We start from the raw sequence: 241,758 nt of genomic DNA, 5'->3' as shown, positions 1-241,758 counted from the left end.
CTGCCATGTCTCATTCTCATTTCCTCTAGTACACAGCACATAATGTTTGCTTTCATTATTCCCCCAATAGCACAATTATGTATTTTGCCAGGGACAACTTTATTTTTCTAAAGAGCTGGATATGGAAGCATGATGAGATTCTGGATGTTGACTGTGTCCCAGGAATGCATTTCACTGCTCAGTCAATGCCAAAAACATGTCACCACAAAGACTAATCTTAACTACTAATAATGATCCAGAAACACGACTTCCCAAAGAGAGCAGGTGTGTGTGTGGGGGGGGCGGGCGGGGGGATAGGCTGCCAAGTCAGGGCTCTGCTGGGGTGGGAAAAACCACACTGACTTCTCAAAAGTCCCTAGCAGGTAGAGTTGCCATGCCACCCAGATTGTAAGCATCTCATCCAGATTTGCCCATATTTCAGCTTTCATTTTTAAAAAAAGGGGCGGGGGGAGCTAAGCCCTAACCCTTGTAGAAGTAGAGTTATGGAGCAAAATGTGCAGTCACTCTTCTGCTCAAAAATTATTTTCAAGCCAATGTACATAATACGCAAATTACGCGGGAGGCTCACTAGAACACAATTTGAGAATTCTTGCTCTAATCCTCCTCGGCAAGTTGCCTGGGGCAAGGACAGGCTGAAGCCTGGCACATTAAATTTCACCAGGAAGATCTTGGAAATGACCTTCTCTCCTCTGTTTTATTGTAAAACACAACATACACATATAGGGCCCCTCTTGAGAGCCTCGTTCAAATAAGAGGACTTCCTCTGGAAGAGGCTGATGCATTCTCCTCAGCCTTGGTCAAAGCAGCTGATGAACCAGGGAGAGCTACAGGAAGCTCCACCCCTTCTGCAAAATGGCACTTCTGTGAAGGGAACAGTTCATGGACATGACCGCACAGGCACATCAGGGCAAAGAGGCCCTGGAAAGGTGCTGGGGACCTTCATCAGAAAAGGCGCTTTTCATACCTAGGCAAAAGGAAGGAAAGGAAATGGAGGTCACTTGCTACTCTGTGAAAGGAACAAGCTTTACTTTCCCTCAAAGGCTTGTGAGAAGCAGTAGCATTACTTGGGGCAAGATGGTGGCAGTGCCAGCACACCCCCTTCACCCTCCTTTAAAATGGAAGACCACCGCTTTGAGCAAAAGCATGACCATTAACAGGATACATCACCCACGTCAATCCTACATGAAGTATTGCAAAGCTGCAGTCATGGTGGCGGGAGGCAGCCCACCCCCTGCTTTTACAAGAACCACCCATGGAGTCTGAACAAGCAGAATCTCTTCCACTTGTGCTTGTAAGATGGGAATAATACAGCATGGTGCTAGCGAGGCCGGCTGCAGGGTCTACTAACAAGCATCCAAAGTGGAAACGAATAGCCGGGCTGCCCTTGCTGCAACATCTGGGAGTACCACCTCTCAGGCACCTTCCAGCACTCAGGAAATAAACCCATTAACACTGAGTTAATGAGTGCATTAACAGTAACCATTAATGCACTCATTAACACTGGCAATGGGTTGGTTCTGGATTGCAAGTAGCTGGCAGGCAGGCAGGCGACACCCAGACCAAGATGTAAACCAATTTCTAGTCAAAAGCAGGAGCCACACTGAGTCTTTCTGCCTGCTGCGATCCTCCTTACCAATGGCAGGTAATGCACCGTCTGGCCAACCCTGCACACAGAACTTACGAGTGGAGGCCATGCACTCCTCCTTCCACTTGGGCAGAAGTCGTCCTCTTTTCAAACTTCAGTTCTCCAGAATACATCATGGCCCTGGTGATGAAAGGCAGAAGGTTGCGGCAGCGTCCCTCAACTTCAACAGAAAGCGGCAAATTGGGTATAACACAGGATAGCGTTTTCAGCACTCCATAAACCAAGGCAGGCAAACTGCCTGCTCAAGTCAAGGAATATATTGTGAACAGCACAGCCGCAACTAGTTTCCACATAGTAGGGCCCCCTAGCAAATAAAAGGCAGAGAGGAGCTTCGCACCTGACTGAAGCAGATAGTGTAAGGATCAGGGGCTGAGTCATATCCATCACAGATTTGCCTACTACTCCATTTGACTGGCAGACACCACCACCACTTGAGGAGAAGAGGGTGGGCAGGACAGCAGCAGCTTTTATAGAGGGGGAAACTTGGTGGGCTTGGGTTGCCCATCCCTGCTCCTGAGCAACCAATGCTTATTTAGAGCTTGTAAGTAATACACCTTCCCAAGTATGCCATGGCTGGACCAACCCAAGCTAACTCACAAGGGGAATTGGTGTCCTGGTTGATAGGCATTAAAGGCACCATTGTTCCATCATGTTCACATGGCTGCCACATCAAGTAAGATCCAAAGCGGGTGGGGATGGGGCAAGAAACGACCGTCCATGCTCTTACCTCACTTGCGTTACACTCTTGGCACCGATATCTTGGCAGGAGTGCTGGATACCAGCAATCAGGTATGGCACAAACTTGTGGATGGAGCCCTTGTCCTGAACGGCACCAGAGACGCCCTGTGCCACTTTAATTTTATCAGTCTCACTGAGAACCACAGAGAACAAAAAGGCTTGAGAGAACTGCAAAGGCGGGGCTACTCAGACAATCAGCTCTTTTTCCCAAGGTGGTGTGAGAATCCAAACCGCCTCCCCATGGCAAATAAAAGAATCAAGAAATGCATACTGTAGGTTCTCCTTTACTGTCACCTAGGCCATCAAATCCCTGCCCAAGCAGGTTTTTGATTGCTTCTGAAATACATTCAGGCTAAAGTTCCAGCAAACTTCCAAGGGGTAGAAACCCAATAATGATGAAGCAGGATATCAGGGTTTATGATGATTATGCTCAATTTGCTTTAGTTATTTTAGCTGTACAATTCAGCTTTGTACAGCGGCAAGGAGGTACGTTGCCCCCCGCGGGACCATTTTTAATCACAGCACCAGCGGGGGAAATGTGGCGAGGGGGGCGCGTGGTAGGGGAGAGAGAGCACCCTCCCTGCTCCATCGCCAGTTCCGTGCACATCCCTAGTGCAAGCCATACCCCTCCTACCTGAAGTATCTGTTCTGGCTGCCTAGGTTCTTGTCCATGGCATCAAGCGATCCCATACCCCGGTATTTCTTCAGCCTGATCCCATCGGAAAAGAAATACTCCCCAGGGGCTTCTGTGGTGGCAGCCAGAAGGGAGCCCATCATCACTAGAGCCAACAGAGAAAGCAAAGCAACAACAGGAGATGCAAAGGGAAGTAAAAAGAAGATGGACTGGTTTTTATTTATAGCTCCCCCTAGGTCAAGGGCTTGGAGAGCTCAATACTGATACTCCCTAGGCAAGCATAGACCACTGTCTTTGTGCACACCAGTCCCTCCCCTTTACCATGATTTGGTTTTTGATGGTGCTGGAACAAGCTCTTTCCTTCTGTTTTTAAAGAGAGGGCAAAGGCATTGCAAGCTCACCTAGCCCCAATCCACCCCACTCCTCATCTGTCCAGACCAGGAACAACTGCACAACATTGGTTACACGCCTAACTGGTTCCTCCCTTGAGAAACATGAATGATTTTCAGTTCTAGAGACTCACTATGAAAAAATCTGAAAAACTAGTTCCTGGGACACATCTGCATAGCAGCTGTCTGTGCTGCTGACATAACGCCTTAGTTCTAAACCAGAACTACAGAAAACACTGAAAGAATACCCTTGCCCCCAAATTACCTCCTCTAGCAGCACTAAAGCTGGTTGGGCAAATTGTGTCGCTTGTGCTTATCGGACCGATCCCCACACTCTGTCGTATGGGCAACCAGGAAGGAGGAGGAGTACTGTCCCCTCTGGGAGGAGGCACTGTGCAGGTTTGGAACTGCACACATTTCTGAGCCCGACCAGTGCTGAAGGAAACACCAGTGTTACACAAATGGCCCCCATGGCAAACATGAAGTATTTACATGCACATACACACACCTTCAAGCATCGAGACACCTTATCCAACCTGGTTTCTCAGATGTTTCTTAGATGGACCTCTGAAAAGTATAAAGTGTACTGTGCTTGATTGGCCAGCAAACTCACCTGACCTGACCCCATAGAGAATCTATGGGGCATTGCCAAGAGAAGGATGAGAGACATGAGACCAAACAATGCAGAACAGCTGAAGGCCGCTAATGAAGCATCCTGGTCTTCCATAACACCTCATCAGTGCCACAGGCTGATAGCATCCATGCCACGCCGCATTGAGGCAGTAATTGCTGCAAAAGGGGCCCAAACTAAGTACTGAATACATATGCATGCTTATACTTTTCAGAGGTCCGATATTGTTCTATTCTACAATCCTTGTCTTCTTGGTTCCATGTCATATTCTAATTTTCTGGGATTGTGGATTTGGGGTTTTCATGAGCTGTACGCCATGATCATCACAATTATAACAAATTAAGGCTAGACTTATCTCGCTTTGCATGTAATGCGTCTGTCTCATATATCAGTTTCACCTTTTAATTTGCATTACTGAAATTAATGGACTTTTGCACAATATTCTAATTTTCCGAGTTTCACCTGTATTTGTTGTTGTCATCGTCCTTTAGAACCCTCTTTAGTGTGCCCTGATGTAACAATACTACTTTGGTACTGGAGCACCCCAAAATGCTAGAGCTTCCCAACAGCAATTATGGTTACAGGTGCCAAGAGCAACCCATCCAAACTCCCCACCTCACCTGTGGAAGCGCCAAGTGCAAGAGCCTTGGCAATGTGCCCGACAGTCTGGATGCCGCCATCTGCGATCACCGGCACACCAAACCTCCGGGCGTACTCGGACACTTTGTACACGGCTGTGGCCTGAGGCCTCCCGCATGCTAAGACTAAACTCACAGAGACAGAAAGAGAGAGAAGACGCAGAAATGGTCAATGTCTGGCCCAGAGCAGATTTCGTAGGGAGAAGACCTCCTTCCCCACCCGGAACACTGAGAGCCAGAAAGTGCAAGGCATCTTTCTGCTCCTCCCTTGAGCACAAACACAAGAAAAGCAAGTTAGCCTTAGGGGAGGCACCCTCCAGGATGTCAGCCCAGAATGCCCCTGGGGAGCAAACGTGCTGCTCCAGTGAGGGAGGAAAGCTTCTGGCACAGCTCAGGGGGCGACAGCCCACAGAGCAAATAAAAGTCCATGCGAGTGCACTGATCGGTCATAGGAGCCACTGACCCCTGGTTGCCTGTGGCATCCAGCCAGAATGCTAGAGACACTTTGAGCTTTACAAAAGCCCTGTTTGCCCCTGGTGGTTGGCACATGGAGGCTTGAATGGGAGTCCTTAACAAGCCAGCTACCCCCCAACACACGGAATGATTCCAACCCAAAAGAAAGATTCCATCTATAGCTAAAATTGGGCATGAAACAAACCAGGAAGTAGAACCCCCCCACACCCCCAAAGAAGGAGTCCTGTAGAACACATGGACATGACTACAGGGGCTCTTATGTGCTTAGCCACCAATAATCTGTCTCAGATTTTCTAGCTGTCTCCCTCTATGCAGTAGAGGCCAAAAGTGATGCACACTGTACAGCCAAGGACATGCACGAACTCTGTCACAGGAGTCCAGCCCCTTCCCCCAAAGAGGACACTCTCCCCCTTCACAACTCACTGGAGGCTTCTCCCTCCGTCATGGTTAGTCCAGTGTACTAGATGAGATGATGACCATGCAAGATTAGTCAGAGTGCAAACTTCCTGTTAAATGCAGGGTTTCAGGTTCGCTATCTGTACTGCCAAAGCCAGCGCTGGGCTTCACTAGGAAACTGAGCCCAACACAATCTGCTTTTGCACCAGCTGCCATTTCACTCCCCTCCAGTTTCTAAGGTTTGGCAGAGGCAGCCCAATATGGGCTGGTGGGAGGTCTGTTTATACTGAAATCAGCTGCATTGAACTGGAACTCAGCTGAGAAATGGGCTACCAGCCAGAAGATGAAACCGCATTAGTGCTAAAGAGATGGTCTCGCTTTTGCCGAGCAACATCAAGGTTGCAAAATGTTGAGAGCAGATTTTTCTGTGTCAAAGGGCTCCAAGCCTAGGGAGTAATATATAAATACTCATGAAAACACATCCCACACACTGAACTAGGAACCAGGTTATGCAAATATTACTGAGTTTTATAGTGCATTCCGCATTGAGACCAGCCCTTTATGAATTAGCATGTTGGTACCAGGGACAGGGAGCCCGAGACAGTCATACTATCCCAGTTCCCAACATCAAGAATCACACAAGAGGTGTCAGCTTCCAAAGCAGGGTTTGATATTTATCACAGTAATTTGATAAGATACTGTTGTGGGCCGTTTTGATTTCCAGAGAATAAGAGATACAAAACAGGTAAATCCAGTATTTTATAGGGCCAATCTATCATTGTCCTAAAGCCTGCAATCTCCTTTAAGAGAGATGTCTGGGAATTAACACATAGAGTCTTGCTGAATAAAAGAGGCAATGTACTGATAGGAGATCCTTGGGTGCTTGGGGCATTCCATAGCAGCCAGTGACCCTATTGGTCATATTAATATCTGACATAAAGAGAAGTGCCTTATACAGATCAAGTCAGCTAGGCCTCACCATCTCACTGGCTGGCAGTAATTCTCTAGGGCACGGGTTCCTAACTTTGGGCCCCCAGATGTTGTTGGACTACATAGGCAGCCCATAGTGGGAGTTTTGTTCAGTCATTGTGGTTGGGGATGATAGCAGTGTTGCCTCTAACAGAGATTCCCAGGTGTTGACTACAACAGCCAGAATCCCCAGCTGCAATGGCTTTCGCTTGAGAATTATAAGAGTTGTAGTCAGCAATATCTGGGAATCCCTTTTAGAGGGAACACTGGATGATAGGAGTTATAGTCCATCATCATCTGGGGATTCAAGATTGGGAAGCCCTGCTTTAGGGGTTCCCAATCTTAGAAACTGGGAAGAAATATTTTCCAACCCAGTTTCCCAAGACCCTGTACCCTGTGTACCTTGAACTCTACAATATAGAAGTACATGTGCAGAACTATGGTTCTGACCCTAAAGATATTTATTGATCAGGCCACCAGAAGAGTATGCAAACTTGAGTTTCACAGAACTTTTGCTCTGACAGTATGGAAAGATAGCCAGTTCTCAGGCACAGGTCAATTCAATCCAATCAAGGTTTGCAGTCAAACATCCATACGTTTCAGATAGATATGGACCTAACAACTAAAGATCTTATTAATGAGATAAATTATTATTTGATGAGTTGTTACAGTAACCTATTTTGTATTCCTTGAGAGTCTAAGGAGCTGTACAGGTGCAGAAAGGAGAGAAAATAAGTGAAGATGCAAGATGCTAGGTATAATGAAAGAAAGAGAAATGGTTTGTATACATATACCTATTTTCTTTTGGATTATTTCACAGATATTAGGTTCTTTGATCTTAATGCCAAAAGTGGTTTTTCAAGCGAGGTGGCCAGATTTGCAGATGATACCAAACTCTTTCAGGTAGTGAAATCCAAAACGGATTGTGAGGAGCTCCAAAAGGATCTCTCCAAACTGGATGAGTGGGCGACAAAATGGCAAATGTGGTTCAATGTTGGCAAGTGTAAAGTGATGCACATTGGGATGAAAAATCTCAACTACAAGTATACATTGAGGGGATCTGAGCTGTCAGTGACGGACCAGGAGAAGGATCTTGGGGTCATGGTGGACAGCTTGTTGAAACTGTCGACTCAATGTGCGGCAGCTGTGAAAAAGGCCAATTCCATGCTAAGGATCATTACTAACAGGATTGAAAATAAAACTGCTGATACTATAATGCCCTTATACAAAATGATGGTGCGGCCACACCTGGAGTACTGCATACAATTCTGGTCACCACATCTAAAAAAAAGACATTGTAGAACCGGAAAAGGTGCAGAAGAGGGCAACCAAGATGATCAGGGACCTAGAGCACCTTACTTATGAGGCAAGACTACAACACCTGGGGCTATTTAGTTTAGAAAAAAGACGACCGCGGGGAGACATGATAGAGGTCTATAAAATCATGCATGGTGTGGAGAAAGTGGATAGAGAGAAATTCTTCTCCCTCTGACATAACACTACAACCAGGGGTCATCCCATGAAATTGATTGCCAGGAAATCTAGCACCAACAAATGGAAGTACTTTTTCACACAACGCATAATCAACTTGTAGAATTCTCTGCCACAAGATGTGGTGACAGCCAACAACCTGGATGGCTTTAAGAGAGGTTTGGAGAACTTTGTGGAGGAGAGGACTATCAACAGCTACTAGTCGGAGGGCTATGGGCCACCTCCAGCCTTAAAGGCAGGATGCCTCTGAGCACCAGTAGCAGGGGAGTAACAGCAGGAGAGAGGGTGTGCCCTCAACTCCTGCCTGTAGGCTTCCAGCGGCATCTGGTGGGCCACTATGCGAAAAAGGATGCTGGACTAGATGGGCCTTGGGCCTGATCCAGCAGGGCTGTTTTTATGTTCAAACTCAGAGCAACATGGAAGACCAGGCTTATGGAGGTGCAAGTCAAGGGGAATGCTTATTCAATATGTAAGAAGGGAAATTATCAAGTGTCAAAATACAGCTCAAGTGTGTGTCCTTCCATTGGTCATGGCATCCTATTAGAAGGCAAGCTTGCTGCAGCCAGGTTAACGTTATAGAGGTGGCCCATCTTAACCACAGTCCCGGCACCCATGGTTGTGTCATAGGGACCCAGTTTCTTTATTTGTGGGGTGAAAATAGGGTAATTTTTACCTATCCACAGTTCTTGAGTGGCCGGAAATGACTTCTGATGTCATTTCCTGCCGCCATTTTGTAGTGCTGAGCCATTTTGTGGCTCTTTTCTGCAAAAAACAAAAACAAAATAAACCTCAAAAAGGAACAAAAATTGGAGGATTTAGAAGTTGGGGGTACATTGCTGGAGAGCTGAAGAGCAAGGTACTGTGCTTATTTCTTTATCAACAGTTTCGTTATCCATGGAAATTGGCAGGAACAGAACCCCCACGAATAACAAGGGCCATCTGTACCATAGATATGGCAGGCACAATTGTTGCTATGTTGGCATTAGAGACTAAAGTATACAAAAATAGACAATGCAATATTTTCACAAGATCAGTCTGTCAATATCCTGATTGCAAATCTGTAGAAAGACCTTCAAAAAGGCATGCCAGAGAAATAACATCTATAACCTTGAGCTACCAGTATTTGGGATACAAAGAATGGACATGTGCACGTGGGAAAGAATTGAATATGCAACCTGGTGAACTTTGCTTGCTGTTTTTGCCTCTTCTTTAAAATCTTGACTCATAAGTTAAAACACAGAGACCTTGACTATCTGGACTATTATAAAATCTGCTGTCTCCATGCAAGAGAATGAATTGTATTCTGCATTTGAAAAGCTACACATCTCTCGACCAGGCTGCTATCTGAAATTACAGATTTCCCTTAAAAGACCACTTTGTATTTGCAGCTAACTTTACTCTGTATAGAAGTAGATCATTCTGTAGCTGTTATCAGGAAGGCCAAACATACAGAAAACAACATACATTTAGCACGGGATGCCTATAAAACTACCACCTGCATTCCCTGTTGTACACAAATGAGAGTGTCCCAAGAAAGTGGCTGTGACCTCTTCCCCAAGAAAATCTACATTTTCAAAATAGAAGACTCTTATCCATAACTCCATCACTTGTGTAGCAGCAGAGCAGTGGGCTGATGTCCTTTTCATGTGCCAACTGTGGGGATCCTTTACAACAATGAGACAGGACCCTAGTACATATGGAGGGACATAGAAGGACCCATGCTTTCAAGCATTTAAAAGGATTTCTAGAAAGGAGGGGGCAGTCTAATGTACCAACAATGAGGACAGTAAATTTAAGTTTAACGTTAAATAAACTTCCTATATGACAGAGCAATTCAGCAGTACAAAATGCTGATGCTAGGTGTAATATACCTTTCCTGCAACTTTGTAAGGAAAATACCCAGGCTATCCTACACGGAGCCTGACTGCATAACCAACCAACAATCCCTTCCACATTACAAGTGTGCTTGATGACAATAGCTCTTAGTTATTCCACAGCTCGCACACTTTCATCAACAGAAGCCAAACTAGTAAGAAGACCTTCTAAAGACTGCACTTTACCTATTTTGTACTTCATATAAAAATGCAATTTAGTTATTTTGACTTCAGATTCACAGTGCTCTCTCATGTGCAAGCAATTATGGTGCCTTTCCCCATAAAAGGGGAAGGGAGTAGGCGAGGGAATCTTTTTCAATGCCAGTCTTGGATTTAAGGAGAGAAAAAGAGCTTCAACAGGTTCCAGAAAGGATATTAGAACCCTGCTTTAGGAAAGACACAGAATCGGAAAGTTTCTTAGCTTTAATAACCAGTATCCAAAGCCACAAAACCCCAAGTGCGTCTACAGCTAGATTATTCTCAAACAAGCGAGGGGGGGGGCAGAAGGGGCAATTGGCAGCCAATCAGAGCCTTGCTCCAAGACACAGAATTAGGGGTTTGGGAAGGGGGCAATGACTTACTATAGGTGCCAGTGACTGTGGAAGGGCATTTGGGGCTGTGGGACTTTAGGTCTGGAGGGATCTTTGGAGCAGCTGAACAAGACAAAAACACATATAATTTAGAGGGAAGAGAAGAGCAGCAAGAACCAGAGGGCACCCTGAGCAGTGATGCAATGCCCCCATGCCACCTGACATGGTGCAGCTGGCCTGAGCTCCACTTGCTGCAGAAGGGGATGAACCCAATGACCTTATCCAAGGACACCATGGTCTGGCCTGGCAACCCGGCACACCTCTCCTCCCTGTTCCAACGTTGACTTTACACATAACCAATCCGCTGCAGACTCACTGTTTGACTCCCCCCTCTCCCGGTCACTCACAGGGGCTGCAACGTCTTCTCAGCCACTGCACTATTGGCAAGGCAGACGCTTAGAAACCCAGCTAAACAGTATCCGTGGACTGGAATTAGGCCCCCCTGATCTCTACACATCTGGACCAGCACCTCTGCAGGGTAAGTTCAGGTTCTTAACAAGACACTGGGAAGGAGAATGGATTGATGATGTGCCCTGTTTCCCTTTACCTTCTTGCGTGATGCAGATGGAGCCGCTGCCCATGCCAACTCTCAGGGCATCAGCCCCAGCATCGATCAAGTTCTTTGCCTGAGCTGCTGTCACCACTAGGAGAAAGGGGGAAAATATTAGACGTGGGATAGGAAATTGGCCCCCACATAAACCACCACCCAAACACCTTGCACTTGCACCCAAAGGCTCTTTTAGGTAGGTGGGGATGGTTTTACACATACCCTGCTTTCAGGGAACGGAGGAAGCCATCACTGTTTCTGCTAGAAAGCTGGGTTCATATTCCATTTCTGGCTGGGTAGCCTTGACCAAGTCAATCTCAACCTCATAAAAACAGGGGTGACTTATCTGGAGTTTTTACATTAATTCAACAGGGAAGCATTCTACACAATCAAGGTGCTTTACATTGTTAATGTGTGTGTGTGGGGGGGGGGAGATAAGGAAATAGTTATGACATGTTGTGTGTTTGACCTCTGCTACATTTGTTGTATGGCGTGAACATGTCCTGATGGCTTCTGTGGCTTATAGCATAATAGACTTATAGGAGGCTGCGATATGGAAATGCCAGTGGTTGCATTCACCAGAGTCTCCTCAAATCCTGAAATTCAAGAATAAGCCCTGCTTTTAAAAATTAAATGACCTTCCCCCTGATATTGTCACCGGGGGGCGGGGAGGCAGGGAGGGCAGCATTACCTATCAAACCTCTTTCTAGATATATCCCTAAAAATAAATACAAACAAAATAAGAGTTGTATAATCTGGATGGTAACCAGGTTCTTCTTATCTCACTCATAGTAAGTGTGGAGAGGTAAATTCCTAGTTCCATTTTAAAGATGAGGAAGTGAGGCCTAGAGCCAGTTGATTGCCAGAGGGCACCCAGTAAGTCCATGGCTGATCTGGGATTTAAGCCCTCGGCTCCAAAAGCCAGTTCTGCATTATGCACTGGGGCCACGCTGCCACAACTCAAAACTCCATCAAAAGGCTTCTTCCTCTAAATCCTAGAGCAGGGCTGATCAACTTCAGCCCTCCTGCAGATTTTGGCCTACAACTCCCATAATCCCTGGCTATTGGCCACTCTGGTTAGGGATTATGGAAGCTGTAGACCAAAAACAGCTGCCGGGGGTGGGGGGAGCAGGGCAGCAGCCTGTCCTAAAGGCTGAACAGAGGGTGGATTATCAGGCAGACACCTAAATACCTAACAGGACTTTGAGCACTACAGGAGACTTTCAACACACAAGGGGATTACCATCAAACTAATTCTTAGTAGCCAACAGATGCTGCTGACCCCACAATGAGCCTAAGTTCTTAAGTGACTTCACCATGTAATTCACATGTACAGTCTCAGTTTTACAGGGTAACAAGCAAAGCAGTTTACTAAAAGCACATCAATTATTTCAGTGATACAAAGAACAGAGCACCAACCCCACCAAAACATCACCCAATGATTAAAATGACAATTAATGTCTTGTTACCATTGCCTCCAATGACCTGCAGTTCAGAGTATTTCTCCTTGATATATTTGATCATGTTGATCTGGAAAATGGAATTCCCTTGAGAGGAATCCTGAGGGGGGAAATTGAACAAGACCCCAAATCCTGTATTACTATTTGCAAGAGGCTCATCAGCAAAGCAAACTCAACCAGGATGCTCCACAGCAACTCGCTATGAATATCTGGCAAACGTCTTCCTCCAGCTAGCAAGTAATGTTGAATTAGAACTGGACTGACTTGCTGTCTAATGCGTTTCTCTACACTGATTTTGACTTTTGCTAATAGAGCGGTTATTTTTGTTTCGTCTTATAAAAGGGGTCTGTGAAGCCTGAACTGAGTGACCTTATACTCTACTTTTCAATGCAGCATATTTTCCCCATTTGCTAGTCTACAGTGTGTTTGCAGATGATATTCCAAATGAAGTAAATAATAAAACACCAATAAAAATGAACAGCATTCAATAATGCAATCCATAATCCCATAGAACATGATATCTGGAAATAGTTGTTCAGTTTATAGAACTATCCATGTCTACTCTATGAAAATACCCAGCTAACTAGGCATCCTCCCAATGCACTCTATGATCCAGTTATCTCTACCACTCACCAGCACAACGACATCCACACCCGCTTGCACCAGGAGATCAAGACGGTATTTGTCATCTTCATGAGTCCCAATGGCCGCCCCACAGAGCAGCTGTTTTTTGGCATCTTTGGATGCCAGTGGGTAATCCCGGTTCTTCTTCAGATCTGTGCGGGCAATTATGGCCACCAGCTCATCCTTCTCGTTAACAATTGGTAGTTTGCCTTAAAACAAACAAGCAATATGTCAAGAGTTATTGCTGAGTTATGGCTGTGATTCTTTCCATTTTACAGATGAGGAAACTCAAGCTGAGAGATCTTGTAACTTGGATCAAGGCCACCAAGAAAGTAAATGGCTGAACAGGGATTTGAGTCCAGAGGCCCAAGTCTAAAGCTTGGTACATTGGACTATAATGATGTTTAGACTTTTATCCCCTGGAGGGACAACAGGATTATTTATCTGAACCCATGATATTTCTCACTTTCAATCATGGGTAGGCAACCTTGGCATTCCAGCTGTTTTGAACTACCACTCCCATAATCCTCAGCCACAGTTATAAACAATATATCTAAGGCCAACAGGCTTGAGGATACTCTGGATCTGGAACATGCTGACATGGCAGCCTTTTATTCCAGAAGTTGATAGAATCCATGCCCCAAGGCAGGAAGTAACATACTTCACAACTGGCCTATCAAGGAACAAAGTTAAAACACAGGATAAACCCAAGTTTGCTGTTTGTTGCACTAAGTCACAGATGAGCCACTCATCTAGCCAGTTACTTCCACCAACCTTTTTTACTCCTCTGCAAAATTTCATTGGCTTCTTTTAACGTAACTCCTGCAGGTGCAACAACGAGGTCTTCCCGCTTGGTCATGATCTAGGAAAAGCCAAAGAGCAAAGTAATCCTTTACGCCTGGCCAGGCCAGGCCAGAGAGTATGGTCTCTTCAGATTGTGTCTCCAACAATAAAGATGGCTGCAAGAGCATATCTTATAAACAACACCATTAGGAAAAGGTTTTGACAGCTTGGGGTGGGGGAGAAGTTTTGATACAAAGCAATATCATAGTCCAGAAGTCACAATCAGGGCAACTCAGGCAGCCACTGTGGCTCCATTGTTTGACTTCTCTAACCGCTCAATAATCAGTGCAAACATATATCTGACCCTTTTTTGTGAACTCTCTGAATGTTTCAATTGCTGGAGCATACCAAAGATGAGGAGAACAACAACAACTTTGTTAGCCGCCCCATAACTAGTTGTTATCTGGGGAACTCACAACACAACATTAAAACATCCCATAGAAACACACCACACACATGAAATCATAACACACCAAAAAAACACCACACACACAAAAATACCCCCACCAACCAGTACAATTTTTTTTTTTTAAAAAGATCCATCTAGTCCACCACCCTGTTTCCTATGGCAGCTAACCACATGCTTTTGGAAAGACCACAAGAAGAGCATGAAGGCAACTGCCCTTCCTCACAGTTGAACCTCAGCAACCCCAATTCAGAAGCATACTGCCTTTGAATATGGAGGCTCCGTTCAGCAATCACAACTAACAGCTGTCAACAGATCACTTCTCCGTGCATTTGTCTAATCCACCTTTAGAGCTATTGATGACAGTGATCAGCACTACGTATTGTGGTTTTGAGTTCAACCAGTTGAATTATGCATTGTATGAGTTACTCTCTTTAGTTTGTCCTGAAGTTGCAGCCATCCAATTTCACTGGGTGATCCGGGGTTCTAGTATTATGAGAGAAGGAGAGATGTGTCTCTATTTTCTCCACGTAATTCTGCCAATAGGTTTCCGGGCAAAATACAAAGTGCTAGTCATAACTTATAAAGCCCTAAATGGCTTAGGCCCTGGGTATCTAAGAGAACGTCTTCTTCATTATGAGCCTCACCGCCCACTGAGGTCGTCATCGAGGAGAGATCTGTCTCCAGCTGCCGCCAGCTCGGCTGGTGGCCACATGGGGATGGGCTTTCTCAGTTGCTGACCCGAGACTGTGGAATGCGATCCCTACTGAGATACGATCCTCCCCATCTCTGACAATTTTTAGAAAGCATTTGAAAACCTACCTCTTCACCCAAGCTTTTTCAGTTCTTTAAAATTTTTAAGGTTTTAATTTGCGGGTGATTTTTAAATTGTTTTAAGTTTTTGTATATATTTTAACTTGTTTTATGCTATTGTTAACCGCCCAGAGACAAAAGTTTGGGGCGGTGCACAAATTTGATAGATAGATAAATAAAGTCTTTCATACCCCCACCCCCTCTTTACCTATTACTTTTTTATTCCACCTTTCTACCAAGGAGCATGGAGTGGCATCTTCCCCCACTTTTTATCCTTGCAACAACCCTACAAGGTAGGTTAGGCTTGGACAGAGTGACTAGCCCAAGTGAGTTTCATGGATGAGTGGGGATTTGAACCCGTGTCTCCCGAGTCCTATTTTGACACTAACCGTTATACCAAAATGTCTTAGCCTTTCCTCATAGAAAAGGAAATCCTGTCTCTACTCTGCATGAGCCTCAGTCACATGCCTGGAGGCCACTGTACCCTCTAAGGCATCTGCGCGCTCACAAGTTTTCTGATGTCCGCTCAGTTAATTTTAGATCAGGTTGAATTAGCAAGGCCTCACTCTGAATGCATGTGCGCACACAATGCCTTGATTCTGCCGCCCAGAACAAAATTCATTCCGTATACAGAGATGAAAAAAATTAGAGAGACCACTGCTGTAGGCATCGCCTTCCCTCCCTGCTGAGCTCTTATGCAGGGTGGAAAGGGGAAGATCAGGATTGTGCTGGATTATGTCCAAGGGACCCACCAGTGTACAGGAATTCAGAAACCAATGCAGAAGAATGGGAGGCTTGTTTCTAGTTAATAGGGTCATGTGATTTGCTTCATGTGATTTTCTTCCCAGATGATCAGCATCTGTGGCCTCAGTCTCACCAAAAACAGTGTCTTGATCAGACGGCTTCAGTCTGCAGATGGGGGCTCATATGCTGGAACGCACTCTCATTGAGACACTTCCCAACGTACAGAAAATGAGCAGATCAAGGAGAGCACTAGAACACATCCCCACGACACCTAGTTTCCCAATAGGTGCAAGGGTTTATTCAATTTTAAATGACGGAGTATTCTGTCACATGAGCCCTCAAGTGATCATCCCAAACACAGGTTCATCACGTCAGTGAGAATTAGGTCTTCCTTAATATTAGTTGGCATCTGGAGATGGCTCAGGGATTAGATTATTTTCTTGGTTTAACTGCATTTAGGATCATTGGGCAAGTATAGTCTTCAAGACACTTCTGGAGCAGTCAGTCCCACTGACTTTCACATGTGGCCGTCCCAAAGTAAACAATCCAAGGATCATGGCCTTAGGGAGTCAAGGATCATGACACCAGACACAGACAAGGTTAACAGGAGGCAGTGTCCTAATTCTCAGGTGCCAAAGGAAAAAGCCCAGTCTTGCTCACTCTCTCTTTTTCTCTCTCTCAGCTGTTCACAGCTCCTCAGAGCTCTTTTGCAAGCATGTCACACACAACTCCCTTTTCAGGGGTAATTAGGGATGATTTAAGACCACTCTTGGGAAGCGTGCAGAACGCCAGGTTTCATCAGCACAACCTAAAGATAGCGCAGGAGAACAGAGCCAGTTTCCAAGGCACTGCAGAATGCTGCTGTGCTGAAACCTGATGCCCAACGACAGCGGCAACGAGACAACCCCAGAAGGCTTTTGTCGTGCAAAGGGGAGAAAATCGGCCAAGTGAAAAGGACCGTTAACTTGCAAAAACAAGCACTATGCTACTGCACTGCCTGAGAGAGGAGAGAAAGAATATGAATTCTTTGACCAGTGCAAAAATGCTGCCGAGGCCCCCAAACTGTCCCAGCACAACCTCCTGCCAGCTTACCCACCCCAAAACACAAGACCCTTACTGACCTCACTGAGAGGCAGGTCATGCTCTTCCTCCTTCAGGAAGTCGATGTCTCGGGATGAGATAATCCCCACGAGTCGGCTGCCCATCTTCCCATTGTCAGTGATGGGGATGCCACAGAAGCCATGGCGGGCTTTGGCTTCAAAAACGTCTCGGACCCGATCTTTGGGGCTCAGCACGACTGGATCTGTGATAAATCCTTGTTCGTATTTCTGGAGCAAAAGACCATTCGGAAAGAGCATTTTGAACAACAAAGGGGGAAAGCCACACGAAGCTATCTGGAGGGGGAGCAGAGGGGTGTGTGTGTGTGTGTATCCCTCCAGGCAGAGGGCACAGACTACAGCAGAGTAGCAGAGCGGCTTTCCAACCCCCACCTCCCAGTTTCAGCACATAGCCAGGAGTGTACAAGTCTGCACAGGCAAGACACGGTAGCCAGCTAGAGCCCATCAGCAAAGGGGAAAACAATACATGCTTCAGACCTTGATTATCATTCATCACCACTAATACTGGCACAGATTTAACCATTAACCATAATCGGAAGCTGTATGGAGGGAATTCACGCTTGAGAAAGTGCCGCTGCGGGGAGGGAGCTTGTAGCCCAGCATTCCCCAAGCAGTGTGCCACAGCACACTAGTGTGCCAAGGGATACTCACGGCTGTGCTGCAGTGACTCGCTCTGAGCCAGCTGCAAAAGCATGAAGCTCCCAGCTTTGGGACTGACTTCCCACAGGGTGTACAGGGAAGGAGGCATCCTGGCTTTTGCATCTGACACACCCCATAATGCACCCGGAAGATAAACCATAATTGTGCAGTGGTGGCTTCCCGGGGTGGGGGCAGTGTGTCCCAGTCATTTCCCCTAATCCAAGTATAGTGGGGGTGGGGTAGAGTTGGAAAACAGCCTACGCCTCCGTGACTATGGTTGAGGGACAGGCAAGAGTTGTGTTGACCTCAGTCCTACATCGCTATCTCATCAGACCCTTCTCCCCAGTGAAACCAGCTTATACACACATTCCTCAAAACGTTAGCTTTACCTTAACTTTCCGTACTTCATTCGCCTGGAATTCTGGGGTACAATTATGATGGATAAATCCAATTCCGCCTGTGAGCTGAGAATATACAGAAGAAAGCATACGGTGCGACAACTGTATTGCTTGCTGCCATCAGTCAAGGGGTGAAAAGAAGTCTAACAGAGTCGTTCACAGGTTGGAACAGTTTTTATAAAGAGCTTGAACTTAGAAAGGGTGCCGCTAAGAACTGCTAGTGTAAAATTAAGGACTTATGAGAGGTACAGACAAGACAAAAGCAAAGTTGGAAGGGGCTAGTACAGGTTGAGTATCCCTTATCCGAACTGCTTGGGACCAGAAGTGTTCCGGTTTTCAGACTTTTCCAGATTTCGGAATATTTGCATACTATAATGAGATATCTTGGGCATGGGATCCAAGTCTAAACATGTAAGGTTACTGTACACTGTATTTTTTTTTAAGGTTTTATTTAAAGTATAAAAACAAATAAGCACTGAATTTACGATAACTACAGGTAGCTGTAAATGTAATGAAAACTAATTGCAAGAAAATTTTCAATGCAATAACGTTGCTGGTCATGTTACACTCAAACATGGCATTTTAAGTGGAGATGAAATTCAGATTTAATGTTACGAGGCACTCAGCCGCAACGAGCCGTGGTGGTTTCCGGATTTTGGAGCATTCTGGATTTTAGATGTCCAGATTAGGGATACTCAACCTGTATTACTTCAGCTAACATCCATGTCCTAGCAATCATGCACTAAGCTTCAAACCTGACAAACAAGTTAAGACTGGGCAAAAACCTCTTCAAGAATATGCAAAGGCTCAGCTTTTAGCTGGTGTTTTCCCAACAGGAGTCCTTCAGTAAAAGGCAATGTATGGACAAACTGTGTGTGTGTGTGTGGGGGGTCACGTATAAGTCTGTGGCATGAACTAAAAGACTACACAACCCACAAGCATGGAACTCTCCCTTGATTTCAACAAGCCTCATCCCAAACCCTTTTTAAATCAATGGGGAAGGGGATTCCATATTATCTGCAAGTAACTTGAATGACAGTGAACTTCCTTCTGCAAAAAAGTGTAAGCAGCACTGAATCTAAGGGCTCACTTACCACCCTCACTTGTTGACCCTCACTTACCGCCATTGCAATGGCCATGCTGGCCTCTGTTACAGTGTCCATAGGTGATGATACTAAAGGCGTCTTCAAGGTTATCTTCTTGGTCAAAGCAGAAGTCAAGTCCTTAAAATGCAAAAAGTCTGGCTGTAAATAACATGCTATTTCATTTCTAAGCCTTTCAAGCATTCTACTACCCTCATTGTTTCAGCTCTTAAGTAACCACAGGCATTTGAAACTTTTTGTTTTGTTTTTAATGAAAGCTGCAAGTCTTTAATGCTAAAAAGCAGAGGTACAGGGATGCATGCTGCTCAGCCCTGCACAACATTACAGAGGCAAACTGGAAAGATTAAAAAAGCACAGAAGATGGTAAGACTTTCTGTTAGCATCTCTCATGGAGTGAAGGAAGCACTTGCTCCACAACATTCATTTGACAGACGATATACAAAACTCACCACTTGGTCTGCAGTGAAATCTATGTAGCCAGGGAGTATAAGAAAGTCACTGAAAAATGGGAAGGAGAGAAAATGTTATTGGAAATTTAATACCACACTCTTAAGATGAAGAGTACTTTATATTGCGATTTGTGGAACCTCACAGCAACTTAGTGCAATAGGTTGCTATTGTTTCCACGTGAGATATTGTGAGCCTAAGAACTACAATTCCTGCCAGAGAGAGTATGGAAGGGTTGAGACTGCCAGAGCCAAATCCGGGAGTAATCCAACTACCAGACTGATCTGTTCTCATGTACACAAACTCCATATACACTCAAGGCAATGTCATCCTTCTTGCATGCCTATTGAATTCAAAGGAGCTAGTCTGCAGAGACGGAACTGTCTGAATTTGTAGGGATTGTAAATTATCAGAAAGGTTACAACAAAGTTGCACCTTAGTGCCTGGATTCCATGCAAACCACAAAATCATCCAAGAGATGCCTCCAACCCTGAAGCACAGCTCCTTAATGTGAGCCGGTGTTTATAGCCTCAAGCCTATTTTCAATTCCAGGATTTGACCCAGGAAAAGTAATGAAGATTGCAGGAAAAGTAATGAAGATTGCAACTGAGCTTGTGCAGAGTAGCTTTCCTTGCCACTGAGTAGCCATACCTGTACTCCACACATATGGGATGGCTACAAATCTGCTGGGGAGCAGTGGTTTGATTGCACCAATTGCCTTCCACGTATTCCAACTTCCTCCTTACCGGTTTGGAGCCTTTATTTTTCATCTTTTGCAGGAGAGGGGCCGCAGGTCAGTGGTGGACCACATGCTTTGCTGGCAAAAGGCCCCAGGTTCAATCCCTAGCACCTCCCATTAAGAGGAACGATGGCCGAAGGGCAAGAAAAGACCTGTGCCAGAAGCCTTACAGGACTACTGTGAATCAAGAGTAGACAGCAGTAGGCTAGATGGACCAGTGTCTGACAATATAAGGTATCTTCATGCCCACATAGCTTCAAAGATTTATCAGTCACAAGGTGAGATTTCCAGGCAGGCTTGTACACCAGGCAACTCTGTTTTTTCAGAATTTAGACACTGAAGGACAAACCATCCCGCAATATACTTGCCCATTTCTGTTTGCCTTCGAGGAAGGTCTGTTGTGAAAGACCCTGACAAATGTTCCATAGGAAGTGTTAGTTGATGTTTGAACAAAACCCTGCCCCTAACACGGGCATCATCCAGGAGTCCCACAGAGACCTTCCTACTGTGTGCCAGTTATTTCTATATCAAGCCCTACGAGCTATGACAGCTAGACAGAACATCCCTATACAGTGCAGGGGGCAGCACACCTCTGATAGCAGATGCTGGACGCAGGGAAGGGCTGTTGCCTCCACGCACTGCTTTGTAAGCTTCCCAAGAGCACCTGGCTGGCTATTGCTGGAAAGAGCACACTGGACAAGGCAGATGCAGCACCATGATCCTCACGTCACTAGCTTCTAGAGGGACAGGTTAAGTCATCAGGATGGGATGGGATGGTTTTATCTTTTCAGGAAGTCTATTATCTTCCTTAAGTGTCAAACACATAGGTAATAAACTTACCTTCTGGTAATTCACCTCCATCTATTTGTATCGCAGAAGTAACTTGCCTAAGGAGCAAGAGGGTACTGGTTCAAATCTCCGCTGCTATGTTTCCCAGACTATGGGAAACCCCTATATGGGGCAGCAGCGATATAGGAAGGTGCTGAAAGGCATCGTCTCATACTATGCGGGAGGAGGCAAGGGTAAACCCCTCCTTTTCTACCAAAGAAAACCACAGGGCTCTGTGGGCACCTGGAGTCAACACCGACTCAATAGCACAACTTTACTTTAATCGTGTCTAGGTACAAGGCAAACTTGATCTATCTAGGAAAAGCCTTACTGCAGGGGTTCTCAAACTTGCCCCCTCAGATGTTGGCCACAAAGGCCATTGTGGCTGGGGATGATGAAGAATTGTAGCCCCACATCTGGGGCCCCAAGTTTGAGAACCCCTGCCTTACTGGACCAGGCCTAGGCCCATCTAGTCTAGAGTTCTGCTTCCAACGATGGCCAGTCAAATGCCTTAGAAGGATGCTTCCAAGCCAGTAACAAAGACTGAGTAGCCACACTTTGTTCACTTTCCACACTCAGTATTCAGAGGTAGACTGTCTCTGCTGTGGAGGTTGGACTTTGCTGTCATTGCCAATAGCCAATCAAGTTCTCTTCCATTAGTTTGTCCAATCCTAATATCTTTCCTCACACCTTTTTATACATCTGCATAGGCCTCCTCTATCAGTATGCTTCCCACACCTTTTCCTTTCTTTAGAAAACAGAGCTTCTCACTTTCCTCTCTTAACTGGCCTTGGCAGTTCTGTTTTAGATCAGGGGTTCCCAGCCTGTGGGAACTCCAGATGTTGCCGAACTCCCATCATCCTCAGCCACAACAAACTGCAGCCAAGGGTGATGGGAGTTGTATTTCAGCAACATCTGGAGCACCACAGGTTGGGGACCCCTGCTTTTAGATAATAAATGAGGAATTAACATGATTCTTCAGCTGGGGAACCACCACAAAGACAACAAATACGTTTCAACAAAAACGTGAGTCTTGCGACACCTTAGAGATGAGAAGATTTGTTGTGGAATACACTTGTGTGAACTAGGGCCCATTCTGGCAGATGGATGAAGTGTTGTCCTCAGCTGACAGATAGATTTCTATACATGAATCCAGAAGCCGGGGTGGGGGGTTGCAAACAGCAAAGTCAAAAGGCCATAAAATGTAAGAGATACACAATGGGCCTGTGACATTTATATGCAGAGCTAAAATGTATATAAGAAACTTAAATAGTTTATTTCAGCCTACAAACCATTTAAAAATAGTTAAAACATCAGAGCTAAATTAAAACTAACAAAGGCATAGTATACAGGATAAACATAGTGACTGTGCTATCATTAGTGATAATGAATCTTCCTAGTTTCGCTATGCTAATATTAACCCCTATATAGCGGGAGAGGAAAAACTTAGTTTCAACTGAGTCCTAAGCAAACAGAATCAAGTTTGCTGATAAATTCTAGCTCAGCAATATTATTGCTGGTTTTCGGGGGTGGGGCGGTTTAAAGAATGACAATGTTCAGGTCAGTAGCAGAGCATCTTCAGAGACTGAGTTCTCCCACTGTGCCATTTTGATGTCCTATGTGCGTCCATTTATTTTTTGCAGAAAGACTGACCTTTGTCTTATGTCACTGTCTCCATAAAGCACACCCCTGAAGTTAAAAATGGCAATATTCAGACATTCACCCTGTGCATCATAATCCAAGACAAGATACAATGCTGTCAGAGGAGGGAGATGTGAAGCTAAGAGACTGTTTTTATGATTGCAATGCAAATGACTTCCCCGCCAATTTGTACTTTATTGCATTTGTCACTGAGCAGAAGATGACAACTCACATCTCTCCTAATGAAGCCAGTTCCCCAACTGCAAAGTTTGTAAACAAACAATTTATTTATAAGTAAGCTAACGCTCCTCCCAAGAAAAAGGATCAGCTTTCTAGTGCAAGAACTATTTCCAGTGCAATTTCTAACATAGCTCATGTTGCATATTGAGAGCATGCTTGGTTGGGAGGTGCCTATGAAGCATATATGCAAACAATCTGGGATCACAAGAACCTCCACCAGAAGATAAAGTGGCCAGAAAGTGGGGAGGGGGGAGGGAAGGGAACACAAGACAGTCAGATGAAGGACTAGTAGCTGGCCCTTCTGCCTAAAGACAAGACACATAGTTTCAACAGGGACAAGCATGATTCATAGTTACAGATTGTTCAGAGTATAAACCCAGAATACATACTTCACTTCTTAGCACTTTGTACAAGACTATCAGAAGGATTAGGACTGAATACACCAAGACTGGCCATATAGAACAAGAGGTGATTCAGTAACCTGGCCCATGCCCACATAAGGGTAACAGAGAAATTATTTCAGATGGAGACCCGATTAAGGATCTGTAGTAAAAGGCAGAGAAAGTCAGGGTGGCAGTAGCACACAGGGAAGTTCGCCTTTCTGAAACTAAAGCTGTTCAGAATTGCCAGGCAAAAGTTAACACACAAACTGCCCTAAGAAGTCCATGGAGTCCACAGGCTTTTGGAAAGAAATATCATCACTAGCACCCAAGACATAATGGATGGTTATTCTGTGAAATTATGTCAAAGGAGAATGGGAGGACAAGGGGGAAGGAGGAAAAAAAAATCATGACACAAGTGAGATTTTCACCCATGTGCTTTAAGGAGCAATTTGCACAAGAGGTGGGAAACCTGGCCAGGAGGACCCATGCAGGCAGGACCATCCTGCTTACCCCACCCAGTATAATGGACAGGCCTCTCTTCCATAGCCTCTCTTCGAAAACATGCTCCTTTCAACTAGTGCTCAGTAGAGAAAGTGACTCAGTCTGCACCACTATGTGGGAGCAGGTCTACTCCACAGCATTCTCTGCAAACCCTGGAGCAGAAAGGTTTACATAACAGACCAGGGCACCAAGTCTGCTCCAGGAGGTCCTCTGGTACAGCCAGTGCTTATAGCAAGGATAAGTATTTTCTGCTCTTTGGGCTAAGGGGTCGGCTCTGCCGGGGGCTCTCCGAAGTTGTAGCTTGAAGGTCTCGCCACACCTCCATAAAGCTATAGAGAAACAGCAAGTGGCAGTGGAGACAGGCTGGCATCTGCCTTGCCATACAACAGCCATCATCCGGACCCCCAACGGCAAAATCCTCTTCCACTTCAGGGAGCCGGGGGCAAAGTTCCCCAATGACAATAATGAAGAGAGACTATGCTTATGCCACCTGCCCCCAGTTCTAACAGTGGCTTACATAGCAAAAGGGGTAAGAAAATGGATCCCCGTCCCAAAGGATTTCAGTCTAAAGAGAGACACAAGGGGGCCTCCGGCGGCGGCCGCCACACAGAGAGAGGGGGACGCTGTGCTGGGAGCCACCACCTTTCTGCCCTTTTAGCTGCAGTGTGCTGGGAGAAAGCGGGGCGAGCTCACGGGGCTACAAGCAGAATTACCCAATGCTTCAGAGACTAACAATCACGTCTTGTTCGTCGGCTTGTCTTTAACCCGTTTGCAGCCGCGGTGCGTTTTCATGTGACTGGAAAGGCGGGATGTTCTCTATTGTTAGACAACGTAGTTTTATTCCGCCTTTCCAACCATACGAAAACTCAAGCTGGCTAACAACAGGAGTTAAAAACCAAAGGTATTCACTATTACTGCTGCTGCAATAATCAATAACAGTAATGCCAGCCCTGCTTGTACCCCGCAGCCCAGATCAGGCATCAGATTCCTTCCGCGGTATATCCTCACTTGTAGGTGAGCCCGTCCCCGCAGTTGAGCATTTGCTGCGCTGTGAGCCCGTCGTCCGGGACGTAGCCGGTGCCGCCGCTGATCAAGTAATCGGCCATGGCTGTGCTCGGCTTGGCCGGCCCGCAGAGCAAAGAGCACGCGCGAGAGCTTCCCTTCGCCGCGTGGTCCCCTCTCCCTCACGCGCACTGCTCACCCACCGGCCGCGCACTCGCAACAAGAGACTCAAGTGTCGGCGCGGCGAGAGACAAGAGGGAGAGCGCGCGTGGCAAGCCCCACCTCCTTGCTCCATAGATGAAAGAGCTAGACCTGATACACACGGGGCGTAACTTCCGGTGCTTTTAGTGCTCCGCCTGGCCTCGCCCCGAGGTGGAAGTGAGAGGAGCTCAGGCAAATGCAACAAGTTGGTGCAGCCAGCGTTGGTTGGGCACCGGCAGCGTGTCCTGCTGGCAGTGTAGCAGCCAAGACCGCAGTTTATGCTGCTCTTTCTAACTCAGGTTTTATGTCATATTACGTTCTTAATTTTATTCACTTTAGCATTGGCAGGGCGAATTTTAAAACTTTTTTTTTGAAGTCCTAGTCCCCAAAACAAAACAAGCAAACATACCTCCCAATAAGACCTGAATTTAAGAAGAGCACAGCTTCCTGCTGTCTTGTCTGCTACCTTTTGTTTCTGAGGATTCTGGAGACTGTGGAGTGCTATGGGCAAGGGCATTGCTTCTTACCGCTCAAGGAGACCAAATATAAGTTTTCAATGTGAACCCGGAAGTTGACGACACAGAGTATATGAGTTGCTCTGGTATTTTCTTATATCTATGAGGCAGCACCAACCTCTTGCGTGAACTAAGGCGGCCCGTGCAGCAGTTTACCACGCCCCTCAACGAGTCCTGCCCGGTGCATCTGAGCATGCTCATAAGCATGCGAGCATGCTCAGTACGGTCAAACGAAGCTCCTTTTCATCGTCTACCCAATTTCCCAAACCCCTCCGGGCGGGTCCGTGGCGAGCCAAGCGCGTATTCCTCTTGCTGCCAGAGTTCTGCCCGCCTTAATACTGACCATGAGTTGGCCGAGGATTTCCCTCCCCCGCTTCCCCCGCTCCCGCCGGCCAGTCGATGAGAGGGCGCTGCTCAGGCAAGAGCCAATTCATAGCATTCACTCATTTTGATTCCCGAAGCTCCAGATTCTCTTTTTATCACTCCCCCGAGTCCTGATCAGCAATGTGGCTGCCCCGTAGGCAGACTGGCGGCAAAAACACACAGGCGGAGGGGGACGAGTCCCTTGCACGGTAGCGGAACCTCTATGCGGGGAGAGCGTTTGAAAATAAATAATCCACGCGAACACCGCCACCGCCACCTCCACCAAGCAGGGAGCGAGGCGGGTGCTCCAACGCCAGCCGAGCCCTCCACCTTCGTCTGTAGCCTGCAACTGAGCCGCTTGCTTTCACCCGATAGCCCAGGAGGAGCAAAGGAGATTACCTCGGAGTAGGATGTGCGCCCCTACGAGCCCAGCCTCACTTATCCCACTTGGTTCCAAAGCCAGAGGAATCGGTATCAATCTCCTGGAGACTATTGGAACAGGCCTGTAGATGTAATGGCTTGATAATGTGAAATGCATTGGGTGGGATAGTAATCGTATGGATTCCTTACGGGAGAAGCCAGCTCTTTCCCTCAGACACTTTTTTTTTTTTTTTTGGTCCTCAAAAGCAACGTGGGCATCTAGACAGCTAGTGCCAAGGGTTCAGTAGATAGCATGCTTCTTACAACTAGATTGATTAAATGGAGTACTACAGTTGCTTTCAAGCTATGCTAAATGCAAACTGCCTCTCAGCACATGTGGGAAAGGAAGCTGCTTTTAAAATGTCTGTGTATACACTGAGTACATGACACATACCTTACAGGGTACTATTATTTCTAACAAACGCTGAAGCTGGAAAGAATATCAAGCTCTTTTCTTCATGTAGCACCTTTGTGTTCTTACCAGAAGCATGGAATTTTGAACAGACTAGTAAAATTGAAGGCAGTACACTAGGTTCTGGCACTTTAACGATGTCACTTGATACTAAATATTATTCTAGTTTATGCAGGTTTTCTTATGCTTCAGGGGTAGTTTCACCCATTTTTCAATGATCATTCAATGAGCAACACTAGAACAATCTGTGTAATACTTCATTTCCAGGAGAACGAGTGTAAGGTATGAAATAGATCCTCAGACATTTCTATTGCATTGAGATTACTTGCACATGTTTTAAGATATTTTACAGCCAGAATAGTGGGATTTAGGCAAATTTGCATGTACTTGACAAACTTCAATCTTCTTTATATATAATTCTTACATGCCCATCGCTAATCCCATGTGTGGCAGTTCTCACAAGAGTCTGTGACCAGCTGCCAGGGGAGAAAACAGCTATGGCGGCTTGCAGAGTAGTACCTGCTGGTGGAGCTGCAGCAGCGGGAGGAGGTGGCCAGCCGCTGGAGCTGTGTTGGCCGGCAAAGCTGTGCCAGGAGGCGGCAGCAGGCCAGTGGGGGAAGCCAAGGAGGCAGCGGGCCCACCGGGCCGGCTGGAGGCAGCTGAGTGGGAAGTTAGGCACCGGCAGGCGAGAATGGTGAGCAGGATAAAATGGCTGGGCTAGACTAGAGGCACAGATACTCTGCACCTGGCCCAGCTAGTTTCTAATGTTTTTGTAGCAAATTCCCCTTTACTTCAGGGGCAAGAAGCTGCACTGAAACCGTATGTATGAAGGGTCTGTTTTGACTGAAGACAGCCCCTATGGCTTAACAATGCAGAATTATTCTCCCAAGAAAAACCTTGTCAGCTTGGGGGCTCATGTTTCTCTTTTCTTCTCCTGTCCCTACAGAAGAGCAAAATCCTTTCCTAGGACCTAAACAGCAGGACTATTCCACTGTGTCCTGAAATCTGTCCTTCAGACTGAAGAGGAAATAAGTTTGCTTCACAGACTGAATGCTACTTTTTCAAGGTCTGGATGGCTACTGTTCTTTCCTCAGGCCAAGCTCTTCATGATAAAAAGGTAGCTGGTCAGTCTTGCAGCAGAGGACAGCTATACTGTGCCTGAAGTTCTACCCTTAATTTACACACACTAGTTCAGAAAATGTGGGGAAAGTTCTGTAAAGATGTTTCTGACAAGCAGAAAGGCCTTGTAACTAGGGATGTGCACGGAACCAGTTCGGAGGCCCTTTATGGGCCTCCAAACAGATTTAAAAACAGTTTGGCTGGTTTGAAGAGGGGGGATAACTTTTAGGACTGGGGAGGGTGCCCCGTGTGTTTCTCCCACTAGCACTGTTTTTAAAAACAGCCCCGCCAGGGTGGCAGCATACCTCCTTGTCACCCCGGAAGTGGCCGTTGCACACTGGCACACTGACGTGTGCACAAGCGAGTGTGATGCACGCATGCGTGGTGGCCACTTCCGGTCCACAACGTACTGGGGTGGCAATGAGGTATGCTGCTGCCCTGGTGGGACTGTTTTTGAGAACAGTGCCGGAGGGAGAAACGTGGCAGGGGGCAAGAGCACCCTCCCCAGTCCTTAAAGTTACCCCCCCCTTCAAACCAGCCGTCGCCAGTTCTGTGCACATCCCTATAACCAAACCTGCCATGCTCTACCACATATAACCACTTTTCACCAGAATTTTTTTTTTTCAAAAGCCTGCTATCAGTGTTTGGTTAGGAAAGTTATACCAAAGTCAAGTTCTAATAATTGGTCAAAAGCTGATGCAGAAGTAACAAACTTTCCTTCAAATCAGAGTTGTCAGGCAAAAGACAATTAGATAACCTCTTCTCACAGCTTCCATATAACTGTAAGATGGAATGAAAAAGGTCCTAGATTGCTGCCTGCCCCCTCTCCTCACAAAAGCATGTTACCCCTGCCGCCTCTACTCAGATTTAGCATTGGATACTACATATAAACTAGGATTATAACAAAGCTGGGATACTCCTGACTTGGAGAAGCTAATTTTAATCCCAGGTTGGCAATAGTCAGGAACAAAGGGGTAAATTGGTAACAGGCCACAGGAAGACATGCTATATAAACTCTAGCTTTACCTATAGGTCTGTACTAGGAAGTTAGTCTTTTAACAGACTAGGTGCCTGGAAACAAAAAAAGGAAATTTTCTTGGCCTCAATATTTGCCACCCTCACACCCCACTCATTTAATTCAGAATTATTCCGCAGGTACAAAGCATGTCACCAGGTTACTATGAAAGCCACAAGTCAACACACAGACACAACCCACCAAGAACATATCCTGCCTATGTCCTACTGAAATTAGGACATACTGGAATTAAAGGGAGTTCCATTTTACTCATGTACATTCTATTTAAATAGGTTAGCACTAAAGCATTCTAGTGGAATATGGCCAAGGGACCCATCACAATGATACTAATCTTATGAATACTGCCCACCCACCCCCAACATGTTCCACCCAAATAAAGACACATTGTTCAAAAGCATGTTGAAAAGACGTGCTCGTCATTCTTAATAAACAACTAGAGTAAGAATACATAAGAGAAACAGGGTGGTATCTTTATATGATACACAAGTGTATGTTACAAGAATTCCATCAGGCACAGGAACCTCAAGGTTTTAAGGCCTCAACATCAGGCCAAAACAAAAAGTGTGGTAGTTTGTACTTAACATCTAAAAATGTCTTTTAAGGTCTTAATAGAAATTGATTTTCTTCTTGTAAATCATAATTGCAGCTCACTCCTCTTCTCCTCTAGGACATGTCAGTGTCTGAGCACAAGGAAACTGCAGCCTGCTTCTCTTTAGGTCAGGCAGACATCCACTGTTTTCCGTTCTTCCCAAGTGCATGAGCTCCAAGACAAAGTAGTGGCCCAGCCAGGCCAAGTCCCTCAATTAGGTTTCCTTTTTTCACATCATAAAAAACCCCAAAGTCAACCTACGGCACCTCACAGTTCCCAGAGAAAGAATGCAGCCCCCAATGTGTCCAGAAGGCTGATGCAGTTGGGTCAGATACACAATGGAGAAGGTCTTTTTTGAAACAGAAGAAGCCTAAAAGGGCTTCATAACTACACCAATTAAAAAAAAAACTTAGGCATCTCCTTTAGTGTAAAAGGCTGTACAATTTATCCATTTCTCCTGGCCTCCCCTCCCACCCTGTCCCACCCCCTTTTTTTTTTTTGAAATGGGAGGGATTCCTTAGTGCATGGTGCTGACATTTGCCACAGCAATAGCCTCTTGAATCTCTCGTATCACCAGAATCCGGGTAAGCATCTGTTCCATTTGCTCTCTGCTGATTGGTTGGATGGAATACCAGATAGGGCTGTTGGGAGCCACCACTGGTTCAGGTGTCAAATAGAATGTGTCATTCCGGCCTTTCACACTCTGGGGGCTATAATGGAAGTAAAGAGAATACAGTTAAGCAATTTGAAAACATACATTTAGAATCATCACTGCTATTTTAATAATGAGGGCTGTGTCTCCAAGGCATCCATATGTATGTGGCACAGAAAGTGGTGTCCCAAAAGGCATCCAGGATTAAGACTAAAAAATAGAGTTCAACCCTATTCTATGTGCAGAGGGATTGTCTCAATATTCATATTACTAGCATCTCTTAAAAAAAAAAATCCAAGAGTTACTGCTCAGTGGTAGAGTACAAGTTTTGCATGTAGACAGTTCCAGGTTCAATTTCAAGCATCTCTAGGTTGGACTGGAAAAAATCTTTGTCTAAGACCCTGGTGAGCCAGCTGCAGTCAGTGCAGACTGAGCCAGATGGACCACTGGTTAGTCTGAGTAGAAGGTGGCTTCATATGTTCATTCCAAATTATCTGAAAAAATGAGTTATGGATGCAGAGGAATGCAAAGTATATTTAAAGTGTTTGATGTGTGAAGTTTATTCTTTACACTCTACACAAATGCAGGCATTTCACAAGGCTTTAAAAATGAAAATCAGCAAAATTTCAACACACTCATCTACAAGTTACTGTTCAAGATGCATGCACGCACACACACACCTCAACCATTCCCCACATTGCCATGCCAATATGTCTGCATCTACCCTACAGATCCCTCTCTGATAGGGACCATTAAAGAATTCCAGTCCATGGCTAGCAAGTCTTAGAGTTGCCATGAGACATACCGCCACATTTTGTCATCTGCACTAACATCTTCATCAGAACTTTCTAGAAAAATGCAAATTCTGTATTAAAAGCAAACTACGTATTGCATTTAAAAGCAGCAAGCCAGCCATATAATACAAGAGCACAAAATGGCTAAATGTACTTGCTGGAGTCTGAAATTTTTGTTTAAATTTTTGACACTGAAATGAGACACAGTATACAACTGGGGGTGCATGAAAAAGGCAGCCATGCAGCACACAGAAACTTCAACTTCATCTCTTGAACAAAAGGAGTTCTCTCGCAAATGCCATCTGCACAAGCAACACAGCATGTCCCTTTTAAGCAAAAGGGTTTGCTCAAATATAACTTATTTTGACAGAGTTGTGTATTATAGAACTGAAGAGAAAGTGAACAATCCCAAACCCTCTCAAAGTTACTATTTCTTCATAGTAGTGAAGTATTAGTAAAAGTGTTTGCTTTCCATTGCCTAACTTTTCTGTACACGAAGTTCTCTCTTATGAGCAACTCCAACTATTTCATGATTAGATTTAAATACTACTTTACCACCACATTGTGCTTAAGTGGTGTTTTATTTTCAGCCTCTTTCTCACCCTCTCACCCCGCCCCCCCCCCACACCCTGTGATCACACTGGTGCTTTTTCCTCGCCATTTAATTTTCCTGATCACCTAGGTCACATTTGGCTACATTTTTAGCTTAATACTTCTGTCATTTTTATTATATGTTTTTTAACTTTTGTAAACCACCTTGGGATTGTTTTTAATGAAAGGCAGTATATAAATTTAACAATAAAATAAATAAACAAACATTAAATGTTTGCCCAGTGATAGTTGGGCCCTTGTGTGGACAGACAGTTTCAAAGGGGTGTTGGTGTCATGCAAAGAGAAGAGTTTCCCTGAGTATATGCATCCAGAAAGGTCTCTTAAATGAAACCAGACATCTCATCTATCCACAAAAAGATGTCAAGTTACATGGATACAACACAGAAGTGCTAGGGTAAGAGATAAAAAGAATGGGAGTGGAAGAATGGAAGTAATACAATTTTAGGCACCTCCAAAAGCTGCAGCCCTTGGTACACAAACAGGTTGAAAATACTTTGAATGCAATGAAGATATTCACTTGGAGGCTGGGGGAACCCAAGCGACTGTTTCAATGACAGCTGGATACAGTCTCACATAGTGACCCAAATAGAAACATCTGGTAAGATTAGAAGCCATTTTCTGTCCTTGCACAAGCTCAAGACTCCAATGGAAGATAATCAATTGTAAGATACAGATGAGAGAAACAGAAAGTGAATGCACAAATGCATGCACATCCACCCAGTTCTGGAAACACAGTTATCTTTCTGTGGATCTGGAGGACAGTGACAGGAACACTCACCATTTGAAGAGGTAGAAGTCATAGAGTTTTATAGGACACCTCAAAGGGTTCTCAGGATTCTCCGTTTGCTCTGCATACATGTCATCTGTAACTGAAAGTCAATACCAACAATACAGATCAGAGACTTGTAGAAGAAACCACTTGCAGTACCACATAAGCAGAAACCACAACTGAAAAAGCAGGTGAGCGTACACACATTCCTCAATGATTTTCTTACCAAACTATTATGTTGCCCTGAAGCAGAGAGGGCTTTGTTTGTACCTGTGCTTTTTTGGCAGTTCAATTTATAGCCAAATACAACATTTTCTCAGTTTTTCATCCTGTTCTTGGCAAGGGAGATAGGAAGCCTAGTTATAAAAATTCAGACCAACTCGGAAACAACTTCAAGTCAAAGCTTCATTTACTTTGAGTCCATGGCAGTGAATGTCATTTGTGGGGAGGAAAAACAGATGTAGTTTTAAGAATAGACTTCTGAAGAGAGAGAAATGCACTTCAACACAATTGTGCCCATGAGGGCAGTCCAGTTTAAAGTTTGCAACACCTAAAATCAGAGCTACACATGCATAAGGCCAAGAAGCAGACACCATTTCAATGCCATATCAAAGTCATCATATACATTAATGCTGATATATTCAATTAGCTTAGATAAGCAGCTTTGATATATCCAACTAAAACCAGGAAAATACACTTATGAATACATCTCAAATACAAGGAGCAAAACTGCAAAGAAACTTAAAAAGAGGTCTGTATAAAAAGTGTTATCATCTGCTCAAAAAGGCAGGAGAAGAACCATCACCACCACCAGAAGCACACCATTATGTAGCCCCAGTGGTTCTTCAAGCCAGATGGTATCTGCAAAAGGACTTCACCAGCAGATCAAAATATCAGGCCACAGAGGTCTTCACAGATTATCCCCAGCAGCACCTGGAATTGTATCGGCTCCATAAATGACAGAGCAGATGCTCAATCTCTTGTGCAACAGGCTGTTTGTAGCTGGGCTCAAAGATAAGCCTTCCTGCATTCACTCAGACCTACCGGGCTGCAAATTTTGTGAGAGCTTCCATCTTCTCCACTTACATTTATCCTGCAGGTTCTGAACAGTCCTTCATAAAATCAGTAACACAAATAGGTATGATCAGACATTCAAAGCAAGGCTTGTTTCTTTCCAAGTAAAGTTCTACCTTTCTGGCCTGCCTGGTGTATGCCAAGTGCCTTCAGATATCGGATGCTCGTACTCTTATCCTTGGGATTAGAAGGATTCTTCTTGGTCTGCCTCAAGACCTTTGAAAAGGCTAGCTTCATATGCTGGTCAACCGTTTTCAACAGGAAGTATCTGGGCACCAAGTAAAAGATCAATATATGCTTGTTAAAGAGGTACATTAAAACCTTAAGAGCTCCCTCACCACTACACACTGAGAGAACTAAGCATTCCAAGTGCTTCACAGGCATATTATTTAACCACCATCTTAAGGCAGGTCAGTATTATGCTCACATTGCAAACTGAGAGCTAAGTCGGGAAGAAACCAACATAAAATCACAGTGTTGAAAGCTGCTTTGCAGGCCATAGAATTCAAACTCTGGCACAATGCTTTAATCTGAAGCATCCCCAACCAATGGCCCTCCAGGCTTTGCCTGAAAACCTCCAGCAAGGGAAGGCTCCTACCCCTACTTTCCTAGGTAATCGGTTCCACTATCAAACTGCTCTTACTGTTAACAAGTTTCTCTTAATAGTCAACAGAAACCTACCCTGCTGTAATTTAAGCAAATCAGATCTAGCCTGGCCCTCTGGGACAACAGAGAACAAGTCTTTTGCCATATTCTATATGGCAGCTCTCCAGGTATCTGAAGAGTGCTATCACGTCCCTACTCTCTTCTCAAAGTTAAATCATATTCAGTTCCTTCAACCTCCCTCACAGGACATTTTCCAAACTGTTGACCATCTTTGTTGCCCTACTCTGAGATTGTTCCAATTTGTCTACCTAGATTTAAAGCGTGGCACTCAGAACTGGACACAATAGTACTCCAGATGAGCTCTGATGGATGTGTAATGAAGTGGTATTTGGGGATGGGGGTGGACTTGAAAGCGATGGCTCTATTAACCTAGCCTAAAACAGCATTTGCTTTTTGTTGTTTGGGGGGGCAGGTGCACCACACTACAGACTCATGTTCAGCTTGTGATCTTAAGATGCTTCCCCCACTTGCCACTGTCATGCCAGGCATCCCTCATCTGATACCTATGCATTTGTTCCCCCTGCCCAAGTGTGTATCGCTTTGCATTTCTCTCTGCTGAATTTCATGTTAATTTCATCGCAGAGTTTGCTTACGGTGACTTGGTAGCTCAAGGAAAAGGCAAAATCTGAACTAAGGATTTGCTGGTTCACAATTTCATCTAGTGGCAACTACACCATGGCAGCTTTGAATGCATTTTGGTACGATTCATCTTTGGTAGTTTGTGTTACATCCATGCATACTAGTTCACCAAGGAAAAGGATTCCACTTATTGCAAGTGTTTTGGTGAGCAAACTTCTTCAGCAGTACATACTTTGTGTTAAAAAACATGAGAGTAGTCAGCAAGGTGGCAGGGGAGTGAGCTCCCAGCTGCTTGCACTCCCACAACATCTCTTCTGTCACATGACTGGGAAGAACATAGCCTGTGAAGAACAAAAAAGTGTCAACAGAAGATTGGTAGGTCGAGCAGCATTTCCAGCCAATTACTCTGAGCGGGAAGAGTCCAGATTAGTCAATCGTGACGAAACAGAATTGAAACCACTGAGGCAAGTTTATAGTGACTAACTGAAGTCAGTCATGACCAACTTAGTCTGAATGCCACCCAGGGTTTCCAACAGAAGGGGAAAATAAGAGACTGAATTATCTCTCTGCTTTACAGAAGTTTGAATAGTTAAAAGATGATCAGGAATTCATTTTCATGACCTCTTCAAGCATACATTTCAGTTTGTGGCAGCAAGTCTAGCCAACTGTTTGCTTTGCATTTGCTTAGCTCTATTTTTAAATGCCTCATGTGTTTTACATTACCTCATTTCAATACTATCCTCATATGACAGCCAAAGGAAAAGACTTGAGGCAACAGTTTACCTGACCTATAAAGGCCCTAAATTATCTGGGACCAGAATATGTTATGGAACCTCCCCCAAATTTAAGGTTTACTGGTAAAGTCCTGGCTTCATGCTCCATCTTTCTAAGGAAGCCAGATTGGTCTCCAGAAGAAGCAAGTCTGACTCAGTTGGTGCATTATAGCTTTGGAACTCTCCCCCATGAGCTGCTTATTGGCGCCCACTTCCATGGCATTCTTGAAGCAGATAAAGACTATTCCATTTCATTATGCACATCCAAATGTAGCTCCCTCCGCAATGAACAATGCAAACTTTGTACTATAAGTATGGCAAGGGAAGAAAATGATATGACACAGTTGCAGTTTTTGATAGGGATGTGCAAATTGATTTGTACCTACATCTAGCTGATTCGGGTGATTTGGAGACAAAACAAATCACTCCTGTGGTCTATTGGCTAGACTCGGATCCAAATCGAATCACGCCTGATTTGAATCGGTTTGAGATTTGGATCCTTTCTATTAATTCCCCAGATTCCCAGCTTTCATTAAAAAAAAAAAAAAGCTCTAGCCCTTGTAGAAGTGGAGTTATGAAGCAAAATGTGTGGTCACTATTTTTCAAGTGTTTGGATTCTTTGGTGTATAATAACTTTCCCTCAATGAATCTCTATGAGGATTCATTACACACCTTCATTTCTCCTATTCATTTTGACTGTCTTTTGACAGTGCCAATGGTCAACTGCCATGTGCCAACTACACCCCACTCCCACCCGCAAGGCAGTGGGGTACTACTCAGTTTATGTTCTAGGATCTTTTTCAAGTGTTTAGGCTCTTAGGCTCTTTCCCTCATAATGAATCCCTATGAGGATTCATTACACACCGAAGAGTCTAAACACCTCAAAAATTCCTAAAATATAAGCTGAGTACCCAGTGGCTTGTGAGGTAGTTGGCACATGGGATGCCACTAATTCCTCACCCCCACCTGTAAAGCAGTGGAGTCAAAATGAACAGAAGAAATGAAGGTGTGTAATGAAGACACCAAAGACACTAAATATTTCAAAGCTTCCTAAAAAACAAACTGAGTACCCAAGTGTAATGTGTGTGGTGTGTAGTTGACACATGGCAGTTGACACTGCCCAGTGATAGTCAAAATGGACAGAAGAAACGAAGGCATATAATGAATACTCATAGGGATTCATTATGAGGAAAAGTTATTATACACCAAAGGATCCAAACACTTGAAAGATAATGACTGCACATTTTGCTCCATAACTCCACTTCTACAAGGGCAAGAGTTTAGCTTTTATTTAAAATGAAAAGCTGGGGATCCATGTTAGCGTTAGGATATGGCAATTTCAAATCCCCATTGTTTCCTATGGCAGAAATGTTCAAAATCAGTAAAAACTTTTAAAAAATCACTAAAAATCAACCAAGTGTCCCACTGCCTGGGAATTTGGGTGGTAGGTGGCACCCATGGGCACCTACCCACCACCCAAATTTGGTGCCCCTAAGGCCTTGTTAAGTGGTCCAAATCGAATCAAAGCAAATACAAATTGAATCTGGGGTGATTGGGGGTATAGATTTCAACACAAAACAAATCAGGGGTGATTTGCTTTGGGCACAAATCAAATAAAAAAATCAATTTGTGCACATCCCTAGTTTTTGATATTTGTACTAATCATGGGCATTTTGAGGCCTGCAAGTCATATAGAAATCAATAGCTGTGTTTATAGTAGACTCTCCTTCGATCAATTAAAGAACATTCCTTTGCAGATTCTCTGCGAACGTTCTAGTGAACCTATGGGTGCCAAGCCTGTCTGCAGACTACAAAATCTCTTACCAAGAGGAGTGACTCGAGGCTGAACATCCTTGAGTACTTCATGTAACCACTCAGTGAACCGTATGTAATACAGATCAGAAAAGATATCGTCAACTCTGCCGTTTTCAAAAAGATACTGGATGGGAGGAAGAAAGGACAGTAACACAGAGGTAAGGCAAACCCTTCAAGTCATTTTTTCTCTGCAACATTTGTTCTTCAACAATCAAGAAGTCAGACCTGGGTTTGTAGAGAGGAATCTGAATTTAAGAGGGCCTTTGAAATATGAGGGCCAGAAAACCTCCAACCCTGAGGACTAAGAAGAATCTAAAATGAGAAAAGTAGCACCCCACTCCCACCCCCAATCAGCATTTCAAATTTATATTTAAGTCATTACCAGAGTAGATCTTTGTTTTACTGAGGGTACGAAAATGCTCATATTTAGTTCCCTTCTCAAGAGTTCAGCTAAGCAGAGTGCACAACACTCTCCACCAAGATGGAGTTCATTACTAATACAGGTCTTCTTTTTCCCCCTGCACCAAATTAGAGTCTTTGGTGCAGCTTTCAACCAGACATTTATTAGTTTAAGTCAAAAGCAAAATTCTATCCTTACAATTTTACTCATTGAGCCTTCCCATGAAGACCCTATGGTGCTCTATAACCACATTGATCCAAAACGCCTGGAAGGCTTTGGCCATGAAACTTAGCTAGATGGGATTACTATTTAGACAGCATTAAAAGTGACACAGAAGTAGTTTCCAGAATTGCATTTACAGCCACCAATTAATAGCAGCTAATTTCTAATCAGGGGGACTTCTAAAAATCATTATTTAACTCAATCTTTTCCATTTATTACTGAGTTACTCCCTATACAAAAAGGGCATACTAGCCGACTGCTATAAACTTGAAAACATATTGATTTGAAACCCCAGCAGTCCACTCTTAAGTTTGCTCTAGAAGTGCCCTGACCTCACACCATAAAAAGGCAAATTTCAAGCAGAAGCCAGGGCTAGTACTTATTAGTGAGAAGCTCAACGGAGTACCAGCTCTGAGCCAACTGCAGATCAGGTAATAGCAAGGCATAAAACAGGAGCAGAATGTCACCAAGGTGTATCAGTGAATGACATTTGTGATGAAATATAGTCCCAGGCCTCCAGTACCAAGCCATAATATAAACATACGACTCTCTTTTTATAAAGAAAAGCAGACTTTCATAAGAGGGTTATATACTCAGTTTTAAGAGATTATATGCTTACATTTACTTCAGATTTCGATTTAAATGAAGTTATTTAAAAGAGAATTCTAGCCAATTTAAAAACAAAAGTTTGATCTTGCTTCCAATACTCTATTTTACTTATGTTGATTTAGGGTAGTCTTAGTAACGCGAGTGTGATTCTAAAAGTCACAGGGGGGAAAAGTCAAGTAGTTCAACATTGCAAGCAAGTATCCATCTCTCTCCTTCAAGTCTCATGCAATAATCTTCCAAGCCACAACATATTGCCAGTTCTATATTTTGGACTTAGCATGCAGCAAGAGCTAACCATGACCATACCTTTTGAATACACAGGAAAATGTAGTATAGAACATCTGGATCATAGGGCTCGCCTTCGTTGTTGCGAGCTTCACGAGTCATTAAGCACAGCCCGTAATTCAACTCTGCTACAGCTGAGGATATGAGATCTTCCTGGAATCTCAACAGCTGGCGTCCTAAAAACCATTGCACAAACGTCATCAACTGGCATTTTTATGCAGGCCTGCTTTTCCAGACTTGATCATTCTTCCCCCACTTCCATCTTTCCAATAAATGTACTCAGCTACTTCTAAACAGTAGACCCAGCAGTTGGTAGACCCAAGTCTGTTAAATATCAGCAGAATTTCCTACTCAGAGCATATTGGCAAGTCCCAAATGTTGGATTATCCCACACAACCAGTTGCAGGAGCTCTGCAGGCAGGCAACTGAGCAATAATGAGTGACACCAATACCTTCTAAAACCAGGTGTAGGCAACATGCGGCTCTTCAGATGTTGCTGAACTACAACTCCCATCACCCCCAGCCACAATGTATTAGAGCTGGGGATGCTGGGAGCTGTAGTTCAGCAACATCTGGAGAGCCACATGTTGTCCACCCCTGAAACCATGGTACTGTGCCAATGAATGAAACAATACCCTGAGGCCTCAATAGTGGAATACAGACAAGCTTTGCACATGAGTTAAGTGATTGTAGCTTTAAGTTAGGTTAACATAAGTTCATCTTTTTAAAACAAAGATTAACGAATATAATGGAAACTTATCTTGTTTGATAAGGAATAAGGTCAAACACATAAAAACCCTAAACTATTCAAGTACTGCAACTCAACAAGGACACATGAATAAAATGAGCAAGGAGGACAGAGGCTCTGCTCTACCCCTCTGCAGAACAGTTCTTAGAGTACATGCTGCTGAGAGGAGTCCTTAAGCCCTTCCAATCAGCAGGAATTCTAAACACTGTACAGTGCCAGGCCTACACTGTCTCTGTCCCACTCAGGCTATAAGGAGAGTAGCCACTGCCCATTTTGAATTCTTGAAATTCAGCTGCCTACAAATGCAAAGAAGGAAAATAAAGATTCCTTTTGTTTGACAGATGGAGCATATTTCCTGCCAACACTTACTGCCAATAGGTGCGAGCCTGTTCTGCGACTCTTTCTCCAGTTCTGCATTTTTAGTCTGTGCCCAGCTCTTCCACACTTCCAGCCCCTCCTCTGGTTTGAGAGAATGTGGAAGCAGGAGTTCAGGTGAAGGCTGAGGCTGCGGCTGCTGCTCCACTTCAGCAACCTGAACAGTTTGAGCCTGTGGAAGAATCATTTTCAATCTTGTAAGCCAGCAAGAGTATTGGAAAGTTTGGTGTAGTTTTCTCCCCCGCCCCCCACAAGTTTATTCAGTGCAAAACTGATCTGCAAAGAACTGATTTATTTCAAACATAACATATAACAAGTATGAGCCTGCAACAAAATGTCACAGAATATCCTGGTGTGCATGGCGAAAAGGCAGCAACAAATACAGGAACCCCTGCTGAAACTTGGGTTTTATCCCATATGTGAACTTTTCTCCATTTTGGGGGAGGGGGACACCACAGGTGCTCAAACCCAGCTCCATTTCATCCTGTGTGACTGTTTTGAGGGAGTATGCATCAAGTTGAGAAACTTCCTATTTTTTTCTTCAAGTCTCCCTTCACCACTGAGTTACATTATGTCTGTTAAGCACTCTCCAAGTCTGCAACTATTCTACTCCATGAGTTACAATGGGGCAGTTTTGGACCCTCTGGGCTCCCCGCCCCCCAATTTTTTAGAAATGGCTGTATCTACAGTTTACTATGAGTCTGTGAGCATCTCCCTCTCATCTGCAGGTCATGCACCCATACAGATCATAACATTTCCAACTCTTAGAAATAGAAATAAGAGGAAAAATAAGCTTTTGGAAACACATACTTACTCATGCACAATAATGCAAATATAATACTATTTCAAAAAGCACTTATATTTGATATCATGTTATACTCTTTTCTTTATATGACTACTAACAGTTGAGACCCATCAATAGAACATAAGAACAGCCCTGCGGGATCAGGCCCAAGGCCCAGCTAGTCCAGCATCCTGTTTCACACAGTGGCCCACAAGATGCCAATGGAAGCCTACAGGCAGGAGTTGAGGGCATGCCCTCTCTCTTGCTGTTACTCCCCTGCAACTGGTATTTAGAGGCATCCTGCCCCTGAGGCTGGAGGTGGCCTATAGCCCTCCAACTAGTAGCCATTGATAGACCTCTCCTCCAAGGTAAAGTGTGCTATCAAGCTGATTTCAACTCCTGGTACCCACAAAGCCCTGTGGTTTTCTTTGGTAGAATACAGGAGGGGTTTACCATTGCCTCCTTCCACGCAGTATGAGATGATGCCTTTCAGCATCTTCCTATATTGTTGCTGCCTGATACAGTAGCAGCAGAGATTCGAACTGACAACCTTCTGCTTGTTAGTCAAGCATTTCCCCACTGCACCACTTAAGGTGACCTAAGGCAAAGCCATTTTCCACAGATTACACTTATAGGAAAGTTCAAGAAGTTAATTTTTTTTATTAGAAGGAAAAGAACAGTTTGAAATTTGTAAGATTTCAATGTCGAACATTCATTTTATTGGATTGCCATCTATGCTAAATTTGAATCATAATAAATTTGACTCAAAGCTCTTCTGCATCTCTTGACCATGATGATGTTTGTGAATTGTTTATCTAATTACCAAATGTTAAAAACTTGTTGATAACAGTTAATATAATTACCTTCAGTATTTCAGCTAAACATGCATTAAAAAATTTAAACCTTCACCAAGCATATTCCAGTGTAAAAAGTAGTGCATTTAGCTAATTTTAGTGGCAGGATGGTTTATACAAAGTTTTCTATCTGTAGGTCATTGGGGAGCCAGCATGGTGTAGTGGTTAGAGTGCTGGACTAGGACCAGGGAGACCCGAGTTCAAACCCAACGACAATGACATAGGCATCATTTCATACTGCACAGGAGAAGGCAATGGTAAACTACTCCTATATTTTACCAAGGAAACAACATGGATAGACAAAACAGAATGATTGTCGAGGTAGTGCTGGATGATGGGCTCCTCAGGTTGGATAGTACTCAACTCAGAGCCAGCGTGGTGTAGTGGTTAGAGTGCTGGACTAGGACCAAGGAGACCCGAGTTCAAATCCCCATTCAGCCATGAAACTAGCTGGGTGACTGGGCCAGTGACTGCTCTCTCAGCCTAACCTACTTCACAGGGTAGTTGTGAAAGAGAAACTCAAGTATGTAGTACACCGCTCTGGGCTCCTTGGAGGAAGAGCGGGATATAAATGTAATAATACTAATATAGTAATAATAATTAATAATAAATATGACTTTATTTCCTACAAAACTCTTCAAAATATTTAATAGGTATAACACCACAGGGAGTTAAGTTTTGAAAGATACACACACACACACGTTTCCAGAACATGGACATGCATACTATATATATGCACATACAGTTGCATGTATGATACTTGCGTGTATAAAGCTACAGTATATCTTTAGCAATTCATGGCAAAACAAATGGCTATACTTTATCATTTCAATAATAAATTTTCCAGTTGTCTTCCTTCCCAAGTTCTGATACAATTAGTTTAATTAGACACACCATATGCCATATCTTGTCAAACCATTCCTGCCAAGTTTGTGGATTTGGTTTTTTCCAGTTGCTGCTAATTACCAATCTGGCAGCAGTCAGTAAGTGGGACAGTTTTCTAGTCTCAGAATATCACCCTCGCTCCAGTCTCCAGATCAACCTTATCCCCCCCACCATTACTTAAGACAGCTCCAAGGCACCTTAATAGTAACAATGTTAGCTACATAAGAGCATTTTCACAGAAAGCAAGTGCTAAATTCAAGTTCAATCATAACTGTTTGTGTTTCACGGACGATAATTCTAATGCTCAATAGCCACTGACATTTTCACTCCAGATACTCTTGATTCTCTTCATGCAGCCTGCTACCTCACATTCAATGTAAGCATCTCATCAGGAAACAAGAAAAAAAGGCTGCCCAGTAAATGTATTCCCCAATGAGAGAAGAGAAGCAAACTATTTCTCCCAAGACAAAGGCTACACACTCGGTCTCACAGCCAGTCTAAAAGTTTTGGGGATACCAAAAGGTGGAGAGGGCAGCTTATCTGGCCCCCATCAGTTCTAAGTGCACGCAACAGTCAGTTATTTAGAAGTGTCTGTAGAAGAATGGAGGGCAGCCCTTCCCCTGGCTATGGGTCTTCACACAGTCAATACATATTTTGCTCTCTTTCCCCAAGTGAATGCACAGGAAGTCTTCTAGGAGACCACCTATTTAGATTTAATTGTTTCCATTTAGCTGGCTGGACATCACAAAATAGCTATACAACTGCAAGACACATAAGGGATCTCTCAAGTGCAACACAGAGGTTACTTCACATATCTGGTGATGTGCACTATTTAACAAAAGTTGTTGCCACCACAAATCTGTCAGCCTACTGCAGCACTTACAGTCTTGTGACACTGAAAGACAGAAGTAGCTTTGCCTCTGAAGCAACTGCAAATTAGGAGTGAAGAGAATGCCCTCTACTGGGGGAAAGCTGTACATTAACAGTGCTCCCAAATGCAGTTTAGCAAACAGCTAGTCTTAAAGGTCACTGTAGCTGTCCGTTTGCCAGCAGTTCAAGGGCAACCTTTCCAGTCAACAGACTTTCATACAAAAAGGCTTTGTGCCTAAATGTAGCAGGTTACACCGGCGCCCTGTCCACCAGTTTGATTTCTTATAATAAATTGGGCACAGATTCAAGTTTACAGTAGCAGCCTTTTTATAGCGCCCAGAGGATGGACACACATACAAAGAAGTCAGGACTCTAGGTACATTTAGAACAGGCCTGCACGACATAAGGCCTGGGGGCCGGATTCGGCCCGCAGGGACTATTTTACTGGCCCCCAGGTATCCTGCAGCAGGACAGGAGCTGGAAACTGCCTTACAGCGCCATCCTGTGCATGCTTTCTCAGAAATATGCTCCATTGGTGTGCCCAGTGAGGCTTACTCCCATGTAAGCATGCCTAGCATTGCAGCCTGAAAGCAACAACAATTTAGGGAGAGGAGAGGACTTGGCATATGTTTGGGGCTGGCATGCACTCTAGGGGCCCCACTGATTGAGTAGTGACAGGACCTTTTCTCTGGCCACTATCCTTGGTTGAAACTAGGGGTCCATTGACAGGGGGAATAGATCCACAAGTAACTAATAATAATATTTTTAATTTTAATGCAATACTGTGCTAAAAATTGACCTTGACCCCTGTACACCAAGTTGTGGATGGTTCCGGCCCTCCAGGGCATTTGAGTTGTGCAGCCCTGATTTAGAAGCACAGAGTATCCTAATCTAAGAACCAAACACAACAGCAGAAAAGTTGTGTTTCTTTATCCTTCTTCATAACAGAGTATTACTCGCTTACCCAAAAGCCTCACCTAGCCCCAAAGCAATGAATAAGGCTAGCTTAAGTTCACCAACTTTAATATAGGGCATCTCATTCATTTTCTATTCAGACCTGAGGAACACATGTCTAGCAGTGAGAGAATGGATTTGTTTCAGAAAGCACAGAAACCCAGAAGCGTTTAAGGATGAAACTAGGTTCCACTGATGGCAGTGCCCCACCACAATTCCCTAGTCTCACACTGTTCCTCTCACTTTCTTTCCTTCCTCTCCTTTCATCCTCCCTCCTTTCAAAACAAAATCTGAACATAAATTCATTTTATGGGTGCTTCTTGCTGTCCAAAGTACCACGTTGTGCCCCCAATGCTGCTCTCCATATGGAGTCAGAGTCCATTAGAGGCATGAGTCTGGTTAAATAAGATCAATTTTGGGCACAAACTGATGTTTTGCCCTATGGGATTGGCCCCAATCCCAACTGATAGCTTTCACTCAGACTGGATGAAAACCTTAGAAGAGATACTCCAGAGCTTCTTCCCCAGCCTTTGATCTCTGGGCTATCTTAAGGCAAGAGAACCCATAAAACAACGTATTCAGGACATCGATTTGTAAAGGGACAAGAGCGGTCTCTCATTGCCTGGACGTGGGTCACAGTAAAGATTTATAATCTTGTTACATCTAAATATGGGACAGCTTTCACCTTAGCCTGGTTTAGTGTGTTGCCATCAGCTGTACTCAAGGGGAAATACCTTCGAATTTCCTAAGCAGAACTGACTTGTCCTTGCCAAATTGGGGATGGGCGGCTTTGAAACTGGATCATGTGTTATACTGTCAAATTTATAGATACATTAGTCTCTCTTTTATAACTCCAATTTTAAGGAAATAGCTAGGCAGGAAGTGTTGGTTTTTGAGTACTGATTTAGTGTACATGTAAAATTGTAAATTAATGTAATGCAGGTTACTGCAAATTGCATTAATTATCCTGTAATTTTGTATTTTTCTTTGTTTTTGCTTTCTGGTCCTGGACCATAAATCAATCAATCTTCCTGTCCAAATGCGATAGGGTAGATAATTACTGTTTTGAAATTACAATGCCAAACTAAAACGTGTGCACAAGATACTATAAGCCTGTAAAAATAAATTTAAGACTCTCAAAGGTTAAAAGCCCTAAAAACCCACCAGCAGGTTTATCCGTTGCCTAGTGTTCAGATTGGCCACATTTATAACATAAATGAGTTTCTCTAAGCATCTTACTACTATACAGCATATTTAAACCAATGTCTTTGTTTAGTAAGGGCCTCCCTGACCTGGTTACATGAAAACAGTATGCAAGCATTCTAGTAAATGCTTATAACAGGCCAAAGCTTGTTGGCTGAGAAGTCAAACATTACAGCACAAGAGAACAATTTCCATCTGCAGTCACAAACCTTTGTAACTTCAAATTACAACCATTATTTTTCCTATAAACATTATGCTGCATTACCTAGATAGGCTGAACAAAGTAATACGCTTAATCAGCTTCCTCCAGACAAAAATGCTTACAAGCACACACACACACAGCGCACATGAATTACCTGGTCACCCCCATCCAATACATGTGCAGCCACATTCCAGTTAAAAAAAGACCACCACCTACAAAGTCTGGAGAATTTCCTTATATGTTAATTCTTTCTATTTATTCACCTGAAATATCCATTCACAGTGGAGGAAGGAGAAAAACTGGCTTCAGAGAAGTGCAAGGTGCCTCAAAACACATTCAGCCAAGTCTTCCTTCAAAAACCCTGCCTCTTAGCGAACATAGGAAGAAGCTGCCATATACTCAGTCAGACCATTGGTCCATCTAGCCCAGTATTGTCTACACTGACTGGCAGTGGCTTCTCCAAGGCTGCAGGCAAGAGTGTCTCTCAGCCCTATCTTGGAGGAGCCAGGGAGGGAACATGGAACCTTAATTCTCTTCCCAGCATAGCTCCATCCCTTAAGGGGAGTATCTTACAGTGCTCACACTTCTAGTCTCCCATTTATATGCAACCAGGGTGAACCCTGTTAGCTAAGGGGACAAGTCATGCTTGCTACCACAAGACCAGTTCTCCTGAATAGATTAGAGAGCACCCCAGAGTCCCAGACCACTGGGGGGGCGACAAGCAGGGGGAAATGCAAGCTTGATAAAGCCGAACAGCCACTCACCTGGTTACCTCTGGCAAATAAGTTTCACTTACAAGCAGATAGGGAACCTTTTCTAAAACTGGAAAACGTCCCATCCCCACGCACCATCCCAAGTCCAATGCATTACAAACTTACTTGCACAAGTATGCATCAGCAGCAGGCAGGCTAGCAACTTTTATTATGTTCTAGGCTAGTTTTCACTGGATATATCAGTGACAATGACTGTTTAGAAGGGTCAAAGCTTCAACTAGGACATGCCCATAAGATTCAAAATACACATACACACACACACCCCTACCTTCAGAGGATGTAACACAAACCCACTGCAATCCAGTGCTACAATTAACACATCACAGCAGCCACTAGCAGCTGCTATTTACCCAGAAAAACCTGTCTTACTAAAAAAAAGTATGTCTCCATTGCCTAGAAGCTTAAGCCTTCAACAAAAGGGCTTTGCATTTAATGTTTGGCAAGTACATTTCCATCTGGCCATCCTTAAGGATGCCAGGGACTATAAGCAAAAAAAGGCACCCCTTCTACAGACAAAGCTCCCCAAGATTGTGTTGCTAATTCAACTTGCGGAAAAATGTACCGGCTACCTTCCTGCATTATCCCACTATTATTCTCAAGGCTAGCAATCCCTCAGAATGGTTCAGGGAAGCCAGTTTCAATGCAGCAAGCCAATGATATGTTGCAATTTTCACCTCACGGAGAAGCTGTATTTATTCTAGGTTCTGAAAAGCTCACAGGGCTCTTTCCCTGACTTGAGCTTGAAAAAATGATTGAGTATCATACAGTCTGGGAAATGGCTTGTTAGCTACAAGACCCACAGGAAAACAGGAAGCTGTCTTAAACCAAGTCAGACCATTGATCCATTTAGCTCAGTATTGCCTACACAGGCTGGCAGCAGATTTTCCAGGGCTGCAGATAGGAGTCTCTCTCAGCCCTATCTCGAAGATGCCAGGGAGGGAACTTGGAACCTCCTGCATGCAAGAATGCAGGTGCTCTTCTCAGAGTGGCCCGATCACCTAAAGGGAGTATCGTATAGTGCTCACATGTCGTCTCACATTCAAATGCAAACCGGAGCATACCCTGCTTAGCAAAGGGGACAATTCATGTTTACTACCAAAAGACCAGCATTCTCCCAGAGAGCAATAGCTCTGCAAATTTTCTTCTCAACTGAATGATCTGTGATTCAAAAATATAACCATTTGCAAGCAAGTAGTCCAACACTACCATCAGCAAATTAGATGTCAAACAACATGCCAAATAATTTCATAATCTATTTAGGGCCTCAGGAAAAGTTGTATAGTTTTAGAGGAGGTTTTTAGAGGAAAAGATGCAAGTGAGGGAGGAACCTGCATGGGAAAAGTTTCAAGAACACACAACTCTGATATGCAGAGTCAAATAGGCATGTTTTCCAAAGATATTGTAACAGTGATGAAATCATTTTGACAGTATGCTGTGGGTTGGATACTGGCAATTCTGGAAACAGGAAAACCCTGTAACAATAGCAGACACTGTGGGAAGGAGCTCCAGTTCCCACTTTTCTGCCTATTAAATGTTAGTAGGTAATAAAGTGGCTTTATTCCAGAACATCTGGATCATTTTAAGCCACAAAGCTTAAAACAGAAAACCCAAGTTTGTATCTCAGAGGCAATTTAATAAATTATGGTCAATGTACAAAGACCAATGTACAGTCATCTCTTGAAGTCTAAGAAAGATCCATCACGTCAGAGTTTTTAAATTCTATTGTCTTTCCTTCACTTCCTTTTCTTCTTCCTGGTTTTTTAAATCATTTTATTGATAAACTAGTTATTTTAGGCCCGTTAAATTAACGGGCGCTAGGGGAGTTGTGCATTCCGGGGCCCCCGCCACCATTCCCCCTCCCGCTGCCACCAGCCTTCATGCCGCGGCCGGTCTCCCCGGCCGGGCAAGAGCCCCCCTCCACTGCCGGCCTCCCCCTTCCGGCTTTCCACCTCCGCCGCACCACCACGGAGACCACCCGCCAGCTCGCCTGCGGCCGCGGCCACAGCCACCACCTCACCTTCCTCGCTTCGTCCGCCGGCTAGCCTGCGCCGACTTCCCCTCCTGTCCCCCTCCCGGTTCCCACATGTCGGCCTTTGAGCTCCATACGGCCGCTTCAGTGGCAGGGCCGGTCCCACCGCTGCCACATCCGCCCTCCCCGGTCCCCGCTTCTCCTCCTTTCGGACCGAGAGCCAACATGGCCGCCTGGTGCCTGCGACCGTATCTTCCTCGGATGTTCTGGGCATGCGCTCTGCGCATGCCCAGCACGGCCAAGAAAGACATGGGCATAGAGACACAGGCGCACACCCTGGCTCTTTGTTATAGAGGATAGAATGTTTATCATTCTATTAGCCTCTAAAGCAGCATTGTTTTAGGTGCTAATTTACTTCTACATAAAGGATGTTTTATTAAACTCATTACCACCCATTTTTGAACACTGTCATGTTGAAATACATGTTCTTGTATAAAATAAGTTCTGATGTGAGAATGCTGTCAACATTAAAAGAGTAAGAGGCCACCTTGCTCATGACCAGAAAGACGGAAGGGACTACATGGCAGACCAATAAACCTGGAGGTACTACTGAAGCTGACGATAACAGGCTTGCATAATTCTAAAACGAACACTGTTTAATCCTGTGCATGCTCCAAGACAAAAACAATATCAAGAGCCTCCTCCAATCCCATGGGTCAGATGAATAGCAGCTCTGGAAAGCAGACATACTTGGGCAGGAGGAGGGGGCACAAGCCAGGCTGCAGATCATATCATAGATAAACACAAACTTGTTATTTTTGCTTTCTAGTGATTTAAAGTTTAGCACAATGTCAATAATTGGCAAAAGAATGGAAAGAAATCCAGTTACCTTTATATTTTAAACATTATAATTGGAGTTTGGATCAAAAAAAAGTGTCTGCACCTTGGCAGATGCACTTAATACATATAAGCAATCATAGTAACTCCTCCCAACAGTGATTCATGGTTGAGCTTTTGCTGAAATGATTGGGCAGACATGCTCGACTACAACAGTCACCACCACCACACCCATTTCTGACACACAGTTTTGCCCACTGCAGCATGACAACTGAATCAGGCAGTATGAGTACTGAGTGCTTATGCCACTTCATAGATGGGACAACATTTCAAGATAGATATTCTAAAGTGACAGCCCATTCTCAGCTGAAGCACCTACACACTATAGATTGAATTTCAATAGCTTCAGCAACAAGCTGATTTGTAATATGGCCCCAGATTCAATCTATGGATCTGACAGCAGGACCAAGAAAGCAACTGAACATGCATACTTTGAAACGTGCAGGCAATTTCTGCAGAAGGCTCTACTGCAGAGAGGGCTGAATATGGATGTGGTGATGGCCACCAGCTTGGATGGCTATAAAAGGGGCTTAGACAGATTCATGGTGGACAGGTCTATCAATGGCTACTAGTCTGGTGGCTGTGGGCCATCTCCAGCCTCAGAGGCACAATGCCTCTCAATACCAGTTGCAGAGGAGCAACACCAGGAGAGAGGGCATGCACATACCTCTTGCCTGTGGGCTCCTCAGAGACATCTGGTGGGCTACTGTGTGAAACAGGATGCTGGACTGGATGGGCCTTGTGTCTGATCCAGCAGGGCAGTTCTGTTCTTAATATCTCTCTGCTCTGTGGGGATACCCAACTCCTCCCCCTCAAAGCCCTCATATTGCCTCTTCTTCTTCTACAGCAGCCGTCAATGCCTCATATACTAAATTATGCCAATATAACTGAGTTATTAGGTTCAGAATAAGAGTATGCAAACTGGGCAACTTTATAGAAAAGCAACCTGGTTTAAGAGTTTTAGATTTACATGATCTTCTTCCAGACACAGAATTTGGGGTGGTGTTTTGGGGGGCAGTGCTCTCTTTGACTTTATAAGGTCTCTTTCACCAAGACTGCCGTTGTCCCTCCCCACATTCTGACCGCTCAACACAAGGCGGCTCCTTTGCCCACTCAGGGAGTTTTACTTACAGAGCAAGTAACTTGTAGTTGCTGCTGCTGCTGCCCCTGCTCCTGCTGTGCAGGCTGTTGCTGCTGCTGCTGCTGCTGTGGATCCCATATATGCACCGTCTGAGCTGCATTCTGGTAGGTCCCTGCCACAGCTTGCACTGCCACCGGAATGTGGATGTTGCCATTCATAAACTGTGCGGGGAAAAGGGAGTTCGCAAGAGTTTGCACAACTTCCTCGTGAGAGTTTTTCACTACGGACGTGCCTCCCACCATCTTATCCTTATCGTCTTCCAGCTTCACCGTGGCCAGAGCTGTTGGGGAGCCACTGACGTGGACGGCATTGTAGGCCTCCTGAGGGATAGCAATATGGGTTATGTTTTGCTGCTGTAGGTCACCACGTGGCTGTGCAGAGTAAACAGGGATGGTCCAAGTCTCTCCAGTAGGGCTGGTTATGGTCCCAGTGGCACTGTACAGGTGGGCACTATCCACCGTTAGCAAGTCTGGCCTTAGGGATACATAACTCTGCTGCTGGCCCTGAGGGATGGCCAGGACTGTGGCAACAGGCTGCCCTGAAATAGCATACGACACAGTAATAGGCATATCCACTTTGCGCTTCTTCACCGGCTGGAGAACGCTGGCAGCACTGATCCTCCGCTCACCTTCCCGCGGTGAACTCTGCTGAGATGGAGGAGGGGAAAGGGCCCCAACTGTCTGGATCTGGATTTGCTGGCCCCCAGCAATAGCCTGTCCTGCCACAAGCTGTGCCTGGATCTGCTGGTGCTGTATGTGTTCCTCCTGAATTTCAGCACCCTGGATTTGCTGAGCCGCCTGCACATGTTGCACTTGGATCTGAGCCGCCTGCAACTGAGACGGGCTGGGACTCTGAAGTGCTTGAGCCTGTATTGTCTGGGACGCTTGCTGTTGTGCCTGGCCTTGGATCTGCACCTGGACCTGGATCGGCTGTTCTGAGGCTTGATGAACAGTAAGCTGTGGAGAGAGCTGTTGGGCGGACACTTGCTGAGGGGACTGCTGAACTTGGACCTGCACCTACAAGAACAAAGATTCAATCATTAGTGTTCTTTATCCTCAAGACCTGTACATTACACTACACTAGGTGGTTAGGCTGAGGTTGTATATAAAAACAATTCCTTCCAATACTGAAAGGTGGTCCTGTGCCTATCAGCTGAGCTATCCACAGACAAGGTAGTGGTCTCTGCATAAGATTCCAAGATGATATTTGTAATTTTTTAAGAACGAAGGCCCAACAAGGTTGTTCAGGAGGCTTCAATAACTATGTTGAAGGCAGCTGAGCATGTTTGGGGGGAGACATTGGTCTATTCATACCCTTAATGATGTATGGTGTTCAAAAGAGTGAGAGCTAAAAGGTTGAAAACACCCCCTACCCCATAATAGATGGCAAGGTCTCAGCAGTGGGGAAAAGGAAAAAGGATCCTCGTTGCCCACTCTCCCCTCCAAATATAACACCACATACAGCTCTGAAGAGAAAAATCCTTGTTTGGGAATACCCAATAACGTTTTAGAGCAAGAGCGAGAATGTACAAGCATAACATATTATTTATTTATTGAACATATTTTTATACCGCCCAAACCTCATGTCTCTGGGTGGTATTAGAACTATTCAGAAAAATGCTTGATCTGGGTTTAATAGTGGAACTAACAGATTTCCTAGTCATTTTTATCTCGACTTTCTATGAGGCCATATCCAAAGCAGTTAACAAAACAAGAGTATACAAGTCTGCAAAATTACAGCAGTATGGGCAGCTAAGAGATGTTACTGTTGCTTAGGGGCCTGCAGCAAGCACAAGCAGAATTATCCCTGCCAGGCACATCCTGTTTTGTGATTGCTCAATTAATATAGTTCAAGCAAGCCCCAGGAAAACTGCAATAAGAAATTATAACTAATAGCTGAAATTCTAATAAAACCAACAAAACCTTTGGATTTTTAAAGTGGCACCACAAATTATGGCTTAATATCTGCAATAAAGCCATCAAACACAGTTATCCCAGCCTTGTAATTAAGAAAATATTCTCCCTCAAACATTATCTATTTGTCTGATGACCCTTGTGAACAACAGACAAGAATGGGTTTATTTCTTTTATGAAAAACTTTTTTTTTTGGCCACACCTCTGATATCAGCACTTTCAGCAGTGCTTGAAATACCAAAACATTCCCAGGAGCTGGCTTCTGCTGGCCACCATGTTTTCTCCTCTGGACTGTGCCAGGAAGCAACCCTACAACTGCTGTAGGGTCATTTCCTCGCCACTGAGAATGTTATCAATTTTTCAAATGCTGCTGATCCTAGATGTGCGGGGACAAGGTGTTCAAAAGCCCACTGGAACCACTTACTTTGACATAATTCCTGCTCACCACTGGTGAGCAAGCAACTTAATGCAAACTCTTTTGTTATCTCTTTGCACCTCCATACTGGGGCAGATTCTTGTATGCATTTCCAATACTTCACATTGTTATGGAAATACACCAGCTCAGGTGCACATACAGAGGGAAATGAGTTTGAAGTCACCCAATGGAGTGTCAGGAGTTGTCCAATATGAAAACTTCAGACAAAAGTCTCCTCACGTGAAACTGAGGAACTACTTAAGAGACTTACTCTGGACTAGTTTCCAAATCCTGGCATAAGATGCAAGTGCTAAATTGTTTTGAAGAAACAACCATAACATATATAAGAAAAAAATGTGCACAGTATTTCTGATGCAGTCATATTTAAGAAAACTTGTTTGGAGTAGTTTATCCCAAATGCAGATTTTGAGAATGCTGGTGCTCAGTTCAATTATGCCTTGGTACAAACATTAATTTTGCTCATCACTGCTACCCATGCCAAGTTTAACTACTATTCATCCATCATCTATTAAGCATATACAGTACGTGTTAGATTTCAATGGGCCGGTTCAGACATAGTATAAAGCCAGGATTATATTCTGGTTACTCAATATCCTCCAAGCTTCAGAAGCACATGCTCCCGCTCCCCTGCTTCTTCCTAGGTTCCAGCTAGGAATGAGCCTGGATCACTCATTTCGTCCAAACTGAGTGATCCCTGGCTTATTCTAATCTGACTTCATATTTCATAAACCTGGATAGAATAAGCTAAAAGTTACAGCTTGTTCCTAACCAGAAACTAAAGTAAAATTCTTCAGAATCTGACAAGAGGCAGTGGGACAGGCAGAGGAAAGAGTACATGCTCCTAAAACTTAGGGATGTCACACAAAACCATGCTCTGCATAATATCTGAACTGGCCCAGCGACTATCAAAGAGGTGTGTGCTTAAAAGTTATATTCTTGTCATACACAGAATTTTTCAAGAAGCCTTCAATGGTGCAAATAATTTTCTATGAGGTTTATTTTAAGATGTGTGCATGCTTTGAACTAATCCCATGCAAACACCACACAGGCAACACAAACACTTGTCCTCTAATAGTTCTGATGATCATAATGATCATCAGGGATGGAGGGAGAGGAATGGCAGAAGAGCCATTTATAGGTGGTTCACACATGCAAGCTCATCACTTGATGGCTGCAGCATCAAGTTGGCCTGTGTACTGGTTATACGTAAACGCTGGAAAAGACCCAGTAAATGTTTCATTGTCCTTGGATTGTATTTATGCTCGGTAGGTCTGTCAATGGTATTGTGATAAATATTTTATCCGTCTCCAAATCATATAGGTCATTTAAAGTTTAACACTGTATATGATTTCACTCCCAAGCCCACATCAAACAATTGCTATTAAAAATTTTACTTGTTTACCTGGGCAACCTTAAAATGTCTATGTATGTGTAGACAATTCTCCCCCCGCTGATCTCCCCGCCTTTTACATCTTGTTACTGTTATCTTGTTGCCATTTGTACTTTAATTCCAAATATTTTTTTTAAAAAGTAGGCAGACTGAAAAGCCTTTAACTTGCAAGTTGCCTCAAGCAATGCCTTTCACTGAGTTCATACACTGAACTGTAAATCAAATGATGAGAAGCCAAGCTATATATACAGTACCTGCTTGCATGCATGAATTGACCCCAAAAGTCAGTAGAAGGCCCACTATGAATGCTGCGTAGTCAGAGTGTTTTCTGGGAGCCACTTAAGACAAACAAATTAAAGTCTGCCTAGTAACTTGTGCTTAAGTTAGACAGCTTCTGTTGTTGGTTTAATAAAGATTAAGAGATGCGCCTTTTTACTGCTTCTCAGGACAAGGCTTTCTATTTTTTGATTGTCTTGGCACCATGGCACAGCCTTCATGTGCAAATTGCTGGCAGCTTCCTACATCTTACAAAAAAGCGGAGCTGGGAAAGGTAGTGAAACTGGTTTCTTCTGGAGCACATACCAAATACCAATACAGGTGGCCCTCGTTATCTGTGGTTTCAACAACCATGGCTTCACATATTTTATTTGGTCAATGACAGTAAATAAAGATTGACTTGACACATATCTGAGGACAGGTCTTAGAGACCCAGTTTCTTTATCTGTGGCCTATAAATAAATAAATAAATAAATAGGCAAACTCTGCCTATTCATTGTTTTGAGTGGCCAGAAAGGACCTCTGATGGCCACCATTTTACAGTGCAGAGCCATTTTGTGGCTCTTTAAAAAAAATCTCCTGCGATCTTTCACAAAAAATGTGAAGGAGGAAAGAGGGAGCAAAAAGCAGCTAGTTTAAAAGTACATTTAAAGCCAGGCAGAGCCTCCCTGCCGCTGCTGGGCCCCCTCCCTGCACTGCCTTCTTGCTGGGCCTTAGACAGCGGCTTCTGCAGTGCTAACTGCTCCTTGTTTTCTTAAGCTACAGCACTCCAGTGACTTAACTAGTTGCTATTTCTATTTCTGTTCTTGGTTTGGGTGGCCCACCTGCTGGCCCCCCATCTGCCCTCTCCCTGGCTACTGAGTGCCAGTGTGTGCTGCTCAACCCGATTGCCTGAGCTTCCTCTTGATCAGACTCCAGCTGAAGATGCCGAAAGAAGATGATGTCTGATTGGTAAGCCCCGCACCACCACAGAATGACCCGCTTGGTTTTAGGTTAGAGTATTTTTATTTTAAATAGGGCCTAGTTTGGAGGAAGGGATATCAGAGGTACCAGAGGACTGGAAAGTAGCAAATGTAACATCGATTTTCAAAAAGGGATCCAGGGGCGATCCGGGAAATCACAGGCTGTTTAGTTTAAAGTCCATTCCAAGCAAATTGATGGAAAGCATCCTCAAGGATAAAATGGTAAAGCACATAGAAGAACAGGCCCTGCTGGGAGTGAGCCAGCATGGCTTCCGCAAAGGTAAATCTTGCCTCACCAACCTTTTGGAGTTCTTTGAGTGTCAACAAGTGTGTGGATCAAGGTGATCCAGTTGACATAGTATACCCGGACTTCCAAAAAGCTTTCAACCAAGTTCCTCATCAAAGACTCCAGAGGAAACATAGCGGTCATGGGATAAGGGGACAAGTACATGTGTGGATTGCTAACTGGTTGAAAGATAAGAAACAGAGGGTAGGTATAAATGGAGAGTTTTCGCAATGGAGGGAAGTAAGAAGTGGGGTCCCCCAGGGATCTGTACTGGGACCGGTGCTTTTTAATTCATTCATAAATGATCTAGAAACGGGGTAAGCAGCGAGGTGGCCAAATTTGCAGATGATACCAAACTCTTTCAGGTAGTGAAATCCCAAATGGATTGTGAGGAGCTCCAAAAGGATCTCTCCAAACTGGGCGAGTGGGTGACAAAAAAGCATATCAGCTCAGTGTTGGAAAGTGTATGGTGATGCACACTGGGACGAAAAACCCCAGCTTCAAGTATACGCTGATGGGATCTGAGCGAGAGTGTCCTAATCCCCAAGTTGCCTCTGCCCCCTCTAGAGTGTGACTGACCAGGAGAGGGATCTTGGAGTCATGGTGGACAGCTCATTGAAAATGTCAACTCAATGTGCGGCAGCTGTGAAAAAGGCCAATTCCATGCCTCAATTCCAGAGGCATCTGGTGGGCCACTGTGCGAAACAGGAAGCTGGACTAGATGGGCCTTGGGCCTCATCCAGCAGGGCTGTTCTTATATCCTCCAGGAGGGTGCAAGGCAGAGCTAGGAGCAGGGATGCAGGCAGAGTGAGGAGTGATGCTGGTCAGGGGCGAGAGTGTCCTAATCCCCAAGTTGCCTCTGCCCCCTCTAGAGTGCAGGCTCACCTATCCAGTGCCGCCTGCTCCTGTGGCGGCTGAGGTAGAAGAGAGAGAGAGAGAGAGAGAGAGAGAGAGAGAGAGAGAGAGAGAGTGTGTGTGTGTGTGCCCGTGCGCGCTCCCGACAGGGAAGCAGCAATTCCCGTGGTGGTGGTGTTGTTGGCTGCTAGCCCAGCCAGATTCCCTTTCTCCATCCTCTCCAATCTTCGTTGGCGCCATGGACCCCTGTCAGACTGAGGAGGAAGAGGAGGAGATTGTTCCTGGACCTTCTCAGTCCCGGACAGATGGCGGTGATGGCCCTCAGCAGGGGCCAGCATCCCCAGTAGTACCATCACCAGAACAGTCCAGGATCAACAGCAGCATGGTGTGGGGCCACTTTGAGCTCTGCCAAGGTGGCCCTACGCATGCTGCTTGCACCCATTGCAGGGCACAGGTCAGCAGGAGTATAGACCTTATGCATACTGGGACATCAGCGATGATGAGGGACTTGCAATGTCATCAGCCAGGGGTCCTTGCTCCTGCTGGCAGTGCTAGGCCGCCTGGCGTGCCCTTGACTAGCGGCAGCAAGGCAAGTGCTCCTGCTCTCAAGCAGGGGACGTTGCCAGGGGCGCAGTCACCAGGCAAGTGGTCTGGTCGGCCAGAGTTCCGTCTCATCAGCCAGACCATTGTGGAGATGATGGCTCTGGATGACTAGCCACTACAGGTGGTGGTGGACACCGGTTTCTGCCAGCTGCTTGCCCCCGAACACCAGATCCTCTCAGGCAGTGCCCTCCCTGTACCGGACGGTCAAGGAAGTTGTGTTAAGGCTGCTTGAGTCAGCAGCATCCGACACCACTGTGCACTACACTACAGATCTGTGGACCAGCCGTAGTGGGATGCATGCTGCTCTCCTTTCCCTCATGGTGCACTGGTGGGGATAGAAGGGGGTGGGATATCTGTGCTGGTGGTGTGGCCAGCCCCTCCCATGCAGCAAAGGCTGTGCTGCATGTGGAGCCGCTGGACACTGATCACATGGATCACATGAGCTGTCGCGGCCATCGGAACCAGGTGAGGAGTGGCTGGCTGGGCAGCCAAACCTTCCCCGAGGTTTCCTGGTCTCTGACAATGGTGCCAATGTGGTGAGAGCAGCCCATCAGCTTCAGTTTGTGTGCATATGGTGTACATGACACAATCTGCACCTGGCCGTGACAGATGCGCTTGGCCTCAAGAAAGCCAAGGACAGGTGACGTTAAGGCCTCCCTCTGAAGGCCCTGCTGCCGCCACAGCTGCTCTTGTGGAGAAGTGCCACAAGCAGACATGTACTCATGTGGCCCAAGATGAATGTGGATTGGTGCCTAGACAGGTATCAGCCAGGCAAGCTGTCAGCACAGCAAGGGCCCAGCCAGTTTTGAGGCCAACATCCCTCCCAGATAGGAAGAGAAGTCAGACTTCTTATCAAGTAATCATGTAGTTTCCTTTTTCTCATCACTGCTTGATATGCTTGTTGTGCTATTGCTGCTGCTATGATTGATGACTGACTAACTGGTTTTGCTGGATCTCAGATGGACAAAAGCAGAACTTGGTTGCCTGTTTGCCTTGAGACTTCTTGAATTTTTATACGTCAGTAGGTCAACCCTAACCTACCCAGAAAAATAATAATCAGAAATTCCTTTAAAATTACCCGATTGTTTTGCAGGTTGGGTGGTAGGTAGCACCCATCACACCATACCACCAACTCACTTTGGTGTCCATTAAGCACCACCCATGGGGAATAATGGTATGATTCAATTCCCCATTATTCCCTATGGGTGAACCAGTTTGACCAACAGACTGGACCAGCAGTCCAGTTCTATTCAACCAGTTCGAATTCAAACCAAACCACCAAAACTGGTTCCACGCACACCCCCAATACAAACACAGGTGGGACACAAGTCTAGTGCTCAATTCTCACTGAGGAGTCTAGTACCTTCAAGAATAGAAAGGAAGGGTAGTTTGTGTCACATTTCTTAGTTTGCCGAACAGCATTATTGTGCTTAAGTCAAAATTACATCCATGTTCTAAAGTTCTTTGACATCATGATTCCTCAGTTCACCACAGCTTATGGTCAATATATAAGCCTCCAAGAAACTAGAGAAGCCACAAATGCTTTAAAGAAATTGCAGCACTCTTTTTTATTTTAAGGTAAGTTGAGGCACTAAACGAGGTATGATGTGGGACACAGTTGGTGTGCTTCCTGCATAATATGTAGTTTGGTCCTAAAGTTTAATGGCTAAAATGCTATAGAATAGAAAATAAGGAGATATGAGATTAAAAATCATGGCTCTTTCCACACTCAGTACAATCCCCTTCTGAACAGATCTACACTTATCTTTTGGAGAATGCAAGGGGGCCTGGACTGAGTGGGAAAGATCTTCCTTTTCCAAGCACATATCCCTGTAGCAGCCTTTTGCATACTGGTAGTTGCAATCTGTGCACAGAAACCTGTTACCATATGTAGGTCTCCTACACTCACAGCTGAATAACTTTTTCACATTTGAGGGAACAGATAAAAATTCTGTAAAATACATACAATCAGTCCAATATATTCAGCAGTTATAGTTTGGCATCTACTGTGTGATGAAGAGGATATGCAGATTATATGCATGTAGCAAAGCAGACATGTACAATGAATGGACAATATTTTTTTATATGTTCCTCACAATGAATAATTTGCCTCAGAATAATGAATAAGTCCACACTGCTTATACTTCAGTGGTTTGTTTTGTTTTAAAGTACATTTATGAATCTTTCTGTTAAATTGATTAAGTTTGAGTTTGGGGACTCCTGCCTAAGGGCAGAGTTAAACCAGTGACTTGAGATACTGTAGGCAGCTTGATGAATGGGTTTCATAACTGGAGTGTTCTAACCTCAAGAACCTGATCCTTTACAGAATCTCACTATTTGCAGCTATTAAAAGTATCCAAGAAAGACTAGCTAAATCCTAAATGTAAGCATTTCATGTATCACAATATACATTAAGTACAGAATCTCATATACTAAGAATATGAGAATCTCATATACTTAGAATCTCATATACTAAGCCTGCTATGGCTGGTTATAAGTAGAAGCAGAATCTGGACAAGGAGGCACATTTGAAACCTCAGCACAGACTACAGTTAAATGTTTAGGGGCACTGTTGCAACTTAATACATGTCAAGGGCACCTAGGCTTTATTTTTCCAATGTAAATAAAGCCTTCTGAAACAAGTTAAACTGAAGCACTATTCTAATACTTTTTTAGGAGTTAGGAAATAGCCAAGTATTTCTGAATCAAATTTCAGCTTCATCACAAAAAAGATTCAAGATTAACTAGTCCTATTGATAGTGCAAGGCAAGAACTTCAACTGGCATCTCTAAGCATATCCTGGGCTCTCAAGTGCAAGACTGCTTTTTCTTGCTAGTTCACGAGCACGCATTACACTTAAACACTATCGCCACAAAATGAGTGTTTGTTTCCAAATAGTAGAATCAAGCAAGCCCTGAATTCCTCCACAGGAAAAGGTCATTTGGTAAATCAAGGCCAAAAAATACATTTCCAGTCCCCTAGAGATGGACAGGACCAAGTGCTTAGGAGTCAGTACCCCAATTTTTAAGATGAACCTAGTTCTCTTTGCTAGGCCTGTATGCAGGCAGTTCTGATTCCAGACACGGAAAAAACAAGCAACTAGAACTCAAGAGGCAAAGTTTAGCCTCTAGTGGCCGACCACTGGAGGCTTGCTGATAGTAAGGGTATGGGCACCATTTCCTCCACCACCACTTAAAGTTAAGCACCATGATGGCAGAACTCATTAACAATGGCGGGGGGGGGGGGAGGGAAAGTTACAGCTACATAAAACTATGCTGATATCCCCCTTCCAGATAAACAGGAAGCATTAAGATACGTCTGTGCTTGCTCAGCAAAAGGACAATTCTCCCCATTTCTTCTTCCCAACAAAGCTTACTAACTCAGGCAGCATGAACTACTGTAGGCTGGAAAGTTATGCAATGATGCTGCAGCACTGCAGTGAGAACAGTGCCAATAATATCAACTCAACTCCTCCACTAGTGAGACTTACTTGTCCCCCAGTACTAGGGGGACATGTGGGCCTTATCAACTCTGTATAGGACTGGCCAATTAGTCAATATAATTAATCATCACACAGACAGGGAAAGTTATGTTTGATAAGACAGGGTCCAGCCTATAGTTAATTTTCTTCTGTCTGTTTTATGAGACCTATTAAAATGCACTGTACCACTATTAGCCGTATAAGAGACACTACTTTCCAGCTATGATCTGGAAAGATTCCAGGCCATTTGTGATTAAACATTTTTTAAAATCTTAATGAGCAGACATTAGTCAGGCTGGCACACAACAGCAACACAATGTGAACTACCATGTCCAGGAGCCATTTTTCTTTTGTACAATCAAGAGACTAGGGACTTTCTAGATGCATGCATACATGCCTTTTCTCCTCTGTATATGTACTTGCTCCCTGTAAGCAGGGTATGTCTTTAAGGTTTGCCTAAGCAAAGACACAAACTCAAGAAGTTACAGTGAGCAAATGACTGTATTTACAACTGTCAATAACACCAGAATTATGGGCAATATTGGTCTAAATATAGTACTAAAATAGTTGAGAAGTATGTAAACAAAGTCTCAATACCTTTAAAAAACCAACAACACAGAGGAAGCATGTGTCTGAAAATGCAGGACACCATGCTATTGAAGAACAGGGATGCAAAGTCTGAAATGGCAACACGGTGTGTGTAACTGATTTGTCTTTTTTCTTTGTTTTTCAGACTAAAGTGCTCTTTAGAGTTCCTCCAAACATCATGATTACACAACTCTGCTTTGGGAGTTGCAGGCTGCTCTCCCCTGGGATCCATAAACACCCTGATATGCAGTTATTGTACAACAAGTTTCTGGGGAAACAGGGGCCAAATGCAATACTAAACTATGGTTTAGTGCTATGTGAATGAGGCTAAGGGAGTTGCAGGCCCATAGACTCTTTCCCTCTGTGCATTAATGGTTCAGAACAAATCACAGTTCCTCGTTATGTACAAGTTACAGGAACTGCAATTCATTAACTAATTAGGGTGGAACCAACCAAGATATCAAACCAGGACCAAACTGTGTTTTGCTATCCTGGTTTGTTCCAGCTTTGATTGGTTCATAAAGCACTGTTCCACAAGTTCTTATGTAAAACAGAACTATGGTTTGTTACAAAGTGAAAGCAAAAGATTTCACTCTTCTCCTTTCATGTGCTTTGGGAGATACTTGTGTGATGACAGCCTGAATGCTCTCCACAGGTCGACTGCTGGCAAATGCCAAGAGGGGCAGAGGCTAAGGGTGGAAAAGGAGATGTCGACATCCTCTTCCGCTTTCCCTCTCAACTGCAGAAAAGAGGCTTGACTTTAAATAGCTCACCTGAAGCAGAACAAACCAAAAGAGGATACCCTCGGGTGCCTCACAGATTATTATTTAGCCAATGCATTTTGGATGATATATGCTTTTTCAGTGCTACTTTCAGGAATTAAACAAGGGGCTTAAAAAACCCCTCATGACAGTAGTAATGTTGTGGTGAGGTTATTGTTTTTTTAAGCCTCTTTTAAAGATGTTTTTTAAAGTCCACAAAGTGCCTTAAAAATTGATACATTATCCAAAACAGGTTTGGCTCAATAAAGAATTCTGAAAGACATCTAAGGGTTTCCTTTTTGGTTCTTCACTGCTGTCTCCCACCCACACACCTTTTCCCAGTTGCCTGAAGTGTAAACCTATTGAAGCCTCCCTACCTGCAATGAAGGTTGGAAGTTGCCTAGGGACTGAAAGGGGAAGCGCCTCCTCCTCCACATTTTCAAATGAAGCCAGGTCTTCCCAGCCCTGGAGAAGGAAGCGTTCCCAAAGCTAGCCGTCCTCTTGAGGGGAGAAGAAAAACATGCAAGCCTGCAACTCCCTTAGGCTCATCCACATAGTTCTAACCCTTATGGTTTAATGTTACAACCAAACTGGTCACTGCTGGGAGGGGGAGACAACACTGGAATGTATCCTGCTTGTTCTAGCCAAACAGAACATTCCTAAGTGCATAATGTAAATGCTTACATATTGTACTAGTGGAAGAGAGCATATTTAGGAGGATGGAGCAATTAAATCAAGTTTCCTATTTGTACTGGATGTATACCGTATTTTACGGACTATAAGACGCTACAGACTATAAGATGCACCTTAAATTTTCATCCAGTTTTCGAGCTTTCCTTCTCCTCTCGCCTCCATCTCCCCTCCAAGCCCTCCCACCGAGCCCTGCTCTGTCCTTTCCCTCCTGCCAGCAGCAGCGAGCCCACGTTGGTGACCCGCGGCGGCGGCTGCTGCTAGTTGTTGCTCACTACTTCCTTCACCTTGTGCCTCCGGCGGCTCCTGTGGGCTGGCGCTCGCCTGCGTGGGCTCGTGCCGCCCCTTTCCAGGCTTGGCTGCAAAAGGCTTTAAGAAGCCTTTTGCAGCCAAGCCTGGAAAGGGGCGGCAGGGAGGTATCCTGCCGCCCGATTTCTAAAAGGAGCCCAGCGGGGAAGGGGGCGGCAGGGAAGAATCCTGCCGCCCGATTTGAACAGAACAAGGAGAAAGGGGCGGCAGGGAGGTATCCTGCCGCCCGATTTGTAAAAGAAATACGGTGACGGAGTGGGGAAAGCGTGGGAGGGGTAAGTAAACCCTCCCCCGCCCTTAATGGAACCCCCCACCCCAATCCTTCCTCCTCCCCCCCCCTTTCCCGACAAGTCCTAAACTTTCAACTTCTCCCCGGCCAATTGGAGTATAAGACGCACCTGAATTTGGGGGAATATTTTTCAAGGAAAAAAGTGCGTCTTATACTCCATAAAATACGGTAGTGTTTGGTTCATGTAACCATGATACCTACAACTCTTTAAAACTACTTACAAATATGTGAAGAAAATGATTGCTCATGCCACCCACATGCTTTTTGCATTATTTTGTTTATGAGATTGAGAGGTAAATGTGAAGTGAATGATTCAAGTTCTTTAAGAAAGCCACCACAAGCCAAAATTTCTTCAAGATTAGTAGTCTAATTATTGCAAGTAACAGTTAATATAGCATTTTTCATTACCTGAACCTGCTGTGGTTGCTGCACCTGTATTTGTTGCTCTTGTTGGGTTTGCTGCTGGACGCTTGTTGTAACAGGACAAGCAAGCTCGAGCAAAGATCCGGCCACTTCTGTGCTATCTGTATAAATACAATTGCCACCTTGCTGGTATACCATGGTAGTGGTAGCAGCCGTCTGCTGAAACTCCTGTAGGGCTTCAGGACCCTTGGAGGCAAGGGAGTCCAGGAACTCCTTCATCCTATGCTGAGGGATCGTTCGTGCTTTCACACGGATGTATTCTTCAAAGGAAATGGTGTTCTCCAAGGAATTATTCATATTGCAAGGTGCTCAGGATTCCTTAGAAGAGAAAAAACAGTAATCACACTTTGTGGAGATATAAAGTCACTGGCTTTGAAATCCCTCTCAGACATTTTATAAACACTGCTTACAAGTGTCTTTATAAGCATGGAACAATTCTTCAGGTCCTATGTAGTTACTATCACTAGTCAACCTACTGAAAAATTAGACACATGCAGCATTCCATTAAGCTTCCCTAAACTGTAAAATGTTATCTCTTCTGTTGTCTTTAAAAACCCAGGTCAAAGTGAGTCAAGCATCAATCATCATATCAAGTCATATCAAGCCTTTTTTAAAGTCTCATCCAATAGAGTAGCAACAGCAGCAGCTGAGTAGTTCTCTCAAAGCCTGAATAGCTATACATGTTTTCTACAACCTCATGAGCCAATGCTACCCTTAATTTAACATATATGTCTGAAATGTGTTATCCTATGCATCCAAAATATAGCTGTATGCCAGATTTGTTGGTAAGAACAGGTAAGTGTCTAAATACTGAAGAGATGGCAATACAGGAGACCCTCGTTATCTGTGATTTTGTGGATCACAATTTCATGTCTCCGTGGATGGGTCTTAGATACCCAGTTTCTTCATCTGCATGAAATACAGGCGATTTTCACCTATCCTCAGTTCCTGAGTGGCGAAAAATGACCAGTGATGTCATTTCCAGCTGCCATTTTGAAGCACAGAGTCATTTTGTGGCTCTTTTTATTAAGAGCATTTGGCGGGCATTCCTGGAAGAACAAGGTACTATGCTTTTCTACCCTTATTTCTGCGCCCCTCCCTGCTTTAGCAGTTTTTTAAGCTCATGGAACATAAGCCCCCAATCCTTATATGGTTAAGGCCTCTTTATTTGCAGTTTTGTTATCCGTGGAAATTGGTGGGAATGGAACCCCCGCAAGGGCCACCTGGAAGCAGACCAAAAGAAACCTGTAAAAAAGGAGAGGAGCAGCAGCATTCTAGCCTCTGCAAGGACAATTCTGATTCAGAGAAGGGAACAAGCTAGTGCTAGGTGGGAATTATGGCTCCAATAAGAGGACACTTGCCTTAGAGGGTTGTTTCATTGGCTCCCACACCACCCACCCAAAGCAGAAACCAGACTGTCAGTGCAGTAGGAATATTCTCTAAATGCAGAATTCAGTGTCCTGATTATCTCAGCTTCCACATTTATTGCTTAAAATCAAATTTATCTTCCTTGAAAGTATGGGGGGGGGGAAGAGATAACATCATCTGGAGAAGTTTCAGAAATCTGAGTGAGAAAAATAGGACTTCATTACTCTGCATGGCTCCCTGCCCCTCTCCCATGTAATGTAAAGCAAGTTTACATAGGCAAAATAATCTGCATTACTTGTACAGAGTGCAGAATATTTTTGTGCAGAGTGCACTCAAACCCTACAGATTTACCAAAACTGCAAGAGGAAAGGTTGTTTGGTTTTTGCCAAGTGAGACAAAATCCTGATAGGCAGCTTCAGTGAGGGGCTTGCATCTCCTATGATAGCCTATGGCTCCTTAGAGGAACAGAACACATGCTTTGCATGCAGAAGGTCACATGTTCAAGCCCTGCCATCTCCAGATGGGAGTAGGAAAGAACTCTGGAGAGCCTCTGCCAATCTGTTGAGTTAGATGAACCAATGATTTGCCTTTTGCTAAGGCAGCTTCATATGCAGCTCTCTTCATTTTGAGAACTGCTACTTTAGAAAATAAAAAGGTAGCAGTTAGCAGCTGTTAGCATCAGCATACAACAGAACAGTATAGAGATATAAAAGAAATTAAGAACAATCCCAATTTAAGGCACACACAGACTCAGAAAATAGAGAACAGCAGCTACTTGGAAAGCTTAGTAATGAACAGCACATTATCTGAAATTTTCTTTCAATGAAGTTGAAATCATTGTGGTAAACTGAACAAGCTATACATGAAGTTTGCCAAGTAGTTACTGTCCTGTTCCTGTACCTGCAGACAACAGCCCACCACACACAAAAAAGTTATGGAAAGATCTTCACCTGCTAAGCTTCAGCATGTCAAAAGGCACAGGTGGGGCCAGTAAGAAGTTGGCAACCCTATCCAGATACAAAGCTCAAGATTCATTAAGGCATTATCGGATCGAGGAACAGTGATTTGCTCAGAAGTCCAGCTTTTCATAAATTTTGTGCAAATAGTCATCTAATACAGCTTTTCATTTAGCCACTCATCCAGCAAAAGTTTTGTTTTTAGCAAGTACCATGCCAAGCCACCTAGTGACACACAGTGGGCTGGTTCAGACGTTACATGGAGTCATGCTTAAACCTTGGCTTCATGCACGTTCTCAGCTTGTTGGGAGCATGTGCTTCCCCATTCTCTGCTTACATGCAAAAAGAATTCCATTTCCAATTGTCATTAGAAGAAAGCCAGGATTCAGTTGCGATATCTGAACTGACAAATTTTGGCTTATTCTAACTAACATGCTTAAAATAAATTGCAATTTGAATCCTTGGGTTCAGATCATAGTTCATTTCAAATATTTTGGTTGAAATAGGCCAGGATGAGTTGGTTCAGATGTTACAATTGATCATGAAATAGAATTCTTCTGACACACACACACACACACACACACGGGCAGAGGAGAGGAGGGCACGCATGCCGAGACTAAGCAATGGTACACGAAGACATGGTTTAATCTTGGCCCCCAGTTACATCTGAACCAATTCAGAACATATATTTAGATGAGATTGTAAAACTGGGTTGTGTCTTTCATTTTCTTGAATTTATTGGCAATGTTTCTCTAGTGTTTCAAATAATTATTGTTTTCGCTTCTTTAGAAGGAGGTTTCCAAAAAAGACCAACCCTGAGCAACGTATGGTGGAGATTCTAGTCCACTAGAAGGGACTGAGGCTTCAGTACCTTCAGAGTTCCCTCTCACTTAGTAGTCCTAAACCTGAATTGTACTCCCTTCAATTCCCAGTGTGGATTCAAGTATATTTATTAAAATGTTCCAGGTTCTTGGGGGGAGGAATCAACTATGACAAGTGAATATAAATTCAAATTAAGATGAGTAACATGTATTCCAAGCAGAAAATTTGTGTTCCTGTTCAAATGGAGGAATAGGGGTGGAAGGCTACATACAAGACACACATGACCATGGTCAATAACTACCTTTCAAGATTTGGGGATGCCTTTTTTCAAAGAACAAAAAGGTACAGCTTATGAATAACACTTAAGAATGTTAAACAACTTACAAGTCATAGCAACATTCATACTAGAATGAGAGTTTCTTACTCATTTAGCATTACAGCTCTAATTACCACAGAATATGTATATTCAAAAACTCACAAATAAGAGACAGACCACCACAGGTATTACAGTGAGAAAGCCTGAGGTGAAACAAAAAGCCAATCATTTCTATAATAGCTACAGTAAAGCTGCATGGCATCCAGGCACTTATTTCTTCAAAGGATTTAATACATTTATTCTACATGTAGTCACATGTCTTTTTAAAGCTGTTTGCAAGAAAAACAAGTATTAACACTAAATATCTACATCTAATTACTGCAGGACTGAAACTAAAGCCTCTGATTTCAGCTTCTGTGAAGATCATTGGACAAATGTCTTGGACCCCCTTGTAACTCCTGCTTTCTGACAAGTCGCATGCACGTGCTAGGCCCCATTTGCACTACCTCTTGCTTATATGGGTAGCTGAGAAGATTTTCCCTGAAGCACTGCAACCACAAGAAGTCCTTCCACAAGCATCACTTGGATGCTAGCTACTACAATTGAAATGTTATAGTCAAACTAATGTAAAACTTTACTGAAAATGTTGTTGGGATATGCATAAATATACAAAACATGACAGTTCAGCAGCATGCACTTTAAGTTTAAATTTTAACCAAAAAATTGAATTGACTGAAAACTCTTTAAACTAATTTTAACTGAGTATAGATTATTTTCTCATGTTTTATCCATGCATTCAATCAGTGGATACACCCACTGGCCCTGCTCTCTCTACTGCTGAAGTATAGGTGAGAAGGGGTCCTATGTGCTTAGAGTCTGTTCTCACCTTCTGCTGAATGCATGAAGGGCGGGGGCAGGGGCAGGGGCACCTACTGCAAAACTGTCCCCACCCTGCAATACACACAGAGTGAATGCATGGACAGAATACGAGGGCTCATAGTCATTGTAAGCTACTTTATGATTACTCCAGAATCCATTCTATTGGGATTCATTAAATCAAACTGGAAACTTTGGAAACACAAGAGAGAATGGCTGCTCAGACATAAATTGGTGTAGATATATTTGCCTTATAAGCAAATGGTTGATTCTGCAGCATGCAAAAGTAAATACCCATGTTCAGTGGACAGTTGACTCATTAATGCTGGCAATTCATAAGAAAATCTTGTTCCACAAATCTGCTAAAGATCAAGTGTTTCATGGGACAGTTTTCTGGACCCATTTGTGCTTTGATTGCCTTACCTAATGTTCTTGAGGTTGGAAGAGATGAATAGATTGATGTTGTGGACTTAACCTCCCCTTTTTCTCCCCGCACCCTTTGCTGTGCGTGTGGTAATGAGTGTATGTTCACTGAAGTATACAAATATATCTACACCAATTTTTCCTTTTAAGCACATGTATTTTATGCTGACTGCCCTTTAGGAATTGTTCATATGGGAAGGGGGGGGGGCAAGGGGGTAGTTTAAAAAGATTCAAGTCACTGTAATTTCACTATATTTATACTTGGTATCACTTGGTTAATTAAAAGTTAATAAAAATATTGTAAGCTACTTCATGTTGCAATCTGTGGAAAAAGCAGGGTATAATTTTAAAAGTATTAACAACTTTGATGATTACCCAATTTGGCTTGTGTTGTATCAGCTCACCACATTACTAATTCAATAAGGTGGAGGTGGAGCGTTGTTTAGTACAAAGAAAGATTAGTCAATATATATATATATAGATAAACTCAAGCCCAGTATAAATGGAAGGGAAGAGTTAAAAGAGACCATGAAGTTTTGATTTATTTATTTAATTAATTATAAATAATATTTATACCCCGCCCCTCCAGTGCACTACTGCTCGGGGCGGCTCACAACAATAATATAGACACAGATACAATAAAAGTAATAAAATTAAATAAATTTAAAAAGAAGTCAAATTAAAAACCACAATTATTAGGTTCAAATTAAAACTGAAAATTATAAAAAGCTAAAGCACCTAAAGAACCTACCAGATATAATAATAAAGGAGCATTAAAAGCCTCCTTTAAAAGGTGTGTTTTAAGATTTTTTAAAAAAACATTGAGCGGGGGAGCATGGCGAAGCTCTTCAGGCAGAGCGTTCCAAAGCCGAGGACCTGTATGACCTTGGTTCTCTTTATCTCTTGTCTCCCCCCACCACACACACACACACCTTTTTATCTTATCTGTTGACTGAAATTACTCCCAGAGTGTGTGTAATTAAAGTTGTGAACAATATAAGCTGGTGATTCACAGAAAATGAAGGAACAACACTGAGGCTGGTGTTTGACACCAAAATGTTTATCTGTTTTGTTTTTACTATGCTTTTAATAACTTTTTACGCAATAAATTTGAAAGTCTTAAAGGAGTACTTGGGAGTCACCTTAAATATGCGTATTGCATCGCCAGCTTATCAATTTATACTATTACTAGTGTTATGAAACATTGCACTTTTAGAAATGGACAGCCCCCCCGCCCCCCAATTAGCCCTTGTCACTGGCTATACACCACACGTATTTATATATTTATTGCATTTCTAGACCACCCCATCCAAAGGCTCTGGGCAGTGCACAACAATGTGTTTGTTTTTTTTAATTAAAAACAAACCCCATGTAAAAACACACTGCTTAAAACAATATAAAAACACTTTTAACACAATTCAGAGCCATTTAAAAACCAATTAAAATACTTTAAAACCTTGGAAGGCCAGGCCAAACAAGTAAGTTTTTAGGGCTCTCTTAAAGGCCAACAGCGAGCCTAAATTACAGATATCTGCTGTGAGTGCATTCCATAGGCCAGGAGGAGCTACAGAGAAGGCCTGGCTCCGAGTCACCACCAGACGTACCAGTGGTAGCTGGAGACCGACCTCTCTAGATGACCTCAACGTGTGATGGGGATCGTGCAAAAGAAGGTACTCTCTAAGGTAGTCTGGACCCAAGCTGTTCAGGGCTTTAAAGGTAATAACCAGCAGTTTGTATTTTGTCCAGAAACACATTGGCAGCCAGTGCAACTGTATTAAAACAGACATAATATGGTCTCTCCGGGTTACCCCCGATACCAGTTTCGCTGCCATATTTTGAACTCAATGAAGTTTCTGAACTACATACAAAAACAGCCCCACGTAGGGTGCATTGCAAAAGTCGAGCCTGGAGGTTACCAGCTGATGCACCACTGTGTTGAGATCATTCAAGGAATTGACACATCTGTTGAATCAGCCAAAGTTGATAGAAAGCACTCCTGGTCATAGACTCCACCTGAGATACCAGGGTGAGGCCTGGATCCAAGAGCACTCCCAAGCTGTGTACCTGTTCCTTCTGGGGGAGTGTAACCCCATCCAGCACAAGAAGATCTAACTCATCCCTCAAATTCCAATCCCCCACAACAAGCACCTCCATCTTGTTTGGATTCAGCTTCAATTTGTTATCCCTCATCCAGCCCATTACTGCCCGTAGGCAGGCATTTAGGAAGTGAATGCCATTTCCTGATGATGATGATCAGAAGGAGAAATAGATTTGGGTGTCATCAGCATACTGATAACACCCTGCACCAAATCTCCTGATGACCTCACCCAGTGGTTTCATGTAACTGTTAAAAAGAACTGGTGACAGGATGCAGCCCTGAAGGACTCCATATAATAGATTCCCTTTTGAAGAGCAACCGTGAAATCAATAGATATTTGAAAGACTATTCAGAAGGATACCATGGTCGATGGTATCGAACACCGCCGAAAGATCCAAAAGAACCAGCAGAGTCATACTTCCCCTGTCAATTCCTTGGTAAAGGTCATCCATCAGGCTGACCAAGGTCATCTTAAACCCATAGCCTGCTCTAAAGCCAGTCTGAAATGACTCTAAAGCCAGTCTGAAATTAGCCACCACTCTCTCAATCACCTTGCCCAACAATGGGAGACTGGAGACCAGCCTACAACTATCCATCACTGAGGGATCTAGGGAAATGGTCTATCATTGCCTCCTTCAAACAAGGAGGCATCCTACCCTCCCCTCAGCAATGAGTTAATGATATTAACTAGGCCATCTCCCAACAATTTCCCTGCTAGATAGAAGCAGCCAAGTTGGGCAAGGATCCAGAGAATAAGTGGTAGGCCACACCATCCCAAGCAGCTTGTCCACATCCTCAGGCATCACAGATTGAAAACTGATCCAATCTAATATCGCAAGAGGGTTTACCGGACACCACTCTGCAAGAACAGTGGAGTCCAAGTCGGCCTGAATACAAGAGATTTTGTCCGCAAAGAACCCATTAAAAGCAGAACAGCAGAACATAGTCTCTGGGGACTGGCTCGAAATGGAAGGAGCCTGAATCAAACTCCTCACAACCGGGACTACTCTGCTGAACGCAAACCTGCAGAAGCAATGTGTGCAGACCAGAATTGGGGGTTTTGTCACATGCACCGCTTCCACATAAATCTTCAAATGGGTTCTATGTTGTGTCCTGTCAATTTTGAGCTGAGTTCTCCTCCACTAGCACTCCAGTCACCTATTTTGCTGCTTCAGACCCTACAACTCCTCTGTATACCAAGGAGCCACTTTAAAGGCAAGTTGGAAGGGACACTTAGGAGCGATCGTGTCTACTGTACAGGTGAATTCCATGTTCCCACCAGGGCATCGACAGAATCACTGCCAGCACCAACATTAAAAAACCCCAAGGCTTTTTGGAATCCTACCGGGACCAGCAGCCATCTCGGTATCTTAATAGGTCCTCCACCCCTTCAGGGCGGGGTTGTGGCTGTGAAACCAACCTTAACCAGGTAGTGGTCCATCCATGAAAATGGGGAAACCACAGGGTCTCCCACTCATGGAACACCCCACTGAGTCGAACAGAAGACCAAATCAAGTGTGTGGCCAGCAACATGAGTTGGTCCTGAAACTTGTAATGCACATGGGGCAGGGATTGCCACCATGGTATATAACTGTGGGGTCCATTCTAACCAGTTAGGTGGAAATTGCAGAAGTTACCATGAGCAGTGTGAGAGCAGCCATAGCACTGCAGGCAATGCACACACGGGGTCTCAATATAAGTTACACTGCATGCATATGAAGCCCAATAGCTATGGGAATAATCACAAACATGCCATAATTACTATGTCATCAAATGCAAATGGATCCAAGCAAAGCATTTCCTTCAGGAGACACACAATGAGTTATTAAACCAAAATATTGTATGTTTGGGTTCTATGTTAGGCATGAGTTGAAGTTTAAAGGTAGAGTCTATATATTGTCAGATGAAGTTACTTTGTTATAGACAGCCACTAAATCTGAATAATCGGCTTTTCAGAAAGAGGGGTAAGAAAGCAGCATATTGGCTCCATATCTTACCCACTTTCAAATTCAGATGCTTAACAAAAAATATGCTCTTTTCCAATGAAGTTTCCAATTGGCAGAAGTGTTCTGGCTGGTTTTCTGTGTAAGGCAGAATTAATGATGCTATTCTCTTTGCTGAGAAACCAGTAAACACAATTCCCAAAGAACAGATTAAATTCAACATCCTGACACACTACTTTTTCCACCAGAAGCTAAAGGGAGGCATTTGTCTAAAATCAGCCAATTTTCATCAGAGAACCAGCTTTTTCCAGCATAGTTACACTGTTGTCACAGAATGGGATAATAATTCACAAATAAGTATTAGAACTTACACTGGATGAAGAGAAACTTCTACTCTAATTATGCTTATTGCAAAGTCCCATTTATTTCAATTGAATTTGCATTCAATCAAGTAGCAAAAGATTTAGTAAGATTCTTGAGTAGCTGAGAGAACAAGGTTTGTTTTTAGCTTTGTAATTACATAAGCCATTGTCTACAATTCAAGTATCTCAAGGCTTATAAAGTTTTGTTCTTCCTACTAAATTAAAATGTTCAGGAGTGTAATTATTATGTATATCTAAATGAAGATATTTCAGGTATAGAAATCAAATGAATGAATGAAATATTTATGAGGGCTTCATTGTTTTCAGATCAATGTGTTTTAGAAATCCAGAAGCCTTTAGCCTGCTTTAGTCTAGAGAGAGAAATCTGAGTTACAATTTGCTTAGTCACTTTGTAAGGTATTGCTATTATGATGGAAAACATTCATCTACACAGTGCAGTTTTCAATGAATCTGCATGAAAGTTTCCAAGAACATTCTAGCCAGAGAAGTCACAAAAGATTCAGCAGACTCATCCATTCTCCTGTTACTATCCTTCCTCACACGAGACAGTTAAGAAGCTAGTTTAATTATTTTTTCCAGGACATTATAAGAACAAGTTTTAGAATTGTTAAATGTTAAGAAAGTGGCAGGACCCTTAAAAAATCCACTCAGGCTCTTAAGAACTAGCCATTCCAAATCAAATTCGTTTTATGGTATGGGATGCCAGACTGGGAAATTGGGGAAGTTCAATTATTTCTGTATACTGACAAAAACAAGCTGGAGAAACAATTACAAACTCACTGACAAGAAGTAAACTCTTGTTTTGAATATTATACCTGATTAATAGGAACTGATCCTGAAGGGTAAGGTATATAAATATTTTAAAACAAGTCACTGTTGAATTGGGAAAGGGCAATACGTGCTATTCAGGGGCAGAGGTGGGTGGTCTGCTTTTGGATTCAGTGCTGTTCAGTGTCTTCTGTCCTAAAGCGTAAGGAATTAATACATTCATATTTGCAGAATTAAAACTTCCAAGAGACAGTTAGTGAAACTTGGGAATTATCCTGAGTTGGAATATGGGACAGTATGCATCAATACATGCCACACCTTAGGCACAAGGAAAGTGACCAGGTATTCGTATCACTGATAAAGATGTAAGCAGACTCAATATTGTAGTTCACAAAATCTGAGAACTTTCCCATTCAAAAAAAGAATTGTTTGAACCCTTCATCACTTCCACAACATATAGGCAAGAATGAGGTAAAACAAAAGGAAAGTCTCTTTACTCCTTCCATTCGTTTAGCATTTTTACCCATCTCCTCTTTTTTTTTTTTTGCATTTTAAATTTTTTATTGGATTTTACAATAACTTTTACATTCAAATTGCATTCATTTATCATTCATTTAGATAAATCTCTTCAAACAAGTTACAGTGTTGGCACAAAAAATAAACAGGAAAATATAATCTGGGGGCAGGGAGGCGAGACTCAGTTTGGCATGAGAGTGTGCAGCTTTCTGAAGTTCACAAATACTATACATGAATGTTCTTCAAAAGCCTTCCTACTCCTACACTGACCCATGGTGATCTTATACAAGTTATTTCACACCCTGGTACCTTCCAGCCTTGGAGAAGTACTTGTTATTTTATCAGTCACAACCACTAGTGAACTGGAGGAAGAGGAATGAGAGAGTCTAATACCACAGCAAAGGTACCATCCAGAAACAGCTGTACTATCAGCAGCCAAAAAATCAGCTCTCTGCTGAACACCTTCATTCTTACAGGACAATTATGACAACCAAGCAACAACTTTTTGTGGCTAAAGAAACAAGTCTTCCCTTTATCTTCATTTTCATATAAATACGAAGTTTGGAAGGTCAGGCCAAGCCAGTTAGCAAGCAGTTAGTTTGGAGAACTTAAACATTAAAGGCACACATTTGCAGCATGTGGGTAATCTAGACTCACCAGTCACCATGCTGTATGTATTTCTGATATTCGGTCCTGAATTCTTAGGCTTGTGACATCCTGGAGAAGACAGAACAAAGTAACCCTTTCCATCCCCATTTTTAGTAGCATGTTTAAAAACACACAGGGAAGGTAATGTCATATTACAAATTGCTGATATATTATTCTAGAGACCAGAAATCTAAAATTTTCTAATTTATCCCTATTTTTTATTTCCAGATCTTTATTCCCAAACCCTGCAGTCAGGGGCCATCCCTGGGGTGGGGCGACCAAGGCAACTGCCCCAAGCTGGCACAAGCCCTGCTCTGGGCACATTGAAGCCTGCCCTGCGCTCTATCCCAGCCCCTAAAATTTATCCCCCCTACCCACCACAACCCAGCCAAGAGCCAACTTTTTTTCAGTGCCATGCAGGCTTGCCTGCTACTGAAAGGCTCCCTGCACGGCAGACTCACACGCCACTGGCACCTCTCAATTGTTTGGCAGGTGGGCAGGGCTTCCAGAGAGGCCTCTCATTGCCCTGAAGCATGAAGTTATTTAGTGCTGGCGGGCAGGCTGCCTGCTGCAGGCAACAGGAAAGGAAGAAAGGAGGCAAAGTGGCACAGCACTGTGCACACCTTCTGCCTTGTCCAGCCCAGCCTGTGCCTGCTGACAGTCGGACTCTTGAGACCTAGTAGTAGAAGTATAATGTGATTTTGTTTTTGTGGTTATTGAATATGTATCGAGAGGCTTGCCACAGGGCTTTGATATCGGGCACAGATGTAGAGCAGATTGGGAAGGCTCTGGATATTTAATCTGAAATGGATTGGGCAATCTGTTGATTTTTACTTTTTAAAAATTGTAGTGAATCTCTTTATTTCAGTCAGCATGAGATTAAAACAAATGTAGAAGACAAGACAATCAAACTTCTACTACAAACAATAAAACCAAATACATTTTTAAAAGTCCAAAAGTCGTCCTCAGCATAGATCAAGGTGCTGAAAATACTACTAAAAATACAGAATTAAAAATAAAAGGAGGCAGCAGTATTTCATACTTGTGAGACTATCACACAAATCAAATTCAAACAGTTGCCTTCTCGGCTCCTAAATCTGAGAAGGGTTAAACAATTCAGGAGCTTGGGAAAATTTTGTTGTTAGATTTACTTATGATATACAGGTGATACCAATACCTGCATCCCCACCTGCAGTTAGCCACATTATAGCTACAAAAGTTGCTCTGGCCTTAAATCCATCACCTATTTCCCAGTTAGTAAGCTCTTCTGCAAACGGAGGGCTGCACTACAAAATTTAGCTACCTGTCTGGTGGCGCAGGAATTCCTTCCTTCCAACAGCCTGCCAATCATCTGAGGAAAATCAAGACCTGGGCATTTAGCTATCAAAGGGTAAACGAGACCCCGATGAAGGTCTCTATAGAACAAACATTCCAATAGCACATGGGTGACTGTTTCCACTTGACCTTCCCAACATGGGCAGAGCCTCTCCCCATAGGGAATCCCTCTATATTTGCCCTCTAAGAGAGCTGAAGGCAGGACACTACATCTTGCCAGGGTAAAAACTCTTCTAAGTGGGGGCACCTCCAAGATAGTGAGATAAGATGCTGGGGCCAAACTATATCTGACTGATTCCTGGCTCTGAAAGTCAGGTACCCTTGCTATATCCATTTTTCTCTCAATATCTTCAATTCTCTGTTTAATGAGCTTCCTAGCTGTCTCCAAACTTTGTGTAAGCAAGGCAGACTGATCGAGGCCCAAATGGGTCATCTTTTAGTTCAGAGCTCAGTTCCAAATCAACTGATAGGAATCTTCTAATACTAAGAGACTCAGCCCTGTGTCCAAGGAAAAAACTCTCAGCCAATAAAACAGTGCCATTTGCCAGCATCTGGCCTCAACTCTAATGAAACCCACCTCCAATCTGAGCCTCGCATTAGAGGTGCACTTGGGCACCTGAAATATTGCTCTCAAGAATTTAGACTGCACCACTTCTAGGGGGGATAGATCTGGGTAAGGACCCAATTGGGCACCATACAGTAACTGTGCCAATGATTTCACTTGAAAAAGTTTTAAGGCTGCGGGGATAAAATACCCTCCTCTAGTTCTATAGAACCGCAAAATAGTTCGGGCACTGTTTTGGGCAGCATGGGCCACATGAGAGGCATGGGCCCGTCTTGTTCCCGATGAGTGAACAGCTACCCCCCAGTTTACAAAATTTTGGACCTGCTCTATCCTTTGTCCATTGATCTTCCATACCCGTCTCTTAGGTCTCCTAGCAAAGGAGAGCACCTTTGTTTTCTGGTAATTAATACTCAGTCGTTTTCTCTTACAATAAACAGCCAATGCCCCCAAGGCCCTCCTTAGACCAACTGGCGTTCTGGCAGCATGGCCGCATCATTCGCATACAGCAACACCGAGATACTTCTTCCAGCTAGCTTGGGAGGATGGAAATCATTGCTATCTAGATGGGTCACCATATCATTAACAAAAAAATTAAATAGCAAGGGCACCAGCACACATCCTTGTTGGAGCCCCTTTCCAATTGGAATAGCTCTGGTTAATCCTCCCTGAGGATTGCAGCTAACCCTCATGGTTGAAGATACATGTAGGGCTCTAATTAGAGCTAAGTCGCCGATCAATGGAAGAGGCTCTCAATTTATCCCAGAGCCTATCCCGTGGGATTGAGTCAAAAGCAAACCTAAGATCTACAAAGGCAACATGCAAGGATTGAGCATATTTCTGTGCTAGATGATGCAGAACAAAACAATGGTCAACAGTAGACCTCCATTCTCTGAACCCCGCTTGCTCTTCTGCAAGAATGTTATCCTGTTCTATTCAGTCCCTCAGCTTCCAATAAAGGTATTTAGCATAAAGTTTGCTAACTGTACTCAGAAGACTGATCGGCCTATAATTGCCTGGATCACTTCTGCACCCCTTCTTATAGATAGGTACAATGATGGACAAGCCCTAGTCTTTCGGTATGGACCCTGATCTATCAATGACAGTAAACAAAGATGCAAGCACCGGCGCCCACCAGTCCACACTGGACAAATCCAACTCCGGTGGGACCAGGTCAGTGCTGGGGGCCTTGCCAGGCTTCAGTTGGCATATTAGGTCAGAAACTTCTGCTGTGGTAACAGGCGGCCAGTCAGGTAATGGCTCCTCATTGAATGTAAAGGGGCCTGGCAAAGTCCCTTCCTCCCAGTACAGCTTTCAAAAGTGCCTCTCCCAAAACTCCAGATGGATGTGGGCATCAGATGTCTTCCAAGCAGAATCCCTGCCACAGTTCTCCAGAAAAGGGACTGTTGTCTTGATCGGATTGAATACAATAACAAATCCCAAGATGATTTAATATAGACCCACTTTTTCTGTCTGATCAGCTGTTTATATTGCTTTTTCTGTAACATTAGTTCTTGGACAGATGTTGAAGTGGGATCTACCTCATAAGCTTGGAATCTGTCCAAAGGAAGACGTCTACACTCCACACAATCTTGGTCAAACCATGGTTTGGAAGGTCTCCACTGTCTTTTAGAGAATTCAGGCTGCTTAGAAGTAAGATTTTTTGCAATTCCAAGGTAATGGAGTTATAGACTTGTAAGAGTTGAACTGGGTCCGAGAAATCAAGCATATCTTGGCCCAACTTCTGCAGGTGATGTGACTGGAGAAGAGTGGAGATTTTATCAGCCAAACTCTGGGACCATCTGACACGACAGCAGTTATTCTCTGTCTTCGTAGAAGGCACTGACTCATACTGTTTAGGGCCCAGTGGGTTTTGCAGCAGCAGAGTAACTAGGTGGTGGTCACTTTCCACTTGTGGGACCACCTCCAGACTCGGGGAGCACTGGGCCAGGCACCTCAAAATAATAAAATAGTCAATGGTGCTCGCTCCCCTCCCCACCCAAAATGTCAACTCTGCCAGGTGGTCATTGTCCACTGAGCCATTTAAAACAAATAAATTTAAGCCATAGGTCATTTGGGCCAAACAATATCCACCCAAATTTGATATGATGTCCTTACAGAGGGAAATGTATGGAAGCACATACTATTCCCAAATAGGGGGACTTCTCTTATATTGGGCATAAAGTAATTCATCACTGGGGCCCATTCTTGCTTTAAAGTTGCCTCCCAGAATTATACTTGCAATGGGAAATTCCTCTGTGAAGGCAACAATGTACCCTTCCAGCTTTCCCCAAATTTCCTTAGTTTCCTGGGCCCTGTGTTTCAGGGGGAGATATACGTTGACTATCAGCACTGCAGTCTGATTATGAGCAACTTCCACAGCCAGTGCTATGTTATCCAAACAAGAAACCTATTTTGATGATGCCCGTAACTTAGTTGAGATAAAAGTCCTGAGGCCCCCACCAAGTCTGCCCTTTTTCTTATTCGTAACGGCCTGTAGGGAAAATACACAAAATCTATTAAGTACCAAATCACAGAGTGCCCAGGTTTCTTGCATCAGTATGATGTCAAATCTGTCCAAAAGGCTCAAACATGAGGGGTCCTTGGATCTAGATTCCCATCCCCCCGCATTCCATGACACTAGAGCAAGCCCATGCTGATCTGCCTCCCTTCAATGGCTGAATGGAGCCTCTCTACCCCCTCTCTTAGGGGGAGTTTCCGGTGGGTTAAATACCTCTGCAAGGTGTACCAAAAGTGGGAGGGTTTATCTTAATTCCAGCTCGTGTTGCAAGTCAGCCTCCTTCTGGCCCTGTACGGAAGGCATATCACCACTAGTCATAACTGGTGTGGAGGAAAAAAAGTCTGCCTTATTATCCGTCAGCTCCTCAGACTGTCTCCGGATAGGCTGGTTACTTATATCAGTTGGATCTTCTATAATCAAAGAGATGCTAAATACCAAAGGGTTCAGCTCATCGATCATAATCCCCTCTGTAAACTGCATGAACAGGGAGTTAACTGAGTGAGATTCCATGGGCAAAAATAATTCAGACACATTAGGTTCTGTCTCAGCATGTTTACGGTGCCCTTGTTCACCCAGCTGCTGTCTTTTCCTGGAAGGTTTTAAAATTAAAGGCTCCAATATGGTGTTGGCAAAACAGCAATTAGGGAATATCTCAAAACCTTCAATCCAGGATTTTCTTTGGAAAATCCTATTCGGGATCCAGGAAGAATAAAAATCCAACATAAACCTAATTTGGAAATGGTTAGATGGTAGCCTCTCAAATCGTTTGAGGTCTACATCTCTCAGACTACAATTCAAGAGCTGACTTAGTGAGCATCTAATAGCATAGAAATTGTACCACTTGTTGTAGTTTACCATATTCAAGTATACTACAAGATAAATACGGTGTGGTTGTAATATTCTATTAACTGTACTTCTTCCTCCTGGAATCACATGGGAGTTGTGGTAGGTCTGAGAAGTGCCACAGCCGTGCTTCTTCTCCCCAATGATATTATCAAACCTCCCCATCTTAGTCTGCCCTTTAGACAGATCATGCAGAAGAGTCTTAACGATGTCCAATTTCCTCTCTAGTAATGAGAGTCTATCAAACACAGTTCTAAGCGTTTCAGCTACCAGCCGACAAGATGAAAGTTCTGTAGGCTGCTAAAGCTGAGGCTTTTTGGTTATCTTAGTTTTTGTGGCTGATAGTTTACCCATCCCCTCATCGCTGTTAGAGTTCTGGGAGTTATGGGAAGTTGCTTGGAGAGATCTCCGTTCCCTCCCTTTAACATTAGATGCAGGCTGCTCTGTTGAAGTCAGTAAGCCGTTCCCTAAGCATAACAGCTTCTGGGAGGCTCCGTTTCTCTTCATAGTATGCCTAAGCTGTATAAGGTCTTGCTCTGGTGCACCTGAGATTTGCGTGAGTAATTAGTAAGTTAGTAGATAGGGAGCATGAATCCAAAGAACTCACAGTATCCGAAGTTGGCAAGTAATGACAAATTGAAGCTTGCTTTGAAACTTGCTTTGCATGCTTATTGGGCTCCGTGGTCGAATTACATGGGCTGTTTCTTGACCGCTTTCTTCCCATTGTAGCCAGATGAAGTCTAACTCAAACTGAGTAAGCAAACATAGAAAGCAGATGGGAGCTTCAGACTTGTAACTCAAACTCCAAGTGCCGACCTTGAAATACCTTGCTGACAGGTTCAATGTTAGCAGTAAAAAAGAACGAAGGACAATGGAGAGAAAAAACAAAGCCTCAAAAGATTAAAACAAGAAAAATAACAGAATTAAAAACAAGGCTCAGAGGAGCTTGGAAGGACGCTGCTCTCCCTTCAGCAACCAAAACCGCAAGTCCCTTTAAAATATATATATATTTTTAAACATCAGAAGAGTCTTATAAGTGGCTTGTTTCATGGCAGAAATTTACAAAAATGTCTGGAACTGAAACCCAGCGCCTTAGACCATCATTCCACCCATATATGGAGGAATTTGCCCTTTGTCTTCATAAAAAAGGGTAAAGCACCCCCACTTCCTGCCTCAGCCTTTAGATCACCTGGAATGACTTGGCACAGGACTTTGGTATTGAGCACAGATGTAGGGCAGGGTGGGAGGGCTACACATTTTTAATTTAAAGTAGATTGGACAAATTGCTGTTTTTTGATATTGTCTGAATTTAAAACCACCAAAAAAGTCCTATAAGTGGCTTGTTCCATGGTAGAAAATTACAAAAACTTCTGGAACATACATAGATACATATATAAATTCACTATGCTCAAGTTGGTTTGCAATCCAGAAGGTCTGAGTGAGAACTGTGAAGCAAGGGGCATGTGCTGTGCTTTTATTTTTATCTTTTTCCTTACAAATGCACTATATGTCCACGCTGGTAGAATATGTCCATGAACATGTCCAAAAGCCTCACTCAGTTACTCACACTATTTAAACTATATGTCATCAATCAGTATGATTCTGTAACCATATGAAATGTTAAAGAGCACATTCTGATTCACCTCCAGCCCCGCACCGCCCTAGGGACGGCCCTGCCTGCAGTGTCCTGTGCAGAAAGTCTGTTCTTAGAGAACTATGCTGGAACTGCACCAAAAGTGAAAAAATAGCACACACATGAAAACAAAAAACTTTTTTTTTTTTAGAAGAGCTTACAACCGACAGGATCTTTGTTTGGAACAAGTCAGCTTTAAACTGCTGCCAAGTCATAGAAATCACAGTCTTAGAATAATAGAATTTTAGAGCTGGAGGGGAATTTGTAGGTCTCCTAGTCCAACAAATCAGATGAGGAAACCAACCATTTGCTCAGTGCAGGAATACAACTAAGTTCACTCAGTGGTTCACTGTAGCTACTTAAAAGCACTCGACAATAGATCATCACTGCCTCCTAGACAAGGCCCACACAAAGAGGCCCTGCCTACGTCTGCTTTGTCTTCATTACCACAGCCTTCTGGCTGAGGGTGGGATGAGCACCCTCCACCAAAGCTAGCTCAAGTGGCTAGGAGCAAGGAGAGTGCTTGCAGTTGGCACAGTCTACCTCAGCCCACTTTCCTGCGGACTCTGCAATACTACTGGTCTTCATCTTGAAACTTGGCTTACCACTGCTGCTTCTCCCCAGCTGACACCTTCAAGAGAGAAAGCACAAGTCTATAGTAGATGGTGTGCACGAGCAATAATTTGAGATCCCAGTTGCCACAGCAGAAGTGCACCTTGACTAAAACCACTGGATGGGTGAGGGTGCAGAAGAAGAGTTGGGAGTGCAAGGCAAGGCTGAGTACAGGGAATGAAGCCCAGGTCTCAAGAGTACCTGTGGAGGCCCAATTCCACATGTTACTCATCTTTCCCCATGCAGGCACACACCTCCAGCAGTGCCACCATTACCACTGGCCAGGGTCACGGAAGTGCATCCCAGTTTGCAACCCTGCCCGGTTTGCCAGTCTGGGCAGCATTTTACATTCAGCTTGTTGCAATTATCAATGTCCGGCTCAAGCTCCCAACTACTTCATCTCCAAGTCATGGCAGAGCTACACAGTCATGGTCTACAACTTAAGGCAGACAAGCTCCTTCAATGGAAGAAGGAAAGGACGAAGGGACCAGAAAAGAAGGTGGGGGAGAAGTGTATGAGGGAGATTCCAGTTAATGAACCTTTCTCAAAGATGATGCCTCTATCCCGAAAACCCTGACAGGCTGTGAAAAAGGCCAATTCCATGCTAGGGATCATTAGGAAGGGGATTGAAAATAAAACGGCTAATATTATAATGCCCTCCTGCAAGACTATAGTGCGGCCACACCTGGAGTACTGCATACAATTCTGGTCACCACATCTAAAGGAGGACATTGCAGAACTGGAAAAGGTGCAGAAGAGGGCAACCAAGATGATCAGGGACCTAGAGCACCTTCCTTATGAGGCAAGACTACAACACCTGGGGCTATTTAGTTTAGAAAAAAGACGACTGCAGGGAGACATGATAGAGTTCTATAAAATCAAGCATAGAGTGGAGAAAGTGGATAGAGAGAAATTCTTCTCCCTCTGACATAACACTAGAACCAGGGGTCATCCCATGAAATTGATTGCCAGGAAATTTAGGACCAGAAAATAGAGATATTTTTTCACACAATGCATAAGCACTTGTGGAATTCCCTGCCCCAAGATGCGATGACAGCGAACAACCTGGATGGCTTTAAGAAGGGTTTGGATAACTTCATGGAGGAGAGGTCTATCAACGGCTACTAGTCAGAGGGCTATAGGCCACCTCCAGCCTCAAAGGCAGGATGCTTCTGAGTACCAGTTGTGGGGGAGTAACAGCAGGAGAGAGGGCATGCCCTCAACTCCTGCCTGTGGGCTTCCAGTGGCATCTGGTGGGCCACTGTGTGAAACAGGATGCTGGACTAGATGGGCCTTGGGCCTGATCCAGTAGAGCTGTTCTTATGGGCTGATCAGTAGGAACAGAGGAAGCTGTCATATAATGAGTCAGACCATTGGCCTAACTAGCTCAGTATTGTCTTCACAGCGGATCCTCCAAGGTTGCAGACAGGAATCTCTCTCAGCCCTATTTTGGAGAAGCCAGGGAGGGAACTTAAAACCTTCTGCTCTTCCCAGAGCAGCTCTATCCCCTAAGGGGAATATCTTACAGTGCTCACACTTCTAGTCTCCATTCACATGCAACCAAGGCAGACCCTGCTTAGCTAAGTCATGCTTCCTACCACAAGACCAGCTCTCCTACTTAGGCGTTCGATGATCCTTCCTAGGTACTGCTTACCTTGTCTCCAAATGTCTGCGTCTACAGCACTCACTTCAGACTGTGTCATCTCCAACCCTGATATGGAAACTGTGTTGCACACCCATATAGATGGACTCCTTTTTAAAATGTGGGCCCCAGAATCGAACAAGATAGAGTGGAATTACTACTTATTGTGATTTGGACACTATGCTTCTGCTAATGCAACCTAAGATTGCATTAGCTTTTTTAGCAGCTGCATCACAGTGCTGGCTCATTTTCAACTTGTCAACTAAGACACAATGATCCCTTTCATATTTATTGCTGCCAAACCAGGTCCCCACCATCCCGTAGTGTATTTGATTCCACCTCCACCCCAAATACAAGACTTTATATTTGTCTCTGATGAACTTCATCTCACTGGTCTGGGGCCAATATTCAAGCCTGTCCTAGGGATGTGCACGAACAGTTCGTGCATTACCCAGGGCGGTGGGTGCCTTTAAAATAGCAGGTAAGGAGCTCCTTACCTGCTTGCCCGTGCCCCACCACTTTTCCCTGGCCTGCCCTTGGTTTTTCAAGAGATGTGTGGGGCTTCAGCACTGCTTCCTGCAGTCCCGATCAGAGTTGGCATGCACATGGCCAGGGGGCACGTGTGCTAGCCATTTGCATGGCAAGCTGACCACACAAATGGCTGATACACATGCACCCCGGCCATGTGTGTGCCAAAGCCAATCAGGGCTGCAGGAAGCAGAACTACAGCCCCACACATCTCTTGAAAAACCGAGGGCTGGCTATGGTGGGGCACGGGCAAGATGATAAGGAGCTCCTTATCTGCTCTTTTAAAGGCACCCCCCACTGACAGTCGAGCCAGTTCGACCCTGGCGTTCAAACCAGTTTGGTGCTTCCTTTTGGAAGCACCAAACTGGCTTGTACACATCCCTAGCCTATTCAGAATGAATTGAATCTTAAGACTCTCTTTTAAGGCGTTAGCTATTCCCTCTCCGCTTCATGTCCCCTGCAAGTTTGACAATTATCCCCTCTACTCCCTCCTCTAAGTCATTTATGAAAATGATAGGGCCCAGGACAGAGCCCTGTGGTACTCAGTACCTCCCTTAAGGATAACATGGAACCATTAATGAGTACTTGCTAGGTATAGTAGTTCAATCAGCTTAGAATCCACCTAACAGCAGCCTCATCTAGCCCACATTTTACTCAACTGTCAACAATGAGATCCTAGGAGAATATCAAGTGCTTTGCCGAAATCAAGCCACAGAATGTCCAGATGCTGAGACCACCTATTAAGATGATACATAAATGTCTCCTTTAGCAGGATTATGCAGCTTAGTCAGAGAACCATTGTGTATCACATATAGGCAGTTACCACTGCAAACAATATGAAATTTCATAGCTAGAGTAGGATCTCCCGATCCCACTATGAGTTTTAAAAGCCCATTACATAATTCTGAACCTCATCTTTGTTTCTTGCAAGTGCACACTTTCGAGCTCCCCAATTCCCCTCCAAAACATTCTGATATATTTCCCCAGTGTACTCTAATGAGCAGCCACCTAATGGTGAAGCAGGGAAATGACTTGATTAGCAAGCCAAAGTGCCGGTTCGAATCCCTGCTGGTATGTTTCCCAGACTATGGGAAACACCTACACCGGGCAGCAGCAATAGAGGAAAGATGCTGAAATCTCATACTACGCAGGAGGAGGCAATGGTAAACCACTCCTGTAGTCTACCAAAGACAACCACAGGGCTTTGTGGTCGCCAGGAGTCGACACTGACTCGATGGCACACTTTAATGAGCAGCTCAAATTCTAGGTGAATTCTTACTGCCTTTAAAAAGCAAGCTATAGGTTGTCAGAAGTGTTAGGGGTGCTACCAAATAACCGTAAGGGTTTCCCCCATCAAAGCACATTTGTAAAATAATCAAACTAACTAGGCTAGGAAGAGCCATTTCATATAATACAAAGTGTTTGCTCTTCCCTTCCTGAATAAAGTGGTCTTGAAGAATATTCCCTCCCTCAATATAGATGTGCCATTGTGATGTATCATCATCATCATCATCTATAAAACCTTAACCAGACTGAAATTCATACACCCATTAGCAACAGACTATATGCACATTTAAGATTTGTAGTGTACATCAAGATTTGTTGTACAAAGTGGAGTGATCTTCTGTTTCAGTTAAGATGAATTTCACTTTAGATTGAAGGGGGGAGGAAGGAAGTAGTTGTAGGCCTCTATTAAGAGTCTGAACAATATCCATCTGGAGTTAGCACTTACCAACTTATATCGGGCTGCACCTCATATGAAACATTACAGCACTGGTAAAGACTTGTGGAAGCAGCAAGAGAAAAAGTGTTTCAGGGAAGCAAGAAAAAAAAGGAGTCACTGCAGGAGTACTAGGTACAATTAACAGGTACTAAAAGCAGCTTGACTCGCCATCAAAAGGTGCAGTAAGAAGCTGCAGAAACATGCCTTCATTTTTGGGGAACTACCCCCAAATTTCAGCTGGGACTATATAGACAACAAGGCTTCGAAGAACTCTCAGGACAAAAAACCTTAGAATTCTCAGTCGGGGACACAATGCAGCTGAAGCACAGGAAGGACAGAGAGCTTTCAAAACTGCAAAATATTGTACAAACATTGGGAGGTCAGTCTCAAACCAGGAACACACTTTTGCAGTCATTGAGTGTGTTCTGGGGGGAAAGAATGTAGGGAGTGTCTGATACACTTGTCTGCCCCCAAGCAAGTTCACAGTTATGAAAGGTGGAGTTCCGTCTTAGTCAGTCCCTACATCCAGTACAATAATACATACGTTCTTCCCAAGTTTTAGTAAAGTTTCTATTACATTCAGAGGTAAAGAAAACCCCCACTTCTTGGTTCGGATAGGACCAAGACCTTCCCATTGCAACATGATAGTTTTTAAAGGAAGTCCTTAATTACATTAAGGCAGTTTGCTCATCTGAAATATATAAAAGTAACATCTAAATGCACAAGAGCACTTATGCTAAGAGATTTAACCAATTTCTGTTTCTCCCCAACAATCCCTATTCAGTGCAATGGCATAAGGTGTGGGGTGGGGATACAAGCTAATAAATAAGAGTTTGACTCCTACAAAAGAGAAATCAGAAAGCACATTCTTGATAACAAGAGCATTTCCTCTCCCTTTTGTCTTGCAAAGAGAGCAGTCCCCCCCCCCCAGATTATACTGTATTGTTCCTCTAGACAGCAAAGTTACCCCAAGGTTTCACCCAAACTTGATTACTGATTGCAATTTAGAAGTTGTTATGGCCTCAGCATACCAGGGTGAAAAGACTATGAGGCTGTAGCAATTCTACAGAGAGATATTTTAGTTTCATGCATACTCTGCAAAATCATCAATAATAATTCCTAAAAGGACTCTCGGCTGCAGGAAAGGAACTTACTTTGTCCCTCAAAGCCTGTCCCTCATAACTTGAGCAAAAACCTTTCCTTCTTAGAAGCATCACACTATGCTTCATAAAACAAATCCACTTGGTTCTTTGATCACAGAAGCGGCCCCTGAAGCCACTACAGAGAAATGAATAAACATGACCTATTGTATATCTGGTTTTTCATTCAAAAAGAAAAGGCGATTCAACAATGTAACAGCTGAATTAGATAATTCCCAGGCTGCTTGGCTGGGAATAAGTTCTCCTTCCACTTTCCCAGCTCTGTAAGATTGAGCATTCAAGTAGCCAGGCAATAAGCTATTTATGGCAAAAGGGAACACTGGGCGTCACCTTCAGGGTGCCTTTAGGGACTTACATGCTGGTTTGCTTCCTTTCCTTTATCATGAGCATCTCCCATCTACCTGTTGGAAGGGGAACAGTATTAATTTATCTCCACCATGGAAGAGAGCCTGTGCAGTGGTCTAGGGGATACAGGCCTGTGTGCTTACATTTTTACAACCCTAGATGCCTTTCTGCAAATTACTATTTTTCAGTTTCAAATCCTTATCTATAAAATTAGAATGACAGACTATCTCACAGGGTTGTTGTGAGAACACACTATTAAACTGAGCCATTAATAACTATTTTATGTAGCATTTGTAACAAAAAACTGTTCCCTACACAGGAACAGACCCCACATGCTACATGGCATACAAACAGCTCTGGTATGGTCATGTCTTTAAGAGCTTCTTTTAAAGATTTAGCCCACCTAATCTGACAGGCTGGCCTACTATAAAGACTGGAGAAGTGCATCTCTTGCATTCCCCCCTTAGAGCCTTGGTTTCTTAGTACCAAATGGCTGTTAGCCAGGGGATATGAACAGTGAATCTTTCAGCAGGTGCTTAACGCAACATAACTGTCCAAGGAGAGGGCCTAGTCACCTCCATCTTCTGCCCCCAGAGACACAGCCAGTTATACCTTGCCTGCAGAGGAAAAGTGCAGGCTGCTTTAATATCCCCATGTGCTTGCTGACAACCTCCCACTCCACAGCACCAACAACCTCTCCTTAAGGTGGCACAGGCCATCAGCTTTTGACACTTCCAATGTCATTGCTCAAATAAACTAAACACTGTCGCCGTGCTTGCATGTTCCCAAACCAGATCACTGGTTGCATCCTACAAGGTTTTGCTTTGGGCCAGTGACCTAGGCCATCCATCATGGGGGACAAGAGAGCACAGAGGTACCCTGCTGCTTTCTAGCCACCCGCTCCAGTCCACCTTAAAAAGGGCCTGGAGTTACTAACTTTGCGACTAGATCTTGGTGTTTGTACACAGCAGAAAATGTGCAGGACTTTAAAGGTGCAGTGACGCCCCCCCCCCGTTTCAGCTTTGCATGGGGGGTGGGGCGGATGCGAGCGAGGGGGTTCAGGCGCGGGGGGCTGGGATCAGGCAAGGTTAAGCCAAGGGAAAAACCATGGGGCAAAGGTTAGCCAAGGGAAAAACCGGCGCCCTTCTGGCTGGCGAGCCCGCTTGGGTGCAGCAGCCGCTCGCGCGCGCAGACGAAGCAGCAAATGACCGATGATGTGTCGTGTGTGGCTGCTCCAACCGCAGGCCGCTCTCTCCGCTCCGGGCTGGAGGGGCGGGTGGGCGCGGTGGGAACCACTCAGCATTTCCCAGAAGCAGGCGGCATAACTGAGACTGCGAGGCCTGGATAATGGAGACTAGGCTTGGGGAGGAGAGCAGCACGCGGGAGGATTTGGGAGAACCTGCCGCGGCGAGAATGCGGCAGCCGACAGAGAAATGGCACCACGCCGCACTGGGAGCGCCGGCGGCTCTTCCTCCTCCTCCTCCTCTCCGTGCACGCCTCGATGTTTGCAGGATCTGGGAGGCGGCCGGGGGAGGAGGAGAGAGAGCAGGACTCGATCGCTCGTGTCTCCACGAGAGCAGGACTGCGGGGGGGGGGGGGGCGCTTGGCCCAGGGGGTCCCCTCCCCGCGCCTGGGCGCCCCGCAGTCCAGAGTGAGCGCGCCCGCTCCCTCCCTTGGCGCCCACCCTCCCCGGAGACCAGCAAGGCCTCGGCCTCTCCCTGAAGCGGCGACTCATCCAGTCAGAGGCGGCGGGGGCGGACTACAGGATCTCTCGCTCTCTATTTCTCTCTCTCTGTTTTGCTTTTTGTCCACCACAAACCTGAGGCCTACCCATTAATTCCGCCTGGTCCTTAAGAAGCCCTCGGCCTGGAGCGGAGGCGAGGCGAGAGGGAGGGAAGGAAGGAGGAGGGAGGAGAGGCTTGGCGGGCGAGGGGCGGCGCCCGGCGCTGCAGCGCACCCCTGTCCGGTATTCCGGGCGGCGAGTCAGGCCGGCTCTGGCTCGCTCCTCCCCTCCGCCGCCCGCACACAACGGCAGCGCGGCACCTGCACCGCCTTCCTGCGCTGCCATAACACGGCCCGGGGCGTAAAGGGGGAACTCACTCACCCGGGCGCTTCTCGGCCGGTGATTGCTTCTTCCTCCCACACCTCCCCCTCCTCCCACACAACGGCAGCGCGGGAAGGAGACACGGGAACCGCGATGCCGTGACGCGACGGGGGGGAAGGGGGGGAAGAAATAGAATCCGCTTAGACCCCGGATGTCTCGCGAGAGCGAGATTCGACCGGCCACGTGGGGCGCCGCTATGTATATAGCCGGCGCGAGAGAGAGAACTAAGTGGAAGGAACGAAGATTCGGCTACATAGTGTGATACGTGCGCTTATTTAATGTTGCGCCTTTATTTGGCTACAAAAGACAGTTCCTGAGGAAAGCAACTGGGGTCTCTCACTAGGTGTTCCTTTTGCTTTTCTTTTTTAGCTGCAAAAGGTAGTTTGTCAAAGGGAGGAAGTTGGGGTCTCCGCCTTTTCGAGCTACAGGTAGTACTGTATTGTCGGGTACTGGGAACTGAAACTGGATTTTTTAGCGGCCCCCCACAAAGTTCGTTAAAGGAAATAAACTGGCGTGCTGGGGGTCTGAATCTGGGACCTCTTAACTTTTTGAGAAGGGGTACAAGGAACTGGGTTTGGATTTGGGGTTTCTGCTCTTTTTTGCTACAAAAAGTAAAATGGGCCACTTCTTGAGAGGAAGCAGAAGAAGCAGTTTATCAAAGGGAGCAGACTGGGGGCTGTGAATCTGGAACCTCTTTACTGGGGGGACTACAAAAAGTAGTCAAACGAAACAAGCGGGTCTGTGAATTAATCTTTTTGGCTATGAAAACAAGTTAGAAGGGGACCAACTAGGGTGGTGGGGTCTTTGAATGAAGAATGAATGAAACCATTTTGGGGGGGGGGAGTATCTTTGAATCTTATCGCACTTTTTTGGACAGAAAAAGTAGTTCGTCAAGACCTTAGGATGAACAAGAAAAATCCATAACTTTGGATATTTCTATTGCTGGTCCCTTTTGTTTATTCCTCTAAGCAGAACTTTGAGTCTGCAAACCTTTCTTTCTTACTGTTGCATCCCACTCCAGGGATGCAGTGAACTACAGGCTGTGATCGAGGACCTCTGCCTTTTTGGGAGGGCTCAAAAAGCAGTTATCAAGGAACTCGGTTAATGTTTATTCCACCCTTCTCCCTAACCATAGAGAACAAATCTTCACCGCCGACCTTTTCCTTCTTCCTGGCATGCCGAATGCACCATGGAGAGCATTCACCATCACCCCAACCTTTTTTCTCCCCTACTCATCCCTTTATTTGATGTGGGGGGTGGCTTTTCTCTAGCTGCTGTTAACTCGTTCCGTTTTGAAAAGGCAGGGGGCAGGAAACTAAGCAGCAGGAAGTGGAAGTCCACACCTCCTGCTGCTTCTTTCCCCACCCCCAAGGTCAGGGAAACTAGCAATGTTTGCTAGGGTGAGGTAGCTAGGGCACCCCGATCACCTCCAGTCTGTTGCCCAAGGCAATGGTTTCATTGGAGAGCCAGCCCTGTAGAAACTTTCTCGTTGCCAAGACTTCCTGCAGTACCGGCCTGTTTTCTAGATCTCAGGGTGGGAGAGACCAGCAACGAAGCACGATTGTAAAGACAGCAAGCTGTTTCAGCCGTTGATGCCGACTCTTCTCTTCGGTATATACTCGCTTGACTAATGTATACGAAATACAGTATTTTTGCACCTGACCATTGTTTGTGTTATGCTCTTGACATTCTGTTCTGTCCATAAGCAGGCTATTAAAATTTTTGCAGACTACAAAAATTAAAACTTTTATGGGCTGAAATAATTCTTGGAAATAGCAGAGCCAGCATAGCGTAGTGGTTAAGAGTGTTGTACTTGGACCAAGACGACCCAGGTTCGACCATGAAACTCACTGGGTGACTCTGGGCCAGTCATGTATCTCTCAGCCTACTCTACCTCACAGGGTTGTTGTGAGGATAAACATAACCATGTACACTGCTTTGAGCTCCTCAGAAAAAGCAGGATATAAATGTAAAAATAAAATTATGCAAAGCTTATTAGCCCTTTCTTCTGTAGTCCCAAAGTTACTTACCTTCCCCTCATTGTTTTCCTTCTATACCAACATTAAGAAGAGCCAAATTGTTAGACTAGGAAAAGGGAGAGCTTTTTGGGTCAGTCACAATCTCTTTTGGGTCAGTCACAAAACCCAGTCCATGAATTTCCTAACCTTTCATGGCAACAATAATGCTGCTTTGAAAGCCTACTTAGTCACGTCATGGCTGGATTACTGCAATGCACTCTGTGTGGGGCTGCCCTTGAAGAATATCTGGAAACTGCAGCTTGTACAAAATGCGGTAGCAGGGTTCTATCTGGAGCTGCCCAGTGTGATCACATCACACCTATTTTGAAAGAGCTGCACTGGTTACCAGTGTGTTTCCGGGTCCAATTCAAAGTGCTGGTTTTGACCTTTAAAGCCCTTAACAGTTTGGGCCCGGGATACCTGAGGGACCACCTGCTCCCAAGGGTTTCTGCCCGCTTGATGAGATCATCTGAGGGGGCTCTGCTCTGGGTGCCGACACTGAGGGAGGCTCGGTTGTCGTGCACGCGGGACAGGGCCTTCTCTGTTGCTGCCCCAGGCTTTGGAATGCTCTCCCAGTAGTCATTCGCTCCTCAGACTCTGTCACAGTTTTTAGAAAGCTGGTTAAATCTTGGCTTTTTATCCCGGCCTTTACATGATTGTTTTTATTGCTGCTTCTATGTGTTTTTATCCCATGTATAGTTTTCTGTGTTTGTATATTATATATTTTAAATCAGATTTGTTTTTATATTTTTAGCTAAATACTTTTAACTCATTTTTATTATATGTGTTTTAACTTTTGTAAACTGCCTTGGGATTGTTTTTAATGAAAGGTGGTATATAAATCTAACAATAAATAAATAAAATACTTGGCATGGGCCGATTCAGTTTCACAGAGGGCCAGAAAGCTGTGAAAGCTGCTTGCTTTCCTTTGCTTACCAGCGACACAAATGTAAGAACCCTCTGGGAAGCAGAGCATGAAGGCCTTTTCCACAAGATAGCGGGACTCTGGCATTAGTCACCAGCTGCCTGTTCCTGGAGCACTCTTTATCAAAGAGCAAAGCAGCCTGAGGAAACTTCTCTGACAAGGAGAGGGAAAGAAGAGTCCTAATTCTGGCTCCCACTCCAGCCACTCAGACTGATGAAGCTGCTGTTTGCAACAGGAAAACTCAATACAAAATTATAGGTTTTAAAAAATCCAGATTGACAAGCGTATGCTTTGCCTGCAGAAGGTCCCAGGTTAGGTGGGGGAAGATTCCTACCTAAAACACTGGAAAGCTGCTGCCAGTCAGTGCAGACTATGCTGAGCTAGGTGAACCAATGACAGCTTCAGAAGATGCTGCCATAAAAAACCACCCCCATCCTACAGAAATAAAACAGCTAAAGATACATCAGAGATACACAAGGTTTCCCACCACAGAACCACAGGAAACATTTGGGGGGGCTTCTCTTTATTGATGTGATGGTTCTGTATCCAGGATGCAAGTTAAGGCAACTGTGGCACTAGAGCAGACAACTGTGCTGGTGCTGCATGCCACCTCCACCCCCAGCCATGCGGGGAAGGGAAGAGCAACTCCTGAGCAACCTTGTTTGTGACTAGAAACCAACATGGATGCTTCTTCACACCTTGCCAGGATCCTCTTTCAGGGTCACTGTCCGGTTGAACACGAGCTGCAGAAGAAGCAAGTGGTATTAGGGAGAGTCCTTTGCCACCCAGTTCGCCACCCTCCACCAACGCATTTTAAGAGGACAGCTCAGCCCTCTAAACTACTGTCAAAATCTCACAGGACTTTGATGGTGGCTGCGAGAACTGCCCGACTCTCACACCTTTTCTGGAACTGACCTTTGCACTTGTGCTGTCAGGATCTACTGAGAAATAGCCAAGCCGCTCAAACTGGAATTTGGCAAAGTGCTCAGCCCCACACACAGATCTGTCCACCAGAGCCTCTTCAATCACATGGAGGGAGTCCTGCAGTGGAAGGAAAAGACTTCAACGTGGTAATGGAACGAAGCCTTTGCCATGCCTGTTTGTTCCATTACCACGTCATCCTCACAGAATAAATATGCGATCATGTTTCACCTACCCTTACAGTCCTAGTAGTGCACATAGCACTTATATCTACCTGCCTTCACCAATATTCCCAAGGACTGTACCTAAAGAGCTGCACTTCTGAATCAGCACAGACATGAGGGTAAGTATGTGCACAATAGCCCTAATCTTGCTCAGCACGTACTGGAGAGTCAGTGTAGTATAGCATGGTTAGTTCCCAACCAGGGTTCCTCCAGATGTTGCTGAACTACAACTCCCGGCATCCCCAGCTACAATTTATTATGGCTGGGGCTGTTGGGAATTTTATTTCAGCAACACCTGGAGGAACCCTGGTTGGGGACCACTGGACTTAAGACTGGCAAGAGCCAGGTTCAAATCCCTGCTCTGGGAAATTGGGGCCTGTCACTATCTAAGCCTAACCTACTTCACAGGATGGTTGTGAAGAGAAAAGCAGGACCATGCACACCATCCTGAGGTCCTTAGCAGTTAAGTATATTACTACTAATACTAGATCAATTCACTCATACTTTTGTCCCAAGAATATACACTTTAATTGCTGGCATACCCTGAAGAACCCAATGAAGTGCTTCTTTATCTTATCTTTTCCTTTTCTTCCTTTATGTGATACTTCATTGAGTGCACAGCTCACTCAGTCACTCACACACACATGCTCTCGTTCTCTCTCCCACCCACCCCCACCCCCTATTGCTGTCTGCCACAATCCAATACATAAAAATCAATTTGGACCCAGCACTCACAGGATTGACATCGCTCAGGAAGCCCCCTGGCACCTCTGTGGGGTCTTCGGGATTTTTGTGCAGGAAGCTGCAAGTCAAAAGGGTTTAGTCACATTGCGGATGGGAGATGAGGGGCTTCTCCAGTCAGGTTAAAGATCACCTGTGTGTCCTAAGTGTGGCTGGGACAAGGCTCTCCCAGTGAAGAGCATGGTCCTTTCTACCCTCTGGGGGAACTAGTCAAGACTCTCATTGGCTTCACATTACATGTACCATGGCAGACAGCATTGGACACATCAGGCCAAAGTCATTTTACTGAACCGAACAAGCTGGGTAACACAGTCTCACAAAAAGCCCAGTGCATTTTCCTTGAGCTCTTTTCAGCATTTGCTTAGCCACTTCCGTGACAGGAAACAGTGAGACTACCATTAACTCAGGGAGAAGATCCTCTTCTGCAATTGTGCAACCACTACGATGGCTGTGTGTTCTCCAGTTAGGTGCTAGGTGGAATGAGTGCAAATACTTGGCTCTTGGCTGGAAAGTAGTACTCTGTGTATACACCAGAATGGCTCACTTCTGCTGGTGTGCAATAGGGGAGGTATGTCTACTATCATCAGCTTCCCCAAGCCACCAGATTTGTGATATCCTAAGCCTAGAGGTGGAGGGCCTAGTTCTGCTCCACCACCTTTGAACAGATACCAATATTCCGCAATACCAACCCAACATTAATGATAAGAGAGTGGAGGAGAGAGACAAGATAAGGAAATGGTTGGGTCATTTGTTGCCCATCCCTGCATTCCTCAGAAATGTGCGGATGGAGAATTATCCAAACCACAGATTGGGGGTGGGGAGCAGGTCCTAGTTGGCACCACCACCTTGCTTTCCCCCAAATTGGGATGGCTCAGAACAATTGTCACCCTAATACTCACAGTCGTTCATACTGTCGAACCTCACACGTTAGAGGATCCGACACCCAATGGATAAAAGCTTTGGGCTTCTCTGCTGCCTCTGACTTTGTACAGGTCACCTCTAGCTCTCGTACGTGTCCGCTGGTGTCCTAGGCATAGAGGTGGAAGTCAACTTTATGGGGCCACCCAGCCTTTTTGCCATCATACTTCAAATATTTAAGCTTGGTAATCTTTCCTCCCACAAATATCCCCTTGCTTTGGATAAGTTGCCTCTTTCTTCTGCTCAGCCTGGAGAAGTGGGCATGTTGGTCTCCAGGACAGATTTGCCACACCCAGCTCTGCTTGTTTGGTCACTCTTGCTTCGAATCCTCACCTGTGTCCCTGTATACGGGTACAGCTTATTTGCATTCATATTTTTTTACTATTTTGCCAGTTCTAGGGAAGCTAAGCAACCCTCTCCCCATTTCATAACCCTCTCCAAGCTGGAGACGTTGATTATTCTGGGAAGCATGGAGAGAAAATGACTCTGATGGCTTAACAGAAGGATGGCCTCCCAGGCACACATGAAAGCTACTATTAATCCTCATTTAACAAAATACAGGACAGTTGTAACACAGAGAACAAAGGAAGTTACAGACATGAAATCCTCCAGGACTGCCATAATTAAAACCACAACCCAATCGTAGCCAAAAGCAAGTTCGGTCCCTAAATGTTCCAAAACAAGAGTTGGGAAACTAAACACACTTTGTAATGGGGATGCGTTACATATGCACACGTGTCAGCCATAAGTGTGGGGATGCTGACCGGCAGGGGCGTAACTATAATAGGGCAAGGGGAGACAGTTGTCTGGGGGCCCACTACCTTGGGGGGGCCCTCCAGAGGCAAGTCACATGATTGCCTGCCCCAGCCACACACCTGCCCAGGCTTCCTTCAGTTGTATCCATCCTCCGAGATTGATGTGAGTGTTAAGACCTGGAGCTACCAGAACAGCAGGTCTTTCTCTAGTACCATTACATGACTTGCATCGTCCACAATTCACAAAACCTTTATTTTGGGGGGGTGCATTTTAAAATCTTGTCTCTGGGCCCACTCCAGCCTTGCTACATGCCTGCTGACCGGGGCTGCAAGTAGGAATGCTGGAGCCCAGCACACCTGCTTTTTTGGAGGGCAGCAGGGTGGGGGCTGACAGGGAGACAGTGCCTTCCCTGTCACTTAAAGCTACCCCCCCCCAGCCTTTGAACTGGTTCGGATGCTGGTGGACTGAACCAGTTCCGTGCTCTAGAAATGTAACGCCGAACTGGTTCGGTAGACATCTCTACTGTGTGCTGGCATCCCTTTTCACACATACAGTAGTACACATGTAGGCACTTCATGCAATCGGGGTTTCTCAGTTCTACAAAGTGCACAAGGGCATCCCTTTCCACACATTCATATTTGTGAATGTGTGGCTATAAAGGGAGTGTGGTTTCACTTCTCTTTCCGTGCATCCACTGACCATGTGGAAAACTTGTCTGAAAGGGCTCACAGCAGCTGAGGCAAGTGGCTTTACCCAATGAGTAGACCTGGCCTTTGCAAGGGAGATAAATCTAGCTTCAGAGATCTGTGGAAGCAAGATCCCACTCCGCGCTTTTGGAGGCAGACCTAAACTACAGAGTCGGTAGAGTCGGGGTCAGGGTGAAGGTGGGACCTAACATAGCCACGGCCATAGCCCAAGGAGTGTCCCCATGCAGATGCAAGCTTAAATGCTGCAGGAGTTCACCAGACTTGTCTAAAAACTGACCACCACAGCTGATGCTTTCTTTAGAGGAACAGCTCCTGGGCTCCAGCCTGACTCTTCTATACTGGACAGCAGCAGAGCAAAAATAACCCGTCCCAACACACTCACCTTAATTATGTTCTGGACAGCAATGACGTAGCCAGTGTGCCTCAAACCCACTGGCTGACCAGGCGCCAGGCGCTTGTAGCCTTTATCTGGTACCTGTCACAGAAGAGATACTAATGTCAGAGTCCAAATGAGAGTGTCCATTTACTTAATGGGCCATGGTATCAATAGGAATATTCTATATAAATTACCAGTTGACTTGGCACACATGAAAGCTACTGAAAAGTTATGGCAGTAACGTGGCATGCCCACAACAGATAATGGAAATTGGTCTGGCAGACACAAAAAGACAGGGTCTTTTCAGGGCCAAAATGAGTAACAGGTCAGCATTTTGTTGGCCTATGGGATATGGAACTAAAACTACAACTAAACTTCTGCCAGGAAAACCAAATCTGGTTGGCAGAATTGTCCGTGTATGACCCCCGTGCTTTTACACAGGAGGACTGTTGTGCCACAAGACACTCTGCTATTTTACAGAGGGCTGTGCAATCGTATGGATCTAAAGAAGAAATAATAATAATACCAGTTGCCCTGGCACAAGCTAATACATGTGACCACTGGGTACATTGCTAATGCATGAGAACCCTGGAAGGAGCCAATGACAGATTCAGATATACTGCAGTGCAGATATGGCTCTTGTCCAGAGAACCTGAGAGTCATACACAATTACAAAACTGACCCAAAAGAGTAAATACAGGACTGCAAGACAGCACTTCCTGTATAGACAGGGCTGTAGATAGTACCTCCACCTACTGGCAGGCTTACCTTAAAACTCCCTCCTATACAGGAGTTAATACAGGAGTATTATATACTATTAGTATATAATACTATTACTATAGTACTATTATATAGTACTATACAGGAGTGCAAAAGTACATATTAAAGTGGGGTGGGGGAAATGATCTGCCTAGATTCCAGTAAGGAACAGGGGATGTCTTATCTGTTTTGAAGCCATCTGGCTAAGGCAAATACACCTAGCAATTAAAAGTGCCTGTAACTCTGCAACAGCTCCCACTCCCCCAGAAAATTCAAATTTTACAAGCTGAACACATTCAACCAATTGTATACATTCAGGGCTGGGGAAATGCTTCAGATTCCTAGGCACCAGCATCATATTTTCGAACAGCAGCCTAGCACAATGGCAGGAGTTTCACATGTTTAGGCACCTGGAATTCTTCCAGACCTATAAAAATTTACAGATCTTATTTTGTTGCACAATGTGTTTTAGTGCAGATTTGGGGGTTCTCCAGCCCCTCCCCACATTTCTCCCTGCTACCCTCCTCCTATCATGGAATGAGGAACAAGGGTTTGAGTTAAAGGGGCAAATCACAGTGAAGCGGTCAAGATTCAGGGACTATCATCTCTGCATAAGGACTGGAACCTGAAATACTCCACAACTGCATCCAGATCCCTTCCCGCAAATCCCATACCTTACCCCCACCTTAACACTTTTTCCAAGCAGTTCAACAGAAGATAGCCACACTTTTCCTGCTTTCTTCACTCAAGAAATGCAGCATTTTCTCCAGCCAAAGCAAAGCACTTTTAAATCTCATTGATTTTAATAAGTTTAAGAGCGTCCAAACTTTAGCTCAGCCATGCTGTTACTCCCTCTTTTTTAATGGAAGCTCAGGTTCTTTGAACTGTGCAGGATCCACCAGATTCTGCACTAGAAGCCAAATTCTGTGATGCAGAACACAACTGTAGCCATATACACCATTTGGATCCACAAAACTCTTGATTACTTAATTAGTCCATGCAAAGATTCACCTTTGATCCAAACCGCCTAAGACTAAGGGAAGTAAAATGGTCTGCATCCTCCCCAGGTCAGTTTTTCTCTGTGCTTTGATACACCACCAAGACCCACAGGCTCACCTCCCGGAAGTCACTCTGTTCAATGTAGACGGTTGGCTGGAAAGGGACTATGTGGAAACCTTTGGTCTCATCAGCAGGGAAATTGGGAACACGGACTTCTAAGGTCTGGAAGAGATGCGGAACCATCAGTGTGTCCCCCACAGCTTCTGAGGCCAGTTTAGCTACCCAGAGGAGAATAGTATAGCCAGCCAGCCAGCCTCTCCCCCTCCCGCCAACGATCACAGGCTTACTTTGTGTGGTACAGGAAAGTTGGTGATGGTCACACGCAGGGGCTCCAGAACTGCCATGACACGAGGCGCCTGTTCATTCAGCACCTCCCGCACACAGGCTTCCAGCATGTGGGGCTCCATTGTGCATTGGGCAACCGTCACACCCACCTGTTGGGCACTTGGAATCAGCCAGACCATAGGGCAGCACTATTTACTTTAATTTTCCTACAGGTTTTATTCTGCCTTTCCTCTGAAGAGCTCAGAACAGGACATATCCCTCCCCACCCCCTTCCATTTTATCATCCACCACAGTGTAAAGCAGGGTAAGGCTGGGAAAGAGAGCTAGGGTTGTCCCCAGTTTCATGGCCAAGGAGTTCCATGACCCACAGCAGCCTTGAGCTGGGCCCGACTCTGTGCCAGCATCCGATCCCACAGTTCTACAGGCTGAACCCTAGCAAGCCCCACAGGACAGATACTAACCCTAGCGCAGAAATTGTTGATTGCCTCCGGTGGAAAGCCGCGGCGCCGCAGAGCTGTCAGAGTAAAGAGCCGCGGATCATCCCAGTCCCTGGAAGAGCAACACCAGCAGTGACTAGCAGGGTGCAGCTGAGAGCCATGCCTTGCTTCAGGTCATCTCGGCCTACTCTTCCCTCCAATACACACAGACACCCCTTCTCCTCACCTGACAGCACCTGCATCTACAAGGCGAATTATCTTGCGTTTGGAGACCACTGTGTAGAGGAGATTGAGGCGCCCATACTCCCACTGCACAGGGCAGTACACATCCAGAGCATTGCACAGCCAGAAGTAAGACGAGCGTCTGCCAGGAGAAAAGGGACAGCTGCATCTGTCAGAGCATGCACAGCAGGAAGGAGCAGGCTTCAATCTACAGAAGCCAAGTATGTTCTGCAGGCTAAAACACATGTATGCATAGTTTATGTGCACATATATGTACAGTTCTGCAGAGTTTAATTGGCTTCCGCAATTATGTTTACAAAACCAAAAGCTGAGATTTTTGGCCAGCCGCAGGACTGCAGGAAGGAGCGAGGGAAAGGATACAGACCTAGCCAATTGTTTCTTCCTTAACCATGTGGGCTAGAATGCTGACTTTCCTCAAAAGCATAATTCAGAATTCTCTGGGTGAAGAACTTGTTGCGCAGAACCCCCAGAGAGCAGGTTTGGCATGGGCACAGAATCTAGTTCTGTAAAACCCAAACCTCCTAAAAATATGGCAGTATCTGTACTCATGGAACCAGGGACTCCTTACTGGGCATTGTCACAACCTGTTCCTCTCTGCCACAGGAGAGAGCCGTCATGTTAGAAGTCTTTGCCTCACCTGGCCTGGAATTCTTTGGTGCAGAGCGAGTGCGTGATGTTCTCCAGGGAATCACAGAGGCAGTGTGTGTAGTCGTAGGTGGGGTAGATGCACCTGCAACGCAAGAGGCAGCCACAGGCTCAGATCTCCAGGACGAGCAGGAGCATCAATCCACAAGCTGCTGCCACTTCTCTGCAGTCCTTTCCTCAGCTCTCCCTGCCATCAACTCCATCCCTCAAAATGCTTTCATGCTTCCTGCTCTCCTACACCTCTACGATGGTGAGCATGCATGCACAGTTTTACATTTAAGACTGCCTGGAAGCCCAGCCCTTTTGATGCTGGGAGTATGAAGGCTGTGATGAGGGAACAAAGGCACTGCACATCTTCAGAAGCACTCTCCCCACAAGTGGGGGGGGGGGAGTATCCCAGCAAGCAAAGGATGTGAGAGATTCACATTCTAAGAACCCAGGACAAAACTTCTGATACTGCTCAGAATTAAACAGCACCAACACACACACACCATGAGTGTGTCACACACCACTGATAGTCCTCCATGACAGGTCTATCAATGGCTACTAGTCTGAGGGCCATCGGCCACCTCCCGCCTCTAAATACTAGTTGCAGGGGAGTAACAGCAGGAGAAGAGATGTGCCCTCAGCTTTTGCCTGTGGGCTTCCCAGTGGCATCTGGTGAGCTACTGTGCAAAACAGGATGCTGGACTAGATGGGCCCTGGGCCTGATCCAGCAGAGCTCTTATGTTCCTGCTCTCTCTGCCCCAACAGTCCAAAAAGAGAGGTTCCACAGTGTCCTTGCCTGATTCAATATACTAGAAATGATATTGGACACGTCACATACCATTTATCCCCAGTACGATGGTGGGGAGTGTACTTGATGCGATAAGCAACTGGGTCCATCTTTCCATCCTCCATCACCAGCTTCATGCGCAGCGTGGCCTCACCTTCTGCAAACTTTCCTTTGCGCATGTCCTGAGGAAACAACACACACATACGGGAACATAGGACGCTGCCATATACTGAGTCAGACCATTGGTCCATCTAGCTCAGTATCATCTACACAGACTGGCAGCAGCTTCTCCAAGTTGCAGGCAAGAATCTCTCTCAGCCCTATCTTGGAGATGCTGCCAGGGAGGGAACTTGGAACCTTCTGCTCTTCCCAGAGTGGCTCCATCCCCTGAGGGGAATATCTTCCAGTGACACATCAAGTCTCCCTTTCATATGCAACCAGGGCAGATCCTGCTTAGCTAAGGGGACAAGTCATGCTTGCTACCACAAGACCAGCTCTCCTCCTTTTTTGAACCAGTCACAGATGAGAAAGCCTGTGGGTGGGGTGAAGCTTCCAGCCTCTTCACCAGCAGCAACCACTGCAAGCAGACCCACATCCATTTCTGTGCAACGAAAGACATCTACCCCAGAGTTCACAACAAAACCCAGCTTCTTCCATCAGAATAAATTAATATTGACTTTGCATAATTCATTCTGCTTCCAAGATTACTTCAAGGAATTTGGTACTTTGGGGCAAGGAACGAGGAGTGACAGAAATAAAATGGGTGGCAAGGAGAAAGGCAGAGGGACAGTAACTATGAGGAATAAATAGGTGTGCAAAGCAATACCAAACCCTCCCCTTGAGGGCTGATGCCCACCAGTGTTCTCTGTAACAGAAATTCCCAGATGCTGCTAACTACAACCCCTATAATTCCCAGTCAAAAGGTCTTTGTAGCTGTAGATGATGGGAGCTGCTGTCAACAACATCAGGGAAACCAAGTTAGAAGAAACTGGTACCCACCCCTACAAGGTTTTGTGAATTTTCATCAATTATTACATATCTATCACCAGGAGGACTAGAAGCTTGCTGTTTGAAAAGAGCAAATATTAAAAATCTAGGAATGTGAATTCCACATTTGAAGACCCCTAGAGGCAAGCAGGCACCTATAATGGACAGCAGCAATACAGGAAGATGCTGGAGGTGGACGGTCACTTTAGTGACAACGACAAAAGCATCATTTCATACTGCGCGGGAGAAGGCAATGGTAACTACTCCTATATTTTGCCAAGGAAACAACATGGATAGACAAAACAGAATGATTGTCTGGATGATGGGCCCCTCAGGTCGGATAGTACTCAACTCAGAGCCAGCGTGGTGTAGTAGAGCCAGCGTGGTGTAGTGGTTAGAGTGCTGGACTAGGACCAAGGAGACCCGAGTTCAAATCCCCATTCAGCCATGAAACTAGCTGGGTGAATCTGGGCCAGTCACTTCTCTCTCTCAGCCTAACCTACTTCACAGGGTTGTTGTGAAAGAGAAACTCAAGTATGTAGTACACCGCTCTGGGCTCCTTGGAGGAAGAGCGGGATATAAATGTAAATAATAACAACAACAACAACAACAACAACAACAACCACCTGCTACTGAGGAAGAGCTGAGGATCTCTCAGAGTACCAATGGTGTTTATGACGCAGTTAGGCTAAAGCCTTTTGGACATTTAGCGGCTGATGTTGCCATGTGGGAAAAGAAAATCCAAAGCTGCAAATACAGATTACAATGGGAACGTGGAATAGAAGAAGCATGAATATGGGAAAGCTTGACACAGTGAAAGATGAAATGATTCGACTACCGATTGACATCTTGGGCATCAGCAAATTAAAATGACTGGAATTGGACACTTTCAGTCAGAAAATCATATTGTTTACTACTCATGACATGAAAAACAAAGAAGGAATGGTGTTGGTTTTATAGTCAGGAAGGACAGAGCAATGACAGTACTTGGGTAAAATGCAGTCAGTGACCGACTAATATCAATTCAATTTCATGGACAACCCTTTAACATGACAGTTCTTCAAGTCTATGCCCCAACGACTGATGCAGAAGAAGAGGAAGTTGATGAGTTTTATGCTCAAGTTCAGTCTGGAATTGACAGAACATGCTCATGTGCAAGTTCCAAGTCAAGCTAAAGCAGAAAAACAAAGCTAGCCAGTTTCCACGATAGGATCTTGAGAATGTACCCACCATTTAAAAGGAGAACATCAGAAACTACTCTGAAGTTTTGAACCTCACTGATAGGGAGCCAGAGGAACTGTGGAATGAAATCAAAGAAGTCGGAAAGGACAAATGTGAAGAGAGACTGCCAGAGACCAAGAAACAGAAGAAAGCAAAATGGATGACAGAACCGATGGTGGAAATTGCCAAGAAGTGGAGAGAAGCCAAAGTCAAGAAAGATAAAGCCCTCAGGAAGGAACTTAACAGGGAATTTCAGAAAGCTGTAAGAAGCGACAAGGAGCAGTGCTACAATGACATCTGTAAAGACCTTGAGGATGGAAATAGACATGGAAAAAACAAGGAAAGCTTTCCGAAAGATCTCTGAACTCAGAAGGAGGTTCCAACCTCGAATCAGTATGTTAAAGGATGCCAAAGGACAGTCAGCAACTGATTCAGAGAAGCAAACAGAGATGGAAGGAATATACTGAAAATCTGTACAGCAGGGATGTCAACATCCAAGATACTCTAGAACAGTGGTTCCCAAACTGGGAGCCTCCAGAAGTTGCTGAACTTCAACTCCCATCAGCAGCAGCTACAATTTATTGGGGCTGGGGATGATGGGAGCTGTATTCAGCAACATCTGGAGGCTCCCAGTTGGGAACCACTGGCCTAGAGGATATTCCCTACTTGCAAGAATCTCTACTATGGGAAGATGAAATTAGATCAGCACTCCGGTCATTAACAAGTAGGAAGGCTACAGGAATTGATGTGATAGCTACAGAAATATGGCAGGCAACAGAAGGAGAATCAATCAAGGCTCTAACCAACTATGCCAGCAGATTTGGAGAATGACACAGTGGCCAACAGATTGGAAGGTCAGTGTACATACCCATACCAAAGAAAGGAGACTTAACAGATTGTGCAAACCATCACACAATATTATCCTTAATTTCACATGCTATCAAAATAATGCTCAAGATCATCCAACGCAGCTTAGAGTCCTACATAGAAAGGGAAATGCCGGATGTTCAAGCTGGTTTCAGAAAAGGCAGAGGAACAAGAGACATCATTACTGATGCATGCTGGATAATTGAGAAAGCCAAAGAATACCAAAAAGAAGTCAATATGTGCTTCATCAACTACAGAAAAGCCTTCAATTGTATCAACCATGTCAAGTTGTGGAATATCCTTAGGAAAATGGGCATCCCAGAACATCTCATTGTCCTCATGAGAAACCTATACAAAAGACAGGAAGCCACAGTCCAGACAGAACATCCAAGCAGTCAAGAAATACGCTGCAGACTAGCACCTGGTAGGGTTGCAGTGAAGGCCTTGGAAAAGTATATTTGTCTATACCAACAAAGATTAGACTTCTTTGGACAATGGTTTTTCCTGTGATACTCTGGACGTGAAAGCTAGAATTTGAAGAAGCAAGATAGAAGAAGAAGCATTGATGCTTTTGAACTTTGGTGCTGGAAAAGACTTTTGAGGATACCATGGACAGCCAGGAAAACAAACAAATGGATAATAGAACAAATCAATCCAGAATTTTCTTTCGAGGCACAAATGACCAAGCTCAAACAATCATACTCTGGACACATTATGTGAAAACGCAGCTCCCTTGAGAAGTCCATAATTCTGGGAAACGGAAGAAAAAGAAGAGGACAAACAGCAGCATGGTGGATGGACTCGTATACAACAGCAATGAAAGTGCCACCGAGAAACCTTAAAGGCCAAGTTGAAGACAGATCATCCTGGAGAGAACCTATGTGGTCGCTGAGAGTTGACACGGACTTGACAGCACTTAATCAATCAGAGGCACGACACTGGACTAAAGGGAATGATGCCGGACCCTTGGATGCGATTCAGAATAATTCCTGTATATTCCAGTTTCAACTGCTTCCTGCATGAGAAGTCCTCCTAGATCACTCACATGTAGGAAACTTACCTCAAAGAGCACAAGTGACTCCTCCACTGGCCGGTCCCGCCATGGAGAAGGGGGTGGGTTATGTCCTTTTATTTCTTCCACCTTCTGGTGGCAAACGTAACCATAGCCCCTGAGGATGGAAAGGAGATATCAGCCACAAGGACAGCCGACATGTTCTCAGATGATAAAATTTGTTGCCACAGGATGGGGTGATGGTTTTAAAAGGAGCTTGGGTAAATTCTTGGAGGACAAGTCTATCATAGTCTTGACGGCTATAGGCTACCTCCAGGTTCACAGGCAGTATGCCTCTGAATGCCAATTAAGGGGAGCAACAGCAGGAGAGGGGGCATGCCCATCTCCCACTTGTGGGCTTACAGAGGCATTTGGTGGGCCACTGTGGGAAACAGGATGTTGGACTAGATAGGCCTTGGACTTGATCAAGCAGGGCTCTTATGTTCTTATAGCAGGAAGGAATGCAAATATTACTGCAGTCACATGTTCTCACAATCCCTTCAATAAGAAGCACTAAAGAAGAGCCAAAGAGCAAGACTGGGGAAATGGAAGGAAAAACAGAATGGGAGGTTTTGTTTTTCCCCCCTTTTTGCATCCCCAAAGCAATGCCACTCTCCTCACCTCTGGATAAGATCCACAGCCCAGGCATACAGCTGGTCAAAGTAGTCAGAGGCATGGGTCACTGCGCACGGGGTGTATCCTGGGGGAAAACAGTGCCAAAGCATAAGAGTGCCTCTCTTCGCACCATATGTGGGGCCATCTCCACTATCACACCCAAGCCTACACCTAGCATAGCAACACCCCCAAACCCACCTCAAGCTCCCAGAAATAGCACCACCATTTATTTAATACTTTTATATTTGCTACTTTTCAACTAAGTAAGCTCTCAAAGAGACTTCAAAAACTAAGGGGGGAAATCATCTATTAGTCCTGCATTAACAAGAGTGAACGTTCTCATTCTTCACCAGCCTCGGGTAGAATGGCTGGCCGTCCAACAGTCGAGGAGGCCCTACCTTATGAAGGGCTCATAGCAACACACCATTGGCATGCACACTAGGCCTACCTTACGAAGGGCTCATAGCAACAAACCACTGGCATGCACACTAGGCCACAGGCAGCATGGTTCAAAACATGCTCGCATGGTGCAAAGTCCAGAAGAGCAGATAACCTTTCCCTCACCCCCACCCCATTTCCCTTGGGCCCAATGAGCAGCACAGCTCTCCCACCCGCCCACCTTCCTACTGCTGAGTGTGCATACCTAACCACTCCACGATGTCACGGATGGCTGTAAAATACTTCTCCTCCTCTTTTTCAGGATTTGTGTCATCATAGCGCAGGAAACAAATCCCACCATTAGCCTGAGGAAAGAGAGAAGTAAAGCCACAGACAGTTATCTTGCCTGTCGGGGAAAAGCCTCCTTGCCCCTCCCAAGCGCGCGCGCGTGTGTGTGTGTGTATGTATGTAGAACCTGAGAGTGGCACTTTAAGACAAGCTTTAACCTGGTGTCCAAAACAGTTATTTCTAGATCATGCAAACTGCCCAACAGGTTTCAATTTTTAAAATCCTCTTCAGAGGCACTGTACAGATTGTTCTCCTAACTATCCTCCCACCCCTGCCATACAAAAGGTGTCTGAATAAAGAGCAGGCAGAAAGTGGGAAGACAGCAAGAGTCTCTTACCTTGGCAAAGCCAAAGTTGAAGTTGATGGCTTTGGCATGGCCAATGTGCAGAATGCCGTTGGGCTCAGGTGGGAATCGTGTGCGCACCTAGGGCAGAAAACATTTCAGTCATGTTAGCCGAGGTCCCCTTGGATGAAATCTACCCCGGCATCCACAAACACAGCCCCACCCAAAGTGCTAGTACAGGCTCACCATAATGGACTTAACCTTCCACTAAAATTGGGGGTGGGAGGATTCCTGCATCTCAGGTTTGGAGCAGTACCCTGTTCTCTATGGAACCTTGGCTGCGTCACTTTCCTTATGTTAGCCATCATATCCATATAGCAAACATCACAGTGGAAAGGGGAAGATACAGAATTAAGTTGTCTAGGAGGCTTAGCCTGCAAACCACTTTCTATACAGTTGAGTGTCGAGTGTTTCCCCCACTCAAAACTTGAATTTGTGCCAGGATTCAGTCACCAGGGCTTAGGCCCAGAACGTGTTTTCAGTCCAAAGGCTCAGTCCAGAAAAATGTGAGTTATAAGAACAGTCACTTTAAAGCAGGACCAGAACATCCTGCCTTCTTCACTGGTTTGTCTCCTCCCCACATTCACATTTGGGGTTATGCTTAAGGGTCCCCCAGAGGGAAAGGTTCTCAGGTAATACTAAGGCTTGGTACTTCTCATTTTAGAAATTAAGCAGTGCCCATCTCTAGAGATTTTGGGCATGGAAAGTAGCAGCTCAGAGTACTAATCATGATGAAGTTGGGTTGAGGGAAGATCTTGGCATTTCTCTGGGCCCAAATTTCCAAGCAAGCTGCGCACAGGCTAATCCTTGCTGTCTCCATAGCAATGAGTGCAACATCAGATTTCGTCTACTGTTGGTAGGTAAAAGAGATTAAACCTGACAGCTGGAGAAGGATATTATGTGCATGTGTCTGCATGCACACATACTCCTCTGTCCCATGCCCTGCTAGTGCCATACATACATGGCATCAGTCCGAATCCCCAGATCTCAGCTTTATCATCAGCCTTGTCAAAGAAACAACTTGGCTGTCCCAGGTGGGTATGAGGTTTCACAATACTTGAGAAACCCAAGTTTTACAGACTAGCTGCTGCATGAACCCAGCCTGCCCAATGAAGATGGAGGGAAGATTTCCACCCCCGGAGCACCTGTCCGCCTGTGATTTCCAGATGTTGCTTCAGCAGGTTCATGGTGTTGGGTGTGACAACATAGCCTTCTGTCTTGTAGTTCTCACCTGGAGAAGTAGGGAATGTATCAGCATGTAGCTTAGAACATTGCATACAGAAACTGCAGCATTCTGAATTATGTCATTTCTGCACCTTGAAAAACCTGAACTGGGATAGTTTTATGTTAAAATACCCAGTCCGCGTGCATAATGAAGTGCCATACTCTTTTTCTTGATGCAAAATTTGTGAAGTTCAGCAAATGGAATGGAGGGTTTGTAAAACCACACAAAGCTGGTCTGGTAGAGCCAAACACGATTTGGTGGCATCTGGTGGTGACAGGAGCAAACATTCTCAGAAGAGCTCAGCAGCAAATTACGTGATCATCCAAGAAAGTTTAATACAAGGCCCACAGGGCCCTTACAAATTAACTAAATTGGGGCAGCATGTCCCTTAAACCAGCAAGCATGCTCCCATCAAGACATTTAGCACAATCAGTTGCTTGGCACAGCAGGACTGGCTGACTATTGCAACATGACTGCTTTTCAATAGAAAGGTTGCCAATGCAATTTAAAGAGCAAAAAAGAATATAGGTAGAGGATATTGCTCCAGGTCTGGCACCATTAAACCCTTGCCCTGCATAAGGCAGTACTTCAAGTTTCCATGGGTCCTGGAATAACTGAGAGAATTCACTGATGGAATCGGATAAATTGATGGCAGAGAGCCTAGCAACCACTGGTGAAAGTAAGGACTTGCTGGGCAGCTTACCTGGCTTGTGGAATTTGAGTGCTTCACCCCTCAGCTGCTCCATGAGAGATTTTGTCTCCTGGAACACATCACCTGCAGGACAATACTTAGGGTCAGGATTTCACAGGGCCAGAATCAATTTTTAAAAGCAAGACAAAAGCACAGCAAAAGCATCCCCATTGGTGACAAGAGTGGCTCCCGGAAAATGCAATATTTTATTTCCTTGTTACTTTTACTTTATCTTTTCTTCCCCCAGCTTTCTCTCCTTGTCTCCCTCTATCAAAATTTACAATGTAAGCTCCTTGAGACAGGGACCTATCGATTACTCTGTAAAGTGCCATGCACACGAATTGAACAATAGCAGCTGTTACTATTTATTCTGCATCACAGAGAGCCGGAATTCAGAATGGGAAGAGACTACCAGAACTAAGAATGAAGTTTCCATCAGGAATCTCATAGCCCTTGTTACCAGCAGTATATCCAAGCTACAACCAGGATATAGTATCCACAACTGCATGGGGCATCATCCGCCTGTTCCCAAAATTAACTGCACATTGATTGATGTTCTTCTCAAGAGCCTTAGAGGGCACCCTTGACCTTGACCAAAACATATGATGTGAGGGTCACAGAAGGCGAGAGCAATTTCCCAAGGGAGCAAATGCACAACACAGACACAGCAAACACTAGGAGAAGACTGAACTGCTGCCAATGTTCCAGCTGTGAGGCCTTTGCTGCTGTGGCCAGGAGACCAGGGCCAGAGAGCAAAGTGCCGGAAGGCAGCAGCAGATTCATGTGTGCCAGGACCAGACAGACTAAAGAGTGGCTATGGAGCTTCCTACACTTAAAAGAATGGAACAACTTCAGCAAAGGCCTTACCATTTTCCACCACAGATGCCTTCCCCTTCTTCTCTGGTTCAGCAGCACGGGGCTTTGAGGCCTGATGAGGCAACAAGAACCACCACTCATTATAACCCAAGGATCTCAGTGATAATACGTGACTTTGGGGGCTTTAAGAGCAGCCTGACACACAGAAGTTTAGTAGGTGAAGCTTTTTTAAAAAAATCATTTCCTGCCCAAATCACAGACATAATACAAACACAAATGGAAACAACAGAGGGATCAGAGAGGAGGCTCACACCTCCCTTAGCAACTACTTGTGCCTCCTCAGGGATGATTGCCTGAGGACCATGGCTTTTTTATTATCATCATCATCTACATTTTATATCACACTCTTCCTCCAAAGAGCCCAGAGCGGTGTACCACATACTTATTTTTTACATTTTGTATCCCGCTCTTCCTCCAAGGAGCCCAGAGCAGTGTACTGTATACTTAGGTTTCTCCTCACAACAACCCTGTGAAGTAGGTTAGGCTGAGAGAGAAGTGACCGGCCCAGAGTCACCCAGCAAGTCTCATGGCTGAATGGGGATTTGAACTCGGGTCTCCCCGGTCCTAGTCCAGCACTCTAACCACTACACCACGCTGGCTCTGAATCCTCCCCACCACTGCAGGCCTGCCAACTCTGAGTAAAAAGCAATGTATGCAACACTGAATGCCAACACCCCCCCGAAAAAAAGGCTGAGAAAGCTAGCATATTGCACTACCTTTGGCTTCTTTTCCAGATCAGCTTCTGTCTTTGGGCCCAGCAAGTGAAGAACCTGCAGGAGAAGAAAGAGAGTCACGTGAGCAGTAGGGGAGGTGGGACTGGATGGATGCACTGAGCTGGACTAGGCTCTCTCCACACTTCCAACAAACCTTCTAGACAAATCATAGCCCCTATAATCTGCCTCATCCCTGCAAGGCCGGCTTATTCTCACATAAGCTCATAAGAACAGCCCTGCTGGGTCAGACCCAAGACCTAGCATGGAATTTGCCTTTTTCACCACACCACACTGAGTTGACATTTTCAATGAGCTGTCCACCACAACCCCACTCCTGGTCAGTCACCGACAGCTCAGATCCCATCAGTGTGTACGTGAAGCTGGGTTCCCCCCACCCCCACCCCAATATGCATCACTTTACACTTGCTTATACTGAACCACATTTGCCATTTTGCCACCCACTCACCCACTTTTGGAGAGACCCAGACACCAGACAAGTGTCTCACTCACTCACCAGAGAAGATGCACCCCCCTGCCCCATCGATGTGCACCATCATCAGTGTGTACTCTGTACACCCTAAAAGATGCATGTTTCAGACTCAATGCTATGTCTGTCTCTCTTGAGTTAGACCGCACATGATGTTAGAGCCATGGCTCTGTCTCCTTTGACCTAGCAGCTCAGTGGGTAGGACTTTTTGTAGTCAACATTTGTGCCAAGCAAGCAAGTTAGTATCGGGTGCAAAATTCAGCACCCTAAGAATCTCAGCATTATTTTTATTTTTTGAACAGATGTTTCTAGTTCTTGAGGCCCACTTGAAAGGATGCAAGTAATGCTGGTGAAGATTTCAGAAACCAGAGAATATAAGAGCCCTACTGGATCAGACTAGAAATCTATCAAAACGCAGAATTCTGTTTCTCACAGTAGCCAGCCAGATGCCTCTGGGAAGCCTGCAAGTGGGGCATGCAGACAGTAGCCCTCTCCTGTTGCCGATACCTCCAATAACTTGGGGGAGGGGGGAATGTGAAACCGTCACTGCCTCTGAACATGGAGGTTCCACATAGCCATTATGATTAATAGCCAGTGACAGACCTCTTCTCCATGAATTTGACCAATTCCCTTTTAAAGCAATGTAAGCTTGTGACCATCAACACATCCCATGGCAGCAGATTCCATAGCTTCATGATCTATGGTGCCAATTAGGGCTTTTCCATCGATCCCGAATCTCCTACCAATCAATTTCCAGGAATAACCTCAAGTTCTAAGTGTTGAAAGAAAAAATTCTCTCCATCCATTTTACATGCATACATGTATAAAGCTCTATCACATCCACCCCATCAGTGTTCCCTCTAAGGCATGTGTTTGCGCTCACACCACTTTTGATGTCCACTCAGTCAATTTTAGCTTCCACTCAGGTTGAATCTGGAAGGCCCCACTCTGAAAGCCTGTGCGCACATACGGCCTGGATACTGCCGTGCAGAACAAAACTCATTCTGCACACAGATGAAAAAAATTAAAGAGAACACAGCACCCCACCCTTAGCCTCCTTCTTCCCAAACTAAAAAGCCCCAAGTGCTTTAGCCTTCCTTGTAGACAACTCTGCATGTGTATATACACATAATTTATAGGAACAGATGCTGCTGCCATATACTGAGTCAGACCCTTGGTCCGTCCAGCTCAGTATTGTCTGCACTGACTGGCAGCAGGTCTTCAAGCCAGGACTCCTTCCAACCCTACTTAGGGATACTATATGCATTGAACCTGGAGCCTTCAGTATGCAAAGCATGTGCTCTACCATGGAACTACTACCCCTCCCCATGCGTAAGTCTGGGCACGCATAGGATTTTCAGTGGTCAGAGGGTGGGGCTTCAGCATGCTGGCCCCTTCCATGAACAACAGGGGGGAAAGTACCGCAAGCATAGACACATAAGCTCAACTTGCACAATTTATATGGGCTGCAGGATTACTGGGGCGGGGGGATTTTTAAGTGCAAACTCTACACAGCCCTCTACTATGGGTACACTACCCATGGCTCGTCTAGAAGAGGCAGCCCCAGTTCTGCCATAATGATCCAGCCAAACTCCCATCCAGTGGTTGGCTGACCTCCCACCCACCCAGCTCTCAAGGCCCCTGACTCACCTGCAGGTCTACCTCGTTCTTAATTATTTTGCCATCGGCCCATTTCAACTTGCTCCGTGCCTCGCCTGCAAGAAAGCACAGTAGAGATGCCAGTGCCGCCTTCATCTGATGCGTCTTGAGTCCCCGCTGAGGATCAGTCGGACACCTAGGAGTTCTTCCTAGGGCTACAACTGGGGTCAGGGCCATTCCAACTGTAATGTAGGCTGGGGCAGGCCACTTTAGGAGGCAAGAATGCAAGCCAATTCCCAGGAGCAGCACAGCTATACCACACACACACACACACACACACACACACACACACACACACGGCCTGTAAAGGAAGGAAGGTGAAATGGCACCACACTGCCGTTTATCTTCCCTTCCCAATAGAAGCGGAAGAAAGGGGGACAAATTTGGAAGGAAGCAACCGGGGATGTGATTTTAATAGAAAAAGAGACAACAGGAAGGCAATGGACACCATTTATTTATTATTATACCGATCTTTCTTGAAAGCTCTGGTGTTTGGTTTCAGGCAGCAAGAAGTCAGGGGCCAACACTAATTGGGGTATCCTAAGAGCTACACTCTCCAGGGCTTCCAAAGCCAGCTGCATCTCTGTCTATAGGAGAGATGATTTTAGGACCATATGAAGAAAATGTGCTATTGAAGTCTGGTCAGAACAAGGAAAAAGAGATTGGGGTGGGGGGTGAGGATGAAGTCTAGCTACAGTAGGGTTCCAGCCAGCGTTCCCTCTAACAGGGATTCCCAGAAGTTGTTGACTACAACTCCCAGACTCCTCAGCTGCAATGGCTTTTGCTTGGGGATTCTGGGAGTTGTAGTCAACATCTGGGAATCCTTGTTAGAGGGAACACTGGTTCCACCATGTGTAATGCTAGTTAAGAAACTAGGGACAGGTGATGGTGGTGGAGGCGACTGAAATATTCACTCCGGATTTTAGCCACACACCAATGTTTGGTTCCTGTACTACTTAAGCACTGAGCATTCCTGGCTCATATGGAATGTATGTTGCATAACAGGGACTTTGGGAGCCACTGAAGTCACTGCATTAGGTTGGCATTCAGTCGTGACTACTGAAATGCATTGTACATAGGGCTGGCCTTGAAGATTGTTTAGAAGCTTCAGTTGGTTCAGAATACAGCAGCCAGATTGGTCTTGTCAGACCATCAGATTGGTCTGATCTTGGCAGTGCTGATCAGAACATATTTTGCCAGTATGAAAATAACAGTGGTTCCCATTTTTGTTTCTAGTGATCATCCAAGGTGCTGAATTTAACCTATAAGGCCCTAATCAACTTGGGCCCAGGGTGTCTGAAGGATAGGGATGTGAATGAACCAAGGTTCGTGGCTTGGTATGAAAGGAGAAAGGGAAGGCAACAGTTGTGTTCGAGGTTCGTGCACAGGTTCGGCACCGAACCAGTTCTGGCGAGGTCCAAACCAGCGGAGTGGCGAGTGGTGGGAGTGGTGAGTGGGACCTTTGAAAAGGGAGTATAAATGGTGAGGACCTGCTTTCCGCCATCCCAGGCAGCTTCCTGCTGGGGCAGAGGCTCTCCTCACAAGAACCTGCACATGGCACTGGCACACTCATGGCCTCCATGCATGCGTGGACACCATTTGCGTGGTCAGCAAAACCATGTTGACCACGCAAATGGCATCCATGAATGCACAGAGACCATGTGTGTGCCATCGCCACACGCGGGTTATCGCAGGGAGAGCTGCCGCCATAGCAGGAAGCTGCATTGGGTAGTGGAGAGCAGGTCCTTACCAGCTCTACTCCTGTTTAAAGGTCCCACTCGCCGCTCCCTCCCAGCAGCGCCAAACCAGTTCGGGCCTCGCCGGAACCAGTTCAGCACCAAACTGAGGTTCATGCACATCCCTACTGAAGGACTCTTTGTCGCCATACAAACCTGCCCAGAGATTAAGATATGCTTCAGAGGCCCTGCTTCAGGTGCCACTACCTTCAGAGGCAGGGCAGGTGGTGACAGTCACCCCCCACAAGTTGTGGAGACACTTGACTGACACTGACTTTATCATCACTGTGTTGCCAGGGGAAGACAATTTTAGTCTCCAGTGGTTATAATTATTTTCCTGCCTTGGTTGTCCTACTATTTTTATCACTGCTTTTATTGTTGCACTTACTGAGGCTTTGCTGATTAATATTTTGTTAATATGTTACTGTTCTAATATTAAGTGGGCACCAGCAAAGTGAAACATCAAGAAAGCAATGCCCCCTCCTCACAAGATCATGACTTCCAACCACACTCAGGCTAGCACTGAATGACCTGGTGAAGTTTGGAAGGGAGGAAGTTTAAGGAAAAATGAGCAAGTCTGAAAAGGGGCACAAAGTGAGTGCAGCAATACACACAATAAAGAGGTACTATTGGCAACACACCTGAATCCTTCCCTTCCTCCCCTTGCCCCAAGCCACTCACCCATCAGCAGACCCATGTTAAATCGATAGCGCTCTGAAATGAGCTGGGCTCTGTGTTTGCTAATGGCAGCTTCCACCTAGAGTCAAAAAGAAAAGGGAAGATATTCTAATTTAAGCCAAAAAAGTGATCTAAAGTTACTGCCATAGAAGACTGAATATAGTGTATCGGTAAGATTCTACCCTACTAGTTTAATGATTTACAATTTATTGTAAATAAATTTAACACAATTTATTATTAAAAATGAATTGCAGCATGGGGCATCCAGAAGAAGCCACTGAAAAGATCAGGGTTTATTAGTTAGGCAACACGCCCAAGTAGATGGACTTGGCAAGGTCCATCTGTCAGGCTTCAGCAGAACTATGCACCTTGATTACTACCATCTCTGCCTTGGCAAAAGATATGTAGGGGAGCCTGGGCAGATCTGCAGACATGCACACCCCACTGCCCAGCTCCAAGCATGTAAGGGAGAACTTGCTGGGAGGCATCACACCCCTTTATGGCCCTAATAGCTGGAACCCACACTCACCGCCTCTTCAATCTGCTCCGGTGTCACAGTCACACCAATACCACACTCTCTGTCAAAGTCTGTGACATCCATGGGGTCCACTGGGTGGCTTTTAATGTACTCCAGAGCAGCTGCAGGCACAAAGAAGACAGGTGGGTTAGAGGGAACAGGAACCCCAGAGTGTAGAGAAGCATGCCTAGCCCATCCTGACAAGTGCTGCTCAGGTCTGGGGCAGAGTTTTTGCTTTATGCTCAAGGTTGAGTTACCCAGCTGGGACTCAGGGAAACACTTTTTCCACAGGCGAGACTGGCTATCAACCTTTGCAGGCTTTGGCCTTTCCCTGGCACATGGCTTGGCTCACTTGCTTGAGTTATCTGGATAGTTTTATTAAGCCACTTGCAGGTACTTCTGGCATGGGGCATCTATTCCAGTGCTGCTCTCTGCTTGTGGCACTCTAGAATTAGGAGAATGTGGATTAATCTACACATACAAATTAAGCATGTAACCTAAGTGTGCGGTACAAGATGCAAGCTTTATTTATTTAGCATGTATATATCGCTTTTCATGCGAACCTCCCAAAGTAGTTTACAAAGAACTTGAAGAACTAACAATTTATCAAGCCACACGTTTACATCCTTACATGGGCCTTAGTCCAACTTCTTTCTTCTCTCCTCCCCTCAGAGCAAGATGGTCCCTGTGAAGTTCATGCACAGAGGATCCCACCAGAGGGCAGAGGAGGATGTTCTCAAGCTCTGCAATTGCTAGCTTCCTCTAGTCTAGTCAAAAGGGCACACTTCCTTTTTACACTTCAGGAATCAGGACTGCTTAGACATTGCCCTCAAGTCTGTTATCCTGTATTCACAAGTCAGACTCACAGCTGATCATTTGGACATTATACAGACAGTAGCAGCACCTGGCGGGGGTGGGGGGACTGAGGGAGGGGGAGCTCAAAAGGGACAAAATGCATTTATGGATGGGCGAACTGTATCCCACATATTAGATCTTTGAAACAGAATTGGGAGGGCGGGTAGGGGGGTAAACTTCTGAGGGGGGGCGCTTGCCCTCCATCTGGAGCTGCCCTTGTATACAGATACATACACCATCCTCTGCCTTCTTCCTAAGAGATGTGTGTGAATAAAAATAAGGTCCAAGGCAACCCTAAGACAAACCGAAAACTGAACTTTGGTATGGTGCCCCTCAGTGCTCCATATTGTTTGTTGGTCTAGGACCAACAAACGGAAGTACTTTTTCACACAACGCGTGATCCACTTGTGGAACTCTCTGCCACAGGATGTGGTGACAGCCAACAACCTGGATGGCTTTAAGAAGGGTTTGGATGACTTCATGGAGCAGAGGTCTATCAATGGCTACTAGTCGGAGGGCTGTAGGCCACCTCCTGCCTCAAGGGCAGGGTGCCTCTGAGTACCAGTTGCAGGGGAGTAATGGCAGGTGAGAGGGCATGCCCTCAACTCCTGACTGTAGGCTCCCAATGGCATCTGGTGGGCCACTGTGCGAAACAGGATGCTGGACTAGATGGGCCTTGGGCCTGATCCAGCAGGGCTGTTCTTATGTTCTTATGTCTCCAATGTTGTTTAACATCTACATGAAACCGCTGGGAGAGATCATCAGGAGATTTGGTGCAGGGTGTTATCAGTATGCTGATGACACCCAAATCTTTTTCTCCATGTCATCAGGAGAAGGCATAACCTCCTTAAATGCCTGCCTGGAGGCAGTGATGGGCTGGATGAGAGGTAACAGGCTGAGGCTGAATCCAGATAAGATGGAGGTACTTATTGTGCGAGGTTGGAACTTGGGAGATGATTTTGATCTGCCAGTTCTGGATGGGGTCACACTTCCCCAGAAGGAACAGGTACACAGTCTGGGGGTGCTTCTGGACACAAAACTCTCCCTGGTGTCCCAGGTTGAGGCAGTGGCCAAAGGTGCCTTTTATCAGCTTCGGCTGATACGCCAGCTGTGTCAATTTCTTGAGATAAATGACCTCAGAACAGTTGTATATCTGCTAGTCACCTCCAGACTTGACTACTGTAAAGCGCTCTATGTGGGGCTGCCTTTGTACGTAGTCCGGAAACTGCAGTTAGTCCAGAATGCAGCAGCTAGATTGGTCTCTGGGTCATCTCGGAGAGACCATACCACTCCTAGCTTAAAAGATCTACACTGGCTGCCGATAAGTTTATGGGCAAAGTACAAAGTTTTGGTTAACCTATAAAGCCCTAAACAGCTTGGGCCCTGGGTATTTAAGAGAACGTCTTCTTTGCTATGAGCCACACCACCCATTGAGATCATCTGGAGAGGTTCATCTGCAGTTACCACCGGCTCGTCTGGTGGCTACTCGGGGACGGGCCTTCTCCATTGCTGCCCCGAGGCTTTGGAACACACTTCCTGCTGAAATAAGAGCTGCCACATCTCTTACAACTTTTAAAAAGGCAATCAAGATGCATTTGTTTACCCAGGCTTTTAATTAGGTATTGTTTTAATTGTGTTTTTATAGTTTTAACATTTTAAATTTTAATTGTTGAAATGGTTTAATCTTTTTATTGGTTGTTTTTATTGTTTTGTTGTAAACCACCCAGAGAACTTGCATTTTGGGCAGTATAAAAATGTGTTAAATAAATAAATAAACCAAAGATCAATGGCCTGGAAAAGAAACATTGGTAGACTTACTGTGAAGGGTTCTTTTTCTGGTATGGGGAGGGCATCCACGACGTGATGGGTATTGTTTCGAGACAGGACCAATGGGATTTTAGCATGCTGTTCCCCTTCTCGGTAACTCCCTCTCCAGCCCAGTTCTGTTCTGTCGAGTGGAGCAAAGTTACCGCCAAGTGAGCAATTATCCGGGAACAAACAACTCAGCTCTAAATGATGGATGATATTCGCCAGGCCAAGAAAAAAAAAAATAGTAATAGACATAAGCAAAGTAAGAAAAAACAAAGGTATAGTGAAAACTAAGTTACCCTGGGAGTCGCCCCACCTTCCACAATATCCCTTGGAATATCCGCAGGAGGGCCGGATGCCCTCCCCATACCAGAAAAAGAACCCTTCACGGTAAGTCTACCAATGTTTCTTTTTCCAAGGTATGGGGAGGGCATCCATGACGTGACGGGACGTACCCAAGCTATCAGAAGGGAGGGCAGTGGATTCTTTACACAACCCTTGGTAGTACCATACTTCCCACAGCTGCTTGAGCGTCATAGAAGGATGGGATTTTGTAGTGTTTCACAAAGAGCAAAGAAGACGACCAAGTCGCTGCCTTACAGATTTCTTCTAGCGGAGCCCTTGCAGAAAAAGCTGCTGAAGCTGACGCACTCCTGGTAGAGTGGGCTGTAATACCTTTCGGAACAGATAAGCCCGATGCTTCGTATGACAAGGCAATCACAGCCCTAATCCAACAAACTAATGTCTGTGCAGAGACCTTAACTCCCAAGGAGGCCGGGTGAAAAGACACAAAAAGAGAATCCGATTTACAGAATGCTTTAGTTTGCTTAACATAAACTTTTAGAGTCCTCCTCACATCCAAGGAATGCCAAGCCCTCTCCTTAGGGTGCTTGGGTGAAGGGCAAAAGGATGGAAGTACAAGAACCGGAGTCCTTATTTTTTGGAACAAAAGTAGGGTCCAATTTTAATACCACAGAATCTGCTTGGAAAATACACAGTTCATCCCTGACCAATAAAGCCGCTAGTTCTGAAACTCGTCTCACGGATGTGATCGCAACTAAAAACAGCACTTTGAAAGACAACAACTTTAATGAAACAGATTGTAAAGGCTCAAAGGGAGCTTTAGTAAGTGAGTTCAACATTTTATTAAGATCCCAAGTGGGAAACCTGTGAACTGGAGGAGGAGCCAAATTATTAACCCCTCTGAGGAAACGTTTAATGTGGGGGGTGAAGATTAGAAGATCCCATATGAGACAAATCCAACACAGAAGCCAAGGCCAAAGTTTGACAGCACGAAGTAGATGGTCGTAGGCCCTTCTCCATCCCTGCTTGAAGAAAGTCTAGTACCTCTGGAACACCTGCTGAAAGAAGCGATAATTTGTGCTTCTTCCCCCAGGAGCAAAAAGCCTTCCAAGTAACCCGATAGATATGCCTGGTGGATTCCCGCCTAGTCGCCAAGATGGTATTCTGGACGGGGCGAGAGTAACCCCTAGCCTCTAGCGCTTTCCGCTCAACCTCCACACGTGAAGGTGGAACCACGCTGGGTCCGGATGGAACATTGGACCTTGGACTAGAGGTCTTCCCGTAGAGGGAGAGGCCACAGCGGTTGAATCGACAGTGCCACCAGGTCGGAGAACCAAGGTCTCTGAGGCCAGGAGGGAGCGACTAGAATGACCTCTGCTGTCTCGTGCACTAATTTGTGGATTACTGCCCCGAGAATTACTGTGGGAGGAAACGCAAATAGAAGAACTGAAGGTCAAGAAGACACTAAAGCATCCACTTGCTCCACATTGTGGCACCAATGTCTAGAAAAGAACCGGGGAACCTGATTGTTCTGTTGAGAGGCAAAGAGGTCCACCCGGGGCAGACCCCACTGTTGCACAATCTGATAGAAGACTTGCGAATGTAATGACCACTCCGCCGGGTCCAGCCACTGGCGACGCAACCAGTCTGCCTGTACGTTCGCCACGCCGGAAAGGTGTTCTGCCGTAATTGACTTCAGGTGTGACTCCACCCATTGGAACCACCGTTTCGATTCTCTCATCAGAGCTCGCGACCGTGTGCCACCCTGCCGGTTTAGATGAGCTTTGGCAGTGACATTGTCCATGCGGACAAGTACATGTTCTCCCGACACGAGGTCCTGAAAACAAATGAGTGCCAGACGAATAGCTTTGAGCTCGAGCCAACTGATACTGAATCGGAGGTCTCTCTGCTCCCATGTCCCTTGGGCATGGCAGGGCGGCACACAGTCGTGTGTACCGCCCTGCCAATTCCTTGGTCCATAAAATGGACGCTCTAGCGAATACCGAATTGGTCGTTGCCGCTCTGACTGTAGCAGAGGCCTCGTGTCCCTTTCGTAGAAGGTGATCGGCCTTTTTCTCCTCTGGGGCCCTCAGGAATTCTTCACCTTCTTTGCTCACCAGGGCACCCGTTACCAATTGGGCCACGGGCGCATCAACCACAGGCACAGCTAGAAGGGACATAATATCAGGTGGCAATGAGTAAAGCTTTTTAGGAAAAGACAGTGTGGGTTTGGTTGCAACCAGAACTCCCCACTCTACTAGCATAACTTCCTTAAATAGGGAGGGAAAGGGTACCGTAGCCGCTGAGACGGGGGTAGATGGAAAGACCTCCTGGTGCATCCCGAACCCTGAGGAGTATCAACAGTGGGTGCCACATCCTTAATGGCTCTTTTAACCTTAGCTAAGAGGAGTTCAAATTCTGCATTAGAAAATAATCTAATTGTACTGGGCTTCTCAGGTAACTCCTGCTCATCTGACAGTTCACCTTCTTCTTTTTCCTCCTCTGAGGAAGAATATTGATTAGGGGCATGTTTATGGCCAGACGGCTGGAGCTCTGATACCAGAGTGGTCACTGGATTAGTCGCAATCGTAATGTGCGACACCAAAGGGGTTGGGCGCTTTGGAGGCTGCACTGCCTCATCCAAGGAATAATGGACCAAGGACCCCCTTTTTTGAGGTCTCCTTTTATATCTCCTTTTGAACATCACCCTTTCCCCCGATGGAATGGCCCGCCTAACCGGGCTGGAGTCCGGGGAAGATGAAAAAGAGGGGCGCTTACGTCTCTGTACTGGGATGTTAGGTACTGCAGAGTTGCCTGGTTCAACAGCCAATGTGGTAGCCGAAATAGTAGAAGCGACTGTATTATGCACCCCAGCTTGAGCAGGATGACCAAATAAGTTCAGGCGCTGTTTCTTAAAAAACTCCCCCAGCCAGCGTAATTCATTAGAAGACATACGTCCCTCAACAGATTCAACAATGGGTCCTCCCGCCTGTGTAATATCCCCTCCATATAAACCGTTATTGGTGTCAGTATTACCACCGACCAACGATTCTTGCATCAGCCCGCGTTGTCCCAAAGGCAAGGGAACAGACTGTGCTGTGTCAAGAGCAAGGACCAGACTCGCGGCAGCACTCAAAATGGCGACCAGAGTTTTGGCGGGAATGACGGCTGCTTTCAGGCTGGGCTGCTGCGCTATAACCGCCTGGACCTGCAGCCGCTCACTGAGAGGAAGTGGAAGCCCATTTCTTCTTCTTTTTCTTGGTCCCCTCCGCCTTTAAATGCTTCGTTTTCTTAGAAGCCTTCAATTCAGCCAGGACCGAAACAACAGGCGGCGGCGGCGGCAGCAATGGCGCTGCAGAAGAAGCCCCTTCCTGTGCGCCCTGGAAGGCTACGAAACTGCTTCCCAATTTTGCTGCAGATTGGAAAGAGGTCCCTCTGAAAGGGAGCCTCTGAGCATATTGCCTGTATGGGCCAGTTCCATGTCGGTTGGAGGGGGGGGGGGAACACTGGAACTCACAAAAGGGTAGGAGGGTCGGGAGGACAAGGAAAAAGCACAGCTGCAAAGACAACGGAGACACAAGATAAACCAGGAACGAATGGCGACTCCCTTCCCTGCCTCGCACACAGTAGATTTAGAAAGGAGTTCTGGCGAACGAAGGCGGAGTAGACGAGGAAAGCTCTGTCTGCGAAGCGAGACAGGACAGAACTGGGCTGGAGAGGGAGTTACCAAGAAGGGGAACAGCGTGCTAAAATCCTATTGGCCCTGTCTCGAAGCATGCAGAACGTAACAATACCCATCACGTCATGGATGCCCTCCCCATACCTTGGGAAAAGGAAACAAATACTCGGGACAGTTTCAGGTTCCTATCCAACAAGCTGAAAGATCTCAACAGGCCCCCTAAAACTCAACAGCTTATCATTTCCCATTTGGTTTGTTATTTTATCAGTCCTTTTGGCTCTGAGGTGTCCTCCTGACTCACTGGATTTGTGTGCCTGGACACACACACACTCTCCTACCATGTGTGCAAACCACCACAACCATGACGCCAAATTAAACACCACTGCTAGACTGGCCCACAGGGCAACAGGGCATATTCCCAGTGCGCCCCACCCACAGAGCACCCCGACTCCCACCCTTAATGACCCATTCTGCTCAAAACCCAGCGCCATCCCTTCATCCATTCCACCACCCTCTCAGTGCCCCCAGTCCGGCCCTGCTAGAATCCACAAGACACGGTCAGGGAGAGGCAGCCTGGAAGTACTTCTCGGCGGCTTGTGGCAGATACATTACCAAGCAAGTATACAGCATGTGGTGTTCCCAGAAACTGCAGGGTAGAGCCTCTCAAATGTGGGCCAGTCATTGTGCTGGCACTACTTCCTAGCCAAACCCAGACCGATAGAAACCTTTATCAAAACAAAACAAAATCTGAATGCCTGACAGTATACTTAGCAAAAGGTAGGGATGTGCATGGAATCGGCAGGGGCCAGTTCAATGGCGGGGGTGGGGTAACTTTAAGGAAGGGTGCTCTTACCCCTCCCTCCACTTTCCCCCACCGGTGCTGGCTGGAAATCGGCGTGGCAGCGTACCTCCCTGCTGCCCTGTCTGCTCTTCGGACCAGAAGTAGGCGGAAGTAGCAAGCGAGCATGCGCACACTGGGCACATGCGTGCACATGTCACACTCGTTGTGCACGCATGCGCTCACTACTTCCGCCTACTTCTGGCCTGAAAAGCAGGCGGGGCGGCAGAGAGGTACGCTGCTGCCACGCTAGACTGGTTTTCTAGCCAGTGCTGGGGGGGGGGATGGAGGAGGGTAAGTGTACCCTCCCTCACCCTTAAAGTTACCCCACCCCCGCCGAACTATTCAAACCAACCATTGTTCATACCTGTTCGGAGGCCCATAAAAGGGCCCCCGAACAGGTTTGTGCACATCCCTAGCAAGAAGTTTGATTATTTCTATTAAGGCAGAGCTGCCAATACCAGAATGAAAGAAAAGAGCTGGGAACTTCTTTGACACAACCAGCATAAATCTCCGGTACATACCATTGACCTGCAGATCTGTAACAATCTTCTTGCTAGCAATGTACTTCACAAGGAAGCCGAGATGCTTTGGATCCTTAAGCCGGGAGGCTACATTGTATAAGAGAGTTCCGACTGTCTTGTCAACAGCTGAGCCAAGAATTCCTTGAGCCTAAAAAGTTGAGAAGGGCCAACGAGAAAGTTAAAAGACTGATTGAAGTTATATTGGATCTTGCTATCAACACTATGCGTGTTTTGTTTTGCACATGTGTGGGGATAGCGGGGAAGAAAACACCGTTTACTATATCATGAAAATATCAGGAGAGGTGACGACTAGAGAACAAGACTCTTTCCTGCCACAAGACAAGAGAGAAGCCACCTTTGCAACTGGAAGAACCAGCAAGATCTTCTACTCTGCTCCTTCCCAACTTAGTGAGAGCATTACAAATTCTACTGATTACAAGTTGTACTTGGTTCCGGCATACAGCATGATCATCATCATGCGACACTCACACACTTTGTTGGGTTGCAACACCACTGCGTTTGGGTGCACATGTGTATGTGATGATATAAGATATGACTACTTGCCCATTGTTGCACCAGAACAGTTCTTTACAGCCTGCAATTACTGAAATCTCATGAAGCAATTTCTCCAACTTTGCAAAAGTTACAAAATTTGCCAATCAGGTGCATTTTAGGAACTGGATTTTAAAACAACCTGTTCTATTAATAATAGAATAAACGGGTACATCCTGCTTTGTAAGCAGACAGTTCAAGCCAACCCACACCCATCAATGACTTCATCTTATCCCCAGAAAATAGGGGAAAAAGTGTAGGTAGCTGTGTTAGTCCTTTAGAAAAAAAAATCTAAGGTAGGAACATTATTCATCATTATTATATATTAGGGCCAACTAAAATATCACAAAGTAGTCATCAGGGTTTCAAGCTCTGCAAAAACTTTTCCAGGCTAGATGTTAAGCAAGATAAAAGGGCCGGGGGAGTCACATTTGAGCATGATGGAAGAACCCCTGGTCTGCTATTTGCAAGAGTTTGAATTAGAACACAAAATGACTTCTTACTCTGCCTATTCTCAGTTTATTTTCAAAAAGGCCATCTTTGCTGTAGCAGTACTTTCACTTTCAGATTCTCAGGGGCCTTAGAAGTGGAAATTCCAGAGGAGAAGAATATGGCTGGTTTGTTTGCAGGGAGGCACGAACACACGCCTTGGTGTCCGTCCACGGACGGACACCAAGGCTTTTATTAGAGAGGATATTAGTTTTATTATGCATCCCTGCATTTATGACAGCATTGTTATCATTTAGAAGCTTATTGATCTCAACAACTAGTCTTTAACACACCAGCTCTTTGGTCCTCATCTTCAGCTCAAAGGACATATAACTGCATTTGCTCACATTCTTCTCTTAATATCCTTGCCATTTCCACCACATATGCCACCACACATGTGTCATCTCTCTTTCAATAGCAGACAAAACTCTTAGGTATAATTTTAAGTTACTATAAGAAGAAAGCCACTGAATCACAGCTAGAATTTGGGTCCCCCTACAATAGTCACTGGGTCAGAAAAATCTCCTAGGAATTTTATCTGAACCACTCACTTTGATACAGCAGACTAGCAATCATTCGCATCTGCCATTGGCATTCTCAGGATGAACATTTTATTTACAAAATCAATTCCTCATTCTACTTTACAATAAAACATTTGCACTAGCTTTTTTTAAAAAAAGGATTTTCTAGCTGAGAGACATTACTGATCTCAAGCAGAAGCAACAAACCTGAAAACCGAGCAGGCATTTGCCCCATGAGATTACAACTGACAGGTAAAAAGCTTTACCAACAGGTAGTGGGGAACTGGTTCTTTTACTAAAACTACTGGTATAGAATCCACTTGCAGATGTAAGGTTTCCAGTGTTAACCTAATTAGGACAGCAAAGAACAAATGCATTGCAAGATCAAATTTGACACAATTCTTTAAAAGGAAAAGATCTGCCAGTCTTAAGCAAACGTCAGAGCAGAGAACAAAGATCAGATCTGAAAAGGAGAAAGGATAACTTGCAAATTGTTCTTCCTCCCCTTATGTGAGAAGAGAGAAAACTATCCATCAGAAAGTGTGGCACAAAAACATCATGCAATGAAGGAAGTATGAGGTAGGGTTACCACTTCCGTTTTTTCTGGCAGAGCTTAATAACATTTTTCTGATCTGGAAATGCAGTGATGGGGAAAGCTACACCTGTTGGACTTCAGACTGTCAGGCAGCTTTTTAAGTCAAAGGAACACTGATGGGGGCGGGGCGGAGAAAAGGTAGCAATTCTAGGAGGAGCACATGGGGAGCAGCTCGGAATTGCAAGTCAATAAAGCTCAGGCTAGGAATGGGGGAACCCGAGGACAAGAAGCAGAGTGTGTGACCTGTACGACTGCCTCGCGGAGCAACGCGGTGAGCGCCTCGTTCCGAAGAGTCTCGCGCGCCTTGCTTTCGCTCAACCCGATGCTGATGAAGAGGTTCAACGGGTCTGACCCATCAGCCGCCATGCTGCTGCAATCACCTCTACTACTTCCGCCCGCGGTCGGGCACCAGCTTCCCAATCCGACCTATTCACAGTGGGCGGCCGCTGTGATAAATGAAAACCAATCCAAAGCCTCCGTTTTCCTTACGGCCAATGGAAAGAATAGTCGGAAACGCACGCCCTTCTGGACAGCGCAACAAATCGGAGAGTGCTAAATTGAATGTGGGTTGGGTTAAGAATTGCTTTTCGTTGCATCAAGTCTATGGGAGAGTGATGTGGTGGTGAGCGCTGAAAAAGGAAACGAAACGCCCTCTAGCTTAGAACATAAGAACAGCCCTGCTGGATCAGGCACAAAGTCCATCTAGTCAGCATCCTGTTTCACACAGCGGCTCACCAGATGCCTCTGGGGAGCCCCCAGGCAAGAGTTATGTGCATGCCCCCTCTCCTGCTGTTGCTCCCCCGCAACTGGTATTGAGAGGAAGGAATCATGCCTCAGAGGCTGGAGGTGGCCCACAGCCATCAGACTAGTAGCCATTGATAGACCTGTCCATGAATCTGTCTAAACCCCTTTTAAAGTCATCCAAGCTGGTGGCCAGCACCACATCCTGTGGCAAAGAATCCCATAGATTAATTATGCGCTGTGTGAAAAAGTACTGCCGCTTGTTGGTCTAAATTTCCCAACCTTCAGTTTCATGGGGTTTCATCTCTCACAACACTAGAACCAGGGGTCACCCCTTTTATTTTATTTTATTTATATAAATTCAACAATAAATAAAATAAAATAAATGGAGTGACCCCTGGTTCTAGTGTTGTGAGAGAGGGAGAAATGTCTATCTCTGTCCACCCTCTCCACTCCATGCATAATTTTATACACTTTGATCATGTCTCCCCTTAGTTGCCTCTTTTCCAAGGTAAAGAGCCCAGATGCTGTAGCCTAGCCTCATAAGGAAGGCGCTCTAGGCCCCTGATCATTTTGGTTGCCCACTTCTGTACCTTTCCGAGCTCTACAATATCCTCCTTGATACGGTGACCAAAGCTGTACGCAATACTCCAGATGTGGCCACACCATAGATTTGTAGAAGGGCATTATAATATTAGCATTTTTATTTTCATTCCCCCTCCTAATGATTCCTAGCAAGAAATTGGCCTTTTTCACAGCTGCTGCGCACTGAGATGACACTTTCAATGAGCTGTCCACCACACCCCCAAGATCTCTCTCCTGGTCAGTCACCAACAGCTCAGATCCCATAAGTGTATATGTGAAGTGGGTGTTTTTTGCCCCAACATGCATCACTTTACACTTGCTTACAGTGAACCACATTTGCCATTTTGTCACCCAGTCCCCCAGTATGGAGAGATTTTTTTGGAGTTCCTCACAATCCGTTGTGGATTTCACTACCATAAATAGTTTATTGTCATCTGCAAATTTGGCCACTTTGCTGGTCACCCCAACTTCTAGATCATTTATGAACAAGTTAAAGAGCACTGGTCCCAGAACCGATCCCTGGGGGACTCCACTTCCTACCTACCTCCATTGTGAAATCTGTCCATTTATTCCTACTGTCTGTTTCCTGTCCTTCAACCAGTGACCGATCCACACATGAACTAGGGGTGTGCACGGAACCGGCTGGTTCGGTACAAGTCCAGACCAGACTTGAACCTGACCAGCCAAGTCCGGTCTGGCCCCCATTGAACCCCCTGCCCCCAGTCCGGACAGGACAAGTCTGCGAATTTATTTTTTAATTTTTTAAAAATAAATTTAAAATACCTCTAGCTCCTTTGGGGGGCTTCCTGTAGGCCGGGGGGGGGGTTTGTCCACGAAGGTTTCCCCTCCCCCCACCATCCTCTTAATTCACCACTGCGGCCCAGGAAAATGCTTGTATTTGGTCTGTTCGGGCTCCTGTAAGTGCGTGCAGCTGCCATTTTGGCCACCGCCGCACATGCATAAATGGCCCCCGTGAACCTTGGCATGACCCAGGGCCTCGCAGAGGTCATTTGCGCATGCGCGGCAGCTATTTTCCCCCAAAAAACTGCTGGCTTTGCCCACCCTCCCCAGAAAATGTATTGGATTGCTGGCTTTGCCCACCCTCCCCGGAAAATGTCCTCTGGAAAACCTTGTTTGTCTTTACACTCTTGGAGCACAGTCCTTGCTTTCTGAAGCTCTTCTTGTAAAGCAGTGTCATCTGTCTCTCTTTCTGTTGCAGCCTTTTCAGCTACTTGAAGTAACAAAATGATTTCTCTTTGAGCTTTAAGCAATTCATTTTGAGTACTGGAGATTTCATTCTCCTTCTCCTCACAAAGGTATTCAATATGGTTATGCACACAACTGTTTCTGGGGCAGGTGGGGAGAAGGCAGGGTGGAGCCAGTGTGGTGTAGTGGTTAGAGTGCTGGACTAGGACCGTTCAAATCCCCATTCAACCATGATACTTGCTGGGTGACTCTGGGCCAGTCACTTCTCTCTCAGCCTAACCTACTTCACAGGGTTGTTGTGAGGAGAAACTTAAGTATGTAGTACACCGCTCTGGGCTCCTTGGAGGAAGAGTGGAACATAAAATGCAAATAATAAAATATAAATAATAACCTATCTTCCCCTCACCCCCGACAATTGGTCATTGTGTGTGGGACATGCTGCTCCCAGCTGTGTGGATCTCCGGAGCCTGGGAAAATGCATCCTTGCCTCCAGATATCCCACAATGCACCGCACAATGAGCATGATGCATTGGGGAAATGAACATATCTCTGCAAAGGAGAAATGGAATATCTTTCTGAAAGAGATGGAGAACAAATAACAAAATTTTGTGAATGGACTGGAATCAGAGAAAGATTTACACCATCAAGTGATTTTAGAAAGTGTTTAAAAAGATGGGGGGAAATGCTAATTTATTCAGACAGCTTGTATCCAGTGTTCTCTCTAATTTTTTTCATCTGTGTGCGAAATTAGTTTTGTTCTGGGCAGCAGTATCGAGACAGTGTGTGCGCACATGCATTCAGGGTGGGGCCTTCCCGATTCAACCTGAGCAAGATCTAAAATGAACTGAGCGGACATTTAAAAATGTGTGAGCGCGTGCACATGCGCACGCCTTAGAGGGAACACTGATCCCCATCCGGATTGTGAGTGCCTTTTTCTGAACCAACAGATGCAGTCCTTGTTTCCTTTTGCACACACAGCACTCGAGAATGGCCTACACAGACACACACACACACAAGCCCATAAACACACAATCGAAGCTGTCTCTGCATTTCACAAAACAATTCCATGCCCAGCAGACATGTTAGTACCCTCCCTTTGGTCCACTCTCTCAGTATTGCCAATTTATCACATCACCATTTTGGTGCACTCTCACACCAGACAATGGTACATGGGGAAGTGTGGGAGGATGTTGTGGTGATAACACTTGAGTACACCTGCAGTGAGACTCTCCTTCACACACAACTTTTGATCTGAAAAGTAGTTTAGCAGCCTTTCCTGACCAACGTGCCCATGGACCGGAGCCAGCTGACCTTGTGCAAAACGGAGCAAAGTTGGCTCCAAACACAGAGAATTTAAACTCCTCACTTTTGGATCTTGGTCACCCTGCCATGCATAGGGAATGACCAGTCCTTTGGTGGTTTTTTTTTTTTTTAAGGGTTTCTTTTATGAAAAGGGGGGTGGGGAAAGCAAAAGAAAGGGAAAATAAGAGGTTTCCCTTCATAAAATACTGATAGGGGAGACAAAAAGAAACCGAGAGGATTTGCTGGAATAGAATGAAAATGAAAGAGAGGGAGGTTTGTTGCAAAAACCATTGTAATATTTATTTAACCCCCCTCCTCCCCGCAACTTGTTTTCAGATTTATAATTAACATTTCCTGCCAGAGTAAAGCAACTACTGTATGTACTTTGAAGCGAGCACAGATTTCTTGCTAAATAAGTGGTTTCAATTATTAATATACACCTGGTGTTAATAATTGCCAGGGAGTTATTCATACATGCCTTCATGCCCCGGGGTATCTGAAGAGCGAATCTGCTTCGCAGCAGATTTGCAAGATGTTTAATTTGGGGATCTCAAAGAGCAGTTCACATAGGCTTGGCTGCTCTCCGCAATCCCTGGCAGATTTTTGTCCTGTGCGTTCCCACTGGCTTAGTCCGGGGTTTTTTCCTCCAACCAATCACAAATCACATCAGAGAGGAGGAGAGGAGAGCATGTAGCTGTTAGTTTGACAGCTACAGAGGAGGAACGGAAGACCAGCGCTGCTGCTGCCCGTGGTCCGCAGCAGAGGTCCGCAGCAGAAGAGAACCAGCCCACATGTCCCAACAACACAATCAGTCTCTTCCTCCCGACGCAGGGTGGCGGGGTGACATGGGGAGCTCTGGGCAGTTTAGGGCTGCTTGCTTTCCTTTTTGTGCTGGCCACCCTGGACAGAGAAGGTGTGTGTGTGTGGGGCGGGGGGGGGGAGAACCCCTGAGGGAGCTGAGATGTGACAGCACAGCAGGGGGTGGGGGTGGGGGTGGGGGTGGGGGTGAATGGGGCTGCAGAAGACAGAGATCCAAGCCTGGCACCATGTGTGGTGGTGCTGAATTTGAGTTTGCAAGATGCAGTTGTATGATGGGCTGCAGTGTATATTTGCTTCCATTCCATGCTTGTGAGGACTGCTGCCACATGCTTAGTGGTGGAGTTGGGTCTTTTTTGAATGGAATGGGAGGCGATGTGACACTTAGCTAGGCATCTGTTCCTTACTGCTGCTGCTGCTGCTGCTGCTGCTTCTGAGCGGCCCCCTGTGGGAATTAACCACAGCACCTTCTTCCTGGAAAGCGGGCTCCAGAGGGTTAAGAAGCAGTTGTCCCAGGTGGCTTGTCATGGATAGAAGGGGCTGCTGAAATGCACTGAAGCTTTTGTGCAACTTTCTCTCTTTCTGTCTTTCTCTTTAATGAAATGAGTCTACTTGAACTCAATCTGCCCCCCACTACAAGAGGGAGGGAAGGAGGTAAGCAAAGCGACTGCTGCTGCTTCAGCTGACTGGGCCTCTTCTATTTAAAGCGCAAGGTTAATAAATATGTCAATATCTGTAGATTATTTCTAATCGTCTGCATCTATGTATGGTAATTACTTCTTAAAAAATTTCAAGCCAGAATAGCAAGATAAGACGTATGAATAGTTACATAGTTGAATGAAAAAAGAAAAATCTGCATCTTTAATATTTCATTCATTAATGTATAACATTTATACCCCACCCTTTCCAGCCAGCCCTCCCAAAGCAGCAAGCCACAGTCAATAACACTTTTATTTTTAATACATGTTAATAGTGATACAGGCGACAATTTTCCTTATGACAACAACCGTGGGTGGGGACACCAGAGCAAAAACACTGTAACTAAAAGATGCTACTGCTATCAAGATATAGGAGTTAATCTGAGAATGAATATCCTTTGACCTGCTAAGCTGTACACAGTCACCAGTGCTTCAGTAAACCTGTTTTCTCTGCTGGGTCAGGGCATTCTAGTTCCGTCTGAGAGGACGACGACTACTCTACAGTCTAGTGGTTTCCAATGCACCAAGTAATGACAAGTCATGGCTAGTGAACTCTATTCAGTTTGTTGAGTTTCAAGTTGCATGCAGGTTTGGTCTATTCTGTGTGGGGTGGGAAACCAGAAGTAGAAAAGGACACCTTGCAGCCTGATCCTATGCATATTTACTCAGAAGTGAGAACCTTTACATTCAAGAGGACTTATTTCAAGTATAGGATGGTGACTTTAAGCTATAAACCAAAAAGCAAAGAGAGCAGGCTACTTTATAGTAAGCAATCTGTGTTGTTTTGTAGACAAATCCAAATGTAATATATGAAAATTATCTGATCCTTGTGAAATCCCATCAGGTTTTTATGTCACTAGGTGACTGACTCTCCGGAAAGGAGGAACTTGACATCCTAAGAATAGCATGAAGATCAATTTTGAAGCACCTTTGGGGTCTATAAAGAATGGGCTTATTCTTCAAATGTGACTCTTACTTGGATGTCATGAATAAGGTACTTGCTGGAGCAGGTGACAGACCTGCATCATGTTGAAGTACAGAGCATTGGATGCCGCTGACCTGCACCTCAAACTAACTAGGGGATATTGACACATTAAAGTAGGCTTCTGCATAAGCATTCCTACCTGAATGAGGAACCACAACCGATTACATCAGTTATTTTCATCAAAATATGAAAGAAATACATGATATGCATATTCCTGGATGGAATTTGGACAAAAAAATGACCAAAGTATCAATTTTCAGCAGTTTTTAACTTGCTGTAGCTGTGGCAAATTTTTTATCAGGTCTTCTTGAAATTAGGCATATTTGTAGACCTTGTCAAGTAGATCACCCACACCAAGTTTCAAATTATTAGCTCAACTCATTTATTGCTTATAAATATGATGGTTGTCATATTTATAAGCAATAGAATTCTGAGGCTTATAATGGCAGAACCGGTTTTTTGCTGCTCGCCTTAAGTAAAGGGACATTCCTATGCCTCTTTAATCTTCTATATATATAATTCTCTAAGACATCCCATGCGTGGCAGCTATCGCGAGAGTCTGTGAGTGAGCTGCCGGGAGGGGCAGAGGAAAGCAGTGGCAGACAGGCGTGCAGGCAGTGGGAGTGGGGGGAGAAAGCAGTGGGGGGGAGAAGAAAACGGCAGGAGCAGCGGTGGGGAGAAAATGGCAGCAGCGGGAGAGAAAGTGGCAGCGGCCAGGGGGGCTGAATGTGGGGAGAGCCGAGAGGGAGAGGGGAAGGAGGGGGGAGAACTAGAAGCTCAGATGCTCTGCACTCGGGCCAGCTAGTATGTATTATTTGTGCTTAGATCAGCATGCTCATTAAGGTGAACTGGTGAGCTCTAGTTAACCATAATAGAAAGTTTACATAGGGTGGGTTCAGCTGTAATAGCGGCACCTGAGGTTGCTGCCATCTCGAGAATGTGCACTCTCTCCCCACTGTCCCATCCCCACATGGGCCTCTACTTCCATTGTAGGTTCTAATATGCTGAGATTAGTCATGTCATCTGAACCCACCAGTCTTGGTATATCCTGCCCTACTTCCTTCAGGATGCTGGGTTCCCATTAATAAAATGAGAAATGCAAAATACCAGGTGCTGGTTATAACCTATAAAGCCCTAAGTGGCTTGGGCCCTGGGTATTTAAGAGAACGTCTTCTTTGTTATGAACTCTGCTGCCCACTGAGATCATCAGGAGAGGTCCGTCTGCAGTTGCCACTGGCTCGTCTGGTGGCTACTCGGGGATGGGCCTTCTTCACTGCTGCCATGAAACTTTGGAACACGCTCCCTGCTGAAATAATATCCTCCCCATCTCTGACAACTTGTAAAAAGTCTTTAAAAACGCATCTGTTCACCCAGGCTTTTAAAGATTTTAAATTGTTGTAATGTTTTAACTTTTTCTGTTTGTTTTGCTTTGTTGCAAACCACCCAGAGATGTAAGTTTTGGGCAGTATAAAAATAGGTTAAATACAATAAATAAATAAATAAATAAATAAGTAAGTAAGTAAGTAAGTAAGTAGGGCAGGATATGCCAAGATTAGTCATGTAATCTGAACCCACCGATCTTGGAATATCACAACCTACAATGGAAGTAAATGCTTGCACAGGGACGGAGAGGGGAAGTGTGACTTCCCAGGGCGGCAGCAATTTCAGACGTTGCCGTTGCGTCTGAACCTACCTATAGTATAGCTTTAGTACCCTTTTCCAAAGAGAAACAAATCAAAAGACATTGGTACAAATTGCCTTTGCCATGGTTTAGTTTTGACATAGCAATACCCCAGTGCATTTTGAGAAATTTCATTCTCAGCCAGCAAAATGTTATTCCACAATAAAGGAGGCAAGAGTAAGATCAGCACCACCTCAAACGAGAACCAGGCATTTGGTGAAATTGCTTTCTGATTAAGACAGATTATTTAAATACATTGAGGTATTATTAAAAAGCTGATCAGTCACTATTGCATCAGCAGCTTCTGTTTTCATACATTGTTATTGCTGTTGTTATTGCTCCTGCTATATGTAATATGTTGTAATTGTTGCCGATTGTAAGTCATCCTGAAAGGCCATTGAACTAAAGGGCAGGGTATTAAAGTTATTGGCTGACATCTAGACCAAGTTACTCAGTGGTACTATTTAGGAGCTACTCTAAAGGACTACTTAATTTCACTAGGACTACTCAGGAATAATTTAGTCTGGATGTGAGCCAATAATAATAATAATAATAATAATAATAATAATAATAATAATAATAGCATTTTTAATTAGCACTTAAATAATTTAAAACTGAAGTAGGAACAGGCTAGATTTGAAAAGGGTTGACCATGGTTCCTCTGCAATGGAAGGCCTTGTCACCATTTTGAATGCACAGGGAGCTAGTGCTTGGGAAAGCACAGCATTCAGCTCTTATACCATGTCCAGATTTTCTCTCTTCCTGCTGCCTCTTTTTAGCCTACTTTTCAGTAGGGTTATGAGATCACCTAGCATTGTGTGTGTGTGTGTGTCTAGCCATCTATCAACTCTGCAATATCTGGACTAATATGAACCAAATCAAGTACAGTTGTAGGGACATCTCAATGGCATAATTGGTAATGATGTCATTCAACCTGATTGAAGATGGTGGACTCATGAACGTTTGAGGAGCAAGTGGGAACCAATTTGGACCAAATTTGGTACAATGGTAGGGATACCTCAAACACTTAGTTTTTCACCTCAAGTCAAGATTGCAGACACATTAACATTTGAGGTGCAAGTGGGCTAACAGTCTAATCTATTTTAACCAAGTTTGCTACAGCTATAGGGTCACATAGGGACACCTCATTGGCGTAGTTTGTGATTATGTCTTCCATCCCGATTCAATATTGTGGACACATGAACATTTGAGGCGCAATTGGGCTAACACATGAACCACTTAACCAAATTTGCTACAAGTGTAGGTACACATACGGACGGCTCAAGGGCATAGTTTGTAACATTTAAAACTATGGTGCAACCACACTTGGAGTACTGCGTACAATTCTGGTCACCACATCTAAAAAAGGATAGTGTAGAACTGGAAAAGGTGCAGAAGAGGGCAACCAAGATGATCAGGGGCCTAGAGTACCTTTCTTATGAGGCAAAGCTACAACACCTGGGGCTATTTAGTTTAGAAAAAAGACTGCAGGGAGACATGATAGAGGTCTATAAAATCATGCATGGTGTGGAGAAAGTGGACAGAGAGAAATTCTTCTCTTCTCACATAACACTAGAACCAGGGGTCATCCCATGAAATTGATTGCTAGGAAATTTAGGATCAGCAAACGGAGTATTTTTTCGCACAACGCATAATCAGCTTGTGGAATTCTCTGCCACAAGATGTGGTGATGGCCAACAGCCTGGATGGCTTTAAGAGGGGTTTGGATAACTTCATGGAGGAGAGGTCTATCGACAGCTATTAGTTGGAGGGCTATAGGCCACTTCCATCCTCAAAGGCAGGATGCCTCCGAGTACCAGTTGCAGGGGAGTAACAGCAGGAGAGAGGGCATGCTCTCAACTGCTGCCTGTAGGCTTCCAGCGGCATCTGGTGGACCACTGTGTGAAACAAGATGCTGGACTAGATGGGCCTTGGGCCTGATCCAGCAGGGCTGTTCTTATGTTCTAATGATGTCATCCACCCTGATTCAAGATGGTAGACTTGTGAACATTTGAGGTGCACATGTGAACTGATTTGGACCAAATTTGGAACATTTGTAGGGACACATAGGGACATCCCAAATACATCATTTGTGATGATGTCATCCACCCCAATTCAAGACGGCAGGTGCATGAACGTTTGAGGCACAAATGGGGTAACTTATGAACTGCCTAACCAATTTGGACCAAATTCAGTCATCCAATTGTAGGGATAGTTAAAGGAAAGTAGGCAGATGAGAGAGGAGAGCAGGTCTTGTGGTAGCAAACATGACTTGTCCACCTAGCTAAGCAGGGTTCACCCTGGTTGCATAAGAATGGGAGACTAGAAGTGTGAGCACTGTAAGATATTCCTCTCAGGGGATGGAGCCGCTCTGGGAAGAGCATGTAGGTTTCAGGTTCCCTCTCTGGCATCTCCAAGATAGGGCTGAGAGAGATTCCTGCCTGCAACCTTGGAGAAGCCGTTGCCAGTCTGTGTAGACAATACTGAGCTAGACAGACCAATGGTCTGACTCAGTATATGGCAGCTTCCTATGTTCCTATGTAGTTCTTACCAGAACAACTTGTTGCTACTCTGAACATTCAGCTGATGAAGTGTTCTGGAGAACCTGAACACTTGTTGCTCACAAATTTGTATAGTTTTGGTTGTATAGTTTTGGTTGGTCTTAATAAAGGTATTACCAGGCTGTGGCTTCTGGATTGTTTCTAATGGACCAACATGGCTACCTACTATTTTAATTCCTTCTATTAAGCATCTCTGTATTCACTCCATGGAAAAAAATAACTGCTGCCATAAGGTGGCGTTAGTTTCTTATTCCTCATGCTGCGTTCTGCAGGAGACCAGGGTCAGCACCATTTCTATACCAAGACTGCTTTGAATGCCAAAGCTGAACGTGATGCTTGGACCCAGCATACCAAAGAGATCATCCCCTCCCCCTTATATGTTCCATCATCACCTTTTTTCAGACTGCCCCAAAGTGGCCCCTTCAGAACACTATCTGTGTGCACCAAGCATGTGGAAAGGAGCATTCTGGTCAAAATCTGAACAGCTTTAGGGAGCACTGAAGGACTGCAATCTGAAGCATACTTACTTACTTGGAAGCAAGTCACACTGAAATCAGACTTCTTCCATATACAATGAATTAGAATTAATTAATTAGGATTGGAATGTAAGACATTTTAAACCTGAGAATGATGTTTGTTGATGGGAATGAGGTTTGGAGTCTTGTTAATATTTATTATGCATTGTTTTACTTATTGTCATCTACTAATATATGCATATGTATAGCTAATGTATGCAAACAACATTTGCATCTGTTGTTTGCCTGGAGTCTTTAGGATTCTGTGGACTAAAAATGTAAGTAAACAATAATTCGGGAAGTCCTGAGATGATGTAGATATCAGCACAATACCTAATGCAGTCTGTGGTCACTGTGGTAACCCATTGTCTGTGCCAGTTTTCATCATCCTGGCTGTTTTAGTTTTAGTTTTGTTTTTAAAGAGTTTTATGGTTTCATACCAATCCTTTGTTTTGTTCCCTGTTGGGAATGAGGGCAATGGGTGGATTTTACCTCTTTGTAATGTTATGAGGCAGGGGTTCTCAAACTTGGGTCCCCAGATGATGTTGGACTACAGCTTCCAATGGGATAATGGGAGTTGTAGTCCAATAGCATCTGGGGACCCAGGTCTGAGAACTCCTGTTATAAGGAGTTGCTTTATACTGAATAAGACAAATTGTTAGTCTAGCCCCAATACTGGCTGGTTTGCCAAGATCTCAAACAGAGTTTTTCTGTAGTTCTGCTCCCTGAGATTCATGTTTCACTGAACTATGGTTCCTCTCCTAAAGACTGACCCAGTTCAGACATAACAGAAAACCTTGGTACATAAACACATTTCTTTCTGTAAGCCATAGGTTCACATCCTACACTCTCAACTTCCCTCCTTTTATGTTAGAGTTGCCATGCCCCCCAGAATTTTGGGTTTCACCCGGATTTTAAGCATCTCACCCAGATTGCTTAGCCCACCCAGATTCACCCAGATTTCAGCTTTCATTTTTAAAAACTCACACAAGCTAAGCTCTAGCTCTTGTAGAAGTGGAGTTATGGAGCAAAACGTGCAGTCACTCTTCTGCTCGAAGATTATTTTCAAGCCAATTTAGATGATATGCAAATTAGGTGCCCGGATTTGGGAAGCCAGACTATGGCAACCCTAATTTGTGTCCAAGGAGAGGGAGAGCTTTTCTTTGACTTTTGCAGAGAGAGAAAAAGTCCTGTATTACATATGAACTATATGTGCCCTAACAGTTTCCCATTATGTCTGAACCAACCACTGTGTCAAGCTGAAAGAACTTAACTGGCAGGAGATGAGGAATACATGCAGTCCAATCCTCGGGTCAGTGCCTCTGTGTTCAGTGGTGCTAACTCTAAAATAAGACAGTAGTATTGGATCTCCCTGTTATTCATCACTGCCTCTTCAAAACAGAAGTTGTAAGCAGCTGCCTTATAGTGAGCCACACCATCTAGCTAGCCCAGTAATGCCCTGACTAGCAATAGATCTCCAGGCAGAGGTCTTTCCCATCTTTGCTCGAGAGGTAGCTGTGATTGATTTCCGCATGCAAAGCTTGAGTTGTGCTAAGAGCTATGGCAAGCTCCCTTGCATCGAATTAAGCTGACATATGCAAATGAGCAGTGATTAATTTGTTTATCACACAGGCCTGTGACAGCCTTAACTAGTGAACAAAAGAATTGAGATACCATATCCATATCCAGAATACATGTATCTTGCATATGAGATAATCTCCATGTGAGGAGAGCTGGTCTTGTGGTAGCAAGCATGACTTGTCACTTTAGCTAAGCAGGGTCCACCCTGGTTGAATATTAATGGGAGACTTGATGTGTGAGCAATGTAAGATATTCCCCCTAGGGGATGGAGCCACTCTGGGAAGAGCAGAGTAAATAAAAATAAAAATTATTTATTTATTCAATTTCTATACCGCCTGTCCAAAAATGGCTCAGGGCGGTTTACACAGAGAAAATAACAAACAAATAAGATGGCTCCATGTCCCTAAAAACAGTTTATTTCTCCAGGCAAGATTGTTTCCTTCGCTCTCCTAGTGGAACATTTAAGTAGGCAAAAGGTTACTACATTGCCAGGTCGCCTGAATCAATTATTGACAGCACTGGATCACTAAAGGATGACCTGAGCAGTTCCAAAGAGCAGGAAGGGGCAAACCTTCAATTCCATCAGCAAAATTCATGGTCACCATCAACAGTAATTTACGCCAATTGTCTGCTTGGCAGATGAACCCAGACCTGCAGAGGTGGGGTTCAAGTGATGAGTTGCCCCCCTTCTGCCTGAATGAACAGCAGGGATTTTCCCTTCGCTTGGCAGTTGTGGCCCTGTTTTATCATTCTGCAGTTCATTTAAGAGTCCCATGATGCAATCACATGGCAATCCCAGAGGGGTCAGAGTTTAATGGTGGCACGATGCAGGGAAGGGGTCAAGAGAAAAGCCAAAAGAGGGAGAAGCAATAGTGGGGGCAACCAGCAGGACTTTCCCACATATTTGCGGAATGCGCAGACACCAAGGGCATGGCCAGCTGGCACAATCCTGCTCCCACTCTGCATATTTAGTGTATTGCGGAGTAGGGGACATATAAGTGCAGAGTACAGATCATGCCATGGCTCTGCTTCTGACATGCCAAATTCCATCCTAGACTTTATTACGCTTCATCTCATCCTCCTAAGGAACTCAAGGCAGTGCACATGGTCCCCCCCTCCTCATTTTCTCCTTACAATAGCCCTGTGAAATGGGTTAGGCTGAGACAGAAGCCCTATGTGGACGTTCACAACCTCTGAACACTGTTGCAGCGCCAAAGTGAGCCAGAATTCCTGCCCCAGCATGTCACTCACCCCCTCAGTCTTACCATTCACAGTTACAGCGGTGACTGTCTGCGAGAGGGAAATGCTGGAGCAATGACGGTGGGCACTTCCATGATCAGCATGCTGGGGCGATCCAGCAGGAGGAGGTCAACTGGGCCTGTCCAACCCCAGCACAACATTCTTTCAGGGGTTGCTGCTGATGTCTACCATGTATTTCTTTTTAGACTGTAAGCCCTTTGGGGACAGGAAAGCATCTTCTCATTCTTATTCTATGCAAACCACTTTGAGAACTTGTTTTGTTGAAAAAGGTATAAATAAATATCAAATCAAACTCATGGCCAGGTCGGGATTTGAACCCGAGTCTCCTAAGTCTAGTCTGACACTGTAACCTACACCTTACTGACTCTCAGTATTATAGGGACAGGCTCCCTCACCCTTATGGCAAGAATCAAATGGGCAACTTAAAGACTTGAAAAGTCTAGGCAAGACAACAAGAGTTGCCAAAGTGAATCAGACATGACAGAGAGAGCCACCAAGGTGCTGACCCTGGCATGCCATATTTTGGCCTGGCTCTACCTGCCTAGTTTGACCTGATGGCCCTGCTGTGGGGGGTGGGCTCAGCATTTGTTAACATCACCTGTTGTCTACTCCAAGCATGCCTGCACACTCCAACTCCAATTGCACCCAGCCCAAATGAGTATATTTCCACTCATGCACCCTAAAAGACAAGGGGCCTTTTGCAAAACACTTTGATCCAAGCCCAGTTTATTGTCCACTATAGCTGCTCATTCCTTCTTGGCTATGATACTTCCTATTGTTTTCTTCTCCATCCTATTTCTGTACTGGGTGGTTCTTTTCTATGTATAGCACTTTATATTTGTCTTTGCATTGCTTGACACTTGTATTGGCTTAGCTCTTCTTTTGTTCAGGATTGTTTTCTTGAATTTGAAAACTGTTTTCTAGTCGTCATGAATTTGGTAAATGAACTGTTCACTTCTTCACACAAATCATAAATATAAACATGTGAGGGCTGGTTCAGATGATACCTTGCCAGCCCACACAATGAGAAAAGGGATGTGCAGAGGGTGCATCCATCATGATATATCCTGTGGATGTCCCAACAACCACCAAACAACAAGGCCCTTTATTGCATGGGGGAGCTGTTCATCTGAATGTAATTTGGAGTTTAGAAGTGCTGTTCAGATGAACATCTCCCCTGCATGCAATAAAGAGAAGTACTGGGACAGCATTGGGACATCCACATGAAATGTCACAATGGGTGCACTCTTAGCAAGTTTCCTTCCTCATTGTGTGGGCTGACAAGATATTGTCTGAATTGGCTTGAGTCCTAAATGGGGCGGGCGGGGGTGGGATAGCTCTACTTTTTGACATTCTAACAAGCATGACTGTTTTCTGAACGCTGTTGAGCCCCTTTGGGAAAGAGAAGAGTTCTCTGCTTTGTAAACCACTTTGTGAGATTTGTATTGAAAAGTGATAAGTAAAAATGCTTAACTAATTAAACTTATATAAATAAAAGCCAGTGCAGAGTAGAGTTTCTGACTTAAAATAATGTTCCTATATATTTAACAGCTATAGAGTAGAGGAGAATGTGGCTAGTATAGTGTCCCCTTTCACTTGAGAACTGTGATGCTAAGCCGTGTGTGTGTATCTTATATATAAGCGCAGTTCACTTGGCTTGGCTTTACATGAGTGAGCATCAAGCTTGCGCACTCCCTCCTTCTCTCATGTGATCTGATTCATATACTTACGAGCCCTATTCCGATGTTCAAAATAATACCTTGCAACATGCTCACAGGTGCCAATAACGAAAGCCCAGATCACCCCAGGCGGTCGACCATGCAAGCACCTGTCATCCTGGTTATGACATTTCCACGAGCAGCACCAGGAAGGAGGTGAATGACATGCTGGAGTGTGACATCTGACCCACTTTTGGCACTTGTGTTGAGCATCATTCCTTTTAATCCCTGAATAGGGCAGAAAACTGTTGTTTGCTGCTATATTCAGTCTGGCAAACGATAGTTTGTGCTTGCCCTCCGAAACATTATTGGAACGGCATTTCAAACCATGGTTTCAAACTCTGCTTAGAAAATGGAGTACAAGTCCTACAGTGAGGGAAATAAGTATTTGATCCCCTGCTGATTTTGTCCGTTTGCCCTCTGACACAGAAATGACCAGGCTATAATTGGAATGGTAGGTTTATTGTAGCTGTGAGAGACAGAATAACAACAAACAAACCCTCAAAAGCCCAGTGCCCCAAAGTCAGCAATGGATTTGCATTGTAGTGAGGGAAATAAGTATTCGATCCCTTCACAAAAGATGTCTTAGTACTTGGTGGCAAAACCCTTGTTGGCAATCACAGAGGTCAGACATTTCTTGTAGTTGGCCACCAGGTTTGCACACAACCCAGGAGGGATGTTGTCCCACTCCTCTTTGCAGATCCTCTCCAAGTCAGAAAGGTTTCGAGGCTGATGTTTGGCAACCCGAACCTTCAGCTCCCTCCACAGATTTTCTGTGGGATTAAGGTCTGGAGACTGGCTGGGCCACTCCAGGACCTTCATGTGCTTCTTCTTGAGCCACTCCTTTGTTGCCTTGGCTGTGTGTTTTGGGTCATTGTCATGCTGGAATACCCATCCACGACCCATTCTCAATGCCCTGGCTGAGGGAAGGAGGTGCTCACCCACATGGTCCCGTCCATCGTCCCTTCGATGCGGTGAAGGTGTCCTGTCCCCTTAGCAGAAAAACACCCCCAAAGCATAATGTGTCCACCTCCATGTTTGACGGTGGGGATGGTGTTCTTGGGCTCATAGGCAGCATTCCTCCTCCTCCACACACGGTGAGCTGAGTTGATGCCAAAGAGCTCGATTTTGGTCTCATCTGACCACAACACTTTCGCCCAGTTCTCCTCTGGATCATTCAGATGTGCATTGGCAAACTGCAGACGGGCCTGTACATGTGCTGCCTTGAGCAGGGGGACCTTGCGGGCACTGCAAGATTTCAGTCCTTCACGGCGTAGTGTGTTACCAATTGTTTTCTTGGTGACTATGGTTCCAGCTGCCCTGAGATCATTGACAAGTTCCCCCCGTGTAGTTCTGGGCTGCTTTGTCACCGTTCTCATGATCATTGCAACTCCACGAGGTGAGATCTTGCATGGAGCCCCAGACCGAGGGAGATTGACAGTTATTTTGTGTTTCTTCCATTTGCGAGTTATCGTGCCAACTGTAGTCACCTTCTCACCAAGCTGCTTGGCGATAGTCTTGTAGCCCAGTCCAGCCTTGTGCAGGTCTACAACCTTGTCCCTGACATCCTTCGACAGCTCTTTGGTCTTGGGCATGGTGGTGAGTTTGGAAGCTGAGTGATTGCTTGCTTCTATGGACAGGTGTCTTTTATACAGGTACTGTAACAAGCTGGGATTAGGAGCACTCCCTTACAGAGGGTGTTCCTCATCTCAGCTCGTTACCTGCATATAGTGAAAAGACACCTGGGAGCCTGAAATCTTGCTGGTTGATAGGGGATCGAATACTTATTTCCCTCACTACAATGCAAATCCATCGCTGATTTTTGGGCACTGGGCTTTTGAGGGTTGGTTTGTTGTTATTCTGTCTCTCACAGCTACAGTAAACCTACCATTCCAATTATAGCCTGGTCATTTCTGTGTCAGAGGGCAAACGGACAAAATCAGCAGGGGATCAAATACTTATTTCCCTCACTGTATTTTGGATGTTACAGGCAATGACAGTTTGCTGCAAATCAGGAAGTGTGCGAAATGGAGCACACAAGCCTGAACAAAGAACATGGGCATTCATTCTGCTTTTTATGGAATGTAAAAACTCTCAGTGGTTTGTTTAGGTTTTGGCACTTGCAAAAACAGCCACTGACTTCTCCCACTGCTCCTAAACATTTGTACACTGAACTTCTGCTACTGTCATCTCTTTTACTAATTATTATTAACAGCTGTTACAACACTGAGGTGCTTCACATGACACGTGCGAAGTGCCTGACAGGATTCTGCAGGGAGAGTGGGCTTACCTCTCTCTCCCTGCAGACGAGCAGCTGCTCATAGCTGGGCAGCTGAATTGGCCGCCCACACGGCTGCTGGCTCTGTCACGGAGCCAGTGAGGGCTGCGGGGATCAGGGGCCGCACAGCCCCCGGAAGTTCCAAGATACCCCGCGTGAGTACACGGGGCATCCTGGAGAGACCCCTGAGCCCGGGAAGCTGTTTGCAGCCTCCCGGACAGGGATCTACTTGTGTGTCACCACACTCCGCGGCGATGCACGAGCACAAAAACAAAGTTGACAGAGCAATTGCTCCGTTAACCTTGTTTAAGGGGAGGGGGGTTTATGGCGGCTAGTTGCTGGAAGCTGCGTGGCTCCAGTTGCAGCACACGGTCTCCTACAAGCGGGCTGGGCTCCCTTAGCCCGCTTTGGGGCGATCGTGGGAATAGCCTCACTGTGTGTTCAGAACCAGACCGCCAGTTAGGTACATGCTCTTGTTCAGCCTTGTGCTTATCCGTAAAGTTGTTGTCTTCTGCACCCATTTTTGCCTAGTCTCTGCTCAGGAATAATCTGAAATATTCTGAACAGCCTGCTTCCATTACCTGGTGGTGGGATGATACAGCTATTGTATAAGGGAGTCACCATGTGCACTAAGTGTGATTGTGTGTAACATACACCTTGGGGTTCGAGGGGAAAATGTAGTGTGCGTTAGACACTCATTCAGTGCCGAGTAGTGGCACTATGGTACTGTGATGACCAGGGCACCCATTTTGGTTTAAAAAGAAAACCAACCAGGGGTGTAGCTATAATTGAGTGGATGGTTTCAAAGAACCTGCCCCCTCCCCCCCCAGCTCCAGAGGCCCCCCCCCTCTTCCTATGTTCTTAATTATCTCCCTCATTCCAAGGGGCTGCCTGGGAGAGGGGCAAAGCGGGATCCTTCTCCTCTAGCTGTGAATGATCTTGTGAATATTTGGTTATCCTGTCTTATTTCCATACCACTTTTCAACAACCACAACAACAACAGTTCTGAAAGTGGTTAGATAGCAAAAGTGTTAAGAAGATGATTTCCTGTCCAGAAAGTACACACACACACACACACACACACACACACACACACACCACAGCACCAATGGAAAGATGCTCTGCTGGACTGAACAGGGACAGCTGCTCTCTATCCCTGCCCACCCACCGATGGTAGAGAACCACCACTTTGAAAGGTCCCTCATGCCAAAATTAGGATGGAGAACAATTCCCAAAGTTTGGTGACTGCCATTAATATTTAGGCTGGATCCTGAAACCAACCCATTTTCAGATGAAATGTGATTGCTCTATCTTTGGCCTAGACACTGGTTCTATATATGAAGTGGCTGAATTGCATTTGCCTGACAAAGCCTCCCTGCTGTCAACAGCTGAATGACAGGTATTCAACAGATTTTTTTCCCCCATCAGTGCTGAGGAAAGCCACACAAGAAAATAGGTAAGACTTAGCCAGCCGTACAGGCTGATGACATCCTAACAAGGCACAGCTATTAGGAGGCTCTGTGGAGATCCAATGGGGGCCTGCCCGAAATTGCTCCAGTCTTCCTACGCACATGCTCTTGTTGCACCAGAGGATGAAACTTCCTAGCTCTGCCTGCTTACAGAGCACTTCTGGAATGTGGGCAGAGCTGGGACGCAGCTCTGGTGCAATAGTGCATGTGGGCAAGAGTTGTGTGCGGGCCCCCATGCATTCTTTGCAGGTTAGAAGGTCAGACACTGTGCTGGGCAATGGCGATGTCTTGAATGAAGATCCAACAAAGCTGAGAATAGGAATCAAGGCTCGAAGAGGAAGGAAAGGCATTCAGGCAGGGCCCTGAGGAGAGAGGTGAGAAGCCAGCACAGGATGAGAAGCCAGCACGTTTGGCTGAGTGAAGAAAGGACAGGACTGGAAATGCTGGTTGGTGACTAGGGAAGGAACTGAGGCTGCTAACAAAAATCTGCCTTGTCTTTTGGGAATACTGTATAGCCATAGCCATAGCCTCTGCCGAAGGAATTGCTAAACAGTGCATCCCGCCCAACACACCTGCCCCAGAGCAAGAGGCCTTAATAACTCTTCTGGCTTCTGTGCTGGAGCCGTTAGCAAGTCATTCGATGCCGGCTTGGGACTCCGGAATTCTTTACTTCAAACATTGCAAATTCTCTCACTGCAGACTTGGCAATTAAAATGTAAACACTCTCAAGTACTTCACTGAAAAGTCTTACATATTTGGATGTTAATCTGTAATTTTTGGTTAAAATTTCTTCTCTTCCCTAAAGGTCTAATCCCCCTGTTATTATCAGATAGTTTTCATTCCAGTTAGAGATCCTCTGTTGAGTCCAAATGACATCTTTTTGGTTTCTCTTCTGTCCTCTTATTGGATTGGGGCTATGAGCAAGCTAAGCTCGTTCTCAAGCAGAGGATACTGGAAGTGGCTCATCAAGAAGAACATACTAATTTGTCTGATAGATCTGTTTATGGTCCACACTTATTTGAGGTTTCACATGCCAGAAATTTAAATTCATTTGTGGTTTCTAAATATAGGAGAATGTTCTCTTTATCTCACGTCAATGCATTCCCATCTGTGTTATTAGAGGGCAGGACAGGTATTTTAAAAGTCCCTTATTCAGTGCATCTTTGTGTGGTGATAAAGCAGTTGAGTCAATTACTAATATTGTATTATACTGTAAATTTTATAATGACTTTTGGGTTGCTCTTATTGATCCATATCTAATACATTGTTTTGGCCATTCAGATCAATCTTGTATTAGCTATTTACTTTCGGATCAAGATTGAGGTTACATATCATGTGGTCAGATTACTTTTGATTGCTAACAGGATTAGACAAGCTATGATATCCGTTTCAGCCCTTTAACTTCTCTGTATTATAGCTGTTGGATACTGTTGTTATATATGTGTGTGTGTGTGTGTGTGTGTGTGTGTGTGTGTGTGTGTGTGTGTATTCCCCTCCCCTTTCTGGTCAGTGACTGAATAAATAATTCTCTATCTATCTATCTATCTATCTATCTATCTATCTATCTGTCTGTCTAACATATTTTATATTATATTATATTACAGAGAAGCCCCATGGCCAAAAATTGAGTCCAGGCTAATACAACTGCTTCAAAGTTGGAGCCATAGACATAAGAAAGAATGATTTTTAATTGGACTGTGATAAGTTCACTAGGGTAGTATGTTCCTTGCATGCAGCCCTGCAACACAGATGAAAGAGGGAAGACTATTACATGCCTCAGTTCTTATTATCTAGCATGATAATGCATTATTATCCAGCATGATAATGAAGCAGTCTCTCTCAAGGTGTCTGGGCAAGCTGCTGGTGGCAAAGGCATTTTCACAAAGTTTGAAGGCACAGGAGCATAGAGTTGAAGTCAGGAATGTTTGTTGTTAGCCAGTATCAGTTTCACAGGTGACTCTAGGGAGTTTTCCCTTGTAATTTATGCCATGGCTAGCTTTCTTTAGCCACTTGGATTTGACATGGAGGTTTTGGATCTGGCCTGGAGGTTTTCACACAGAAACTGCCACCTTAAGTATCACAGACAAATAATCGATTGCATTACAATACTATATTGATCCCCCAACCCATCTATAACTTAATAGTCCAAATCCTGAAACTACCACCAAGCCTAAAGAGAGCCCAATATAAGGCTCATTCACATGACCACATGCTGGGAAGTGGGAGCATCCAACCAGGCGTTAAATCTATGCACATGGTCATGTTTCGGCAAAAATCGAGGTAGGAGGAGGGGATGCGATTGTGTGCTAGCTGTGATCTGATAGGGTGGCACAGCCAACCAACGTTGATTACCCAGCATCCTGTCTAGGATGAAGGGAAAACACATATCGTTTCATCCTACCCAGACTGCAGCTAGCACACAATCACTTTCTTGCCCTCCTACCTCGATTTTTGCAGACATATGATCAATCCTCAGGAGTGCTCATGTTTCTGAAAGCCTGGCTGGATGCTCCTCCTACCCAGCTTTTTGTGGTGTGTATAGGCCCATAGTCTCCTAATATTTCCCCTCTGTGAGTACAGGCTGCAAGTAGACATCTCCATGAGGTCCTCCACACCAAAGTGGCTTATTCAGTCATGGTTTAGGAACTTGCCCCTGAAGTTTCAGGTCTATGCTGAGCTTGGCTATGTTCCTCTATAACCACATGTGAAAGTTTGGCACGCTCCCCTTCTTTTGCAGGCTTAGGACTGGCTTGGGAAGTCTTCTGTGCTTCTGAGATGGGTGTCATGGTATATCTAGTGCTGATGGTACGACCTGACACGCACCGGTACTCCGCATGCTCCTTCTTTTCCTTCCCGTTCTGACAGATGGTGAGCTCCACCGGCACTGTGGTGGTCGTCTCTTTCTTGACCACCTGAATGCAGAGCTGAGTGCATGGAGGGATCTTAGCAGGCAGCATCACTTCTACCTTCTCACTGGTGGTGATGGACTCATGCTTTCCCTTCTCCACCACAAAGACGTTGGCAGCCCCCACATTGACCTTGAAAGAGAAGCCAAGTCTTAGGGTTGTGGTATTGCTAAAGAGGAAGCTCTGGAAAACAGAAGTGGTGTACTCCCGGCAGGTGTTGGCGGTGAACACCTGCTCATAGTCAGTGCAGTTGCTTCCCACAAGTTCGTCGATCAGGATATCCTGCTCGGCCTCCACTTTCTTCTGGTCCCACAGTAACTTGGCAGTGATGATCGGGCGGCCGGGCTGCAGGGGCTGCAGATGGGACACACTATCATCAAAATTTATCTCTGTTTTATAGTCATGAATGCGCTCCTTAGGCCAGGCAATATGGTACCATCCACCACGGTTTGGGTTCTTGTACAATAGCCAGACACCCTTTTGTACCACATGGGAGGAGACACGATCATTGAAGTAGCCATAGGCGAGGTTGGTCTCCTCTGTCACCACCTTGCTCTGGCCCTCGTAGTTGGGATGTTCATATAATGTGATCTGAGGGTCAGAGAGATCATAATGAACTAGTCGGAGGGAAGAGATTTTGTTGTTGTTCTCAATCTCTTCATAATCCCCTTCTTCAAAGGCAAAACCATCCCCCTCAAACTTGGGGGCTTTGTAGACAACCCAGGGTTGTCCAATCACCTTCAGGGATGAGATGCAGTCACCAAAATCCAACTCATGCAGGTCAGGAATATCACAAGCAAACTCTTTGCTGAGCCCTTCAAAATGGGGCTTGTCATACACAATTATCTTATTCATAGCCGGCTCCTTGGAGGACATCGTCTGGATCTCTGCAGAAGTTCAATCCAAGGCAAACAAGAGCTGAACAGTTTGCCTAAGCCTGAGATGCTAGAAAGAAGAGTTAGAAAGTTAATGTATTGGTTCCACTGTCAATGTTCCACATACAACCAAAGACTGATGCATGACCTAAATAGTGCTACTGCTTTCTCTCTTCCTTCAAATTATTCCTCAAAACTCACCTTTTCTCTGAAGCCAGCAGCTTCACTTCTTAGTCCACAACAGAAATTAAGCCTAAGTACTTACATGTGCATTTGCCTATATTAATCTCTTGTTTTGCCTCAATGTCCTTTCCCCCTTTGTTGTCTCTTCTCACTGTCACAATTTAGACTGAAAACACACTGAGGCAGGGGCCTTCCTTTCTGATGTATTTTATTCAGTAAAGTACTAGTATGACATTGATAGTATAGAAAGCTATCTATATTGATAGTTGTATTGATAGTTAAAACTATCTATACATTGATAGTATAGAAAAATAAGGATAACGATAGAGTCAGATGTTCCTTTCATGTTTCCGACCACATATTTGCCTAAAGCCCTAAAACACACAAATTCTCTTCAGAAGCTGCACATTACAGGGGAAGAGCAGCAGTGCTGGGCAAGTTGTCCTTCCTAGAAAGGCTTCCAAAGAATTCAAGGGTTACCTAGAACATCACTGGAAAACCATTATTATAAACAATTAAATGGCTTTAGAGTCGTAAGGAAGCAAAAAACAACTCCCTTTGCTTAAAAAAAAATCTATGTTAATAATAGTGCTGTAATTATTATACAGCATAAAAGGTAAAGTGTGCTGTTGAGTCAGTATCGACTCCTGGCGCCCACAGAGCCCTGTGGTTGTCTTTGGTAGAATACAGGAGGGGTTTGCCATTGCCATCTCCCGCCAGTATAAGATGATGCCTTTCTGTATCTTCCTATATTGCTGCTGCTCGATATACCAGCAGGGATTTGAACCCGCAACCTCTGGCTTGCTAGTCAAGGCATTTCCCCACTGCACCATTAGGTGCCATAATAGATATTATTTGCTCCCCCTTTCCCAAATTAAGAATTTTGCCCTTCCTCCCAATTCTGAAATGGCACCCCTGCTTACACATCAGCCTCTCATCCCATATGAAGGAGAAGGGGAGAGGAAATAGCAGGAAATAGCCATTGTCTGTGCCAGCCTGAAACGGGATTGCGGGGGAGGGGGGTGGCCTCTGCCAATCAGAGTAGACGATACTGAGTGAGATGGACTCAGTCATTAATCTCGAGTGCATCCAAAGTCTCTTCTGCTGCATTCAAAGGGCTGACAAAGAGGCCTCGGACCATTTCCAGCAAATTTCTCATGGCATGGGATGGTAGGCATTTCAGCACTGGCAGCTGGGTCAGGACTGCTTGCTTCTACAAACTACGAGTATTTATATATCACTCTTCAACCAAAGTTCTCAAAGCAGTTTACATAGAAAAATAAATACTACATAAACAATATGGTCCCCTGTCCCCAAAGGGCTCACAGTCTAAAAAGAATTAAGACAGATACCAGCAACAGTCACTGGAGGGATGCTGTGCTGGGGTTGGATGGGGCCAGTTGCTCTCCCCCTGCTAAACACAAGAGAATTGCCACTTTTAAAAGGTGTCTTTTTGCTCAGTTAGCTTCTGCCCACTTGCCAACCATCGAATGCTGTTTTAGCTGCAGTGGCAGAAGCCATGGCTGGCACCGCATCAGCAGAAATGGCACTGCATGTGAATGATCTTGTGAATGTTTATTTACCCTGTCTTATTTCCATACCACTTTTCAACAACAACAACAAAAGTTCTGAAAGTGGTTAGATAGCAAAAGTGTTAAGAAGATGATTTCCTGCCCAAAAAGTACATAAGCACATGTACGTACACACACACACACACACACACACACACACACACACACCACGGCACCAATGGAAAGATGCTCTGCTGGACTGAATAGGGACAGCTGCTCTCTATCCCTGCCCACCCACAGATGGTAGAGAACCACCACTTTGAAAGGTCCCTCATGCCAAAATTAGGATGGGGACCAATTCCCACAGTTTGGTGACTGCCATTAATATTTAGGCTGAATCCACCCACTGCAGGGTTGGATTTTGCTCCTGCTTTGGCTGATGATGAGCAATATAATAAAAGCAATATTGGGTTTTGCTCCTGCTTTAGCTGATGATGAGCAATATAATGGCGCAAATAACCTCACATGACAATCCTGCTGCACCAGCAATGCTCCATTCCATTGGTGCTATGCCCACAGTTGCCATGAACATGAGCAGTGGCTTGACCTGAAAGCATGTCAGCAGGTAGATTGGATTAAAGACGTTGCAGTGCAGCAGCACCCAAGACATACTGCACCGCACACAGGATTATGTTTCACAAAATTGTCTCTAAAAGTTATAACTCAGTTAATACATCAGGCTTTTTTCTGTCAGCAAACCAGGTGCCAAGAGACTCCCCCCCCCACAATTTTTTTAAAGTCAGCTAGCTCACTGACAAACAGAATGTGAAGAAAGTATGCAAATTAATGCTTCACTCAGAAAGGATTCACAGAAAGGTTTGGAGAGCATTAAAAATGTGGAAATTCAAGAAAAGCAGGTTTAACAGTGAGAGGAGGAGTGCAAACTGGGGGACAGGCTTTCCTATAGTAGTCAGAAACCAGGAACCCTTAGGAATTAAAATCAGGATGCAAAATTATGCAGGTTTATTATTCATCAGGTTCCTTCATTCCTTACAGCAGGAGTTCCCAACCTGTGGTACTCCAGAATTTGCTGAACTACAACTCCCATAATCTCCAGCCACAACAAATTATAGCTGGGAATAATGGGAGTTGTAGTTCAGCAACACACAGACTACCACAGGCTGGGAAACCTTGCCTTACAGCAACAAACTGCTATCCTTTCTAAACCTTCCCTTGCCCTTCCAGTCCAGTCTAGTCTGGGATGGACCACCCTGTGATTAACCCAGGGGATTCCAAAATACTGACCAGGATCATAGAATGGATTTGTCACAAACATCACATTCCTCCTTTATGAGGTGATGATCATCAGATATGTGGAGTGGAAAGTTTTCTGTGGAAAATTTTCCAAAACCAGAAAAATTTCCATAAACATTGTCATACAAGTTCTCCCTGGAAGATTTTCCATTTATTAAAATCCACGCCTGAAATCCAGATCAGCACTGGCCTTGTTGAGCACTGCGAATTCCAGACTACTGCTGCACTGTTTGAGTGGGAGAAGAGGTGACTTTTCACCATCTCCCCTTCACTCTGAAACCTACTGTGCATTAACAAATTATGTCCCTGAGGATTGTATGGCCCTCAGGGACATATTTTGGTGATGCACAATGGGCTTTCAGGGCACGGAAGATCAGTTAAAAATCACCCCTTTCCCCTGGTCAAGCAACAGCACAGCCATAGTCTGGAAATAGTTTGCAGCACTCACACAGTTCTAGTCTGGATGTTGCTCTATGTATCATAGTAACAAGTTGTTCTAATAAGAACTAATCAGCCTACTTTCCTTTCACTGTCTCTACAACTGAACTAAATGTAGTTCAAATCTAGGTCCACAAGTTAGCCTACTTGCGCTTCCAAAGTTTACACGCCCACCATCTTGAATTGGTATGGATGTCATCATCACAAACTACACCACTGAGGTGTCCCTGTGTGTCACTCACTGCAACTGTACCCAATTTGGTCAAAATGGGTTAAAGAGTCCACAAATTAGCCAGCATGCGCCTCAGATGTTCACACGACCACCATCTTGGATCGGGTGGATGACATCATAACAAACTATGCTGTTGAGGTGTCCCTATGTGTCCTTACAGCTGTACCAAATTTGGTTCAAATTGGTCAAGCAATTTACAAGTTAGCTCACTCATGCCTCAAAAGTTTACCCATCCGCCATCTTGAATCAGTGTGGATGACATTATCACAAGTGATGTCACTGAAGTGTCCCCGTGTGTCACTCATTGCAACTGTACCCAATTTGGTTCAAATGGGTTAGGCAGTTCACAAATTAGCCCGCTTGTGCCTCAGATGTTCATGTGGCCACCATTTTGAATTGGAGTGGGTGACATCACACGCCACACCATTAGGGCATCTCTATGTGTCCCTACAGCTCTAGCAAATCTGGTTCAAATCGGTTAAGCGGTTCACAAGTTAGCCCATGTGCGCCTCAAAAGCTTATGTATCTGTCATCTTGGATCAGGGTGGATGACATCATCACAAACTATGCTGTTGAGTTGTCCCTATGTGTCCCTACAACTGTACCCAATTTGGTTCATATTGGTCCAGGTGTTGCGAAGTTGATCGGACACACACACACACACACGATCTCATAAGACTACTAGAACATAAGCTACAAATAGGTGTCAAACTTGCCTAATATATTACACAAGTTAATTTTAGCCCGTTGAATAACGGGCGCTAGGAAGGGAAGGGGCCCATATTCGCCCTCCCGCCTGGCTCCGTCACCGCCAGGCCTCGGCGGCGGCTCTGCCTCCACCTCGGCCGGCTTCCCCCGCCGCTTCTCCCCCCTGCCCCGCTTCAGGTCCCAAATTCTCCCTCCCGGCTCCGGCGCGGCGGCGGAGCCATGGCCGGCTTCCCCCTCTGCCTTTTTCCCCTTCATTCAGCAGCCGGGCGGACTCTGGGGGCGCCGCTGCCGGCCTCCACGGCTGGGCCGGGCCATTCGCAGTCGGATCTGTGCCGCCGGCCGCCGCCGGCCTCCATGCCGCCGCCGCCGGCCTCCATGCCGCTGCCGGCCTCTGCTCCGTCTTTTTTGGCCGAGGTGGCAGCTCTGCCGCCGCCTCGGCCAGTTTCCCCCGCCGCCGCACACCCGGCCTTTTCGGGGCGGCCGCTTCTGGCCGCCCAAGATGGCCGCCGGTCGTGTCTCCCTTGTACTGTTCTGGGCATGCGCTTCGCGCATGCCCAGTACAGGCCAGGGAGGCACGAACACACGCCTTGGTGTCCACGGACGGACACCAAGGCTTTTATTATAGAGGATTGGCAATTTCAAAGTCGTAAACTAATGTTTTTCAAGTGGTAATCCCTAGGAAGCAGGTGAGACAGTGCACATATTTTTTTATTGCTTTATTAATAAATTAATAATTTCCCCAAATAAAACTTTGAATTTGTTTCAGTACCACAGTTAAATAACATTAACTGTTTTAACTCATTCCCCAGCCCAACCCCCATGTGGTGGGTGGGAATCAACTACTCTCCTATGTGAAAAGCGTTTGAGATACAGCGTGAGACATTAATGTGATGGGAGGGGGGTGTTTTACTAAATAAAGAGGCCAAATAGCATGCCAGATCAGATCACTATCTATTTAGGGCATCAGGAAAATTTGTACAGTAAAATTTTCTAAGAAAAAATAATGCACATTTTATGGAAATAAGGATTTGCATGCAAATTTCCAGAAAGATTTTCCAATTAATAATTTTCCAGAAAACTCACCTCTATGGACCCCATGTCCATAGCTGTGACATCAGGACATCAGTGCAGGTGTCAGCACTGTTGGGCAGCAGCTGAAGGTCCTCAAAAGGGCCATTATTGATCCCTGAGATGATTTCTGCACCCATAGCCTTTGTATGGTGGTGATGGAGCAAATCTCTAGAAGCCCACACAGATAGGAGAGAAGGCTCTTAGAGGGTGGTTTGCTTAAGCCTCTCAATACCTGGAACCAGCACTGGAGCTGTGCTCCCCACCATTGGTAAATGCATCTATGGGCAGGCCTGACTGGGGCTGGAGCACCATTTTACTCTTTGCCCCATGCTCTTTTCCCAATCTGAATATGGTGGGGAGTGGGGGGACATACAGGTCGCTGTACATTTTCCCCAACTCAGCAAATAGTTTGTGCAGGGGGATAATCATGCAGGGCATCAAAAAATTCCTCTGGAGGGTAGGGCACAGAGTATGAAGAAGGGTCTGGCTCATCAGCCTTATCAGATGCTGGGGAAGACTGGGGAAAACCTGGGAACTGCTACCTTATATTGCATTGCTTGCAAGTTTCCTAGGGCAGGGTTTCTTAACCTTGGGCCCCCAGATGTTGTTGGACTACAACTCCCAGAATCCCCAGACATTCTGGGAGTTGTAGTCCAACAACATCTGGGGGCCCAAGGTTAAGAAACCCTACCCGAGGGCATCTCTATGGCCACTGTTCAGAGACAAGCATGTGGAACTCAGTACGCCCTTCATCTGATGATCTGGTATAGGCTGTTATACTTTTCTCCAGTTTTCTAAAAGGATTTCCTTCAGTGTAACCCTGCAGCAATCAACTGTGTAACCTAATAGTACAAGAGGGTGAAAGGATCTAATCCTCATGACAGCTTTAAACCCATTTACCCTGTGTTGCAATGCTCCTGCTGTACCATAGACTCATGGCCAAACTATGTCTAAACTCTAGGGAGATGCCATCTCCTTCCAAAAATCTCAAGTAAGCCTCAAGCCCTACATACAAACCCCTTATGCCCACTCAGGTCAAAAGGTACAAGGGTCAGTGTAGCTGTTCATACTGTCTGTGCTGGTGAAGAGCTCTCTAACCCTTAAATATTTGTCTGGATGCATCATGAAGGTGAGTCATATAGTTACATTCTGAGCCAGATGATGTGACCAAGTAGCAAGTGATGGTCTGACTGATGTAGTTTGCTTTCTTTTTCTTCTTCTTTTAGCACTCCAGGCAGGCAGTTAAGTGGTTGCATGGGTTAAGTTAAGTGGTTGCATAATACACACCCACACATCAGGATTCCAGTTTACTGCACCACCATTGCAGTTTTGAAAAGGTAGGTTGAGCAACTAGTGTGGGAGAACATGGGTGGTGTTTGATTGTAAAGGTAAAGTGTGCCATCGAGTCGGCGTTGACTCCTGGAGACCACTGAGCCCTGTAGTTGTCTTTGGTAGAATACAGGAGGGGTTTAGCATTGCCATCTCCTGTGCAGTATGAGATGCTGCCTTTCAGCATCTTCCTATATCGCTGCTGCCCAGTATAGGTGTTTCCCATCATCTGGGAAACATAACAGTGGGGATTTGAACCAGCAACCTCTGGGAGAGGAAATCCAGAACTGAGCCTGTACTGCAGCATTTACAAAACCATATGGCCTCAGGTAGGGATGTACATGAACTGGTTCAGAGGCTGTTTTACAGACCTCAAAACCAGTTTGAAAGTCCAGTGGTTCAGCCAGTTCGAAGGTGCCAATGCTGTGCTTTAAAACAGTTCCACGGGGTGGCAGCATACCTCGTGGCAGTACAAGCACATGCGCACATCGCACACGCACACCGGGCACTTCCAGGTACTTCCGGTCCGCCACGCACCAGAGCAGCAAGGAGGTATGTTACTACCCCGCGGGAATGTTTTAAAGCACAGCACCGGCAGGGGAAATGCCAGGATGGGGGGAGTACCCTCCCCAGTCCTTAAAGCTACCCGCCCCGCTTCAAACCGGCGGTCGCCCGTTCTATGCACATCCTTAGCCTCAGGCCCAGAGGAAGATAAAACCTAACCATATTTATTCAAAACATTTCTCACCAACACCAAATGAAATCAAATACAAGGACAGTCACCTGTGGCACCTTAAAACTAACCTATTTATTGCAGCATAAAGTTTTGAGGGATAGAAATCACTTAATCAGATGTAAACAAACCAGAAGTCGTGCGAATTAATCTCAGGGCTTATTCACATGAGCATAGAAAATGCAGTATGAATGGATCAACAGAGAGTTCGGCATTTGGTTAAACTGACATGTGACTACTGAACCACTTGTCTAGCTCACACCTCAACTGCTATTTCTGTCAGCAACGAGCTCCATTTTTTGCAGGTTTTCAGTGACTCAGTGAATGTGAAACGGACTGCAAGCTAGGCATATTGTGAGTAATGACATGACCACTTCCTTGCATGAACAATAGTTTCTTCCTTACTCTACCCAAGTTCTCTACATGCTAGATCAGCTGTGTGAAATGACCTTCAGTCACCATCACGTCTGAGCACTGCCCCTCTTGGCTGGTTTTTGCCTGAGAATGGATGAGAGAACAGGTTGACTAACACTATCAGTTTCAGGCAGAAATGGTAAGTAGCTATATCAGTCCATTAGGGGGAAAAACCCAAACCCCAAGTAAGGCATTATCATTCTTTGGGACCAACTAAAAAGCCGCAAAATAGTGAGCAAGGTTTTGAGTTCTCTAGAACTCTTCATCAGCTGGATGTTAAGCAAACCATGGGGGTGGGGGTGGGAGACAGAACAGCTCCATAGGCAGTCTTAGGACAGAGTGCCATGGGAGTTAAGTAGACTTAATTGGATTAGTCTCACTAGGTGCCAAACAGCTTTGGAATCTACTGAGGGCTATGGGGACAGAGAAACAAGGGTGACTGTTACCCATTCTTTGAAAATGTAAGATCCAGCAGGGATAGATCTGAATCACTGCTATTTCAAATGGGGGCTGGGAGTGGGGGAAGCAGCCACCTTTAGTTTTTTGGTCCCAGTAGCCCTGGGTGCATGTGAATCCTGTCTGGCACCTAGTGAGCCTAACTGAATTGTTTCTACAACTCCTCCAGCATTCCTTCAAAGTCTGCTATAAACTTCAGACTGTGGGTGTTTCCCATCTCCTACTATGCCCTTCCACCATGTTTTACTTCATATCCAGCTGGATGAAGAACACCCAAACTTGCTCACTGCTTTCACATAACATCATAGGTAGCCATCTTGATTGATTGATTGATTGATTAAGTGCTGTCAAGTTGGTGTTGACTCTTGGCAACCACATAGATTCTCTCCAGGATGATCTGTCTTCAACTTGGTCTTTAAGTGTGCACGTCTTTATCATATATTGGGGGGGGGGGGCAGTGGATGAAATATCATATGATATGAAGTGGCCTTGTGTGACTTATTAGTTGGCCCTAATAAAGGGATTACTCTACTGTAACTTTTGGAGTTTAGATTTATTACTTGATAACCGGTTTGAAACTCCAAAAGCTATGGTAGAGTAATCCCTAATTGCCACAGATTTAGTATGTGTGAACTTTCCCTAAGCTCACCATTCCAAAGGCTCATAGTCTAACATTATGCAAGAATACGGGAGGACATAACAGAAAAGCAGACCAAAATGAATCTATTCTAGCCATCCACTACTGCTCCCACCACTCAGAACCCTATTCTAAGAGCTCCCGCCACTCAGAAGCTTTAAACCCGATGTCTCAAATGTCACTTCTCAGGCTGTCATACTACAACTCCTAGCATCCCTATCACAAGGGACAGTAGTGAGGAATTATGGGAGTTGTAGGCGAAAATATGAGACTCTTGCAGGTGGGTCAGTTTGAAACTCTTGGTCTAAATGCTCTGAAGTCAAGGTATCTGAAGGACTGCCTTCTCCCTCATGCATCTACCCAGCCTATGAGAATAGGCTGGGAGGGCCTCCTACATGTGCTGGCTCCATCCAATGTCCTCAGGGGCAGAGTTGTAATTGTGTGCATGGTTCCTTGGAACTCATGCGCAGCAGCTGTTAGGGCTGCTGCACTAGACGCTACGGGTAAGGGAGCAGCCTACCACTCAGCTGCAACCACCGTGATGGGGAGGGCTGCCAGATGGGGTGGGGGGAGAGGCAGCCCATACACAGGCTGCCTATGCCTTCCCTGTGCTATTGAATGTCCTTGCTTTTGACATTTCCGTGGCTAAAAGACACTTGTTCTGACTGGCCTTCCCACCGTTGGCTAATTGAAATTTATTTTAGAATAATATTCACTTTCTTATACCTGGCATAAATAAAAACTATATTTGTAGTTATTGTATTTTTTTAATAGCAATAGCAATAGCACTTACATTTATATACCGCTCTACAGCTGGAAGCTCTCTAAGCGGTTTACAATGATTTTAGCATATTGCCCCCAACATTCTGGGTACTCATTTTACCGACCTCGGAAGGATGGAAGGCTGAGTCAACCTTGAGCCCCTGGTCAGATCGAACTTGTAACCTTCTGGTTACAGGGCAGCAGTTTTACCACTGCGCCACCAGAGGCTCATAATGCCACTTGGAACTTCCATTAAAAGGAGGAGAGCATTTTTAAAATATATAAACAAACAAATTATCATCCTGCTAACTCTTTTCATCATCTCATACAATACACCACTGAAAATGATTTGAAGACCAAACCTGACACACTCTTTCCCACTTCCATTGGCCTTTATGCACCCAAGGAAAACAAGGACTCAGGGCAGATTCTGATCAGCAACATTGCTCTACCCTTCCCAATAAGTCAGTCTCTCTCTTTGTGGTTGGAAGTGACAATAGACTCAATTTGGTTCTATGCATTTCTTTGCAAGATTGAGTAGAAATCAAGGAAGGGGCAAGATTTTACTCTTCCCCACATTTAATAAAAGCTTGAGATGTTAGTTTCCCAAGGTTTGTTTTTTTACTAAAGTTACACAGCAATAGATTATAAACCTGTATTTTAGATCTGTCTGTCACCCCTCTGTGCTGGTTTCCCTTTCTTCAGGAAAACACTTTGCACAAGTGACTTAAAAAAACAACAACAGAAGAACAGCCAAATCAGAATGCTCAAGGAAAATAATGTTTAAGCACACGATGTATGACATACAAGTCCCTTTTCCAAATATCAGCCATAACCTCACTGGAGTGGGGGGCAAAGTGAGCCATTGAGGCTGTTCACATGAGCAGCCCTACCCTGGCTTGGGCAGGCTGCTCATGTGAGGCGCTAGGATTGATCCCAGTGCTGCTCTCCCGGGTAGCCCAGGGTTTTCACCTTACCATTTACCTTTTACCCAGACACAGGGTCTTGTGAATGCTTGGGTTTCACGCAGCCCTAGCAGACACAGGACCGGGTGCCTAGAGCCCCCGACTCACAGCAGGGTCCCTCAGTGTGGTGAACTATGCCTGGCTCCCCGTCGGGGAATCGAACCCCGGTCTCCTGCGTGACAGGTGGGGATACTCACCACTATACTTACCCGGTGAGGCGGGGGGGGGGGAGCCCTGAGGGGCTCTTGCTTCTGGCTCCAAGTGCCCAGCGCGGGCCGGGCGCAACCTGCTCCGGGGACAGCGTCAGGTGCAGAGTTTGACTGGGGCGGTACACCTAGTGCACTGTGCTGTTCGTTTTTCAACATTGTTATCCAGAACACTGCATGGCTCGCAAAAGCACCAGTTGTGTGGGTGCACGAGCTGTGTGCCCCGTGAGCACGTCAGATCATCTGGGGCGGGGGAAGGTAAGTGCTTTCCCGCCTTTCCCCTTTTTGCTCTCTCCAAGGTCGTGTGAACAACCTCATAGTCTCTCAGTGCCCCTCTGCACCCCACAATCTGTACAACAAAATAATAATACTGACCTATGTTAAATAGCTGGATCAATGTTACTGTAACAACATTCCCAAGTATTTGAGCAATTGGAAATATCAAATTGTACTCCAGGTACGACATTTGGATAGAATTTTGGATTCCTTTGCCACGTGGATTTACTTGATACTGCTTGAGGTAGAAAGCCACGAAGAAGAAGTAGCTAACCTAGCAACAAGCAACCCACCTCTACCAGTATGGGTTAGCAGAAACTCCTGCTGTGAGGAGCACCCCCGCATCCCCCCCCCCACACACTGCACACCACTTTAGGTAGTCATTGCTTACCCTTAGAAGACTCACACCAACAGCTTCTTGTTTCGGTACAACCACCTTAGCACCCGAAGTGTTTAATACTCCAGTGTTATGAACACACCCCTTTAATAGGGTACTGGGCTGGCTTTAATCTTGTCAGGACCTGAACAGAGAACTGCAAGCTTTATTTGCCTCAGATGACGACATTTACACACCCACATGTCTCTGGAATGTCTCCCTCACCCTGAGATCGCAACACTCATACTGCACAACTTCACCACCTTTTTACAGGCGTGACTTCCACACAACCGGTTGTGGTAGGCTAAATTCTTTGCCTAGCCCAGTCCAACTGATCTCCCACGTCCACCAGACACTATTCTAATGAGGACTGAGGACAACTCCCTCTGGCACGTGAACCTTTGTGCAACCACAAACGTATAGAATCAGGTTGAATCAGTCACACGATCTGGCAACTCAGCCAGTCACTGCAAGTGTTCTGCATTGCAACACACCTAATTGAGCTTCACACCCTAGGAAGTAGATTTAATATCCTAGCCTAGAAGGAAGCAGGAAATGCTTCACTCACAGTCCCAGAGTGTGAGAATGACCTTGCTAACACTGGGATTGATTAAAAAAAAAGAATGCAGCAAGCATGCACAGGTGTCATTACTGGTGCTGCTATCTTGAGACACACATCTGCAGATGTGCTCTTACCTCTGGATTTCCGTGCTGAAGTCCAGGGCCTCCACACACCCTGGGGCCTCTCAAATCCTTTTTCATCTGTCCCGGGTGGTGTGGTCGCATTAACATTGTGTTTAAAATACTGTTTGTGTGGGTGGGGGGCCTCCAAAAGCCTTGAGGTCCAGGCTCCAAAATTATCTAGGTGCACCTCTGCACATCTACAGCTATATATTGTAGTATCCACTATCCAAGACTGTTTCAGACTATACCTGCTACTCCATTTGTGCGCATAAGTAAAAGTGTAGCGACAACAGTAGATCTGACAAGTTGTTTCTTGGAATTGCTATTCACCTTTGCAGAGTGCTAACTACAAGCTATATGACTAAAGATATGTACTGAAAGGCCATTTCAGAGGGATAAATAACCACATGGAGCCCCATTCACACATGGTGGAGCATGCAGAGAAAGTCACTAGCAAATGGAAAGTGCAGTGGCATCCTTATGGTGGCACCTTGACTCTATGACACCCTTTTCTGCTCTCCCCCAGGCACTAGACTAAGAACCTCTCTTCCCTGGCACCAGACTAAGAATGTTTATTAACCCAGCCTTACAATCCAGGGCTGTTCAATTTAGAATCATGAAGTTGGAAGGGATCTGGGTAAGCCATCTGGCATAATCCTCGGCTTGATGCAAGGAATCCCAAAATAGAGCCTTTCCAATAAACGGTTGTCCAGTTTCTGAAGTCCTCCAGCAAGAGAGAGCCCATCACCCTTCTAGTTAATCAATTCCATTTTCAAGCTGTTCTTAGAACTGTTAAAAGGTTTCTACTAATGTTCAACCAAAAATCTACCATCCATCTATGCTTGCAGAAGGCTGAAGAAACTGTATATGTTTAGCCTTCAGAAGAGCAGACAAGAGAGGACACAATAGGATTCTTCAAATACTTGATGCCCCCCTCTCGACTTTCTCTTCTGAAAGCTAAATGATTGTGAGCCCTTTGGGGACAGGGATCCATCTTACTTTATTTATTTATTTATTTATTATTCCTCTATGTAAACCACCCTGAGCCATTTTTGGATGGGCGGTATAGAAATTAAATGAATGAATGAATGAATGAATGAATGAATGAATGAATAAATAAATAAATAAATAAATAAAAATGCACCAAGTTCCTTCAACCTTTCCTCACAGGGCTTGTTTTCCAGACCCCTTGCCATCTTTGTTTTCTTGTCATCTTTGTTCTCCTTTGAACGCATTCCAATTTGTCTACATCCTTCTAAAAAGTGTGGAACTGCACATAGTACTCTGGATGAGGCCTGATAAACATGGACATAAAAAACAATTACTTCTTGTACCTTGTAAACAGTGGTTCTGTTAATGCTGCCTAAAATCACACTAGCCATTTCTGTAGCCATTCAGTGCTGATTCATGTTGAGCTTTTGAACAACTGAAATCTCCAGATCCTTTTCACATCTGCTGTTACCTCCATATGATATCTAGCATTTTTTATTTTGCTTGATGGTATTTGTCTCTGCCAAATTAAGTTTTGCTAGTTTCAGCCATTTTCCCTTCTGTCAAGGTCACTTTGAATTTTATTCCTGTTTTCTGAGGTGTTAGGTATCCCTCCCAGTTTTGTGTCACCTGAAAATTTGAGGAGAATTTATTCCACCCTTTAATCTAAGTCACTGATTTAAAAAAAACAAACAAACGTTAAAAGAACACGGGGCCAGGACAGAGCCCTGCAGCATCCAGCTGGAAATTTATCTCCAGTTTCATGAACTATTGATGAATAATCTTCAAGTATGGTTTTCCAACCAATGGAGAATCTACCTGCATGTATTACCTAGCCCACATCTGTCCAGTGTGTTAAGCAAAATATACAGAACTTTGTCAAATGTTTTGCTGAAATAGAAACAAACGTCAGTATGTATTCTTGATTTCGTTGAAACCAAGATGAATTATATTGACCCACATGTTGTGCAGTGTTCTGCAGACATTTCTGATCAGGCCATGCAGCTCTGAGCATCTAAGGCAGCACCGGCAGCCTTGCGCAAGACTGCAAATACTTCAAGTTGTGTGCCCACACTGTGGAAACGCAACTTACAGTGGAAACAATGATGTACATTTGTAGAGGTGTACATATCAGGTGGTATAATATTTTTTAAAAAAACTTGTGCTCCTGAAGTACCAGAGTGGCACTTTATTTGCACACTTGCACAGTGCCCTCAGTACTGCCTTAAAGGCCCACAGCAGCATGGGCCAATCAGAATGCCCGCTTAACACTGTGTAGCATGTTGGCCCACTGTGTTTCATCTGCAAGTTTCATTCTTTTTACTGCTTAGCTGCTGCTTTTGTTATTGTATTGTTTCAAGGTTGATATATATATATATATATATATATGAAATAAAGTCATACATTTGTTCAAGGTGGCTTATACCTCAGCATTGGATGGCGGAAACATACATATATACATATTTTTAATACACACACAGAGCAATCTTTTGTATGCTCTGGAGAGTCCCCAACTTACAAACAGCTGGTATTACAAAAGTTAGTTTGTAAGTTGGATGTTCATAACTTGCAACACATAATTCCTATGCGGAACAACTTGTTTGTATGTGCGGCTTGGCATTTTAAAGTTGGGGACTTACAGCATAGCCTAGTGGCTAGAGTGTTGGACTAGGACCACGAAGACTCGAGTTTGAATCCCCATCCAACCATGAAACTCACTGGGTGACTCTGGGCCAGTCATGTATTTCTCAGCTGAACCTACCACACAGGGTTGTTATGAGGATGAAGATAACCATATACATCGCTATGAGCTCTTTGGAGGAAGAGCGGGATATAAATGTAAAAATAAACATGGGTTGTTTATAAGTTGAGTGTTTGTATGTCAAGGAGTGCCTCTACAGTCATCCCTTGCCAACAGGAAAACCTCACGGTTGTCGAATTCGCAGTTGGCAATGCATTAAAGTCAATGGGAAGCAGGGGGTTAGGGGAATCGCAGTTGCAAAAGGACTGCAAAAATAGTTAAAAACCACTTTTCCATTTCCAGATCTATGCAGGAATGTAGATCCCTCCTCCCTGGAGCATTTGAGCAGTTCCCTCATTTTACTGAACTCCCCTCCACAAACCTATTAATACATTTCTTCATTCCTCAGAACACATTTTTCTCCCCTCCCAACAGTCTTTCCTCTTCTCCCAAAAATGTTGCTCTTCAAGCTGTCCCTCACTCTGCACCCCTGAATCTATGAGAATGAAGAACCTGAGTAAAAGGTCAAAGTTCCGCCCAACACCACATTACATGGTTCTAGAATTGCAAATCATGAAATGGCTTCTCTTTCTATTCTCAGCATAACTCATGTACAGTGAAGTCAAGCTCCCACTTGCCTGTGGAAGGGGTTATTCAGGATGTACATATTGCACAGGGCTAGTTATCAAGAAATGGATCGTTTTATATAGAAGACCAGGGAACTCCACTTAGCAGCTCCTGAAGAAGCCACCTGAAAGTTCTCAGGTGGAGAATCCTGGCACCATTTCCAGTGACTATGTGGCAACCTCTGAGCCTAGACCAGAGAGCTCATGGCATCAGCTCCCAGAGTGGCCCAAGACAAAGCTGCTTTATTATTAAGCACTAGTATTTAAGTGGCAAACTACTTCTATGTTTGGGCAGAAAGGTGATATATACATGCAGAAGACAAAAAGGACAGACTTTTCCTTTCTTATAAAAGTGTTTTAATCCCAAAGGGTTTTGTTGATGCTGGAGCCCTAACGGGCGAGGCATTATGTTATGTGGCCGCACACACGTGCGGGAGAGGCAGTAACAAAACAGCACAAAAAACTCCCACCCACAAATACACAGATCAAATCCTGAACAGGCATATAAATACTCTTAAGCTATGTTGCCAAAGGTAGCAAGCTCAGAAATTGATGCTGGGGCTTTCTCAGGCTGGATGCGGACTTATGGCACCCCTTCCCTTAGCCGATACTCTGCCTCATGCTCCACTAGTGCGGAGGTCAGAAAGGCAGTGCAAGAAAGCTCGAGTTAAAGGAATAAGGCACTTTTAGTCTATTTGACTCTCAATCATCTCAGACTGGTGGCGAAGCTGAAGTTACAGGCTACCTGAAGAACGGGATGGATCCTTCCTGCCCTCCTGACAGCAGCTAATTATCTGTCCATGGAGCCAGTATCCTTTTCCTCCTCCCCTCCACTCCCTGCTGAGTTAATAAACATGAATTCTACTGTGATGAGAGAAAACAACTTTATCAGGAAATGGTTTGTCCTTCCCCCTCAGGCTTGGAAAGATAAAAAAAAATAATCAAGAGACTGGGCATTAGTCACTTTCTTTTAAAAAAAAACCCACCTGAACTCCCTCTAGGGCAGGGGTGGGTAAACTTGGCCCTCCCACTGTTATTTAACTGCAAAACCCATCATCCCCAGCCACAGATTTATTGTGGCTGAGGATGATGGGAGTTGCAGTTCAACAACAGCTGGAGGGCCAAGTTTGCCTACCCCTGCCCTAGGACTAGTGTGAGGGACCGATAAAGCCCCTACCACCACCCCTTCAAAATACAGCCTCCTATTAAGAGAAAATAATGCTTTGGCCTAATTAAGTCAGGTCACATAAGGGCTACATGCATTCCAGATTCAAGGTCGATGCATAGGCTCCTGCTGTCCCCTTAGCATAACTAACACTAACACACACAGGCACAAGAAACAAGCCACAGCTGCAAGTAATGTCAAGCTTACAGATTAAGTGGCATCAAGCTTCTTTTGTACTAAAAACAGAGAACCTCCCCTTCCTTCACCAGCCACCTCTTTGATGGAACGCAATCAAAAAAGGGCCCTGGATCTTCTCCAAGTTCTGGCCAGACTCAGGACAAGTAGTGACCTATTGATCTGTGAGAAGAGCCAAGCACTCTACAAAGAGCTTGAAACTGTCTTTAACAGGAACAGAAGAGTCTCCAAGCAGCTAGTGGCCTAAATATCTACAACATATTGCACAAGTCCCCATTTTGATCACATTCCATCCAAGTAGTGGCTTGCCAACCAAACTGAGGTCCCCCTTAGCACAGAAGAGGCTTCTGGTTGCTATTTCAATACATTTACTTTTCTTGCACCTGTGGAATAGTCTGACTCCCAGTTTCCCCTTGTTGATGAGGCAAGATCCTCTCCGCACCTCAGCCTAGACAGAGGGAAAGAAAGAAAGAAACCAGGCCAAGCACTGAGGCTGGGGTCTTACTTGGAATGGCTGGACAGGAATGGAAATGAGGGCTAGGGAGGGGAGATAGGACTGTATCCATATGTTGCTTTCCAGCAAGACCAAGAAAAAGCATTTTTACGCCCAAAGACAGGGAAGGCAGGTGCTAGGCATAACCAAAAGAGGAAACAGCCAGGGCACTTAAAGGAACATCTCGCTAAATAAATAGAAGCTGCAGGGACATCATCAAATTCACAAATGCAATAAAACGTTAATCCAGTCCTGCTGCTTCAGGGAGGTTCTGGGGTCCTCTAAGCTCCAGTACTGATCCAAGTGTACAGGAGAAAGCCAGAGTGGAAGCCTTGAGACACTGCTTGCCCGGGGTCACTCTTCTGTTCCTCACCAGTGCTGAGGGTGAGCAGAGAGTCCTTGTGTAAACAGCACAGTGCCCATTGGTCTCTACGTTGTCTTGGATAGGACTGCATGCCAGCCCCACTGTCTAGTTGGTTAGGCAGGGTTGCTGCCACTGACCTAGGATTTCACGAGTTGCCCCCAGCGGCAATATCTGTGCCAGGGGCAAACAGCTCAACAATCAGCAGGAATAAAGAGGCAGTGATCACACACACATCAGCCTGTTGCAGCAGGAGAAGCCCAGGTGCATGTGTCCGCTCTGTGACAGGCTGCCCCAACGCTGTCCAGAGGCCACCATAGTCACAGGCTAGTGCCAGCTTTCGGGACTGTGGGCTGCTGCACTTTGCGTCCATTCTTCTCTAAGAAGGCAAGGAGCCAGGGGTGTGCCAGGATCTGCTCCAGGGAAGGTCGCTTTTCTGGGGCCAGAGAGAGGCACCACTCAATCAAGTGACGGCACTCTGTCAAAGGAGAAAACAACCATTCATATTGCACCTTCCGACAGAGCAAACAGCACGTTACAAAGTCTAACAACATCTCCCATGTTGTTTAACATCTACATGAAACCGCTGGGAGAGATCATCAGGAGATTTGGTGCAGGATGCTATCAGTATGCTGATGACACCCAAAGCGATTTCTCCACATTAACAGCATCGGGAGAGGGCATAACCTCTCTAAATGCCTGCCTGGAGTTGGTGATGGGCTGGATGAGGGATAACAAACAGACTGAATCCAGATAAGACAGAGGTACTCATTGTGTGGGGTCAAAATTCAGGAGATGGGTTTGATCTGCCTTGTTCTGGATGGGGTCATCCCCCCCCCCACTGAGAAGGAATAGGTATACAGTCTGGGGGTGCTTCTGGATCCAAGCCTCTCCCTGGTGTCCCAGGTTGAGGCAGTGGCCAGAAGTGCCTTCTATCAGCTACAACGGATACACCAGCTGCATCCGTTTCTTGAGAGGAATGACCTCAGTACATATGCTGGTAACCTCCAGACTGGATTACTGCAATGCACTCTATGTGGGGCTGCCCTTGTATGTAGTCCGGAAACTACAGCTGGTTCAGAATGCGGCAGCCAGGTTGGTCTCTGGGTCATCTCAGAGAGACCATATTACTCCTGTATTGAAAGAGCTACACTGGCTGACAATATGTTTCTGGGCAAAATACAAGGTGCTGGTTATAACCTAGAAAGCCCTAAATGGCTTGGGCCCTGAGTATTTGAGAGAACGTCCTCCTCATCATGAACCCCACGGCCCACTGAGATCATCAGGAGAGGTCCGTCTGCAGTTGCCACCAGCTCTTCTGGTGGCTACTCGGGGACTGCCTTCTGCGCTGCTGCCCCAAGGTTTTGGAATGCACTCCCTGCTGAAATAAGAACCACCCCATCTCTGACAGCTTTTAAAAAGTCTTTAAAGACATATCTGTTCACCCAGGCTTTTAATTAAATACTGTTTTAAAATACTATTTTAAACATTTTAAATTGTTGTAACATTTTAACTTTTTTGTTGTTGATTTGTTTTAACTCATATTTTTACTTTGTTGTAAGCCACCCAGACACGTAAGTTTTGGGCCATATAAAAATGTTAAAATTATAAATCAATAAATAGTGAGGTAAGGCTCATAAACAGATAGCACTCCCCATTTGAGAGGTGGCAGCTGGAGAGAGGTGCTGGAGGGTAATTACTTTCCCAAGGCTACCCAGGTTCACAGCACTGCAAGGCCCTTCCAGATAGAGCAGCGACTTGGTTCAGTTAAACAGTGCAAGAAGGGTCACTTCCACAAAGGAGAGTTGCTCAACTTGGGATGTAGGCCAGCCCACCTCAAGGCCAAAGTCCTGTCACATGCGCCTACCAGTAGTCCCAGCTACTGTGAAGTTCTAGGGCTGCAAATTCAGAGTAGTTCAAATAAAAACATAGGAAGCTGCCATATACCGAGTCAGATCATTGCTCCATCTAGCTCAGTATTGTCTACACAGACTGGTAGCAGCTTCTCCAAAGTTGCAGACAGGAGTCTCTCTCAACCCTATCTTGGAGATGCCAGGGAAGGAACTTGGCACCTTCTGCATGCAATCATGCAGATGCTCTTCTCAGAGCAGCCACATCCCCCTCGCCGCCCAGGAGAATATCTTCCAATGCTCACTTATAGACTCCTATTCAAATAAAAACCAGGGCAGACCCTTCTTAGCAAAGGAGACAATGCATGAAAGTCAGTCTTCTCACCAAAGGATTGGAAAGTATCTGGCACCTAGAAACTTATGGGGCCTATTAGCACACATATAAACATTGTGTACATATGGCATTTGTATCCTGCCCTTCCTGCAAGCAGCTCAGGCCTCCAAGAAGCTCCACACATGGGTCTTACTCCCCCTATTTAGCCTTACAACAATGCTGTAAGGTAGGTTAGCTTGAGAAAGAAGTCCTGTTCAGACATCATGTTGTACAAGTGTACAGATGTCTGTACGGTCATATATATTCTTGCATGAATGACTGTACCTGTGTTCATTTTAAAAGTGAACCTGAATACAGATAGGAAGTTTGCTGCTGTACCAGTGCTCAGCATAACATATGAATAACTGTACCCGTGTACGCTCTGCACTTGTACAAGTGTTGAACATAATGTGTTAATAGGGCTAGAGCAGGCTTGCTTAACTTGGGCCCCCCCAGCTGTTTTTGAACTACAACTCCCACATTCCCCAGCTATGGGAATTGTAGGCCAACATCTGTAGGAGGGCCAAAGCAGAGCAGCCCTGACTGGCCTGAGATCACCCAGTGAGTTTCATGGCTGAGTGGGGATTTGAATCTGGGTCTCCCCAGTCCTAGTCCAATACTCAGATGTGCTATGTGTTTTTATTGTATATTTTAGTCCTCTTGTGAGCCTCCCAGAGAACAATTTGTTATGGGGTGGCTAACACATAGAGATTTATTTTTTTTACTGATGATGATGATGATTACATCACACTGATATATAAATGACCATGACAACTTCAGGCACATGCCCACTGGGCTAAGATGGCCTAGGGTCAACAGGAGGATTCTCACCTGAAGACACCCTGCAATGATAGTGAAGTTTTCCAATGAGGATCTCCTCATCACGTTCAAAAGGGATGTCTCCACACACCATATCATATAACAGTACTCCCAACGACCACACAGTTGCAGGTAAGCCATGGTACCGGTGGTATTTTATCCATTCAGGAGGACTGTATACCCTAGTGCCTGTAGAAACAGAAAACAGCCAGTGAAAACATGACTAGAAGATACTCTATCATGTACAGGAACCGTGATAATATTACTAAAATCCAGACACGCAAGTTTTGGGCAGTATAGAAATATTGTATAATAATAATAATAATAATAATAATAATAAAAAAACAAACAAACAAAGGTTGCAACCCTATCACCAGTGGAGTGTGAAGGATGGCACTATCAATACCCAAGCTGCAAAATATTCAGGTCTAGACAGCCAAAGAAGCCTACACTGAACAAAAGTTTTGACCATGGGCATGTTGTTGCTCTGACTTCAGCTTCTCATCTGTAAAATGGGACTGGTGATTTCTCTGCAGAGTTATTGAGGAGACAGATGAAATTAAGACAACAAGAACACTACACAGTTAAAGAGTGCTGCTTGATGAAGCATCATAAAACACAGCAAGACTGGGTCACAGATGTGTCGGGGGAAATGAGGTATTCTACTTTTTTTAAACACACAGAACTGATGGCCCAATTCTCACCGAGGTTGTTAACCTGTGTACTCTGGACGGCACCACTTCAGGGCCTCATCCCCCACAACATGCCAGCTATTCTACGAGAAGGGTGTGTGGGGGGGTGGGGGGCTAGAATTATATTCAGTCACAGGAGCCTCCACCTGTAGTATGAAGTCGTGCAGTGCAGCCCAATCATGGAGATGGCAATTAGGCCTAAGACTTTGGGGGTATATACACAAGAGCACACTCCATTAGAGACTATGCAGTCTAGCATAGCTACCACCACTGCCCGATTCCATGTACAGAGAGATCAGCACACAATTCCCAGTGCAACCTGGAATTTCTTCTCCACAAGTACACCAGAAGTCTGTGCAAGCTAGAATAGCTATAGTGAATTAAGGAGTCATGGGCACATTGAGGTGACTGAGCAGGAGCCTTTGAAGCAAGAATTCTCAAGCTTTCATCATCATAGTCATAATCGCTATCCTACCATTCCCTTCTAACTGGGCAAAGAGGCATCTTTTAAAGCAGTGGTTCTGTTAGGTTCATGAGAGGAAACTTCCTTATTCATCTCAGCATAGCACATTTTCTAGTGGCTGGCTGCTGGTATTTACCCTGACTCTCTCTCTTTAAGATTGTAAGGCTTCTGCAGCAAGGAATCATCTTATTGTTCTTGCTATGTAATAATATGCCCTCTCTAAGAATCTATCAATTTAAGCTTCTCCAAGGACATAACAAGGACAGGCTGCTTGGACCTTTGATGTGGCTTGAGATCCTCACAAAAGGACCAGCTGGCATGTTCCAAACCAAGCTTTTTTCCTGATAGGGCTACATCCAGTGACCAATTCTCCCACGCGCAGAAATCTGTTTTTTTTCTTTGCTCCATGGTTCATGCTATGCTTGCTTCTCCCCCGCCCCGCCCCCATCCCATGTAGAACGTACTTACCGTCAAAATCAGTATACGGAGACTCCCGAAGCAATGCACCTGAGCCAAAGTCTATGAGCTTTAGTTCACCCTGTAGAAGGTCTACCAGGATGTTCTCATCCTTGATGTCCCGGTGCAAAACACCACACAGGTGGCAATGGTGCACTGCCTCGACCACCTGCTGGAAATAACTGGCAGCTAAGGTTTCAGGGAGTGGGCCCCGGTCTGTGATGACATCAAACAGGTCCTGAGACACGAGGGGCCGCTCCATAACTATGAAGTAGGAGTCAGGCTGCTCAAACCAATCCAGGAGGCGGACAATGCCTCGGCAACCTGGGGATGACACCTTCTTCAGCAAAAGGACTTCCAGAGGGACAAGCGTACCATTCTGGAGAGGAAACAGAAGATAGACCAATCAGCATGTGGTAGCCTAAGCATCAAGAGGGCATCAGTGCATGGCAGCTGTAAAAAAATGAGGCATATTCCACACTAGGGATCATTAGGAAGGGGACTGAAAATAAAACTGCTAATATTATAACACCCTTATACAAATCTATGGGGTGGTCACACTTTGAGTACTGCATACAGTTCTGGACACCATCTCTCAAGACACTGTATAACTGGAAAAGGTTCAGAAGAGGCCCCAAGATGATCAGGGGACTGGAGCACCTTCCTTCTGAGGCAAGGCTACAGCATCTGAGGCTTACAGGGAGACATGATAGAGGTGTATAAAATTATGCAAAGGAGTAGAGAGAAATTTTTCTCCCTCTGTCACAATACTAGAACCAGGGATCATCAGGAAGGCCAGGAAATTTAGGACCGACAAAAAGGAAGCACTTTTTCACACACCGAATAATCAGTCTATGGAATTCTCTGCAATGGGATGTGGTGATGCCCACTAGTTGGGATGGATTTAAAAGGGGCTTAGACAAATTCATGGGGGACAGGTCTATCAATGGTTATTAGTTGGTGGCTATGAGCCACCTCCAGTCTCAGAGGCAAGATGTCTCTGAATACCAGTTGCAGGAGAGCAACAGCAGGAGAGAGAGTGTGCCCTCACCTCTTGCCTATGGGCTTCTCAGAGCCACCTGGTGGGTGACTGTGTGAAACAGGATGCTGGATGAAGATAGGCCTTGGGCCTGATCCAGCAGGGCTGCTTTTATGTTCTTATCATAGCAGCCTGAATACAATAACCATCAGTACAGAAGGACTGGAACTCACCATGTGCTGGAATTGCAAGACTCGCTCCTTGGCAACATATTTAATCGCCACCTGAAGGGGAAGAAAGGAGTGAAAGCAATACGTTTAGAAATCAAGTTCACTGGACTTCAAGCACAGGTCTTTCACGTCAGCTATGGTGGGGCAGAGGTGGAAAGAGGGCTCCTCCAGCAAGCACCCTAATATGTGAATTAAGGTCCAAGTCATAGGTAACTTTGTGATGAGAAGCTTCTCTGCCATAGCTGGTTCCTCTGCTCTGTCAGTTTTTCTATCCCTTTGCAAATTCCAACATTTGAACGTTGCTTTTGATTCCATAAAGCAGGAGAAGACTGTGGGCTAGATTCCTTTCTACTAAAGTTGATCAAAGATTGTTGTATTTAGTCAGAGCCCTTTACACTTGCATTTTATAGTTATAATACTTTATTTTTAAAAGTAAGAGTTAAAAAGTTACTCATGTTGTAATTGATCAAATTACAACAGATACTGCAGCCACCAGATGGGTCAAACAGGGCTGGCTCAGTTAGTTTTAAACTTTTATATCAATTATCTTAATCCTGAATTGGAGGATAAGGGGGGAAAAAACCATTTCCCCCTTCTCCCATGTAGTATCAATTTTATAACATGCAGATGATACAGTCTTTCCCCTACACCCAAGTGGGCTTAAGACATCTGCTGGTTGCAGGAGAAAACCATCAGTTTCTACTGCAAGGTCCATGTGAGGCATTTTTATACCAACGAAATTGCATGGTTCTGATACTCTTTGGTCTGTGGTTCTCACTTTGACAAAACACAGGGCATGTGGAATTCCATTCCTTTCTCAAACCCCCTCCCCCCACTTCAATACATTTAAGATTTTGCCTGCCACAGCAGCAATATAAGCATGTGTGAGCCATGAGCCATTCACAACCAATACAACATGCATGTATTCTGCAATCAGGTTTCTGCGCTATAGTACAAAAATTTAATATGAGAAAACAGTGTGTTCAGTTTTGTACAACTAATGTATTCATTTCTGTGTTCTGCAGTGTCTAGCCCAATATGGGCACTATATACTGCAGTAGCAATATGTCCTTCACCACAATAGGGGTATTGCAGAGTAAGCTCCTAATAATTAAATGGTCAGCTACCAGGAGACCACATTGATGAGCAATCATGGGCTCCTGTACTCCAAGTCAAGGTGAAGGCTTAGCAAACAACCTATCATAGTGGGGACTTAACTCATAAAGGAAAGAATACTGTTTAGTAGACAGGAATTGGTAGTGGGCATGAATAATGGGAGATTAAAGGCAGGGGTGTAGCTATAATTGAGCTGATGGGTTCGAAGAACCCAGCCTCCCAACTCCACCCCTCCCTATTTTCTTCATCATCTTCCTCACTCTGAGGGGTCACCTGAGAGAGGGGCAAACACGGCCCCCCTGATTAAAGGTAGCAGAGTTGAACGGTATGGGGCATAAACTAGAACAAGACTCTCCCATGCCCTTTCCATTGTCCCCTGTCTCTTTCCCCTCAGAGGCTGATCTTCAAATCCAACCCCGGATCTGGGACGTGTAGTGTGGATAATCCACTGCAATACCCCACCGCTTCCCTAAAAGATGCTGCTCGCTCCCATACTCACTGGGAGAGAATCGCTGAGCCGCGTGCCGGCGTATACCGTGCCGAAGCCGCCGCTGCCGATCAATGCCCCCAGGCCATAGCGTGTCTCCAAGGTCGCCTTCCCTACAAGAAAGAAAGCGGGGCGTCAGGGTGTGTTGAGTTCGCTTGGGGCAGGCAGGCGCTCCACGCCCGCCTCCATTCTGGCTGCAAAACCTCTCCTCCGCCCGAGGCATCCATTCACTAAGGCTCCCGTAAACTGCCACACGTGCTGGTACCCAAATAGCGAGGATCCTCCTCCTCCTCGGCTGCAGCGGAGACCAATGGTCCTTCAGAACTCGGGTGGCAAAGGGCATCCCGAGCCAAAAGCATGGCCACCCGGAAAACTTAGCAACTTCGTAGTCAGGTGAAACCTTCTCCCCAAGCTGAGCCCCACCACCTTCCTCGACAAAGCAGTGCTTACTCAGCCGCGTGCGTCTTAAAATTCCTCCGCTTTACCAAAATTCCAACTCCACTCCGAAGATGGCCAATGGGAAGGCGAGCCATAGGAAGCGGGGAATTGCTCAGCCTATCAGAGGTTCAGCCAATTTCGCTCGGCCACCAGCAGGGCGGGGCTAAACCGCCAAGGGATGAAACAGTCGGCGAGACACACAGCAGGGGGTGGGGCGGAGCGGGGAGAGAAACTAAACGGAGGCGGGTATGTGAGAGTCCCCAACGAATCAAAAAGGTAGTGGCATGCAACAGCAGCCAATCGAGGGAAGGCGCGCGAGGACTCCTCTTTCTCTTTACCGTCTGTTTACCCACGTGTGACATCCGCTGGTACAGCCTTTTAAATTTGGGTTCTGCAAGAAAGGGACAATATACTCTCAACCTGCCAATTCCCTTCACTGCTTTATGATTTTTGCCTGGGCCCAACTTTTATCTCCCTTCCTGCTCTTAAAGCCGTAGGTCTGTGCCCTTTTTCACAAGGATGCTGACGATGCAGGCACCCGCGGCTGCAAAGTACGGAACCAGGAATCCATTTCAGCCTCAACTGACTTATGGAGCGTGCATTTGTTCCTGACACGCTGATGAGAGGCAGCGGCTCTTTGCTCACCTTGCTTACCGACAGCTGCCCCCCCCCCTTTGACCGCACAACAAACCACCAAAGTGGTGTAACTGCTGCTGGCACTTTTTTGTTGTTGGGTTTTGTTTGTTTGATCGCTTTTTGGCAAATGTAAAATTTAATTGGGTGCCCCCGACATATACCACCACCAGGGTTGTCTTATCCAGATTCTTGCACAAAAGGGGCAGTTTCCCCCTCACAGTTCCGGAAACGGGGCGGGGAAACCCTCTAAAAGTCTGACTCTAACAACGAAGAATTCCCTTCACAAATCCAGGGAATTATGAGAGGCCACCCATTCAAATATTCTGCAAACCAGTACTCTGGAAATTCGATACTCTGGAAATTCAGCGTTTTAGTAATCAATTGTTATCTTTAAGAGGCCTTCTTCCCCATTCTAGTAATAGCGCGGATTTGCCCTAAAAGTTGAGAAAAACAAAGCTCCAGCAATCAACCTCAGATTCCAAACTGTGCAGAATTCTAACCTTTGTATATCACCATAGACTCCGCATACTAGTTGCAACCTCTGTTTGGATGTTCTTTCAAATATCCCTGCCTGTATTTTACAATCATTCAGCGCTCAGCCTCGTGTGTGGCAGTGGACAGAGTCTCTCGGACCTCGGAAACAGCATAGACTTGTTGGGTGGTCACAATCGGCCTTATCAGCCTAGTTAAAATGGGAAGTTTAACGAACTAGCCGGCATTTGCTATGGAAACGACGAATCAACCCTGTTGGTTCAATGAACTGAGACGCACTTTGCAACAGAACAGATGCCCCTAATCTCCACTCCAGGTGACCACATCATCTTTTCCAACTCCGTCAGCAGAGCCTGGTGAGTTTCACTTTCCCGCACTGCAGCCTTAAACGATAAGCCGAAACCTGTAAACTGTTTGTGTATCTATCTAAGCCCCATTGGAATGTCAGAAATGCCCCCGAGTCAGGGAGGGAGGGAGCTCTAGCCATAAACTCTTTGACACTGTGATTGGACAGCGGCAAGTTGAGGTGCAACGGGACGTTCGCTCGGCCAAAGAGAGAGAGGAGTAGGGGTCGATGGCGGGCGGGGAGTCCGCCCAAGGCAGGGTTTGCCACATTGGATTCCAAAGCACGGGGCGTCTCCTCCCTACTCCTCCGCCCCACCGGCTGCTCCGGAAAACAGACGCGTTTGTTTATTATGTACTTTGTGGGAGACACAACGGTGCCTGGCTGGCAAGAGGACAGACAGAGCAGGGGATAAGCAGCCCAGCCACGTGAGATCAGCTGCAAGGCCAAAGTGCTGGCCAGCAATGCGCCATCTCAATGAGGGTGGGTCCTAAGGGGTCATTCCTAAAGTGTGTCACCAGGAAGGGAGGGGGGAAGGAAAGTGGCGACAAGGGGGAGAAATGGTAGGGGTTTAAAAGTGTGATGTTGCTTTTTTAACACAGGGGAAGAGGATAATGTAAACTTTTTTTTTTTAGTGGTGGTTTTTCAAAGTGCATACATTAGCAAGCACTGGCAGTGGAGTTTCTATATCATTAAAAATGCATTCTTCACATATACAAATTGACTCCTCATTACCGGTTTAAAATATATGTTGTGGAGTCACTGCATGTGGCTAAAAGACCCAGCTGATAGATTTAATAAGTGCCGTCAAGAGCTGCCGCATAGGAAATCCTAGTTCAGGTCTCACCTCTGCGGTGAATACCAGCATGACTGACTGACTGACTGACTGACTCTCTCTCTCTCTCTCTCTCTCTCACACACACACACACACACACACACACACACACACCCTTTTGCAATATGAGGATAGTTACACTGAGCTATCTTACAGGGCTGTTGTCCAGATTTCTGAAAAGATTGTGACATCTGAGACTCTAAAAGTCTCTAATGCTCAGTAGGACATAGAAAGCTGCCTCCTACTAAGTCCACTGATCCCTTCAGATTGGTATTTCTGCCCTGACTGGCAGCCGCAGCAACTCTCCAGAGTTTCGGACAGGAGAGTTTCCTGTCCCTACCTGGAGATGTTTGGGATTGAACCTGGCTGGGACCTTGTAGTGGCAAAGCAGGTGCATAATAACTCAATTACAGCCCTTTCTCTTTAGTAGCAGTAGCATGAAATACTTTGGGAGAGACAAACTGTGCCAGGGGGGAGGGGGTTAAAAAGGATGACTGTTTTGTTTTTTCAATGGGACACATTTTATGGACAGCTACCAATAATCAGCAAGCACAGAAAAGCTTGCTCACCCATCTCAGTAAACAGCTTATTATTTTTACAGCTGTAGGGACAAATGAGTGCATGCTGCCAGTGGGGAGCACAGAGGGTGTTCAAGGCCAGAGATGCTGAGAATATACAATCTCCTTATTCCGCACAGACCCCAAGTCTTCATTCAGTACAGTAACACCCCCCCCATGGAGCGAACTATTCAGTGCCCCCGCATCCCTGCTTGAACCCAGTTCTGAACCTAACCTAGATTAAAATGGGGGGGGGGAGAAATCTACCAATGGCAAGCTTGTGGCCCGGGGATTACGTTTTAAGCGCACTAGCCATAGGAAGAGACTTTTGCAAAGTCAGGAGCTGCCGGCAGAAGTCAGCACCGAGCTAGAACTTTGCGACTCCCTTGAAACTCCGCAAGAAGGATTCTGCTGGAAATATAGCAGAGCAGGGATTCTCAGGTTTTAATGTCCCCTCATCAAGGAAATAACTACTTGAGCCTCTAAAGACATAAGGCAGAAGAGTTGGCTTGCAATGCTAATGCTTAAGCTTAGCAAGCAGATCTGAAAAAAGTGGGGGAAGGAAATATGTGGGTTACAGGGCCTCCCAACTGGATTTAAGAAGTCCAGGCCTAAAAATGTTAGGGGTGTGTGTGGAATAGATGGTTGCTCCATTGATCCCAAGCACTGAACAGAAGCTATCGCGCGCGTGTGTTTAAAACCTCTTCTGGCTGTTATGTACCTCCTTTCAGACACCCACTGCAGCCTCATATGTGTCATGCTGTATTCAGTCAGGAGGGGACCCATCAGCCTCTATGACGCTATCTACCCCACATATTTTAATTGGCTTAATCTCCCTTCCATCTCCCTAGAGAACCTTGGGAACTGTAGTTCATTGGGGTGGGGGGGGGGGACGAATCTCGAGCGGAAAATATTCAGTGCTCTCACCAAATTTCAATCCGCAAGATTATTTCGGGGAAGCCATGAGTAGGGCACTGACATAAAGGCAATGCAAGTGTGTGATGAAACCATGCTCTTTGGGGATTCTTCTCGGAGGCTTTGACATCAGACGGGAAGCCCATTGCTGCCCGATGGACGAGTATCCAATCCAGAGTCGAGAACAATTGATCAGAAAAGACGAACCAGTGTCCAGGTTGGGCTCCCACTGCAAGGGGGCTACAATCTGACCCTAACACTAAGAGCACAGACTCCTCCCCCTCTCCCAGAGATACCGCTGACCTGGCAACACTCTGCACAGAAGGACACTCTTTGCCTATACAGTCCGGAGAAGGTGCTTTCTTGCCACTTTCCTCAGCCGGCGTCTCGAGAAAGTCTCCCCGAATTATGCACGCTACAGCCCACCATGCAGGCAGAGCAGCTCGCCTCCCTCCCTCCCTCCGTGGCTCCCTCCTCCCTCCCTGGCTGGGCACTTACCCTGAGCCGGCTCATCTTTGGGGAACCCCGGGCTAAGCACGCCGTGGTGGATCTTGGGAGGATAAAGCACTTGCACCGAGGACATCGCTATCACCTCGCCCCCAGTTCGCCGGACAGGCGTGGAAAGTTCCGAAGAAGGCGAGCAGCCAGAACCCACGCTCGCTCGCGACCCTGAAGCAGCCAGCAACCTGAATCCAAGCAAAGCCTCACGGCGTTGGGAAACGGACTTAGGCCCGCCCACCGCGGCCGTGGCCACGCCCAGCTCTCGTCCCAAGCTGGGCTCTGCCCCTGTCCCTGCTCCGGTGCAGCCCCCTCCCTCTCCCCCCGCCGCCCGCTGGTCAGCCCTCGTCCCTGCTTGGCGTGTGTTCCCTGGCAATCGATCGTCCCCTTTCTTCGCAACATAAAACGGCCCGGTGCTCTAGTCCAAGTCGGCGGCCGACATTCTTTGCTTGGGGAAGCGGATTCTTCGAAAAGGAGCCGCCAGTGATAGAAATGGAGCAAAAGAACGTCCGAGGGTGCAGCAGCATAGGAAAGGCTGCTGCTGAGCGCAGATGAGCGGTATCCCTTAAGAACACACTTCTATAGGGCAAAAGAGTTTGATTCCCTCGCTACTTCTGGTTGAAGGTTATGGGGAGCTCCTGGTAACATGGGCTTGATGGACCACCAGGGGTGCGAATCCCACCTGACCCCCACGCATTTGAGGAGTCCTCCCCTCTCCCCCACCAAATAACCTATATCTCCCTCCAAAAGTGCCTCCCTTCCATTTAAGTGAAGAGTTGCTCCTCAAGGTTCTCTGCCCTCTGCCTGCACCCCTGAGGCGTGCTCCCTCCCGTCCCCCTGCTTGCCCTCGCCCCAGACCTGTCCTCCTCACTGTGCTTCCAAGAGACTAGTAAGCGGGTGGAAATGGAGGGTGTGTGCACTCCCTCTGAGTGTCCTGGAATGGGCTCTCCAAGAGAAGGACCATTCCTGCTCCTGGAAGAAGCAGCTTGCTGTGCTTGTTTGCCGGCTCTCTATCTCTGGGCAGCACAATTGGGAGGGGTGCATTCCCTGGACCCAATCCCTATCACTCCATCAGAGGGAGAAAGGCAGCAGGGGGGAGGTCATGGCTGCTCCTTGAACAAACAGCTGCCTTTGCCCCTTTGACCCCCATGGTGGTGGAGATTGGGCCCAGTCTTCTAAGCTGTGTGACCCCCAAGAGAGAGGGTGAGGTCAAATAGGCAGGCAGAGAAGGCACTCCCCGCCTTCTCTCTCTGGGCACAGGTTACCTATGCAGGCAGCTGTCTTATACTGAGTGAGACCACGGGTCAGTCTAGTTGATTGCCCACACTGACTGCCAGCAGCTGCCCTCCAGGGTTTCAGACAGGAGTCTTTCCCAGCCCTATCTGGAGAGGTCAGGAACTCCGCCTGGGACCTTCTGCATGTAAAGCAAGAGCTCTGCCACAGAGCTACGGTCCTTCCCTCTTGCTACTACAGTCACCCCTCGCCAACCACGAGGGCTCTGTTCTGGCAAAACCTCACCACTGGCAAGTAATTAAAATGAATGGGAAACGGGGTTAGCGGAACTGAGGTTGTGAACAGGCCAAACAAATCAAAGAAGAAGTATTTTTAAAGTTGCCAAAAATCACCCCAAATCCATTAAAGTCACCAAGAATAAGCAAAAGGAGTGAGCAAATTGAACCTCTGGGAAATTTTGAAAACCCTCCCCCCAAATTGCTTGAACCCCCCAAAACCACTCAAAGTCACTTTAAATCATGAGGAGTTGGTAGGGTCAGCAAGAGGAATGAGTGGGTTGACTCTCTGAACCCCCCAAAATTGCGGGGGCGGGGACCCAAATCACTAAAAAAATCTAGCCAAACTACAGATACTTGGGTCATGGTTGGTGAGACGGGTCACAATTTCCCAGTCGCAGATACTCAAAACCTCAGTTGGGAAAACCGCAGTTGGCAAGGGATGACTGTACAGCAACCCCAATGGCCTCACTTCTTCCCATCCATGGGAGGAACAGCAGCTGCCTCTGCTTGCTTGCTTGCTTGCTTGCTTGCTTGCTTGCTTCCTTCCTTCCTTCCTTCCTTCCTTCCTTCCACTTTGCCTCTGCGCTGTGTGCAGTGGCAGACTCAGTTCTTTCCAACAGCTGAGCAATGTGGTGGTGGTGGTGGTGAATTATTTGGGGGCAGTGGCAGCTTTTCTGTGCAGCCACCACTCATGTGTCTATTTTCCTGCCCTCTGGCTGAGTCTGAGGGGGAGCAGGAGTCGGGGTGGGGAGAGATGTTGCTGTGCATGGTCCACCTCACTCATTGAATGGAGCCCAAAGTCCCCAGGGCAGCTGTACCTCAGTAGCAATGGGGCAATTGGTCAGTGATGGAGGGCTTCTGGAGGTGCTGGTCTGAAGGCAGCTGCCTGAGACTACCAAGCCCTGACTCTGCCCTGACTCCCATCTGCCTTCCTCAGCTCTTTTAATTCCTGCTTATGACAAAGCAATACGTCCACTTCACTCCTGCAGTTGTGGAGCTTTTCTTCTTTTCACCACTGAGGGGTCATAACCAGCTCCCCAAGATTCTGTGATTATTAGGGATAAAAGCCCCTAGGCCAGGAAGGGGCAGCTTCCCTTCTGGGGCTTACAACAGTTTCAGCAGGGCTGTTTTTGTCAGGACTGTGGTATATGGGGAAAGGGGCGGATGCCCCTTCCCTGAGTGCTGGGGTCCCAATCCTGACTAGGGGGCCCCTACGGCTGCTGTTTTAAGAAAGAAAAGAAGCAAGCTGCAGTGATGCATTTCGTTTCTGTTTGTTTTGACCCAATGATGCACTGTACAACTTTAAACAGTATTTTTTAAAAAATCACTCTTTAACAAACTCTAAGACTGAGCTCTCTAACACAGAGAATGGCATCTCTAACAACAACACTTTTTAGGGCACAGAGTACTTGATGTTCCTTACTTGGGTTGCTTTGACAACAGCTGTGTCAAGCAGGAAAGGGAGCAACCCAGTGGTTTCCCCAAAGCTATCCAGCAGAGAAATATTCTCAGTGGCTGCTCCACAATTGGGGAGTTCTCTTCTCCTGGAAGATGCTGAAAGGCATCATCTCATACTGTGAGGGAGGAGGCAATGGTAAACCCCTCCTGTATTCTACCAAAAGAAAACCACAGGGCTCTGTGGGTGCCAGGAGTTGAAATTGATTTGATGGCACATTTTACCTTTCCTTCTCTTGGAGACCACCAAATCCTATGCTATTGCACTACAAAACTTTCCAATGGGAACTGGCTTTGGGGGGTGAGAAGTTAGTATATTGTTCTCTGTGTGTTGTGCTTCTATTTGTTTTAACTGATCATTTTCTATATGGCTGATATAAATAATTTTACCTATCACGAGCCTTTGAAATGGATGCAACAGGGTTACAAATTAAAGCACACCAAGCTGGCCCTCATCCCAGATTGTACGGGCATCACACAGGCCCTCATCATAATAGATAGTTAATACAATATGGTTAATCTTTAGCATTATGAATTAGCCCACTGATATTATGCTAACAGAGTGAAGCAGCACCTAAAGCCCTGTTGACTCAGAAATAGCCGGAGCTGCTGCTTATCACATGGCAACAGCTGAGAGCTCTTCGTATGAACAAGCTGCTGGCCCAGAGCAGAGTGTCCATCCCTTCAACTTATGGCAGCAGATTATGCTTTTAAGCAGGACTCAGTTGCTCCTGGTCTAGTTCCAGCATTACAGTTGGCCGTGGATACCATTTACGTTATTGTCTTTCAGGCTTAGTTTTCTCTTTAGTGATGTTTGCCCTGGATTCTGTCTGCTGTACTAACTATAGCTAGAGGCTCTAGACACAGGGCTCTCATATTAATATGATGATTAATCCTAAAAAGGATTAGACAAATTCACAGAGGATAGGTCTAGCAAGGGTCAAAGCAATGAAGGAGGGAGCCTCCATGTTCAATGGTACTTTGCCTCTGCTTGCCAGAAAAAAAGGAAAGATTGTGCCGTTGAAGCTGGGTTCCAATAACAGGGGACAGTTACTGTATCTCCATCATGCCTACCTGGTGAGCTTCCAGGAAGCATTTGGCGGGCCAGTGAGAGACAGAATGTTGGACTAGATGGATCTTTGGTTTGATTCAGCTATATAGGTTCTGAAGGAGTGAGCCTCGCTTTGTAGATCACTTTAAACTCTCTTGGAGTCTTTACGCTTGTCAAATGTGTTGATCTTTGTTCTTTCCTAAGGGGCCCTGTGACAGTTTATTGTGACATTAACTTAGTAAACTAGGTTCACTGACCCTACAGAGTCAACAATCCCTAAATATTTCTGGGAAAACCTGGTGGCTATGTTGGACTCTCCACAGTGATGTATGTTTATTCTTTGGTGTGGGGAAACTGAGGCTAAGCTGGTTGTAACTTACAAGGATTCTGTTTGGAGTCACTGGGGTCAAAACCCTGATACCCAGAAGAGTGCAAGTGGGGCTCCCTTATGTCAGTTTCAGAAACCATAATAACAGTGCTCTGGACCTGTGAGCCAGAAGAAGCATTTAAAGGACTTTAAGTAAAGGTGTAAAAATACAAAGTTAATCTCGTGGTCAGGCGGCGGGGGGGAGTGGGCTGCTGAGGATCCTTACAAGGGAGGCAGAACATTGGAACTAAGAGTACTGGCCTCTGAGTACCAGTTGCAGGGGAGTCACAGCAGGAGGGAGGGCATGCCCCTTTCAACTCCTGCCTGTGGCTCCCAGCGGCATCTGGTGGGCCACTGTGCGAAACAGGATGCTGGACTAGATGGGCCTTGGGCCTGATCCAGCAGGGCTGTTCTTATGTACACACATTTTAAATTGAATCTCCTCTTTAATTTTATCATTAAACATACATAAGCGGTTAATTGAAACAAATAATGGAAATCAATGCATTTCATCCTGTCACCCATCCCACGCCTCCAACTATCCCTATCTTCTAAACTGCTATGCATCATCCCTTTGTCCCTTGGACCCCCACTGCTCAGTCCCCCCCCCACCTACCTCCCCCCGCCCCCCAAAAAAGGCTAAAAGAGGAAGAGAGAGATTGAGATAGAAGTGGAGGGAAGTAGGAAAGGAGGGAAGAAAAAATTGAGGTGAATGGAAAATCTTAGTGGCCAGATGATATAGTCAGGGGCTAGGCAGTAGTTGTATTGTTCCCAAATCTGAATTCTCTCCAGGTATTTTGGAATTTTATTTTATTATTATTATTTTACACAGTCAGACAGGTGTTATTGACTGGCTTGTTTTATCCAGACATCGAGTCCTTCCCAAGGACGTGGGATGCCAGAATTTTATTGTCAATGTTGTTGCTGTTGTTATAGATATCATCGCAGAATATAGGCTGTTCCCAGTAAAGCTGCTTTTTGTAATTGGCTGATGGTGATTTCTGTGGCCCCTATGGTGTTGAGGTGCTCTTCAAGGTCTTTTGGAACTGCACCCAGGGCGCCAATGACCACTGGGATTATTTTGGTCTTTTTCTGCCACAGCCTTTCAATTTCAATTTGTAGATCTTTGTATTTGGTGATTGTTTCTATTTCTTTTTCTTCTATTCTTCTATCCCCTGGTATTGCTATGTCAATTATTTTGACTTGTTTTTCTTTCTTCTTGACTACAGATATCTGGTGTATTGTGTGGCAGATGTTTGTCTGTTTGTAGTCGGAAGTCCCATAATATTTTTACATCTTCATTTTCTTCAACTTTTTCAATTTTATGGTCCCACCAATTTTTGGCTACAGGTAGCTTGTATTTTTTGCAGATGTTCCAGTGTATCATCCCTGCTACTTTGTCATGCCTTTGTTTGTAGTCAGTCTGTGCAATCTTTTTACAACAGCTGATTAGGTGGTCCATGGTTTCATCTGCTTCTTTACAAAGGCGGCACTTGCTGTTTGTGGTTGATTTTTTGACTTTTGCTCTTATTGCATTTGTTCTTAGTGCCTGTTCTTGTGCAGCCAGTATTAATCCATATCTGTAGTCGAGAATAAAGAAAAACAAGTCAAAATAATTGACATAGCAATACCAGGGGATAGCAGAATAGAAGAAAAAGAAATAGAAAAAATCACAAAATACAAAGATCTACAAATTGAAATTGAAAGGCTGTGGCAGAAAAAGACCAAAATAATCCCAGTGGTCATTGGCGCCCTGGGTGCAGTTCCAAAAGACCTTGAAGAGCACCTCAGCAACATAGAGGCCACAGAAATCACCACCAGCCAATTACAAAAAGCAGCTTTACTGGGAACAGCCTATATTCTGCGACGATATCTATAACAGCAACAACATTGACAATAAAATTTTAGCCATCCCAGGTCCTTGGGAAGGACTCGATGTCTGGATAAAACAAGCCAGTCAATAACACCTGTCTGACTGTGTAAAATAATAAGGTATTGTCCAACTCCCCTCCCCGCCACTCCCCGCTTCTAAAGGACTGACATGGTTACTTATGATTTTTGTGCCTATTATGGTACATTGTTTTTTCCTTAGCTGCCTGCTCAATCACCCACTGCTCAATGTCTGTGGGATATTTGAACTTTCAACCCTGCAAACACTTTTTCATTTCTAAAACGACAGCCACTGGGCCTCAGTGGTATGTTATATACACCCTCTTACCTGGAAACCTTGTCCCTAATCCCAGATAGGTGGGTGTTAGCTATGCTCAAAGGAATTATTTTCTCATTACTCCATATGCTTCTGGAGCATATTGTCATGTCTTTAGCCATGGCTCAAATTAAGCCTTGTGTATACTTGAATTGAGATCATTTCATTCGGATTAGGGACCTTTAAACACACTGTAATTAACCTTTCGAATTCAGTGAGAGTGGTTAAAATGTGCTTCAAAAGGTTTATTACTTTATAGATTGCTATTCTAATCCATGTTAGCAAGTATAAATCTAGAACTATGGTGGTTCAAAATAATGAATCTAAAATAAAAATGTGATTTTTTTTAACCTTGCCTTACCACACTTGCTCAGACACATGTACACTACCCACATGTGATTACTACACTTTGATTAGAGTTGGGGGAATTAGTTCTAAAAACCATTCAAATGTCAGTGTTAGAGCACTTCAGAGGAGTGAGAGACTGAAGCCTTCTTCAGATGTTATGAGCACCCTAGGTGGTGGGGTAGGGGAGAGAAGCAGGGAGGATTAAGTCCCACCACCCCCATTGACAATCACCCCCCTAGCGCTGATGATCATGGTTACAGCACCATTCATCTGAAGGAGGCGGCAGCAGCACCTAAGTGTGACTGCAGCGATCCAGGTTGCAGTTCACAGATTTGCTGTGATTGCTTATCGCTTATGGTGCCGCCCCCTTCTGATAAAAGGTGCCATAACTGTGATTGTCAGTGAGAGGGAGTGATTGACAGCAGGGCAGTGGGACTTCCTCCCTCCTTTTGCCTGCTATAACTGTGAGCATCCTTGTGAAACAAAGGAGTAAAATGTATGTGTATAACAGAAGCACAACGGCAATGAAAATATTTGGCAACCTGGGTAGCACAAGGAATTCACACAGTTCTCTGAGACTACACAAAAAGCGAGGGGGAGCAGGGGAATGACAGCTATGCAGGCAAAAGGGGTGGGGGGAGAGAATGTTCAATTACCTTTGCTTAGTAAAGACTGTTGCTTTATGTGAACCCGCAGCAAGCAAGGGGAGCACTGAGTTCCCCAGACAGTCAAGCACAAGAAGTTAGCCTGTGGCAGGCTTGCTTTGGCAAAGACTCCGCCTCAAAGGCTGGGGGTTCCACTCAGGGATTCTCTCTAGGATTTGTTCTCAGGGAGTCTTGGGGCACTCAAAGCACAAGAAAGCTCCTATGTAAGTCGAACACATAGTAGAGAAACTCAAGGACTCAGACTGCTGAGGGTGACTAGGGCAATCCAGCTGTGCCATGCAAGGTGCACTCAAAGCTAGTGATTCAGCGTAGTGATTCTGGATCCCACAACACAACCCAGGGTTCCGACTTGGGGCTCAGCAGCCCAGTGATTTCAGCTCAAGAAAGGAAAAGGCAGTGAAAGCAGGAGCAGGCTCTTGGCTGGGTGATTATTTGGAGCAGAGATTTAACAACTCATATACCTCCAGTGGCAGCAGGCCTTGCTGCTACTTCTCAGGAATCTTCATCCTGGGGGAACAGAGCAACTGAACAACTGATTAGGGGAGGCAGTGCCTTTTATAGGATTTTGTTGTGTTTAAAGTCCCCATAGGCAGGAAAACTCTTAGTTCAAACTCCAGTTTGGGATAATGGAGCTTGAAAAGGGCATGCATAGTGTCCAGTCAGAGGGCGGCCGGAACAAGAACTCTTATTGTCCATAATCTGCATACCTAGTTTTAGGTTCCTAGCCTTGATTGCATTCTGAGGTGTCTGAACAGGCTGCAGGTTTCAAGTTCCCTCCCTGGCTTCTCCAAGATAGGACAAGATTTTTATTTTAATAGGACAAGATTTTTTTATTGAACCAACAAACTACCAAAGCATACAGTACGTTGCCAAGATAGGGCTGAGAGAGATTCCTGCCTGCAACCTTGGAGAAGCTGCTGCCAGTCTGTGAAGACAATACTGAGCTAGATAGACCAATGGTCTGACTCAGTATATGGCAGTTTCCTATGTTCCTATGTTTTCCTATGTTCCTATGTCTCGGTGGCCTCACTTGCCTTTTAGCATATTAGCATTTATTTTGTCTGCCGGGAACTCAGGCTTCCTGAAAGACACCCACGACTCTGCAGCAGGGAGCCTCCTGTTTTTAGGTGGTTCCTTCACCCTAGCTTTGCACAACAGGCTGCCTGATCAAGTTTCTGAGGTCCAGTCTTTTTCTGTGGCATCAAGTGCCTGTTTATGCCTGGGTGCTCCTAATGGCAAATCACAGGCTCCCAGCATGGACAAAAGGAAAGCAGGGTGGTGAGAAGCAATGCTAATACAAGGATGGATAACTTCAACACTGCCCTCTTCTTTCCCTGTGATGCCACAAGTCAAACCCCAGATAGGAATGAATTTGCAATTGTAAAAAAAGCAACACACACACATACACTTTAGCACTGAGATAAACTCTAATCCACGTCAGGCTTTTATATATATATAAAAACAAACCTACTCATGCAAAAAAATCACACACATAACTTCTCCTCTGATCATTTTTAAGGTGACCTTTCCAAGGTCTCTCAGCATATCAGTAGCAAAGCCAGAAATAGAACCTGTCTCCTGTCTTTCAGGTCAGGCTTTGGTGACTATATTAACATGGGCCTGAGCAAGTCACCATGACGGGGCCTGAAGGAAGAGAAATCTGAAAGGTGGTTTCCCTTGGTCCAGAAGACTAGCCATGTCAGGCCTATTACAGATAAGATAGCAATTCTATTTCTGGATGGTACCACAGAGAATTTGCAGGTGTAATATATATGTTACATTACATAAAATATAAAATAGTTCCCTACACTTTTTTCTTTTAATCACGGAGAAGTGTTCCAGCTTGGCTTTCTCCTTGACACACTAGTTGTCTATGTGAGTGTTTGTATGTGTATATATAAATATATGTAAAATAGGGAGGAGTATTCCGTCACACAAGTCCCCACCTGCAGTGGTAAATTCCAAACGCAGAGGGCAGGGATCCCGACGTAGTCTTAGTCAAGACTAAGCACCTTTGAAATAAATAAGACATGACAAACTTAAGTCCCATTAGTTTTAATTTTAATGGGACTTAGTCATAACTAACTTTGCCTGGATCCTGGATAGTTACCTCTTTTATGCTGTTTGTGTAGACCAGAGCTGCACAACTTTGGCCCACCTGCCACTGTTGGAATACAACTCCCATAATCCCCATTCACAGTTGCCAGAAGTCAGGGATGATGGGAGCTGTAGTCCAACGTCTGCAAGAGAGCTGAAGTTGTGCAGACTGCAGAGTTGGTGACCATGCCAGATTGAGAACTAGACTTCAATCTATAATGCTAAAAATATTTGTAAAAGATTGTAGCACTTCAGAGGTAGAATCTATCTATCTATCTATCTATCTATCTATCTATCTATCTATCTATCTATCTATCTATCTATCTATCATTTATATAATACTTGATATGTGTATCTCTATATTTATTAGTATTAGTATTGCATAAACCATATTGTTTATTTTTTCTGTCGTCTGTAATTCTCACTGCTGTGCTTCCTAAGTAAGCTCTTGCACATAAAAGCTCACATGAAAGCTGATGAAGCTGCCTTGTACTGAGTCAGAGCACTGGCCAGGGGCATAGCTGCAGGTGAATAGAACTGTAGGTGGTGGTGGGGATGTTCCTCAGCCCCTTTGGGAGTGGGGCCCTACTAGTTGGGTGACAACTTGCTCTTGGCTCTCCCTCTTGCAACCCTCTGAAGAAGGCGGCAGGGGGAGGGGCCCATCTTCACATTTTGTCCCAGCGCCCACTGCAACCTTGCTAGTAACCCCCTAAACATGGGTGTTTGTGGGATTTTTCCCCCAGCAGGGGGTGGGGGGCAAAGGCTGCAATCCTATACCCACATACCTGGGACTAGGCCCCACTGAATTCAATGGGAGTGGCTTAACTCCCCACCACCACCTCATACCCATGCCACTAGTCTATCTAGCTCAGTAGTGTCCTCACACTGACTGGCAGAAATGCTCTACAGTTTCAGACAGGGGGACCTCTCCCAGCCCTACCTGAAAATGCCAGAGATTGAACCTGAGACCTTTTGCATGCAAAAGAGGTGCTCTACTACTAAACTTTGTCCTCATCGCATAACAACTGTTGCAGTACAACCCTGTACTGTTGACTGAACATAAATCTCACTGCCTATAGTACCCAAACATAATTTATCTGGTCTCTGTACAAATTGTAACATGGGCTCCTTCTCCTTGTTCCTTCCCCCATTTAAAGTCTTTGTTTTGAAAAGCTGGAGGATTGATTGCAGTCCTTTAGCTTCTTTAGGTCTTTTTGTCTTCACTCCTTAGGTTGCTGCCTGGCTGGCTTGTATTTATAGCAAGATGATGGCAGCATATATATTAATTATACATGAGTGAGAAGTGCCCTTTGGACCCTGTCCCTCGGATCTAGTGTCAGTTCTTCTGTGCACTCTGAAGACCAGACACCTAGCTCATTTACAACACAATACTATGCATATCTACTCAGAAGTAAGTCTCCCCCAGTTCAGTGGGACTCATTCCTACAAAAGTGTGTTGTATGACAGGCTTACACACACATGTTCTGTGGCCTGGAAACCTTATCAGCAACACTGGCCCTCAGTGGCCCTTCAGATGGGTACAGTGTACTCAGGTACAAGGGAAACAGGAGAAGCACACCATTTAGCCACACCCCTCATGCTGATATGCTCTGTATTAATTACCACACCTGGTTATCTTCACAGGTTCAGCGCTTGTCTGCAGAGACAAGTGCTGAACCTGGGGAGAACAAAGGGAGTGGCTAAGAAGGGGCATTGAGAGACTGGAAGTTGTTCAGAGGTGGGTGCTGTTGTCCTCATAGTACCCCTGATCTTGAAAAAATAGAATAGGTCTCGTTTCTTCTCAGGAAGGCAAATTGGTTTTATTGTCTGGCATAACATATTCAGAATCAAGAGCTTCAGGTGCAATCAGCCATGTTTGTTTGTTTGTTTCTTCGATTTCTATACCACCCTTCCAAAAATGGCTCGGGGCAGGTTTACAGAGAAAAAATAATAAATAAGATGGATCCCTGTCCCCAAAGGGCTCGCAATCTAAAAAAATGTTACAGTTAACACAAGCAAACAACAGCAACAAGGAAGTTCTTCACAGACACCTCTAGTGGTAAAAGCCCCTCCTTCAACTATTAACCTTTCCGTTCCCACAGTACTGTCAAATATGCTTTATTACAGAGGACAACAGAGATGATGAGGAGTCTGGAAAGTCCTATGAGGACTGTTGAAGGAGCTAGGGGTGTTTAGCTTGGGGAAGAGAGCCGACCCGAGCAGTAGTGCTTGGGGCCATCCCCAAGCAGTTGTGAGCCTCCCCGAGCAGTAGTGCACTCAAGGGGCGGGGTATAAATATGTTAAATAAAAATAAATTAAATAAATAATAAATAAAATAAAGGTAAGAGTAGGGGGTATTTTTTCATTTCATTCATTTGTAACTGTAGCAGATGCCTTTGTCTCAGAGCAAGCTCATGTGAGGGAAAGAAATGTTAAATCATCCCCTGCTGAGCTGCCTGACTAGGCTTCTCCTAAAACTCTTCTGCATTATCGTTAGGTTCAAAGGCTGCCACCACCACCCCTTTTGACTACAGAAACTCTCTGGACTTGGGGTGGGATAACCCAGAAAGAAGAAAAGGCTCTTAATTTGGCTCTTGGACAAGTATCTTCCATGGGCAAGCCTACACATGGTGAGAAAACTGATAGCTGCTGAACGTCTGAGGATGTGCTTGCACCAGAGAGATCCCTCTTTACCCCTCTTTTTCCTGAGTTAAAGACCAACTTGGAGAGGCTTGTAAAAAGAGAAGACTTTAAAAAAAGTTTTATTCAATTACTGCAGACTGCTTCTGTTTGAGGCTTTCTAGCTTTCTTAGATACAGTTAAGAATACTTAGTAGATTACAAAAATAGGTTGTCTTAGGCATGTTTAAATGTTTATAGAGTATTTTGCAATGCCCTAGGTAGGATGGGCATAGGCTAATGTTTCTTATTTCAATTACATTGCAGGTAAACTATAATAAAACAGTATCAGGAATATGCAAAAGCACACACACCAAAGAAATAGAAATTCTAACGCAAAGTCTGACTAAACAACTTTTCCCTAGACTAAACTTTGCTTTTCCTTGAACTCACCCAATTCCTAAAGAGAAACAAGATTCCTGTAATCCTTTCTTTCAAGGATCTACAGAGTTATTCCATGAGAGAAATCTCCATGCTGGCTTCGAACATGAGGTAGCAAACTCCATTGCCCCTCCCTAAGCCTTTCTGCACGTGCTTCTCTCCAACAAAGACTGCCCTTCTTGTTCTCAGAATTCCCTGCAACTGCTCTCTAGGTCCCACCCACCTGGTGTACTGATTGGCTGCCCTGGAGTTCACCAGTGTGTCAGTCAAGACAAGGGTTCACTCCCAGTTAACTCTTTAGGGGGAAGGGTGGCTGATCACTACAGTAACATTACTATAAATCTCAAGGCGGTGATAGCTGACTTCAGGTGCCTGGGGGACTGTCATGTAGCAGAAGGAACAGACTTGTTCTCTGTTGATCCTGTGGGTGGGACTAGAAACAATAGGTTTAAATGATAAGAAAGCAGACTAATGTCAGGCTAGACCTTTGGAGGAATTTTCTAACTGTAAGAGCTGTTTGACAGCTGAATAGTCTGCCTCATGCAGTGGGGGACTCTCTTTCACTAGACTATTTCACAGAGGCTGCATGGCCATCTGTCAGGGATGTCATAGCAGATTCCTGATCTGTGCATAGAATTGGACCAGAAGACCTTCAAGATCCCTTCTGACTCTAATATTCTAGGATTCTGTATTACAGAGGGCCGTTCAGATGATACTTGCCCTGCCCATTTGATTAGTAAGGAGATGTGCCACGAGCATTCCTGTCAGGATGTACCAGCACCCTGTCAACATATCTCTTTATCACGTGAGAAGCCTGTTCGTTCAAATGGCCCCTCTGTACATGCTCCAGATACATCCCGCCTCACCACATGCAATAAAGGGACATGCCAGGAGGGATGTCCTTTGTGTGTATCCTGAATAATGCGCTCTCAGCACATATCCTTCCTAATCACAGGGGCAGGGAAAGTATAAGAACAGCCTGCTGGATCAGGTCCAAGGCCCATCTAGCCCAGCATCCTGTTTCACACAGTGGCCCACCAGATACCACTAGAAGCCTACAGGCAGGAGCTGAGGGCATGCCCTCTCTCCTGTTGTTGCTCCCCGCAACTGGTATTCAGAGGCATCCTGCCTCTGGCTGGAGGTGTCCTGTAGCCCTCAGCCTAGTAGCTGTTGATAGACCTCTCCTTCATGAAGTTATCCAAACCCCTTTTAAAGCCTTCCAGACTAGTAGCCAACACATCTTGTGTCAGAGAATTCCACAAGTTGATTATGCATTGTGTGAAAAAGTACTTCCGTATAAGGACATAAGTATCATGCATACTTACCTAGTGTGTGTCGGTGTTGGGGGACCTGGCTAGTTAGCATGCTCCAGTTCCCCCTGCTGGACTATAACTCCCATGGCCTTCATCCATTGTGGCTGAGGATGATAGGAACTCTAGTCCAACAACATCTGGGGACCCATGTTTGAAATCCTCTGCATTAGGAGTTTTGAAATAATAATTTTCTTGCACCCATTTGAATCTTTCTGTTACATTTGGGTTTTGGGATGGCAGTTTTAACTGTGACTTTACAAAGTGTGTATCCAGGAGCAGAGAAAGGGATCCTTGTAGCTGCCGCTTCTGTATCCAATCCACCAGGCCATGCTGCCTCAATATAAGCTCAGATCTGTTCAGCCCTCAAATTATGAGGGGCACAAGGAAGGCAAGAAGTTTCTTAGTTAAATCCACAAGCTGCACCACATAACACCCCTCAAATCTAGATGAATCATGCCCCCATATAGCTTTCTAGGATAGTTAAAGGGGCCACCACAAAAGAGGCCATCTCTGCCCCCATACATCAAGTACTGGATCAGCCTCTGACTTAGAACCTCAGGCTGAGCTTTTTCTTGAAGCAACGAACCCTATTGCTGCCACCTTCTGTCTTGGCAGTACAGAGGCAATACAGGAGTAAAGGTAAAGTGTGCCGTCAAGTCAGTGTCAACTCCTGACGACCACAGAGCCCTGTGGTTGTATTTGGTAGAATACAGGAGGGGTTTACCATTGCCTCCTTCCATGCAGTATGAGACTATGCCTTTCAGCATCTTTCTGTATCGCTGCTGCCCAATATAGGTGTTTCCCATAGTCTGGGAAATATACCAGCGGGGATTCGAACCAGCTTGCTAATCAAGTAATTTCCCCGCTGTGTCATTAGTAGCTAAACATTAAATATCACTTGACCTTGAGTAGCTGTGTTCACACTTGTTTAAGACTGTGGTGTGAACCTGTTGACCCATGGGTAAGCCATGTTTGCGAACAACAGAACTTACATGCCATGCACATAAAGGATTTACAAGGTGATAAAATGTATTACTGCAGTGACCCACGTTGCCACCCGCAGCTTGCAAATCAAGCAGCTTGCTTACTGCACCAATGAGTACTGAGAACAAGTAGCCAATGAGGAAGGCTAAATAAACTGACAGTCAATCGTAACAATTAGTAAAGGAAGCCAGAGAGAAGAAAGGTAACATTTGTGGAATAGACACAAGTATCCAAATTCCCTATGAGTAGAACTGTTGAGGATAGTATATTGTTGCCCTTTAATTTCTCTCTACAAAAAGCATCAACCATCAAATGTATTTTCTCCTTATATTTACCCTGTCTCTCCCCATAGACAAAGATTAAAGTAAACCTTAGAGATGATCTCCATCACTATTTTGTGTCTTAAATCAACTATGAATTGCTCTCTTCTTTATTCCATCTGTGAACCAAGTTTGGCTACCAAGGGCACATAGAGATTGCATTCTTGACAACTGCTCTACAGCTATGGGACTCTTTCCCCCTGGAGTAATTCCAAAGCTTTCACCTCTTTGGGAAATGCTGCAAAACCTTTTATCTCAGATGGCATTGGGTGACCAATGTGCTGTCTTTTGAAACTATTGAATTCAGGCTCCATACAGATATTTATTAACAGGGTTTTGTACAGCTCCCTGCAAGGGCTCCTTGCCCAGACCTGCAGTAGGCTTTTTCCTAAGCTAAGGGGAAAGAGGGAAGAGGCGGTCTGGAGGCTGGATGCTGCTGAAGAGGACAATGCAAAGTCAATCAAGCTTCGGCTGATACGCCAGCTGCGCCCGTTTGTCGAGATCAATGACCTCAAAGCAGTGGTACATCTGTTGGTAATCTCCAGACTTGACTTCTGTAATGTGTTCTACGTGGGGCTGCCTTTGTACGTAGTCCAGAAACTGCAATTGGTTCAGAATGTGGCAGCCAGGTTGGTCTCTGGGTCATCTCAAAGATACCACATTACTCCTTTGCTGATGGAGCTACACTGGCTGCCAATTGGTTTCCGGGCAAAATACAAAGTGCTAGTTATAACTTATAAAGCCCTAAACGGCTTAGACCCTGAGTATTTAAGAGAGCATCTTCTTTACTATGACCCACTCTGCCCATTGAGGTCATCTGAGGAGGTCTGTCTCTAGTTACTGCCAACTCATCTGGTGGCTACACAGAGATGGGCCTTCTCAGTTACTGCTCCGAGATTGTGGGATGTGCTCCCTGTTGAGATTTTTTAATTGTAAACCACCCTGAGCCATTTCGGAAGGGCAGTATATAAAATAAATAAATAAATAAATAAAAATAAATACAATCCTCCTCATCTCTGGCAATTTTTAAAAAACACCTGAAAACCCATCTTTTCACCAAAGCTTTCCCAGCTTTTAAAAATTGTCTGTTTTAATTTTATGATTGGTTTTAAATTGTTGAATTGTTTTATATGTGTTTTAATTGTTTTATGTTAACTGCCCAGAGATGAAAGTTTGGGCAGTATAGAAGTTTGATAAATGAATGAATGAATGAATGAATGAATCCACTGTACCTGAATACAGCACAGCCAGAGTTAAACTTTTAATAAGGAGTAAGGTTTTAGTCAAAACCATCTGTACTGTGCACTAACAAAATTATAGTTCTCCAAACCACAGGGACTAGTGAAATGTATCTTCCCCTAATAAAGCTAAGATGCCTAGGACTGAACATATGAAGTAGTTTTATAATCAGTTAGACCACTGGTTCATTTAGGTCAGTATTATTGTCTCCAGTGATTGGCAACATCTCTTCAGGGTTTCAGGCAGGGGTTTTCCCCATCCTTACTGGAGATGCCAGGAACTGAACTTGGGACCCCCTCAACTCAGATGAAAGTCTTCTGGTTTGGGTCTAGAAAGCCACATCATGTGGTGTGTGGCAGGATGAACAAGGCTAACCTCTAGGCTTCCTGGTCACAGGTGTCCTTGTCTGGAAAAAGAAGGCAATGAGCTTCCCTGTTGTAGTTTCACCTGTTCTCTTGCCTAAGCCAGTGGAGCAAAATAAACAAACACAAACACCCGCTTCCCAATGTGGGCACTGGGCACGTTTCTTTCAGACCGAAGCCATGCATGTGAGGAGGGTTTGATGTCTCACACTTTAACAGGCTGATGTCATGCTGTGCTGGGGAGGCACAAATATGGCAAGAGTAACGTTCTCATAAAATGTCTATCAGGCAAACTGCCGCTGAAAAATTTTCAGCACTGGAAAGAATGTTTCTTAGGAAGCAAAAGAAGCGCACCAGTGCTGGCCGTTGGAAGAAAACGCGCCCTGGCTTTAATCTTAGGAGCTGACATGTCGCCACCCATCCGTTGGGATGATTAGGAGCTTTAGCCATCCATTCTCCAGACCTTGCTTCTCTTTTCTCTTACCCTGGAGTCTGGCCATGGCTCATTAAAGTGCACTGCAACATGCTCAAGTCCAAAGGCCACTTAAATAACATCGAAACATTTCCTTCTGCAAACTCAGCTCAAACACTGTATTCAATCATATTGACAAGGAAAGCAGATGCATCCCCCTCCGTGAATATTCCGAGAAGTATCCCACTGAAAATACCGGCAAAGGTCCATGATGTGAGAGCAGTGGCAGCCTCTTGTGTGCCTGAGGGAAGGTGCCAAATGCCACCCCCTCGCGTGTGTACCCTCCGCCCCCCTCTCTTCATTGTTCAAGTGGCAGCAGTGGCAGCTGCCACTTGATTTTGTACACACCCATGCACACACCCCTCTGCCTCCTCCTTCCCCTTCTTTATGGCGGCTGTAGCCACTGCTGCATGTACCCTCCGCCACCTCCTCCCTTGTGTGCTGCTCAGCTGGTTGTGGAAAGGGGAAGAAAGTCGAAGAGGGAATGAGGAAAGGGCAATAGAGTTTTGGAGATGTAAAGTGTCTCCAGTACTCTACTGCCATTTCCCCTTTCACTTCCTCCCCCTTTTTATAACCAGCCCAGTAGCACACATGGGAGGAGGCGGAGAAGGGTGCACCAGGGCAGGCAGTGGTAGCAAAGAGGAGAAGGGGGAGAGAAGTGGCTCTTTGTTCAGTGGTGGCTGTGCCACCACTTGGCACTGCTTGATAACTGGACAGTAGATGAAGGGAATTGGTGCAGTAGAGGGCATCTTGCTGCCCCGCTGGCGCCCCAGTAAATTGCCACTTGAGGCAACTGCCTCATCTCGCCTCATGGAAGGACCGCCCCTGTATGAGAGGACTCAGCCTAAGCACTCAGATGAAAGGCAAGTGAATGGGATCAATGGGCCTTTCCAATTTTGCCTGTGGTGGAACACTGAAATCATCAAGTTAAAATAGCTTCTATAGCCTGCTCTATGGGGAAAGCTCCCAGAAGGCCAAGGACATGGTCTGAAGTCTCATGATACAGCAACTTTGCTGAAGCTGCTCCAAAGTTGTACAGTCAGGACATGAACTGGAGACTTCTTGGGAGCCCTGCTTTATATGCAGCATTGAGTTCTGTAATGGAAGGAAGGCAGCATATAGATATATAAGTAATTGAGGTTTTATCTAGGCACTTTTCATCTAGAGTCTTTCAAACTCCACAGATGGATCGTGTCAGCAGCCTGCATTTTGCCCCCCCCCCTTCTTTTTTGTTGCTGAAGTTTCTTAAGATTTCAGTCATCTTCTGAACCAGTCAGCACTTAGCATCCTCTGAAGGAGAATGTACACATCCAAATTCTGCACCAAGGAAACTCCAGTTTTACATTCAGAATAATCTATCTATCTATCTATCTATCTATCTATCTATCTATCTATCTATCTATCTATCTATCTATCTATCATATTTATAAGCTGCCTGATCCATGCATCTCTAGGCCATGTACACAATTGAAAACACAACAAATGTAAAACAGAGTAAAAACAGTTAAAACAATTTCACAGAATAAAAAGTTAAAACAATCTCATGAGATTTAAAAAAACCAAACAATTAAACAGTTGAAAATTAAGTAAATGATACCTTGTAAATATATAGCAGCATTATTTATTCTGACTGCATTTTTTAACGGGATTCATAACATGTTGGCAAGCGGCCAAGGCAAAAAAAGGCCCGTACCCAAGAAGCTTTTAAGGTTGCATCATAGGCTGGCACAAGCATAGAGAGGGAATTGCTGGAAATCGCCCCTTCCCTTCATGCACAAGCAGAGTTGCTGCCAGCTCTCAGTCTGGATGTTGGCCATCATGATGGGCTGGAAAGGAGCTCCCAATTAATTAGTCAACACATTTGTGAATATTATTTATCAAATGTTATATATTTATTGTATATATTAACTTACAAAAGCTAAGGACAAACACCATCTTAGAGGAGGCCTTCTATCCTGAGTGAGGGAGAAGGGGGAATGCTGCTTCTAAAACTATGCATGCTGCGACACATGTGCATGTTATCTAAAAACAAAGTGTGTTTCCTTTCTTTAGAACTATTGGATTTTTACTTCATATGTACATTTATGAAAAATCAATCAATCAATTCATTAAGCTTGTTCACACAACTATTTGAGAGTGGGTTGGAGGACAGGAGAGCTCCTACTCTCCTACTTGATAGCTGAGAGATTTAGGAGCAGCAAATGTGCTCTTCCCAGAGTGGCTCCATCCCCTTTTCCAGACAGGAATTCTTTCTCAGCCCTATCTTGGAGAAGCTGGGGAGGGAACTTGGAACCTTCTGCTCTTCCCGGAGTGCTCCATCCCCTGAGGGGAATACCTTACAGTGTGCACACTTCTAGTCTCCCATTCATGTGCAACCAGGGCAGACCCTGTTTAGCTTAAGGGGACGTCATGCTTGCAAACCATAGGAACAGAGGAAGCTGCCATATACTGAGTCAGTCTATCTAGCTCAGTTTTGTCTTTACAGACTGGCAGCGGCTTCTCCAAGGTTGCAGGCAGGAATCTCTTTCAGCCCTATCTTGGAGATGCCAGGGAGGGAACTTGAAACCTAGATGCTCTTCCCAGAGGGGCAGCTCCATCCTCCAAGGGGAATATCTTTCAGTGTTCACACTTCTAGTCTCCCATTCAAATGCAATCAAGGTGGAAACTGCTTAGCTAAGGGGACAAGTCACGCTTGCTAGCACAAGACCAGGAGCAGGCTAAAAATAGCCCTGGTGTACTTGTTGCAGGTAGCAGACCACTTGATGGAAAAGATGAGTCTGCCCATGTTAACACGGCAGCCTGAGCAGGCACTGCTGTGCTGACAGCTGCTTTTCTGCACTCCGGATTGGAAAGAATCTGGTCGGAGACATTCCAGCCTCCGTGGCTCATGGCACAGTCCGCGGGCCAGACTCATGCTTGGAGGGTCTGCAGCCATTGCCAAATACTGGTGGTACTGCTGCCCCACTGCCACCTGCCGTGAGGGTTGGCTTGTGCTGTTGGATCAGGTCCAGGGGGTGGGGGAGCTGCTACAGCCACGGCTCAGTATTCTGGACACAAAACACCCATCCAGATCGTAATTCTGGGTCAAGGAAACAGAAGCTCCTCAGAAATAAATTCTGTTTAGGTGTATCATATGTTTGGCTAACATAGGATCCTAGGGAGCTGCCTTATACCGAGTCAGATCATTGATCCATCTTGCTCTGTATTGCCTGCACAGACTGGCAACAGCTTCTCCAACATTGCAGGCAGGAGTCTCTCTCAGCCCTATCTTGGAGATGCCAGGGAGGGAACTTGGGACCTTCTGCATGCAAGTATGTAGGTGCTCTTCCCAGAGTGGCTCCATCCCCTAAGGGGAATGTCTTACAGTGCTCACATGTAGTCTCCCATTCAAATGCAAACCAAGGCAGACCTGTATGCAGTGACCATTTTGGTAAAGGCTGAGAACAATGTAGGAAGAGAGGCATGGCTGGAGGGGCATGTGTATAGAAAAGCCAAGGAATTCAAGGTATTTCTGCATTGCAAGTCTGTAAAGGTTTTATTTCAGACCCTGTTACATAAGAACATAAGAACAGCCCTGCTGGATCAGGCACAAAGCCCATCTAGTCCAGCATCCTGTTTCATACAGTGGCCCACCAGATGCTTCTGGGGAGCCCACAGGCAAGAGGTGAGGGCATGCCCCCTCTTGCTGTTGCTCCCCTGCAACAGGTATTCAGAAGCCTCATGTCTCTGAGGCTGGAGGTGGCCTATAGCCACTGGACTAGTAGCCATTGATAGACCTGTCATCTATGAATTTGTCTGCCCCTTTTAAAGCCATCCAAGCTGGTGGCCATTACCATGTCCCATGGCAAAGAAAGAATTCCATAGATTAATTATACACTGTGTGAAAAAGTACTTCTTCTTGTTGGTCCTAAATTTCCCGACCTTCAGTTTCATGGGGTGACCCCTGGTTCTAGTGTCCACCTTCTCTACTCCATGCATAATTTTATACACCTCAATCATGTTTTTTAAATAAACACCTCAGTAATTTATGATCATTTATGTGAAATCATTTAACCCTATTAAATCCATAGTTTCAAATCAGGGAATTCTGGGAACTGTAATTCAGTGACGGAGCTGGGACTCTCTAATGGAAAATTCTGAGCAGCCCACAAAACTACAATCCCCAGAGTTCTTTTTGGGAAGGCATGGCAATTCAGCCAGTTTCAAACTGATTTCTATTTGAATTGTAGGTGTGCCACAGCATATTCACATAGAATATTTGTCTGGGGCTCAGATGAATGAGCACTGCATGCTCCATAACTACTGGGCTGATTCATGTGAACCTTGCTAATCCACATGGCTAACTGCAGCATTAGCTCAGATTGATAGTATAGTCCACACAAGGGGATACTGTGCAAATCTATTAGTGATAGAGTTATTCATCTTGGGGGACTTCTTTTTGCTAAAGTACAAAACCAACTACACAGAAAATGTTGACATGGATGTACTCTCAGGGTGGGTTCAGACAACCAAATAAACCAGCGGTTCCCAACCTTGGGGCTGCAGATCTTGACTACAATCCCATCATCCCCTTCAGTAATTATGATGTTAGGAGGGTTTTTTTGTGGGGTTTACATTTATAACCCCTGCTAACTTGGCAAAGAGGCACCTTTTAATGTGGTGATTCTCTTTTATTTAGCAGGGGGAGAGTAACTGGCCCTATCCATCCCCAGCACAGTACCTCCAGTGACTGTTGCTGGTGTCTATCTTACATTTCTTTTTAGATTGTGAGCCCTTTGGGGACAGGGATCCATCTGATTTATTTATTATTTCTCTGTGTAAACCGCTCTAAGCCATTTTTGGAAGGGTGGTATAGAAATTGAATGAATGAATGAATGAATGAATGAATAAATATCCCGCTCTTCCTCCAAGAAGCCCAGAGCAGTGTACTACATACTTAAGTTTCTTCTCACAACAACCCTATGAAGTAGGTTAGGCTGAGAGAGAAGTGACTGGCCCAGAGTCACCCAGCAAGTATCATGCCTGAATGAGGATTTGAACTCGGGTCTTCCCGGTCCTAATCCAGCACTCTTACCACTACACTACACTGTAGTCCAAGAACATCTAGGGACTCAGTGTTGAGAACCCCTGAAAAAAGCTTGTTTAGGCATTAATATGGCCAGTGCCCATGTGCTCACTACCCCTGACCCCTCCCCAAACCTCTTCTGCTCATGTCTGTGGATATCATGATTTGTTTAAATTGCATCACCTCAGCTCCTCTGAACCTAGAGCCGTGTTTTAACTATAAACCTTGTTTAAACCAAAATGTGAAATGAAAGCTGAATCTCAGTTTCTAATACAGGTTTATTCATGGTTGGTAAATCATAGTTAAAGCATAACTCCAGGTTCAGACAGGTTGTGATCTGTGTTCCCTGCAACAGGGATTTCCAGGTGTTGTTGACTACAATTCCCATAATCTTCAGCCAAAGTCCACTGCAGTTGAGGATGCTCGGAGTTGTAGTCAACAACATCAGGAAATCCCTGTTACAGGGAATCCTGGTTGTGATGTAGCCAACCCCAATGTCAACATTACAGCTCAGCGAGGGAGCCAAGCAGTGTTCTCTTTAACAGGGATTCCCAGATGTTGTTGACTACAACTCCCAGCATCCCCAGCTGCAATGGCCTTTAGCTGGGGATGCTGGGAGTTGTAGTCAACAACATCTGGGAATCCCTGTTAGAGGGAACACTGGAGCCAGGGAGACAAGGGAAGGGTGTGTGTGTGTGTGTGTGTGTGTGTGTGTGTGTGAAGGGTATGGTGTGCAGAGGCTTGGGCATCTCCATGGCTGAATACATGATCATCTGAACCTACCATACGAGTAGACTAGGGCAAGGGCAGTCCAAATCCATTTTTCTGCCTGAGGTGAAGGACCGTATGATGCCCCCCACCCATCTGTCGATGGGTGCTCACTCAGCAGTCTCAGGGCATGTTGCTGAGGCAACATGCGATACTCCAGCACATGCCAGACAGTGGTGGCAGCAGCATTCCTAGCTCAAGTTGGAGGTTCGAGAGTGGTGTGTACCCACAAAGGAGGGCAAGGAGGGGAAAATTAAAAGTGTGCCTTAGCCAGGCAAGGAAGGGTGATGGCAATGGATGGCAGGGTCATGCCTGTGGTGGTGGGGCAGTATTTGCTGTTCCATACACCCCTTCCTGTGCCTGAGGCAACCTTCTCAGCATGCGCCGTGGAAGGGCTGCTCCTGGGCTAGAGTGTGGGAACTACATGTTCTGTTTGTTTCAATGAACATTGAGCATTATCACTTCATATAAACACGAGACAACTTATGAAGCTGCCTTCTATTGCGTAAGACCATTGGTCCATCTAGCTCTGTATTGTCTATACCAGAGTTTCTTAACCTTGGGCCCCCAGATGTTGTTGGACTACAACTCCCAGAATCCCTAGCCACAAAGGCCATGTCTGGGGATTCTGGGAGTTGTAGTCCAACATCTGGGGGCCCAAGGTTGAGAAACCCTGGTCTATACTGATTAGCATGCACTTGGGCCTGGTTCATACAGTTGTTCAAAGCTAGGTTTAAAGTTGGTGACCAACAGTAGCATAATTGTATGAACCCATGCCAAGGGAGGAATCTCAGATTCATCTTGGGAAGAAACTGATGATATTTTGTGTCCCAAGATGAATCTGAGATTCCTCCCTTGGCATGGGTTCATACAATCATGCTAATGTCAGTTACTGACTTTAAATCCAGATTCGAATGGTTGTGTGAACCAGACCTTGATGATTATTCTGGAGGGCCATACTAGCTTGATGGCAGTTAGAATACTCACAGGAGGGGTCATGATGGAATTGTCCTCCTCCCTTGCCAATGTCTATGACAATTGTAGCTGTTTCGTGCTCAGTAATGGGGCAAAGAGCAAGCCTTTCCCAAAAGTAGCTGCCTCCACTAGACCAACCCTGAGAGCATAGGACATAACAATGTCTGCGTCAGGAGGTCAGGGCTGCTCCTGCTACACAGTTCCACAGACAGTAGGCTTAATAACAGTTAGAATCCTGATCGGAGGTGAGGATCCATCTGTACACCATTCCCAGTTAATCTTTCACCTAAATATGTAATTTCCCAAACTTTAAAATGTCATTTTTGCTTATTTCATTCTGACTTCTTGTTATGTTCCCCTGATATTTTGACCCAAATGAGAACATAATAAATACATACCTTGGTACCTTCAAATATCTGCTGCACTTTCCTGTGCCAAAGACTGCCTGCAAAAGCAATATTTTTCAAGTGGAATATCACTGGCACATAAAAATGATCTTTTTTCATCTAGTGGAGTTTGCCAAAATCTAATTGATGCTAAGAAAAATTGATCACCAACTTATGTCACTAAAAATATCTTCTCCATGGGTAGGGAAAGATGTTTCCCTTTTAATATATAGGAAAGTGCTGAAAGGCATCATCTCATGCTGCATAGGAGAAGGCAATGGTAAACCCCTCCTGTATTCTTCCAAGAAAACCACATGGCTCTGTGGTTGCCAGGAGTCAACACCGACTCAAAAGCACAAACTTCCCTTTACTTTCCCCTTATTTTATTTATGTCCTGCCTCTCTTCCATCACAGACGGAGCTCAAGATGGCACACATGCCAGTCACACATCCAGGCCCTAACCAGACCTACACCTGCTTAGCTTCAGCAAGGTAACTGTATCATGCCCCCTTCAGCCATGCCCTGAAACATCATGGATGGCCAACTTGCAGTATGGATGCCACAAGGTAGCATAGGCACCAGAGGACTGTGGCCCTCTTCAGCAGATGCAAGGGGCTGTGGTATCTTTGTGCCTACATTTCTACCTGTTTCCTGCCATGCACTTCCACCTGCTCAGTAGTCTATAGACAAATCCACACCCTGATGAGGTTCATAGATATATACAGTTGTCCCTCTCCAACCATGGGTTTGCCAATCCGTGACTGGCAAACTGTCATCCCTCTTGCCAACCGTGATTTGAATATTCACGGTTGGTGCCATTTTTTTACATTTTCGGCCGCTTTTCAGCCGATTTCCAAGGTCACAGGATCAATCTGAGAGTCAGGGGGCCATTTATGGGGGTTGGGGCAATTTTGGGGGGCTGGGTGATTATGAGGGACTCGGGGGTCATTTCCAGGGTCACGGGATCATTTACAGAGGGTCAGGGTATCTGCTGCAGGGGTCAGGGAACCTTTTCCGGGGCTCAGGGGGGGTTGGTTTACCTTTTTTGGTGGATTTTAGGCACTTTGGCACTCGCAATTCCCCTAACCTCCTGTTTGTAATGTAATCCTATGCCTTGCCAACTGCGAATTCGCCAACCATGAGGGTTTCCTGGAACGGAACCCTCGCGGTGGGCGAGGGACAACTATGCTCCAGTGTGCGCCACCAAGGTGCTATTTCATTTTCTGGACTTAGGCTGGCCACAACTGCTTTCCATTTGCCAGCCCTAAGCCCTAGCACTGAAAGTACATATTGGAGTTGAGCCCTAGCACCCCCCTGGTTCCAATTAAACTCTGCCCTAATGAGCGCACACACCGCAGCAGCAGCAATCTTTGCTGTAAAGCATGCTCCTTCCTGGATTTTGGCCAAGTTGGGACTGGAGAGGAGGAAAGGCCAACTATTTATAGCGAGGGGGCTCCAGCCTGGCACGGGCTTACTTAACTCTGTGTGAGTCACTCACCAAGCACAACAACATGCATATCCACAAGGCCCTTATCTGGGTCTGAGATAAACAATGGCATTTGCTTAGGAATGCAGGGCCCCAGTATCCACACACAAGAGGAAGGCACTGTTCTAAGGTTCTCAGCCAGCCAAGAGTTTTTGGCCAGCAGCTGCCGAGCACTGCAGTGGCTGCTGGGGTGGGGGTGGGTGGGGGGGAATATATTGGATCCTGAGGTACCTGAGGACAGAGCTAGCTGGCGAGCTAACTAACTAGGCAAACATCCCATGCTTCTGGAGCTGAGAGGACAGGCAGGAGCGAATGTAAGAACAGCCCTGCTGGGTCAGGCTCAAGGCCCATCTAGTCCAGCATCCTGTCTCACACAGAGGCCCACCAGATGCCTCTGGGGAGCCCACAGGCAAGAGGTATGTGCACGCCCTCACTCCTGCTGTAATTGTTGCTTCTCTGACTCATGCTGGCAAGGGGTTTCGCAAGGAGATTCCATTCCTTCCTCTATAAATCAGGACAGTTCCGTCCCCCCCCTCAGGGCACATCAAAGTACAGTACATCATAGGTCTCTTGGGCCAGGGCTCACCATTTCCCACCTGACTCCAAATTGGCTCTTGGCTCACTCTCAGGACATTGCACGGTGGCCTGCCTAACCCTTACCAGGAGCATCCCATCTGCTTAAAGCCATCCCTTTGGGACTCATCAGAGAAAGTGTGGCCATTCCGTGCTGCTATACCTGCCTCTGTTTCCTGCCTAAAAGATGGGGAAAGAGAATGTTTGCTTTCATTTCCCGTTAAAATTGAAAGTTCAGAAAAGAAGCATAGAGGGCAATGGTTTATCTGGAAACCACACACAAGTTAAAGGCCTGCCCCCTACTCCTCGATGTGAGTGAGCTATGTTTACCAATATCCATTGGTGAGAGGAATGCATTCTGTACATGTACAGAGGTATTTTCTAATTACTTCACGCATTCCAGGATCAATGCCTGGCATTCAGAACATGTTTTTTGGTTGACTGACTCAGACTAAGCCCTACCTTAGAGTGTGTTTGTCCTGAAGGCTTCTTGGCTGTTTTTGCTTTAGATTTTATTGGCCAAAGAGAGCGTGACTGTAATTCTGCTATGTGGAGTAGGAATGACACAGGGATATGTTATGCTGACATTGTTCATGTCCTATTATTGTCCCCCTTGCTTTCCAGTGCAGATGGGCAGTGGGGAAGGGTAGAACAGAGAGGGCCCAAACAGGGCCGCAGCTAGGGGAGAGGGGGCCCGTGTTCACCCCTCTCCACAGTGGCCCCCTGGGGTGAGGGAAATAATGAAGAAAATAGGGAGGGGTGGAGCTGGAGGGCAGTGTTCCCTCTAAGCGGGATTCCCAGATGTTGTTGACTACAACTCCCAGAATCCCCAAGCAAAAGCCATTATAGCTGGGGATTCTGGGAGTTGTAGTCAACAACATCTGGGAATCCCACTTAGAGGGAGCACTGCTGGGGCCCCATCTTTGATCCCATCCGCTCAGTTATATCTACACCCCTGGGGCCCTTGTTAGGAGGATTTTTCAGAGCTAGATGGATCAATGGTCTGACTTGGTACAAGGCAGCTTCCTATATACCTATGTAGAATTGACATTTGTTCTATATTGTGTTACAGGCAGAAATGCAACAGGTTAAGCTCCCCTGCAATCAAGGTAACTGTAGAACAGACGTACCAAATAGTCCTCTGTGCTTATTCATATCTGTAAATAAATAGATTTTCATTTGAACTCCAAATTTGCCAAAGAAAGGCATGGAAAACAGCAGTCAGGGCTAGCAAGGCTATTCCCAATACAAAATTATTGAAGGCTCCAGAGACGAAGGCGCTCAGGGTCCCCAACCTGCTTTGCCAAGCCCCTGCTTCTAGCTCTCAAAGGGATAGGTTATTCTCCCAGACCTTAAAACCACCACTACCACTACCACAGCCACCTAATGGCGCAGCAGGGAAATGACTTGACTAGCAAGCCAGAGGTTGCTGGTTCAGATCCCTGCTGGTATGTTTCCCAGACTATGGTTAACACCTATGAGGAATACCCAGAGTTAACAGACTATGGGAAACATCTATATCAGGCAGCAGTGATATAGGAAGATGCTGAAAGGCATCATCTCAGACAACCATGGGGCTCTGTGGTCACCAAGAGTCGACACCGACTTGATGGCACATTTTACCTTCACCTTCACCTTTACCACCACCACAGTGTATCATGGTTACATGTCTGCCATTTAAGGAGATAGGAATGTAAGTTTACCTGTTGACTAGCACTGAGGCAGAGCCTTAAGCAAAACCAAACCAAACCAGGAGGCAAAACATTTTGTTGGGCCAGTTAAAAACCATCCAGTTAGCAACTAGTCCCAAAGCAATGTTTATCTCCTCCTGTAGGCAAACCGCAACTGTAATTTATTCTTTACATAGCAAACATGTTTAATTTGCAAAGAGCTTTACTCTCTGTGTTGGGTTAAACCTCATAAGAGCTTGGTCAATCAAGTGACCATTGTTATGGGTTTGCTGTCTGATTATTGTGAATTGGTCTATTGCTAGAGTTTCACCTCAAAGCAATGTCTGATCAGAGTCTGGAATTTGACAAAAGAATGTCAATGTTGTGTAACAGTCAGTTGGATTTCTTAGAAGATGGTTTCTCTATACAGATATCTCTCTGGAATGATCAGAATGGGAAAGTCATCAATGGGACAGTTCTGATGATACTTTCCAACTGGCCTCATACCCAAGTGATTACGATGTGAGAGTACAGGTCTCCCCCCACTGCCCCACATGGTGCTCCATTCCTTAATCACATGGAGGCATAGTTAATCTGAACTGCCTCTCTACATGCATGTTTTCCTTATCATCCAGTCTATATATTTATTTCTCCTACTGCCAGGAGGAGAAGGCGGCGGTGGGCCAGCCCACAGCCACCAGGAGGAGAAGGCGGCAGCAGGCCAGCCCAACCTGCGGGAGCTGGAGGCAACGGTGGGCCGAGCCAGCCACCAGGAAGAGAAGCCGGTGGCGGGCTGGCCTGGCCCGGCCAGCGGGAGCAGGAGGCGATGGCGGGCCGGCTGCCGGGAGGAGAAGGCGGTGGCGGTCCAACCCAGCCCGGCCAATGAGAGTTGGCAGCTGCTACCGGGAGTGGGCGGGCCGGTGGGAGGAGGTGGCAGGCCCACCAGCCAGAAACCATGGGATGGGGCTAGAAGCAGGTGGGGGGAGAGGAAGCGGGCTGGATACTTTCCAACTGGCCTCATACCCAAGTGATTAAGATGTGAGAGTACAGGTCTCCCCCCACTGCCCCACCAGGTGCTCCATTCCTTAATCACATGGGGGCATAGTTAATCTGAACTGCCTCTCCACATGCATGTTTTTTAGCAATGGGGGCAGGGGGGAAATAGGGATGGCCAGCCAGAGGGAATAGAGGCGGCAGTGGTGGGCAGCCCGGCCGCCAGGAGGTGAAGGCAGTGGTGGGCCAGCCCGACCCATGGGAGCAGGAGGCCGGTGGCTCAGCCACTAGGAGGACAGGGCGGCAGCGGGCCAGCCCAACCTGCAGGAGCTGGAGGTGATGGTGGGCCGGGCCGGCTGCCAGGAGGAGAAGGTGGTGGCAGGCTGGCTCAGCCGACGGGAGCAGGAGGCGATGGCGGGCCGGGTCGGCTGCCAGGAAGAGAAGGTGATGGCGGGCCGGCCCGACCTGGACAGCGGGAGCAGGAGACAACAGTGGGCTGGGCCGGCTGCTGGGAGGAGAAGGCGGTGGCGGGCCAACCCAGCCCGGCCGGCTGGAGTTGGTGGCCGCTACTGGGAGTGGGCAGGCAGGCCAGAGGAGGTGGTGGGCCAGCTTTCTGGCAGGCCCACCAGCCAGAAACCGTGGGGTGGAGGGCAAGAAGCGGGCAGGGAAGAGGAAGCAGGCCAGGTGACCTGACAGAAAATGTCTGTGTGTGGGGGAGAAGCGGCTGGCTGGCTAGAAAGTCATGTGTGCAGGGGTGGGGGAGGCAAAAGGGGCAGTGGATGGTCTGGCCGGAGGCACAGAAGTTCTGCGCCCAGCCCAGCTAGTTATTAATCAATCCTTGTTGTTGTTGTTAAAGAGTGTCAGTCCTTATTGGGCCCTGCCCTGGTCACACACTCCTGAAGGCTTAAGACTGCTTAAGGCTTTCTTGTAGGGAGGGGTTTTCCACTTTACTCCCCCCCCCGCCCAAATAATCCCCTGGCTGGAAGGGTGAATCTGCTCATACAAAAGAGTGGATGGTGGCAACCTACCTGGGACTCCTCACAGCTCGAGGAGGGATTTTATTTGTTTGTTTGTTTGTTTTTACATTTCTAGCCTGCCCTGTACCCAAAGGTCCAGAATGGGTTACAATAAAACCAATATAAAACATAATTAAAATACAACATCATAAAATACAAAATAAAGCTTAAAAAGTATAGTGCCTGAGAGGGGAAGAACTACTACATTACTACTCAAAGGCCAGGGTAAAGCGGTACATCTTCACCATTCTCCTGAATGTGCACAATTTCAGAGCTTGGTGCACCTCAGAGGGGAGGGCCTTCCACAACCCAGGGGCCACCACAGAGAAAGCCCTCTCACGGGCCCCTACCCTTTTAACTGCTGACAATGGTGGCACTATCAGCTGATGAGCAGGTCTATAGGGGAGAAGGCGTTCCTTCAGGTATTTGGGGGCCAGGTTGTTCAGGGCTTTATAAGTCAATGTTAAAACCTTGAATCAGAAGTGCCCATCAGCAGTCTTGCTGTTGCATTCTGAACTAGTTGCAGCCTCCAAACCATCTTCAGGGGCAGCCCCACATAGAGCGCATTACAATAGTCCAGTCTGGAGGTTACCAGAGCATGGATCACTATGGCCAGGCTATCTCTGTCCAGAAAGGGCTATAGCTGGCGAACAAGCCTGAGTTGAAAATAGGCACTCCTGGCCACCACTGCCACCTGGGCCTCCCACAACAATGGTGAATCCAGGCGTACCCTCAAGCTATGCACCTATCCCTTCTGGGGTACTACCAGCCTCTCAAGAATAGGATATCTCCCCACTTCATGGACTCGAGAGCACCTGACACACAGCACCTCCAACTTACCTGGATTCAGTTTCAATTTATTGGTCCACATCCAGCCCATTACCTCCTCCAGGCAACAGTCAAGCATCTCTCCTGATTGAGATGGAATAGATAGGAACATAGGAAGCTGCCATATACTGAGTCAGACCATTGGTCCATCTAGCTCTGTATTGTCTTCACAGACTGGCAGCAGCTTCCCCAAGGTTGCAGGCAGGAATCTCTCTCAGCCCTATCTTGGGAGGTGCCAGGGTGGGAACTTGGAACCTTCTGATACTCTTCCCAGAGCGGCTCCATCCTCTGAGGGGAATATCTTACAGTGCTCACACACTTCTAGTCTCCCATTCATTTGTAACCAGGGCAGACCCTGCTTAGCTGACAAGTCATGCTTGCTACCACAAGACCAGCTCTCCTCCCATAGATCAGGGCTGCACAACCTTGGCTGTCCTGCAGATGTTAGACCAAAACCTCCATCATCCCCAGCCACAGTGGCCAATAGTCAGGGATTCTGGAAGCTGTAGTCAAGCATCTTCATTAGGGCTGTACAGCCCTGAGATAGATAGAGCTGGGCATCATCAGCATCCTGGTGGCACCAAACCTCCTGATGACCTCTCCCAGCGGCTTCATATAGATGTTAAAAAGCATAGGGGATAAGATCGACCCCTGAGGAATCCCACAGGTCAACTCCCAGGGAGCCAAACAAAATTCCTCCATGACAACTCTTTGATATCAGCCCTGGAGATAGGAGCAAAACCACTGCAATGCAGTGCCTCCAACCACCAACTCCCAAAGCCTTTCCAAAAGGATACCATGGCCAACGGTATCAAAAGCTGCCAAGAGATGGAGGAGAACCAGCAGGGCAGCACAGCCCCTGTCCTTCTCCTGGTCAAGGTCATCAACCAGGGTGACCAAGGCCATTTTGGTGCCGTGACCAGGCCTGAAGCCAGACTGGAATGGATCTATAATCAGTTTCCTCCTAGCATGCCTGAAGCTGAGTCACTTTTTTTTTTTTTTGGTGGTATTCTCTCCCGCTCCCCACCATGCTTTTACATAGAATAGAATCACCCTTGGGGGCACTGGCCAGACTGGAGGCTGAATCGAATTACCCTAGATTCAATCGATTCAACTTGAATCTGGTCGATTTGAATGATTAGACCTGAAATCAATCACTCCTGGGGGCACTGACCAGATTCGAGGTTGAATCAAATCACCTTACTCAAACTCAAATTGATTCAGCAATTCAAGTCACTATTTTGTCCCCACAGTACCAGCCATCCGAGCTTCTCTGCCACTCTGCCACTCATGATTAGTTAGCAGTCTCCCTTGCCTCTTGGTGTGGATTCTTGGTTTGAAATAACTCCTTCATAGGGATTCCCTACAATGAAGTTATTTCACAACCGAGAATCCACAACACATAAACATTCCTAAAAATTCTCCCCTTTGCCCGATTCCTATGGGGGTTGGTAGTAGTTGGCACCCATGGGGCCCTACCTACCACCCAACCCACTTTGGTGCCCTGTAGCCCTTTAAAATTAGGCCCATTTGATTCAAATTCAAATAGAAGCAAATCCAATTTGAATCAAATCAACCCCAGATTCAAGGCAGCAGATTTGAGTACTCAAATCGAATCAGGCTGATTCAATTCGAACTTGAACTGAATTGCAAAAATCAGTTCATGCTGATCCCTAGAAGCTAAGGCATCTGAGCGATGCTGAAAAGATGCTGAGGGAGATGGGACTGGCAACAGGGGTTGGGGTTGGGTGGGGCCAACTTTTCAGCAGTTGGCTTTCGCTTCTAGCAGCAGAAAGCCCTGAGCCCTAGATTTTGTAGTGCATGTTTAGGGCTGTTCTGATGAATAGAACACACACACAACTGAAGGACCTCCTAAGTCCTGATAGTGTGTTGGGATGTCCTTCAGCTAATGTCAGGGCAGGCACACTCATTGAATGTCACTGCCCTCTGCATGTTGGGGCCTTGTTCAAATGAGCCGGCTCAGTTGTGGTGATGATGATGATGATGATGATGATGATGATGATGATAGCAACAATAATAATAGGTGGCCTTGGGCCAGTCACTATCTCTCAGCCTAACCAAGCTATCCCCAACATGAGGATATTAAATTATCAACATTAAATCTCCTGAGCTGACTGGGGAAACAGGTGAGATACAAATGCTGGAAATAAATAACATGTGCCCACTTCTACTTGTGAAGCAGCCCTTAGTCTCAACAGAGTGTTAGTGGCTGTCAGGGAAAACTACTAATTTGCTCTTTGCTCAACTACAGCACTAGCTAAGAAAGAAGAGATGTTTACTACTGAAATCTGATGCCGGGCAAGGTCAAAAGGTTATCGGAAAAGATCTTCACTGACCCAACAAACAAGTAAAAGATGCAGCTGAAAGCCTATAAAATCAATAGGAATTTTACCACTGACATCAACAGGATGAGAACTTTGACCAGTTTATTTTCTAATCCCCCTCCCCATTCTTTCCACCCCATTTCCTGTGCTGTGCTAACTAGAAACTATGGGAGTATATGTCAGAGCCTCAAGATGACTTCTAAACACTATCTAGACATTCTTCTGTGCTTGCAGTCAAGACCATTGAAGAGTGGTAGTTGTGAATTTTCATACACATTTTCCCCATTAACCCTTCTGGGTGGAGTTGTGTGATTGCACCATGGAACTTGTGGACAATTCTCCAAGGATCATTAATCTGGGATTAAAGAGTGTGATCTTGATGTCTGATGAGAAAAAACAATGATTTATAAATGTATGTTCCCAAAGACGTTTTCGTGATTTTATGTGCCTAAATTTTGATTTGGTTAATAAAGGAATGGAGACAGTGAAGCATATGTGTTGAGGGAGAAGAAGTGGCTATAGTTGGTTACACCCTGTACTCTCTCTCACATCGTTACTCTGTGCAAAACATTTGTCTCAATTTATGACAGATTGATTTCTGCTTTGTTTTTTGTGTTGGTTTTTTAGGGGGGGTTGTGTGTTTTTTGCAATTCCCATGGCTGTAATTCAAATCTAAATCTTACACGGACTATAATATAGATTAAATCTTAAATTGCTCTTCTTCTGCTTTCTGACCTGCATTAACAACATTCACAAATGACATAGGAACATAGGAAGCTGCCATATACTGAGTCAGACCATTAGTCCGTCTGGCTTAGTATGGTGCTACACAGACTGTCTACACAGACTGGCAGTGGCTTCTCCAAGTTTGCAGGCAGGAATCTTTCTCAGCCCTATCTTGGAGAAGCCAGGGAGGGAACTTGGAACCTAGATGCTCTTCCCAGAGTGGTTCCATTCCCTGAGGGGAAGATCTTACAGTGCTTACGCATGTAGTTTCCCATTCATATGCAACCAGGGCAGAACCTGCTTAGCTAAGGGGACAAGTCATGCTTGCTACCACAAGACCAGCTCTGCTGAAAGGCATTCTTAGTTTCATTTGTGAATAGCGTTGCCAACTCTTGATTTGAAAAACATCAGCCCTCTGGATAAGGCCACAGCAGGCAGAATTGGGGGTGAGAAGATCAAAGGCAGAGCCAGTGCCCACCAGAAACAATGGGCACCATTTACTTTTCAAGCATTCTGGCTTCTCTGTGGGTCTACTCTGGAGCCAGGCCTTGAGGGAAAGTGCGCCCCACTCTGTGCTTGGCTATTCTCTGTTACTTCTCCTTGCTGTATTCTTGTTGTGCAGCTCTCTCTGTGTTCATGACAATAACAATTAATTTGAGAGGAATGTGCTGAAGTGCTGATTAAGTAACCATAAGCAGTACAGTAATGTCAAAGGTCTTCGAATTTCACAGGGTTTTTTTTGGGTTGGTTTGCAATTAATGTATATATATATATTTTTCACAACGGGGACTGCTTAGTGTGCTGGTAATACTGATATCCTGTCCTGGTGACAGTTGTTGGCTTTATGTGTCATTTTGGGGGGTGTTTGTGAGTGTGTGCATAATTGTCCCCCACTGTGGACAGCTGTATTTTTAACTGTGATTTGGAGTGCTAGTGATGCAGTATCTTACATGGCCAGCAGATGTTGCTGACTGATATGAATATTGTGAAAAGGAAAGGCGACAGGACCTGAAACACAGAAAGACAGGTTGCTTACCTGTAACTGATGATCTGGTAGTGATCCTTTGACATCCATAAGAATGTCAGTACTTTATTCACAGGTGCAGAAACCATTCTTATGGATGGCAACGGAGCATGCTCCAAATCAGTAGAACATGGCTGGCTGCTTGCCTTTCCAGAGGCCTGCCTTGCTATTGGGAAACAATGGCACTGCTCTTAAGGGTCATTAGAGTTAATTAAGTTCTGAGGTGGAGGTTTTCTGCAGGGAGATGAAGTATACGTGAGGTCTGAATTTGTCTCAGAATATATGAGGAAGTATGGGTTTTGGAGCGTGAGCACACTTGGAAATTATATATATTAGATTACCTTTCTATCCCAACCAGGGCCGGCTACAGGTCTCAGAGGGCCCTTCAAATGAGTGTCATGGGGCAATCCTCTGTCCGGGGAGCATTACCTTTGTGAGTAGGAAATTAAAGGGTTGGGAGCAAGGCAGGGGTGGAGCTATAATTGAGCGCACAGGTTCCAAGAGGTTCCTGCCTCCAGATCCGCCTCACTTGCCTCCCCCACCCCACTGGCTAGCCACTCCTGGGGCTGTTGCATGGGTGTGTTGCCACATCTGAAGGACTGCATGGACCTCCCCTGCTTTCCTAATGGCCCGGAGCGTCTCTCTGCCTAGCAAACCTCTGGGGCATGTGCCTATGATCCCACCCTTCCTTCAAGTAGTTCAGGGTGGCATATGTAGCTGTCCCCTCTTTAGCTTCACAGCAATGCAGCTGGGGATGATAGGAGTTGTAGTCTTAACAGTAGCCGGAGAGCCTCCGGTTGGCCACTCCTGCTTTAGCCACGACCCTGGTTACAGGCGGAGTCTAGCAGGAACTTGCGTTGACAAGCTTGTCAGGACACAGTTTTACTTGGCAGACTGATCTGTGAAAATGCCTACTCTTGGCAGGCCGGTTCCTTTGGGGAATGGCGAGCTCTTTGACTCTCACACTCACTTCTGAGGTCAGTGGTGCAGCTAGTTTTCCTAATTAGGTGTGCAGCAGATCTGTTTCTCTGCCCAGAAATGGGTTAAATAATCTCCAGCAGGCAGGAGGAAAAGTCCACTGCCCCCGGGAGTGAGGCTACTGAGGGACAGTCTCCGCATTCCAGCTCCAGCTCTATGATGTCACCCACAGCATCTCAAGAATGCATCGCAGGAGCGGGTGCTGGATTATATCTGAAAATGGAGAGACCAAGGTGGTAGCTGAGGCGCACACAGCCCTGAAGCCACAAATAGAAGAGCAGCGGGGTGGGCGGGGTGGGGGGGAGCAGCAGGCACTGCCCCCTTCACTCCCAGACCTGCCCACCCAGTGCATTCAAACTCTGCACTCTCACAGACCCCGGTTTCTGACTGGATCAAATAGCTAGAGGCAAGAGATACCTAATGCCACTGAAATGCCAGGCAGAAGTTCCAGGGCAGAGGCCAGCCCCAAAGTTGCTTCTGGGACAGAGGCTGGATTTACAAGGGGAAGTCCTCTATTAGAGCCAACACAGAGCCCAATGCAGTCTCGTTTGCCTTGCTTCACGTGTCCCATGGTGTGCGCCTGGGTTTTGAGCTTACAAAGCAAATACGCTTTGCTGGAAGCTCCTCTGCATGCATGCATGGAAGGTAGTGTTACAAACTTTGACTGCAGCTATTCCTGGAGATGTGTTTGTTCCAATATTTATTTTTCACCGTAGCAAGCCATTAAATTATCTAGAATGGCTTTCGGTAGTCACCCGGACCCAGATGCCAATTCCTGGAGATAAGAAGTCAACCCAGGAAGCTGAGCAACCCTAAGAGGGTGGCCACTTCATAGTTGTGCATTCTTCACTTCCCTGAGCAGTAGGGTTACCAACATTTCATTGCCAGAAAGAGGGATACAAGTCTGGGGGGCTGGTTGGCTGGGAGGTGTATGCAGTGGTAATCAAGAGCCTGAGTGTCACTGACGTATATGTAATTGAATTATATGCTATTGCATGATGCCAACATTGTTATTATTTAGAACCAGCAAGGTGTCGTGGTTAGAGTGCTGGACTAAGACTGGGGAGACCCGAGTTCAAAAATCCCCATTCAGCCACGATACTTGCTGGCTTGGTGACTCTGGGCCAGTCACTTCTCTCTCAGCCTAACCTACTTCACAGGGTTGTTGTGAGGAGAAACTGAAGTATGTAGTACATCACTCTGGGCTCCTTGGAGGAAGAGCGGGATATTACAAAATGTAAAACAAAAACAAATAAACAAACAAACATATTCAAGTGTACCACTTTTCAACCAAAAAGTTCTACAAAGAAGAAGGTGCTCACCCCACCACCAAAATGAGGGACAAATACTGTCCCTATATGGACCAACACTTCATCCCTGAAATGAGGGATGTCCCATGTAATGAGGGACAATTGGCAACCCTACTGAACAGTGAAAAGTTCCAGGGGGAGCTCCTGGGATCTGTTTTCTTTGGATGAGAGACCAACCTGTCTTTGTAATATTTGCTTTCTCTACAAATATGCAAACAGAGAGTAAGGAGGCAGGGCCAAGGCAAGATTACTTCTACAGGATTGCCCAGTTAGCCACTTTGGAAGCCCCATAGCCTAAAACTCCAGTTTCAGCCAAAGAGCTGAAATGAACCTGAACCCAGAAACTGGTGCAGAGAAGGTTTTTTCAGCAAAACAGAACTTCCAGACACAAAAGGTGGTACCAATTCAAATTATGTGGTTCAGTAATCAGGCACTTGGCTTCCAATTGTGTGACTGTTTTAGTTTCCCGGCCTGGTTTATTCTAGGTTTGATGTGGGTTACGGACATTAGCACAATTGTGTGAACCCACACCAAGGCGGTTTATGGCCTGAGATCAATCTGAGAGTCCCACCTTGGCATGGGTTCACATAATCATACTGATGCCAATAACCCACATTAAACCGAGATTTGAGTGATTCTGTGAACTGGGTTTCTGCTGTATGTATTTTATTTGTAAAAATATTGTTTAAAAATAAAAAAGTTTAAAAAATAATCAGTATTCCTCTCAAATTCTCAGTATAACCATAGTTATAAATTGTGGGGGTTCACTCAACTTCAGGGTACCTTTGCTACCACCAACTCTCACACCACCCCTGCCCCCAGTTTGTACAGTAACATGGGGGTCTCTCTTCAGGTGTGGGGGGAAAAATAAAGCGTTCTTGAGCAAACTAAATAATAAGATTTTATTGTTTAATCAAGTTCTCAAAGCATGGTGGTTACAAGTTCTAGAGCAGGGCTGCTCAACTTTGGCCCTCCTGCAGATGTTGGCCTACAACTCCCATAATCTCTGGCTATTGGCCACTGTGGCTGGGGATTATGGGAGCTGTAGTCCAAAAACAGCTGGTGGGGGCCTAAGTTGAGCAAGCCTGTTCTAGAGGTACATAAGCATAGCGGTTTCAAAGTGTTGTCATAGCTGTTGTTAACAGTCTTCCTCCGCTCTGGGGTTCAGGTGCCTTGCTTGATTACAGATAGACCTGTGAAAGTCAGAAACAAGGGATTTCCGATGTCAGGAATCCCTATCCCCAGCGCCAGGAGGCAGCCAAATGCGGAGCAAGTGCCCTGGATGCTCTAGTGGTGGTGGTGGCCATTTAAGGGCACAACCAGCACTGGCGTGGGGTAGCTGGGTAGCACAGCGATTTTCGGAATCAGAGGGGGACAGAAGCGCACCTAGGTAATTTCAAGGTCTAGACCTGATGGTATTATGGGGCCCAGCCCCCCTTGTTACGGGGCCCATGGCAAACTTGAGGTGCTTCTTCTCTTAATAAATCTTTGTATATGCTCAGAGGCTCTCTCATCCTAGATATTTGTTCATACTTTCCCTCTTACTATGCATCCAAGCTGGAGAAAATGTTATCAACTTCACCTGACTAACTCACCCCTCCCAACAGTAATGTGCATGACTTCAAAGTTCCTTTTGGCAAGAGAAAATTTCATTCATTCATTCATTCATTCATTTGATTTCTATACCACCCTTCCAAAAAAGGTTCAGGGTGGTTTACACAGAGAAATAACAAATAAATAAGATGGCTCCCTGTCCCCAAAGAGCTCACAATCTAAAAAGAAACATGAGACACACACCAGCAACAGTCACTGGAGGTACTGTGCTGGGGGTGGATAGGGTCAGTTACTCTCCCCCTGCTAAATAAAGAGAATCACCACATTAAAAAGGTGCCTCTTTGCCAAGTTAACAGACTGTTGCCAACTGTTAGAAAGTTAACAGTTAAAAAACTGTTGTTACAAGACATTGAAGATTATTACATCTCTCTCACAGAAAACCAGTCAGCTTTAAAAACACAATAAAATTCACAAGTCCTGCCTCATTCATGGCTCAAGGCTATTGTTGGGTTAAGGAGGTGATAAACTTTTGACAAATAAAACAATTAGCATCTTTAAGATGCACAGAGGGAGCTACTCTGCAAATAACTTGCAGGCAAATGGCTCTTGTGTGTGGTTTAAAAGATTTGTGCTTCTAGAATGCCACTAGGGTGGAGGGGCAGAAAGCCCATAGATCTACTGGAATGACCCGTGAGCTTCTCCAGACTCAGAAGCCCTGAACAGGTCCTGGCTTTCCAGTGGAGAACAGGTTCACCTTGCCTCCACCTAAGCCCCACTTTTCTCTTCATCTCCCCATTCAGAACCTTTCTTGCTCCAAGCCTCTGGCTCACCTCCTCCCCTCTTCACCATCTGACTAAATGTCATTGAACTAACCCATGTGCGTAGGAAGCCAGCAGCGGAGTGGGTGCAACCCATTGCTGCCAGCCCCTAGGTGCCATAGCCACACCCCCTGCATCTAAAGCTAGATGCATGGGACATGGCCATATGCGGAAACAGGGCCATGCTGCAACCCCATTTGCAAGGCGCTTCAGCCAGCACTGGGTTTCCAGACTGGCTGGGAGCACCTTTCCTTGCCTCGAAAGGCAGAGAGATGCTGTAGTGATCAGTCACTGACCAGCCCCTCCTCTCTCACAAAGAGTAACTGGAAGTGAATCCTGTCCTGACTGACAGGCTGGTGAACTCCAGGGCTCAGCCAATCAGCACACCAGGTGGGTGGGACCTAGACAGCAGTTGGGAGAAAGATAAGAGTTTCTTAGTTAGAAAGGAGCAGATTGGGGGTGAGGGCAGATGTTTGGGCATGGAGGATGGCTGCCGAAGGAACTGCAGATTCTTGAGAGACAGGATTGCAGGAAGCTTGATTCTCATCAGATGGTGGGTGAGTTTTAAAAAGAAAGGGGGATTTAGCCTAAGGAACAGTTTGCTGGTCAGATATTGCGTTAGAAACGTATATTGTTTTTGTGTGCTTTGTACATCCCTGATACTCGGGGTGTAGCTATAATTGAGCAAAAGGGTTCAAAGAACATGGGCCCCCAGCTCCTGAGGGCCCTCCAGCTAAGCTTTTAAAGGTGCTTTTGTATTTTCCTACATGCCTGTCCTTTGCAACTGGGTAACCACAATTTTTTAAGCGTGCCGCCCCAACATCATCTGGGGTGCTTTTTGAAGTATTCTTGTAACCTGCTGAGTATTCCTTTTGCCTAAAGTAAAGTTTTAGTTTGTTGTAACTAAAACTGAGAGAGCCTCAGACGGAAGCTGTCTAGTATTTTGAATAAAGTGTTTTTTGTTGTTTTTCTTTACATTTTACAAGATTCTCTGATTGGATTTTTAGCTCAGGAAAGGGGGCTTTTTCTCTGGTGCAAGACACTTCAGATGTTCAGCAATTCTACCAGTTTTCTCACCACGTGTAGGTTTGCACATGGAAGGTTTTTGTATACTTTTACAGTAGAAAAAGGAGAGTTTCCCTGGGATTCCACCCAAGCCCAGGTGGTGGAGGAATTTAAGCTCTGTCTATAAGTGGGTGGTGGCGGCGGCAGCCTTAGAACTACCAATATTAAAGGAAAGCTTTGGGAGAAGCCTTTGGTCAGAAAGCACAGAAGGGATGATCCAGCATTTTTCTTCCCCTAATGTGGGCTTGCTCTGAGACAAAGTCTTGTAATCCATTACAGATGCGTTCTCAGGCTGGGAACCCAGCACTGGCTGAAGCTTCTCACAAAAGGGGCTGTGCAGCTGTTTCCGTATGTGGCCACGCCCCCTGCATTGAATGTCAGATGCAGGGGGGGGGCATGGCTATGTTGGATGGGGTGGCTCCACAAGGAGTGGCGGCCAGGTTCTTTGGACCTGTCCGCAGAGGCACTCTTACCTCTGGACCCACCAGCTGCTGCGCCCGCCACTGCCAGTACCATGAGGGAGGCTGAGGGCTGCTCGGCTCACCCCCGCAACCCCTGGCTGTGCACATGGCAGCAGCAAAAATGGAAAGGAGCAGCACGGCGGGGCAGCGGCGGGTGTAGGCAGTAGTGGGGCAAAAATGGCAAGCAGCGCAACACTCCAGGATGGAGGCCCCCCCAGGACAGAGGTTTTATTTTTAAAAAAAATTAAGGGGGGCCTTGTGGTGAGGGGGGGACGGGGGGGGACTTGCGGCAGTGGGGCGCCCTCTGAAGCCCTTCAGGTCTGGGTGCCAAATTATCTAGGTTTTATTTATTTATTTATTTATCTGCATTTTATATCCCGCTCTTCCTCCAAGGAGCCCAGAGCGGTGTACTACATACAGTGGTCCCTCGACTTACGAACTACTCGACATAAGTATTTTTCGAGTTACAAACGGCAGTTTTAGATCCGGTTTTAGATGCGGTTTTTTCGACTTACAAATTTTTAGATGGGGTTTCCTCGACTTACGAATTTTACATGCGGTTTCCTTGACTTGCCTGCCTGTTTACTGCCTGTTTATTCTTGAAAAGAAATGTCCCTGTGCAGTTTGCAAGCCTTACTGGGGGTCTGGGTCTTTTTTCTAGGCTCCGGAACGCATTAATCCGTTCCCAATGCATTCCTATGGGAAACCGCTTTTCAACTTACGAACTTTTCGACTTACAAATGTGCATTCGGAACGGATTAATTTCATAAGTAGAGGGACCACTGTACTTAGGTTTCTCCTCACAACAACCTTGTGAAGTAGGTTAGGCTGAGAGAGAAGTGCCTGGCCCAGAGTCACCCAGCTAATATCATGGCTGAATGGGGATTTGAACTTGGGTCTCCCCGGTCCCAGTCCAGCACTCTAACCACTACACCACGCCGGCCCCTGCCTGTCTGCACAATGGTGGCTCCGCCCCTGAACTAACCAACTGATTCCTCCAACTGAACTGCCACCTCTCTCACTAAGTGCCTGCCTGCCACGCCTGCATTCCAAGCAGGGTCTCCTTGTCTCTCCTGCAGGGACCTCACTACTGCTGCTGCCAATTAACCTCCTCCAACACAACAAATAACCTTAACAAAGAATACTTTTAAAAATGTAAGATGCAGACCTCACATCTGTATAGCCATGTTATGGCATTACATCTTGTAAGCAATAGAGTTTGATACTATTTTGCATGAGGTGTTTCTAAACTGGTTCAAAATGTCTGAACAATCTACTGAACCACTTTTTGAAGTGTGAGCTTGAACTGAACCAGAACATAAACTGAAGCCAAATTGTTAATTGTTTGACTCCCTGGTTTCAGCTAACTTCAGGAAGTAACACTTCTCTCTCTCTCCCTTTGTCTCTTCCAAAATTATCAACTGGTATTTCTCACCCATACACACACACCAGCCGGCTCCCTTCAGTAGGAAGGGTTTTCACCTTCTCCAGGCCTTAATAGGTATCTGGTTCAAAAAGGCAGAGAGGTTGGCCCAACTGTCAAAAGCCTCTCCATTAGCTTCCATCAACTGACAATCCTGAACTATTAACCAGTGATCTGCCTAACAAAGGAATGGTTGACCCCTTGCAGCGTTACTAATTACACATGAAGAGTGTATACTACAAATGATGGTTTTTGCCAGCAACATACTCCCAAAGAGTGGCCTAGTAAGGACTGGTACTTTGTAGTGATGGTATTTTATGGCTCCATGGTGCATTGATATAGAAAAGGGGTTTCTATGCACCCATCAAGGGACTCTCTCAACGCGCAATTGTGCTGACTCTTGTCCCTGTGCTAGTGCAATCCTGAAGGCATTGCCTGGTTTCTGAACCCACCTTTTTTTCTGAGCAACCAAATGGAAAAAAGAGATCTTTTTAGAATGTGAGCCCTTTGGGGACAGGGAGCCATCTTATTTGTTTTATTTCTCTTTGTAAACCACCCTGAGCCATTTTTGGAAGGGTGGTATAGAAATCGAATTAATAATAATAATAATAATAATAATAATAATAATAATAATAAATAATCTCAAGATCCCTTTATCCAGCCTGTCCTGTTTCGGCCACTCAACGAGCAAGGCCTGGGAAGGGCAGAGACGGAGGCCTGCAGCTTCATACAGGTAAGCCCCTTAACCTTGAGGATGGAGGAGGGCATGCCGTGCTTTGAGGCCAGGCGGTCCAGTGCTGATGTAGTTGTATCCCTTGGGGAATGAGGAGGAAGCGGGGCGGAGAGGGAGGGAGCCAGGCTTGCTAGCAGGCCACTTGCCAGCATGCAGCAGAAGCACATATGCGCTGGGGTTGTAAGGGGACACCAGGTCTCCTAAAGATAGGACCTGACAGCTGCAGTTTGGGCCAAGCATGGGGGAGGGGCCACTCCCTTCTGCAGCACACAGAGCTCTGCCTGCTGTGTGCCAGCCTGGGTCTCTGCTTCAGCAGCATGTGACAGCGGGCTCAGGAACCTGCTCTGGGGATGCGAGGGGGGCTGGAGCAGGGAAGCTGTGTCAGGGCTTGGCGTGCAAGGAGTTAAAGGTAAAAATGGCCTTGCAGCATCACAACAAAGGTGCATCTAGCCCAGCCCTTTGGTTCCAGATACGGCTGAACAGAAGGATGCTGGGTAGGGAAACGGCCACCGGTGGTGGTGCAGCTCGATACCTCGGTGCTCGATGAGGATGTCCTGCCCCTGTTCTTTGCCCGAAGCACGTGGTATTCAGAGGTATGCTGTCAGGGATGTGCTACACTGAGGTTCCATCAAAGCCCTGTTCAGACTGGGCATCAGTCTGAAGCCTGCCCTGCCTGGGACAGGAAGCACACGGAGCGTGGGTGTGTGGCATCAAAGTATGCTGTGCAGAGCCAAAGAGATAGGTGCTGGCTGGGGAAATGGCCACCCGTAGTGAAGTCCTGAAAAGTGCAGCGCCATTTTGTTTAGAGTGAACAATAAATGCATACTGGAAAACGAAGGCAATAGTATTGCCATAATGTAAGTAAGCTCCTGGCACAGTAGCAGGAACAGCCAGAAACGGTCATTACCTGAATGATAATCTTTGCAAGGTTTTATTCCATCATATAATAGGAACATAGGAAGCTGCCTTCTACTCCATGGCATAGGGAGACTCCCGGCAGCCTGGAAACAAAGTTGTTTGGGGGGCTGCCCATGTGCCCCAGCGCTGAAGCCACACCCCCTATTTTCCAGCCCCACCCCACTGTGCTTCCCCCTCTATTTACCTGTGGCAGCAGCTGGCAGGCAGGCTTCTCCCCGGCCGACACGCGGGCCTCCCCATTCCCTGGCCAGTGCGCCAGCTTCTTTCAAGCCTGCGTGCGGGCCTTCCCATTGAGTAGGGAGAGCGTTGCGTGCCATGATGTCACTGCACGTCATGACACTCTCCCTACTCAATGGGGAGGCCTGCATGCAGGTGTAAGAGAAGCCGGCACACTGGCTGGGGAGGAGGGAAGGGGCACACGCCTGCTGGGGACAGGGGGAGAAGCCCGCCCACTGCTGCTGCACGGGTAAATGGGAAATGGTGGTGTGTGGTGCATGGGGGTGGGGCGGCAGGCCCTCCGGGCCCAGGGACATTTGCAGCCCCTCGTCCAATGGACGCTATGCCTTTGCTTCTACTGAGTCAGACCCTTGGTCCATCTAGCTCAGTATTGTCTACACAGATTGGCAGCAACCTCTCCAAGGTTGCAGGCATGAGGCTCTCTTAGTCCTATCTTGGAGATGCCAAGGAGGGAACTTGGAACCTTCTGCATGCAAGTAGGCAGGTGCTTTTCTCAGAGCGGCCCCATCCCCTGAGGGGAATATCTTCCAGTGCTCACATGTGGTCTCCCATTCAAATGCAAACCAGGGCAAACCCTGTTTAGCAAAGGGGACAATTCATGTTCGCTCCCACAAGACCAGTTCTCCTCCCTAATCTGGAGCTGAGAGCTGGTGCAGCACAGTAGCTAAGAGACTAAGGCTGCAATCCTGTGCAGTTACCTGGGAGGAAGTTTCGTTGAACACAGTGGGATGTACTTCTCAGTTCTTCCCAGAAGTAAACTACCTGTGCTAGCTGAGCAAAGGAACACCTTGTAACGTGGCGATTCTCTTATATTTGGCAACGGGAGAGCAGTGTTCCCTCTAACAGGGATTCCCAGAAGTTGTTGACTAAAATAGTTTCCCATAATCTCCAAGCAAAAGCTATTGCAGCTGAGGATTCTGGGAGTTGTAGTCAACATCTGGGAGTCCCTGTTGGAGGGAACACTGGGGGAGAGCAACTGGCCATATCCAGCTCCAGCACAGCATCCCTCCAGTGGCTGTTCCTGGTGACTCCCTTATGTTTCTTTTAGACTGTGAGCCTTTTGGGGCCAGGGGACCATTTTATTTATATATTTTTCTTTGTAAACTGCTTTGTGTACTTTGGTTGCAGAGCAGTATATAAATATTCTTAGTAGTAGTAGTAGTAGTAGTAGTAGTAGTAAACATACATAGGATTGTACTGCAGACGAGGAAGCCGCCTCTGGTATAAACTCACCATGCAAGAGAGGAGGGAGGCCAGCGGCGGCCTGGCATCTGCCGCCGCCGCAGCCCCCTAGCCCCGCCCCCTGCATCTGGCATCAGACATTGAGCAGATGTGTTCAAAGAACCTGGGCCAATGCCTCTCAGGGGCCGCCCCTCATGGACCCTCCCAACGAGGCTGCGTGGCCTCGTTTGGGAGTTGAATTGGCCAGCCCCGCATTTGCAGCACGGCCAGAGAGACTCTCCCTGCCTTTTAAAGGCAGGGAGAGCCACTCCTGGCTGCACTGCAAACACAGCGCTGGCCGATGGAACTCTCAAACGGGACTGCACAGCCCCCTTTGGGAGCTAAATCACGCCCCCCACATCTGACATCAGACGCGGGGGCATGTCGGGGCCATGAGGCGCGGCCCCTGAGAGGCAACGGCCCAGGTTCTTTGAACCCGTCTGCTTAATGGTGGCTCCACCCCTGTCACCATGTAGCTTTAGTTCAGGGGTGGCCAGCCTGAGCTTTCCAGCTGTTGTTGGACTACAATGTCCATAACCCTCAGCTACAGTAAACTGCGGCTGCGGGTGATGGGAACTGTAGTGCCACAATAGCTGGAGAACCTCAACTCAGGCTACCCCACCTTAGTTGAGATAGCATGCAGTTGGGCCCTGTGTACTTGCTTTTTCTACTTTAAATAGTAGCCACAGGGGGTGGCAATTAGGACAGAGTGGATGGCAGGGTGCTCTCCTCTCCTTATGCTGCCATCTGAATTGTGATCAAGTTCCCCTGCGCCTGCTATTTAAAGTAGGAAATGAAAGCATGCAGGCCAAACTACACATTTAACACAGCATGTAGTGTGATCTGAAGGTAAGCCATTCCCATTCAGCCTTAGCCCTCCCATTTGCAATAGGGAAATAATAATACTTTACTTACCAGAATCATAAGAGTCACTTACCTTACAGGGTTGTCGGAAGGCTTACAAGATAATGAACTACACTGAACACTCAAAAGCGCTATTAACAAGATAGGTATCATTTCAGAACACTGAAATCTGTAGTTGAGGGCAAAGTGAAAAGGCAATTTTTAAAATACTTTTTGAAAGGTATTGATGATAAAATAAATAATAGCAAATACCATAATGTTTGTATATAAGCCTATGTTGTGGCTACTTCTGGAATTCTGTGTACATTTGTCAAAAAGGATATTATAGACATGGAACAAGTATAGACAAGGATATCCAAACTGATCAGTGAGGAGGAGTACCTTCCAAGGAAAGGCTAGTGCTTGTCTGCTAATTTATATGTTTAAATAGTTGGGGTCTATCTGACTAAAGGCAGCCTACAAAACAGATGTGTAGATGGATAATTTGGAACTTTTTAGTTTAGACTAAAAAACAAACAAAAAGGTCAGTGAAAGAGGAAACACAAGTTAAAACCATTATAAAAGCATATATTTTCTCTCTGTGTAAAATTGTGAATGGTGTAGAGAGTGGACAGAAAGCCATCTTTTTCATGTCTCACAGTACTGGAATTCTGAGGCACCTCAAAATAAGTGATTGGCAGTGGATTTAGGACAGAGAAAATACAGTACTCACAAAGCATAATTCTCGTACAAAATCTGCTGCACAAAATGTAGCAATGGCCACAAGTTAGATGGCTTTTTAAAAGGTCTAACAAACGTATGAGAACATAAGAACAACCTTGCTGGATCAGGCCCAACTAGTCCAGCATCCTGTTTCACATAGTGACCCACCAGATGTTGCTGGAAGCCACAGGCAGGAGTTGAGGGCATTCCCTCTCTCCTGCTGCTCCTCCCCTGCAACTGGCACTCAGAGGCATCCTGCCTTTGAGGGTGGAGGTAGCCTATAGCCCTCCGACTAGTAGCCATTGATAGACCTCTCCTCCAGGAAGTTATCCAAACCCTTCTTAAAGCCATCCTGGTTGTTGGCTGTCACCACATCTTGTGGCAGAGAATTCCACAAGTTGATTATGCGTTGTTTGAAAAATTACTTCCATTTGCTGGTCCTAAATTTCCTGGCAATCAATTTCATGGGGATAGCCCCTGGTTGTAGTGTTATGTGAGAGGGAGAAGAATTTCTCTCTGTCCACTTTCTCCACACCATGCATGATTTTATAGATCTCTATCATGTCTCCCCGCAGTCGTCTTTTTTTTCTAACCTAAATAGCCCCAAGTGTTGTAGCCTTGCCTTATAAGAAAGGTGCTCTAGGCCCCTGATCATCTTGGTTGCCCTCTTCTGCACCTTTTTCAGTTCTACAATGTCCTTTTTGAGATGTGGTGACCAGAATTGTACACAGTATGATGGAGCTGCCTATCAATGGGCATTAGCCAAGTGGAAAGGGTGAAAGACTGTGTGCCTCTGAATACCAGACGATGGAGAAAACAAACAGAGGAGGGCTATTGCCTTCATGCCTGCCTGTAAGCTTCCCAGAAACATCCAGCTGACCCCTGTTGAAAACAGGATGCTGATCAAGACAGACCTTTGATCCAATCCAGGAGGCCTCTTTGTATGTTCTTATGCTTCTGGGAAGCAGCCTCCTTCTGGAAACCATCCACTTTGAAGCTTTCAGTTTTGTTTTATTGTAATTTGAAGGATAAAGGCATACACCACCCTGCTGTGCCAGTGTCACTGACATTGCTTTGGAGATTAATCATCTTATAGGGGCACTTGCATAGGCTATTAGATGCCCTGGGTTCTCATAATGAACAAGATGACCATGCTCTCAGAGAAGGGGCTTTTAAAAACAACAACAGAGGACTTTTTGTGTTGGGGTTTGGTTTTTTTTTTTGGTTTGAATGTTATAGGCAGATAGTCACTTCTCTCTCAGCCTAACCTACTTCACAGGGTTGTTGTGAGGAGAAACTCATTCATTTTTATTTATTTATTTATTACATTTTGTATCCCACTCTTCCTCCAAGGAGCCCAGAGCAGTGTACTGTATACTTAGGTTTCTCCTCACAACAACCCTGTGAAGTAGGTTAGGCTGAGAGAGAAGTGACTGGCCCAGAGTCACTCAGCAAGTATCATGGCTGAATGGGGATTTGAACTCGGGTCTCCCCGGTCCTATTCCAGCATTCTAACCACTATACCACGCTGGCTCTTAAGTATGTAGTACACCGCGATGGCGACTTGGAGGAAGAGCAGGATATTAAAAAATGATTTAAAAAAAAGATATGGTAGCCAACTCTGAATTAAGCTATTCCTGGAGATTCTCCCCCATCCCTCCACCATCACCACCACCACAATATCAGGCCATGAAATTCTTCAGAATTATTTTCCTATAGTGCCTGGAGATTGATTCTGATTCCTGGAGGCTCTAGGCCAGTTCCGGAGAATTGGTGACCCTCTTTCCTGCAGAGGATCTAGTACAGAGGATTCTGCCACAATAAATCTGTGTAGGTGTGTATTTGGGTATTAAGACGTCATTTTCAAGAAGATGAATTGGGAAGCAATTTGAACATGCAAAAGTGCTGTCTAAATGCTAAATTGTGGGCCCACCTTTGATTGTGATCCATTTGATGGGCACTAGAGAAATAATGAGCAACATCTGGACTAATTCTGATCCTGCATTAGAATGTTTTATGCATGCAGCTATTCTTGAGGATCTCCCCATCCCTCTGCTGTCTTTGATGCCCCTGGAAAATACATCCCTGAAACCTGCCTGGGAAACTCTCGGGGGCATACAGCAGGGACAGCCAAGGGAAGAGGGGCACATGAAATGTTATAACACAAGGGCATTGTTAGTCTGGATGCTTCTCAGTGACTTCTCAGTGGTGGCACCACAGTGTTGGTTCACTCTTCCTAGAGAAATACAACTTGTTCTCTCTTTGCCTGTTTTCAGCAGTGGTCAACAATATTTTTATTTCACAGGACTTTTAAACATCATTTTAGTCATTCAGATTGGGATGTTTTCATGTAGCTGTTTTTACAATGTTGAACTGTATGATTGCTTTTAATTTGTTGTTTTAAGATGTTACTCTGTGTTACTATTTTCCTTGGCCTTGCATCTGTAGGAAAGGCAGGATACACATCTTTAAACACACACACGCAGAACCTACTGTATTGGACTAACCAACACTACTTTGGGAATTAGAGCAATCTTCGTCTATGCCTCCAGCCATATGAGTAGGCCACCAGAGGATGGTCTGAAGGTACATTAATAATAATAATAATAATAATAATAATTATTATTATTATTATTATTATTATTATTATTATTTATTAATTAATTTACACAGTCAGACAGGTGTTATTGACTGGTTTGTTTTATCCAGACATCAAGTCCTTCTCAAGGACCTAGGATGGCTGAATTTTATTGTCAATGTTGTTGCTGTTGTTATAGATATCGTCGCAGAATATAGGCTGTTCCCAGTAAAGCTGCTTTTTGTAATTGGCTGATGGTGATTTCTGTGGCCCCTATGGTGTTAAGGTGCTCTTCAAGGTCTTTTGGAACTGCACCCAGGGCGCCAATGACCACTGGGACTATTTTGGTCTTTTTCTGCCACAGCCTTTCAATTTCAATTTGCAGATCTTTGTATTTGGTGATTTTTTCTATTTCTTTTTCTTCTATTCTGCTATCCCCTGGTATTGCTATGTCGATTATTTTAACTTGTTTTTCTTTCTTCTCGACTACAGTTATATCTGGTGTATTGTGTGGCAGATGTTTGTCTGTATATTATTATTATTTTTACAGTTATTATTATTATTACATTATTACATTATTATTATTATTACAGTTGTCCCTTACCAACCACAGGTTTGCCAATTGCGGATTTGAGTATCCATGACTGGCAAACTGCCACCCCCTTCACCAACCATGACTTGAGTATTCATGGTTGGTGCCATTTTCTAAAAAAAAAGTTTTTTGGCCAATTTTGGGGGTCACAGAGTCAATCTGAGGATCAGGGGGTCATTTACAGGGATCAGGGGTAATTCCAGGGGGGTCAGGGTGATTTGGGGGGTTCAGGGCTGATTTGGGGGAGTTTAGGGGTCATTTCCAGGGTCACGGGGTCATTTAAAGGGGTCAGGGTACCTTTTCTGGAGGTCATGGGGATTTTTTTTACCTTTTTTGTGGATTTTAGGGACTTTGCCACTCACGATTCCCCTACCCCTGTCTATAATGTAATCCTATGCTTCACCAACCACGAGGGTTTCCAGGGTCAGAACCCTCATGGTTGACAAGGGACAACTGTACATAGCGAAACAATTGGTTGGAGGGGGAGGTTCCCTGTCCCCAGCATGACTTGTCCCCTTAGCTAAGCAGGGGCCACCCAGGTTGCTTATGAATGGGAGACTAGAAGTGTGAGCACTGTAAGATATTCCTCTGAGAGGATGGAGCCGCTCTGGGAAGAGCAGAAGGTTCCAAGTTCCCTCCCTGAAATCTCCAAGGTAGAGCTGAGAGGGATTCCTGGCTACAACCATGGAGAAGCCGCTGCCAGTCTGTGAAGTCAATACTGAGCTAGATGGACCAGTGGTCAGACTCAGTATATGGCAGCTCCCTATGTTCCTATGTTCCTACTCCCAATCTAAAAACAACACAAATGTGCATGTGCACATTACACTTTCAACAGCCACTGGACAGAGACCATGCTGGCTTGAATAGGGACAGTTGCTCTCCCCCTGCTAAATATAAGAAAGCCTCATTCTTGATAAGGATGCCTCCTTTTTCAGTTAGTAGGGGATAGTGATGTGGAAACCTTGCTGAAGCTAAGCAGGTCTGGACCTAAGAACATAAGAACAGCCCTGCTATCCAGTCCAGCATCCTGCTTCACACAGTGGCCCACCAGATGGCTCTGAGAAGCCCACAGGCAAGAGGTGAGGGCATGCCCTCTCTCTTGCTGTTGCTCCCTTGCAACTGGTATTGAGAGGCATCGTGCCTCTGAGGCTGGCCTATAGCCACCAGACTAGTAGCCATTGATAGACCTGTCTTCCATGAATTTGTCTAAGCCCCCTTTAAAGCCATCCAAGCTAGTGGCCATCACCACATCCCGTGGCAGAGAATTCCCTGGGTTGATTATGCATGGTAAGAAAAAAGTGCTTCCTTTTGTTGGTCCTAGATTTCCTGACCTTCAGTTTCATGGAATGACCCCTGGTTCTAGTGTTGTGAGAGAGGGAGAAAAATTTCTCTCTTTCCACTCTCTCTACTCCATGCATAATTTTATAGATCTCTATCATGTCTCCCCACAGTCATCTTTTTTCTAAACTAAAAAGTCCCAGGTGTTGTAGCCTTGCCTCATAAGGAAGGTGCTCCAGGCCCCTGATCATCTTGGTTGCCCTCTTCTGCACCTTTTCCAGTTCTACAATATCCTTAAGATTGGTGACCAGAACTGTATGCAGTACTCCAAATGAGGCTGCACCATAGATTTGTAGAAGGGCATTATAATATTAGCATTTTTATTTCCAAAACCCTTTGTGATGATCCCTAGCATGGAATTTGTGCCTGGTTTGTGCTTGGATGGGAGACCACTTGGGAACCCCCATATTCACTGCCTTGAGTTCCATCATGGAAGAAAGATGAGATATAAGTGTTGGGGGGGATTTAATAAAGGTTTGCAGACTGCACAGTGTCCTGCTGATCCTGTGCCGATTCTGTGCTCCTCCAAAGCCTGTTGACGCTGCTAGCAAACATGGAGAGACTCTGTCACTCCTAAGAATTACGTCATCGCTGTAGGTACAGTTTCCCCATCGTTCCTAATGGGAGAAGTGTTCCTACAGTGAGAATGCAATCCTTAGCCGTAACGGAGCCTCTTTGTGCTCTCTAGTAGCATCAACAGATTTTGGAGGAACGTGGCACCAATGCATGCACCCCACTCTTGGGTCAGTGGGGAGCTGCACAGAATATAAGCTTTTTCATTTTCCTTTTCCATTTTTAGACTGTAGAAAGGGTTTGTTTGTTTTTAACTCAGTCATTCCACAGGGCCTAGTTTTTCTGGTGTTCCATCAACAGCAAAAAATTTTTTTTTAAAAAAAATTGCTTATCTATAGGGTAGTAATGATACATCAACTATGTATTGTTTATAATAATGTATGCATGACTGTGATCATCCCAGCCTTGCCCTCCCAGCTTTGAGAAGCCCGAGTCTTCAAAGAGAACCCCTCTCAGGCCCGTGCCCTGCCTTACAGAAGACTTCCTGGTTGCCACTCTGGCTTCCACTGGACACACCGGTTGTGAGAGAAATCTCTGAGGACTGGGGCTGGGCTAGGGAAGAGGCCCCAGCCTGGCAGGAAGCAGGTTTTGTGCCTAGAGTGATGGAGGTCAGGAAGCCCTCGTGTGTGGGGCCCTCACGTGTCCACTCAGCGGGACGGTTTGTCCAGGACGGCTGGTCCCGTTTACTCTGTAAACAGGATCAAAGGGGCCTGTGTTTGGCAAGTGGGAGGAGAAGGCAGAGAAGCAAAACATGTCCTTCCCCCCCCGCCCTCTGCCACGCAGCCATGTTGAGAGAGAGAGAGAAACAGAGTCCAGGGGCAAGAAAGTGGGGAGGAGAGTGGAAAATACAGCCCCACCAACAATAGAGCTGAGATCCAAAAGGTAGCGAGAGGTCTGGGGCTGCTGTTCCTCCAAACAGGTTCCTATTAGGGATGTGCAAAAAATTTCGGGCACAGAACGATCTGTGCCCGAAATGAACAATTTCGGGTGATTCGGGGCCGAAACGAATCACCCCCGATGCCCCCCGAATTTTTTCGGGCACGAGCCGAATCACCCGAATTTCAGGCACAAAAAATTCGGGTGATTCGGTTCATGGTTGATTTTTGGCGATTTTTTAAAGTTTTAGTGACTTTGGGGCAGTTCGGGGGCATAGCATGGGATTTGGGCAAAAGGAGTGGGGTGGGGTGGTAGTGCCTAATGGGTGCAGGCTACCACCCCAATTTCAGGGGGATTGGGCAAAGGGCTGATTTTTGGTAAATTTCTGAAAATTTCATGTCTTTGGGGCAGATTGGGGCATATTGGGGCAGAAAGTGGGGGCTGGGGCAGAATAGTGGGGTGGGGTGGTAGTGCCTCATGGGTGCAGGCTACCACCCCAATTTCAGGGGGTTTGGACAAAGGGGTGATTTTTTGAGAATTTTTGAAGTTTTGGTGACTTTGGGGCAGTTTGGGGGCAGAAAGTGGATCTGCCTCAAAATAGTGGGGTGGGGTGGTAGTGCCTCATGGGTGGAGGCCACCACACCAATTTCAGGGGGATTGGGCAGAGGGCTGATTTTTTGAGAATTTTTGAAGTTTGGGTGTCTTTGGGGCAGATTGGGGGCAGAAAGTGGATCTGCCCCAAAGGAGTGGGGTGGGCTGGTAGATAGTGCCTGATGGCTGGAGGCTACCACCCATCCCCAATTTAAGAGTGATTGGGCAGAGGGGTGAATTATGGTGAATTTATTTGTATGAGGTTTGTCTTCATAAGGTGAAGTGTGCTAAATTGATTACTTCCTCATATTATTCATAGTAAAGGAAAGTGTGAAAAAGTGAAAGTGGGGTCATGAGAGTTGTTTAATTGAAAAAAATCTCATTTGCTATGATAGAATGAGAATTCACACCTCAGAAGTTTTTTCTGAGGTGTGAATTCTCATTCTATCATAGCAAATGAGATTTTTTTCAATTAAACAACTCTCATGACCCCACTTTCACTTTTTCACACTTTCCTTTACTATGAATAATACGAGGAAGTAATCAATTTAGCACACTTCACCTTATGAAGACAAACCTCATACAAATAAATTCACCATAATTCACCCCTCTACCCAATCACTCTTAAATTGGGGATGGGTGGTAGCCTCCAGCCATCAGGCACTATCTACCAGCCCACCCCACTCCTTTGGGGCAGATCCACTTTCTGCCCCCAATCTGCCCCAAAGACACCCAAACTTCAAAAATTCTCAAAAAATCAGCCCTCCGCCCAATCCCCCTGAAATTGGTGTGGTGGCCTCCACCCATGAGGCACTACCACCCCACCCCACTATTTTGGGGCAGATCCACTTTCTGCCCCCAAACTGCCCCAAAGTCACCAAAACTTCAAAAATTCTCAAAAAATCACCCCTTTGTCCAAACCCCCTGAAATTGGGGTGGTAGCCTGCACCCATGAGGCACTACCACCCCACCCCACTATTCTGCCCCAGCCCCCACTTTCTGCCCCAATATGCCCCAATCTGCCCCAAAGACATGAAATTTTCAGAAATTTACCAAAAATCAGCCCTTTGCCCAATCCCCCTGAAATTGGGGTGGTAGCCTGCACCCATTAGGCACTACCACCCCACCCCACTCCTTTTGCCCAAATCCCATGCTATGCCTCCGAACTGCCCCAAAGTCACTAAAACTTTAAAAATTCACAAAAAATCAGGACTTTGCCCAATCCCCCTGAAATTGGGGTGGTAGACTCTACCCATTGGGCACTACCACCCCACCCCAAAATTTTGCCCCTGGGCCCCTTTTTACCCCCCCAAATCGATTCAGATTCGGATTCGGATTCGGATTAAATCCGAATCCGAACCGAATCAAGGGTGATTCGGGTGACCCAGATTCGGGCACAAAACAGAACGGGGGTGATTCGGCTTGGGTCCGAGCCGAATCACCCAAAAATCCGAATTGCACACCCCTAGTTCCTATGCCTTTAACAGCTGGAGGATTGGCAGGGCAGGCTCTGAGTGGGCAGCAGGTGCCTCAGCAATGTGAGCCCTGAGGGGTCCTGCAGGGAGGGCTTATTGGTCATGGTGGGTAGGGGGAAGTCGAGAGGTCGGCAACCTTTCAGAAGTGGTGTACCAAGCCTTCATTCATTCACTCACTCAATTTGACATTTTGCATGAATGGGTTTGGCTCTCTCCATCAGCCAATGGTCTCCTCCCAGAGGCCCCTGCTTCATCACAAGGGCCTGTGGGAAGAGGACCCATTGGACAATGGGGACCAGGGAGAAGGCAATGCTGGTCTTCCTCGGCACTCCCCCATCCGCAAATGGGATGTCCTCCAGAGGGGATATTCTCATTCACAGATGGGGAAGGTTTCGGTCTTCTCCCAGCACTCTTCATATGAGAGTCTCAGGGGTCCGTCACGGGTCCTTTGATAGCTCTGGGCAACAAGATCAGAGCCCAGTCTAGCCAACTCCTGGAGCTTACCCTGATAATGAGAGCCAGCGTGGTATAGTGGTTAGAGTGCTGGACTAGGACCGGGGAGACCCGAGTTCAAATCCCCATTCAGCCATAAAACTAGCTGGGTGACTCTGGGCCAGTCACTTCTCTCTCAGCCTAGCCTACTTCACAGGGTTGTTGTGAAAGAGAAACTTAAGTATGTAGTACACCGCTCTGGGCTCCTTGAAGGAAGAACGGGATATAAATGTAATAATAATAATAATCAGCACAAATTCATAGGAACATAGGAAGCTGCCTTATACTGATTCAGACTACGCTGGTCCATCTAGCTTAGTAGTGTTTACACTGACTGGCAGCAGATCTCCAAGGTTACATACAGGCAGGAGTCTCTCCCAGCGCACCTGGAGATGCCAGGGAGTGAACCCGGAACCTTCGCTATGCACGCGTGCAGATGCTCTTTCACTGAGCTCCATCTCCTAAGGGGAAATATCTTACAGCTCTCACATGTAATCTCCCATCCAGCTGTAAACCCAGGCAGACCCTGCTTAGCAAAGGGGACAATTCATGCTCACTACCATAAGACCAGCTCTCCTCCACCGTTCAGTAGGTGGAGCTTTCCCTATCATACCTACATGCTGGATAGTTACGTATAGTTACAGAAGCACTGCTATTAACAAATACAAATAAAAATATTGGTGAGACTTAAGGTCTGTGAACTGAGGCTCAGTGCCCTGTATGCCGCTGACACCGTATATCGGGCAAAGATCCAAGAGCAGACAAGAACCTCAGTATCTCTTCTTCTGAACCAGGGGATTTCTATGTCTCAGTGAGTGATGAAGTATAAGCCCTTCTTCTTGGATATGGTCTCGCACCCCAACATCATGGAGGGATTCATCAAGAGGCATGAAACAGTTGTCTCCTTTTGCCCTCCTGTCCTGACTCTGGACTCTTTCCCCGTTCCACTGCTGCAGAATGCGAGAATGGCCTGTTCCAGGATCCCAGTCCCTCTTTGGGTCTTTTATTATCTGGGTCGTCACCCCGCTCTTTGTCTTGGCTGAGCCCCATGCTTCATCTGTGGCTGGGAGCCAGTGAAAGACACAAGAGATAAAGTGGTATCTTTATTGTTGGACTGTGGGGGAAGATGTGTGGAGGTGGGAGGAGGATTATAATTTTGCTACTGATGCTCCCCTGCAAATCCCATGAGTAACAGCCACCTAATGGTGCAACGGGGAAATGACTTGATTAGCAAGCCAGAGGTTGCCAGTTTGAATCCTCACTGGTGTGTTTCCCAGACTATGGGAAACTCCTATATCGGGCAGCAGTGATATAGGAAGATGCTGAAAGGCATCATCTCATACTCAGCGGGAGATGGCAGTGGTAAACCCCTCTTGTATTCTACCAAAGACAACCACAGGGCTCTGTGGTCACCAGGAGTCAACACGGACTCGAGGGCACACTTTACCTTTACATTAGCAACATTCTGCAAACACTGGTTTGGAAGCTCGTTTGCCAAGGTAACATGTCGCTTCAGTCCTAGATTCCTTTCCATTCTCCTTGATGAAGGGTTGTGTGTGACTTGAAATCTTGCATATTCCCACAACAAGGGAATTTAGCTGCTCTTATCCTTGAGCATTTCCAGACAGCAGGCTCTGTCACAGGTTTACTGCGAGGCATTACTGTGAGTTCAAGTTTGCCCAAAAAACCAATGAAAAAAGTGGATTTTTTTTTTAAACCCTGGACATAAACTGGGCTACGCTCTAATGTGCAATGAAAAACCCGAATCGTGCCTGGAGTGCTCCCTGATAGTTCTTAGGAACTTCGATAAATGTGGCCAATATGTGAATGCATGTCCTCCATTCCGGAGGAGAAGCGAGCTAAAAGCTCCATCTGAAATGCTCCTGGTGATAGTTCTCTATACCAGCCTACAGGTAGGTAGCAGTTTTAATCCACAGAGAAAAAGACCCAGGAGGAAATCCTATACCAGAAGGCACTTCCAGATGGGGTAGTTTAGTTTTGGATTATCATTGTGTTGCACACCTCACTCTTTATGGAGGGTTCACACAACATTGTCATCCATCTATTTTCCACCTGTATTTTCCCAGCATCACATTTATTAACACAGGAAACCTAGATTTTTTGAAAATAGCAGTGCAACTATTTCACACATGTGGGCTGTTGTTAGCACTACTGTTCTGTCTTTTTAAAGAGGTGCATGCCCAGATCCAATAGACCGCAAGAGAAACAGGTGCTGGCGGTGGGGTGGGGAAAGGTTAAACATCTGTGTTCCAAAAACATGCTGTATCTACTGCAGAAATGTGGCGATTTCCCATGGGACTGCAAGTGGGAAAGTAACAACAGGGTGATGCTTCAAGGAGCCTGTCTGCAAAAGCCCAGAGTAAGTGAGATTCTGGTGGCAGCTGGGACAGGACTTGGAATTCTCTGGTTCCAAGTCATTCTGCTCATACAGTCACCACTCCTTAGGCTCCCCTTCCCCTCCTCAACAGGTGGGGTAGCTGTGCTAGCTCTAAGGGCAGCATTGCCCTCTAGTGGCAAGGCCCTAAATGAGGCACAGAATTTGAGGGAGGGAGTACATATTACGGACAATTCTTAGAAACACCATAGCTGCATTCACATGAACACAACAAGGAGTGTTGGTTGCTTCTGTAGGGGTTATTTCGGAAGATGTGCCTTAATTTTGCACTGTTCAGACTCCTTTGTGCCTAAGGCAAAAACAATCTAAACAGTACCCTCTTCCATTATTTATTATTATTATTATTATTATTATTATTATTATTATTACATTTATAGACCGCCACATCCAAAGGCTCTGGGCGGTGCACAAGTTTGAAAAGACATTTAAAAAACACACACACCATTGCTTAAAACAATATAAAAACAATTTAAAACCATTTAAAACCAATTAAAATACTTTAAAAGAACTTAAAGACCTCGGAAGGCCAGGCCAAACAAGTAAGTTTGTAGGGCTCTCTTAAAGGCCAACAGCGAGCCTAAATTGCAGATATCTGCCGGGAGCGTATTCCATAGGCCAGGTGCACCTACCGGTGGTAACTGGAGACAGACCTCTCCAGATGACCTCAACGTGTGATGGGGATCATACAGAATTATGTTTTACATCCAGTCCTGTCATATCTATCTCAGCATTGTCCTTGGATCTGCTTGTGCAAGTAACCATATCCTTGCTGAGGTGGATGGAAACTCACTGAGAAGGGGAAGAGCAGGCCAGACCCCACCCTGGCCTGGAACCATTCACATTAAAAAAAAAGATCCAGGCCTGTTCCTCATCTTAAAGGAAGGAGCTGCAGGGGTGGGAGTGTAGCTGAGGGGTGCATGCTTTGCATCAGAAAGCCCCAAATTCAATCCCTGCCATTTCCAGGGAGGGCTGGGAATGAGCCACCAGCTGTCAGTCAGTGTAGAGCAGGGATTCTCAACGTGTGGGTCCCCAGATGTAATTGGACTTCAACTCCCATAATTCCCAGCCAAAGGCCACTGGGGCTGGGGATTATGGGAGTTGAAGTCCAATAACATCTGGGGACCCACACGTTGAGAAACCCTGGTGTAGAGGATCCTGCTCTGGGTAGGAGAGCTGGTCTTGTGGTGGCAAGCATGACTTTTCCCCTTAGCTAAGCAGGGTCCATCCTGGTTGCATATGGATGGGAGACGATGTGTGAGCACTGCAAGATATTCCCCTCAGGGGATGAAGCCGCTCTGGGAAGAGCAGAAGGTTTCAAGTTCCCTCCCTGGCTTCTCCAAGATAGGGCTGAGAGAGACTCCTGCCTGCAACCTTGGAGAAGCCGCTGCCAGTCTGTGAAGACAATACTGAGCTAGATAGACCAAAGGTCTGACTCAGTATATGGCAGCTTCCTATGTTTCTATGGTAGAGGGACTAATAGTCCAGTTCAGTATAAGACAGCATCAAATGTATACTTCTGCACCTTCCTCACATTAAACCTTTCTACAGTAAACCTTTCTTAGGCATGTGTGTGTGTGTGTTTTTTTTTTTTAAATTTGACATCATGCACAGCCTCCCATCTCCATAATGTGGTGTTCCATGGTTGCTATGGACTCTTAAGGCAGCCCCTGCCCGCTGACACTGCTCTGAACTAGCCGTAGTGCAAGCAGCACTACAGCCGGTTCCCCCATGCGTGACCCTTGGGACGGGCAGCACTAATACACAATGGCTCATTCAGAGCAACGTCGACTTGGGGCTGCTTAGGAGTCTGCAGCGCATCATCAAGCAATGTATTTAATTAGGTCTTGTGTTTAAAAAACCCCAAAAATTGAGATGTTTGCAGGGAGTTACAAATTCAAACTCTCCCACCAGTAGTCTAAAGTCTACATCCTAGGAGAACTGGTCTTGTGGTAGCAAGCATGAATTTAAGCAGGGTCCACCCTGGTCTGAATTTGAATGGGAGACTACATGTGAGCACTGCAAGATATTCCCCTTAGGGGATGGGGCCGCTCTGGGAAGAGCATCCGCATGCTTGCATGCAGAAGGTTCCAAGTTCCCTCCCTGACAGCATCTCCAAGATAGGGGTGAGAGAGACTCCTGCCTGTAACCTTGGAGAAGCCGCTGCCAGTCTGTGTAGACAATACTGAGCTAGATGGTCTCGGTATATGACAGCTTCCTATGCTCCTAACCTGGGAACAGTTTTACTGTCACTTAATTTGCTCTTTGTCTAGACCAGACCTTGTAAAGGAACTATCTGAAGATGACCCATGTTGATATTGAATGATCTGCCTCTGGATCCTCTTGCAAACCTGTGGATGCCCTACTAGCAGTGTCAGATCCTCCCCAGATACGGTGTGTATATATTTAAAAGTTCTGAGGCACTGAGATTGTAGTGGCTGTGGCCCACATGATGAGGAAAATATCTCAGAGTAAAGATAAAGGTAAAAGTAAAGTGTGCTGTTGAGTTGGTGTTGACTCCTGGAGACCACAGAGCTCTGTGGCTGTCTTTGGTAGAATACAGGAGGGGTTTACCATTGCCATCACCCACACTTGCTAGTCAAGTCATTTCCCTGCTGCACCATTAGGTGGCTTAAAGTGTGCTGTCGAGTTGGTGTCAACTCTTGGAGACCACAGAGCCCTGTGGTTGTCTTTGGTAGAATACAGAGGGGTTTACCATTGCCATCACCCACACAGTATGAAACATACCAGTGGGGATTCGAATCAGCAGCCTCTGGTTTGCTAGTCAAATCATTTCTCTGCTGCACCATTAGGAGGCTTAAAGTGTGCTGTCGAGTCAGTGTCAACTCCTGGTGACCACAGAGCCCTGTGGTTGTCTTTGGTGGAATACAGGAGAGGTTTACCATTGCCATCTCCTGCCCAGTATGAGATGATACCTTTCAGCATCTTCCTATATCGCTGCTGCCTGAAATAGGTGTTTCCCATAGTCTGGGAAACATACCAGCGGGGATTCAAACCGGCAACCTCTGGCTTGCTAGTCAAGTCGTTTCCCTGCTGCACCATTAGGCGGATCTATTTCAGAGTAGCCCCAATGAAATTAAAAAGGACAAGTTAGGTATTTATTTAACTTTATTTGCTACATGGATATCCCGCTGTTCTTCCAAGGAACCCTGAGATGTACATAAACCAAGGTTCTTGCACTGGTTCGGTGTCAAATTGGTTTGGGCAAGGTCTGAACCAGTCAGCATAGTATTGCTGACCACGCAAATGCCACCCGTGCATGCGGGTTCTTAGGGGCAGCACCCTTGCAGCAGGAAGCTGCATGCGGCAGCAGAGAGCAAATAAGAACCTGCTCTCCTCTTTTTAAAAGATCCCACTTGCTGCTCCCCTCCCCGCGGTGCTGAACCGGTGCACAAACCTTGGTTTGTGCAATCCCTAGCTCAGAGCAGTGTACATGGTTATGTTTATCCTCACAACATCCTTGTAAGCTGAAGTGACTCACCCAGTGAGTTTCATGGCTGACTGGGGATTTGAAGTCGGGTTTCCTGGTCCTAGTCCAACACTCCAACTACTGCACAAAAATTAGGTGTGGGGATGGGGGAGAACAGTAGGAGGCAACATGGCTGCATCTTCTCTCAGGGCTTCAGAGCTTTGAAAGGTATCAAAACCATAGAGCCCACCATGCAGATGGGATGCAGCCATGTTGTGGATAGGGATGCTCAGCCAAGCCCTTTAAATTGGCTGGATGCCTCTTTTGATGCAAATAGGGATGTGGATGTATC

General features: G+C 45.6%; 5 protein-coding genes and 2 long non-coding RNA genes across 21 annotated transcripts; 2 read left to right on the top strand and 5 right to left on the bottom strand.

The window, feature by feature from the left end:
• Positions 1 to 675: 675 nt before the first annotated feature.
• Positions 676 to 25,752, bottom strand: IMPDH2 (inosine monophosphate dehydrogenase 2). 6 transcript variants are annotated; one of them, XM_053290746.1, is made up of 15 exons: positions 25,674 to 25,752; positions 19,614 to 19,662; positions 19,183 to 19,284; positions 18,053 to 18,127; positions 17,028 to 17,234; positions 13,875 to 13,962; positions 13,110 to 13,309; positions 12,486 to 12,576; positions 11,017 to 11,112; positions 10,461 to 10,532; positions 4,658 to 4,801; positions 3,018 to 3,162; positions 2,373 to 2,516; positions 1,682 to 1,765; positions 676 to 964 (listed from the first exon to the last, which is right to left on the bottom strand). In XM_053290746.1, the coding sequence occupies exons 3-15, from the start codon at positions 19,222 to 19,224 to the stop codon at positions 943 to 945; spliced, it is 1,410 nt and encodes a 469-aa protein (XP_053146721.1). In that variant the 5' UTR covers positions 19,225 to 19,284; positions 19,614 to 19,662; positions 25,674 to 25,752; the 3' UTR covers positions 676 to 942. The 6 variants fall into 6 exon arrangements, with proteins under 6 accessions (XP_053146721.1, XP_053146722.1, XP_053146719.1 ...); XM_053290747.1 differs by lacking the exon at positions 25,674 to 25,752 and adding an exon at positions 25,556 to 25,643; XM_053290744.1 differs by lacking the exon at positions 25,674 to 25,752 and adding an exon at positions 24,952 to 25,240 and having other exon boundaries at positions 1,634 to 1,765.
• Positions 25,753 to 29,406: 3,654 nt separating this feature from the next.
• On the bottom strand, positions 29,407 to 90,026 carry QRICH1 (glutamine rich 1). Of its 9 annotated transcripts, none has more exons than XM_053290735.1 (12): positions 89,893 to 90,000; positions 87,799 to 87,844; positions 74,894 to 74,953; positions 63,753 to 64,085; positions 50,496 to 51,521; positions 39,968 to 40,145; positions 38,872 to 39,026; positions 37,344 to 37,458; positions 34,979 to 35,087; positions 33,618 to 33,769; positions 32,437 to 32,527; positions 29,407 to 30,310 (listed from the first exon to the last, which is right to left on the bottom strand). In XM_053290735.1, exons 4-12 carry the CDS (start codon positions 64,062 to 64,064, stop codon positions 30,118 to 30,120), a joined length of 2,331 nt encoding a protein of 776 aa, XP_053146710.1. In that variant the 5' UTR covers positions 64,065 to 64,085; positions 74,894 to 74,953; positions 87,799 to 87,844; positions 89,893 to 90,000; the 3' UTR covers positions 29,407 to 30,117. The 9 variants fall into 9 exon arrangements, with proteins under 9 accessions (XP_053146710.1, XP_053146715.1, XP_053146714.1 ...); XM_053290740.1 differs by having other exon boundaries at positions 87,799 to 87,840; positions 89,893 to 89,988; XM_053290739.1 differs by lacking the exon at positions 89,893 to 90,000 and adding an exon at positions 89,619 to 89,857.
• Positions 90,027 to 93,341: 3,315 nt separating this feature from the next.
• On the bottom strand, positions 93,342 to 126,656 carry QARS1 (glutaminyl-tRNA synthetase 1). Its single transcript, XM_053303736.1, has 24 exons — positions 126,482 to 126,656; positions 124,082 to 124,229; positions 116,086 to 116,195; positions 115,560 to 115,635; positions 113,134 to 113,198; positions 111,000 to 111,053; positions 110,275 to 110,335; positions 109,420 to 109,491; positions 108,637 to 108,722; positions 107,486 to 107,572; positions 107,066 to 107,165; positions 106,429 to 106,507; positions 105,817 to 105,925; positions 101,733 to 101,863; positions 100,899 to 100,991; positions 100,245 to 100,382; positions 100,043 to 100,130; positions 99,584 to 99,730; positions 99,354 to 99,458; positions 97,485 to 97,577; positions 95,621 to 95,748; positions 94,716 to 94,782; positions 93,751 to 93,876; positions 93,342 to 93,578 (listed from the first exon to the last, which is right to left on the bottom strand). Exons 1-24 carry the CDS (start codon positions 126,602 to 126,604, stop codon positions 93,528 to 93,530), a joined length of 2,337 nt encoding a protein of 778 aa, XP_053159711.1. The 5' UTR covers positions 126,605 to 126,656; the 3' UTR covers positions 93,342 to 93,527.
• Positions 126,657 to 147,304: 20,648 nt separating this feature from the next.
• LOC128346696 (epidermal differentiation-specific protein-like) lies at positions 147,305 to 149,476 on the bottom strand. The gene has a single exon (XM_053300247.1). The coding sequence runs from the start codon at positions 149,414 to 149,416 to the stop codon at positions 148,274 to 148,276; it is 1,143 nt and encodes a 380-aa protein (XP_053156222.1). The 5' UTR covers positions 149,417 to 149,476; the 3' UTR covers positions 147,305 to 148,273.
• Positions 149,477 to 165,401: 15,925 nt separating this feature from the next.
• LOC128345049 (serine/threonine-protein kinase pim-3-like) lies at positions 165,402 to 179,642 on the bottom strand. Of its 2 annotated transcripts, none has more exons than XM_053296367.1 (6): positions 179,461 to 179,642; positions 174,759 to 174,859; positions 173,147 to 173,197; positions 171,947 to 172,313; positions 170,336 to 170,512; positions 165,402 to 167,759 (listed from the first exon to the last, which is right to left on the bottom strand). In XM_053296367.1, exons 1-6 carry the CDS (start codon positions 179,543 to 179,545, stop codon positions 167,602 to 167,604), a joined length of 939 nt encoding a protein of 312 aa, XP_053152342.1. In that variant the 5' UTR covers positions 179,546 to 179,642; the 3' UTR covers positions 165,402 to 167,601. The 2 variants fall into 2 exon arrangements, with proteins under 2 accessions (XP_053152342.1, XP_053152341.1); XM_053296366.1 differs by lacking the exon at positions 179,461 to 179,642 and adding an exon at positions 175,012 to 175,190.
• A 26,175-nt stretch (positions 179,643 to 205,817) lies between these two features.
• On the top strand, positions 205,818 to 213,439 carry LOC128345051 (uncharacterized). The gene is made up of 2 exons (XR_008316237.1): positions 205,818 to 206,005; positions 212,942 to 213,439. It is a non-coding gene; the product is annotated as an uncharacterized LOC128345051 (long non-coding RNA).
• An 8,535-nt stretch (positions 213,440 to 221,974) lies between these two features.
• LOC128345050 (uncharacterized) lies at positions 221,975 to 240,470 on the top strand. The gene is made up of 3 exons (XR_008316236.1): positions 221,975 to 222,105; positions 223,035 to 223,106; positions 240,250 to 240,470. It is a non-coding gene; the product is annotated as an uncharacterized LOC128345050 (long non-coding RNA).
• Positions 240,471 to 241,758: the final 1,288 nt, after the last annotated feature.

Source organism: Hemicordylus capensis, chromosome 2 (assembly GCF_027244095.1).
Source record: "Hemicordylus capensis ecotype Gifberg chromosome 2, rHemCap1.1.pri, whole genome shotgun sequence".
Classification (NCBI taxonomy): domain Eukaryota; kingdom Metazoa; phylum Chordata; class Lepidosauria; order Squamata; family Cordylidae; genus Hemicordylus; species Hemicordylus capensis.
Note: the sequence above shows the minus strand (reverse complement) of the source record. Positions and strands in the feature narration are given on the sequence as shown.

Bases quoted from the DNA above. Each gene is read 5' to 3' on its own strand.
- LOC128346696 (XM_053300247.1), bottom strand. From the start codon at position 149,416: ATGTCCTCCAAGGAGCCGGCTATGAATAAGATAATTGTGTATGACAAG.
- IMPDH2 (XM_053290743.1), bottom strand. From the start codon at position 25,049: ATGGCCGATTACTTGATCAGCGGCGGCACCGGCTACGTCCCGGACGAC. The intron at 19,663-24,951 runs GTGAGGATATAC...CCCATTTTTCAG, and splicing joins GGGGACGGGCTCACCTACAA to TGACTTTCTTATACTCCCTG. The intron at 17,235-18,052 runs GTAAAGCTAACG...CTTTTGCTCCAG, and splicing joins ATGAAGTACGGAAAGTTAAG to AAATACGAACAAGGATTTAT.
- LOC128345049 (XM_053296366.1), bottom strand. From the start codon at position 175,105: ATGCTTTTGGCTCGGGATGCCCTTTGCCACCCGAGTTCTGAAGGACCA. The intron at 174,860-175,011 runs GTACCAGCACGT...TCTTTCTTGTAG, and splicing joins GGAGGATCCTCGCTATTTGG to GGAAGGCGACCTTGGAGACA. The intron at 170,513-171,946 runs GTAAGTACGTTC...CTGTTTCTACAG, and splicing joins TCCGTATACTGATTTTGACG to GCACTAGGGTATACAGTCCT.
- QARS1 (XM_053303736.1), bottom strand. From the start codon at position 126,604: ATGGCGGCTGATGGGTCAGACCCGTTGAACCTCTTCATCAGCATCGGG. The intron at 124,230-126,481 runs GTCACACACTCT...TCAACTTTTTAG, and splicing joins TCCGCGAGGCAGTCGTACAG to GCTCAAGGAATTCTTGGCTC. The intron at 99,459-99,583 runs GTAAGCCTGTGA...CATCTCTTCCAG, and splicing joins ACTTTCCTGTACCACACAAA to ACCTTAGAAGTCCGTGTTCC.
- QRICH1 (XM_053290733.1), bottom strand. From the start codon at position 64,064: ATGAATAATTCCTTGGAGAACACCATTTCCTTTGAAGAATACATCCGT. The intron at 32,528-33,617 runs GTAGAACTTTAC...ATTGACTTTCAG, and splicing joins ACACCAGGCAGGCCAGAAAG to TTACAGATGACATGTATGCA. The intron at 30,311-32,436 runs GTGAGTGTTCCT...CTTCCATTATAG, and splicing joins GACTTCTACCTCTTCAAATG to CCCCCAGAGTGTGAAAGGCC.